At 51.8% G+C, this 218,070-nt stretch overlaps 2 protein-coding genes and 2 long non-coding RNA genes across 6 annotated transcripts; 1 reads left to right on the forward strand and 3 right to left on the reverse strand.

Annotated features, from left to right (window-relative positions):
* Positions 1-6,878: 6,878 nt before the first annotated feature.
* DOC2B (double C2 domain beta) lies at positions 6,879-41,033 on the reverse strand. Of its 3 annotated transcripts, XR_006589269.1 has the most exons (11): positions 40,613-41,033; positions 32,436-32,515; positions 31,824-31,850; positions 30,266-30,340; positions 27,912-28,021; positions 27,604-27,730; positions 24,805-24,962; positions 12,172-12,253; positions 11,160-11,256; positions 9,622-10,481; positions 6,879-8,498 (listed from the first exon to the last, which is right to left on the reverse strand). XR_006589269.1 is itself a non-coding variant. In XM_023244655.2 (10 exons), exons 1-10 carry the CDS (start codon positions 40,983-40,985, stop codon positions 10,345-10,347), a joined length of 1,266 nt encoding a protein of 421 aa, XP_023100423.2. In that variant the 5' UTR covers positions 40,986-41,033; the 3' UTR covers positions 6,879-10,344. The 3 variants fall into 3 exon arrangements, 2 of the variants coding, with proteins under 2 accessions (XP_023100423.2, XP_023100424.2); XM_023244655.2 differs by having other exon boundaries at positions 6,879-10,481; XM_023244656.2 differs by lacking the exon at positions 31,824-31,850 and having other exon boundaries at positions 6,879-10,481; positions 40,613-41,031.
* Positions 41,034-55,802: 14,769 nt separating this feature from the next.
* Positions 55,803-65,288, reverse strand: LOC123381822. Its single transcript, XR_006589270.1, has 3 exons — positions 64,957-65,288; positions 58,816-60,215; positions 55,803-55,933 (listed from the first exon to the last, which is right to left on the reverse strand). It is a non-coding gene; the product is annotated as an uncharacterized LOC123381822 (long non-coding RNA).
* Positions 65,289-69,520: 4,232 nt separating this feature from the next.
* On the reverse strand, positions 69,521-217,792 carry RPH3AL (rabphilin 3A like (without C2 domains)). The gene is given in 10 exon segments (XM_023244657.2): positions 69,521-70,737; positions 73,557-73,586; positions 73,588-73,703; positions 75,455-75,568; positions 96,121-96,295; positions 124,825-124,911; positions 152,728-152,857; positions 155,319-155,462; positions 160,859-160,970; positions 217,727-217,792. Coding segments are annotated over 9 exon segments (1,215 nt in total). The 5' UTR covers positions 160,936-160,970; positions 217,727-217,792; the 3' UTR covers positions 69,521-70,395.
* On the forward strand, positions 83,120-86,883 carry LOC123381823. The gene is made up of 3 exons (XR_006589271.1): positions 83,120-83,299; positions 83,611-83,714; positions 86,584-86,883. It is a non-coding gene; the product is annotated as an uncharacterized LOC123381823 (long non-coding RNA).
* Positions 217,793-218,070: the final 278 nt, after the last annotated feature.

A 218,070-nucleotide genomic window follows, 5' to 3' on the forward strand; every position in this document is an offset into this window, starting at 1 on the left:
CAATATTTTGTACTGTTCAGAGTATAGGACTTTGCACTTCTTTTGTCAGGTTCATCTCTAAATAATAATTACGGATGTTTTTGTAAGTGACTGCCTTTGAAAATTCAATTTTTGATTGCTCATTGCCATTATTTAGAAATAAAATTTGGTATTTGTGTATTGACATATATCCTGTAACCTTGCTAAAACTCCCTTATTCTAGCAGGGTTTTTGTTTTTGTTTTTAAGATCTCCGACTTTTTTCATAGATAATCATATTGTCCGTGAATATAAAGTTTTCACTTATGTTTTGCTCCGGTCTGGAGACTGTTTATTTTGCCTCATTGCACTGGCTGGAACCTCCAGTACCATGCTGAATGGAAGTGGTAAGAGTAGATATCCTTGTATTGTTCCTAGAAAGCATTCAGTGTTTCACCATTAAGTACAATGTTAGTTCTAAGTTTTTCATAGGTGCTCTTTAGTAGGTTGAGTTTACAACCTACTAAACTTGATAGCTTATTAAGAATGTAAGTTGGGTTTGTCAGATGCCTTCTCTGCATCTGTTTAGGTGATCGTGTGGGTTTTCTTTTCTAGTTTGTTAATATAATGAATTATATTGATTGCTCTTTGAATATTAAACCAGCCCTTCACTCCTGGGATAAACTCCAGTTGTTACATATTTTTATAAAAATATTTTTAGATTTGATTTGCTAGAGTTTTGTTTATTGCATTTATGTTCATGAATCCATACCTGAAAGTTCTGGGGTGATGAAGTGAATGTTAATAGCACCAAAAGTTTTATCTTCTGTGGCACTGTAGAAAGGAAAGAACAGCTGACATTCACAATGGATCTGCATGAAGGAATGGAAGAACGCTATAAATGGTAAATATGAAGGTAATATAAGACTTATTTTTCTCAAGATCTTTAAAAAATCTCATAATGTGTTTAAGGCAAAAGTTTTGTGGGATTTATAACATGTAGGTACATCATACATATGGTTACTATAGCATAAAAGGCAGCCAGGGCGTGGTAAATGGAGCCATTTGAATGCAAATTTCTTCCATTTTACTTGATACTATTAACTCTAAGACCTTGAAAGATTAAGGATATATGGTAATACTTCATGCAAGTGCTACATGCAAATAATGCAAAGAGGTATATCTAAAAATCTGTAGATAAACTAAAATGTAATCCTAAAAAGTATTCATTTAATCCAAAAGAAGGCAGGAGGGGACAATAGCATTTGTGCTGCCCAATCTTCTCTCTAGGAGAGATTGAAAACTCAATAAGAATTAATTTTGACAGCTGGGAACTTGTGCTCTTTGTTTTTTGATGGCTGGAAACTTCTCAACAGTGTTGGCATTTTGAAATGACTCCTCTGAGCAATTTATAGAATAGTTATGCAGATTATGCCATGTTGTGCTTTTTGAAACAAAGTCAACATTAAAAAATATGCCCAAATAATTTCCTCATCTAAAAATCTCTTTGTTTACTGCACTGACATTTCAGCTGCCACCCACTGCTGATACAGAATTTACAGTATGATTTCAGCCAAGTAACTGATAAAAATTAAGTCTTCAGAGGAGCATAACAGAATCTAGAGTCAAATCATTTACAATAAACTTGGATATAATCCAAAACTCCGCACATGAAGAATCAGAAAAATGTGACCCATACTCGAGACAACCAATGGAGATTATCCCTGAGATGACCTAGATATGTAAATTAGCAGTTTTATTGTCCTACCATAGCAAACAAGGATTTTAAAGCTGATATGATTATGTTCAAGAAGGAAAGGGAAGTATGTTTGTGACCAGTGAAAAGAAGAAATTCCTACAGATACTGCAACTATAATGAAGAACCAAATGGGCATTTGGAACTGAAAAGTAGATTTGAAATAAAGATTCACTGGATGGGCTTAACAGGAGAATAAGCAATGAAAATGATGGAAGGATCAGTGAATTTGAAGTTAGCGCAATAGAAATTATTCAATCTGAAGGAGAGAAAAAATATTTTTAAAAATGAGCATGGCTTTTAGAGCACTTGTGAGATCATATGAAAAGGGCTAGCATACATGTAAGTATAGTTCTAGAAGGAGAGAAGAAAGCAAAACAGAATGGAGAAAAATGAAATATGACTAAAATTTGCTCCTATTTTGTAGAAGGTAGATTTGCAATTCAAGAAACCCAGGGAAAATTAAGCAAAATAAATACAAAGAAAACAGGCACATTATAGTGAAACTGCTGAAAATAAAAATACTGGAAATAGCATACATAATCAACAGATAGACAAATTATATACAAGGGAATAATTTAAACAATTGACTTTCCATTAGAAACAACAGAAGCCAGACGACCACGGAACACAATGTTCTAAGAAAAACAGCCAATCCAGAATTCTACAGTGAAAACATCCTTAAGAATGAAAGTGAAATAAAGACATTTTCAGGTAAAAGAGAATGAAGAATTAGTTACGAGATTTCACAACAGAGAATGCTGAAGAAAGTTCTTCAGGCTGAGAAGAAATGATAACCAGATAGAAAGGTAGATGTTTAGGAAGGAGTGAAGAGTGGAAGTAAATATTTTTTGATATATATATATATATATATATATATATATATATATATATATATATATATATATATGTTTTTTTTTTTTTTTAATGAGAGGATAAGTTTATTTATTTTGAGAAAGAGAGAGGGAGAGCGAGAGTCCCAAGCAGGCTCTGTGCTGTCAGTGTGGAGCCCCATGCGGGGCTTGAACTCACAAACATTGAGGTCATGGCCTGATCTGAAGTTGGATGCTTAACCGACTGGGCCACCCAGGCACCCCTCTTTTGATATCTTTAGAAGAGCATATCACTTGTTTAAAGCAAATTTATACCACTGTATTTTGGGGTTAATAGCTTACAGATGTGAAACATGGCAACTATACCAAGTACAAATAACTGAAACACTGGAGGGGTTCAACAAGCTGTGAGCAGGCAGAAGAAAGGATCAATGAATTTGAAGAAATGGTAGGAAAACTGGGTATCCAACCACATGCGGAAAAATAAAGTTAAGACCTTTAGCATACACAGAAAAATTAAAATGCGTTGAAAACAAACTCAAGAGCTACAACTATAAAACTCTTAGAAGAAAACCTAAGGGAAAACCTTCATGACATTGGGTTTGGCAATGAACTCTTAGATAATGACCACAAAACCACAAGCAACAAAATAAATTGGTCTTAATCAAAATGAACTCCTTGTGCATCAAAGGACAATTGAAAGTGAAAAGACAACCCATGGAATGAAGGGAAATATTTGCAAATCCTACATCTGATAAGGGATTAGTATCCAGAACACAGATCTCCTACAATTGAACAATGTAAACTTAATTCAAAAATGGGCAAAGGACTTAAATACACATCTCTGCAGAGAAAGTACACAAATGTCCAATAAGCATGTGAAAAGGTGCTCAACATCCCTAATCATAGGTACATGAAAATGAAAGCCAGAGTAAGATACCACTCCACACTCATTAGGATAATTATTACAAAGACAAAATAAGGTTTGGTGAGGACGTGAAGAAAATGGAGCCCTTGTGCATGTCTGGTAGGAATGAATGTATAACGTTGCAGCCACTGTGGAAAACAGCTTGGTGGTTCCGCAAACATATGTCCCAACAATTCCACTCCGAGGTATGAGCAGGGACTTAAAGATAATCTGTACAACAATATTCCTAGCAGCATTATTTGCATGAACCCAAAGATGGAAACAACCCAAGTATTCGTCAACAGATGAATGGATGGGGTACCTGGCTGGCTTGGCAGAGCATGTGACTCAATCTTGGGGTCAAGGGTTCAAGTGCCACTTGGGGCATAGAATATACTTAAAGCACAGATGAAAAGATAAAACATATTCATGTTATTCAGCCATAAAAGGAACAAAATTCTGGTATAGACTACAACATGGAGGAGACTTGAAATACACTGAATGAGATAAGCCAGTCATAACAAGACAGATACAGGATTCCAATTATGTAAAGTACCTGAAACAGGCAATTCGTAAAGATCATAAAATACAGCATACCAGGGTCTGAGTATGGAGGAAATGGGGAGTTACATTGTTCAATGAGTATGCAATGTCTGGGCTGATGAAAAACTTCTGGAAATAGTGGTGATGGTTGCACCAGATTGGGAATGTACTTAACGCCAGTGTATTGCCAACCTAAAAGTGGTTAAAATGATTTTTTTTTTTCCTAAAGAAAGGCAGACTGCCACATGGAGTGCTTCATTTGGCTGTGTCTGGAGTTTTGGAAGCTTGACTACCTTATGTTTTCCTGCAAATGGACCTTGAAAACTTGTTTGAAGTTTCTAGTGAGTGTGGCTACTCCTATACCCTTGACGGAGAATGGTCCTCTTCCATCAGGGAAGGTTGTCTTCTTTGGGTGCACAGCTTTGGGAGGGATACACATGGAGTGGTGATGGAGGAAGGGGACACCTGCCTACCCAGGCAGGTCAACTGACTGAATCAGCCTTGGTGATCAGTAGGGTGAGAGATGGCACAGCCAGGTTGCCCCCACGTCCTAAACTGAAAATTTGTATTTATATTTTGCCACAGTGAGATAATTGAAAAGAACTGCCCTCTACACTCAATTTTGCTTTGCTCCTTCACTTTCCTACATTTCCAAGCTCTCACCATGTTTATATTTAAAAATGGAAATGACTGCATGACTCTCTAGCTTTCAGATAGGCTATAATGGAATTTAGGTTATTTCCTTGTTTCTTTAGTGTTTCGGTTGTTTACCAGTCTTTGCCTTTTTTTTTTTTTTCTTTTCTTTAAATGTTTGAGAGACAGTACGGGAGGAGGGGCAGAGAGAAGAGAGAGAGAATCCAAGTAGGCTCTGTGCCATCAGCCTGGAGCAGCCTGACATGGGGCTCCATCTCATGAACCATGAAATTGTGACCTGAGCCAAACTCAAGAGTCAGATGATGCTTGACCCAGTGTTCCTTGTCTCCTTGCCCATAGCCATGGTTTTATCCCCTGGCCCTTTGATCTAAGGAGGTGAGTTCTAATCTTAACTGAGTCATTTCTCTCCTGAGAAGCTAAATAAGAGTCAAAATATTTCTGGGTAGCTCAGCTCAAAAGCCACCCCGACTTGGGGCTGAGGCCACAATTTTGCATCATTTATTAACTGATGAATCCATGTGTGTTGACAGGGTGGAGGAAGGTGCAGTGCAGGAGGCTCAGCAAGATCTTGGTTTCTCAGTTTTCTGATTCTTATAAGGTAATTTCATTGGTTCAAAGCCACATAAGTGCTTCCCAGTTCAACATGTTCTCCAGGAAGAGATCTTGCCTGCCTGTGGTCAGGAGACACACAGAAGGGAATTGGGGGCCTATGACAGGAACCCATTGGGCAAAGGTGAGCATTGCATTTGGTCAAGATGACAGGACCCTGAGAGTGAGCCCTAGAAAATCTTTCCCAGCAGAGCAGAACCCTGCTGGGGTGGGTGTGAATAAGGCTGAACCTACAAGAAACCTAGTGGGACCTGGGCATCTTCCACCAGACCTGGCAACACCATTTGCTGCTTACAGCAGCATAGTGTAGAGATTAGGAGTATGGATTCTGGAGCCATAAGGCTTGGGTCCAAATCCCAGCTCTACCCTTTATCCTTTGTTCCCCAGTTTTCCCATCTATGAAATGAGGAAACAGTTGCATAATTATGAGGATTAAATGAGTACAACACTTTGTGGGAGCGCTCTATATGGGGATTATTGCTGCTGCCATTATAGTTCTGGCACCTTCTCTCTGGTCCCTATTATTTTCCTAGAGTTCTTAAGGACTCCCCTCCTGCTGAAATAGCACAAGAACTAATGGTCTTTCCTCCCATGACCTTTCTATCTTCCTTTGTGCCGAGGGTTTGTGTGGGGTTTGCTACCTTCATTGTGCTGGAGTATCTAGAAGGAGAGACTGTAGGTTTGTCCTGAGTAGGTGGCCTGTTAGAAATGAAATAAGCTCCCATCTCACACACAGTTTTTCAGTCCTATTTGGTCCCCTGTCCTGTGCTCCCATTTACTGCTCTTCCCTTGCCCCACCCTGCTCTGGCCCTATTGGTCTCCTTGCTATTCTCATTCATGCCACACCTGCCCCCACCCCGAGGGATACTGGCCACTTCCTCCACCCAAAACATTCCATTCCTGGTGCCACCTGCCTGGCTCTGTTGGTGAAGCGGGAGACTCGATCTTGGGGTTGTGAGGTCAAGCCCGACTTTGGGTGTGGAGATCACTTAAATCTTTAAAAAAAAAAAATACCCTCATTCCATTTTGAGTATCTCCATAGTTCCCTCCCTCAGCCCCCTCCAAATTTTAGCTCAAAAGTCACCTTCTTTGGAGGGCCACCTCACCTTATTTAAGCCCAACCTCTCCCTCCCATCCCACCTTACTCCTTTTATGTCCTTTTTGTCATTAAAAAAGTAATCTGTACTCTCACTGTGGGGCTCAAACTCATGAGCCTGAGATCGAGTTGTGTGCTCCAGCGACCGAGCCAGCCAGATGCCCCTATTGTCATCTTTGAACATGCTATGTTTACTGTTTGTTGGCTGTCTTGATGATGAATCTGACCCACCAGTGCCTGGTGGTGGAGTTAATACTTCACAACTGTTTGTCGAATGAGTGGATGACAGCGTAAAGCCTTGGGAGGCATGAGATGAATCCTAGTTGTGTCACTTACAAGCTGTGTGATTCAGCACATTTTAACCTGAGCCTTAGTTTTCCCGTCTGTAACCGGAGACCTACCTCTCATGAGTTCTTTGTGAAGAGTTAAAGGAGACAATGTGCTGAATGAGCCTCAGTTGCCATTCTCTCATTCTTTCCGGTCCTATCAACTCTATTTAAAGGAGTCTCCCAAGCCAATTGAATTGCAGTGAACGTTTTCATTTACTTTGGATTATAGGTCGTTATAAATATTAACAAATAAGACTTAAAAAGGACACCTTCGAGTAGGTCAGACGAAAGTACAAAAATTGTGTGTGGGGCTGCAGTTTAAGGACCTTTTCTGCAGCCACCACATGGTAGCAAAACGGTGTTAAGCAGTGCACGAGAGTCTGCGTCGACGACAGCCAGAGTCCATGCATCGGGAGGTTCTCTCGGTTTGAGAAGAAACAAACAGTAGGACATGCACGGGCCGGGAGGTGCAGTTCCTCGCTCTTGCCGCTAGGGGTCAGGAGGTTACCGCTTCAGGGTTGGAAGACGGGGCCCGTCTGGGATTGATTGGCTAGTGGTGGCGGTGGGAGGTGGGGGTGGAGGAGGATGCAGCGTGCTGTCGGGCGACTTCCTGGTTACCGACACCAAACTTTGGAATGACTTTGTGGTGGTGGTTGGTAGGGAGGGGCGTCAACTTTCCAGTCTTAGACCAGAGGAAAGATGCCAGTTTGGGGCCAAAGGCAGAGATGATACTGCAGCTTCCCAAAGAGCTTTTTCTTCAGCAGATACAATCTGCGAGGGGTCCAGAGCAGTGCCAGGGTCCTGGTGAAGATTCCCTCCTCCCTGGGGGTAAGCGGGGGGTGGGGGGGCGCTCCTTCCTAAGCACTCCACCCTCCACTGGGGCTGTCTGTCCAGAAGATCCATCTTTTATCCTGACTGTCCCTGGTCACGAGGGACCATCTTTCAGGACCAAGTCTACCCTTGTGCAGCCTGGGGCAGTAAAGAGCCCCAAGTGGGCTCCTCGCATTTACTGGGCCTCTGTTTTCCCACTGTCTAATAAGGTAGTTCTTGAGACTCCCAGCCCCTTCTAGCCTTGCCATTCAGTTCAGTATCCTCACAGAAAGTGTGTGGGGTTCTTTTCTGAATGAGGCCCTCCAAGAGGCAAAGCTAAGAAAAAGCTAAGAAGATACCCAGGGCTCACCCAGACAGGAGGCCTCTCCAAAATAGGCCATCTCTTTGCTTGCTCCCCAAAGGTTCCCCCACGCCAGCCTTGTGGTTAAAAGAGGAACCCTTGCCTGAGCCCCTGTGAGGAGCACAGCCTGGCCCATGGACTCAGAGCCCAGGGAGGGATGGATAGCTGAGCTCTCGGCCTGGACTGTGGGGACCTCTGGGGAAGCTCTGAGTGGCAGAAGTGATTTCAAAGCTATCTAGCAGCTGAGGCAGCAGGACTGCCGTGGTCCTACCCCTTCACCATGCACCAGACCCTACCGAGTCTGCTATCTGCTGAACCCTCCAGAAGCCCGGAGGCAGAGGCCTAGAGAGTACGATCTCCCAGACAACCAGACCACGTGGCAGTCACAGGACCTGGGCTGAGTCCTGGTTTGCCCTTTCCCAGCTGTGTGCCACTGACAGACTACACAGCCTCTCTGAATCTCAGCTTCTTCGTCTGTCAAATGAGGACGACAAACCCACCCCATAGAATTGTGAGGATTCATTGCGAAAGTGCATGTAAAACTCTTAACATACACAAAGCTACCTTAAAGACAGGAAAACCAAGGCTCCGTGACCAGCAAAAGTTTTCCAGTTACCGTTTGGGGGCTGGAATCCTGTTCAACCTGCAAAGTGGGAAAGGGCTGATGGGCACTTGGTGGAATTCGAATCATCACCCAGGCCTCAGAGGGTGATGTGCTTTGTGTCTGCAGCAGGCAAGAGTGAGCCCTAGGCAGGCAGCTTACAGGATGGACCTCTTGTGTAGGAGTCCAGCACCCTACTTCCATTGTGTCCATAGCTCTGGGCTGGCAGTGAGGCAGGGGCCATGAAGCCCGGCCTTTGCCAGCTGTGGTAGGGCAGGAAGGCCTCAGGCAGGTCACTTTCCCTCTCTGGGCCCCTGTTTTCTCCATCAGCGCAGTGATGGGACAAACACAGAAATTCCCTGGTTTTGCATTAGTTCATACAGCAGCCTTGAAGGCCCCTGGGTAGGCAGGAAAAGTTTGGGGCTTCATACCTGGGCCCCAAGATTCCAATGCCCTCAACCTGACTCAGCGTGCAAGGCCCACCAAGCAGGGTGTCTCAGCCCTTGGAGGGAGAGGAGCCAGCCTCACAGGTCTTCCCAGAAATGAGGCCCTGGACTGCCACCCAGCACTCCGAAAGGAACATCAGTGGCCACAGTAGGGCCAGGATGTAGGGCACTCATCTGGGCCTCTCACTCCCTAGCCCTGAACTCAGAAGTGGGGGGTGGGTGAAGGAAGAGGGTGAGGATGGGGACTTTTTGCTTCGTGAAAAAGGGAAGAGGGACTCTTCGGGACTAGAGCTGGCCTCATGCTTAAGCTGGTAATGAGAGGCTGGATCCATCCTCCAGGTTCTTAGGGAGGAGAAAGATTAAAGGTAGGAGAACTGGGTCTGAGGACTGAACTTGACCCTGACCCATCACTTCCCTCCTATGAACTGGGGTAAGCCTGGCAGGAAGGGATGGGGTGAGAGCAGGGCTGGGTGACATCACCCCTACCCCCATGCCTAACAAACCCTGTCTCCAGAGTGAGACCCCACATCTTGCACAGTGATCCTTGACCCAATCACCATACTCTCCCCTCCAGGCCTTTGTAGATCATTTCCACTGCACATAGTGCCTTTCCTCTATCTGCCTAGAAACCCATTCATCCTTCAAGGCCTTGCTGAGGCATCACCTCCTCCAGGAAGCCCTCCCAGCCTCCCAGCACAGTCAGAATCCATGGCACTCACCAGTTATGTCAACCTGGCCTTGGCATTCCTCACTCCCTGTTGTAATGGTTTCTAGCTCCCTGATTAGACCAGGAACTCTGAGGGTAGGCCCTGGTTCTCATTGTTCTCCAGCGGCTCGTGGAATCATTGAAGTGCTTGCCAATTGCCCATGTTCAGTGAGCTTGTAGGAACTTGACCATTCTTGCTGTCAGGTCAGCTTTTCTCCATCTGCCCAGTAATGCCAGAGACGAACGGCTGCAGTAAGAGCCTCCTTTTGGGAATAAACTTCTCCAACTCTTCCCCTCATGCCCCTTTCTCCCAATGTCTCTCAGGAGTTCTCCCTGGGCCCACGAAGGCCAAGGCGCCCCTGCACTCCCGTTCTCTCCACCTGGGGTCCCCGTGACTTACTTACTACTGACCTCAAATAGGGTCCTCAGCCCCTGGATGGCCCCCTTCCCTTCCCTGGGGTGGGTGCTGAGGCCAAGGTCCTCTCCCATCTCCTGCCCTCTTGGGCTCCAGGGGGCTGGAAGCAGGCCCGGCTTTCTGGCCTTGCTCTCCCTTGGAGTGGCTAGGTCCTCCACAGCCTCCAAGCGGGGGCTGCAGTGGCTCTGTGTCTGAGCAGCATCCTGGATCTCCCCCAAGATGAGGGCCAAGGCCCTTGGTGGCAGCTGAGGAAGCCCAGGGCCAGGCTGGTGCTGGGCCAGGTGACAGGCAGGGGCGGGTGCGGCAGCAGGTGGGGGCTGGTCAGTCGCTGAGCACAGCCCCTGGGAGTTCATTGGTGAGCGTGTGCCAGCGCTCGATCCGCTTGTCCTTGTTCTTCAGGCAGTCGAACCAGTGCTTCAGGCGCTCGCCCTTAGCATTGATGCCCAGAACCACGCCTCCTGCAAGAAGGGAGCCGAAGGAGTAGCGAGGGACATGGTGATCTTCTGACTCCCAAGGGCCTGGGGGCAGGGGTTCCCATAAGACTAACCTTCTTGAGCCAGTGCCCCCCACCCCAAAACCACCCCCTCCAGGGCTGGACCCTCCACCCTGCCCACTGGGCTCTGAGGGTGAGCAGTGGTTTGACTACCACACCACACTCTTAGCCTGACCCCCATCCCCACTGTGAAACCAGAGCCCTGGGATCCTGTCCTTCCCCTCTCTAGGGCCAGAGCAGTGCTGGGGGTAAGGTGTGGTCACGTCTTAGGAGCCGAGGGATGGAGGCAGCTCCACTCTGCACAGCCACGACGCTGATGCCGACGCCCACCAGGAATTCAGGGCCCCGAGGGCTCCGAGTCCAGCCCAAAGCACTGACCATCTTCATCTCTCACCACTGCTCCACATAGGCTGGTGTGTGACCCTCCCAGACCCCTTTCCCTCTCTGGGCCTATCTATTCCTCTGTCACATGGAGTCAGGCTGGATAAAGTCTGAGGCCCCTTGTGCCTGGGGCCAGATAGTCGGGAAAGCCAGGGCCATAGAGGCTAGGAAGCAGAGGCTGTGGCCTGGATTCAGGGTTGCTGTCCTCTGCGAACCCAGAATAGGCATGTGGCTAAAGGACATTCTCATGGTGTCCTCTTACCAATGAAATCGTTGGATTTTCCAATGTCATAATCCCAAACAGTGACTTCCAGGGTCTTCTTCGCCAGGTCCCCATGCTTAATCTCGTAACAGAATTCCTGGTGGTCAGAAGAAGAGAGTCAGGGCCAACACCACGGGGTCTGGAACCTGGCCAGTGGCCAGGAAGGCTCTGGGGGTGTGGTGAGGGGCGAATGAATGGAGGGAGAAAGGAAGGGAGAGGGGGAGGGGTGGATGGGAGGGTGATCAGTGCTCAGTGGTAGATGGTGGCAGATCCTCACCTATTCCACCCACTTCTGCCCGAGAACCTGGCTGGGGTCCTCAAGATCCCCTGCTCTCCAACCTGCCTGGTTCCTCTGTCACTGAAGCTGCTCTCTCCAGATCCCCAGGAGCCTCATTATCACCAAATCAACACACACTTGGCAACCTTAGCATGCTTGACCACTCTTGGGTCTGGCTCTGTTGACCACTCCCTGCCTTGTGAAAGTCTCTCCCCCACAGCTTCCGGGATCATCTGACATCTGGAATCCCCTTCACTCTCTGAAAGCATCTCCTTGGTCTCCTCTGCCTGCCCCTCAGTCACGCGGACTCTTCTCTAGGCCCCTCTGCTCCTCTCCATATGCCCCTGCCCCCCGAGCTGAAGACCTTGGGATCCACCGGGAGCAGACCTTCTCAAGGCCCTGGGACATCTCAAATCCTCACACCCACCAGAGCTTTCTCCATCTCCCTCGTTGTCGGGTCCCCCCCTTCCACCGCCACATCCTCATGGCCACAGTCCCAATCAGCTGGATCCTCTGAAGAGCTTTCCGGGATTCCTTGCATCTCCACCTGCACCACTTTGGCTTGGTCCAGCCTGGCCTTGCCTCTCCCCCACCTCTCATGGTTAGGGGCTCTCCTGTTGGCCCCTCCCCACCCCTCAGTTTCCACAGTAACCCTTGGAAAAGCCAGTCTCTCCAGCAAACCCTGCCCTGAGGGAGAGCAAGCGGCTTCCCAGCAGCTTCACCAGCCCCTCATACCTCGTTGAACTCGGGGTTCAGGGTCTTCTTCTTTACTGCCGTCTTGTGTTTGGATTTCTTGTCCACATCTGGCTTCAGGTATCTGGAATTAGAACCAACAAATGGGCAGAGGGTGGGGAGAAGCTAAGGGGACAGACAGAGCCAGCAAGGCTTGGAAAAGCCTTTTGTTCTGGAGAGACATCCCTGGGCTCCCCATTCATACTAACCATGGGACACCCCAGCACTACTTTGTGGCCAAGGTTAGTGGTCATCTGCAGTGGGAGGAGAAGCAAGCGGTTCCTTTGTCACCTAGACTTCTGTCCCCACGCCCATTTCGGAAGTTAACCACAGAGTCCCCTTCTCCTCTAGAGGTTTTTCCTGGTTTCTGGAAGTCTAATGTTCATAAAGCTTACATTTCCCACCAGAAAAAAAACACTTTTAGCAGCATTGGTCCCTTGTTAGTTTAAATAGCAGATTTATCAAGATATAATTCACATACTATGAATATCATCTTTCTAAAGTATGTGAAGTATAGTATATAATTATACAGGTGCTATATATAGTATACAACATAATAGTCTATTCCCATATTATACAACCATTGCCTCTGCCTCACTGGAGCTTTGAGGAAGTTACAACAGTGCTTTCTGTAGGGAGAGTGAAGCCTGGCGTAGGAGCCAGTTCCTTTATAAGGAACTAATACCTAGACTTTGATACAGAAGGACTGCTTTCATCAGGCTCAGAGAGGTAGAGGGACTTGCCAGGCCACACAGCTGCTCAGCACAGGGCTGGTGCTCACAACCCAGGACAGGAGTTCCTTTGCAGAACTGCTCACCCTGTCCCTGCATAGACATTTGAGTGAGAACTGTCCTTCCCCTGCTGAGAGTTCTTTGGGCGTGAGGACTACATCTGTCTCACTCACCACCAGCTTCCTGGCACCCTGCTTGGGGCTCAGTACACTGGGTAGGTCAACAAACACCTGCTGAATGAATGCATGAATTCCTAGAAGTGACATTACCCGCCCAAAGGTACACACGTATCAAGTTTCTTGCTTCACTGTGCCAAACTGTCCTCTGGAAAGGCTGTATGGATGATGCATCGTACCCTCAACAAAGCTGAGTATGGCTGCCTTAAAACTCCTTGCTGGTTTGCAATCATCTCTTGGACATCAGTCTTAGCAACGTATTTATGGATGGGTCTCCTCAGGCAAGGGAAACAGAAGCAAAAATAAACTACTGGGACCATACCAAAATAAAAAGCTTGTACACACAAAGGAAACCATTAGTAAAATGAAAAAGACAACTTACTGAAAGAGAGAAAATACTTGCAAATGATAGATCTGAGAAGGGGTTGATACCCAAAATATATTAAAAATTTTTTAACATTTATTTTTGAAAGACAGAGCAGGGAAGGGGCAGAGAGAGAGGAAGACAGAGGATCAGAAGTGGGCTCTTCACTGATAGCAGAGAGCCCAATGTGGGGCTCAAACTCACAAACCATGAGATCATGACCTGAGCCCAAGCCGGATGCTTAACTGAGTCACCCAGGTGCCCTTAATACCCAAAATATATAAAGAACTTACACGCTCAACACCAAAATCCCCCAAATCTGATTAAAACATGGGCAGGGAACCTGAATAGACATTTTTCTTTAAAAATAAGATTAAAAAAAAAAAACCTGTAAAGTTTATTTATTTTGAGAGAGAGGGAGCACATGAGTGAGAGAGGCAGGGAGAGAGGGAAAGAGAAGCCCAAGCAGGCTCTGCACTGTCAGCGCTGAGCCCGATGCAGGGCTTGGACTCACGAACCATGAGATCATGACCTGAGCAGAAATCAAGAGTTGGATGCTTAACCAACAAAGCCACCCAGGCGTCCCTAAGTAGACATTTTTCTAAAGCAAGTATACAGATGGCCAACAGATACATGAAATCAATAATCATCATGGGAGTATAAATCAAAACCACCGGGAGATACCACCTTACACCTGTCAGAAATGGCTAGCGTCAAATAGACAAGAAGTAAGTGTTGCTGAAGATGTGATGAGGAACACCCATTCCTTGTTGGTGGGAATGCCAACTGGTGCAACCACTGTGGAAAACAGTATGGACGTTACTCAAAAGAGTAAAAGTAGAAATACCCTATGATCCAGTAATTCCATTACTGAGTATTTACCCAAAGAAAACAAAAACACTAATTCAAAAAGGTATGGATATTCCCGTGTTTACTGAAGCATTATTTACAATAGCCAAATTATGGAAGCAACACAAGTATTCACTGATAGATGAATGGATAAAGAAAATGTGGTATATGTATGTATATGCGTGCATGTGTGTGTGTGTGTGTGTGTGTGTGTGTGTGTGTGTGTGTGTGTGTGTATTTGTTCTATATATACACAAGGGAATATTAACCCTAAAAAAATGAGAGCTTTTCATTTGTGGCAACATGGATAGACCTAGAGAGTATTATACTAAGTGAAATAAGTCAGAGAGAGAAGTACCATATTCTTTCCCTTACATGCAAAATCTGAAAACCAAAGCAAATGAGTAAAAAACCAGAAACATCCTCATAAACCGAAACAAACTGGTAGTTGCCAGAGGGGAGGGACAGGAAGGAAGGGACAGGTAAAACCGGTGAATGGAATTAAGAGGTACAGATTTCCAGTTATTTAAAAAAAAAAAAAAAATCCTTGCTGGCTTGGAAGGCAGCAAGTGTGATATATCATTGTTGGCTTTTTCAGTTGTGGTTTTTATTACATAAAAAACACTAGTTCGTTATAGGAACACTAGAAGATACGTACTGGAGAAACTTGGAGGTGGGAAAGAGAAATGAAGACGTAGATCCACACAAAAACCTGTTTAGCAGTGCTATGCAGTTTATCAATAACTGGAAACTCACAAAAACCAACAGGAAACAGTGAACAAAATGCAAGTAAGTACACACCTATCAATAATTACTTTAAATCTACATGGTCTAGGGGCGCCTGGGTGGCTCAGTCGGTTAAGCGGCCGACTTCGGCTCAGGTCATGATCTCGCGGTCCGTGAGTTTGAGCCCCACGTCGGGCTCTGTGCTGACAGCTCAGAACTTGGAGCCTGTTTCAGATTCTGTGTCTCCCTCTCTCTGACCCTCCCCCGTTCATGCTGTCTCAAAAATAAATAAATGTTAAAAAATAAATAAATAAATTTACATGGTCTAACTGCTTACAAGGCATGGGGTTACAGAATGGATTAAAAAAAGGAAAAAAAAGACATCTATAAGCTGCCTAGAAGGGACTCAGTTCAGACTTAAAGACACAGACTGAAAATGAGGGGATGGAAAAAGAAATTACATGCAAAGGGAAGTGGGGGTGGGGGGAAAGCTGGGGTAGCAATACTTGCATCAGACAAAACAGACTTTAAAACAGAGACAAAGAAGGGCAGTATATAATGATAAGGGGATCAGTCCTAAAAGAAAATATAAGAGTTATAAATATGTATACACCCAACATTGTAGCATCTAAATACATAAAGACATAAATACTAACAGATATAAAGAACACAACTGACAGTAATACAGTAATAGTAGGTGACTAATACCCCAACAATTACATCAATGGATAGACCATCCAGGCAGAAAATCAATAAGGAAACTGTCTTTGAATGGCACATTAGACCAGCTGGAACATTCTCCAAGATTGATCACCCGTTAGACCACAAAACAAATCTCTATATTTAAGAAGACTGAAATCCCATCAGACATTTTTCCCAACAATAAGAAACTAAAAATCAATTAAAAGAAAGAACTGGAAAAACCCACACATGGAGGATAAACAACATGCTACTAAACAACCAGTGGGTTAACAAAGAAATCAGACAAAATTTAAAAATACATGGAGACAGGGCACCTGGGTGGCTCAGTTGGTTGAGCATCCAACTTCAGCTCAGGTCACGATCTCACAGTTTATGAGTTTGAGCCCCGCATCCAGCTCTGTGCTGACACCTTAGAGTCTAGAGCCTGCTTTGGATTCTGGGTCTCCCTCTCTCTGTCTCTCCCCTGCTCATGCACTTTCTCTCTCAAAAATAAACAAACATTAAAAAAAATACATGGAGGGGCGCCTGGGTGGCTCAGTCGGTTAAGCGTCCGACTTCAGCTCAGGTCACGATCTCGTGATCTCGCGGTCCGTGAGTTCGAGCCCCGCGTCGGGCTCTGGACTGACGGCTCAGAGCCTGGAGCCTGCTTCCGATTCTGTGTCTCCCTCTCTTTCTGCTCCTCCCCCGTTCATGCTCTCTCTCCCTGTCTCAAAAAGAAATAAAACGTTAAAAAAAATTAAAAAAAAAATACATGGAGACAAAAATGAAAACACAATGGTCCAAAATCTTTGCGATGCAGCGAAAGTAGTTCTAAGAGAAATTGACAGAGATACAGTCCTACCTCAAGAAACAAGAAAAATCTCAAACAATCTAACCTTACACCCAAAGGAACTAGAAAAAGAACAAACAAAGCCTAAAGTTAAAAGAAGGAAATAATAAAGATCAGAGTGGAATAAATGAAATAAAGACTTAAAAACAGGAAAATACCAGTGAAACTAAGGGCTGTTGTTTAAAAAGATAAACAGGGGCACCTGGGTGGCTCAGTCAGTTAAGCACCTGAACACAGAGCCCATAATTCTTTCTTTTTTGAAATATTTTGAAAGCAAGTGAGCGAGCAGGGGAAGGGTACAGACAGAGAAGGAGACAGAGAGTCCCAAGCAGTTTCTGCATGGTCAGTGCAGAGCCCAACATGGTGCTCAAACTCACAAACCATGAGATCATGACCTGAGGTGAAATCAAGAGTCTGATGCTTAACCAACTGAGCCACCCAGGTGCCCTTAGAGAGCCCATAGTTAAACCCATGCTTATATGGGTTAATTAATATACAACAAAGGAGGCAAGAATATATAGTGGGGAAAAGATGGTCTCTTCAATAAGTGATAGTGGGAAAACTGGACCACTTTTTTTTTTAACACCCTGTACAAAAATAAACTCAAAATTGATTAAAGACTTAAATATAAGACCTGCAACCATAAAACTCCTAGAAGAAAACAGAAGTAGTAATCTCTCGGACGTCAGCCTCTGCCACATTTTTCTAGATATGGCCCCTCAGGCAAGGGAAACAAAAGCAAAAAAAAACTATAGGGACTACATCAAAATAAAGATTATTTGTGCAGTAAAGGAAATCACCAACAAAATGAAAAGACAACCTACTGAAAGAAAGAAATTTGCAAATGATCTATCCATTATCACGGTTAAATCCAAAATATATAAAGAATTTGTGCAACTCAACACTAAAAAAAAAAAGCCGATTAAAAGTGGGTAGAATAGATTGTTTTTTTATTTCAAAGAAGACACACAGCTAGCTAACAGAAACACGGGAAGATGCTCAACATCAGTCATCATCAGAAAGATGCAAATCAAACCCACGAGATATCATCTCACACCTGTCAGAATGACTAGTATGAAAAAGACAAGAAATAACAAGTATTGACAAGGATGTGGAGAAAAAGCAACTCATGCACATTGGTGGGAATGTAAATTGGTGCAGCCACTGTGGAAAATTGTATGGCGGTTCCTCAGAAAATACCCAGGGGAGGGGGAAATACAGGCTTCCAGTAAAATGAGTAAGTCACGAGAATAAAAGACACGACATAGGGAATATAGTCAGCGATATTGTAATAGCGTTGTATGGTGACAGAGGGTAGCTACAGTTGTGGTGGGCAAAGCATAATATATACACGTGTTGAGTCACTGTGTTGCACACCTGAAACTCACGTAACATCGTGTGTCAACTATCCCTCAATAGTGAATAAATAAAATGTGGAAAAAAAAAAAAAGAAATAGTAGATGATCCAGTAATTCCATTACTGGGTATTTATCCAAAGAAAATGAAAACGCTAATTTTAAAAGATGCGTGTACCTGTGTGTTCATTGCAGCATTATTTACAACAGTCAAGATATGGATAGATGAATGGACAAAGAGGTGACACAGACACGCACGAATATTACTCGGCCATAAAAAAGGAGATCTTGCCATTTGCAACAACATAGATGGACCTAGAGAGTACGAAGCTAAATGAAATAGGTCAGAGAAAGACAAAAACCATGTGAAGTCACTCATGTGAAATCTAAAGAATAAAACAAGCGAACAAAGAAACAGACCCATAAACACAGAGAACAAAACTGGTGGCTGCCAGAGGGGTGGGGGTGGGGGTTCGGGCAAAACTGGGGAAGGGATGTGGGAGACACAGGTTTCCAGGTATGGAATGAGTACAGGGACAAAAGGCACAGCATAGGGAATATAGTCAAAGGTATTGTAATAGCATTGTATGGTGACAGGGTAACGTTGTGGGTCAATTATACTCAAAAAAAAAAAAAAAAAAAAAAAAAAAAAAAAGGAAACCGAAACATGCTTCAACCTAAAGGGGAACTGAGCAACAACTTGTGGTTTCTCTAGGTGATGAATGACTATCTGGTAATAAGAAAGACCAAACTACGGGTGCTCGTGATCATGTGGGTGAATCTCCAATGCGTTATGCTACATGAAAGAAGTTAGGTTTAAAAGGCAACATGCTGAAAGGTTACCTTTAAAAGAAAGTGTGGAGGGGCGCCTGGGTGGCTCAGTCAGTTAAGCATACGACTCTTGATCTCAGCTCAGGTCATGATCTCACTGTTCGTGGCTTCGAGCCCCACATCAGGCTCCGTGCTGACAACACCAAGGCAGCTTGAGACTCCGTCTGTCCCTCTCTCTCTGCCCCTCCTGTGCATGCATGTGCTCGCTCGCTCTCTCTCTCAAAATGAATATAAGTGCACTTTAAAATAAAAGGCCGGAAAAGGCAAAACTGTTGGGAATGAAAACAAATCTGTGGTTGCCTAGGGCTGGGGGAACGTTCTGGGGTGACAGAGGTATTCCCTATCTTGACTGCAGTGGTGAGAACAAGATTGTATGTAGCAGTGAAGCTTCAAAAGGGGAGAAACTTACAGCGTGTAAATTATACCTCACTGAATCTGACTTTTTTTTAAATTTTTTTTTTCAACGTTTATTTTTGGGACAGAGAGAGACAGAGCATGAACGGGGGAGGGACAGAGAGAGAGGGAGACACAGAATCGGAAACAGGCTCCAGGCTCCGAGCCATCAGCCCAGAGCCTGACGCGGGGCTCGAACTCACGGACCACGAGATCGTGACCTGGCTGAAGTCGGACGCTTAACCGACTGCGCCACCCAGGCACCCCACTGAATCTGACTTTTAATCCATCATAGGAACCTGGAATTCCTGTCAACTTGGCAGGTGGACACAGAGCCAGATTTTCAGATTTCACACCACTTTGGCTTTGGATTGGCTTTCCTCCCGTACCGGAGCTCTAGCACCCCAGATACAAGTGAAGGCACTTTGTTGCCCTCCCCAGTCCCTTCCCCCTCCTCCCTGCCTCCCCAGAGACCACCACTGCTAGGACATTCTCTGCAGGGTTGGAGATCTACAAATGTCCAGAAACAGTATCGCGCTGTATATTTGAGATCTACAGATGTTCAGAAACACTGTTCTCAAGTTTGCTTTGGGGATCAGCATGTTTGGATAGCTGTCCATGTTAATTTATCTAGCTTGAATTTATTCATTTTAACTGCACGCTACTTCATTACACGCATATGCCACATTTTATTAATCTATTCTTCTGCTGATGAACGCGTGGCTATTTCGAGTGTACTGCTATGCTGAGCAATGCTGCAAAAATCAGCCTCTCACCCGTACGTGGGTTTCTAGGATACAAACCTGGGAGGGAGATAATGCAGCCACAGGGTGCCCACATTTGCCTAGTTGACTGGATATGGCTGACTTTTCCTCCAGTGGTTGTGGAGAGTCTCCTGATTATCTTCTGGATGGTTATGGCATTTCCTCTCACAGTAATCTTTAATCTACTGGAAATCATGGTTTTGCTAATGATTGAGGTGGGGACCCAAATCACTGTTTTTTTTCCTTATTTTATTATTTGAGAGATGGAGAGGCACAGCCTTGGGTGGGGGCATGCGGAGAGAGAGGGAAAGAGAGAATCCAAAGCAGGTTCAGCATGGTCAGTTATGGAGCCCGACACAGGACTCGAACTCATGAACTGTGAGATCACGGCCTGAGCAGAAATCAAGAGTGCAGCACCCCTCAAATCACTGTTTATGTGGAAAACCAGTAGCCCCTGCACCATGTGACCCAGGTCAGCTTCCCATTATACCTGGCCCTGCTGCTGGGCCTGATGGCGTTGAAGTTCTAAATAGTAGCTCTACTAAAATATGATTCAGGGGTGCCTGGGGTGGCTCAGTCAGTTAAGTGTCCGACTCTCGATCTCGGCTCGGGTCATGATCTCACAGTCGAGATCGAGCCCCATTGTCAGGCTCTGTGCTATACGTGACGCCTGCTCGAGATTCTCACTCTCTGCCCCTCCCCTGCTCGTGCTCTCTTGAAAAAAATATGATCCACATGTTATATAACGCACTGTTTTAAAACATACAATTGGGAGCACCTGGCTGGCTCAGTCAGTGGAACAGAGGACTCTTGATCTCAGGGTCATGAGATCCATGTCGGGTATGGTGCCTACTTAAAAAAAAAAGTACAAAAAATGGTTTTTAGTATATTCAGAGCTGGGCAACCATCACAGTCAATTTTAGAACATTTTCGTCACCTGGGAAAGAAGTGCAGTACCTGTTAGCCGTCACTCCCCATTTCCCCCCAACCTCCTTCCAGCCCCGCCAACTACCAATCTAATCTGTTCGCTGTCTCCGTGGATTTGCCTATATATATACATAGTTTATTTATTTTGAGACAGAGAGAGATCACAAGCAGGGGAGGGGCAGAGAGAGAATCCCAAGCAGGCTCTGCGCTGTCAGTACAGAGCCCGATGCAGGTCTCAAACTCCCAAACTGTGAGATCACGACCTGAACTGAAATCAAGTGTCCAACGCTTAATGGACTGAGCCACCCAGGAGCTCCCGTATTTGCCTATTTAAGGCTTTCGTATAAATGAAGTTCTACAACGTGTGGCTTCTTTTGTGTTTGACTTCTCTCCCTTAGCATAATCTTTGCATGGTCTTTTCAAGGTTCGTACAGGTTATAGCATAGCCATAGTTTTATGGCTGAAGCCCGTCGCTCTGTGTAGCTATGCCACTGTTGGTCTATCCACTCATCAGCTGACGGACATTTAGGTGGTCTCCTTTTGTCCCCTGTGACTGATGCTGCTGTGAGCATTCATGTACCAGTGTTCGTGTGCATGTGTGTTTCCAGCTCTCGAGTGGACTTGCTGGATCATGTGGTGACTCCATGTTTAACTTCTGAGGAACCGCAGATGGTTTCCTGGAGTGGCTGTACCACATTTTATAATAAATAAAATCCTACTTACTTACTTTAAAATCTTAGTTTTTTTTTAACCTAAGCTTACTTACTTTTTTTTTAATGTTTTATTTATTTTTGAGACAGAGACAGAGCATGAGCAGGGGAGGGGCGGACACAGAATCCAAAGCAGGCTCCAGGCTCTGAGCTGTCAGCACAGAGCCCGATGCGGGGCTCGAACTCACTGACTGTGAGATCATGACCTGAGCCAAAGTCGGCTGCTTAACTGAGCCACCCAGGTGTCCCATTTTACTTGCTTATTTTTGAGAGCAAGAGACTATGTGGGAAGGGGGGAGAGAGGGAGGGGGGAGAGAGGGAGGGGGGAGAGGGGGGAGAGGGGGGAGAGGGGGGAGAGGGGGGAGAGGGGGGAGAGGGGGGAGAGGGGGGAGAGGGGGGAGAGGGGGGGAGAGAAGGAGGGGGGAGAGAAGGAGGGGGGAGAGAAGGAGGGGGGAGAGAAGGAGGGGGGAGAGAAGGAGGGGGGAGAGAAGGAGGGGGGGAGAGGGCGGGAGAGGGCGGGAGAGGGGGGGAGAGGGGGGGAGAGGGGGGGAGAGGGGGGGAGAGGGGGGGAGAGGGGGGGGAGAGGGGGGGAGAGGGGGGAGAGGGGGGGAGAGGGGGGGAGAGGGGGGGAGAGGGGGGAGGGGGGAGAGGGGGGAGAGGGGGGAGAGGGGGGAGAGGGGGGAGAGAAGGAGGGGGGAGAGGGGGAGAGGGGGAGAGGGGGGAGAGAAGGAGGGGGGAGAAGGAGGGGGGAGAGGGGGGAGAGAAGGGGGGAGAAGGAGGGGGGGAGAGGGGGGAGAAGGAGGGGGGGAGAGGGGGGAGAAGGAGGGGGGGAGAAGGAGGGGGGGAGAAGGAGGGGGGGAGAAGGAGGGGGGGAGAAGGAGGGGGGGAGAAGGAGGGGGGGAGAAGGGGGGGGGAGAAGGGGGGGGAGAAGGAGGGGGGGAGAAGGAGGGGGGAAGAAGGAGGGGGGGAGAAGGGGGGGGGAGAAGGAGGGGGGGAGAAGGAGGGGGGGAGAAGGAGGGGGGGGAGAAGGAGGGGGGGAGAAGGGGGGGGGGAGAAGGAGGGGGGGAGAAGGAGGGGGGGAGAAGGAGGGGGGGAGAAGGAGGGGGGGAGAAGGAGGGGGGGAGAAGGAGGGGGGAGAGGGGGGAGAAGGAGGGGGGAGAGGGGGGAGAAGGAGGGGGGGGAGAGGGGGGAGAAGGAGGGGGGGAGAGGGGGGAGAAGGAGGGGGGAGAGGGGGGAGAAGGAGGGGGGGGAGGGGGGGAGAGGGGGGAGAAGGAGGGGGGGAGGGGGAGGGGGGGAGGGGGGGGAGGGGGGGGAGGGAGGGGGAGGGGGGGGAGGGAGGGGGAGAGAGGGGGAGAGAGGGGGAGAGAGGGGGAGAGAGGGGGAGAGAGGGGGAGAGAGGGGGCGAGGGGGGGGGGCGAGGGGGGGGCGAGGGGGGGGCGAGGGGGGGGCGAGGGGGGGGCGAGGGGGGGGCGAGGGGGGGGCGAGGGGGGCGAGGGGGGCGAGGGGGGGGCGAGGGGGGGGCGAGGGGGGGGCGAGGGGGGCGAGGGGGGCGAGGAGGGGGCGAGGGGGGAGAGGAGGGGGCGAGGAGGGGGCGAGGGGGGAGAGGAGGGGGCGAGGGGGGAGAGGAGGGGGCGAGAGGGGAGAGGAGGGGGCGAGGGGGGAGAGGAGGGGGCGAGGGGGGAGAGGAGGGGGAGAGGAGGGGGCGAGGGGGGAGAGGAGGGGGCGAGGGGGGAGAGGAGGGGGCGAGGGGGGAGAGGAGGGGGCGAGGGGGGAGAGGAGGGGGGGAGAGGAGGGGGGGAGAGGAGGGGGGGAGAGGAGGGGGCGAGGGGGGAGAGGAGGGGGGGAGAGGAGGGGGCGAGGGGGGAGAGGAGGGGGGGAGAGGAGGGGGCGAGGGGGCGAGGGGGCGAGGGGGCGAGGGGGCGAGGGGGCGAGGGGGCGAGGGGGCGAGGGGGCGAGGGGGCGGCGAGGGGGCGAGGGGGCGGCGAGAGGGGGAGGGGCGGCGAGAGGGGGAGGGGCGGCGAGAGGGGGAGGGGCGGCGAGAGGGGGAGGGGCGGCGAGAGGGGGAGGGGCGGCGAGAGGGGGAGGGGCGGCGAGAGGGGGAGGGGCGGCGAGAGGGGGAGGGGCGGCGAGAGAGACTATCCCAAGGTGCCTCCCCTGTGTCAGCACAGAGCCCAAAGCGGGGCTCGATCCCATGAAACATGAGATCACGCGTGACCTGAGCTGAAATCAACAGTGGGATGCTTAACCAACTGAGTCACCCAGGCACCCCTAAAATCTTTAAAAGTAATCTCTACATCCAACGTGGGGCTCGAACTCACAACCCTAAGATCAAGAGTCACACACTTCACTGGCTAAGCTAGCCAGGCATCCCTATAATAGGACCTTAAAAGTGACAGAAATAGAATGGAGGCCGATGGGAATGGTAGGCGGCCCCAGAGTTGTGTCTGTGGCAGGCCTGGCCTCCCTAGGGTGTCAAGGCACCCCACGGCCCTTGGGGCTCCTCACTGTCCCCTCAGGCCAGGCTCATCCCTCTTCTAGGCTTAGCTCCTCTATTCCTCTGCCTAAACAGGAATGCCTCCCCTCTGCTGAGCCAAATTCCTGCCCGCGTCCCACCCTTCCAGAAATTCTCACTGTGAAAGCAAACGTCCATCATTTATTTGTAGCAGGCCCAAAGCACGGACGGTGCTCGCTGTGTGTCCCGCTTCCTCCCTGTCTGCAGGGCCACCAGCTCCTCCCTTCCCCTCCAAGCTAGGGTCACTGCATAGCCTGGCACAGATGCATGATGGCCTTGCACGCCTCCCCCCCCGCCCCGAGTTAGGGTTTCTCTCCAGCACCGCCATGGGCCCCCTGGCAGGGCGGAGTGGACCCTGATGGGCACCTGCGGCACCAGCATGGGGCTGGGCACACACGGGCAGCCCTAAGTCCTGGCAGAGCTCCTGCTCTGGATCTCCATGCCCGTGCCAGGCCCGGCCCCTCCTCCAACCTGCTAACGGCCCCTCCTGAGGCCGCAGTCAAGGGCAAGTCTGAATGGGGTGTCAGGAGACAACCACGCTCTCTCTGCGTGACCCGGGAAGCCATTCAGATTCCCCAGGCCTCGGCTTCCTCCTCTGGGAGACGGGGCTGGTCAGACTTAACGCACAGAGTGGCCAAGAAGAGAACACGCTCCTGGGGGTGTGGCGCCCACCCTGCCTCGGGAGATGCTCTAGCGCTTGCCAAGCCGCGCTCCCTTCCCGTGAGGTGAAGGGGGAAGGAGACGGCCGGCCCGGGCCGTTCACTCACGTCTTCACGTAGGGGTCCGAGTAGCCGTTGGCATCCATGGCGGCCAGGTGTGCACAGCGCACGATGCCGACCAGCAGGCCCTGCTTCTGCGAGCTGTACTTGAGGGAGATCAGGATGCGGCCCCGCTCCTCCAGGGACTTGTCTTCTGTCTTGTCCACCTGTGGGGCAGGCAGTCACCTGGCCGTCCTCACACGCTCCCACTCTCTCCCGCAGCCAGGGGCTACTGAAGCGGTCCGCTGGCCCGGTGGGTGGGGAGGGGTCACCCTGGCCTCAGCCCCCCCCCCCACCGAAGGTACTTCCTGGAGCCTTCAGGGTGCAGGGGGCAGCCCCCTTGGGGAGAGCCCGCATACAGCTTCGACATATTCCCGACCCCAAGCGGAACAGGGGGGCCCCTCCTGTGCCCTGGCCCCTGCCCGGGGCTGCCTCAGGGATCAGACCTCAACTGTAGGTCTCCCCATCTGCACCCCCCCCCCCGACTAGCCTGAGGGTTTCCACTCCCCACCCTCCTGAGAGCACGGTTCCCACTGTCTGGCTCCCGCTCTTCTGGAACTTCTTCTCCCGACCCTCCATCCACCTGGACACACCCAGCTAGAGGCCCCAGGGTCCCTCCTTGGGCCTCTCTGGTAGGGTCCTCTCACTGAAGTCCCAGCCACATCCCTTTGCCCACGACGGGCCTCTGCCTGTCACTCAAGTGACGTCCCGTGTGGCTCCCCATTGGCAGGGCTTCATGCCTACACCTCTCCGGAGCTGGGACTCCCGTGAGGTGAGGGAAGGGCCACCGCCCCTAACTCCCACACCCAGAGCGGACAGGACTAATTGGCCACCGAATTTACTCTAAGCTCAAAAGAGGCCTCAGCATCTTTCTCGACACAGCGTTGGACGGCTATTATTAACGGCCCAGACCAGGCACGGGGGTTTTAACCGTCTGCCACTCAGGCCTGGTGCTTTGTGTGTGATGGGCTCAGTAAACAGCGGGCTTGTGCTAGTTTGGGTGACAGGTGAACATGAAACGATATAGATGAGATTTTCAGCTGCTTTTTTTTGGGGGGGCGGGGTTCATTATACACTGGGTTGTTTCATAGGAAGACCATTGGATCGGGTATTGTTCAGTACTTACTGAGAACGAATAATGTTCACAGACCACGTAAAAACCTAAGATGTGCCATCAAAGCGTGTCTTTACTGCCAGAGCACTGATCTTAAACTGCATTCCTTGGTTACCGCGTGCCTGAGACCGGACCAGCGAGCGACTAGCAAATCCAGGCTTGGCGACACCCTGACCACGCCCCAAGCACAGGCACGCGCGTACTCTCACGCATCCACGTGCGTGAACACACACATGTGCTCCACCTACTTGAGAACGTGCCCACACGCATTTGCACACGCACCCACATCCCTGCGCGCTCCCATCCCCACACAGCGGTTGTCATGCCAGGGTTCACAATTCAGGAACACAGCCATACTAGGGGTTGATGTTGCCTTTTAGAAGTGACCTAGATCATTCGGAAAAAGTGGGTTTTGGCTAGCGACTCGTGATAAGATAAAAAAGGTTATATCCATCCATCACTCAAATGTCTAGGAGTTGGAAAGAATGTGACGAGGGAATAAAATTTGATCAGGTTATGCAAAAAGGCAGAGTTGGGATCTTGGCCTCGGGCTGACTTTTTTTTCCAGGGCTGGACTAGGGCCAGCCTGCACGGAGCATTTGTCCCAGGGCCCGGGCCCTACCAGGGATGAGCCTTCCCTTGCCCAGGTCTCTGGGGGGAAAATGCCTTAAAAGGGGGGTTGTGCCCTCAACACTAGGCTGCTGGAGGGTCTCAGGGTCCTGGGGCTCTCTGGCCAATGCCTCCCACCAGCTCTTCTGAACAGGGTGAAGGCCAGGCCTCCAAGAGCTGGGAAGGGGATTGGGGGGTTGGTGAGGGAGGAGAGGGGAAGGGAGACACAGATGGACAGAGGTTGGGAGGGCTCAGCTGCAGCGGACAGCAGGGGGCAAAGTTGGTTTTGACCATTTCTAGGAAAGGATTAATTTTAGGCTCCTCTAGGTGTCTCACAGTCACCTCACGCCTGTTGTGCTCCCGGAGCATCCCCAGCGGCTCCTCCCATGGCCCTCCACATCACAGTGACCTCTGATCTTTCCAGGCGCTCGACCCCCCCACGTCGGGGATGCTTGATCTACCAGCACACCCACTCCTCCTCCACTGTGCACCCCACCCGCCCCGCCACTGGGTCATACTCATCCCCCCACGGCTCTCCCCACCCTCAGCCTCCTCTCCCTCTGAGCTTGCGCCCAGGGAGCCTGTGCCCAGGGAGCCTGTTAAGACAGTCAGAGGCCTTAGCCCCTGCGTGGCATCCCCCTGCCCCCCACCATGGCCCATCTCGTTCACGGTGAGGAGTCCCTCCCAGCTCCCTCCCCCACCAACCTCTGATCTCCCCTCCTAGGACCCAGTCCCATCGTTCTCCCTGATCCACGCAGTGAGCCTCTTGCTTGTGCCTCTAGCAGACCCGGCACCTGCTATTCCCTCTGCCAGGAATATTCCCCAAACCTCCATCTAAACCACTGACCACTCGTGCTTTCCTTCGTGACCCTGAGCGCTGTCTAACCTAGGCTCTGTTTGGGTAACTCTCCTCGTTTTGAATCCATCTCCTGCCCAAGCTCCACGAAGGATGGGATTTTTGTCTGCTTCCCCAGCACCTAAAGCCAGGTCAGGCATATAGTAGGTGCTCAATAAATGCCACTGGCCCTGAGCTGCCAAGCAAGGGGGGAGCCCAGACAGCCTGTGGAACCCCATCCCCCACTTACCGGCAGCTGTTTCTCCAGGCAGATGCTGAATGTCTTGGTGTGATTGGGCTTCAGCTTCTTCAGGGGCACGCGCGTCTCCCCGATGAACTCATTGTGGCGGAATTTGTCCTCGTCACACACGGAGATCCTGGAGGACAAGAAGCCAGCTCTTCAGATACGAGGTGGGGGCCAGGTGGGCGGTGCTCTCCGTTTGCTTTCAAAGCAGTAGGGATGTGCAGGGTGGCTGGGGACGTGGGTGGCAGGGCCAGCCCGAGGGGGGAGGCTGGGGTGGGGCATGGGTGAGGAAGGGGCCTGGGGCCCTCACCCACCGCAGGGTCTTCCGGATCATGTCTTCGTCTGTGATCCCGTAGTAAGTGAGGGTCTCATTCCATGTGGGGTTCAGAGTGTTTCGGAGAGTTTTCGTTCGAAGTTTATTTGCCTGGTGAGAGCAGAAACGAGGCTGTGTCAGGGAGTCCAGGCCTGCTGGGTCCCCAACATTGAATATGCCTAGGGGGAGAAGGTTGTTAAATTGGCTGGCTAAAACATGGAGGTTGGGGGGCCTGGGTGGGTCAGTGGGGGGAGGTCATGACCTCACGGTTTGTGGGGTCAAGCCCCGCTCTGGGCTCTGTGAGGACATCGCGGAGCCTGCTTGGGATTCTCCCTTCTTCTTTCTGCCCCTCCCCTTCTCATGTGTGCATGTGCACATATAAGCTCTCTCTCAAAAAATAAGCTTTAGAAATAAAAAATAAAACATGGAGATTTTCCAGGTGAGCCGGGCAGGCTCAATGCAATGTGATTATAGGGCCCTTGAAAGCAGAAGGGGGAGGCAGGGGGAGGCAGGGGGAGGCAGGGGGAGGCAGGGGGAGGCAGGGGGAGGCAGGGGGAGGCAGGGGGAGCAACCCTCGAGGAGGGAAGAAGTCACGGGCGGACGCCGGCGTGGGAGGTGGAGGGAGCAATGACGGGCGGGCGGCCTCTCGCTGCTGGAAAAGGGTGGAAATGGCCTCTCCCGCAGCCCTGCCACGCTGGGTGTCACCCCCATGGGAGCTGCAGCACTGGGAGAGAAGAAATGCGTGCTGCAAGCGAGGAAGTCGGCGGCAACTGGCTGGGGCAGCCCTAGGAAACTAAAACGGGGGCTCCCGGCGTCCAGGCCCCGAGCTTGTGTTTCTGCAGGAGGTGCTGGCACTGGGCTGCCGAGAAGCCTGGCGACGGGGCCGCCTCCTCTCCCACCCACCTCCTTGCCTCGGTCAGGCCCTTCCCTGTACCTGGAACACCATCTCCTAGAAAATGCCCATGGGGCGGCGGGTCTGGGCTGCCCCATCGCCTCCACTCCTCCCTCTGCTTCCCATAGCTCTTGGTTCTTTTATACTCCTTATCTGTCCTGCCCACCTGGGACTCAGCCCCACGACGATGGGCTCCCCCTGAGGCTGGCCACCGCAGCCAGGCTAGGAGGTCAGGCGGGCTCGGGCTCCAATCCCAGCCGTCCTTGCCCAAGCTCTGTGGAGCCCAGCAGGTTACTCGCCCCCTGGGAGCGTCAAGTTCCCACTGCAAAATAGGGCATAATAGTGCCTCTTTCTCAGCATGGTTTTCAGAAGCCTTCTTGATCAGGCGACGGCTTTTTATAAAACGCTGCCCTATGCGGGAGCTCCTGTGTGTGTGGGAAGGTCCTTACGACTCAGCCTCCTGGTACTGCCGATTCTAGCTCCTGTGAGTCTAGGGACTCACAGCCATCGTGCTTCGGAGTTGGGGACATTCCCCTGGTCACAAGGCCCTACCTGTAACAGGAGGACACTGAGGCCTGGAGTGGTGGCCCAGCGCCTCCAGGCACAGGTGGTTGACCACTGCTGTTTCCCCTGCAGCCCTGCTTTCCTAAAGCGGGACTAATCGCCTCTGCCAGGTGGCCCTCCTGGACTGGTGGGGAGCCTCAGCCCTTACACGCTGGCGTAGGGGGTTTGGGCCTCAGACCCAACTCGGGCCTTAGCAGCCCATGGCTCTTCAGCCTCCTCCCTGCTTAGTTGGCCTGGGAAGAGTCAGGGGCAAGGGCAGCCCTCTCCCCAGGAGGGCATTTCCATCACAGTCTCTTCCTAGCAGGCCACTTGAAGGCCAGGAAGTCCTTTCCAAACTCTTGGTTTCTTAGAGCAGAGGCCAGGACAAGACCACCAGCCCTCGGGCTCTGCTGCTCATGGTCTGGTGCCCCATGTCCTGTGTCCCGTGTGCCCCAGCCTCCCGCTGGTGTCCTCTTAGAAGCAGAGCTGGTCTCCTGTCAATCCCCCCCCCCCCCCCGCTCAGCAATGGGGTCTACACAGCCTGCCCCTGAAAAGTCTGTGGGTCCCACACCCAACTCTGAAAAGATGATCTAACCCTCTCTCCCGTGAAATTAAAAACAAGACACTGAACTGTAAGACGTAAGAAAGTCTAGACCTTCTATCTAGTGCAGAGGGTCACCTTGAGATTTGGGCTTAATAGCAAGTCTTTTCCAGAAAGAGTTCCCTTTTCCTAGGCGCACCACGAGGCTGTGGGGCTGACTGGGGGCTCTGGGTGGAGGGAAGTGACTGAGGTCCCATCAACTTGCTTGGGCTGTGAGGGGGCAGGGGAGCTCTACACCTCGCTGGGTGCTCCAAGCCCGGCGTGGGCCCCTGTCGCAGCAGGGGGAGCCGGCTGGCAGCCTTGGGGTGGACCCCCTCACCTTACTGGCTCCTGGCAGCAGATGCAGCTTGACGTAGGGGTCCGCCAGCCCGTTGTGGTCCATCGGCTTCAGGCCCTGAGTGGAGGGGGGACAGCCAAAGGTGTGAAGCGGGAGCTGGAGACACCGAGCAGCCAGGGCCTCCGGGCACGGGGTCGGCAGGCATCCCTCGTGCCCAGGCCTCCTGGCTGGGTCCCCTCACCACCCTCTTTGCAGAGACCCCTGAGCCCACGCCCTCAGAACTGGAAGGATGGCTCAGCGCCAGAGCAATCGCCCCTCCCCCTACACGTCCGGCCCAGGGCAGGCGTCGCGGTCGGTCTTTGTCAGACCAGCTTTTCTCTCCTCCAGATCATGGAGGCCAGGTGACTCACCCTTCTCTGAATGAGGGCCTCATTATCCTACTTTGGTGAGGCCCTTCCTTCTTCCGGGTGCCTCTTCCCCCGCTCCCCGAACCCATGGCTTCCCTCACTGACCCTCTGCCCACGTGACCCTCTATCCGCTCATCTATAGGCTTCCCTCTTTCCCACGGGAAAATGTTCTGGGTCCTGGAGACCAGGTTCAGTGTTGCTCCAGATCTGCCACCGCTCCCTGCCCGCCTGAATCCAAGGAGGCCACACGTCCTGGCTGGCCCTGGAGGGTCCTTCCACAAGATGGCATCCCTCGCTCACTTTGAGCCTTCAGTCAAGTGTGCACAGCCAGGGAACCAATGGAACCATAAGCAGACAGGGTCTTAGCAGACCTCATGACTGCTCTGGTTTCTGGAAATTTTATTTTCTTTCTTCCGCGGTGGCACCTGGGCATGGAGGGAGGCAGCGGTGGCCTGTGTGGGGCTGAGCTCAGAACCCCGTGGCATCACAGATGAACGGCCGTTCACGACCAGGCCCACCTCCAGGGAGGATGGAGGCTCTCACCGCACCCCCCCCCCCCGGTTTGGCTTGGAGAGCTGGGGAGGAGGGGGGCTGAGATTGGAGGTCAGGGCTTCCAATCTCCCCTCTCCCCCCTGGTAGGGAAGGCAGGGCACACGGCACAGGAGGGGCTGGTGTCTGGGAGGGAGAAGAAGAGACTGGGTGGCTCTGACCAGAGTGGCCTGACAGCAGGTGCCTGCTCCCAGTTCCCAAGCCCGGACCACCTCTACAAAGCTGGGTGGAAGGAGAGGGAAAGGGACCTGCCCGGGCCCTGCGGCTGGCACCCCACGTTGGCGAGGCTGCGGATCACCAGGTCCTCAGCTCCTTTCCTAAGGGCAGGTCTGGAGCCCCTGCATCTCAGCCCGGGCAGCTCCCGAGGGGGGTCGGGGCCAGGATGGCACATGCGGGCCTCTAAGTGTCCAATCAGGGCTCCGGGCCCAAAGTGGACACTACTCCCCCTGCATGGCAGTCCAAGGGTGCTGGCTCAGGCCAGGTGACAGCTGAGACCGGCAGCCGGTCCCTCGGGGTGGGCAGAGCCACGGGTGAAGGTGCTGAGGGGCAGAGGAGCTCCCGGACTGGGACTGAGGGAGGGGTCTGGGCCCCGGCCCCTCCACGGCTCTACTGGGAGTCCCACTAGGCTGTACTACCACCCTTACCTTGCGGGAGAACATCAACTTTGGCACCTTCCTCCCAGAGGGATCGATGCGGGGGGTGGAGGGAACAGCATGGCTAAGAAGAGAGCTGATGCCTGCCAGCCGGAGGCGGGAGACGCCCCCAGCCCCAACCCAGAGACCAGAGAGCAAGGCTGGGTGCTGAGCCCACGGGAGATGAATCCTCTGCCTGGAGCAGGGCATGGGTGCCCACCCACTCGTCGGGTTGCCCAGGTGTTGGGAACTTCAGGGGTCACAGGCAACCAATTCGAACCCTCTCGGTCTAGCAGGACATACCTGTCATCTCTCCGCTTCCCCTCCCTTCCCTCCACAGCCCCTCCCCAGCTCCGCCCCCAACCTGTGCCTTCCTTCTCTCATTCGCTTTCTGCTTCCTTGTTCTACTCCTTCCCTGAGTGCCTGGCCCGGCAAGGCCTTCTGGGGCAGCGGAGAGGATTTAGGCCAGAATTCCCTCCCTGCCCTGCACCCACGATGCAGGTGCCACAGGGCCCAGACAGGAAACAGTGGGGAGGATGGGCCTCTGGATCTCAACCCCCGCCTCCCACCAACTCCAGCCGGGGCCCCAGACCCCGGGGACCGTGGGAGCCGGCGGGGGCCTACCTTGGCCTTGCTGATGGTGCAGTGCAGGGCGTTGTTCTCCTGGTCGTAGAGCAGGCTGAAGTCCAGCGTGCCCAGGGCAGCTGCGGACAGGGGGCTCGGGTCACGCACTGGCCACACAGTGGCGGAGCATCATCCACCCCTGTGCGGTGGGACCAGGTGCCCACAGTGACTGCCATCGACCAAGAACCTACTGCACCCAATCTCTCCACCCAGCCCCTTAGCCCCACCAGCCCTAAGAAGCGAGCAATGTCCTCCTCACGTTCCAGACGACCGAGGAGCCGAGGTTCAGGGGAGGCTACGTCAGCCCCGGTCACCACGAGTAGCGGCCCAGGAGTCAAACCCAGGTGGCAGGCCCCACAGCCCAGACCCCCGTGCTGTGGTGCTGGGCCTGGGGCTGGTCCGGCGTTGGGCCCAGTGTGCCCAGGGTACAGGGCACTCAGCTAAAGGTTCCTGTCCTCCTGCTGTCCTCGTGCACCTGCCAGACTTGGCTCTGTGTGTCAGTTTCTCTCACCCGTGAAGGGTCACGAGGACGGTGGGAGAAGTCAGAGGAGACACGGCTTTGAGAGGCTGTGGGTCCCGGCCAGGCTGCCTGGCTGACCCCCCCCCCACTCCCCAGCAACACCTGGGGCCACGGCTCCCCCGTCTCTCTGGTCTGCTGGGGGGCCCCGCGCAGGCAGCAAGGAGCCACCTAGGTCCTCACGCTGCTGAGCTGCAAGCCTTTTAAAGGCAGCAGGCAACTCTCTAGGGCTGGGCAGGGCATTTGGCAATAATTGGGTGCAGCTGCAACCCTGGGGGACCATCACACACAGCAGCTGTGGCCTCCCGTGTTGACGTGGCTCCTGGCACGAAAGCGGGGGTTGTGGGTGAGCAGCAGGCCTCCAGGGGTGAGTCTCTGGACAGTAAGATGCAAATTCACAGGGTGTCTTTAGAAACCCAGACACGGGCCAGTCAACTGGCACGCTATTCATTCATTCATTCTTTACCAAACAGCATTACGATAAGCTGGTTTCTAGGGATGAGGATATCAATAAGGCGGTGCTCCTGCCCCAAGGAAAGCGCAGCTTCATAGGAGAAACAGATGGAAAGAATCTACCCTAACAGAGTCTGGTGAGCGAGGAGCAATAGGGGTCTAAGGATGTGAACTGGGGCCACCAGGGAAGGCTTCCTGGAGGAGGTGATGCTTCACCTGAGCCATATGATTAGGGGTTGGCCGTACACAGTGGCGCTGGGGGAAAGGCATTCCAACCACAGGCCGACTGGGGGCTGGGGGGCTGAGTGGGTGGAGTGAGGCTAGGGGGAGGGCTCTGTTCTTCTGGCCAGCGGCACCCAACACGGTTCTAGACCGAACTATGGCCCAGTGGCCTAGTCCAGCCAGGCTCATCTCTTCACATCTTGTCCACGGCTGCTTTTGCACTATGGTGGCAGAGTGGAGTAGATCCACAGGGACCGTATGCCTGCAGACCCCTGGGCTCGTGCAGGGGCCGGGGCACGGCTAAGTTTGGCTTGGCAGAGAAACGGGCAACTTAAGGGCCATGCGTGTGCAGCTGCCCTTCATTTTGAGGTGATGGCACTGAGTCGCATTTGTCTTGCCCCCTAGCTCCTAACACAGGGCAAGGCAGCCAGCCCAGTCTCTGTCCTTGCCTGGGAGGGGCGCACGTGGGGTAGGAGACCCACCCTCGGGTTCAAGTCCTGGCTGTACTGTGCTTCTTTGCGGTGTGACTTTAGATAGCTTTTCTTGCCTCTCTGTGCCTCAGTTTCCTCATGTGCAAAATGGAGACACCACAGAGCCCACCTCACAGCATTGTGCCTTGACGCAGCCCCTGGGGGACCGGAAATGCTCAGTATGTAATTATAGAAAGAGCAGATCTATTTTGGCGATTTTTCTAGATAACTGTACTTGCCCCTCCGAGACGCCTTCTGGAATGAACTCGTTCCAGACTGGATCACTCCCCTCCCGGCCTTTGTGGACAGGATATACAAATGGTCACAGATACTGTTTTCTTCGTTTTTCTGCCTCCTCCTTGGCCATCAGCCTGAAACTCCTCTTAGAATACTTGCCTCTGGTAGCACACGCAGCTCTCCCTCCTTTTCAACAGTCCCCTGTCTGTTCCACGAAACCAGGGGAGAATCTTTACTAGAATTGTGTCCAAACTATGAGTCAACAGGGCTCGAGTGGCGCCTAAGGCGCTTTCGTCAGTAGAGTCCGTGTGCTTCAGCGCTAACTGTATCTGGCTGCGGCCTGGATCCTGGCTCCCATCTGTGCAGCTGGGCGGGTGGGGGTGCTGTGAGCGAGGTTCGTATCACCACGCCTGTAACAGCGCACACAGCCACGGGCCCCGGACTCTCCAGGTCCCTGCCTGTAGAATATTCTCCAACGCTGTTGGCTCTGCGTGACAGGAAATCAGTCTGCTGTTCGGTTCAGGCCTCCCCAGGTCCAGTCTCCCGCCAGACATGAGCTTCCAGAGAGGAGGGACCATTGCCTCAGCCATGCCGGTGACACCGGCAGGGAGCAGATGTTCAATCCACATGGCCGGTCCGTTCCAACCAACTTGCTCTCCAGCTGTTCAAGGGAGCGGGGATTGGGTGTGATGCCCACGTGCTAAAATGCACACCCCACGATCTCTGCCCGTTGCCCACTCTCAGAGAAGGACAGCCAGCCAGACGGCGGGGCTACCTGCTCCCCACTGGGGAACTTAGGTCCAGAAGAGAAGAGCCCCTTTCACCGGCTCTCCAGACATCCCTGTTTAGGGACAGCTGACGCCGCTCGGGGAAACCAGCACCTGTTATCAATTCCCAGGAAGGAACAGCGCACCCAGTGCGGTCCCCTCTCCCCCACGGCTGCAGGATGGATGAATTTTTTTGAACTCCAACGGAAGCTTTGTAAGAAATAATAGTTTTTAGGGGCGCCTGGGTGGCTCAGTCGGTTAAACGTCTGACTCTTGATTTCGGCTCAGGTCGTGGTCTCAGGGTTTGTGGGATTGAGCCCCGAGTCAAGCCTGCTTGGGTTCTCTCTCCCTCTCTCTCTGCCGCTCCCCTGCTCACATGGACTCTTTTTCTCTCTCTCTCTCTCAATAAATAAATGTTTAAAAAAAAAAAGAATAGTTTGTAAAGAGAAGCGTGGTCACCATTGGTAGAAACTTGCTGGTGGTGGAGATCTCTTAGGCAGGGATCTTATCGTCCAAAGTCTTCATTTCCCATTCAGGGAAATGAGGCTCAGAGAGGGGAGGTGACCTGGTCAGGGTTGCACAGCGGAATTGGATGCAGAATCCAGGCCTCTTCACTTCCATCCTGATAGTTCCTTTCTTAAAGCCTAGTGGTGGGGTGCCTGGGTGGCTCAGTCGGTTAAGCGTCTGACCTCGGCTCAGGTCATGATCTCGCGGTCCGTGGGTTCGAGCCCCAAGTCAGGCTCTGTGCTGACAGCTCGGAGCCTGGAGCCTGTTTCAGGTTCTGTGTCTCCCTCCTTCTCTGACCCTCCCCCGTTCATGCTCTGTCTCAAAAATAAAATAAACGTTAAAAAAAAAATTTAAAGCCTAGTGGTTTCCCCCAGTTTTTCTGTCTGCCACTTTGCGTGGCTGAAACCTTAGGAGGACGCAACAGAGAAACAGAGAGAGAAAAGCCAAGTCGCTCTTGGGGACGAGGGAGGGCTGGGCTGCCGTCCCGGAGACGGCTCACGGTGCAGGTGAGGAGGGCCCTAAGGGCAGGTGAAGGTGCTTGTCTGTGTGAGCCGCTGGGTCCTGCCCTCCACCCACTCAAATCACATGTCCTGGCTAAAGTTTACATCCTTGGAAAAATAATGAGGGTTGGTCACTAATGGGCCCTTGAGAGTTGTCACCCGCCTGTCGATAATTATAGAGCTTTAATGGGGCTAATTCAGAGAAAATCAGGCTCAAGCCCCTGTCAGTTCCTCTAAGGCCAAACATCCCTTTGCTCTGCTGATGGAGACTGACAGCATCATTTTGACCTTGGTTTGCACCTGGACTTTCCTCACCCGTACACCCTTGGGGATAGGAAATCTGCCCTGGTTGTTCTTTTTTTTTTCTTTTTGAAGAAAAATGTCAGCCTCTCAAATCGTTTTAAAAAACTATGGCAAGGGGCACCTGGGTGGCTCAGTTGGTTGAGCGTCTGACTTTGGCTCAGGTCATGATTTCACGGTTTGTGGGTTAGAGCCCCATGTCAGGCTCTGTGCTGACAGCTCAGAGCCTGGAGCCTGCTTTGGATCTGTCTCCTCTCTCTCTCTCTGCCCCTTCCCTGCGTGCACTCTGTCTCTCAAAAAGAAATAAATTTAAAAAAAAAAAAAACAACTATTGCAAGAACCACAGAAAAATGGTCAAGCCCGAGTTGAAAGCATTTCCTAGTTGGGAAAACTGAGGCACTGAGCCAAGAACTTCAGGAAGGTACAAAGAAGAACGAGCCATAGTCTCTGTTTCCCAGCAGCTCTGGGGCAGAGGATCAGAACTTTAGGACCTTTGTAAGTCTAATCATTCTCCTGCTTTAAATTATTCAAAGGTTCACCACTGCCTCCTGGACTCAGTTTAACCTCCTTGGTGTAGCCCTGAAGGCCCTCTGTGATATGACCACCTTGTCCTGAGCCACTTGACGGGCACCTGTGCCGGGCTGTGTTTCCTACGCCTCTCTACCTGTGCACACGGCACTCCCTCTGCCAGGAGCACCTCTCTTTTCTCCTTCCACTCTGCCAGCCTGCTTCTTCCCTTCTCCCAGCCTCAGAGCAGAGCCTTCTCTGTGGGTAAACTCTGTGCATGCTAGCGCTTCTCGTTCGGGTTCCTGCCTCCCTGTTGTCACTGCTGGGCTACTTGTGCATCTCGGTTTCCGTGAAATCCCTCATGTCAGAGATTGTGCCTCGGGCATTCGTGAATCTCAGCACAGTGCCGGCCGTACAGTTGGTCTCGTAACGTTGAATCCATAGAAATATGGTGGGAGCAGGACATGACTGGGCTCAAAGGAAGGGGAGTCACAGCCAGCAGGGACCAGGAAACGCTGCCAGCTGAGGGCCTTCGGGACAGCGATTCCTCCACTCCATCCTCGCTCCAGGCCTCCAGGGGCATCGCTCCTGACCCAGACCAGGGCGAATCACGCAGGGGCAGGTGTGAGCACGGGCATGTGATGCAATTCTGGCCAATGAGACAGAAGGACAGGTCTCCTGGGGACTCTGAGAGAGCTGTCCTCACCCTTGAACCGAGATACGGGCAAGGAAACTCGCCCTTGTCAAATTTAGGATCTTCTTGTTACATGTGACACCTGGACCTGAAGCGGCCGCCTTGCACCGGGAGGGAGGTCAGCCTACGAAGAGAAGAGCATGGCCGAGTGGAAAGGGGGGCAGAACCATCACCTCCCAGGTTGCTGATGAGACACTGCGTAAACCTACCTGCGGGTCCCACGATCTCAACTGTCCTCACTGTTTAAGGCACTTTGAGTTTGCTGTTACTTACAACCTGGATATTCTAGTCTTTATAGTTTTGAAGAAGGGCCTGGGTCTCCCAGGTGGAGAGTGGGTGGGAGGGCATCAGCAGGGGAGAAGCACATGCAGAGGGCGGGGCCCGGGGCCCTTCTCCAGGGCAGCAGGCAGCCCAGCCCAGCTTGGCCAGGCCACACCGTGGACCCGTGGGAGGAAGGGCGCTTCTAACTCCAACGTTCACTGCGTTTTCTCCCCACCATCGCCCCCTATTAGATCAGTTTGGAACATGCGAATTTTGTGCTTGTGCCTGGAGGTGCCTTAATAAAGGATGGGCTTTAAAGAGAAGAGGGGGAAAGGCTGAATAAATACACAGCACTTCAGTCTCAGCCTTGGACAACAGAGCAACCGCCCTAATTTCTTTTTGTTAGAACAGAGATAATCCAATAATTAGGGCAGCAAATAGCATAACCCTGGCTAAAGCCCTAATGAACCATCTGGCTTGAATCACTTAGGCTTATTCTAGGGATCTGGCTGGTAGGGCTGAGAGGGGGCCTCGGCCTGGGGTATCTGCTGAAGAGCGATTCCACCCCCAGCCTGGTCCCACCACAGGAAGGAGCCGAGTTTTCTGTGTTCCCATGCCTAGGATGTTTGCTCGGCCACTGATGGGATCCAAGTCTGGGGTGGGCTGCTTCTGGAAGGGGACAAGGGGGCCCAAGCTGGCCGTGGCTCAGCCATATGCCCTCCTCCTTAGCTCTTTTCAACAGACTGCCTGGTGTCATGGGTGTGGCCAGCCCACAGTTCAGGCTGGCAAGGCTGTGTCCAGGATGGCCTCGCATTGCCCACCTCAACTGAGTCTGTCCCCTGCTGGGACACGTGAGCTCCCTGGGCCCCACGACCCCGTCCTGTTTCCCTTTGCCCCACTCTCTGCTGCTGGGACAGTGCTCAGTGACAGGCTGCTGAGTTGATGGACTGGAGATGAGGCAGCTGGCCTGAGTTTGGGACTTTTGGGCCACCTTGCCTGGGGGCTTAGGGAGAGCCCAAAGAAATGACAAGATTTCTCACCTCATAACAGTGTGTCATCCAGAGGGCCCTTGGTGGCACCAGGAGGGTTCCCTGAAGTTCACGGGGAAGCCCTGCCCTGCCAGCTCACTCCCTTGGCACAGCAGGAAAGATGTTGGAAGGGCAACAGGTTCCCTAACCCTTCTTCTGGAGGTGGCTTTGGATTCATCACATCCAAAGGGGTGACTTGGGTCCCAGTTAGGTCCTTCCCAGATGCATGGCAAGTAAGGGGTTGCGGTTTGCCCAGGGTGCCAGGAGCTGAGGGTGGGGAAGATCCAGGGCACAGCCCTGAGGACAATCAACTCCCACGACCCAATTTCCCCAAGCTGGCAGGGAAGGGGGTGGGGGGGAGGACTGCTTCCCACGTCCACGCCCCACAGCAAGGCCTCAATACACCAGGTTCCGACCAGAGTGCTGCGGTCCAGGCCCACTGAAAGTACCTAGCGCTTTCCTCCCCTTGGAGGATGGAGGTGGGGCCTCCTCCAGCTCTCTCCTCCAGGGCCTCCCTAGGTAGGACAATGAGCGGTGGGCCACCTCCCCCAGTGGTGCTGATGACCTCCACATTCAGCTTCCAGAGGCACATTTTATGCTTGGGGAAACTCCAGGCCGCCGGCCCTAGGCCCTTGTGAGCACCCAAACCTGGCGCAGCCACCTTCACCGGCGCAGCACGCGGTTGTGGGGGGGACTCAGCTGAGCGACCCCTGCGTGGAAAGGTCCACATCCCTGGCAGGGCTGGTGTGGCAGGTCTCACAGTGACGCGACTGGGGCTACAGCTCGGCTGGGGACCTTAGCGAGCAGCGCTGCCCCCCAGCCCCACCCCGGTCTCGTGCCAACCCCTTCCGAACCAGGCGGCGACCTCTTCCACCTCGGTTTCCCCTAAGGTCCCGGGTCGGGCGCGGCAGGCACCCTCAGAGACGGGAAAGGCGAGGAGCTCCCGCCGGCCGGGCCTCGGCCCGGGGACCCCCGCGCTTGCCCACTCCCTGGGGCTCGAGGCTCAGCCCCGGGAGGAGGAGGCGCGTGCTGGGTGACCCTTCCTGGCGGTGGAAAGCGGGCGTAACAGGTGGGCGAAGGTCGGCGGCCCGGGAGAGCTCCGCGGCGGGGTCCACGGACACAGGAGGAAGAACCGCCAAGGTTTTTCCAAAGGACAAGCGGCCCCGCGGTCCTCTGGTGCTCGGCCCGGGCGCCAGCGAAGCCGCCGCGCTCTGCGGGCCGCCGGGCCCACTCGGGAGGCCGGCCCGGCCCCGGGCCCCTCCACCTCCCGCCCCAGCCCGGCCCCTCGGCTGCGGGGCCGGCCCCGCAACGGGTTCCCAAGCGGGGAGGACCGCGCGGCAGGCAGCAACTGGTGTCTCCCCGGGGCGCAGCTCCGCCCTTCCCCGGAACAAAAGCCGCCGCCCGCGCGGGAGCTCCCCGCCAGCGGGCCGAGAGGGGGCGCGGCGCGGGCTCCGAGAACCGGGCCCCGGAAATGGGACACCCCCAGGGGGCGCCCCCAAACTTCCCACCTCTCCAGTGCGGGTCAGGGAGGGGTTCGGGGCTGCCTCTGTAGGGCGCGCGGAGAGCGCACGGAGCGGGCGAGGGGCCGCCACCGGCGGGGGTGGATGCCGGCGAAAGGGGAGACCGCAGGGGGCCGGGGCACCCGCGAGGTCGGGGAGCGAGCGAGAGGCCGGGCCGGGGGAGGGGGCGGGAAGTCGGCGAGTTGGAAACTTACTGCAGTCGTCGGATTCGTAGCCGTCGGCGTCCGGCTCGTCCTCGGGCGGCTTGGCGGGCGGCCGAGCCGGGCTGGGGCCGGGGCTAGGGCCCGGGCTGGCGCCGTAGGCTCCGAAGAGCTGGTCGACATCCTCGTCGTCGTCGCGGGCGCCGTCGGAGGGGCTGCGGCGGCCCGCGCTGGCCTCGGCGGGGCGCGCGGGGGCGTCCGGGGGCGCAGCGGCGCGGGGCCCGGCGTCCGGGGGCAGGCCCCGCGGGAAGCGGGGGAAGTAGTCGGAGATCTGCTTGATGGGCCGGATGGGGCCGGGGCACACGTCGATGGCCATATGCTCCTGGATGCTGATGGTCGCCTTCTCCCCGCGCCGCCGGAGGGTCATGCAGGCAGCGCGGCCCCGCCCGGGCGCGGCCCGGCCCGGCCCGGCGCGGCCCCGGCCGGGGGTGGGGGGGGGGCGGCTCAGCAGGCCCGGCGGGGCGCGGCGAGGGCTGCGGGCATCGCCGGCGGCGCCCCCCGGACGGCCCTGACGCGGCTGCTGCCTGCTCGGTGGCGGCCGGCGAGTGAGTGCCAGGGGCCGGCAGGCGGGGGGCGGGCCCAGCCCGCGTCACCCGGCAGCAACCAAGCAGTGTGAGTGTGCGGGCTGCGCGGGCGGGCGCGGAGCGGAGCGAGCGAACGGCGCCGCACTCACTCGCACTGGCACCGGCGCGCGCACACCCGCGGGCCCCGGGCGCCTTCCACTCGCGCACACGGGCAGGACCGCCGGGAGGCCGAGCAGGGAGCCGCAGGACGCACACTCGCACGTTCCCGCTTGTCCCAGCCCTTGTGGGGTTCCGTTCCCTCCCACAGGACACACGCGGGGGTGCCAAGTCACTCTAAGCACACAGAAGCGTGTGCAGACGCTTGGCAGAAGCGTCCGCTGGCTCACACCTGCAGGACACATCCGCAAACGTTATGTACCCATACAGAGTTGGTTGCGGGTGCCGTTCACCCCCCCCCCCCCCCCCGATACACACCTGCCTAACAGGACACACACAGACACACCCATAGAAGTGATCAGGGGACTCGGGGCATCCCCCTCCACACAGGACACACAGCCACGCTCCTAGGAATGTGTGTGAGCAACGTGTGTTGCTCACACGCTGGTAGGGCATGTACATCCTCAGTGGCCCAAGGTCATTGCTGTTCACAATTCCTCTCGGGTCACATACAAGCACACACTCTCCGTAACCCGGAGTCAGTCCCTCACTTGGTTAGTGAGCAGTTTGAGGAACTCGCCCTGCTCTCCCCATGGGGATAGGATGGGTGAGAACCTTGACCACAGACTGGTCCTGAGGGGGGAGGGCAGACATGGCCTGGGCAGAAGACACCTGCCCCGTGATGATGGATGAGGCAGAAGTGGGGAGGCAGGGCGTGGCCTGCCCACCTGCTCAAGCCTCCCACATGGTCAGATAACTAAACAAATCTGGGCAGCCCAGCCCAGAGCTTTCCGGGAACAGAGCTGTTGGGAATGGCTGCTGCTTATACAGGTGTGTCTCCAGAGAGCCCTGGGCCTGGACAGCATCCTGTTTACTGCCTGGCTTCTGACATATCAGAAATGCTTATCTTCTTGGCTGGGTCCCCTCCACGAGTCTGAATGAGGACAGCCCCAAGCCTGTGTCCCTCCCTCCACCATAACCCACTGAAAGAGGTGGGGGGAACAGAGAGAAGAGAGAGGAGGCTCTTTCTCATCACATCCAGCTGCTACATCCTGACGGATCATCTGATCTTTTTGAACCTCAGTTTCCTCATCTGGGAAATGGGGCTAATTCCAACCTCACAGCATTATGGGGAGGCCCCTTCCAGCATAGAACATGACAGATCAGAGGTGCTCGACAGGGTTGGCTTTCTCTTCTCCCTTCCCTTGAGAGACAAGACTCACTGGTGAGAAATGATGGAGAACCATACGCTGTTTTGTAAGTTCTGCACTGGGTGGTGATAGTCGGCATGACTATATCAAGACCGTTTCCAGCTGCCATCGCTTTGATCCCTTACATTACCCCATAGTGTAGACAGGGCATACTGTTACCATGTTCAGGCGAGGAGATTAAAGCTCAGGCACGATGACTTACCCACAGTGACTGCTGGCTTGTAGCAGAGCTGGGAGTAGAACCCAGGTGTTCTGACTTTTTTGAAGCTTCCACGCACCCCCTCCTCTGCCTCTTCCTCTCCACCCCTGTGAGGCTTGAAGGGTCCGAGCAGAGCTGGAAACACAGGTAAAACCTCGTTTCCCAGAGTTAGGGGGGGCGGGGGCGGGGGTGGGGGGGGCGGGGAGAGGCGGCCAAGCCTCAGTGGTTACAATAGGAATGAACCAGCCTGGGGGCTCCCTAAGGACGATCTGGGAACCGGTAGGAGACAAAAATCAACCTTCCAAGAATCAGAGGCCAAGGGAAGGCCAGGAAAGCCTGGAAGCCTAACACAGTGGGTTTCTCATTTCTGGGAATGCTTAAGGGGATTAGTTCTTAAATAGGCACAGAGTGACTTCTATGCCAGAGGTAGCTGCATCACACAGTGATTATGTAATGATACGGGTATTAAAGTACAGACACTGAGCCATCATTTCATAAGTCCTTCACTTGAGGAGCAAGAGAGTATTGTCATCTGTTTACATCTGGGGAAACTGAGGCTTCAGGAAGTCAAGGGTCTGGGAATGAGAGTGGATATCCTGACCCCTGACCCTGTGCCCTTTTGACATCAAAGGTATACCCCTGTGTTCACTGGGAGTGGGGACAGAAGGGGGCTGACCTCTCCCTCTGGCCTCTTGACCTTCTGTGGGTCTGGCGTTTTGGAGGATCAGCTCACAGCTTTTGGCCCTGCAGGTGCTGGCTCTTGGAGAGTCTGGAAGAAGTGGGGTGGAAGGCCCAGCCTCCAAAGCACTGAGTTGGGGAACCCCGGGATGCCCGCTGGAGAAAGGGGAGGAGTGTGTGGGACCAACCTCTGGCAGGTGGCAGAGTGGAGAGCCACTCCACGGTCTGAGTTCATCCAGCTGTGAGCCCCACCGAGAAGGGGCAGGGTCCCCCTGGAGGGACAGAATTGGTGTTATCCGGGCAGGTGACCATTTTTCTACAAAGAGTATGGGCTGGGGAGTCAGGCAAATTTGGACTCAAAAGCCAGTGTCTCCTGGCCCCTAACTGTGTCTGACTTTGGTCAAGTTGCTTAACTTAGGCCCCTCAGTGGTGGAGTGGGGGAGGCCACGAACAAGTGTGTGAGAAATGCTGATGGGGATGGATGGCACGCAACAGGCACTCAGTCCGTCGTAATTCTCTTGCCCCTGCCTTCCTGGTGCAAACCATCTCCATATGCCCTGTGCCTGCCTCAGTTTCTCTACCAGTGAAGTGCAGTTGGCCGCCCTCTTCCTGTCTGCTGCAGGACCAGGTGAGGCTATGGGGGGAAGTGCAGGCGGAGGTGAATGTACTTGCTGGCTGGCATGAATGGGGATCTTGAGGCGGCTGGACATGTCCAGGCCCCATCAATCATGTTGCCTTCCATGCTGGCAGCTGGACCGGCCCTTAGCAAAGTTAAGTGGGACCGTCTGCCCTTGGTCACAGCTCTCGGGAATCCTGGGCCCACGCTTCCTCTCCACCTGCTTCTCCCAACAGGCTTCTGCGCACCCCCTCTCCCCCCAAAGGCCCCTGTACGATGAAGTAGAAGCGGGTTCCTCGAAGGATGGCCCAGCCATCTGTACCGGCAGGATGCATCTTAATAATGCAGATTCCAGGCCCCTATCTCACACCCCCTGGCTCAGATACGCATGTACGTGAAGACTCAGGATGCATTTTAACCAGCGCCCCGGATTATTTTTATTCACAGTTATTTTTGTGGGAATCGCTGGGTGAGAAGGTGCTAAGGTTTAATACAGTGATTCTCAACCTGGTTTGCTACCTCCACACTGTTCACTGTGCAACACCCAGGCGGGGGTGGGTGTTGGAATTTCTAGAGTGCTTTGGCAAAGTCCCACACACACCACTTTGGGCATTGGGGCTTCTTTCCTGGCTGAGAATGACCAGTTAAAGCCTTTCCTTCCAGCAGGCGATGGGCATTTTAGAGGAAATGACTCGGCACTCGGCCACATGTCCTTGGTTGGCATCTCTGGCTGGTATCCACGTGCCCTGGAAGGAAGGGCCCTCCCTGGCCTGGCCTAACGTGTACCCCCAATTTCCACTCTCCTCTGATTACTGGAGGAGGAGAAGGTTGTGCTAAAAGAACCTTCTCTATAGTCATAGGAATTTTTTACCCAGAGGAGGGGTTGATGGAGGACTTCTAAGCACAGTGGCTGGTTGCTGGAGAGGCCTTCCAGGGGCTCCTGAGAATCCACTGTTTACCAAGTATTTATTGAGCACCCACTCTGTGACAGGCCCCGTGCTACGTTCTGCAGGGCGCCTGGTGATGAATGAAGCCCCCCTTCTCTTTAGATTCCAGGGATGGAGGGCAGATCGGGAAGGGACGTGGGAGCCATCCACTCCGGCCCATCGCTGCCTCCTCCTTGCCCCACACAGTGGCCTCGGCACAGGAAGCCTGGTAGAAGTCCGAGGAAACAAGTCACCGGAAGTGTTAGCGGTTGTAGCCTGTGGCTGCCGAGGGGCGAACTTGACGTGATAATTTATTATGCCCATTCTCATAAACACATGACACTGGTCACAGTACATTTACTAGCGCTAGGTCTACCGTGAGGAAAAGCTGACACCTGGTGACGTTGTTTTGCAGACGTCAAACGCTCCTGGAGCTGTCGTGATGGGCTAAGTGGCTCAGAGACGGTCATCGTCTTCCCCTTCTGGGACACCTGTGCGGTGGTGTGCAGACCACAGATCTGTGAGCCCCTCCCCCGCCCGCTCGCGTCCCATGTGAGCAAACAGGCTGGTGGAAATGGAGGGCCTGGTCCAAGGTCACAAGGGGCCGAGCCGGGACTGGCACTCACACGTTCCCTCCCTGCAGGGTGTGGCCTGTGCTGCCGGGGACGGATGGCAACGAGACCTAGTAGAGCTCACCTGCCAGGAGGGGCTTAGCCTGGGATCATGCTGCCTGTGGGAGGAGATCAGATGCCAGCAAAGGATAACGCTGAATCCTCAGGGGTTGCTCCGGAAATGACCTGCGGGAGGAAAAGGGGTATAGCCTGAAGACAAGGCGGTGCCCTCACCACCCTGCCCCCAGAGGCCTGGGGGTCGCTGGAGCCCTGGGTCTTGTCTGAATGTCTTTAGGACGGGGGTGGCTATCTCAGCATTACAGTGGGTTAGGATGGGCAGGAGCCCTAACTGGCAATTTTGAAACCCAGGTCAACAGCCACAAATGTTCCCTCAAACAGCTTTATATTAATGATGCAGTCCAAAAGGTATTAACAGTGCAAATGGTGGCTTCCAATTTTAACTCATTCTACTTTTAAAATGTATGAAATATTTCAGTTGTACAAAAAAGGCCTGGAGGATAATGTGAAGACTGCCCGAACTACCAGCCAGCTTACAAGCGAAACATTACAGGCTCCTCAAAGAAGCTAAAATAGAATTAGCACAATCAAAACAAAAATTATAGGGGCACCCGGATGGCTCAGTTGGTTGAGCGTCGGACTTCGGCTCAGGTCATGATCTCAAGGTCTGTGAGCTCGAGCCCCGGGTCGGGCTCTGTGCTGACAGCTCGGAGCCTGGAGCCCGCTTCGGATTCTGTGTCTCCCTCTCTCTCTGCCCTTCCCTTGCTTGTCCTCACTCTGTCTCTCTCTCTCCCTCGAAAATAAATGAACATTAAAAAAAAATTACAGATGCATTTGAAATGCCCTGATAGTCCTCCTCGATCCTGCTGCTCTCTCCAGAGGCAGTCACTATCTGGAATTTGATAATCATCGCCCCATGCACGCATTTTTACCTTTACTAAAACAATACGTGGTATTGTTTTACATGTTTTAAAACTTCAGGGGCGCCTGGGTGGCTCAGTCGGTTAAGCGTCTGACTTCAGCTCAGGTGGTGATCTCACGGTCTGTGAGTTCGAGCCCCGCATCGGGCTCTGTGCTGACGGCTCAGAGCCCGGAGCCTGCTTCGGATTCTGTGTTACCTCGCTCTCTGCCCCTCCCCCGCTCGCTCGCTCTCTCTCAAAAATAAACATTAAAAAATTTTTAAAAACTTCATATAAATGTATCATATGGTACGTATCCTCATTCAACTGATTTTATCACGTGCCATTGTTGGTGAGATTTAGTCCTGCCGATGCATGTGGCTGCCTATACTTAATTTTCATCACAGTGCAATATTCCGCTCTGTGAACACACCGCAACTTGTTTCTCTGTTTTCCTATCGCTGGACATTTAGGTGGAATCCCATGCTTTGCTATCACTCTACACCTGTTATGGTGGCTATTCTTGTCTCCTGGCCCACCTGTGACAGTGTCGTTACCGTTTCCTGGAGAGGGAATTGCTGGGCAGAAGCACATACGTATCCCTGGCTTGACCAAGTAGTGCAAAGTGGCCATCTCCGTTTCCACCCGCTGTGTGTGAGAGTTCTGCTTCCCCCGCATCCGCATCAACACTCGGTGTTGCCAGACTCGAGTTTTTGTTGGTCTGACTGGTGAGAGAGGGCATCTCATTGTATTTAATTTGTTCTTCTGGCTTTTACTGTCGAACCTTTGCTATGAAGGGTGGGTGGGTGTTGTCAACAGATAAATGGAGCAAATTGAAAATTGAAGAGTTTTCTCTTTAACGTTTATAAAGTTTATTTACGCATTTTGAGAAAGAGAGAGAGAATGAGTGGGACGAGGCGGGGAGGGGCAGAGAGGGAGAGAGACTCCAAGCAGGCTCAGCACTGTCTGTGCAGAGCCCGACATGGGGCTCGAACTGTGAGATGGTGACCTGAGCTGAGATCAAGAGTCAGATGCTTGGGGTGCCTGGGTGGCTCCGTCTGTTAAGCCTCCGACTCCGTCCGGCTCAGGTCCTGATCTCGTGGCTCTTGAGTTCCACCCCCGCGTCGGGCTCTGTGCTGACAGCTCGGAGCCTGGAGCCTGCTTCCGATTCTGTGTCTCCCTCCCTCTCTGCCCCTCCCCTGCTCATGCTCTGTCTCTCTCTCCTTCAAACTAAATAAATATTAAAAATTAAAAAAAAGATGCTTAACTGACTGAACCACGCAGGTGTCCCCAGAATTGAACAGTTTCCATCAATAGCAGGGTAGGTTGAATGCAGAAGGAGTCCCCCATATGGTGGGATAATGTACAGCCATCAAGAAGGACAGGGCAGCTGTGTGCACACTGATATGGGAGCTATATTGATATTCTGATATGCTAGAAAACTTGACATCTCAGAAGTATGGTTAAATAAAAAGAGGCATTGGGGCGCCTGGATGGCTCGGTCGGTTAAGCGGCCGACTTCAGCTCAGGTCACGGTCTCGCAGTCCGTGGGTTCGAGCCCCGCGTCGGGCTCTGTGCTGACCGCTCAGAGCCTGGAGCCTGTTTCCGATTCTGTGTCTCCCTCTCTCTCTGACCCTCCCCCGTTCATGCTCTGTCTCTCTCTGTCCCAAAAATAAATAAACATTAAAAAAAATAAAAAAAAAGAGGCATAAACAGCATGTAAATAAAAGGATATATAACACATGTATATTTTCATATATGCCTAAGATACCCCCGAAAGAGCAAAGAAATTGATAAAATAGTTCATCTGGGAAGGGAACTGGGGGGCAGGGAAACTTTTCTGCTCTGTGCATCTTTGCTACCTACATGCATTACTAATCCCACCCCCCTCGCCCCCCAAAAAAATCAGCCTGAAATAGGTGAATTGAGAGAGACAGAAAGTAGATAGAAGTTACCAGAGGCTCGGGGGGTTATTATTTAATGAGTATGGAGCTTCTCTTTGGGAAGACGAAACAGTTCTAGAAATAGTTACAACATTGTGAATATATACTTAACCCACTGATCATACACTTAACAATGGTGAAAATGGTAGGCTTTATGTTTCGTATATTTTACCACAATAAAAAAGGTAAGAAAAAAATAAGCCCACAATGTAAACTTTTTTTTAATGGCACCATTAAAAAATAATGATGCGAAGAGAGTAGATCTTAAAAGTTCTCATCACAAGAGAAAAAATCCTTTTTCTTTTTGAAAAAAAATTCTAACTATATGTTAACTAGATTTCCTGTGGTGATCATCTCACAATATATACAAATAGCAAATCATGACATTGTACCCCTACGTGAATATATGTCAATCACACCTCAATAAACCAATTATAATTATTGAAAACATCACTGCCTGTGTCTCCATCCCCTGAGACAAATCCTGATCCTGGCTCCATGGCCGGACGGTGGGAGCCTGGAGCTGGCACCAGGACCAACCGAGGCAAGACTCTCCACAGGAGGGCACTGTGACTTCCGGGGCAGGGGGTGGGGGGAAGGGGCTCTTCTGGGCAGAGGCCGCGGCTCCTGAGGCCTTGGCTGAGTACCGCCTAACTCCCCAGCGGGACTGTCCCCATCGGCCTGGGGTCTGGGTGCTCAAGCATCTCTGAGCTTCCCTAGCCCCAGGCTCCCTCCCACTGCTGGCTTCCCTCTCAGCCCTGTCCCTGTGTCTCAAAGATTCTTGCTTTTCTGTAAACAAGACTTCGGATGACCGGGCCTCCCCAACCATTTCACCGCCCTCTTCCATCCCTTGGCAGTGGAGTCCCCCAAATCCTTCTGAGGCTCCTGCCAACAGGCTGCATCCCAGCCTCCACTGATACACACACTGCCCTCCCTCGTCATTCTGATGGCTCCCGATGCGCTTGCCCGGCAACACAACGGACCCAGTCCTGGACCCCTCGACGGCCAACCACCTTCCCGGCGGCCTCATTTCGGCCACACTCCCCCATGGCCACACCCTGGGCCCTGCCATGCCCCGTGGCCACGTCAGTTCCTAAATCACACGTGCAGCCCAGGGATCAGACACCGGAGGCGGGGGCGCTGGTCCTGTCCTCACAGGACACAGTAGCATCCTCCAGGCTCCCCTGCTGCTCCTGACCACTCTGTCACCTGACAGTCCATGCGTCTCCACCTGTCCCAGCCTTCTGGGGTCTCTGGGTCTGAAGAACAGTTTGAAAACCCTTGGTGCCCTATGGGAGTCCCACGCAGAGCCAAGCGGTCCCCTAAACTGGCGTTCCCTAAGCTCTGTCACCTGTGAGGCAGCTTCTCAGCGGGGGCCTGGGTTGTTTACATTTTTCTTTAAACACCAACTTGCTTCGGGGCACCTGGGTGGCTCAGTCAGTTAAGAGTCCGACTCTTGGTTTCAGCTGAGGTCCTGATCTCACAGGTTGTGGGACTGAGCCCTGAGTCAGGCGCTAGGATGACAGCATGGAGCCTGCTTGGGATTCTCTCTCTCCCCCCCGCCCTCTCTCTCTGCCCCTCCCATACTTGTGAACACGATCTCTCTCTCAAAATAAATAAATAAACATTAAAAAAATCAATTTGCTTAAAAAGTGCTTTACATATTCAGCCGTGCTTTGTCCTCACAACAGTGTCTGTGACGGAAATTAATGTGCTGGTTACATTTCTCTACTGCACATCGAAATAAACATATAATTACTACGATAAAATACTTCTCATTAAGCATATGAGGTTAAGTCAACTGCCCAAGGTCTCACAGCTAAAAAGAGGCAGGACCAACAGTCAAGCCCAGGCTGGTTTGGCTCCAGAATCCATGCCCTTGACCATCACCAGCCCCTAAGTGTTCAGCCCTGTCACCCCGGGCTGGGACAGTTGCTGTTCCCCAACACCCATCGACAGGCCAAATTTGCCACACACATTTAAGCTGAAGATAACCCAGCTCTTTTGCACGTGTTAGGGGGGTGTCGAGTCAGAAGGAGGTTTGTTTCACATCCTCCATATGGGATCTACCCAGCTCTGGGTCCATCCTCCCCTTTCGTGGGACAACTGCCCTGGGGCCCGCACTACTGTAGGGCAGGCCTTAGGGCTCACCCAGAGAGCCCAGGGTCTGAGTGGGGGAGTGGGGTCGGCAGCGGCCGCCCCGCCTCCCCGGCCCCCGCCTGCTGGGTCCCTGAAACCCAAGGCTGAGAAAGAGTTCAGCAAAGGGGGTGGAGGAAGCACAGGTTTGTCTTCGCAGGAGGCCCGGTCTGCACTAACGTCGTCGCTGTGGGAGAGTGTGGCTGTTTGCAGAACTGTTTGTGGTTGAGTCGGCTGGAGCTTGGGGTGTGCAGGGGGGCCCTACAGGGGTGGAGGGTAGAGGCCTGATGCCCTGCTGTCACACTGCCCCTGGATGCTGCTGACCCGCCAGTTCCGCCTGCTTCTGGGCAAGGGTGGGGAGCACTTTGCGGCACATGTACGTAGAGCCAGAGTCTGGGACCATGAAGTGCTTCTTCCGGCTCGCCCAGCGCCTCTCCCGCTGCACGGTCTGGGGCCCAAACATACCCATCGGCGGGGCTGCCATGCCTCTGCCCGCTGCCCTCACCCCTCCCCGATCACTCGGCACGCTCCTATGCTGCCTTCAATGCCCTGCTCAGGTGTTGTTCATCCCTGAAGCCGACGCAGGTGTTCTTTCCACGATACCCCCTGGTGGCCGTGCCTGTGACATGTTACCGGGCTTATCACACACCGCGTGATTTGGGTTTAAGAGTCGGTCTCCCCAACAGTGTCGAATTTCTTGAGGTGCTGGAGGGACCGGCTCCATCTTTGTGGTCCTCGAGGTGTGGGGTGTTGATTGATGGGACTTGGAACCCTCTGGGAGAGTCTCAGGACCCACCCTTAGGGAGCCCAGGCTGCAGGCCCAGAGTGGGGCCTGGGAATCAATCATGTTCCCAGGGTTCTGAAGCTGGGGGGCAGGTAGGACTTTCACAAGCACGGCACGTCTTTACTAACAGGGAACCTGAGGGCCTGAGAGGTTAACCTGACCTGTCCAAGGTCATACAGTAACTTTGAGTCAGGGACAGGGCTTGAGGCTCTGCACTTCCCCTTGCCTGAGGGGCTGGGAGCATGGGTCTCCTGCCATCTGGGTCATTCATTCATTCATTCATATTACTTTGCTTTTTTTTCTTCTCCTTAAGTTTATTTATTTATTTAGAGAGAGAGGCAGAGAAAGAGACTGAGAATCCCAAGCAGGCTCTATGCTCCCAGTGCTGAGCCTGACACAGGGCTCGATCCCATGAAGTGTGAGGTCATGACCTGAGCTGAAATCAAGAGGCGGATGCCTAACCAACTGAGCCACCCAAGCACCCCTACCTGGGGTCCCTTTAGGCCCAGCCTTGGGCTCAGGGCTCGAAGCCCACCCATTAAGCCAGTGGAGTTTTCCTGAGGCTCTTCCTTTGGCCCTGCCTGGGTTCTGGTGGCCCTGGTGGTGACTATACCTTGACCCCTTCCCACAGGGCCTTGGCAGAGGGCACTTAGTCTTGAGGAGAAACCCATTTAGTTTCCTTCATCCTACCCTCTGCTGAACAGGCCCGCTGACATTGAGTGTGGGTTTGCCTCAGGGCATTTGCACTAGCCAGTTCCTCTTCCAAAATATCCTTGCACCAAATCACTTCATGGGGGGCTCATTCTCACCTTTTAGATCTCGGCTCAAGACGGTCTCCTAGAGAGCCTCTACCAAAGCCTTTGTGGTCCGGTCCTGTTGTTTATTGTCAGGGAGCTCCTTGTAGGCAGGCACCTAGCACTGTGCCTGGCCCCTGGCTGGTGGAGTTCACAGTGGCTGAAGGGAGGGGCCTGAGCACACAGGTGGCCCTGGCCTCGCCTGTGGGCGACACCTTGGGGTTCCAGGCAGGGCAGCTGGGCGGAAGGAGGCAGGAAGACCAGCAGAGGCCCCGCCAGCCAGCCGGCCCAGCTCCTCCCTGCCTGCGTGCCCTCCCACTCTGGGCGGGCGGCCTTGGAGACAGCAGCATTTAGAGAGAGGAGAGAGGAAAAGCACAGGTCATCCATCAGCAGGGAGACGTGGAGAGCCTGGTAAATCAGGGAGGCTGTCTGAGGCCCTTTTGCCAACTGTCTGCCAGCACCCAGGGCGTCTGGGAGCCTGGGGGACAGGCTGAGGGGCCCCTTTGGCCCAGCTGCCCCCATGGGGACTGAGGACAGCCAAGGCAACCACAGGACCTCCCTGGTTGAGGAGAGACGACCAAGGGATGCTCCATGCCCTGCCCCCCTCCTGCATGCTTCAGTGTGTTGACCCCCCCCCCTCCCCGGGAGCCTAATTACTTATACAACCCTCAGTATTTAGAATTTCAATACAAAAGAGTGTAGAGATTAACATAACAAACCCCAAAACCATCCTCAACAAAATGAACATTTCATCTTTTTTTTTTTTTTTTTTTTGAGAGGGTTTTTAACTTAAAGTGAACTATAAGGGCCACCTGGGTGGTTCAGTCCGTTAAAGTGTTGACACTTGGTTTCAGCTCAGGTCATGATCCAGGGTTGCGGGATGGAGCCCCCAGTCCGGTTCCGCACTGAGCAGGCAGCCAGCTTGAGTCTCTGTCTCTCTGTCTCTCTGTCTCTCTCTCTCCCTCCCTCTCTCTCTCCCTCTGCCCTTCTCCCCAGCCTGCTCTCTCTCTCCAAAATAAGATAAAAAGTAAAATAAATAAAAATATCAACACTGTAAAATATCACAGATATAACTTCCCCTTCCTGGGTCCCATGAGCGCCCCAGGGGCAAGCTTAATTATGCAGCTGATGTGGGTCCGCCCGGGGCTGCCTTTGATATTTTTATTATGCGTATTTATATTCAAGAAGTATTGTTTTATAGAGTTTAAAACTTTTTATAAATGGCACCAATACGGCATGTATTATTCTGCGACTTGGCTCTAAATGCTTTATTAAAAAAACAGCTTTATTGAGGTATAATTTATGCACTCTAAAACGACCATGGTAAGTGTACGATTTAATGATTTTGAGTAAATTTACAGGGTTGTGCAACCATCAGCACAATCCAATTTTAGAACAGTTGCGTGCCTCCTAAAAAGTCTAAGTGGTTTTTTTTTTTTTGTTTTCTCTCTTTCTCTAAATGCTTCTCGATACACATTTTAAGAACTGCCGTCATAAAGCTCCTACTGCGTGCCTAGCGCTGTTCTGACAGCATTCCATACACGCATGGCTCACTTAACCCTCCCAGCCCCTGCGTCTAAGTTGAGCTCTCTTAGAGACAGTGACACTGGGCACAGAGAGGGTGAGAAACCACCCGAGGTCACCTTGCTAGAAACCTACAGAATGTGCTGCGAACCCGGCCTCCTGACCCCAGAGCCTGCGACGCTTCGGTCCCGCCATCTGAATGCACGAATCTGCCTGTGGCTCACGTGTCAGGCAAACACTCGTATCCCGTGATGGGACACTGCGGCTTGGTGTCCCTGGGATGGGAAATGGCGGAGCTGGGATTCGGTCCCAGGTCTGCGTGACCCCCAGGTCCCCCGGCCCTCTTCTAGTCCCCTCTGCGGCTTTTCTTTTTTTTATTCCAGCAAAGGGAGAAGGGGAGAAAAAGAAAGGGAAGAATGAGTGGAAAGGGAGAGAAAGAGAGAGAGACAGGTCAGAACCAACTTTTAAGTTCTTTTGTGCTCATGCAGGTCTCCGCAAACACACTTCTATACCAGCATCTGTGCATGCGCAGCCACACTTGCACCCGTGACCGCACGCACGCACACGCGTGTACACACATCTGCACACACCCGTGCAGGTGCACACATTCATGTTCGTGCCCTCGTGTGCAGTGCACGCATGCTCAAAGGACCGGAGTCAGTGTTCAGAGGTCCTTTGTTGCTCAGAGGACAGAGAATGTCAGTGTGTGTGTGGGGGGGGGGAGGGGTTTTAGCCCCCCACCCCTACCCACACTCCTCTCTTCTGTCCAGGCGCCGGCTGAGGGCCTTTGTTAAGTCAGGTTTCAGCGCAGGGGAAACGGGGCCGGGTATGACTTCTGGGGACTTCGCTGAGCTGCTGGAGCCGTAGGGTCAGCCCGACCTTGTGCTGCCAGGAGTCCCGTCCACTGTGTCTCTGCTCCCCGGCCTGGATGCTTCCCGTCCCCAAGGTCATTCCTGGCCCCGGACTTATTTGAACATACACAGACCTGCAAGGAACGGTGGGGAGCCAGTTTGCTCACTGAGTGAGCAAGCTCTGGGAGCCGGATACACGTCCTCAAGACAGACCCACGAGGGGTGTGTGTGGTGGTCCCTGCCATTTTAGGTGGGAGACCGAGGCACGTGGGCCTTCTGCAGGACCCTACAACTGGTGAGAGGCGGGCTCTGGATGCAAAGCCAGGCTGTGTCCCTGCCCCAGCTGGCCCGGGGATCCCCAGCCCCATCCCATGCAACAGCAGCTGCTCCGAACCTGAACCCGAACCCAGGAGTTCTGGCATCTAGCTCCTGAGTCTGGATCCTGGCTGGTGCTTTACACGGGCTGGTAAGCTGACAGGTTCGTGACGAAGCCTTTACCCAGCCATGGCAGAACAGGAAAAGCAGAGGACAACACGGCGAGTTTTATACAAAGTTAAATCCACTTAATTTGAAAAAGATGGCCTTCTTTGTGATCTTTTTTCTGAAATGAGAATGGTCTTATATGGTGGTTCTGATTAAAAAAAATTTTTTTTTAATGTTTAAAAAACGAGAGAGAGTGAGAGAGAGAGAGAGAGAGAGAGAGCAGGGGAGGGGCAGAGAGAGAGAGAGGGAGACACAGAATCTGAAGCAGGCTCCAGGCTCTGGGCTGTCAGCACAGAGCCTGACGCGGGGCTCGAACTCATGACCTGAGCAGAAGTCGGACACTTAACCTACTGAGCCATTGAGCTGTCCCTGGTGGTTCTGATTTTTTAAAAAAAATTTTAAATGTTTATTTATTTTTGAGAGAGAGAGAGAGACAGAGACAGAGAATGAGTGGGGGAGGGGCAGAGAGAGAGGGAGACACAGAATCCAAAACAGGCTCCAAGCTCTGTCAACACAGAGCCTGATGTGGGACTCGAACTCACAAACCGTTAGATCATGATCTGATCCAAAGTCGGACCCTCAACTGAGTAAGCCACCCAGGTGCCCCAGATTTTATATTCTTACTTGGCGAGATAAAAATGTGGGTAACTGCACACCAGCCCCCAAATCCAGGGGAGATGTTTCTGGTTTGTGGCCCCCTAAAGTCTGGGCCTCTTCTGGGTGCCCACCATTCGACACACCTCGAGCCTGGAATCGGGACTTCTTCTGCAGCTGTCCTCCCCGGTTTCACGTTTGTATTTGCGAAAACAATCTAGTTGAGGAAATCCTATCCAGGATGTTTGAAATCTTTATGCCACCAGCTCAGACTCTGGATTGAGTTAACAACAAAATGGACAGAAACTCCCTTTCTCCTTCAGCAGTCAGACTTCAAGGCAACTTCAACCCTGGGAACTCAGCCAGTTCTGGGGAAGAGAAAGAATCAAAGGCCTCTGAAGAGTAAAAAAAAAAAAAAAAAAAAAAAAAAACCACAACAAAAAAAACCTGCCTTTAGAACAGAGTTCAGTTGGGAGCCCAAGCTTTGGCCTTACTGCAAATTAAGAACAATGACTTGGTAAAGCTTGTTTATCTCCCGTGCACCATCCCTGCGGGGGTGGGGGGGGGTGGGGGGGTGGGGGGGGGGTGGGGGGGTGGGGCAGCAGGCAGCAGATTCCGACTGTCGACTGTCAGGGGTTGGGGGCGCAGGGCTGACCTGTTCACAAGAACATTTAGGGGGAAGGCAGCTGTCCCAGTGACCCAGGGCCATTTAGTGTGGGGACCAAGAGGTCTTATGTCTCTAGGCCAGCAAAATTGACAGGGCGCTTACGTGCTGATCTGGAGAAAAAGGGCGGTCCTAATACACTGCGGGAAGATTGCCCTAAAAGTGGCTAAAAAGCAATCATGAAACCAAAACAAAACCCGAACAGCTAGGGGACCGGATGAACTTCAGTTATCTGGAAGCTTAAGAGAGTGGCATTCACAGCGTGAACGCCTTGGCTGGCGGGAGGTGGAGGGTCAGTCTGGGCAGCCCCCTCCCCCTCGAATTAGCGGTGTCGGGGCATGGGCACGAGTTTCCCTCTGCGAGCTGGCCCTTGGGGTGGGCCTGGTACCCCAGGGTCATGGGTCCAATTGCACTCTGCGTCCTCCCCTGCTGGATCTTGGACCCAGAGCCTGGTAGCTATTCTGTGCCCCCTCTGATCTTGGGAGTGGGCATAACCTGAAAGAGTGGCTAAGCCAGGGCATTTGCTGCCCTTACCACGAACGAGGCAACGTTTGAAGCACGCACCGTGCATTATTTCATGTAATCCTGTTGTTATCTCCAGGAGACAGAGTCTCAGAGAGGTTAAGCTATTTGCCTAAGGTCACACAGCCAGCTAGTGCCAGAGCTGAGAAGAGAACACAGCGTTGTCTAACTCCGGGGCCTGGGCTTTCTGCCTTGAACTCCCCAGCCTCTTCAGCCAGCTGGTGGCCAGGTTCTGCTGCCTGGGGCTTCCACGGAGGCCGCGCCTGCTTAGGGCAGCCGTGTGCCGGGCCTGGGATTGACCTCGCATTCTTTCTCACCCCTGGGGCTGCACTGACAGCAGAAAGCAGAATGTTTTCATTTCTCTTTCCCCAGATACCAGCTCTGACACCTCCAATTTCTACTGCGATCATAGTGTTTTCTGAGTCAAGCAGAGTAGAAGGAAAATCGCTCTTTCCCTGGAATAATTTATCATCTTGTTATTTCCATTAGCAGACTCTGTTTGAGCCTATTCCTTGCTGAGCTGTTTGAATTCCCAGCTTGGAAATCCCTGGGCTGGGGAGGGGGGGGGGCGGGAAATGCTGCTTCCCACTTTGGGAGTGGAGGAGAGAGGGGTTCTGCCGTCAGCTAGGGGACAGGGCATGGAATACAGTGGGGACAGGGCTAGGGATAAAAACCAAGCCAGGAAGCAGGGGGCATTCTTGTTGCTTCTGACTCCATAGGTGTGAGTGTGTTGGAGCTCCACGGGGCCCTGCTGGGCTGACGGCTGGGGGTGGCAGAGGGCTGCTGGGATCCACAGCTAGGGGTCCGAGGAAGGCAAAGCCACTGGCGGGAATGGGGATCGTTCCAGAGGAGACCCAGGCCCTGGACCACAGCACGGAGTGAGGCGGCTTGAGGCGGCTTGAAGATGCTGATTTCCATTTTCCACAAGTCGAGCATCCTCAGGAGACCATGGACATGAGCACACAGCTTAAGAGCAGGGGCCATGGGTTCACATCCTCGCTCAGCCACTTGCTGGCTGTGTTCTCTCGTGTAAACCACTTAAGCTCTCCCAGCCTCGGTCTCCTCCTCTGTGAAATGGGAGGAATGATGTCTCCCTCCCAGTGTTGTCAGGACTAACGGAGGGAGCGGTGTGAAGAGCTGTCTAGCAGCCAGCCGTGGCTCATGTGAGCCACATGTCAGCTGTTTACAGAGATGGGCTCTTCCCAATTTGCCTGGGAACTCTGCTGGTTTTGGTACTTTCATCTTGAGTCCTGGGAAACCCCTTAGTTGTGGGGAGACTGGGACGGGTGGTCACGCTGGCCCGTAGCCTCTACACTCCTCAGATCCCGGACAGGAGCCCCCGGAGCCCGCTTCGGTACCTTAGCGGCACCGACGCAAAATCCCGAGCGTCGGTATCCCTCTGGCTCTGAGGTCTTGCTTTGGCTGAGCTAACGCCCCGTTGCGGGGCGGCCTTAAGTTTCCATATTCAGGATTCTGAGCCACGGAGATTCCGATGTGAAATTCAGGCCCTTCTTCACCCACATCCGTCTCCATAAGCATCTGGGCATGCAGGTGACACTGGGGACGTTCAGGGTGAGGTGAGGAGTGGCTTTTATCCCTGTGGCACCAACAGCATCGAACGGAACATGCACACTAGTGATTCAGCCACCCCTGTGGGTGGGGTCATGTGGCCGAGTGGGGGGCAGGGGGAGCTGTACCCAGGCATCCCCCCTCCCCGCCTCACCCCACCGCTCTGGTTTCAGTCTCTGACCTCTCTCCCTACTCGAAATACCTGTTTGCTTCTTCTCTTTATTTTTAGTGTTTATTTATTTATTTTTAACAGAGAGAGAGAGAGAGAGAGAGAGAGAGAGTGAGAGAGAGAGCAAGCGCACACAAGCAGGGGAGGGGCAGAGAGAGAGGGAGACACAGAATCTGAAACAGGCTCCAGGCTCTGAGCTGTCAGCACAGGGCCCGACGCGGGGCTTGAACTCACGGACAGCGAGATCATGACCTGAGCCAAAGTCGGACACTTAACTGACGGAGCCACCCAGGCGCCCCAATACCTGTACTGTTCACTTCTGATACCTCTTTTGTGGCCTTGGTCCCCTGGTGGAGTGTATTCTTGGGATCATCCGCAGTCATCCTTTAAAAGTATTTTCCGGAACCGAAACAGTTTTTTCCCAAGAGGAATTGTGGGGCCGACCGTTCAGATAATAGCAGCTGTGCCTCACAGGGAACTGTGTTGAGTCATCTGTTTAGACTTGGAAAGCCCTAAGCATTGGGAAAGGCCACGTTTGGGATCTGTTCCATTCCTCTCTCCATCCCTCCCTCCCTCCACCCCGTCTGCCCACTCATCCACCTGCCCGGCTACCCATCCAGCAATCCGACAATATTTCCTGACAGCTAACCAAAGCTGAATAAGCCACAGCTCCTGCCTGTAAGGACCTGTGGGGTGGACGGACTCCAGGGAACCCAGCCCTGCCACCCCTCATCTGGAAGCAGAGCCCAGGCAGCGGGCACAGGGCACCGGTCTGAGCAGGCCCTGCACGGGGAGGAGGGGTGCAGGATGAGAACACCCAGCCCTCCGTTTCCCCACCATCGATGAGCCTGGGCAGAGGGGTGGAGGGACGGCAGTCGGGAAGGAGGGAGGCAGAGCGAGCGAGAGGCTTCATTTGTCAGCTGCTCAGCAGGTACAGTCAGACTTAAAACGTCCCCAAAGAGTGTGTGCTGAGAGGCGGGGGGTGAGCACGCTGAATTATTTCTGCAGTAATTGGCATTGAAGGAGCTTCAGACATCCTGGGGTCTGCTCTCACACTCGCCTGCCTGGGTGAAGACGAGAGGGGCAGCTTGTCGGGGCCTCCTGGGGCTCTCCCCTCCCACCGGCCCACCCTCCCTCCTCCCCCTCTCCTGGGCCTGGGTACTGATGGTCCGCAGGCTCCTTGACTTTGCACAGGTGGCCTGGGGGCGGGGCTGGTGCGCGCAGGTCAGAGGCCCACAGTCTGCAGAGCCTCGCGCCAGTTGCATCGGGGCCCTTCTCTGCAGGCAACGGCCTTGCCAGGGGCTCTGCCAACGCCTGCCTGGCGGGGTCCTTGTCCCCAAACGGTCTGGGCAAGGCCAGTGCTGGGTTTTTCCTTTGGTCTCATCCCTCCCCTGTGCAGAAGAGCCTTTGGTGGTGCTTAGGATGAGCAATTTGAAACAACTGGTCACACAGTTTGTAAACAATTGAATCTTTCCATGTGTGTACGCACGTGTGTGTGTGTGTGTGTGTGTGTGTGTGTGTGTGTGTTCATGATGTTTGGTGTCTATCTTCCCTGGGAAGTGTTTCTGGCTGGTACCTGGGGCACCCCTCCCACAGCTGGGCCCTCCACCTGGCAGCCTTATGCTGGAGGCTTCTCCTTCCTCCCCAGGGGCAGAGTGCGAGCGTGGGCAGCCTGGGGTGGGCGATCCAGACAGGTCACTTTCTAGCCGACCCTCGTTCCTTCCTGCTGTGGAACCAAGCAGAGAGAACAGGTAAGAGGGGAGTCCCTCTGTTGGCAGTAGGGGTGGGCATGGGTCCCAAACTGCCCCCTGGGACTTCCTATGCCCCAGCTCCCACCCCCACCCCAGGCTGGTCTGGGGAGCACCGTTAGAAAACTCTATTTAGGGCACCTGGGTGGCTCAGTTGGTTAAACGTCTGTCTTCAGCTCAGGTCATGATCGCACGGTCTGTGAGCTTGAGCCCCGCATCGGGCTCTGTGCTGACAGCTCAGAGCCTGGAGCCTGCTTGGGATTCTGTGTCTCCCTCTCTCTCTGCCCCTCCCCCACTCATACTCTGTCTCTCTGTGTCTCTCAAAAATGAATAAACGCTAAAAAAATTTTTTTTGATTAAAAAAAGAAAACTATTCAGTTCTCCTATCTCGTAGATGGGGAGTGACAAAGGCAGAAGGCTGGCAGCAGGGACAGGATGAAGACCTGTGTCCCACATTCCCAGTCAGGGGCTCTGGCCTCCAGCCCAGGTGGAGAGTCTAAGTATTCGCTTCATCAGGCCCTGACTGAGGACCTGGCTATACTTATGGTCTGCACCCAGAAAGAAGAGCCAGGCCAGTCAGGACCAGCTACATAATTTGCAGGGCCCAGTGCAGAATGAGAATGTGGGGGTGGGGTGCCTCGGTTGGTTAAGTGTCTGACTTTGGCTCAGGTCACGGTCCCACGGTTCCTGAGATCAAGCCCTGTGTCGGGCTCTGTGCTGACAGCTGAGAGCCTGGGGCCTGCTTCGGATTCTGTGTCTCCCTCTCTCTCTCTGCCCCTCCCCATTTGTGCTCTGTCTCTCTCTCTCTCTCAAAAATAAATAAACATTAAAAAAAGTTAAAAAAAAAAAAAAAGAATGAGAGTGTGGTCCCTTGTTCAAAGTTATTTTTTTAAATTTGTTTAAAGAACGTTTACTTTTGAGAGAGAGAGAGAGAGAGTGTGAGTGGGGGAGTGGCAGAGAGAGAGAGAGAGAGAGAGAGAACGAGAGAGAGAGAGAAAGAGAGAGAGAGAGAGAGAGAGAGGGAGACACAGAATCTGAAGCAGGCTCCAGGCTCTGAGCTGTCAGCACACAGCCCGACATGAGGCTGGAAGCCATGAACTGAGACATCATGACTTGAGCCGAACTTAGACACTTAACCAACGGAATCACCCAGGCGCCCCATTGTTCAAAATTACTTTGAATTTGAAGACAGCGACAGCGGCGTATTACACTGAGCATGGGGCTCTGTGTGACCACGCAGGTCGTGTATGTACCCGTGAGGCCAGCACTGTGCCCTTCGGGAGCAGCCGGGGTCTCTGGGTGACTGCCATTCCCCATGCCAGGAGCCAGAGGGGGCAGAGAGATGCTGGAGGAGAACATACTGCCTTCGAAGGAAAGGCAGCCCTTCGTGTACCCCTGGTGGGAACGGAAAACGGTGCAGCTGCTGTGGAAAACAGACGGGTGGTTCCTCAAAGACCTACACAGGGGACCGCCACGTGCTCTGGCAATGCCACTTCTGGGAGCATGCCCCGAACAATTAAAACAGGGTCTCGAGCACACACCTGGCCACCAATGTTCCTAGCAGCATTATGCACAATAGCCACAAGGTGGAAATAGCCCAAGTGTCCTTCCCCAGATAAATGGATAAGCCATGTGATACAGCTATACAATGGACTTATTGTATAATTGGAATTATTTATTCGGCCACAAAAATGGAAGGAAATTCTGACATATGCCACAATGTGGATGGACCTTAACAACATTACATTAAGTAAAATGAGCCAGATGCAAAAGAATAAATACCGTGTAATTCCCTTTATATGAGGTACCTGGAACAGTTAAGTTAAGTTCATAAAGACAGAGGGGAGAATGCTGGCTAGCGGGACCTGGGGGAGGGGAATGGGGAACAGGTGTTTAATGCGTATACAGTTCAATTTGGAAAGATGAAAAAGTCTGGAGATGGATGGTGGTGATGGTTGTACAACAGTGTGAAGGTAGTTAGCGTTGCTAAACTGTGCACTTCAAAATGGCTAAAATGGTCACAGAGCTTGAACAAACAATCCCAAAATTTGTATGGAACCAGAAAAGCCCCCGAATAGCCAAAGCAATCTTGAAAAAGAAAACCAAAGCAGGAGGCATCACAATCCTGGACTTCAAGCTATACTACAAAGCTGTAATCATCAAGACAGTATGGTACTGGCACAAAAACAGATACTCAGATCAGTGGAACAGAAAAGAGAACCCAGAAATGGACCCACAAACGTATGGCCAACTGATCTTTGACAGAGCAGGAAAGAATATCCAATGGAATAAAGACAGTCTCTTCAGCAAGTGGTGCTGGGAAAACTGGACAGCAACATGCAGGAGAATGAACCTGGACCACTTTCTTACACCATACACAAAAGTAAACTCAAAGTGGATGAAAGACCTCAATGTAAGACAGGAAGCCATCAAAATCTTCGAGGAGAAAGCAGGCAAAAACCGCTTTGACCTTGGCCGCAGCAACTTCTTACTCAAAACATCTCCAGAGGCAAGGGAAGCAAAAGCAAAAATGAAGTATTGGGACCTCAACAAAATAAAAAGCTCCTGAATAGCAAAGGAAACAATCAGCAAAACTAAAAGGCAACTGAAGGAATGGGAGAAGATATTTGCAAACAACGTATCAGATAAAGGGTTAGTATCCAAAATCTATAAAGAACGTATCAAACTCAACACCCCAAAAATAAATAATCCAGTGAAGAAATGGGCAAAAAACATGAATAGACACTTCTCCAAAGAAGACATCCAGATGCCCAACTGACACATGAAATGATGCTCAACGTCATTCATCATCAGGGAAATCCAAATCAAAACCACAATGAGATACCCCCTTCACCTGTCAGAACGGCTAACATTAACAACTCAGGCAACAACAGATGTTGGCGAGGATGCGGAAAGAGGATCTCTTTTGCACCGCTGGTGGGAATGCAAGCTGGTGCAGCCACTCTGGAAAACAGTATGGAGGTGCCTCAAAAAATTAAAAATAGAACTACCCTATGACCCAGCAATTGCACTACTAGGCATTTATCCAAGGGATACAGGTGTGCTGTTTCGAAGGGACACGTGCACCCCCATGTTTATAGCAGCACCGTCAACAATAGCCAAAGTATGGAAAGAGCCCAAATGTCCCATTGATGGATGAATGGATAAAGAAGATGTGGTGTATATATACAATGGAGTATTACTCGGCAATCAGAAAGAATGAAATCTTGCCATTTGCAACTACGTGGATGGAACTGGAGGGTATTATGCTAAGTGAAATTAGTCAATCAGAGAAAGAAAAATCCTATGACTTCACTCATATGAGGACTTTAAGAGACAAAACAGATGAACATAAGGGAAGGGAAGCAAAAATAATATAAAAACGGGGAGGGGGACAAAAACATAAGAGACTCTTAAATATGGAGAACAAACAGAGGGTTACTGGAGGGTTGTGGGAGGGCGGATGGGCTAAATGGGGAAGGAGCATTAAGGATTCTACTCCTGAAATCATCGTTGCACTATATGCTAACTAACTTGGATGTAAATTAAAAAAAATAAATTAAATTTAAAAAATGGCTAAAATGGTAAACTTCTGTGTATTTTGCCACGATAAGAAAAAACAAAGAAAAAACAAAGAAAAAAAGGAAGACAAGACAGTTGTAGGGGTGGTGAGATGTGCTGGGGGCTGCGGAATGGCAGCCTCCCCCTCCGGAGGTCAGGGGCCAAGTTCAGGGTTAGCTCCCAAAGCCCTTGGAGGAGCTGCAGGTCAGCCCAGAGCCAGGCCCTGGTTCCAAAGGCCCTGAGAGGCTACTTGATTGGTAAGTAGGAGCTCTTGGAAAACTTCTAAGCCAAACCCACCCCTGCCATTGCCTATATCTTGTGGCCTGAAAAGACGGCCACCTCACTGAACTCACCCTGGGTGTCCCTGTGAGGGAAGATTCATGAAAGCACCCGGAGTTCTCAACCACCCTGGACCGTGGGCACGAGACAGTGTCCAACACGGGGGCAAAATCTCCGGGCAGTGACTGAGATTTGCTCTCATTTATTACATTAGCAGTGGGGGAAAGCCCCAGAGGGACAAGGGGCTGGCTTTACCCTATCCATCTAGAAGTTTGGATCTGTGCTGCTGACATAGCCTGGCTGCCCTTCTACCTGTGCCTGGATCGCTTGACCCTCGGCACCCTGGTTCACCAGCAAACCCCCACCCTGCATCCAATGGCCCCACATTCAAATATGGGCTCTTTTGACCCTTCTGGGTCTTAGTTTCCTCTTCTGTAAAATGGGCACAATAGAAGTATCTGCCTCATAGGTGGGTGAAGACCCCTAAAGCTGGTAGCAGGTGATTGACTCAAGAAATGGTATCCACGATGGTTATTATGCAGCAAAATGCTTCCTTTCTCCCTGGCGGGGGCTCAGTGGAACTGGGGGCTCTGCTTGTTGTCAGCGAACAAAACGGTGTGAGGAGGCGGGGTCCGTGAGGGAAGCGAGAGGGTCCTTGCTGGGCCCCTCTCCAGAGCCTGAGTCTGCCCTGCCGCTTCCCTGTCCCGGGCTTGCAGCACCCTGCACTCAGGCAGAACACAGAGATGGTCCACGGGAGAAGTAGAAACAGGCAGAGACAGACACAGGCTTCTGGGAGCCTTGAGATGCAAGGCCAGGAAGTGGGTGTTTTCTCATTTGGGAAAAGATCCCGTCCCCACTTTGTTGTGCACTGGCTCTCACCTGGTGGGCCGTGGATGCTTTCGCCTCCAGGGCTAAAGAGCAGCTAGGGCGGCGCATCTGTCCAGGAGCTGATGTGGCAGCAGGATTCTGTCTGAGGTTTGTCTCCTCGGCCTGTGGGGGCTGTGTTTTTTCTGCCAGCCCCGTCCTCATTGTGGCTTCCCAGCCTGGGTCAGTCCAGGGATGGAAGTCCAAGGAAATGCAGGTAAACTGGTTCCACTAGATCAGTCGTTCTTTCTCTTTTTCTTTTTCAATGTTTATTTGTTCTTGAGAGAGAGAGAGAGAGAGAGAGAGAGAGAGAGAGAGAGAGAGAGAGAGGAGGGGCAGAAAGAGAAGGAGACACAGGAACTGAAGCAGGCTCTAGGCTCTGAGCTGTCAGCACAGAGCCTGACGTGGGGCTCGAACTCACGGACCACAAGATCATGACCTGAGCCAAAGTTGGACATTTAACCGACTGAGCCACCCAGGTGCTCCGGCTCCTTATCGTTTTGTATATCCTTGTATACCTCCTCTGTGCTCATGCTCCAATCTGGGCTGGCTGGCCTTGGCCTCTAGCCCAGCCACACAGCCACCGCCATTGTCCTAGGGACTCTCTTTGCCCCTTTCCTGTGCTGGCTCTCCAGTTTCCTGTGTCCCCGGCAGTCTGCTTTTCTCCCTTGTTTGGTTGGAGCACATCTTTTAGCAGCTGCCTGCGAAAGAATGTATGGGAGGTCAGTTTTTTCAAAACTCACAATGTCTGAAAATATCTTCATTCTACTTTCGTTGAGATTTGGCTGGGTACACATCTAGATCAGAAACCACTTCTGGGGGGCTTGGGTGGCTCTGTTGGTCAAGCGTCCAACTCCTGATTCCGGCTCAGGTCATGCTCTCACAGTTCTTGAGATTGAGCCCTGAGTCGGGCTCTGCGCTTGGCAGAGTGGAGCCTGCTTGGGATTCTCTCTCCCTCTCTCTCATGCTCCTCCCCTGCTCATGTGTGCGCGCTCGCTCTCAAAATAAGGAAATAAACATTAAAGAAATCATTGCCTATCAGAATTCAGAAAGATGTTCCTTCAAAATCTGCTTTGAGAATTTCAATGCCATCTAAAATTCCTGCTCCTTAGTATGTGACTTTTTTCTTTTCCCTCTTTGGAAAGTTTGAGGATGTTTTTTACTTAGGATTTTTAATCCTGGTGTCCTGAAACTTCATGATAAGAAGGCTTGCTATAGGTCCTTAAATTGTTTTATTTTGAAAGATTTAAGATGTATAAAAACAATGAAAATATAATATCTAATGAAATATTATGATATAAATATTGCAAACCTGTCTATTCATCAGGGACATTAAAATATTATCAATAGAGGTGCCTGGGTGGCTCAGTAGGTTAAGCGGTCGACTCTTGATTTTGGTTCAGATCACGATCTCATAGTTCGTGAGATTGAGCCCTGCGTCGGGCTCTGTGCTGTCAGTGTGGAGCCTGCTTGGGATTCTCTCTCTCTCCCTCTCTCTCTGCCATTGCCCCGCTCACACTCTCTCTCTCAAAATAAACAAATTAAACAACAACAACAACAACAACATTACCAATATGTTGAAACCCTTCCTTAGCTAGCCCCTTCTTCTTGAGACGTACCTTGGGATCTGTTGTTTATCCTTCCTGTGCATTTCTTTATTCTTCTGCTGCATAAAATATGTGTTAATATATGTCGTTTCTCCATGTTTTACAATCTATATATAGATGGTGTCGTAACGTACACATTTTCCTGCCATCTGCTTCTTTGCTCAGGTTGTTCATGAGAGTCATCTGTGCTCAGAGTGCTGGCTTTCACTATTGCACGATATGCCATTGACTCCACCGTATCCCAGCTTCTGTATCTATTTGTCTGTTGATGTCATTTGGGTCGCTTCCAATTTTTGGCTGATAAAAAGGTACAGCTCTAAACATTCTGTACACGTCTCCTGGAGCCCACTGGGAAGAGCGTCTGTATGGAAAGGGTTCTCCGTTCTGCCAGCACCTTGGAGTCACGTGGGGGAGGTTTCCAAAATCATAACGTCGAGGCTGTGCCCCAAGCTGACGAAATCTCCCGGGGTGGGGGCCGGTCCGGTGTGATGTGCTTCTAAAACTCCGCAGGTAATTCCAGTGAGTTCAGCCAGTGGTGACCAACAATGCCCTACACCAGTGCTACTCAGAGCGTGGTCCTCCAGCCAGGAGATCGCTCCATGTACGCTCTCAGCCCCCGACCCAGGCCGGGTGAGCGAGAACCTGTTTTAGCGAGACCTTAGGGGGTGGATAGAATTTCTTCAACAGTTCTCTCCCCTTTGTTTCTTGCTTTGAAATTCCTATCAGTTGGAAGTTGGACCTCCCGCATGGATCTTACTTTGGGTTGTCCAATGTTCTTGACTTTTCCCCTATACTTTTACATGTCTTTTTTTGTGTTTTACTTCCTGGGAGATTTTCCTCTCATCTTCTGTCCCTTCTAATGCATTTTTAAATTCTTTAAAAAATTTTTTGAATGTACATTTATTTTTGAGAGAGAGAGAGAGAGAGAGCAAGCAGGGGAGGGGCAGAGAGAGAGGGAAACACAGAATCCAAAGCAGGCTCCAGCCGAGCTGTCAGCACAGAGCCACATGCGGGGCTGGAACCCACGAACCGTGAGATCATGACCTGAGCGGAAGTCAGACGTTTAACCAACTGAGCCACTCAGGTGCCCCACATTTTTAAATTCTATTATATTAAAAAAATTTTTTTAACATTTGTTTTTGAGAGACAGAGAAACAGAGCATGAGCAGGGGAAGGGCAGAGAGAGAGAGAGGGAGACACAGAATCTGGAAACAGGCTCCAGGCTCTGAGCTGTCAGCACCAAGCCCGACGCAGAGCTCGAACTCATGAATCGCAAGATTATGACCTAGGCCAAAGTCGGATGCTTAACTGACCAAGCTACCCAGGTGCCCCAAATTCTATTATATTTGTTTTAATTTTTTTTTAACATTTATTTATTTTTGAGACAGAGAGAGACAGAGCATGAACGGGGGAGGGGCAGAGAGAGAGGGAGACACAGAATCGGAAGCAGGCTCCAGGCTCTGAGCCATCAGCCCCGAGCCTGACGCGGGGCTCGAACTCACGGACCGCGAGATCGTGACCTGAGCTGAAGTCGGACGCTCAACCGACTGAGCCACCCAGGCGCCCCTATATTTTTAATTTTCAAGAGCTTTAACACTTCCTTTTTAAAAAATAACATTCTTTCCCTGTTTCAAGGGTGAATATCTTCAGAGGGTTAGTCCCTGTCCCCTTTCTCCTATGTATTGGAGTCTCTGTATTTTCGGTTGTTGGTTTTGGTCAACTGTTGGTGCCTTTGGCGGTTCCAACTGAGTGTGACACAGCCAAACTACTAGGAAACTGTACATGTGGGTGGTGCCTGTGGACAGGGGCCTCCCGGTGGTGACTGGGAAGAGGATGGGAGATCGCCAACATTAGGATCTGTCCATCTTTTCTCTTTAGTGACTTTCCCAGTGATGAATTCAATCACATCTTGCCTTCAGGGTGGGTGGATGGAGAAAAAAACAGCTGTTAGTTAGGGAAGGGGACTGTGGATCTCTCCATTCGTTGCTGTCTCACTCCAGCCTTTGGCTGGGCTTGGGCCCCCTGGTCCCAAATCTTTCTAGTTCAATCTTGGCCCGCAGTAAACCCCTCTTCTACCAGGGTCAGGGAAGGACCACATAGGCTGGGAGAAGGAACCTGGCGGTCTAGCTTCTTCCAACCAATACTATTTTCATATGCATCCCAACTTCCACCTGAGGGACGCCTGGTCCCTCCAAGTTCTGAGCCTCTGGGGGACTCTGCAAAGCAAATGGGGCTTATTCATGGTTGGCTTTCTCCCTTGTAGACATCTGGGGGAGCTGGGAAGCTGGCACTCCACAGTCATACTCTTCCATCTTCCAAAGTCTGCAGACCTCTCACCGGCTGCCATCCCTCTCCTCTCCTTTTTGGCTTTGCAATCTATGCCATTTTTAGTCCTTTAGGTCATTTTGGTGGAGTTTTGGGGGCAGAGGAAATACAAATGTGTTCGGTCCACTGTATTTAACCACAAGTCCTTGTCCATTTTACATATGTGCATATAAATTTGTACAAGTCAGGGCGCCTGGGTGGCTCAGTCAGTTGAGCGTCCGACTTCTGCTCAGGTCATGATCTTGTGATTCATAGGTTGGAGCCCCACATCAGGCTCTGTGCTGACAGCTCAGAGCCTGGAACCTGCTTTGGATTCTGTGTCTCCCTCTCTCTCCATTCTTCCTCCGCTCACACTCTGTCCCTCTCTCACAAATAAAAATTAAAATAAAAAAAAATTTTAAAAAGTTTGTACAGCTCATTTTGATTATATGTATACTTAATTTTTTTTTAAAAACATCAATGGCCTTGTTTTTCCATTCAACGTGAGGTTTGTGAGCTCTCCTAACACACATAGATCTAGCTCATTCCTTTTACTGTGGCTTAGGGAGTGCTCCAGTGACCAACATACTATGTTCCTTTCCATCCATTTCTCGATCGATGCATCTCAGAAACATAAGCGACTGTGCTCTGTTGATCAACACACTGGCTCAGTGCAAATTCTAATCTTTATTGAATTCTGAAGCATGATTTGTCACACGGAAACAGTCTTTTTATGTCTGCCAGCAGCAAGGGCAAAAAAGCTAATGGTGGGGGCCTGAGAGCCCAGAGAGAAGGCCCTTCCAGAACTAGGTATGGGGGCCAGTGGGAGAGTGGCAGGAAGGATGAGAGAAGCCGACACACGCATGCACACGCACACACACACACACACACACACACTCTCTCTCTCTCTCTCTCTCTCTCTCACTCAATCTCTTTCTGTCTTCAGGGAAGGGTTTTCCAGAAGCAGTTGCTCACACTCTGAATTACTTATTTTTCATGCCAAACTAAACCTACTGAAGAGAAGTGAATTAAAGGCTCAGGGGAGCCTCGCACCCCAGCTGGGGACTCCGCTGAAGGCTGGTCTTCAGTGAGTGAATTCACAGTATCCACCGGAATACCCTTCCCAGCTCCACCAGCTGGAGAGAGGCTGAGCAAGACTTGGGGAGGCCAACAGAGGGTTCCAGGAAACCTAAGCAAGAACCAGGTTTTAACCATAGTGTCTGGGCCAGCCCCGAATGAAGGGAGGATGTTGCTCCCACCTTTCAGAGTCACAGGCAAAGGGAGGGTGGGCAAGCCTCTCATCCCACACTCTCTGGACCCACTGCTCGTCTCTAGGGGCCAAGCTCAGCTCTGAAGGGCAACGTTTAGGGTTGGACTCTGCTTCCATTAATACAAATATGGAGAAAGCCCAGCCCAGTGCCCTCCAAAGCCGCAGTGCACGAGGGAAGGCATGAAGGCCCATGCACCCCAACACAAGAACAAACTTAAAATGAACATGGAGGTAGGCCGAGGGAGGGTGCAGGCAAAGGACAATAAATAAAGGTCACGGTGAGTGGAATGGCTGGGGGATGGGGGTGGGTGAGGAGGGCTCCCAGGAGAGAAGGGTGCAGAAAGGCACTGAGTGAGGGGGGAAGCAGACCCAGCCCCACAAACACTGGTTTGTTGAGTCAGAGGTCATATCCAACAGGGCTGGCCAGCTGAGGGCTCCGAGACTGGTCAGGAAGGAGCCAGGAGGGGTCTGGGGACCCTTCCAGCTTTCTCTCGCTCTCAAACTCTTCCACTGGAAAGTCTGCTCCGCGCACCAATCACGCCTCTGCCAGGGCAGACAGAGAGGAACTTCAGAGGTCATGTCAGCAGCGGGGACTCGCCCAGGTGTGCCTTTTGCCTTTAGGGGAGAGGAAAAAAAAGGCCGCTATAGGGTAAGTGGAGGCGGAGTCCATCCCCAGTGACAGCTTGACCTTTGGGAATGAGATGGAGGTGACCGCAGGGAAGAAAGGCTCCTTGCTGGAGTGACCCCACACCTGAAGCAGCTTCCGTTTCTGAAACTAAACAGGTATCTACCAGGGAGGACTGGGGGCTGGTGCCCCGGCCAGAGCTTTGCTCCGTTTCATTGCATCGTTGCTGGCAAATCATCTACTCCCTGTGCTTCAGTGTGTCCATCGACACCCAGGGTAATCAACACAGGTGATCTTAGATGCCAGAAAGAGCAAATGGGCACGGCAATATAAAGCTTCTCTGTCGGGGCGTCTGGGGTGGTTTAGTCGGTTGAGCATCCGACTTCGGCTCAGGTCACGATCTCACAGTTCGTGAGTTTAAGCCCCACACTGGGCTCACAGCTGTCAGCGCAGAGCCCACATCAGATCCTCTGTCCCCTTCTCTCTGCCCCTCCCCCGACTGTGCTCTCTCAAAAAACCAAAAAAACAAAAAACCCCAAAACTTCCCTGTAGACCAATCCTCGTTGGGTTGTATCATAAGCCCTGGAGGCTCTCTACGCTCTGGGCCACATGGCCTCCATTGCTAGGTTTGTGCCAAAGACCTACTTAGGGCAGGCACTCCACACGGACACTGCATTTCACCCTCCCTGCAACCCCATGAGGAACGCGGGGGGGTCCCCCCCGTAGCAATAATGGAATTGGGTACAGAGAGATCAAATATTAGGTTGAGTCACATGATTGCCGATATCTGGCTCTTTCTCATCTATAAAAATGCAATTTCATATGGTTGAATTTTATGGTCTGTCCAAGTTCACATGTCTGGGAGCGGCAGGGCTAGGACTAAAACATGGCTGATTCCAAACTGTCCTCTGTGGAGGGTTTCAGGAGGCGGGAAGGAGGGGAGAGGGTCCACTCCACAGCCACGGCCACAGGGCCTCCCTCTCCCAGAGACCCGCCCACCCGCCACCTCTCTTACATGCCCTGCCCTGTAGCTTCCTGGCACCATCAAGGCAGGAGAAAGGGGAGGAGGGGAGACAGGGAGTGGGTGGGAGCTTCCACGAGGTTTCCTGGAGGGTGGCTGCCAGCGCACATGGGCTCCCGCACCCCTAAATGCAGATTCCTGCATGGAGCTAACCGCGGACCGCGGACCCACACACGCACTGCGTGCCCACAGGTCTGCTGACCCAGAGGTGCCAGGTCTGGCTGGGGCTTCTTTCTTTCCTTTTTAAAAAGATTTTACTTAAAAAAATTTTTTTTTAATGTTTATTTCTTTTTGAGAGAGACAGAGCGTAAGCAGGGGAGGGGCAGGAGAAAGGGAGACACAGAATCCCAAGTAGGCTCCAGGCTCCAAGCTGTCAGCACAGAGCCGGATGTGAGGCTCGAACCCACAAACTGTAAGATCAGGACCTGAGCCAAAGTTGGACACTTAACTGACTGAGTCGCCCAGGTGCCCCAAGATTTTATTTTATTTTATTTTTTATTTTTTTTTTATTATTAAAAAAAATTTTTTTTCAACGTTTATTTATTTTTGGGACAGAGAGAGACAGAGCATGAACGGGGGAGGGGCAGAGAGAGAGGGAGACACAGAATCGGAAACAGGCTCCAGGCTCCGAGCCATCAGCCCAGAGCCTGACGCGGGGCTCGAACTCCCGGACTGCGAGATCGTGACCTGGCTGAAGTCGGACGCTTAACCGACTGCGCCACCCAGGCGCCCCCCCCAAGATTTTATTTTTTAAGTAATCTCTATATCCAACGTGGGGCTCGGACTTACAACCCCGAGACAGAGTCACATGTTCCACTGACTGAGCCAGCCAGGCAACCCTGGGTGCGGGGGCAGAACTGAGGACTCTCACCACATGCCCCCCCGCCCCCCCATTGCATGATGATCCCTAGTTGGCCAGACAGGGACAGTGGGCACGGCAGGGTGGAGCTTGGGTTCTTACCCTTGGTTTCCACACCTATCAAATGGGGGTAATAAGCCTGCCATCCACTACTCCAGGAGAATGCAAGGGAATCTTAGGGGCATCTGGATGTCTCAGTCGACTGAGCGTCTGCCTCTTGATTTCAGTTCAGGTTTGCGGGATTGAGGCACGTGTTGGGGTCCACATTGAGCATGGACCCTGCCTAAGATTTTCTCTCTCTCCCTTTGCCCCCTCCCTGGCTCTTGTGCAAAAAAAAAAAAAAAAAAAAAAAAAAAAAAAAAGAATGCAAGGGGACCTTAGGGGTGCAAGGGCAGGCTAGGCTCTATGCTGCCAGCTCCAGGGGTCCTGAATTCTCCCTCTGATTTAGGTCTGGGCTGATTTAGGTGAGTTGATCCGGCTTCCTCAGCCACATGCTAGGTTTCTGGAGGTCAAGGACTGTCTCCCATCTGCCCACACTGGGCACACAATTGGGCTTGGGGAGGACTGGGGTGCCTGGCACACAGTAGGTGCTCTTGAAATGGGAGTTACTAAGGCCTCTGTGGAGATGGGGAAAGGCTTTGAAAGATTACATGTAGAAAGCAGTGGATGGTAACAACCACTGTTATGATTACTAAGAAGGGAGGGGGTGGTTGTCCTTATTTTGGGTCCCTCTCTGTTCATTGTAGGCAGGTGTGGGGTCTGGCTCACCTCTGTTCCCCCCAGTGCCTGGCATGGTGCTCAATAAACACAGAATTGCAAATGTCATGTAGTAGTCTCCAGTTTGGGCCGGTTGAGTGAGGGAGGAGGACCACGGGGAGCGGAAGAGGGAGAGGAGGAGGCTGGGTTAGAAGGAGCGGCTTGGGACTCACCGGGGCCCTTGGGGTCTGGCCAGGGTGGGGTGCCCAGCTGCGGGTCTGCAGAACCAGTCCCGGTCTCACTGGCCAGGTTTCTCTGGCTCTCCGAGAGGTGGCTGGGCTGGCAGGCGGGCCTCATCTTGGGGGACTCCGTGCTGCCGCCTGGAAGAGACCACGGGTGGGCTCTTTGGACCTTGAACTGAGACCGGGATGATGTCAGCCTGATAAGGAGCTGACGTAAAAGCTTCTCATTTGAAACTGTGATGGGTATCTATGGGATTGTCTGCCCGGAGCCCCTTACCTGCCGCCCCCATGTGCCTGTCACGTTCTGGCGTGACCCCACCTTCTGGCCGGTGCTGAATGGTCCAGGGTATATAAAGGCCACTGCATGGGCCCTTGGGTCAGCTCAGTAAGGAACAAGCCACCCACATGAAAACTGGCAACAAGGAGGAGTACTTCCTGACTTCATAGAGTGAGGAGGGGGCAGGGCGTATACCTCCGTTAACCCGATGGGGTTATTTTTAAGTTTATGTATCTCTTTCAGTAATCTCTACACCCAATGTGGGGCTTGAACTCACGACCTGGAGATCAAGAGTTGCATGCTCTACCGACTTAACCGACTGAGTCACCCAGGCGCCCCTCCTTCACACTTTTAAAAGATAGAATCTTTAGCCTGAGGGGCCTAAGAGATCATCCAGTCCAGCACCGGTCTCCTGTGCTGCCTCCACCTACTGATACTGAACACTCGGATAACTGTGCCAAGGAGGATTCTGACGCCATGTCAGGCTCTGTGGGAAAGAGTATCATGATCCACTAGTAAGGTCTGCCATGGGCACAGGCGTGGGAGTAGAAGTGCGTGTGCCAGGCACCTGCCATCTCTGATCTAGCCTGAACTGCTGTCCCCACCGGGAGTTCCTTCCCTATCAGCCCTGGCGGATCACCCAGCCTTGGCCCCAGGACAGCACCAGAGGCATGTCATTCCAGTTTGGGACAGTTATTATAAAGCTCTTTGCTTATGCCCTAAAACCAGCCTTCCTGAAATGTCCTTCAAACATCCCACTTCTAATCTCTGGAGTAACTCTGAATGACGTTGGTCCCCAGAAGGCCTTTTATGTGTTTAAAGGAAAGAAAAATATGCCCGAGGCCTTCTCTGCACCAGCCTCAAGACGCCGTTAAGGCTCTTTCACACGACAAGGTCACAGAGGAGAGCTCCAAGATGTTAAACTCAGGAGAAATTTTGGGGACCACCTGCTAAATAGATGGAAACAGAGGGGGCACCTGGATGGCTCAGTCAAGAGACTGGCTCTTGACTTTGGGTCAGGTCATGATCTCATGGTTTGTGAGTTCGAGCCCCGTATCTGGCTCTGAGCTGACAGGGTGGAGCCTGTTTGGGATTCTCTCCCTCGCCCCCCCCCCCCCCCCCCCCCCCCCCCCCGCCCCCCGCCCTGTGCTCTCTCTCTCTCAGAATAAATAAACTTCAAGAAAAAAATAAAAAGAAGGAAACACAGGCCCAAAAGGTCAAGGTATGTGTTTAGGGCCCCACTGTAGTTTCACGGCAGAGCTGAGCCCAAAGAACTTCGCACCTGATTTTTGCAACCGTCATCACTCACAAGGCACCGTCTCATCTTGGGAAAGCTTGCAGTGAGCTTGGGGAGGAATTCTGGGTGTGCAGGCAGGTTGGCTAGATCCGCCCTCCTTCCCCCGCCCCTGCACATACACCTGGGGCTCTTTTTCCTCCTGCTCTGCAGTGGTGCTAACGCTTCAGCTTGAAGCATCCCAGCCCCCAGGCCCACTTCTCCTCCCTGATCTAGAACAACTCCCTAGACACCTGCTGGGGAGCCACAGCCCGAGGAAGCAGCGAAGCCACTTGCACCCGGGGCTTTGGAAACGAGCAGTGTACTGGCTATGCTTACCTGAGTCCCTCTGGGGTTTGTCACCTTTGGGGGCCCTCGCGCCAGTCGGAAGGAGTCTGTCCTCCAGGCTGGAGGAGCTGAGATCCGAGTCACTGTCACTGTCACTGGAAACCACTGGAAAGAACAGACACCAGCATAGGAGGTTACCGCTGCTGGTCACTACCAGCAGGCATGCAGGCTGGAGGGGCCAGGGCAGGCCTCCCCTCTGCCGGCACTTTCGCATATGCCTACTCACGGATGCTTCACGACAACCCCTGGAAGACAGGGTTACCTTCGTTTCACATGTGAGGAAACCGAGGCCCTCGCTCAAGGCAGTAAGTGGGAGAGCTGGGATTAGTTCCCTAGCAGGCTGGCTCCACACCCTGTGTTTGTGACCACTCTGACTTTACTGGAAGAAATGAACTGGAAGTCAGCAGGCCTCGGCTCTCATCCCAGTTCATCCAGTAACTCGCACTGGGGCCCTGTGAGTGCAGAAGGGAGCCAGGCTGATGGGATTGGAGTCCCAGGAGAGGGGAGGAGAGGGAGCTCTCATGGCGGACACCTACTGTGGTAGAAATCTTTTCTGGACTAAATGGGACCATATTTGGCTGGTTAATCCACAGTGGGAGTCACAATACAGGATATATTCAGAGGCTGAACATTCTATTTTAATTTTTTTTAAGTTGATTTTGAGAGAGCGTGTGCACATGCACACAGGGTAGAAAGAGAGGAGAGGGCGAGAATCCCAAGCAGGCTATGCGCTGCCAGTGTAGAGCCTGATGCAGGACTCGATCCCACGAACTGCCAGATCGTGACCTGAGCCGAAATCAAGAGTCAGACGCTTAAGCGACTGAGCCCCCCGGGCACCCCTCCATTTTCATTTTAAGCACAGAAACGTACGTCCATCCGCCAATGTTTTGATGTAGGGGTGGGTGCTTCTTTGAGAGGGGCCCACACAATCTTCCATGTCTAAGCTGCATCCATACTGCACTGTGATCCCCGGGTTCAGTTTCTTTAAACTGGAGCACAGCTTAAAGACGCTGGCAAAGCAGGAGGAGTGCAGAATCCGTCCCTGTTTTTTCCATTTCTTTCTCCTGCCTTTTACAGTCGTCCTGCCCACACCTGATTCAATAGCTTTTTTAAGCAAGTAGTTTCTATCAAGACTTTCCAAAGTCCTGGTTTTAATGAAATGACTGTCTTTTCTGGCTCTTTTCATCAGTTTATGTAACACTTAATTAAATGATGTAATTCTAATACCAAGTACAACAGCACAGAAAGGTTTGGGATCACAGGTAAGTAGCTCTCACAGGTAAGTAGCTCATCCACAGACTCTGTGGATGGGGCAAGAGTCAGTGTGCCTTGGGGCGCCTGGGTGGCTCAGTCGGTTGAATGTCCGACTTCAGCTCAGGTCATGATCTCGCCGTGCAGAGTTCGAGCCCAGGGTCGGGCTCTGTGCTGACAGCTCAGAGCCCGGAGCCTGCTTCGGATTCTGTGTCTCCCTCACTCTGCCCCTCCCCCCTTTCCCCCCCGCCCCGGTCAAAAATAAATAAACATTAAAGAGTCAGTGTGCCTGGCCAGAGAGTACAAGACACCTGGTTCCAGAGGGAGGGTTGGAGGGGCTGGGCGCCTTCTGCCCGGCACTATGCCAGGTGCCTAGACAGCATTATCTGCCAATCAGCCCCGTGCCATTGAGACTTGTCTGGCGGGACACGGGACTAGAAATAAAACCAGTCTATGCCAACGGTGGCTCATAGGTTGTGTCTGACCAGCTGGGCTGCTTGAGGAGCAACTTGCAGAGGGGGATCCTGAGGTGGTACCAAGAGCCCGCAGGAAGACCACCCTGGTCACGCAGGGAAACCCAGAGTGGGCACAGGGGCGGGGCAGCAGCGGCAGAACCTAAGCCATGTAGCTTCTAGCCAGATCTACGGCCTTCTGGAAAGCCTCTGTGCCTTCAGCCTGGGTCACCTTTCAGCAAAGCGGGTCACGGGTCACAGAATTCGGCAACCAGAGGGATGGAGCTGGCCAACCATAATCAAGAGATTCTCAACCCCGCAGCTTCCATAGCAGAGCTCTTCTCTCCCCCTCATCGCCACATTCTGCCAGTTTCACCTCCTAAATGGTTCTCCAATCAGTGGCCTTCTCGCCATCGGTCACGGCCCCTGCCTAGCTCAGGGCCTCAGGGTCTCCGGTCTGGTCTCCCTCAGTAACTTCCCACCCGGGCCCCTCCTTCAGGCACGTCCGTCTGCTCAGAGGGGAACGCTCCAGCTAACACACAGATCCTAGCTCGTCCCTCTTTAGACGTTCCCTGTAACCCACAAGCCCATGCTCCTGATCTTTGTCTACTTCTCTAGCTGCATCCTGCACAATCTGCTCTCTTGCCCAGGCTTCTCCACACCTCTCAGAGTTCCTACCAAACTGCCAGTTGGTACCTCCTGCGGTTACTCCCTTCCCGCTGCCCAGAACGCCCTGCCCATGGCTCTTCTCCTGGCTCCTTTTTGTTTATTTATTTAGTTAGTAAGCTCTACCCCCAATGTGGGGCTCGAACTCACAACCTCGAGATCAAGACTCACATGTTCTACTGACTGCGCCAGCCGGACACCCCTCTCCCGGCTCCTTTTGACTTTTATTTATTTTTGGGACAGAGAGAGAGAGAGAGCATGAACGGGGGAGGGGCAGAGAGAGGGAGACACAGAATCGGAAGCAGGCTCCAGGCTCTGAGCCGTCAGCCCAGAGCCTGACGCGGGGCTCGAACTCACAGACCGCGAGATCGTGACCTGGCTGAAGTCGGACGCTTAACCGACTGTGCCACCCAGGCGCCCCAACCCGGCTCCTTTTGGACACCATCTCCTCCAATCACCCGCGCCTGACTTGCTGAATACCTGACGCATTTTGGTATAGCCACTCTCGGCTTTCAGTGTGCGTGTGTCTTTCCCCCAGCGGACCCCCAGGCTCCTGGAGGGCAGGGGCCAAAGTGCACCCCTGATTGAGGCTGGTGAACTTCTCCTGCACAGCCTGACCCATGTGGGTGGGGCGAGAGTGACGTCAACGTGGCGGTTCCCAGCTTTTCCTTCCTTTATCTGCTCAAGGAGTTTGCTTTTTCTGCTCTCTTTCCCTCCTGGCCTTCAAGAAAGAGTTCTACTTTGGCTCTTTGGGCTTTTGTGACGTAGACTCAGAAGGAGCTGGGAACTCAGAGGGGCTGTGGTCCATACGCCCCTTCATAGTATTTGAGAAATGCAATGGCCTAATTGAGTCTGCCATTGCTTTGCAGGTCCCGGACTGGGTTTCTCTGATCACGACTCCACTGACCGAACCTCATGGGCATTGGATTTATAAGCATTTACGTATTTTTGACTCAGTCAGCCTGACTAAAGTGACTAAACACCAACCCTGCGGGTCTCCAGACAAAGGGAGTGGGAAGTGGGCAGGAAGCAGCCAGCAGCTCCCTGTGCCTCCCTGTCTCCCTTGGGGCAGCTGCAAAGGAATCAGGGAGGATTCTGCCCCTCCATGGCAGGGGGTCTGGCAGCCTGTTGAGCAGAGAGGAAGTCCCTGAGGGGAGCGGGGACTGATCTCCACACTGGCTTCCCCAAGTCTCTGGCAGAGATGCTTATGGGTAATCTCATTCTTCTTGACCTGGAACGTTCCATCTCTCTGATGTTTTATATGCACGATCTTCATAATTCTGGGCCAGCGGGGAGGGGGCATGGGGCTGGGGCAGCGGGGGCCTGGGGGACATGTGGCTCCCTGATCTTGAAACAGTGCCTCAATCCAATGCACAGATGACAAAGGGCACAAAATACTGAGAGCTCCAAAGGAGACGATGGGAAAGGGTGTCCAGGACTCAGGTTATGGTGGTGAGTTTTTTGTTTTTTTAATTAAAAAAAAAATGTTTATTCATTTTTGAGAGGCAGAGAGAGGCAGAGCGTGAGCGGGGGAGGAGCAGAGAGAGAAGGAGACACAGAGTCCGAAGCAGGCTCCAGGCTCTGAGCTGTCAGCACAGAGCCCGATGTGGGGCTCGAACCCATGAACCGCAAGATCACGTATGGTGGTGAGCTCTTTATCCCACTTCTTTACCCTCCTCCCTGGTGTGTCGTCTGTCATACGTGCACAGTGTTGGGTCACATGAGTCCCGGAGTGAGCCTGAACTGTAAGAAGGACTATGCCGTGGTACATTGAGAGAGCAGCTTTTGTGGGGAGGGGTATGTCTTGTCCAAAGCATCCAATCTCTGGAGGCAGAGTTCGGGAGGCAACGCCCTACGCAGTTCCCGTGTGCCTGTGCTGTGCAGGGTTTAGAAAAAACTAAATGTTTCCCAAGTTAGTCCACTGACTTGTTCTTTGTCTCCTTTTATGGACCCCCGATGCCCACAGCCATGGAAAGGGGGGAATGGTTCCAGATGACAGGTGAATTTATGAAGGTGTCACAGAGCAGAGAACCGGCCAGCTGACAAGACTCCTTCCCTTAGGCTGTGTCTCCCTTGGCTGACGCATCTTTGCTCATCGCATCTGGGATTTTGAGCCGGGGCCAGGCCTCAGCTTAGAGGTCTTTGCAGTGCAAACCCGATCCCATTCTAATCCACCGTAATAAACTTTACTTGAAAGAAAGAAACCAAAAGAAGCCAGCAGTGTCCACGCCTGGCCTTGGCATTTCCTGTCAGTAGGAAAGAAACACACCAAAAGGACACTGCTGAGAATGTCCCTGGACAGGGTCCAACGCAAACGCCATTTGCCCAAATATTCCTCCAGCAGCAAGGGATGAAGTTTTTCTTCTTCCTCCCCCTCCGACTGTCACCATAAAACCCAAACCTTGGCTAATTTGCCATTCGATTGCCGTTGCCACCCTTCTCGCTGCGTAGCAGCTGTGATCGTAAATCTTCCAGGTCTATTAACGACGATTTTAGGCTCATAAATCTTTTGGCCCTTGCTCTTCCATCCTCAACAAAACACTGTGTCTGAAGGCTGATTTTTTTCCCTTCGAATTCCCCAAAGACAGTCTAGGATGGCTTGGCGATGAGTGCTTGTATTCAGCCCACGCCTCGTTTTTCAGATTGAAGATGGGAAAACACCAGAGAGAAGACTGTCCCACTAGTCTCCCAAGGAGGAGGAGTCGCCAAATGGATTCACTTGGGCTCTGCCAGGAGGCAGGGAGGAGGGAGGGCCTCCTCCACCACGGTGGCCTGAGACCCCGGACCACTTGCTCGGGGAACTGGCATCCCTGAGATTTTCCCAGCATGCCCCAGAAGGGCTGTCCCACTCTGCTCGGCTCTCGTCCTCAGCAGTGGCTAGCCCCAGCGCCAGCCATGCCCACTTCTCTGGGGATAGGCCAGGTTTTTTTTTTTTTTTTTTTTTTTTTTTCCTGGCTCACTCTTAGATGGATTTGCAATTTGACTGTCACCATGGAAACTTAGAGTTTGGGTACATGGAGGTGGGGGAAGTCTTTCCTTTTGGAAAGTCTTTCCTGATTGCCTCAAAGGACATGTGTGGCAGCTGCCGTCCTGTGAAGCCACCCTGCCCGGGATGGTCCAGGGCACAGGCAGGATGCTGGCCGCTTGACCTCACAGCACTGCATTGGGTGGGGGCACCTGGCTCCTGGCTCTTCTCTGCCACCACCTTTCCTTGTGACCGTGGGCATCTCTCAGGACTTCATCACACAGAGACCAACCCAGGCAGCTACTGGGTCTGAATCCTAGGATTCAACTTCAGATCAGCTCTGTATCATCAGGGGAGAGACCCCAGGGTCCCTCTCTGGTTGAGAGGTGGGGAGATGGGACTTCTGGGCCACAACACCCGCCTGCCTGGCACAAGGACAGCCCGTGAGCTTGGGAGGCACTTGTGAGCTGCTGCTCTACTTGGAGGCTCCCAAAGCCCCCAGAAACTACGGGGAATTAGAGAGGAAGAGAGATATTTTCAGCAAACATTCTGCCAAGGCAAAGCAGATGGTGGAAAATTTTGCCTACTAAAAACACAATAATTTTTTTTAACGTAAAGGAAAGATGCTAAGGCCCTGGGGAACGCACAGACATCCCCAATTAGCCTTACCCAGCCTACCAGGCTGCAGAGGGCGGTCGCAGAACTGTCCCTCCTGGGACAGGCGAGGGCTGCCTCACCTGCAAACAAGGCCAGGCTGCTGAAATCCCCCTGAGATGCCCCCCCACCCCCACCCCACCAAGTCTGGGGCTCTGTTTGGTGGTACCAGGAGGAAGGTACGGGCTGGTGGAGATGCACTCTGATGGGCTCCGATGGGTCCTTTTCTGAGCTGTGAGCATTAGCAAAGTAACACAGGCAGTGCCTGGAACATGGTAGGAGCTTTTATTTGAGGGGGTCATCCTGAACTCATGGCCCGCACCACCTGGTGCAGGGCTGGCCTCCAGAGTCACCGTATTCAGTGCCCCGGCCAACCTCACAGGGGTGGCCTGGCCTCTTCCAAGGGGCTGAGGATCCTAGGTTGTGATGTACAGGACACTGGGAACACTAGATGCCTTCAGGGGCCTTTTGCAGGCTAAGCTGGGATTTGAGCCCAGGCCTACCTACTGCTGAGATCTCTGTTCTTTCCTCCCCACCCTGCAGGCAGGGCACCCCACAGTCTGGCCTCACCCTAAGGGCTCTGCTCCCTCAGGAGGCCTGCCCTCCAGGCATGCCCTCCCCAACATGCCCACTGCAATGTGAGAGACTTCTAGTTCACTCCTGACATCTAGGGTTGAGTTCTGGCCCTGCCTTGGACACTCCTGGGCAACGACCTTCATCCCTCTGAACTCTAATCTTCTCATTTGTAAAATGGAGACAATAATAACTCCCAAAAATAAGATCAAGGAGGACAAAAGGCATTGTAAGTTTAAAGAGCTATACAGGTGCCTGGGTGGCTCAGTCGGTTAAGCGTCTGACTTCGGCTCAGGTCATGATCTCACGGCTCACGGGTATGAGCCCCGCGTCGGGCTCTGTGCTGACAGCTTGGAGCCTGGAGCCTGCTTCAGATTCTGTGTCTTCCTCTCTCTCTACCCCTCCCCACTTGCCCTCTGTTTCTTTCTCTCTCAAAAATAAATATTAAAAAAAAAAAGCCATTCGAGACCGTACATATTTTTAAAAATTAGATTCCACTTCATCCTCCAGGAACTCATCTAAATTGTGCCTCTACCGGAAAAGTCTTTCCAGCCCCGGAGAAGGAGAGATGGAATACAGGCCTTTGCTCACTCTCCCCACCACGGCTGGCGCGGCTCTTCTGGCCCCTCTCGGACACCGCCTGGCATTGCATTTCTTTTCCTACAAGTGCCTGCCTTGATTTCCCCACCTGTACCAGGAAACACTTGAGGGTGGGGCCACGTCTTAATCTGCATCTGACTCCTTCCCTCAGCCCCCAACACTGAGCTTTGAGTCAAGCAGGCACAAAGTGAGTAGCTGAGTGCTTTCTGAAAACACCCCCCAGGAGAGGGTACAGCACCATACAGAGACAGCAGAACCAACCGGTGGTCAGCAAGGTGGTGGCGAGCCAACTCCAGAAGGGGCGCACTTTCCAGCGAGCAGGCGCCTCCTCACAGCCTCCTCCCCCTTGAAGGACACTCAAGTGGGACAAGCCGGGCTGCTGGCGGCCTCAGCCGGAGCCAGGGACAGACTAATGAGGGGAGGAGCTGTCGGAGACTGGTTGTCATGGGCAAGGGGTGAGCGGGGCCTGGGTGGGGGTGGGGGTGGGGGGTGGGATGCCCTGTTCACACAGACTCTGTTCTTTCAATTCCAAGGCCAGGCCACAGGAACAGGTTCTTCCTTTGTTTGGAAAACTCCCTCTAGGACTCCAGAGAGTCAGAGCCTGGACAAGGAGAAAGGGAGCCTCAAGGCTGGGGAGCCTGTCCTCATAGGAATGGGTCCTGTGAAGTCACAGAGGTATAGAGCCTGCCTCCCTCCCTCCTGGACCCCAGAGTCCAGGAGATCTCGGTGACCTGACCACCCTGAGCTTCATTTCCTCATCTGTGAGGTGGGGATATATCACAGGACAACCTCAGGGGGCGGGGTGAGTGTGCGACACCCAGGGGGCTTCCTTCCTTCCTTCGTCTCCTTTCCAAGCTGCCACCAGGGACACCAGCAGGGATGGCCCAGACCAGGCTGGGAATTGACCACTGGGGAGTGGAGGGTTTCCTGTGCTTGTTTATTCGTTCGCCATTGATTTTCATTAACTCCCTCCTTTGGATTCACAGACAGACAGGAGGCACTGGATAATGAAGATGAGTCTTCAAATCGATAGTGATGTGGTCGCCAGCACTGAAATCCTGTAGTCCTGCCCTTGCTGGAGGAGCTCCAGGTAGAACAGGAGATGGATGGATGATAAGGACAGCTTCCTCCAGCGAGAACATGATACTCTCTAGGGGAGGCAGACAGTGTTCAGGGAGAAGGGAAGTCAGGGAGGGCATCTCGGAAGAGGTGGCATTTAAAAATGGGCACGATTTAGACAGAGACGCTAGGGCTGGTGTGTCCCACGGGCAGGGCAAAGGCCAAGTGGTGGGTTTCTCTGGGGCCTGGACAGCCCCGCTGGCTCAAAGAAAGGCTCCAGGCTCAGGCACCTCGGGCACGAGGTCCGTACTGTTTCTCTGCGGCAGGTTAGTGTTGCTGATTTACGGCAGAGAAGAAACAAAGTGAGTGCATATCTCCTGCCTTTGCTGGGATGCAAAGTACGGCTTTGCTCTGTCCCTGACCACAGCTCTCTCTCTCCTTCTGTCTGTGGATTGCTGGGCCTTTGTCTTTACTTTGTCTCTTTGTGCCTCCTTTTTGCCGATGTTTTAAAAAAATCTCTGTCTGCCTTTGCTTCCCTTATCTTTCTTTCCCCGTCTTGTCTGTGTCGTATGTCTTTGTGTTCTGGGTCTTCTTGGGGTTTTCTCTTATTTCCTTTTTCTGTTTTTGTCAGTTTCTCTCTCTCCAGTCTCATCTCTGAGCATTTTTGTCTGTCTGTCTGTCTCTGGGTCTGCATCTCTCTCTCTCTCTCTCTCTCTCTCTCTCTCTCTCTCTCTCTCTCTCTCCCTCTCCCCCTTTCTCTCTCCCCAGGCCTCTCAGTCCCATTCTCTCAGGCTCCAGCCTTCTAGGCTTCTGGGTTTGTCCTTCTGGTTCCCTCACCTGAGCAGAAGCTCAGGGACATGGGGTCTGTGCTCAGAGCCTGGGTGTGGGGGATGGGCTGCCAGGTCTACCTGAGCCCCAGGGGGACCCAGAGGCAAGTGAGGCAGGAGAGGCCTGGTCCCGTTGTCCTGTATGGAGATCCGGGCAGACAGACTCTCCTAGCTTTGTTGTGACTCCCAGACCAGCAGTCAGGAATCAACTCGTCCTGCCTGCGAGGCTGGCCTTGACCTATGATGGACAGGCGGCCCCAGGAGAGAGCTTCCGAACTGAGCGGAGACGCGATGCTATCCCCTTGGACTTTACTACAGTCTGACAGGGCAGGCGGGACCAGGGTTATTCACTTTACCCAGGTCCCCAAAGGCTGAGAAATCTAGAGTGGGCAGAATTGAGTTGTAGGTGTTTATATGGTGAGACAGGTGAGCGGCTGGGGAGGGTGTGCGTCACTGCGTGAGGTGGAGCCCAGCCCTGGCCTGGCCCACGGCGGCAGGAGCTCTGCGCACATCATTCGAGCTGAAGCCAGAGGCTGGCTCGGGGGACAGGGCCCTGCTTTCCTGTCGGCTCGGATGCCATGGGAGTGGGGGCTGGGAGTCCCCAGCACCTTACAGCTGGAATCACCCGATCAGCTGAGGCCATCACTGGGTTTGGGCAAATGAGAAGCGACAGCCACGGCCCTGACCTCTGTGGTGTGGCTAATGAGGGCCTTCTGCTCTTGGGAAATCAATCCTCAAGCCAATGAGGATGCCCAGGACAGGCAGGAGGGTTGCTGGGGCAGGAGTGGGGCGCGGGAGTGGGGGCGACACAGCTTGCCGAAGCTTAGGGCTTCTGTTCTGGGGATGCCCCGCCCCCATTCACCCACACTGGCATTGGTCTAGAATTTGGCTTCACCAAGGGCTCTGAAGGTCAAGACAAATTAGTATGCGTGGGCTTCTCTTTCAAAACACAGCCACATAAGAGGTGGCCAGGTCTCCACTTCCCTGGGAAAGGGCAGAGTTTCCCGAAGGCCGAGGGGATCTTTCTGCCCACACCGAGGTTATGATGCAAGTTATTTGACCTCTCCGTGCCCTACTATAAAATGGGACAGCAGTCCAGCCCCCCACCCCCGCCCCCCTGTGTCAGAGGAATGCACGGCACCCAGCACAGCCTGCAGTGAGCAACCATGCAATCCACGCGGCTACAATAGTTGCTGGTTTTATTTGGCCACTCGCCACTGAGGCCCAACGCATGCCTCTTTCACCTGCACAGACCTACGGGCAGACGGTACCCAGGCCCTCAGAGCACGGAGCGATGGCGGCCACGTGGGAAGCCCAACGACTGGCTGGCTGTTGGGTGTCTGCCCCAGTGGGGCCCACATGGGCTCGGGCAACTTGGCACCCTCCCCACTGCCTTCTCCTGCCTTCGGAGAAGGATGGCATTCAGTTCCCCCAATGGCTGGTGGAAGCCCCAGACAGCACTGTCTGTGCCTCTTTCTGGTTTACTTATTTCCTGGACCCGAACAGCAGACCAACCCCATGCAGACCTGAGTCAAGGGGTTCAGTGAGGGACCCACAGTGCCCTTCTCAGGTGCTGGGAAGACGGCTTCTCCCACCCTCCTCTCTAAACAGTCCTTCCCGGCTCGTGTGCACGCGTGCGTGTGCGTGCAGGGGCAGGGCCAGGGCCAGTGCTGAAACGGGGCTCACCACCTGCCAGACATTTCTCCAGAAAGTTTCATTCCCTTGGATTTGGAGCTAGAAGGTAAAAGCTGGAAGAGAACAGACTCTGTCCAGGCCCCCTAGTCTCTCCATCCCACTCATGGGGCAACCAGGGCTCAGAGAGGAAGAGGAACTGGCGTCCCTAGCCTGGGGTCAGGGTCAGGAGTGGGAACATGCAGATGTGACGCGCTCAGGCTCTGTCTTCCACTGGTGAGCTGGAGGGGCCAGTGGGTGAGGCGAGCCGGACATGATATTTGCTCTGCTCCATTTACGACATTTCTGGATACGAGTATTGATTTCCACAGAGAGGTATGCTCACTTTTCTTGCAACAGATGTTCCTGTTGGTCTAAGTCCTATTCTCTCTCTTTTCATAGGGATGTGGAAACCAGAACTATTTCACTTTCTTCTTAATAACCCTGTAAGCGTGATGATCACAGCATCAAGAGACAACAGGGAGGGGTGGGGACTGTGGCAAACCAGAGACCACGCGGCCAGGGTGAAAGGGAGGCTGCGACTCAGCTTGTCCGATTTTTCCAGGGGGGGGGCAGTACTGGCAGACTTCCTGATTTTCAAAAAAGAAGCCAGAATTTCACTTTTTTTTTTTTTTGAGAGAGAGAGAGTGAGACAGAGCATGAGTGGAGGAGGGACAGAAAGACAGGCAGACAGAGAATCGGAAGCGGGCTCCAGGCTCTGGGCTGTCAGTACAGAGCCCCACGTGGGGCTTGAACTCACGAGCCATAAGATCGTGACCTGAGCCGAAGTTGGACGCTTAACCGACTAAACCACCCAGGCGCCCCCCACGTTCTTTTTAATGAGGATTTTCCATGTTTAAAAAAGTTATCGGTGAGCATAAAGCAGGGAGCCAGATCGAGTCACTGCTAGACCAGTTTGCGACCTCTAACACCGGCGCGTGTCCAACCCTTGGCGGACAGATGGCATCCCGTTTCCCAACACGGACGCCCTCCTGCTCTGCTGTCCTCTGCCTCCTCCATGCCTCAGCCAGCCTGACCCCTCTGCCCATAGCGCACACTCCCAGCTGCTCCGAAGGCTGCAGGGAGTTCACGCACCACGTCCAGGCCAACGTGACAGAAATGCCAAGGCCAGAGTCTGCTGGGGAAACACTGGGGGGTGAGCAGGAGGTGGGAGAGGGCAGCTGAGCGCTCTGAGGAGCTTCCAAAATGCCAATTTCTTAGGAACGGGGAAAGAAGGAAGGTGGCATAGCAACAGCTGGCTCTGGGCAGTGAGCAATCCTGTATGAAAATAAAACATTTTACAATCCACAACCGTGGCTCATTAAGAATGAATGGATCTACTGGTATAAATAGCACGCTGCGTTAAGAAGTCAGGAAACAGCATATGCGTTTGATGGAAAAACGGCTGCCACGGAACTGCTTATTAGCTCCGTCGGCTGCAGCTCCGCACTAACGAGACAGAGGTCTCTGGTTCAACGCTTTGGAGGGTCATGTGGATTTCTTGACCTTGGGCCGTAGAATGCATCCCCATCTCCCCAGCCCCGGTCACAATATGGGGGCAGATTCTGCACACACAGTAACGAGCCCCTAGTGAGTTTCCCCCAGTTTCTGAAGCACAGTATCCTCTATAATAGAAAGTATCCAATATGCTCTACTATAATATCCAGCCTCTGCTTGAATGCTCCCGGTGACAGGGAACTTGCTACCATGTCAGACACAAAACACCCCCCATTCTGGGGTTCAGTGGCTCCTGAGCAAGGGACAAACCCCCTGCTCTGTCCCAGCTCTGCTTTGCGGGAGGGCAGTCCTAGCTAGCCACGCCACCTATTATATCTAATGGGATACAGGCTAGGTGCAAAAGGGACAGCCCAGGTAGGAATGAGTCGGGCCAATCACCTCCGCGCTGAGTGTGGATGCGGGGTCCTGAGAGCGGGGCCAGAGGAAGGGCGCGCAGGTGTGAGGCTAGGGGACGCAGCTGATCCAAGAGCTCCCTGAGAAGGAGAAATAGCCGCTGCCACACTCCTCCACCTCACAGGTCTTGCAAGCCTTGTCTCCTTCCCTGCTTCTGGGAGACAGACCTTCCCAGCAGCCTGGTGGCTATGCCTGTACAGGGGCTGCCTTTGGTGGTGGTCTCTGTTCCTGGCGACCAAAATCCTCTCGCCAAGTCTGAAAGGGGACAGCTGGTGCATGTGTGGTGATTTGGGCAACGGTTTATTCTGTGTTGAACTCAGAGGGGAGGGGGATGGGCTGGGACTCAGACGCCTCTGGGCTGCAGCCTATATAGGTCGGATCGTCCATCACGAAGAACCACTTTTGCCGTCCACAGCTGCCCCACAGGCTGTCTGAGCATCAGATGAGATAACGACCGTGAGCCACAGAACTCTGGCTGTGGCCAACACAGCACCCAGTATACTGGACGTGGCGGCACGGGCGGGTCAGCCGGGGTCATTCCGGAAGGGTGGCCCAGGGTAAACACGTGTAGCCTGATCTGAACCAGACTGCTCAACCCAAACAATCCTGAAGCTTGCTTTCGCTAGACTGCCAACGGAACCACAGTTGAGGATTTTTTTCAAAATCGTTTAAAATTTAGTGAACCAATGAAGTAGCAATGAAACCCCTCTGTTTTTCTCACAACTGTCCAACCGGAACAAATCCAAAACCTTGAAGTACTTTTCTGGAACAGACCTTGAAGTCAACCTGTGTGTAAATCTGTTCAAATCCATCTAGGAAGCTTGTGCTCTGTTCGTAGGGGATGCCAGGGGGCTGGAGGTAGGAGGACCCTGGAGAGGGACGGTGACCCTGGCCTCAGCGGAGATGGGAAAGTGAACTTGCCTCACAGCCAAGGGAGCTGTAGAGGTCTGCTGGTGCCTCAGCCAGGGGCCTTTTGGCCCATCAAGGTTTCTTCACCATCTCTGGGGGGGATGGAGTCTGGAGGAAATGGCTGTTTATACCCCGTGGGTAAGGCTTTATGGTGACTAGGGTGGAAATGAAATATGAAAAGTCCTCCAGAGTCTGGCCAGGCCACAGGGCAGTGATGAAGGCTTCACACAAGGGGTGCCCTCCCACCTTCCCAGCCCCAGGCTCCCAGGCAGAGGCAGGTAAGCAAAGCCTTACCAATCCGGGGGTCGGTCTCCCAGGAACCCCAGCTCTCTGGCTCCCATCTGAGAAAAGTGCACATATCCTAGAAAGCCCTTTGACCAATGCATGGACTCTAGACTCAGGGCTCCAGGCCCCCAATTTCAGGGGCTCAGCCCCAGAGGGGCAAGCTGGTGTAGACCAACCAGTAAGCAGGCCCAGGGCAATGTTGCCTCAGTCAGAGCATTGCGGGCTGAAGAAAATAAGAAGCCTCATCATATTAAGGATCCTTGCCATTGGAGGCAGAGAAGCACAAAATCCTATCAGAATAATTTCCACAGGTAATGACTTCAGTCAGATCAGTTCGGCTCTCTGTCTAGGTCTTAAACGGAATTAGGCTCATCCAATGCCCAGTCTCCCTTTGACCTTTCTTCCATTCTTTGCAGTGAGTGACTAATGGCTAGAACCGCAGCAACCATCTTGTGACCACGAGGGACAGAGCAAGAATTATAAAGACATCTGTCCTGACATCACCGAGCTGCTGAACCAAAGCTACAGGTGCCTTCCCTAAATTTTCTAGCATGTGGCAAAAAAAAAAAAAAAAAAAAGGAAGCTCTTATTACCCAGATATGCCAGGTTAATATGGCACCCACCACCCCTACCACCAGCAAATATCTTTGCACTTGGCCCCACGGCGGGAATCCAGCTCAAAGGAAGGAAGTCTACGGAAGAGGTGGGCCCGGCTCTAAAGGGATTAAGGCCCAAGAACCCATAGTACTGGTTCCACATCTTACACCTTCCATTTCACAGGGGAACAGAGAGACCCAGGAGGGTGCCAAGCTGGCTGCATTCATTGCTGCCGTCAACTTGGAGCAGTGGCCTGCTGTGGGGGGGGGGGGGGGGGAAGCAGCATGGAGCGCTCTCCATTTAGGCTGAGCAGGTGGGAGTGTGCAGTCTCCCAGAGGCATGCAGATCGCAGCCGGGGCCACTCAGGCCGCACCATTCCCCGCCCCATCCTGGGGAAACAACGAATGTCCTGCCATAAACGAGCTGGGAGAGGGCTTATCAAGGGGTCTGTAGGCAAGTTCTTGGCCCAAATCAACAGCCCGGGTCAAAAGAGGGAGAGGGTAGCCAGTCAGGTAGTCAGTCAACTGGCTGACCACAGCCTCAGCCTCGCCGGCTCTCTTTGAGATAACATAGCGGCAAAACCGCTTCTGATCTTTCCCTAATACATTCTCTGTGTTATTTTTAACATTTAGATCTTTAACCTACCTGCAGTGTGTTTCTGAATACACATGGAACGGGGTGGAAATCGAATTATGCCAATTTCAGTTGTGACATAAACCTGTTATTTTCCCAGTGAATTGAAAAACTACCTATGTTCAGCTTCCATACGTCCTTAGATCTCTTATTTCTCTATTCTGTTCTACTAATCTATTTATTTATTCTATAAGTAAATATTCTATTTATTCTGGTGACAGTGCTATACAATTGTATTGATTATAGTACCTTCAGAATAAGCTTTATTTGGTCAGGCAGCTCCTTCTACTACCTTGCCAATCTTGGGGCGCCTGGGTGGTTCAGTTGGTGAAGCATCCGACTTTTGCTTTCGGCTCAGGTCATGATCTCACGGTTCGTGGGTTCAAGCCCAGCTTCGGGCTCTCTGTGCTGACAGTGCAGAGCCCGCTTGGGATTCTTTTTCTCTCTGTCTCTGCTCCTCCCCCATTCTCTCTCTCCCTCCCTCCCTCCCTCCCTCCCTCCCTCTCTCTCTCTCTCAAAAATGAATATACTAGGCATTTATCCACGGGATACAGGTGTGCTGTTTCGAAGGGACACAGGCACCCCAATGTTTATAGCAGCACTATCGACGATAGCCAAAGTATGGAAAGAGCCCAAATGTCCCATCGATGGATGAATGGATAAAGAAGATAATGGAGTATTACTCGGCAATCAGAAAGAATGAAATCTTGCCATTTGCAACTACGTGGATGGAACTGGAGGGTATTATGCTAAGTGAAATTAGTCAATCAGAGAAAGAAAAATCCTATGACTTCACTCATATGAGGACTTTAAGAGACAAAACAGATGAACATAAGGAAAGGAAAACAAAAATAATATAAAAACGGGCAGGGGACAAAGCATAAGAGACTCATAAATATGGAGAACAAACAGAGGGTTACTGGAGGGAGTGTGGGAGGGGGGGTGGGCTAAATGGGTAAGAGGCACTAAGGAATCTACTCCTGAAATCATTGTTGCACCATATGCTAATGTGGATGTAAATTTTAAAAAATAAAAAATAAAATTAAAAAAAGAATAAAGTAAAAAAAAAAGTTTATGCAAAAAAATGAATAAACTACCTTGCCATTCTTTTAAAAAAAACCAAAACATTCTGGGGCACCTGGGTGGCTTAGTCAGTTGAGTGTCCCAACTCTTGATTTCGGCTCAGGTCATGATCCCAGGGTCGTTGGATGGAGCCCCACATCAGCCTTTGCGCTGGGCATGGGGCCTGCTTAACATTCTCTCTGTCTCCCTTTTTCCCTCTTCCCTGATCACCTGAGCTGTCTCTCTCTCTCTCAAAATAAAATAATTCTTAAAAAAGAAAAACACATTTTTGGGGCACCCAGGTGGCTCAGTTGAGTAAGCTTCTGACTCTACCCTCGATTTCAGCTCAGGTCATGATCTCACGGTTTGTGAGTTCAAGCCCTGTGTCAGGCCGTGTGCTAACAGTGTGGAGCCTGCTTGGGATTCTCTCTCTCTGCTCCTCCCCTGCTCATGCTCTCCCTCATCTCTCTCCCTCTCTCAAAATAAATAAATAAAGTTAAAAAAATATAAAATAAAAAGACACATTTTGTTAAATTGAAATATAACTCACATACCATAAAATTCACCCTTTGAAAGCATAGGATTCTGTGGTTTTTAGAATATTCATTAAGTCGCGCAATTATCACCACTGTCCATTTCCAGAACATCTTCATCACATGTTCTCTGTACCCATCAGCAATCCCTCCGTTTCCCCTCTCCCCAGCCCCTGGCAATCGCGAATCTACTTTCTGCGAATCTGCTTTCTGTCTCCATGGATTTGCCTGTTCCGAACATTTCATGTAATTGCAACAATATGCTACATGGCCTTTGTCTCTAGCTTCTTTCACTTAGCATAAAGTCTGCAAGGTTCATCTGTATTGTAACTGGTGTCAGTATTTCAACCCTTTTTAGGGCTAATATTTCTTTAAAAAGAATTTTTTTAAACGTTTCTTCATTTTTGAGAGACACAGACAGAGAGTGAGTGGGGGAGGGGCAGAGAGCGAGGGAGACACAGAATCCGAAGGAGGCTCCAGGCTCCAAGCTGTCAGCACAGAGCCAGACTCAGGGCCCAAACTCACTAATCGAGAGATCATGACCTGAGCCGAAGTCAGACGGACACTTAACCCACTGAGCCACTCTGGTGCTCCAAGGCCGACTGATATGTCACTACATGACTATGCCACGTTTTGTTTCTCCAATGGACAACGGAACGTTTGAGTCCATTCCTTTCTAAAGACTCCACTGGGAATCAGGTAGGAATTGTTACACTTAACTAACTTGGAGGGACCAAAATCTTTGTCTGCCTCTCTGTGTCTTACTTTTTGTCCTTTGGTAAGATTCTATAATTGTCTTCATGTTGGACCTGTAATTCTCTTTCAAAATTTGCTTCTAGGCATTTTGTAATTTTTGCTGCAATTATGAGTGAATTTTCCCATTTTTCCTTCTAATGAGTCAGCACAGAGTAAACTACTGATTTGTACTTGTGTACTTTTACTTCGTATCCTGTCAGTTCTCAAATTCTCTTATTAATCCTAGTGGGTGTTTTAGCAGGCTTTCTTGGGTTTTCTTGATATACAAGCATATCACCTGTAAGTAAGAAAATTTCTTCTCTTTTCTAATAGTAACAGATTATTTTATTTTCTTGCCTTATTGCATTAGTTAAATACTACAAAATACTGTCAAATGATGGTGGTGATGGGGGTATTCTTGACTTGCATTTCGATAGAACATGGCTTTGGTGCTTTATCAGTGAATATGATATTTGGTGTTGGGTTTTGTTTCTTCTTTGGTAATTTCCTCATATGTAAGTGATTTCCTTATTCTCATTAGATTTTTTATTTAGCGTATCTTTTTTTTAACTTTGGAGAGGAAGGCACTTCGAAGCAACACGGGAAACCCAGAAACCACGGAACAATGAAAGACACACTTGACTTGACAGAAAGGAAGATAAGTCGTTTCTGAATGGCAGAATAGTGTGAGTGAAGGCTGGGGTCGAAAGAAACGGAAAGTCAAGGAGGGAAACATTTGCAAGCCGTCTAACATCCCTAACTCAGAAGCAGCACCTATAAACCAAGGAGAAAATAAACCACCTAAGACGAAATGAGCAATGGTTTCAAACAGGCAGGGGAGTCCACACCCCAATGCTGGCCACTCCATTTCTGCCTGGCCCTGAGCTCAGCTGTGGCTGAATGGGGTGCTATAAGGGCTGGGCTTCCCAGATAGGCTCTAAACTAGACCGCAGACTATAGTTCTACCCCCAGCCAGCTGCCCAGCACCTGGGCACTGCTGATGGTCGGGCTGGGGAGGGGAGGCGACTCTTGGAGCTCAAGAAACGCTCAATGGTTCCCCAATCATCAGTGGTCTGGAAGGAAAGGTCCAGTGACGTCCCTATGCCAGATCTGCAAGGCTGCCGGCTGGGGGCTGTCTGCGGCTAGGAGTCTGACAGCCTCGAGCCCAGCTTGAGAAGGAACCAGGACTGAGGCAGCGGCCCCCTGGCAGGTTGGGGGGCTCCCCAGACAGGTAAGGCAGACCTTTCCCCCGAGGTTGCTGCAGACTTGACTTCCAGGCCATGTATACCGACCAGGAGGAAGCCAAAGAAGGGCTGGCGTGGGGCTGACCTCCCCTTGCCCCCAGGCTCTGGACCAGCTGTGCGGATGGCTGCGTCTGGCTCGGGCCTCTGATCTCCCACAACTATCCCGTAGCCACCCGAGTGCCTCGGTGAGTACACAGCCGTTTCTGGGATGGCCAGGGGACCCAAACTCAGCCAGAAGGCACAGATCCTGGCTTCTGCACAGGCTAATCGGAGAGGACAACCATGGGATCAGGCTTGGAAGCAGTTCAGGGACAGTCGGCTTGTTTGTGGCCCCTGCTTACAGACCCCTGTGACGCAGAACCTCTCAGCTTTCCTCCTACGTCCCCAGCTGTGCCTCCTTTGCCTCCTCCACCAGCTCCTATTCTTCCTTCCTCCCAGGACTGTGGGTTTCCTCAAGTTCAGTCTGCCCACCACATGTACCCCATGCACTCCTGATGTATGCCTTCCCTGGGTGTATGCAGACACCTCCTGGGCCTCCCCAACCAGCTTGGGGCCATCAGCCCTCACCTTTCTGGTGCCCACGGTGAGACACAGAAGTCATCTGTCTGGGCCACCTCTCCCTGCCTGGGACTAAAATGTGGATCATCACAGGGCTGCGATGCACTGGCCCGGGGCCTTGGCATGAAGGATGTGCTGCCTCGTGCTCTGGGAGCCTGGAGGCTTGTGACCCAGTCTTCGGAGGGACACCAAGCTCCACATGGCGTGGCCTGGCCGCAGCGCAAAGGCAGTTAATAAGCCGTGCCAACGGCAAGCGTGTGGGCCACTGGCCGCCTCGCCCACGTAATTAAAAGGCCATCTGTGTCTGCGTGGCTGAGGAATGGGGGCTCTGCCCTTCCCAGGGGTGTGTGTGTGCACACGTGTGCGTGTGAACATGTGTGCTGTGCGGATGCTGAGCAGACAGGGCGGGGAGGGCCCTCGGGGCCTCCCCTCCCCAACCCCTCAAAGCAACATTCTGTTTCCGGGCTGCAACTCCTCCCTGGGCCAGAGGGGCACAGAGGTACCCTGACAGGGCCCAGAGCCCAAGACCCTGCCTTTTGGTCCCAGCTCTGCCATATAGCAGCTCAGGAAGTCCATCCTTCCCTCTGGGCCTCAGGCTGCATACACGTCTATCAAACAGGGCTACTAAATCGCGGCCCGGACTGCCTCTGCAACTTTTTTTTTTTTTTTTAATTTTTTTTTAACATTTATTTTTGAGACAGAGAGAGACAGAGCATGAACGGGGGAGGGGCAGAGAGAGAGGGAGACACAGAATCGGAAGCAGGCTCCAGGCTCTGAGCCATCAGCCCAGAGCCCGACGCGGGGCTCGAACCCAAGGACCGCGAGATCGTGACCTGAGCTGAAGTCGGACGCTTAACTGACTGAGCCACCCAGGCGCCCCTGCAACTTTGAAACAAAATCACGAACGTAAAAGTGCTGTGTGAGCCATGGAGGGCCACCTACCGCAGCAGGTGCCATTATCACCAGTGGGGCCGAGCACCCCTTCTGATGCTGGCCACAGCAGCGCGGCCTCCACAAATACCAAAGTGCCCTGGGCGCAAAGTCATTTTGCTCATTAGGACCAAGGACGTCAGGAGTCCTCCCTTCCCGGGACGCCCTTCCCCAGACGCGAGACGGGTCCGAGAAGAGAGGGTACAGGCCAGCTTCGGAAAGACACATTTCGATACTTTGCCAAAAACCCCAACGGCTGTCACATTTCCTCAAAGATCCGAGGGCTCGTGGCATCCCCACCCCCAAACTGGTGCCTGTTTGGGAATCAGCCTCTGGCGGACCCTCCCCCTGCAAGCCGTCACTGTGCTAAGGTGCCCACGTGGGTGCAGGCGGGGGAGCTGGAGGCACTCAGGGACAGAGCACCAGCATGAGCCACGCGGAGGGTGTGGCAGACGCTGGCCTGGTGCCTGTGGCACTGGCGGCTGGCTGACAGCTGGACTGTGACAGCTGCTCTCCTGGGAGAGGGAGCGAGGGGGGCTTACCTCTCCCTCGGGCCCATGTGTAGACGCGGCTCGTCTCGGTGCTTCTGGGCTTTTGCTCGGTGGGCTCCATGGGCAACGGTCGGAAGTGGGGGTCATCGGCCCGGCCGGGGGTCTTCAGTGGCAGGATGTACTTAGGGAGTCCTCGGTAGAACCAGGCCCCTGACCTCTTCCAGACCTGGCAGGGGTGATATTTGCTTAGAGTGAGGGACACAGAGCAGCTCCCTGCACCATGCTCCCACACGGGCCCGCCCGCCTCTCCTGTTGCAAAGTTGGAAAGTACTCAGCCTGGTGGGCATCTAGAGGGTGCTCAAGAGGTGCCACCTGCCTCCCTGCCGCCTGCCCCTTCCCTTGAGGCTCTGGGGCAGAGCAAGCGACAAGAGGCTAGAAGACATGGGGGGCGGGGGGCGGGGAGCTGGGTCACAGCACAGTACTGGACCCAGAGCTTTCCAGGGATGAGTCTAGCTCTGTGAAGGCTCAGGGAGGGCCCAGACCCCAGAGGGCCCCAGATTAGAATTCAGAGCAGCAACTGAGATTCCTGAACCCTTAATGCCTACTTCACAAAACACCAAGCGCTCTATAACCTCTTTGCCATTGAAGGAAATACTTTCAGGGTATTTGGTAAGAGGAGTGGGAGAGTGTGAAGGAATGTGACCTTCTTAGAGAAGAGCGAGCCTTGGCGGTTCAGAGCAGACGGCCCTGGGTTTGAACCCTGGATCCGTCATCCCTCAGCTGTGAGATTTGGACACGTCAACCTTCCAGATCCCCAGTTTCATCACCAGTAGGTGGAATGCAGGAACAGCATCCATCTCACGGAGCAGCCATGAGGACTAGACTCTCAAACGAATGTTAAGGCCCCGCTGGCCAGTGTAGGGCAGGGCGCAGTCACTCAACGGACCTGATGCGCACAACCATCATTGTCACCGCCCTCCCCCCGGCCCCCCCGCCTCATCTGACAAACGTGGAAGCTTTACAACCAGTGGACCAAGTTCCCTACTCAAAAAAGAGAATCAGAAGGCCAGGATGGCTCAGTTGGAAGAGCATGCGACTCTTGATCTCAGGGTCTTGAGTTCGAGCCCCACGCTGGGTGTAGAGATTGATTAAATAAATAAATAAATAAATAAATAAATAAATAAATAAATAAATAAATAAATAAAATGTAAAACAATATATATAGAATCTCAAGCTCTGTCCCTGACCTTCTGAGGCAGAATCTGCACTTTATCAATAAAATCAGAAGGCCAGAGTCTGCCCTGATTCTCTCTAGGACAGATTTTCCTAATCCTCAAACTTCCTCTGCATATTAGTTCTGTGGGATATTGACATGGCTGAACCAAAAAAATAAAATAAAATAAGGTTTCTGATCATGTACACTCGGGAAGCACTAGGTTAAACCAAGCATCACTGCAGGACTTCTCAGAGCCTTTAATACACCGATGTACTCAGGATTCTTCAACAGGGCCAAAGAATGTGGAGTACTTTCTGCTTCGGATCTACTCAGCAGGTTTTCCCAGAGAAGCTCAACCCTACTAACTGATCTGCATAGACTCAGCACTTAACTGCAACAGTTACATCACTCAACTATCATATGTCATCTCTTCATGCTTCAAAGTGCCAGGCATGGGGGGACTGAGTCCGAACCCTGTCCCTGGCTTGAATCACTCCCCCTCCCTCCCAGCTACCCTATGCAGAAGGGCCTGCTTTTGAGTGGCTCTTTAATAACATAGCACCCATCTGGTGGGATGAATGCCTCATGGATCCTCCTTTTAAAAACGCTTTCTGATCCTTTCACGGAGCCTCCTACAATAAATATTTATGTGAATTGGTAGCAGGTACACGTGGTCAAAAATTCATTGGGTGCGAAATTAAAGTCTCCTCCCCATTCCCAAAGGCATCTATCTGGGGATATAGTTCTTTGAGGAGTTTTGCTATTATCCCCACTTTCCAGATGGGAAAATTGAGGTTCCGACAACTTAAGCAACTTGCCCAAGGCTAGTCCAGCGGTCTATTGGCCTCAGACACTGAAGGCCTCAGGGTCTCATCCCCACAGTTTACGGATGCAAAGGGGATGCTCGGGAAATGTGGCCGAGTGCTGAATAAACCCTCAGCAGGTCAGACATCATCATGGACTCTGCGGAGCTCCTGCATGGTTCCTGAGAACAGACGCCCAAGCCCAAGAGGCCATGGGGGGCTGGCGAGGGGCTCATTCGGCCTCCCTGTGCTAAGTGAAGCCTGTGCACCCCACTGGTGCCGGCTTTGCCTGCCCTCCCCTGAGCACACCCGCCTCCTGCCTCCCAGGGGGCCTCAGGGGGACCTCATGGGGCCTCAGGGGGACCAAATGAAGCAAGCCCTCAAGAGCCATCTGTATACCCTGCCATATACACAATTTTTTTTTGAACGATCACATACATGCAACCCCATGTTTGCGCCACCCCACCCCCCGTCACTTAACTATAGATCATGGCAACTGTCCACTGTCACTTTTTAATGGCTTCATAGTTTGGATTTATTAAACTTAATCAAACCAGCCTTCCACTGATAGGCATTTATTTTATTATTATTAGTTTTTAATGTTTATGTATTTTTGAGAGAGAGAAACAGAGCATGAGTGGGGGAGGGGCAGGGAGAGAGGGAGACACAGAACCTGAAGCAGGCTCCAGGCTCTGAGCTGTCAGCACAGAGCCTGACGCGGGGCTCGAACTCACGAACTGCAAGATCATGACCTGAGCTGAAGTCGGACGCTCAAACAACTGAGCTTCCCAGGCGCTCCCACTGATAGACATTTAAATGGTTTCCGGATTTTCACTCTTGTGAGCAGTGCCACAACCATTACCTCTGCACCCACGTCAGACAGATGTCGTTTATTGCCTTAGAAAATACTCTGAGGGGTGGATCTGCTGGGTCAAGGGATGTGTATACATTTACACGATGGTACATATCGTCAGACCACCCTCCAGGAAGAAAAGTTGAGTCTGAAGTGGGGTGCTAGGTGTCTTCAGGGTGGGAACCCTGCACTGTACCTCCTGCTAGGATCTAGGGTCTGGTCTAGGGACCCAGCTCGGGAGCAGTTCCCATGGGGTGTGGGGGAGGTGCTTGTCAGGACCTGGGGCCACCAGTTAGGTGCCACAGGAGGGAAGATGGGGACCTCACTGTCACCCCTGGGGCACACCGTCACAGGTGGAGAGCACACCCCTTCAGGTGCCCTGTTTGAAGGGGAGTGGAGAGGATGACACTGTGGGTGATTCACTGTTGTGTGGCTCTCAGTGGGAGAGACCCAGAAACACTATAGAGATGCGTTCGGGACTTTCACAGGGCCAGACCCATTCCTAATCCTCATGGGGCCTCATCTTGGAGGAGCTGGGCCTACGGTTCTGGCCCCTGCGTGTGCATGCTCCTTTCTCTCCTTTTTTGTTTTAAATGAAAACAAATTTTAATTGTGGAAGATATCCATAACATAAAATTTATCATCTTAGCCGTGTTTTTTTTTTTTTAACTACTTTTTAAGTTTATTTATTCACTCTGAGACAGAGAGCACAAGTTGGGGAGGGGCAGAGAGAACACTTTACTGATCAGAGAGAATCCCAAGCAGGCTCTGCACTATCAGCGCAAAGCCCAATGCGGGGCTCGAACTCACAAACGGTGAGATCGTGACCCGAGTCAAAGTCAGAGGCTTAACAGACAGAGCCACCCAGGCGCCCCACATCTTAGCCATTTCTAAACGTATAGTTCAGTAGTGTTAAGTGCGTGCATGTTGTGTAGCCAATCTCCAGAACTTTGTTTATCTCGTAAAATAGAAACTCTGCACCCATGAAACAGCAACTCCCATTCCCCTGTCTCCCCAGCCGCTGACAGCCACCATTCTACTTCCTGAGAATTTGATTACTCTGGGTACTTCATACGAATGGAATAGTATTGATCTTTTTGTAACTGGCTTCTTTCGCTTCGCATAATGGCCTCAGGTTCATTTCTGTTGCTACATGTGTCAGAACCTCCTTCCTTTTTGAGGCTGATCAGTATTCTATCGTCGGTACGTACCGCCTCTTATCTAGTCGTTCATCCCCTGCTGGCCACTTCGGTTGTGTCTACCTTATGACTGGCCCTTTCGTTGGTAGAGACCATGAGACTCTACCATCCAGGAGGGAGGGCCGGGGCACTTGGCTCACCATTGTGTCTTCAAGTTCCTGACACGTGCCTGACACATAGTAGGTGCTCAATAAACACTGGCTGACTGGCTGGATTGGCAGCTACGGGTAGTTTGCTGGAACGTGTCCCAATCCATAGAGTTGTCACCTTCCTGCAGAAGTGGCCTGAGGGTTTCACCCAAGTTCTTGTAATTAATCAAGTGGATTTACTGTTTCAGACTAAAAGAGGGATCAAGCAAAGGCGCCTAGAAGGGCGTGCCAGTGCAGAGCAAGCTCCAGCGAACCTCCCCGACCTAACCTCCCAGCCCCTCCTCAGGCACCAGCGAGACCGATAGCCCTGGCTGCCCCTGACTCCCCCGGAACATCATGGCCAGAGGGCCCCAGGCCCTCAGCCTCACCTCCTGCCGCAAGGATCCACCTCCGCCCTTACCCCAGGCTTAAACAAATACCGATCAGTAAAGTGCTTTTGGGAAATAGGATAAACAGCCCAAGATCCAAAGTCTGAGGCTGAATTGCACAAACATGCACCGTTTTTTGGTATTCAATCATTTTTGACCTATAAATCCCCCCATTAATTTCACATAATTCACCCTGATATTTATGCTCAGCAGGGCAATGACCCCACGGGACTGCCAGGCCTGCAGCATCTCCCTGGGGTCCAGCGGGTCCACTGTCACGGGGCCTGGGGTCTGTCTGCTTCTCTCATGTTGGTCCTGCAACCCAGGCGGAAGGCTTGATGTTGCCGCAGTGGACAGAGGTCAGAAGACCAGGAAGTCCAGTGATCCTCCAGACAGAGGAGCTGCCGTTCCTGAGGCCCCACGGGGGTGGGGAGGGGACCAGAGCACACAGGTGCCTTGCCCAATGTGGAGGGCACACCTGGGCAGGGGTGCATGAAACACACTATTTTGGAAAATGCCTTCCACATGGGAGAGCAGGACCGCCGAGGCGAGGAATGAGGGATCCCAGCTGGGCTGACTTCTGAGCTGCCCCCCTCCTCCCCTCCGTGCCAATCCATGCACATCCTCAGACCTTCTCTCGCCTCGGTGCCTGTCCCCACTCTGCAAAACGCACCCCAGGAGCTTTTAATCGTGCGATTCTGCTCTGTGCATCCAGGCCCGACGCCCGCTGCCTGGCCCACCACCCTCCCCAAGAACGGCAGCGGGAAAAGCCCTCCACAAATTGGAAAACCTTCACTTTCTAGAGAAGCTGTGGGATTCTGCAAAGCCCCACTCATGTGTGGTTTGCTGTGATAAGGCCAGCAAAGCAGCCAGGCTTGAAAATGCCATTAAATAAAAGGCCCACATGGCCGCCGTGGCCCTTGCAGGGGTGGCCGGCGGCATTCAATCCTCCCCGTGGCACTGCTTTGTGCTCTGCTTCGAGGTTTTCATTAGGATTGCAGCTCACGGCCGACCTGACTGCAGATACTGATGGATATTAGCCAAGCTGTTCCCAGGGAATTTTAATTACCACGATAACAATCGCTAATCACTGCCATTTCCTAAATGGCTGTGGCTGGACAAGGTAGTGACTGCCAGGCCCTTCTGGAAAGAGGAGGATCCTAGGGAGGCCACTGGGGAGGATGCAAAGGGACGCCTTCCAAGACCTCTGTCCCTGCCCCTTGCTCCACCCCGTCCGCGCATTACCGCCTCTCCCTGTCTCCCAAGCAACTCCGGAGTGCACCTGCATGAATGCAAGTGAGGCGTCCACACCCGGATCGGAGCAGGGATATAGTCTGTGGCAGGTGCCGTGCCTTCCACCTGAGGCATCCTTCATCCTCGTCTCCCACCAGGCAGTGACACTGCCCATAGGAAGCTTTCTGTGCCACCTTGTGCAGAACCAGAGCCCCTCTGCTGTGCTCCTGGAGGCCATTTGGACCTGCTGCCCCGGCATCTTACCCGGTCAGGAAGCTGTGAGCCCAAGGGCAAGGCTGTGCCCGAGCCACCCCCGCGAGCCATGCCCGCCTTCCCAGGCCCAGTGAGGAGGCTTCGTGCAGCAAGGACGTTGCTGGCTGACAGAGTGAATGAACAGACGAAGAAGGCAAAGCAAAGGAATCATTCTCAGGGGACAGAACTCGGACTCTGTCTTCAGGGAGACTGTGTTCTGTCTGCTTAACAAGCTGGCCCAACCTTGAAAAGCCACAGGAAATGGCCTGTTACAGAGATGTCTTCTGGCTAACACTTTGGCCATTTTGTTTTTATTTATTTGTTTTCTTAAAAGTTTGTTTACTTATTTTGAGAGGGAGAGGGGGAGAGAGAGAGTAAGCAGGGGAGGGGCAGAGAGAGAGGGAGAGAGAGAAACCCAAGCAGGCTGTGCACTGTCAGCACAGAGACTGACATGGGACTTGATCTCATGAACTGTGAGCTCATGACCAAACCAAAGTCGGATGCTTAGCCAACTGAGCCACCCAGGCGCCCCCACTTTGGCCTTTTTAAAAAGGGTCTCTTAAAGGGCCAACCCACCTGGCAGACCACACAGCCTTCCCTAACCTGTTCCCCGAACACACACACATGCACACTCACAGAGTGGCCTCCCAGAGCTCCACCATCAAAGCCAAATTGCACAGCATGGCCCCAGAACTCTGCCAGCTCCTGCCTCCCTCACCAGCCTCCTCTCTTGTCTCCTCCCACCCCATGCTCAGGATCCGCCCGACACAGCCACGCTCAACTCCCTGACCACACAAAGCTGTCTCTTGCTTCCAGGCCTTTGTACATGCTGTTCCTTCTTCCCTCCCTAGGCTAGGACAAAGAAATGCAACCTTTAGGAAATTACTCTCATCCAGGGGCTTCTACAGAACCACGCGCGTCTCCCACTGCACGGCACACACCGTGAAGATTGCCTATTTACATGTCTGTTTCCTGCACCAGATCTGGCCTCCGTTATTCCCGCGGCCAAATTAATGGCCAAAGATGTGTCTTCTGGTGCCTCATGCTGGGTGCAGAGATTACTTTAAAAATGAAAAAACAAACATAAAATCATTTTTTAAGTTTATTTTTTAACATTTTAAAAAAGTTTCATTTATTTATTTTGAGAGAGAGAGAGCGCACGCGCTCGAGCAGGGGAGGGACGGGGGAGGGATGGGGGGGAGAGAGATAATCCCAAGTAGGCTCCACACCATCATCATGGAGCCTGATGTGGGGATCGATCTCATGAACTGTAAGATCGTGACCTGAGCCAGAATCAAGAGTCGGGTGCTTAACCGACTGAACCACCTGGGCGTCCCCCCAAAAATAAAATCTTAAACCTCCATTCAATCCCAAGTCCACACTACCAATCACCTCCTTACGTAACTCTCACTCACCAAGCCAATATTCTTCTGCCTAAATCACCCAGGGAAGGCCCCTATGCCCCAGTGCTTGCCTAAATTACTTAAACTAGCCAATCCTCAGATATTTACCCTGCCCTGCCTTGTCTTTCCCATAGAAACCCCAATAAAGGCCTGGCCTCGGCTTTTCCTTCACTCCTTTCTGCCCCCTGACCACATGTGACCCTGTGTGGCATGGCATGCCCCTTTGTCTCAGAACTGTAGGCAATACATTGTTCTTTAATGGCATTCACTCTCCATGTTGCCACTTAGTCACTTTTATAAATTAAGAACTGGCACAAGTCACAGAGCATGGGAAAATCAATTATGGCTAAAGAACATCTTTTTTTTTTTTTTTTTTTTTTAAGAGAGAGAGAGGCAGAAGGAGAGGGAGAGGGAATCTTAAGCAGGCTCCATGGTCAGTGCAGAGCCTGATGCAGGGTTCGATCCCACAACCCAGGGATCGTGACCTGAGCCAAAATCAAGAGTTGGACACTTAGCTGACTGAGCTACCCAGGCACCCCTAAAGAACAATCTAAATGTAAATTCTGGCAATCTGGTCAGTAAAGGTATAATCTAGAAAAGGAAGGAGGTGAGAGCAGGTAAGGGAAGAACAAGGGCATTCGTGCCCACAACTCACACGAAAGGTGGATGGAAGAAGGAAGAGGCAACTATTATATAAAGTTACCAATTCCGTCAAACTCCAACACATTTTCAGTTACAAATAATAAAAGTATCAAAAATTAGGAGTGGGGGGAATCAGAGTGGCCCAGGTTAGCCAGCTCATCACCCTTCAGAGCTTGCAGTCAATAGACAGTGCCCGAAGTTCTCACCTGGTGGAAGTCGAGGCAGTGGTGAGCATGTGGACTACAACAGGAGGTCTATACAGGGTGGGCTGGGTGAGGGAGAGGCTGGGCAGGTGGCTGCCCTTCTCCAGGGTAAGCTCTTCAGAATGAGTGAAGTTTTCTTTCAACTAACTACATGTATCACTTTGATTAAGATCAAAGGATAACAGATTGGTAACTGGATGTCAATGTTATTAAAGTCCTGGGCTGCCTGACAGGCAGGTGGATACATGCAGAGTCAGGCAATCTATGGCTGGTATATTGACCCTGGATGTGACTTAAGAGAGAAAAACTGGTAGCTCAGGAAAGGAAAAGAAAGCAGTAATTAAAAATTCTGTAGTAGGGGCGCCTGGGTGGCTCAGTCGGTTGAGTGTCTGGCTTCGGCTCAGGTCATGATCTCACAGTTTGTGGGTTTGAGCCCTGCATCGGGCTCTGTGCTGACAGCTTAGAGCCTGGAGCCTGCTTTGGATTCTGTGTCTCCCTCTCTCTGCTCCTCCCCTGCTCATGCTCTGTCTCTCTGTCCTTCAAAAATAAATAAAAACATTTAAAAAAAATTTTTTTTTAAAAATTCTGTAGTAGAGCAAGATAGGAAAAGAACCAAGTTATGGTTAGCTTAAAAACACCTGCACAAGTTCATAATACTGAGATTTCTGTCCCTGAAGAAAGCCATGCTGCCCCTTGGGTGTCAGTGTACCCACCTAATGTCCAAGAGTCAGAATTTTGACAATGGGAGAAACTTGGACAGTTTTTCAAAGGGAACCAGGGCTTCCAAGCATAAAGGCAGGCAGAGCTGGGTCCCCCAGAAAACAGGAAGTGCCTGGGGCCTCCTGCTGCTGGAGGGAGGCTGCCCTCAAATACTGCTGGGCAGTACCCTTGACCAGGTTTCCGTGGTGACAAGCTGAGTATGAAAAGCCCTAATTACAGCCAAGGGCGACAAGCTGATACTGAGCAAGGCAAGTTGACATGAGATGTGCTAATGTAACGAACACAGTCGTTTTTTAGTTCTAGTTCATGCCAGAAATGCTGCTGCTCAAACCAGATTGGGACCATCCTATCTGGAAGTTGTGGCTAACAGCTTGATTACCTGCTGCCCTACTCAAGGAGAAGGGAGACTCAGCATTTATCCTGTGTGTGGGACTGTGGCATGGATTTGACCGTGTGTGTTTGTTCATCTCGAGCAGTGAGTGAGGGCAGGAAGCAAGTCACAGGGCCTGTTCCCACATGGAGGCAGCCCAGGAAGGCTGTCAGCCTTAATGCTTAGAACGGCAATCTCTATTTGCCTCAGTCATCAGGAGAATGGCCTCAGTTCTCATCTGGAAAAAGGTACTGTGGACCACATCAGCAAAAAAAAATATGAATGGTGAATCCAGTCTTCTTAAAATATTGCCCAAAAGTAGAGTTCACTTGATCAACAGATGAATTAAAATAAAAAACTCCTGAAGGGGTGGGGCAGCTGGGTGGCTCAGTCGGTTAAGCGTCCGACTTATGCTCAGGTCACGATCTCCTGGTCTTGGAGTTCAAGCCCGCATGGGGCTCTCTGCCTGCTTCAGATCCTCTGTCCCCCTGCTCCCCCCCACCCCCGTCCCCCCTCCCCACCCCTCCCCTACTTTAACTCTCTCTCTCTCTCTCTCTCAAAAATAAATAAACATTAAAAAAAAAAAAAAGCTCCTGAATGGGGAACGCGTGGTACCAAAAATTAACAGTTATCAATGAAATGAAGACAGAAGTTAGTCTAAATAACCAGTGTAAATGTAACTACAAACTAATAAAAATGTGAAGGAAATGATGCTTAAAATGTAGATATAAAATACTTAGTTAAAAAAAAATAATCTGACCCCAAATCCAGATTGTCTCAACAAAAGCAAAAAGTGAGTGGGGGCGGGGCGGAAGGCACTGGGCTCCTCATTCTCAGTGGCCAGGGGAGTTAATAGACACTATTTCTACTGCAGTGTAAGCAATTGGACAAATATTGCGTTAAATATTTTAAAAAGTTATATATGCATTTACACACTTATCTGTCCATTTAAGACAACCAGCAGAATTAAAACTACAGGAAAAGTTTATCCTACCAAAATACATGATTTTCTGAGTTTTCTTCTTCTTTCTCTTCTTCCTTCCTCCCTCCCTCCCTCCCTCCCTGTCTCTCTCCTTCTTGTTTTGTTTAGAAAATTTTCTCCTTGGAATGCCTGGGTGGCTCGGTCAGTTAAGCAGCCTATGCTTGATTTCGGCTTGGGTCATGATCTCACGGTTTGCGAGTTCGAGCCCCACGTCGGGTTCCGTGCTGGCAGTGCAGGGCCTTCTTGGGATTCTCTCTCTTTCTGTCTCTCTCTCTCTCTCTCGAAATAAATAAACTTAAAAAAAAAGAGAAAGAGAAATTTCTCCTTGTTCTTGTCGTTTTTTCTTTAGAGCAGCCATCTTTGCTCCTGGCTTGTTTCCCCTACCTCAGAAAGAAGAAGCTTACAACCAGCCCCTGAAGAGGAAGTGAGTAGATATTAATTCACTTAAATAACATTTCTTCAGTACCTCTACTTGTTAAGACTGAGGGAAGGAAAGAAAAGATCAAATGATTTTGCAAATGAGTGGCCCGTGGCAGAAATCCCCACCAGGCTGAGGTCCTCAGCTCCATTTTTCTAGCAACAGAGACTGTGTTCCCACTCTGCCTTCGAGAGCTACTCTGTGTGGCTTCCCTATATCCACCTCCCCACCCCCCGCCCCCCCAGCACCTGGGGAGAAACCTTCAGTCTGCGGTATGGAGGTAAGTAAGCAATCCCGAGCCCACAAAGGGCTCTGAGAGGCTCCCCTCCTGCCCTGGGCTCTCCACTTACCCTCCTAACCAAGGTGTTAGCAGAAAGCTAAGGGAGACTTCTTCCAGAGTATTTTTGCATGTTTCCATTTTAAAATACTTTAAAACCTCCAGAGGGGGGGGAGAGAGAGAGAGAGAGAGAGAGAGAGAGAGAGAGAGAGAGAGAGAGAAAGGGAGAGAGACTCTGTGTGTGTATGTGTGTGTGTGTGTGTGTTGGTGAGCCAGGGAGAAAGCCCCCCCTCGCCCCCATCCTCTAGGCCCCAGCTCCTCCTGCCTGGAAAGCCTCCTGCTTCCGGGTCCTGCTGAAGGCCAGCTGGCTCCCCACACTGGGGCCGGGCCTGCGCCTCCCCCGGAGATGGGCTGGAAATTAAGCCCCAGCAAAGACAGAGCACCCACCTGACCCTTCCTCCGACCCCACCGCAGGCAGCTCCTCCCTGGGCCCAGGGAGCCCTTGCGGATTTTCTTTTCATTTCTAGTGGGTTTTGAGCAACCAGGTCAGTCGGGGAGGAGAGCAATTGCCAGCACGGTAGAATGGAAAAAAGGCAGCGAGAAGAAATATTCTGAGGGTGCTATCTGTTTTCTTGACAGATAATTTAAACACCTTGGCTGGATTATTTCAGAACCAAAGGAAATGCTTTGGCTTCCATTAACCCCTGGCGAGGGGCTCGCTCCCATGAGGCTTCCGCACAATTACCGGGGAGCGGCGTGTGCCAGCTTCAGAGAGACGTGGCTCCCGACAGTGGTGCTCTATGGCTGCGGGGCTGTGTGCCTCACCCCTTCCTCACGGCCTAAGCTCAGGCCTGGGTGCCCCCCTCCCCCATTACCTGTGATGTGGAGAGGCCCCTGCACACCAGTGAGAACAGGGACCCCTGTCTTCCCTCTCCCTTGGGTCCCACAGGCCATCTTCTCCCTGTATTCCAAATGATCTCGCGAGTTCAACAAATCCATGTAGGCTAATGACGCCTGTACTATTGTCCTTAATTACTTGATTTGCCAACATTGCATGCAGGCCTCCTCTTACGCTTCATTTGCATGCAGCATGAAATCCCTCTGAATCCCAAATATTTAACTATCTTCCCTGTTCCAAGACAGATTTGAGAGGGCAAACGTGTTATGGTGGTGTTTGGCTGTGTCCCTGCCTCTGTCCCCAGATGGAGTGGGCCACACATAGGGAATGAATAGAGCTGGAATCAGAAAATTGGACAGGCCAATTATGCCCAGCCAGGTCTTTTCAGAGGACCTTTGTGATTCTGATTCAATTCCCAGAACAACAAACATGCCTATGTTTAAACACAGTCTCAGAAACATATTCCAAATCCAACGTGAAATCGTTTCTGGGCTGACTGCGACCTGGCAGGGCTCATGGGCCTTGCAGGAACGCTTTCTTGGGTTATGGATTTGATTATTGCTTTATTTCCAATTGGTCTTGTTCCTTCTTGGGGAAAACCTGTAATTCTGAGGTTCTGTTGCCTTGTCTGTCTTCCAGATTCACCAATGTTTCTCTTATTGTTTTCAGCTCTCCCTGCCCCTCTTTCCCCCGGCATTCTGGGAGATTTCTGAAGTTTCTGTTCCTACCACTGATTCAAGCTTTTTTGGGTCTGATTTTAGTAATCCCTTGTTATCTCTAAGGTGTGTGCCTGTGAAATCTAGCATGTATACGAAAGTACATGAAAACAAAGTACATTTCAAAGAACCATAGTTGGGGCACCTGGGTGGCTCAGTCGGTTAAGCATCCAACTCTTGATTTCAGCTCAGGTCATGATCTCATGGTTGTGGGATCGAGTCCCACGTAGGGCTCCAAGCTGGGTGTGGAACCTGCTTAACATTCTCTCACTCCCTCTGGCCCTTTCCCCTGCTTGCATGTGCGCGCTCTCTCTCTCTGTCTGTCTTTCTCTAAAACAAAACAAAACAAAAAACCAAACTGAACCATAGAACCATAGTTAAGTAAACACCTGTGAACTCATGGAGAAATGAAACATTACCCAATCTGGGAAGCCTCTATAAGCCCTTCCTGTCTTCCAGAGGTCACCATTGGGAATCTTGTGTTAAATAATCCCTTCCTTTTCTATTAAAAACAAAACAATACAAAAAAACTTATGTGTGCATTTCCAAAAAGTAAATACTTACTATTACCTGTTTTTGAACATCATATTTTTGAATCACTGTATATTCTTTGGTGACTTGCTTTTTTCCCCTTTGATCACTGTGTTTTTAAAAACAGTTTTTTGCAATCACCATCAAAATAACACCAGCATTCTTCACAGAGCTAAAACAAACAATCCTAAAATTTGTATGGAACCAGAAAAGACCCTGAAAGGCCAAAGCAATCCTGAAAAAGAAAACCAAAGCAGGAGGCATCACAATCCTGGACTTCAAGCTATACTACAAAGCTGTAATCATCAAGACAGTATGGTACTGGCACAAAAACAGATACTCAGATCAGTGGAACAGAATAGAGAATCCAGAAATGGACCCACAAACGTATGGCCAACTGATCTTTGACAGAGCAGGAAAGAATATCCAATGGAATACAGAGAGTCTCTTCAGTAAGTGGTGCTGGGAAAACTGGACAGCGACATGCAGGAGAATGAACCTGGACCACTTCCTTACACCATACACAAAAATAAACTCAAAATGGATGAAAGACCTAAATGTAAGACAGGAAGCCATCAAAATCCTCAAGGAGAAAGCAGGCAAAAACCTCTCTGATCTTGGCTGCAGCAACTTCTTACTCAACAAGTTTCAGAGGCGAGGGAAACAAAAGCAAAAATGAACTATTGGGACCTCATCAAAATAAAAAGCTTCTGCACTGCAAAGGAAACAATCAGCAAAACTATAAGGTAACCGATAGAATGGGAGAAGATATATGCAAACGACATATCAGATAAAGAGTTAGTATCCAAAATCTATAAAGAACTTATCAAAGTCAACACCCAAAAAACAAATAATCCAGTGAAGAAATGGGCAAAAGACATGAATAGACACTTCTCCAAAGAAGACATCCAGATGGCCAACCGACACATGAAAACATGCTCAACATCACTCATCATCAGGGAAACACAAATCAAAACCACAATGAGATACCACCTCACACCTGTCAGAATGGTTCACATTAACAACTCAGGCAACAACAGATGTTGGCGAGGATGCAGAGAAAGAGGATCTCTTTTCCACTGCTGGTGGGAATGCAAACTGGTGCAGTCACTCTGGAAAACAGTATGGAGGTGCCTCAAAAATTAAAAAATCGAACTACCCTACAACCCAGCAATTGCACTACTAGGTATTTATACAAGGTACACAGGTGTGTTGTTTCGAAGGGGCACATGCACCCCCATGTTTATAGCGGCACTATCAACAATAGCCAAAGTATAGAAAGAGTCCAAATATCCATTGATGGATGAATGGATAAAGAAGATGTGGTGTGTATATATATATATATATACATATATATATATATATACACACACACATATATATATATACACACACACACACACACACACACAAGATGTAGTATATGTATATATATATATATATATATATATATATATATTTATACACACACACACACACACACACACACACACACACACACAAGGGAGTATTACTTGGCAATCAAAAAGAAGCAAATCTTGCCATTTGCAACTATGTGGATGGAACTAGAGGGTACTATGCTAAGCGGAATTAGCCAGTCAGAGAAAGACAAATATCATATGACTTCACTCATATGAGGACTTTAAGAGACAAAACAGATGAACAGAAGGGAAGGGAAGCAAAAATAATATAAAAACAGGGAGGGGGACAAAGCATAAGAGACTCATAAATATGGAGAACAAACTGAGGGTTACTGGAGGGGTTGTGGGTGGGGGATGAGCTAAATGGGTAAGTGGCATTAAGGAATCTACTCCTGAAATCATTGTTGCACTATATGCTAACTAACTTGGATGTAAATTTAAAAATTAAAAAATTTAATGTTCATTTATTTTTGAGAGAGGGGAGGGACACAGAGAGAGGGAGACACAGAATCCAAATCAGGCTCCAGGCTCCAAGCTCCAATCATCAGCACAGAGCCCGATGTGGGGCTCAAACTCATGAACTGTGAGATCATAACCTGAGCCAGACACTTAACCGACTGAGCCACCCAGGTGCCTTGCTCATTGTGTTTTTAATTCACCCTTTGATGACTTTAGGTATAGTTCTTTTTTTCGCTGCTATATATTATTCCATAGCCATGATTTACCTATCCGTTGTACCATGAAAGACCATTTGGGTTGTCCCCAGGTTTTTTTGCCGTTACAAAATATGTTGCTATAGGCACTCTTGGCCATGTCTCCTGGGGAGCCTTGTGAGAGTTTCTCCAGGTCGTATGGCTAGGAGTAGGGTGTGAGGTCGAGCATCGTGCACAGGAGATGACACTCATGAGGTGCCAGGTGCAGCATGGAAATGAACCAGCCAGGACTCCTACTGAAGGGGCTGCTCTGATTTAGTTTGTAGATAGGGAGCATCAGGACCTGACCCATGACATGACATGACCTTAAGTTGATGCAGGTTTAAGAGTCAAGGGGACAACCAGGTGCTGGGACCCCAAGCCAGGTTCAGAGCTACAAACTGTTATTAGAAAATGGTCAGGGGGGGCGTCTGGGTGGCGCAGTCGGTTAAGCGTCCGACTTCAGCCAGGTCACGATCTCGCGGTCCGGGAGTTCGAGCCCCGCGTCAGGCTCTGGGCTGATGGCTCGGAGCCTGGAGCCTGTTTCCAATTCTGTGTCTCCTTCTCTCTCTGCCCCTCCCCCGTTCATGCTCTGTCTCTCTCTGTCTCAAAAATAAATAAAAAAAGTTGAAAAAAAAATTAAAAAAAAAAAAAAAAAAGAAAATGGTCAGGGCCAGGAGGACTTTGTTGTGGGTACATGGGCCCAGTCTGGGATGTAATGACTTACAAAGTCAAAGCAAGAAGAAGGGGGTCAGGGAGCCAGGAGTCCCCCAGAGCATGGGGGATGACTACTTTGGTAACGAAGGGGAGAGAGGCTGAGGGTCACCCCTCTTCATCCATCCTGTCTTCCTCCAGCCCTCGAGCTGTCCTGGATTAGGAAGGAGTGAGGGCCTATTCTGGAGAACAGTGGTCACAGGTTTGGTAGAAAATTGGGAGCGGGAAGCTGGTCTAGTGGCAAGGTTCAGACAGCCCAGGTTCAAATCCCAGCTCTTCATGCCCTTGCTGTGTCAACTTAGACTTGTTACTTAAGGTCCTGGAGCTTCCATTTGGGTGGAAAATGGAGACACAGAGCCCCACGCCTGGCCCAGAGGAGGAGCCCAACAAAACAAGTTGTTTTCTGGTTCCTTTTTTTTTTTTTTTTAATAAGAGGGATTTTCTGGCACTGTAGTAGGTCACGTGTCTTGAGTTATTTCCTTAGGAGAGGAGATGGGTGTGTTTTTCCAGGGCTGGGCACCACCTAGGAGTTTAATAAATATTTCCTGAAGGATGGAGTCACACTCTACTCCCTAGTCTCCATCTGCAAGACAGCTGGCTAGGGGGAAGGGCACAACTGTGCCAGCCAATGTCACTTGGCATCTGGAAAACGGGCAGGAAAATCCGATTATCCAAATTTTTATTCAAATTAATGCAGGAAAATGACCAAATTGTATGCTTTCTCCCTAGCTCACCTCCCTGGGACACATAGAGGAGGGTATCATAGCAGGAAAAACCAGGTCACAGAGGGGGCCACGTTCCTGGTAGGGCTTCACATCAGGCCACGTCAACCCATCTCCCTAGTCTCTACGGCCAAAGAGCCTCCTGCCCCCTGCCTCAGGGGAAACCAGGACCTTGAACGTGGAAGGTGGGGAATCTCATCGGCTCTATGCCGCTCTGTGAACACGACAGCACAGCGTGTCCCCATCCTGGACAGCCCCTCTCCGAGAGGGCCGCCGGCCTCTCTGCTGTACCCTTTCTACTTCATCTTCTCAAGAGGTCCACCCTGGCCAGTCTCCACTCCCCACTTTTTAAACTGTGGTAAAATGTGCGTAATGTAAAACTCACCTTTCCACCCATTTTTAGCTGAACAGTCCAGGACCATCCAGAACATTCACATTATTGTGCTACTGCTACACCATCCGCCGGAACTCTTCCATCTTCCCAAACTGAAACTGTGTGCCCGTTAATGAATAATCCCTCATCCCCCCACCTCCAGCCCCTGGCAACCATCATTCTACTTTCTATGAATCTGACTATTCTAGGGACCCCGTGTAAGTGGAATCCTACAATGTTTGTCCTTTCGTGTCTAGCTTATTATTTAGCGTCACGTCCTTGAGGTTCTTCCATGTTGTAGCGTGTAACAGAATTTCCATCCCCCCCCCCCGCCCTTTAAAGTAGGCTTCACGCCCAGCATGGAGCCCAACGCGGTACTGAAACTCATGACCCTGAGATAAGGACTGAGCTGAGATCAAGAGTCAGATGCTCAACCGACAGAGCCACCCAGGCACCCCATCCATTTCTTTTTAAGACTGAATAATATGAATAATAATCGGAAAGTACAACATATCGTTTATCCAGTCATCCAACAGTAGACGCTTGGGTTGCTTCCACCTTTAGGCTGATGTGAGTAATGCCACAAGGAACACTGATGTGCGAGGTCTGCTTGAATCCCTGCTTCCAATTCTTTAGGGGATATACCCAGAAGTAGAACTGGTAGATCATTAATTTGTGGAGCTCCCACCAAACGGTCTTCCGTAGTGGCTGCACGATTGTACGTTCCCCCAGCAGTGCGCAAGGTTCAAATCCCTCTATATCCTCACCAACACTTATTACTTTCTGCTTTTTAAATATCAGCCATCCTGACTAGCGTGTGATGTGGGGACTGGTCTACTTTTAACCCTGTAGCCTCCCTCCCCACCCTGCACCCAACACTCCTGATGCCTCTGCCCTGTTCTACTCTCTTCCCCATTCAGAATCTGACATCCTATATGATTTGCTTATCGATTAGTTTGATCATTTTTATTGTCTGTTCCCTCTCTCCCCTTCCTGCCCCTGCTAGAACGTAAACTCAAGGTAGAGGTATTTGGCTTTTTGTTCATTGCTACTTTCCAAGGACCTAAAACAGTGCCTGGCACATAGTAAATACTCAATGACTACTGAATGAATGAATGAGTGAACGAATGAATGAACAGAAAGTAGAGCTGTTAGAAGTTTTAGAGGCAGACACACCTGGCTCCATCAATTACCACCTGGTGTCTCTGGGCAAGTGACTTCCTTTCCCTAAGCCTCAGTTCCCCCATCTGTCACATAAGGGCAAAAATGAGTACTGCACTGGGCTCCTGAGGGGATGATGATTGATATTCCCTGTCTGGTCCACAGTGGGTGCTCGGTTAACATCCACGGCTCAACGCCAGGCTGGACTCCTGTGGAGCGCATGGGCAGGACCACTGGCCCAGTGGACTGGAGCACAGTGGTGAGGAAGTCCTCTCGGACTGGGCAGCATCTCGGAGAGGAAAGTTCTTTCTCCGGTGCGCAGATAGGCACCCCAAATAAGTGGCAGAGAAGTGAGCGGGAGACTACTCTGCCAGCCCCCACAGGAGGAAGGCGTGCTGGAGGGCCCCACGATCCCACTCCCCCTGCCACTTCCACATGCGTGGGAGGCCAGGAGCCTACGCTGATGGTCCGCTTGGCAGAGCCACGGAGTGTGGGAGGTGACCAACACACTGAGGAAGTAGGACCACCCGGGTCCCCCAGGGACGCCGTGACAGCAGCCCAGAGCCAGACACAGATGATGGGGCGCTCAGGCAGCTGCCCGCCCGCCTGCTCCGGTGCCAGCCGCCCACTCCTGAGCGCACTCATGGGCCTCCAGAAGGGCCCTCTGGCCAAGCTGTTTGCAGCAACAATCAAAACAGCAAGTAACAGCAGGAGCAGGAGAGGACCAGCGTGGGGAGGCAGATGGCAGGCTGCAGTGAGCGCAGGCTGCCCGCCTGGAAGGCAGGTGCCACGAGGCCTCCGGGCTAGGCTGGCGAGGCTGCTTCCTGTTGGTGCTGGCTTGCAGCGAAGGGGCCCCTGCTTCTCCTGGCCTCCTGTAGGTCTGTGCCAAGGTGGACCCTTCCCAGGGGCCCCACTGGGTCATACTGGTCACCCTCCCGGTTAGGCAATTTGGAGATGCGTTAAAGACCATCATGTGAAGCTACTTTCCTACTTCAAAAATTGCTCTTTTCAGTCAATCATCAAATGGGAGGGAGGGGCCAAGAGATGAGAATACAGACCCAGCATCGATGGGCATCAATGTGGGACCCCAGCCAGGGCCAGCTGTGAGGAGACTTCAGGGAAATCAAAAGCCCCCTGCTGGGGAAAGGTTCTAAAGTGGTCTGAACAAGGAACCGGCTTTCCTTTTTTTGCAAATGTCTCTTTCAATCAGCAAACGTTTCCAGAGCACCTTTTATATGCAAAGCACTGCAGGAAACACAGTAAGTGTTGGTGCAGCCCCGGACTCCGCTGAGTTATAATCAGGATGCGGCATGAAACTGGGAAGGCAAAGTGAACGCTCTAATTGTATTAATCAGCTTTCAATTGCTTACAAATTGGTCTTCTCCCCTTTCTAGCTCAGCCCCCTCAGAGAACGCCTGCGTCCTCAAAGAAGCCTTCTTATTCCAAAGGTACAGCCTCTACAAAGAGGCTCGAGGAATGATTTCTGGAATCCTGGGGAATTTAGGTTCTAATTAACTTTTCTACAGATTACAGTAGAACTTCGAGTGAGTCACTCTTTCTTTAAATGAATTGGGATTAAAGGCTAAACAAGCAGTGAAACAGTTTCCGGCTTGCAACATCATGTGCTGAGAAGCCCCCATGCAGCCCCTCCTGACCTTGGACTAACACAGTCATGAAAGCACGTGAAGAAAGGGCACAAGGACACCGGCACAGGAGGGATCTGACAGTCAGCCTACAGGTGGTTGGTCTCCCCTCCGACAACAGAGTGGGCCAGATAGAAAGTGTGCGTCCCTGGGCCACCAGGGCCTTTCCTGCCTGGTAGGGATCAGGGGGCAGGGTGCAAAGCCCCCTGGGCAGCCTTCCTGGTGTGGCAAGTCTGTGGGTTTCTAGCGCTGCACAGGAGCACATCACTCCCCCAGCCCTGCCTTTATACATGGGAGACAGGCTCCCAGAAGAGAACCAGGTGTGAGTGGGAAGGAGCTGCCATGGTGAATTGCATCTGGAAAGGTGCGTTTCCCTAAGGAAGGCTCAGCAGTGGGCGCAGGGACAGGCAGAAAGAACCAAACCAGGCCTGTAGATGTCTCCACCCCTCCTGGTCCCGATGGCCGCAAGGCTGGGTCCCAGGAGCGCCACGGTGCGTCCTCCGTGGAGCAAGATCCCAGACCCAGGAAAGGGGTTATGAGCAGTGTGCATGCTGCCTGGGGTAAATCCTAGTCTGCAGAGCTCACAGCACCTGAAGGTGGATGTTGCACATTCGTATGCACAAAGACAAACACAGGAAGCCACCAGAGTCATACAGATAACAACAACAACAATAAAAAACCCCAAAAAACCAGGATCGGTGATGTGGAAGGAAAGCTTTAAGACTCTTCAGAATGGAGGAGCTGGAAATGATTTGGTAGAAGATCGTGAATACAGAAGACAGGATGGAAATGCACTCTTCAGCTTAGAAGTGCCCCCAAGAAGAAACCTGGAGAGCTGGGAACAAAGCAATAAGCAAACACATAATTGAAACCCTTTCTGGAACGGAAGACCCAACTATGCCTCTTCTAGAAAAATAATCAATGAAAATGACCTAAGCATATCCAGACAAAAATGTTGATTTCCAAATACATACATATACACACCACCAGGTTATTTAAAGAAGAATAAAATGAGCCAAGTCTGGCTTCAGACTTCTCCCCCATGTCTCTGAGCTTGCCTTGAAAACTGTCTGTTGTGCATCGGATCCTGTCATCCCGCCTTCTCTTTTTCTCAGTTTTGCCTTCACGGGCTCCACGGGCTTGTAGCCTAAGCTGTCTCCCCCAGTCCCCGAAACTGTCTTCTGGCTCACGATGTCCTTCCTGGAGTTCTGTGGTGGTGCCTGATGTGCTATTTCACCAGTCCACCCAGCTCTTTCATCCCCCTTTCTTTATATCTTGAACACATGTCAGAGTCTATTAATTTGCCCACAAGGAAATCGGGAAAGTGACTGCAGAGGGTGGCTGCTCACAGAGGGAATGGGAACGGTGTGGGGCGGGGAGTCCGGGGAGCAAATGCTTCCACAGCAGCAAGTGGAAAAAAGGCTAACTGGGTAAGGGCTGTAGTTTTGTGTGGTCACAAAAACATCATACTCGCGACAGCTGGCACAGTAGAAATAGGGACTCAGTGCTCCAGGCTGTTGGGAGTTTTGACCAGGGATCAAAAATTTAAAAACAGTCAATAAGAACCAAAAAATAAGGAAACATACGTGGCTGTTAATGGGAATGACAAGGTTCATTGTTCTAAAAACTTACTGAAGTAGAGCGCAATTGAGTTTTAAAATTTATTAATAACATTTTTCATTTTTTGAAATGAAAATGGTTCCGTGGTTCTTTTTCAAATTTGCCGATTCTTTTTCAAAGGTCCTATTTGTTCAATTTGGTTTCTGATCTTTCTCTTATCTCTTTTACTTAACTAATGAAAAAAAAACCCCATATTTATATCTCTTTTAGCTTCTCTATTATCTCTAGTTCCCTGGACACCAACCCTAGTTGTTACCTTTGCTGACCCTCCCTCATGGTGATTCTTTTCATATGTGGTTGGCAGACAACAGGGCAAACTCACAGAACTGTGAATGGGAAAGAGTATGATCAGTCCTATTACCAGTGAAGTTGTCTCTATGGTATAAAGGCAGGAGCTATTATTGGATAACAAAAGATTCCGAAAGCATACCATCCATGGGCCCATATTTAAGATGACCTAAAATTACACACAAGCTAATGAGATAAATCAAAAGTGGTAACTCAAAAGTGTATAAGAGGGAATATAAATGCTGGTGTTTATTCTTCTCTTCCAAGAATCCATTCTGAGAATATAATTTAAAAAAAAAAAAACCTTTTTAACATTTATTTATTTTTTGAGAGACCGAGACAGAGTGTGAGCAGGGGAGGGACAGAGACAGAGGGGAGTCACAGGATCTGAAGCAGGCCAGGCTCTAAGCTGTCAGCACAGATCTCGACGCGGGGCTCGAACTCACAAACTGCGAGATCATGACCTGAGTTGAAGTCGGATGCTTAACCAACTGAGCCACCCAGGTGCCCCACCTGAGGATATAATTTTAAATGTAGGCAAAGAGTTATGCACAGATATTCTGTGGTTAATAAGAAGGAAAAAAAGGAAATAACTTAGACATCCTAAATTAGAAGTAGCCATATGACAGAATGTTTATAAGTAGTTATCGATTATGCTGAAAACGACTTACTATACGTTAATGTTGAAATGTAGGTTAACAATATAAAGAAGAAAGATCAGAAGAAAACATGTCAAATGTTAGCAGTGATTGTTTTTGGATGACAAGATTATGGATTCTGGGGTGTATGTATTTCTTTATGCTTTTTGATAACACTGTAAATGTCAACGATCCATAGTGATTTCATAATCAGAAAAGAGTAAAATGTATGTAACGTTTAAAAAAAAATGAAAACTTCGGGGCACCTGGGTGGTTCATTTGGTTAAGCGATCCAACTCTTGCTTTCAGCTCAGGTCATGAGCTTGCAGTTTGTGGGTTCGAGCCCCGCGTTGGGCTCTGTGCTGACAGCGCGGAGCCTCCTTGGGATTCTCTCTCTCTGCCCCTCCCATGCTCCTGCTCACTCCTGTTCCCTCTCAAAGTAAATAAATAAACCTTAAAAAAAATTAAAAAATGAAAACTTCTAAGAGTAACAACAGTTAAGGACTTAAATATCTGGGTAACGTTAAATGCGAGAGCTGAAATGCCATCACCCTGATGCGGACATTATAGTGCACCATTCTCAAAACAACAGCCAGAGCAGCCTTTAAAAAGAGGGAGAGTATTCAGGTCCTGTCTCTCCACTACTCAAGACCCCCCAGGGGCTCTGCATTTCACTCAGGGTAAAAGCCGAAGTCCTTACAAGAGTCCACAAGGGCCAACATGGTGTAACCCTCTGCCATGTCTCTGAGCTCCTCTTCCAACTCTGGCTAAAGCCAGTCACACTGGTCTCCTTGCTGTTCCTCAAGCCTTTGCAGTCACTGTACCCTCCTCGTGGAGTGCTTTCCAATCACATATCCATATAGCGTGCGTCAGACCTCTGCTCAAGTGTCATTTCATCAGTGAGCCCTTCCCTGACCCCCATACAAAATGGCAGCTGCCCCCAATGTTTGCAGCCCCCTCCCCTTCACCCTGAGCACGTTTTCACCATCTGTGACACGGCAGAATTCACTTTGCTGTGTTTGTGGTCTCCCTGTCCCACGAGAAGATGCTCAATAGATGTGTGTTGAATGCTCGGATGAATAAATGCGTTAGGCTAAGGGCTGAAGCTCACACTGCCGTACCGCTGAAGTGCGCAAATCAGGCAGTGACACCAGCCCGAGAGCCCCAGGGACACAGAACCAGCGTCCCGCTCACTCCAGAGAAAATACTTACAATTACAGCCAGAGAGGACAGAAGGGAAGTGTCAAAAGGAAAGAAAGATGGGAGTGTTAGGGCACAGCGGTATGAAAGTTTCCGTCAGAAAATTCAAGTGCTTCCATCAGGATGTGGCTTTGCTGCAGGACAGAACTCCTGATTTTTATCACAGACTCTGAACCAGCTCTCTGTGTCACTTAAAATGACATTTTAAATGCTCTTTCTATTTAACTATCTCTTTGTTGTGATTAGATAATTTTTCTAAGACAAAAAGGTATGAGGAAACCAATTACCCTGTCACTCTCGCACCCCAAAAACAGGCAGGAAAATGTAGCACCTGGGTATGGTACACACTGGCACCCCGATGCACCCACATGTGCGCTTTCACGGCCGGTCCGCGCCTCCCAAATGTCCACAGTGGGCCTAGAGGGAATGTGGACTTTTTTTTTTTAGTATTTCTTATTCATTTTTGAGAGAGAGACAGAGAGACAGAGCGTGAGCAGGGGAGGGGCGGAGAGAGAGAGGGAGACAGAATCTGAAGCAGGCTCCAGGCTCCGAGCCGTCAACACAGAGCCCAGCGCAGGGCTTGAACCCACGAACCACGAGATCATGACTTGAGCCGAAGCCGGATGCTCAACCGACTGAGCCACCCAGGTGCCCCGGGAATGTGGCCTCCTCTCACTAAGTTCTACCGGCCTCTAGAAATTCAAGGACAAACTGATAGCATAATGCACAGCCTCATATTCTTTGCCTTAGAAGAGATAAGAAAATTCATCCTAAGCTATTTCAGACTTTTCTGGGCACCAGAGCGCTCTGGAGATTAGGACGGGCCAGTGGAGGGCCCCGCACGTGGCAGCTCAGGATGGTTAGGGAGTGTGAGGGTGACCTGCGGGGGGCTGGGCAGGGGCAGCTGCCTCCGGAGCGTCCGGCTAAATCATTACGTTTGCTAAATTCGTCTTCCACCTCCTTTTCCCTGACAGCTCCTTCCTCTCTGTCCTCCCACGGCTGACCGCCATTTCATCCTAAGAATCTGCCACCAGACACTTAGCAGGAATTTCTCTCTCTCTCTCTCTCTCTCTCTCTCTCTCTCTCTCTCTCAGCAGTGGATTTCTGCATCTTAAAAGGGAACTCTGAAGACACCTGAAGGACTTCGGGTTCAAAGGGAGAATTTCTGGCTGGGTGAGAGAGAGGCCTCTGATATAATGAAGTACCTATTCTAAGCCAGACATCTTGTGCACTTTGCATACTTTAATGACCTTGCTGAATTCCCACAGCACCTCTAGGCAACAGGTGGTATCATCTCCATTTCAGGGTGAGAAATCAGGGCCCTCCAGACAAGACAGAATGTTAGCTCATACTTTGAGTATCTTCCCTGTTCTTTGTTTTTTTTTTTAATTTTTTTTAACATTTATTTATTTTTGAGACAGAGAGAGACAGAGCATGAATGGGGGAGGGTCAGAGAGAGGGAGACACAGAATCCGAAACAGGCTCCAGGCTCTGAGCTCTCAGCACAGAGCCCGACATGGGGCTCGAACTCACGGACCATGAGATCGTGACCTGAGCCGAAGTCGGCCGCTCAACCGACTGAGCCACCCAGGCGCCCCTATCTTCCCTGTTCTAAAACACAGCAGTGACCGATGACATTATTCTAAAAACAAAACGTAAACTTACCCATATTTAAAAATAAAATATATATGGGGGCGCCTGGGTGGCTCAGTCGGTTAAGCATCCAACCTCAGCTCAGGCCATGCTCTCATGGCTTCTGAGTTCAAGACCCACATCGGGCTCACATCTGTCAGCACAGAGCCTGCTTCAGATCCTCTGTCCCTCTCTCTTTCTGCCCCTCCCCTGCTCATGCTATCTCTCTCTCTCTCTTTCTCTCTCAAAAATAAATATTACAATTGGGGCGCCTGGGTGGCGCAGTCGGTTAAGCGTCTGACTTCAGCCAGGTCACGATCTCGCGGTCCGTGAGTTCGAGCCCCGCGTCGGGCTCTGGGCTGATGGCTCAGAGCCTGGAGCCTGTTTCGGATTCTGTGTCTCCCTCTCTCTCTGCCCCTCCCCCGTTCATGCTCTGTCTCTCTCTGTCCCAAAAATAAATTAAAAAAATAAATAAATAAAATAAATATTACAAAATGTTTAGGGGTGCCTGGGTGGCTCAGTCAGTTAAGCGTCTGACTTCAGCTCAGGTCATGAACTTGCAGTCCCCACATCAGGCCCCACGTCAGGCTCTGTGCTGACAGCTTGGAGCCTGGAGCCTGCTTTGGATTCTGTGTCTCCCTCTCTCTCTGTTCCTCCCCTGCTCGTACTCTGTCTCTCTCTCTCTCTCTCAAAAATAAATATTAAAAAATTTTTTAAATGTTTATAAAACATTATGTATACATATGTATATGTATACATTATATACAAAACATATATGTATATATATTTGGAGTTTCTGAATATATATATATATATATATATATATATATATATATATATGATATTGATATGTATATCTCAATGGATCAGAAACTCCAAATAGTTACTATTTTGAGGGGCTGAAGGCACAGCCTGCTGAGCTCTGGGTCCAGAAGCAGGTGGAGGCAGCTGGGAGCTTAGCCTTCCAGGGTACAGGAAGAGGTGGGGCACTAAAGTCAGAGTCACTGAAGATGGGGGTTGGTGAAGGGACTTCCCGCCTGGGAAAGGAGGCTGAAAAAAGTGGAGACTGTCCCCTTGTCCAAGACTAAGAATGTGAACACTGAGGGAAGCTGGAAGTAGCACACACACAGTCAGGGCCTGGCCACGCTGCCCATGGCAGTAATGATCAGCTCTGGACATAATCCCATCATCACTGGGGTCACACAGCTCATCGCTAACCCAGGACATCTGGCTCTGCACTGGGGTGGGGGGGGACCCAGGACCTGTGGAGGAAACAGAATCTCAGCTGGGTGCAGGTGGGGGCAGGGGGAGAAATGGACTCCCACTCAAGACGAGCGTACAAACCCAGATGCCAAGACGCCTGAGGAAAGCGGACATTAGGGAAGACAACTAACAAAACCAACAGTTGGGAGACAGTCTCAAAGATTTAGTGAAATGGAAGGCAGTACTAAAGACTCTACCCAGAAAGTATGCCTGAAAGATAAAGAAAAAAAACAGGAAAGAGTAGTTGGGAGCTACTGGAGGATGACTGAGGCTCTATAATGTGTCCCACAGGACCTCCAGAAGAGAAGACACGGACTAGCAGGATAGCAACGTTCAAGGACAGCATGGCTGAAAATTCCCCATAACTGAAGATGTTTTATGGATCCATAGATTGAAAGTGTGTATCATTATCGAACTCAACACCCAAGAAACAAATAATCCAGTGAAGAAATGGGCAAAAGACATGAATAGACACTTCTCCAAAGAAGACATCCAGATGGCCAACTGACACATGAAAACATGCTCCACATCACTCATCATCAGGGAAATACAAATCAAAACCACAATGAGATACCACCTCACACCTGTCAGGATGGCTCACAATAACAACTCAGGCAACAACAGATGTTGGCCAGGATGTGGAGAGAGAGGCTCTCTTTTGCACTGCTGGTGGGAATGCAAGCTGGTGCAGCCACTCTGGAAAACAGTACGGAGGGTGCCTCAAAAAATTAAAACTAGAACTACCCTACGACCCAGCAACTGCACTACTTAGGTATTTATCCAAGGGATACAGGTGTGCTGTTTCAAAGGGGCACATGCCCCCCCAATGTTTACAGCAGTACCATCAACAACAGCCAAAGTATGGAAAGAGTCCAAATGTCCATCGACAGATGAATGGATAAAGGAGATGTGGTATAAATACACACACACACACACACACACACACACACACACACACACACACACACACCGGAGTATTACTAGTCAATCAAAAAGAACAAAATCTTGCCATTTGCAACTACGTGGATGGAACTGGAGGGTATTATGCTAAGTGAAATCAGAGAAAGACAAATTTCATATGACTTCACTCATATGAGGACTTTAAGAGACAAAACAGATGAACATAAGGGAAGGGAAGCAAAAATAATATCAAAATGGGGAGGGGGACAAAACATAAGAGACTCTTAAATATGGAGAACAAACAGAGGGTTACTGGAGAGGGTGTGGGAGGGGGGATGGGCTAAATGGGGAAGGGGCATTAAGGAATCTACTCCTGAAATCATTGTTGCACTAAATGCTAACTAACCTGGATATAAATTAATAAATAAATAAAAAATTTTTTAAAAAGTGTGTATCAGTTGCAAAGTGAAATAAGTGAAAAAATAAATCCACATCTGGAAAACCAGGGGTGTGCTCCCTTGTGCCTGGCTCATTCGGTTACCACGATCCCCGTCCTGTGACCCTCCACAGAGAGGAGCTGCCTGCCGATGTCCTCCTGCCTTGACCCTGATCCTGGTACCGTGAAGAAAGTCCTGGGTTTGGGGTTAGGAGACATGGTTTGAGCCCCCTCAGAAAGCTCACTGAGCCTCGATTTCTTCTCCTAAAACGGGGTCAGCACCAGAATTATAGAAACTTAGCACCGGAAGGGACTTTGGGGTGGCCCATCACAGCAGACCATGGCTGTGTTCGATTTCCAGCTCTCCCACTAACTGGCAGCTGTGCCCACAAGTTACTTAATCTCTAGTGTCTCCATTTCCCCATCGGCAAAAGGGGATAATAAGAGCACCCGCCTATGGGGTTGTGTAAGGACGAACCGAACTTTTATCTATAAAGAACTTAGCGCAGTGTCAGGTGCACAGTAAACATTCAACCCAGGACGGCCATTACTATCACTGTAATACGAGCCTCACAAAAATGCTATGCGTACCTACACTCAGGGAGGGACTCCCCACTGAAACCACAGATCCCAGGCAAGGCATGCCACCGCTACACTGTGGAACAGGCGAGCTTTCCACCCTTCTCCCTGGCCGCCCATGGTAGGTCCTCCTTGGCCTCTAGGGAAGCCCCTCCCAGCGACCAACCATGAATTTCCCCAAATGCAAGTGTGCTCAGACCCGCCCCAGCCCACCCCCACCTGCTGCCCTGGGCATCCTACCTCTCTCTGCTCACTGCAGATCTTACACAGCCACAGAGGCCGCTTCTGGCCGGGGGAGGCCTCGATCCCACATTTGGTGCACACTTTCTACAAGAGAGAGGACACGAGAATGTAAATACTTCAGCCACTTCCTCCTCAGCTGAGGGGCTGTGAAAACGAACCAAGGAACACTTTGGCACCTTCCAAGGGGATGGTGTTTGCTTCAGACCGTCAGGGTACATGACTCAAAGGGCACAGATCATCTGAAACCCATAGCTGGCTCTGGGGCACAATGGACGTACCCAGCCACGGATCGCCATGATATAAATTCACCCCACCCCTCATTACGTTCTGTTAGGATCACATAAAAAAGCTAAGCTTGCTGGTATTCACAGCTGCATCACTTTGCACCGCAAAAAACTGGAAACAACCCAAACGCCCGATGCCAGCAGAAGATCCAGGCAAACGTAACAGAGTACGTTGTGGCCTTATCAGCAGATTGTGTCGATACCTGGTAATGTGGGCAGGAAGTGATGTTAGTCAACAGAGAAAACACGCGTTTGTATACAACCTCACAAAAAACTCACCTATGTGCCTGACAAGGTGAGAAGATGGTCTGGTGAGAAACACCAGTGACAGCTTTATGCCATGTTGTTCGCGGAATGACTCCAGGAACCCCACTATGGAAGTATTAGGCCCATTTCACCGGTGAGCAACCTGGGGTTCAGAGCAGTTTGAAAATCTGCCCAAGTTCATGCAGCAGGTAAGTAATGGACTCAGGTCTGACTCTAGAGCTATTACGTAATTTTCCCCAGACGCAGAAGTGGCCAGAAGCTAGTTTCTGCGTGCTTTTCCTTCTATAGTGTTGCTTAAGAGTGTAACTTCTGTTAAGTTTCTCAAAAGCTACACATGAATGAAAACATATGGTATCTGTCTTTCTCTGCCTGGCTTATTTCACTTAGCATAATAACCTCCAGTTCCATCCACATTGCTGCAGATGGCCAGATTTCATTCTTTCTCATTGCCAAGTAGTATTCCATTATATATATAAACCACATCTTCTTTATTCATTCACCAGTTGATAGGCATTTAGGCTCTTCCCATAATTTGGCTATTGAAAGCACTGCTATAAACATTGGGGTACAAGTGTCCCTATGTATCAGCACTCCTATATCCCTTGGGTAGATTCTAGCAGTGCTATTGCTGGGTCATAGGGCAGTTCTATTTTTAATTTTTTGAGGAACCTCCACACTGTTTTCCAGAGAGGCTGCACCAGTTTGCATTCCCACCAGCAGTGCAAGAGGGTTCCTGTTTCTCCACATCCTCACCAGCACCTATAGCCTCCTGGTTTGCCCATTTTAGCCACTCTGACCATGGGGGAGGGGAAGAGGGAAAAAGTTACAGAGAGGGAGGAAGGCAAACCATAAGAGACTCTTAAGGACTGAGAACAAACTGAGGGTAGATGGAGGGTGGGGGAGAGGGGAAAGTGGGTGATGGGCAGGGAGGAGGGCCCTTGTTGGGATGAGCACTGGCTGTTGTATGGAAACCAATTTGACAATAAATTATATTTAAAAAAAAGAGTATAACTTCTACATATATATTTGGCTTCTCTGAAACACACAGCAACAGGCCGGGGCAGGCAACACCAGAAGAAATTCCCGGGGAGGCACAGGGGACTTCGTGGGGCTGAGACGGGTCTCCAGCTAACCCAGGCAGAGTATGATTCAGCGACAGCACAGCGGATCCTCCTCCAGAGGACTGTCCCACCGGCTAATCAATCTTTCTGCCAGGAGGAAGCTACTTGGTCCTTGCTGCAGGCCGGGGGCTCTCTCCTGCCTCCCGCCGCTGAGGGAAGGCTGGATCTGTAGATTGGCCTTTTCCGCAGGCTGCCAACTGAGCAAGGAACACACTCTCCTCAGAGAGGAAAATGTCACCGACTTGGCTTCCCAGAGCATGTCGTCACCACCCGGTCAGGTGGCTGAGCCCAGCACCGCGGGGAGGCGGGAGCCAGCTCTCAGCAAAGGGAAAGCTGTGATACATTGGTGGGGGGTATACATTTGCTACCATTCAATGCTCAGGGACGAGAAACGTCACTTTTATTTATTATAAAATGTAATCTGCTTCAAGCTCTTGTCTGTCTGGGCTGGGAGGAAGTCCATCCCAGCCACAACTGGGGCCCCTCCCTGGCTCTTATGAAGGTCCTAAGCTTGAGCTCTCTGGTGGTGCAGTCCAACTGGGGAGGGGTCAGTGAGTGCCATCTGGGGTGCTCACTGCTGTGCTGCTCTCCCTCTGGGTGCCCACGGTCCCTTGGAGGGGTAAGGGGTCTAGCTACTTCTGAACCAGGTCTGGGTTTGGGATCTGTAACAGGCTGGGGCTTAGTGTCACCAGGGGCCAGCAGCCTGTCTCCCAGGAGCCCTGAGCTGCCGTCCCTGACCTGGTCTGGAGACTTCCCTCCCCCTCCCAGTACTCACCCTCAACCCTTCTATCCCTAGGACAGGGGGCCCCATAAGCCCAGACGGTGGGCCTCAAAACAACAACATGGCCCTCTCTTGCTGAAGGTAAAGAGACAGGAAGGAAGCACTGAAGCCAGCTGGCTGCTTCCCTTGCTAATTCCCACCATCCTGTATAAATGGCACATGTGTGGCCCTCTCAGAGAGGTGAGATTTTCCTAATGCTTATAGTGCTGGATGACAACTCACCTCAAAGCACCCTCTGCCCTCCCAACGAGATGAAGGTGCTAGGCATAAGGAGAGAATAGAAGACCAGTTGCTACCATTTCCTGAGCTATTGCATGTGCCAGGCACTGGGACCCTGGTGACAAAGTATGAAGGAGGGGGGTGTTATGATCTCCATTATAAGGATAAGGAAACTGAGGCTCAGAGGCGTTCAAGACTGCTCAAGGCCCCACAGCTAGCTAGGGACTATCAGGATCTGTGAGCATCCCTTCTCCCAGACCTCAGGAGAGCTGGATAATGCCCTCCCTTGCCTGGGTGCCAAGCTGGTGTCCTGGCTCTCCAGGGAGCTGGTTCATATCCCTGGGAGTGTGGCTGATACCTCTCAAATAGACAGAGAAGGCAACACGGGTGACCCTGGGATGAGGCTTTGCTGGGATTGGGGTGCAGCCACATTGCTTATCAGCTGCATGACACTGGTTCTAGGAGCAAACACTTGGACTTGAAGTGAGCCTTGAAGGATGGGCATGCACGTGCCCTCGAGACCTATCGTCCGGTTGAATGAACATCCGTGCCATCGGGGGATAGGCATAACAGCTGTGTTGTCTTCTACCCGTGGACACAGAAGCACCCAGCCTGGGGACAGGAGCAGCATGGGCCCGTTGCCCTCCAGAGGCTGGGCCAAAGGCTGTTCATCAATTACCAGTCTGGAGGGCAGGAAGAGGGATGGGTTGCACGTCCCAAATGTCCCCTCTGCTTCTTGTCCTATGGAATGCTGTGTGTGTGTCGGGGGGGGGGGGCGGCGATCAGGAGTGGCACGACAGGACACACAAGCCTGTTTTCAGGCTATCACAGGCCATCACTGGTGGAGCCCACGGTCCGTTCTTGCCATCTCTCGGTCACCTCCCTGCGCCTGCAGTGTCTCTGGCTGGGGAATCCGGGCCAGCAAAAGGATAACGTGCTTCAGTTCAAATCATACATAATTGCTGCTCCATTAAATCTCGGATCAGTAAGAAAATAATGCACCTCTTCTCCTTATGGGCTTGGTCTTTGTTCTGGGGTTCCAATAAGGGAAATTAGGCAGGTGGTGTTTGAAAAAGCCAGTGACAGAGAGGGTGAGCCAGCCATGACATCAACCCAATGCAAAAGGCATAGGGCACCCTTATGTCAGGGACAGTCTCGGGGCCTGGAGATGGGCTTCCACTGAGTGGAATTGCCCCGGGGGTGCGACCACCAGCTTCCCGGGCTCGGCTGTCCCTTGCTTCCTGCAGCTTGGACCTCTGAGCATTAAACAAAACACGCCTAGCTCCTGAGCCTGCCTCAGAGCAGAAGCAACAAAGCTCCAGGCCTTCAGCCGCACCTGCTCTCTCTCCTTTCCCTCCATGCCCGCCTTTTGCAAATATGTATTCCAGCCCAGACGGGGTGGCTCAGGGCACAGTCCACAGGCTGTGGGGGCAAGAAGGCGCAGCCTGCCATTAAGACGCAACCTTGGACTTGTTTCTAAGTTTCTCTGAGCCTCGTTTCTTCGCCCGTAAAATGGTGGTACCGGGCGGATTCCTGCCACAGTTGGGAGATGGAGGGAGATGATTCATGAAAGTGTTTAGAACACCACGTGGTCAAGAGCAGCAACATCACAGTTCTTTCCTGCACACCTGTCTCAGTGAAGGGTGCCAGCACCCATCAGTCACACAAGCCCAAATGCAAATCATCCTCGATCCTCACTCTCCCTCATTCCCACCAAACAATCCACCTCCAAGAACGCTACATCTCACTGGACGCCGTTGCCTCGCCTCCACCGCCCGCCAGCCCCCCGACCCCGCCATGATCCACACGTGGCTGTCTTCACTGCCCAGACTGCACCGTGGCCTCCCGGCAGATCTCCTCACCCCCACTTTGGCCAGCCTCCAGTTGGTTCCTGGCACAGCAGCAGGAGTGATCTTTTCAAGATGCAAATCTAATCATGTCATTTCTCCTGTCCCTGCCAGCTTAAAAGCCTCCAAAGACTTCCTGTTGTTCTCTGGATGAAGACCGCCTGCCTTCACGTGGTATGCAGTGCCTGTTGAGGCTGGACTCTCCTTGTCTGCCTCAGTTCACTCTCCCCGGCTTTACCACCTCACTCTCCATGCTCTGAGACCCAAAGGACCTGCCTTTAATCCCTGGTCCTTACTTGCTTCTTCTGCCACAGGACCTTTGCATATGCTGCTCCCTCTGTCTGGGATGCACTTGGCCACACTCTCTCATTGTTAACCTATGCATCCTTCAGACCTCAGCAAAAGTACCACTTCTTCAAGGAAGCCTTCCCTGCCTTCTTACCCCATTGGAGCTTCCATAACAGGCTCTTGCCTCTGTTTCTACCGCTGTCAGAGTCAAGATTTTTACCCTCAATTGTGTGGTGACTGTCACTTCCTCTACTAAGCTGTCAGATCCCTAAGTGCAGAGGCCATGTCTACATCTGTTCACCTTCCTGTTTTCAGTGACTGGCACAATGAATATTTGTGGAATGAATGAATGAATGAACAAATACATAGGTGATACTTTTAGTATTATAATTGGGAAGACAAGACATAGTTCTTTCTAGAAGGTGCCAATCTGTTGGGGAGACAAGAGACACAGAGACAGGAAACAGCAGCACAAGCCAGGGTGTGCTCCCATCCACACCAAGTGATGCTAACCAGCAGGGCAATGGGAGAGCCCATACATGCGGTAGAGTGCCTGGGGTAGGACTGCTGGAGGGGTGGGCCTCACTCTCAGGGTATGGGGCATGAATCCAGCCTGCCTGGCCACAGAGAAAATGACGCAGAGGGTCCTTTGTTAAGGATGGGGGGAAGGGACGTGTACCCTGCCCTCCACGTGACCGCTTCCGCCTGCTTTCCCAAGGGTACATCCTGCCGGCCACCTGTGTTTGCAGACCCATTCCAAGGTCTGATCAGGTGCCCTCTTTGACATCCTCACAATCCAGGCCACTTTGGTTACCCCTTCTACTCCCTGGAGCCCCCACACTGCAATCCAAACCTTTACCTTCCCACACCGCAGTCAAGAAACAGGAAGTACAAGAAAGTCTGTGAGGCCACATGAGCCAGAGCTCAAGCACTTTACTCCCAGGTCAGGCCTTCTCATCCTCACTGTGAACCCCCGACCCCTTTCAGGCAGAACCCGTGCTTCTTGGGGGTCCCCAAGCTGCTGCCAATTAGAAGACGGGAGGGACACAGTGCCAGCGCAGGGCGGGCACGACACTGTTGGGCACGCTCTCCAACCCTTCCCAGGAACAGAGGTCTGGGGGCATCCGCCAAGTGGGAAACAGCTACACTCCCCACGACGGGTCCTGAGGGCTTTGTGGTATGATCAGATGTCACACAGAAAGCCACTTTTGTGATGCTCAGTCAAGGAAAAAAAAAGGCGGAAAGGGACCCAAATGTTCCATGCAAGGAGCCAGAGAATGCACACTGTGCTGCGGAAATGAATATCGAAGACAGTTCACTTTAAAATATTTGGTGCTTCAATTCAACAAACGTTCGATACTGGGCATAAGGCTCTGTTCTAGGGAGGAAGAGGACGAACACGGCAGGACCCTTTGTCCTCAATGAGTCAGTGAGTGTCCCCCTGAACCGAGGAGTTTACGAACTGGTAAAACTCATCTGGAAAAGGACCTTCTGGACAGCTCCAATCATCATCTGAAGGTGGTTTGGAGGTGAAGCCGCCCCCATCAGGACCCACACTGCCGTGATACTCACGGAGCGGCCGAGCTAACCCCGGGGAGCAGGGGCAGGAGAGGTTCCGCACGAAAGACTGTAGCACCTGCACGAAGCAACGCAAAGAGGAAAGCCCGCAAGTGTGCCCCTCACCACACAACGTGCTCCCGGGGCTAGAGCCCCAGTCTGCAACAAGGAGCGATCTGCTTGTGTTCTGCGGAAAGCTATAGCGATAAAAATGCTGACAATGCAAACCAGAAGAAGCGAAGACAATCACAGCGAAGCTGTTATTTGTACTGAAATGGAACAACATTCACAAGAAGTTAAATTTAAAAAGCATGTTATAAACAGCATGCATAGTGTGATGCTCTGCCATATAAATATGTATAAGTGCCTACGTGTGTTTAGAAGCCAATATATGCACAGAAAAATATATGGAACGATAGCGCCCAAAATGTAAATCAAATTGTGCTAAGTCAAAATCTATTTTAAATGGATAAGCAGAGCTCCTATTTAAAGGAAGCCTGTGCTAAATGCTTAGGGAAATCACTAGCCCCAAGTTCGTTTTTTGACCAGATCTCTATTTTGTGGGTCAGGACGGATTCAAGAAGCCAAAAGCACATGTACAAATAGGCAGGAGACAGGGCTTTTTGGTTGACTACGGCTCAACTGTAGATGGTCAGCCTTGTCCCCCAGCCTCTCCCAGATGGTGTCACTCAGTCACTGAGTGACTGATTATAGGCTCAGCTCTGCTAAACCCCAGAGACATCATTGGCCAGGTTTGGAGGTGCATCAGCAGCCCCCATGGGCCAGGAGTACAGGGGCTAGAAACGGCCTTGTTGCCATGGATTCAGTATCTGGAACCCAGGTCCTGCTGCCAGATGACTTTAAATAGCTTAGATACTGATGTACATATTATAAATACTTACACGCTTTACTGAGCACTCATGCCACACCAGGCACCAAGCTAGATGTCTTACGTAGAATCTTATTAATTTGCGTAACAACCTAGGAGGTGGATGTTATTGTCCCTGTTCCATACACGAGAGATCTGAGGCTTGAGGTTAAGTAACTTGATTGCAGGGAGCTGGGATATGAACCCCATGCTATATGAGCCCTAAGTGGCTGCCCAGACACTTATCCCCTACCTCACCCCCAACCCCCAGTGACGGCAGAGCTCGTCCCTCCTCCAGAGTTACAGACTAGGTCAAACCTCAAGTAGGAGAGGCCATTGCCGGGCGCCACCTCCTTCCTGCCCACCAGGACACGGCCTGGGAGCCGGTGGGGCTGAGGGCACACTGACCTTAGCCCTGACTGCCTGCAAATCCCGAGTCACTGGGCCCAAAGACGTGCAGCCTTAAGAATGCCAGCCATCTGCTGCTCTGTCTGACACAGAAGCCAGGAAGCGACTGGAGAAAATTTTCAGAAGGAAGGCAGCTTTCTCTGTGCTTCCCACCCTAATGCCGGGCCAGGGAAACACCAGCAGTCTCCAGGCCGGCTGTGGGTAGCAGGCTCGTGACCACGCAGGGCCGGGTCTCTGCTCTTCACACAGGCTTCCGGAAGGCTGCACGGCCGGCTTTGGGCAGGCCCACCCCCACCAGATGAGCCACTGACCCCCGGCCCCCAGCTAAAAGGAAGCACCGCAAGTTTCAGGACTAGCTTCCAAAACACCTCACTCCAGCCAGACAGCGTGGAGCGCTGAGTGGAGAGCGGGGGTTGAAGAAAACACCAGAGAAAGCTATGGATTATTAACACTCACAAGCACATGATAAGACATCATGCTCGGACGTGGCTCGGGATCATCTCTGTGCCCGTGCCCCACAGAGCGCGTCTGATGGGGGAATGGGCTACTTCGGGCAAGATGAAGCTGCCAGGCCGGCTGCGAGGGCCCAGATGCTGCCCCACCTGCCCCTCATCCCCGCTAACTCTTCCTGGTCCTGCTTATCCTCAGCATCACCTCTCAGGCCCCAGACGGAGTGCCCAATTTGTATCTCTTTTCCAGACAAACGTGGGAAGCAGCGCGCGTAAGAACTCCACTCCTCTGAGAGCGGTTTTGTCAGGGTCCTTGAACACAGCCCTCCGAAAATCCCCAGGGCCTGGTGTGCACCTCAGAGCTCGCTCGGCACTGAGCCAACCTCCCGAGGGAAAAGGAGGATACGTATGGTCGATGGAGTTCTACCATCAAGCTTTTCGTGAGCTCTGAACACAGCCTGCTCCCTGCTGCCTGGCTCTGACGAGTCCTGCAACTTGAATCCCTGAGCCCTCATTCGCTCCTTCCGGCCTAGGGGAAGACCTCCTTGCTTCTGAGCCCTGCTTGCCAGCCTGGGTTCCCGGAACTGACGGTGCCTGAGCCGTGCCTGAGCGTATCTTGTCCCCCAGGCTCCGAGCCACGGGTCCACTGTGCTCCACCTGAATCCCCGGGAGGGAAGGGGCTCTGGCCAAGGGTCTCTCAGGACTGCCATGTCACACGGTGGCCTGCAGCCTCCAGCTCCCCTCTGTCAGGAGGGAGTCAGGGCAGGGAAAGGCCCAGGTGGTAGAGGGAGCCGACTTACATCCAACTTGCTCCCTGCTGCGTGGTTACTTAGAATTACGACTCATAATAACGATAATGGCCACCATTTATTGGGCACTTTATTCCATGCCTGGCTCCATGCTCGGTGCTCAACACGCATTATCGTTATCACATTCAATCTCGTTTACGTTCAACACAGTCCTGTGAGGGTGGTTTTATGATCTGAATGTCATGCATGAGGAATCGAGGGCCCAGAGATGTTGGGTAGCTCGGCCAGGTTGATGCTACAAGGAAGTGGCAAAGCCAGGGTACGGACCCAGGTCCGTCATAATAAAAGCAAGAGCTTATATAATACGCACTGCATGCTGGGCACGGCATGAGTGCTTTACCTGGATTATTCATTTAACGATGACGGGAGTGGGGCGGACGGCTTAGGTAACTGGTCTGGGGTCACACACTTGTCTCAGTCTGGACTGGGGTCCTGCTCCCAGCCCCACCGCTCGCCCGTGCCCTCTGCGACCCCCTACTTACAGGGCCCAGGGAACGGACGTCACCGGGAAAGAGCAAGCGGACAGAGTGGTCCTATGAACAACGGTGGCCTGGAAACGAACGGCTGCTCACTTTCTGAGATACGCAGCATCCATGCCAGGAACAAACACGAGGAACTGGAAGTCCCAAAGCCAGTCCCGGCCTCCCTCGGCCCAGCCACGGCTGCAGAATCCACCTCTGCTGCCCAGAAGTCCTGGGCCCAGGCCTCTCACAGACAGTTTCTGACTGGGGGGCATGCCTGCCACCTGGTAGAAATTTGGCTCGGGTTCTGTTAAAGGAACCTGGATGAGGAAGAGACTGGACCTTTTTTTTTTTCCTTTTTGTCCTCACCTCCAGCACCTTGAAAATGCCCTGCGCCTCTCAGCAGCCCCTGAACTAATGGCTGCAAATAGGCTTGGCTCCTTGGGGGCTGCCACAAAGCCACACCTTACAGGAGGGTACCCGCGGTGATCAGCACTGGCCACGCTAGGAGCCCTTGGCCAGGTCTGCCCCACAGATCCTAGCTCGGAAACTCTGTGGTTCCAGGGCACGTGACCAGTGTGGGCCTGACCCCAAAGATGCTGAAGTCACAGCCCTGCTTGCAGAAGGCTTGAAATCTCCATGGGAAGGCGAGGCAAGAGGCTCCTGCTAAGCCTCCACCAGCCCTTTCCCTAGAATCTGGTGGGCAGCAATGTTAACTACAGGCCAGGAGCATTCAGCAAGCACTTCCCAAGGCCCTGCTACGACCAGGTCCCGGACCAGGATGCCCGCACAGCGACGCTTCCAGGTGAGGGGAGAAAGAAAAGAAAACACCCGCACATACACCTGACAACCCCGCTCCTCGGCCCCCACCTAACCCTCCAGCTCCTCCAAGCCCACCCCCATGCCTCAGTGTCTGCTCCTAACACCCTGGATACTTCCACGCCTCCATGCTTTTTCCCAGGCTCCCTTTGTGCCTAGAGAACTTCTGTGCATCCTTCAGGCACAATGCAACCGTCTCCTCCCTCAAGGCTCCTTCCTGGATTTACCCCCGAGGGGAGCACTAGCTACTGCCTCCTGTGCACAATGAGCTGACATTTCTAGACTGATGACTGCATCATACTGAAATTGTCTCTCCCGTGATTGTGCCCCCCTCCTCCGACCATGAGTCCTTGGAGAAAAAGGACCTCGTTCCCATTCAAATGCCCAACTTCAGCAGGTAGCTGGCATGAATGAAGTTGGCCGGGAAAGGAGGGAGGGCCTGAATGACAAGCACAGTGTGCCCCAAGGCTGGGATGCCACTGCTTTCAAAGAGGGGACAGATCAGATCTGGGTTTCAGAAAAAGTACCTCTACCGAATGGTTCAGTCACCTTCCTGGTCCATCGGTCCTCTGAAGTCTCAGCAAAGGTTCTTTTTCCAGACCATTCCCGGATGACTATGGAATTCTGGCTCCTAGCTGGATAAGGGAGGTGAGGCAAGGAAGGGCTCCAGGGTCACTCTGAGGCTGCTGATGGGCAGTGGTGACGTTAACGGGGCGTGGTGAGGGGCGGGGGGGGGGGGGGAGGTAACTGGCTTTGGACACGCTGATCTTTGCAGTGTGAGCGGACTCCCTTGGAAGAGCTGCCCAGAGGTACTTGATACACAGGACCAAGGCTGGGGAGGAAGGCCAGGCAACCTACAGAAGGGGGAGGGCTGGAACTTGGGAACTCAAGGGGAGTGGAGAGGTCTCACAGACCAGCGAACTTCCCATATTGATCTGTGTGCTGTCTACTGTCGATTTCACCACCCCTGGAAGGTGCTTCAGGAGGGCTGAGGCTTTGCCTGCCTCGTTCCCTGTGGGAGCTCCAGAACCCGGACTGTGCCCTACGTGCTCAATAAATGTTTGTTCAATCTGAAGGGGACTTGAACACCTGGATTCTCAGTGATGGAGCTGGTGGAAAGGGAGAGCAGGGTAGGGGAAAAGGCTGCCACTGAGGCCAGTACCTGGGGAAGGCACAAGATGACCCGGAGCACTGCCATGGGGCCCGAAGCTGGATGCAACCGCCAGCCGTCCAACAAACTCGTTGCTCAGCCAAAGAGACCAGGGTAGGAAGCAGGGAAGGCTCGGGGAGGCTGGGGAAGGCTGGTGGGGGTCCGCCAGAAGCCAAGTCAGCACCAACTGCCTCCTGGCTAAAGTCGGGAGACCCCACCCATCCCCCAGCCCTGCCCCCACTAACTCAGCATGGCACATTTCAGCCCCTCAGGAGCCCCACCTGTCCCTGGGGTCTGCACTGCCTTCTCTGACTTTACGGGATTATCTTAAAGGTCAGTTTGTGTGAAAATACCCTCTCCCTCCAGTGCCTGGGACACAGCAAATATCTTTGAAGCCAAAAAATACCTGTTATTGGGACTGATTTTTTTTTTTTTTTACTTGAAAAATACAGTAGACTAGACAAACATCCTAGGGCTTCAAGGAACAGCAGCACTAACGATCAAGGAGGGGCCCTGGTGATGCGCAGGAACAGAGCGCCAAGGAGAGTGGCCACGGGTCTGGGCCAGGTGGAGTCAGGCCCTATCCCTGGGTATTTCATTTATGCTGCTAAAGGCAGCAGCTTGTGCCCAGGGAATGGACTGAGAGCCCTGGACATCATGTGGGGGCGGTGAGACTTCATTCCGCAGGCAGTAGGGAGCCACGGAAGGCACAGGGAGGAAGGAGCACACCGATCACACTCGAGCAAGACGAACGAGCAGAGAAGCAGAGCATGATCTGGAAAGCAAATGAGATGCTAGGGCAGGCCGTCAGGAGCTGGGTGGGGAGGCTCCGTAGTGCCAGGCGCTCAGGCCTCTCTCCCTGGCAGGCCCCATCCACACTCCTGTCTGCACCTGGAAACTCAGCAAGGCAGATGTGGTTCCTGGACCTTGAAGGAAGGGGTCTCTGGAAGGCCTCCCAGGCTCAGTTTGCCCATCTGTAACCTGGGAGACCATCCCTCCCACAGAGGGTGGGATGACAGGGTGAGGGAAGGGTTTGGAAGGGAAGTCACAGAGCCTCCCAGCCCCCCTGTGACAAAGGCCCGATTCTTGGTTCAGAAGCCCAGCCTAATGGGAACCACAGGAGGAGAGTCAGCTCCCCACTCTCTCCTCAGCTGCTCCCATCAGCACGAGAGGCGCCCTGGGCTCCCCCCGTGGGGGAACAGAGGACTGGCTAAATCCACCTCGAGTTAAGGTCAGTGAATACCAAATAGCCGTGAGGGAAATGTCGCAGGAGGAAAACAGAGGCCATTTGAGAGCGATGAAGAATCACAGGCCGTCTGAAGTGTGGCAGCTTGCAGGGTGCAGCCGGAGAGGTGAGGGCCACACCACTGCCTGGAAATGTCATTATCTGTTATTTACCACAACAGAGGACAAGAGGCTGCACAAAATTACTGTTCCTGGTAACAGCCGCCGAACAGATTTGCCAACACGGCTTCCTGCTGCCAGCGTTCTCTCAAAGCTACGCTGACCAGACCCGGGCCAAAGAGCCACTGAGCTCGGATGGCAAGGGGCCCACGGGGCTGCTGGACGTGTGTCCTTGGGGAAGAGGCCTGGCCAGGGTCCCCAACACCCCAACCCAAACCTGCAGAAGCTTTCACCCACTCGATGAGGAGCTGACCTCACAGTGACTCTGGTCCATACCCCCGGCAGACCCCCTACATACGTCCTGCCACCCAGATACCTCAGAGGTGTGACAAAGCAGGTTGAGGCCTCAGGCTCACTCTGCGATGGGTATGCTTCGGGGGGGGGGCGGGTCTGGGGATGGGTGCTACACCCTACTATGGATGGCCCACTCTAAGGGCTACACACTTAGTCAATACCCTTGGTACCCCATTGGCAAGCTGGCACCAGGCAGCACCTTCCTTTGGGGGTCTCCTACATGTCTTTAGCTCTCTCTACTTCCCACAGGATATGTGGGCAAAGTTCTGAACCAAGCAGCGAGAGCAGCTCTCTCTTGGCCTATTTGTCTATCTGGAAAATGGGTATAATCACTGTCTTTTGCGTACCTACTTCTGGCGGGGGTGGGGGGCTTGCTGTGAGGGGCGTATGGCATCAGAGAAACATCAGAGGCAGAGGGGCTCTCAGAAGCACATGCCAACCCCCACACTGGCTTCCCCCTGCTAAGAGGACACGGATGCAATCATAGTCTGAGCCAAAGCAGACCGGGAGAGAAACTGATGACGGCTTTAAAGCAACAAGCCGAACTACATTCGGGAGGCTTGAGAAATGAGGTTTAGCTCTCGGCTGCCGCTCCCTGATCTGTGAGGCCAGCACAGCCCCTGGGGACCAGGTTCTGGGGTGGCAACACGACAAGGGCTGACTAAGCCTGGGCTTCACAGGAGGAAACTGCTGGAAGGGCCCGAGAGACCCTCTCATCCAACGGTTTCCTTTCACAAGGGAGGACAGAGGCCCAGAGGGGGAAAGGAATTTTACCCAGGATCCCAGCAGGGATCAGAACAGAGCTGTGGCTGTGGCTGGGTCTCCCGATGCGGGGTCCACTCGCTGCAGGTGAGCGAACAGTAGGCGGGTAGCGCCGAGCAGATGCGCATGTACTTCACCTACAGATTTAGGCCCCACGGCTCCACCCCAGCCCACGAGCTGTGTCCATCCTCTGATTCCCTTCTGGGAAAGAACCTGACCTAAGGCCTTGACTGGATTTCAGGCACGGGGGGGGGGGGGGAGGCCTGAGCAGAGGAAAGCCAAAGGAGCTAACCAGCAAAGCCGCAAAGCAAGCGGTACGTGGCCCTGGGAGAGGCGGGACGGACAGAAGAGGCCAGAACTAACGGGGAGCAGGGGGAGAGATGTCCGGAGTGAGGGGTGGGCCCAGCGTCCTGCCCCGGTCCTGATCCCCAGCGGGTGTGTGAGCAGCCCCAGAGGGGCCACAGGGAAGTGTGAAAAATTCCCTTAGATCACACAGCTCCTAAAGTCGGAATTAGATTGCCAGGTATAGACCTGAAGCGGGTGGAGGGGGTGGTGGTGGGGGGTAATCTTTGATGTTATTAAGTGGAAAAAAAAAAGGGGGGAAATTACAGAGTAAAGAGCCTATTACAGTCCCATTTAAAGTTACGTATGTAGGGGTGCCTGGGTGGCTCGGTCGGTTAAGTGTCCGACTTCAAGTCAGGTCATGAGCTCACAGATCGTGAGTTTGAACCCCCCACGTTGGGCTCGCTGCTGTCAGCGCAGAGCCTGGAGCCTGCTTCGGATCCTCTGTCCCCCTCTCTCTCTGCCCCTCCCCTGCTCACGCTCGCGTGCTCTCTCTCTCCCTCAAAAACAAAGAAGCATTAAAAAAATAAAGTTATGTACCTACGTACATCTGTGTGTGCTCGCATGCATGTGGACATAGAAGGGTGCAGAACACAAACACCCAGGCTGCTTAAGGATGGGGCTGGGCAGAGTTGAATTGTATAGGCTCTATACCGTCTGAGTTTTAGAACACAGCCAGGCATTGTTTCTAAGAGCTTACCATATACTTCACTCACTCCAACCCTCTCACCACCTCGTGAGGCAGGGGCCATTGTTAATTTCCAGGTGAGGAAACGGAGGCAGAGAGGAAACTTGCCCAAGCCAGGCAGCCCAAAGTCAGGGCCCTTTACCTCTATGCCACAGTGAAACGTACTTCTTAAAATTCCAGGAAAGTAGAACCAATACAAGTAAGGGGATACCATCTTACTGAATTCTTCAGTGCTCTGGAGCCCCAGCAACAACTCTGGCCCCCACCAACACGTAACAGGGAGGGGATGGAAATCACACCCCTTCTCACGCCAGTGGCCTGGTGCCCTGGGTCGGGGCTAACGGGTTAGGACAAGGGTTGGCATACTTTTTCGGTAAAAGGTGAGAAAGCAAAGATTTTACGCTCTCTGTCACAACTGCTCAACCGTGCCACGGTCAAGCCTAAGTAGCCATATGTAAATGAGTGGGCGTGGCTTGTCTAACAGACTTCATGGACACCGAAACTGAAATTTCGCATAATTTTCACGCATCACGAGATATTCTTCTTCTGATTGTTTCCCAACCATTTGCAAATGTGAAAACCATTTTAGCTCAAAGATTATACAAAAAAATAGGTTATCAAGTGCCACCCAGCGCTCGGGGCCCTGGTGCAGGAGAGGAACAGGGTGAAGGCAGGGGCCCCAGGATGCTTGGAGTAGGGCTCCAAGGTGCACAGCCCGGGACAGGACAGGAGTCGTGAATTCTGGAAACACAGTCGGGGTAAAGCCGGAGGTGCCGGTACTGGCAGTCAGGGCTCAGGGTAAAGCCCGAGTTGAGGCACCGAATTTCAGCTCTCAGATGGAGCACTCAGATGAAAAGCCCTGAGCTCTTGTGGCCCTTCGAAGGCGGCCCCACAAGGGCCAGTCAGGAGGATGGGGTGGTGCCTCCCTCACAGCTTAAGGGGCTGGGCAGGGGAGAACCACCCCTCCTGGAGGCCCAGCTCTCTCCAACCTTCTAGGCCCCCAACGCCCTACTGGGCAGCTTCCCTGCCATTTATATGGATCAATCCTTCTCAGTGTAACTCCGCTCACACCTGGGTGACCTGACTGTATGTAGCAGGTGCCCAGTGACCCTGGTTCACTTGCCGTATAGACAAGCCCTGACGTTTCACAAGCATGACACCCACGTAGGAACAAGAAGTTGCAGAAATGTCTCCAGGAGGTCATTTAGGCAGGTTCAGGGGGAGAATACAGCTGCCCCCCCCCCACCCTCCTGCCATGTACGTCTTCTCCTCAACCCAGGCCTTCACTTTCTCCCATACCAATTCGGTTGCCCCCCACTTCCCACCCCCGACATCCACCTCTGGACTGCCCATCTCCCTCCAGGGACCCTCTTCAGATCCACGGCCCGGAATCCTGCCCACAGACCACGAGGTCCCCATGGCTTCCCCAAGTGACCTCAGTCCCCTCTGCATCAACAAGCCCCCCAGCCCGTCCCCACGCCTGCTGCCGCCCCAGCCACACCCTGCACGGCAGGCCCTGAGCACAGGCGCAGCACACGGGGCAAGGCCATCAGACCCTGCCACTGACCCTCATGTGGCCAGGCAAGGGACTAACCTCCACACACTTGTTTCCTCACCTGCAGGGTGGGGATCATGACCTCCCAGGGTGGCTGGTAGTTAAGCGAGCTCTCAATCACTGGCGGCTTTTGTTATTTGCAACTCATTAACTGTCTTTCGAGTCTCCATCCTGGTTGTCCCTCTCTGAATGCAGGCCCTTGCTATTGCTACTTGAGTAATGCAGCATCCAGCAGGCTCTCCAACCCACTACATCCTCCCTCCTCCAAATCTGCCCCTGGATGTCATCCCCAAAGACCTGCCTGGGTGTCATCCCCTGCTGTGCACCCTTTGACGGCTTTGCTGCCTACAAGATCCTCAGCAGCCTGGCCCTTTGCTGCCTACAAGATCCTCAGCAGCCTGGCCCCGTTCTTTCCCTCCCCGCTCTTCCTGCTTCCTCCACCACCCTTCCCCTGACCCACCGCCCCCCACCAGCTACAGCCACCAGCCCCAGCTCTTCCTCTCACCCTGCCCCTGCAGAGCTCCCCGGCTCCCCAGTGCCCACCCTCCCAGGTCTAGGCCTGGCCGAGAACCCGCCGCACTCAGCAGCCTCTCCCAGGGCCCTGTGCTCCTGATCACCCCACACCTCTGCCTACACGCTTCTCTCGGTGCTGCACTATCTGTCGCCGGCGGTGAGCGGGGCTCGGCAGGAAGGTGGACTAAGTGGGAGAGTCTCCGGAGGGCTGCAGGAAGGCACCCGATGGCCATAACCCCGGTGTCTCTCTGGGAAGCTCTGGGCTTTGACGTCAGGAGGCTGCGTGGTTCCCAGGGGCCACCCTCGCTCGCTCTCTCGCTCGGCAGCTCTTCTGCTGCCTTTGTCCTGACGACCCTGAAGGTCAGTGGCACGACAGGGTGAACAGAATGGACTCTGAACTGCACGAAACGGCAAGGAAGAAGCTAGGCTCGGGGAAGAAAAGTCGTGGCGCAGCCTCCAGGACGGCCAGAGAGAAGTGTGCCTTAATGGAGATATTCTGTTCCTTAGATTCCAGAGCGAGGCAGATGTTCCAAGATGCTGCGTGGTGTCTGGTCCAATCCTCCGATCTTGGCAACGGCAGCCAAGTCGATTCCTGCCAAGCAGCCTGGGTGACGCATCGGCAGCCAGAGCAGGCCCGCGGGGCAGACGAATGAAGTGACTTTCCCCGGGAATTTAGGAAACATGAGTAGTTGAATGAAAAAATCCATCTTTGTAATGAGGCACACAAACGCACGTCTTCCACATCTGAACTGGGTCGAGGAGGAGAGAGGACACGGGGAGGCCAGTCTGGAGGCAGCTCGGATGGAATGAAACGGTTGCTGCTTTTGTGGCCGCACCGAGGGACAGAGCCGCTGGGGGCTGGGTTAGGAAAGGGAGTCGGGGACGGGGACACGTGGACGTGGACGACCTTCACTGGGAGTCCACACAGGAGGCAGGCTCTGCGAAAAACCGCCCCCTCCTAAACCTCATACACCTCTGGTGGGATTTGCGAAAATGGTGCAGCCACCATGGAGAACAGTTTGCCAGCTCCTCAGGAAATCGAACATAGAACTATCACATGATCCAGCAATTCCACTTCTGGAAAGAACTGAAAGCAAAGCCTCGAAGAGAGAGTCGCACACCCATATTCATAGCAGCACTATTAACAACAGCTACAATGCGGAAGCAACCCACGTGTCCATCGACCTAACGGATCAACAAAATGGGTTACGTACACACAGCAGAATATTATTTGATCTTAAAATGGCAGGAAATACTTTTTTTGGGGGGGGAGGGAGAGAGCACGTGCATGTACATGAATGCAAGTGGGGGAGGGTCAGAGAGAGAGAGAGAGAGAAAATCTTAAACAGGTTCCATGATCAGCATGGAGTCCAACATGGGGCTCCATCGCACAAACCATGAGATCATGACCTGAGCTGAAATCAACAGTCAGACATTTCACCAATTGAGCCCCCAAGGCACCCCCAAAAGGCAGGAAATTCTTACACATGCTACCACATGCACGGACCTTGAAGACAGTATGCTCAGCGAAAGAAGCCAGTCAGAAAAAGACACGCACTGTATGATTCCGCTTATACGAGGTACCTAGAGTAGCCAAACTCATAGAGACAGAAAGTAGGTTGGTGGATGCCAGGGACAGGGCAGAGGGGTGGGGGGGGTGCATAGGAGTTAGTGATTAATGGTACAGACTTTCAGTTTTTCAAGAAGAGAAAGTCCTGGAGATAGTGGCGGTGATGGTAGGACAACAATGTGAATGTACTTAATGCCCCTGAATCATACACTTAAAAAGGGTTAGGGGCCCCTGGGTGGCTCAGTCGGTTTAACATCTGACTCTTGATATCAGCTCAGGTCCTGATCTCGTGGTCATCTGATTAAGCCTCAGGTCAAGCTCTGTGTTTACCATGGAGCCTGTTTGGAATTCTCTCCCTCCCTCCCTCCCTCTCTCTCTGCCCCTTCCCTGCTCACGCACTCTCTCTCAAAATAAACATTTTTAAAAAACAATTAAAATTAGGGTGCCTGGGTAGCTCAGCTGGGTAAGCATCCGACTCTTGATTTCATCTCAGGTCATGATCTCATGGTTTGTGAGTTCGAGCTCCACATTGGGCTCTGTGAGTTGACAGCAAGGAGCCTGCCTGGGATTCTCTCTCTCCCCGCCTCTCTCTGCCCCTCCCCCACTGGCATGTGTGCTCTCTCTCTTTCTAAATAAACATTTTTTAAAAACCTGTTAAAATCATCAATTTTATGTTACGTACATTCTACCACAAATTAAAAAACATGTTTTTTAATTGCCCCCTATTTTGAGGGACTCAAGTTAATTCAAGGAGCGGGGGTGGGGGGCAGCCCCCCACTATGTGGGCCCAATGAGGGCCAGACTAGAGACTTGAAGGGTCATTTGTGAGGCCCTCTGCCTCCCCAGATCCCTGGCCTTTTTCCTTCCGTTTCTCACTTGCGCCCTGCACTTCCCCCCACAGCACCTCGTCCCCGCACCCTCTTGGCCTGGGACACTTTCTTTAGATCCGACTTCAATTTCTTGTCATGGTCCCAGTGCAAATGTCATCCCAGAGAGGCCCACGCTGTGCATCCAAAACAAAGTCGCTCCTTCTTACTCCCTCCCCCCGCACTCCCCATTTCTGCCTGCGGCTTTCTGAAATTATTGTATTTAGTCATTCCCATCCATCTCACCTGTCCAGGTCATACACTCCACGGAGGGGATGTAGGACCGCAGTTCACAGCCAGGATGCTCAGAACCAGCCTGCTTGGTTTCAAATCCTGTCTCCACATCTAACTAGCTGAGTGACCCTGGGCAGGGTTTAACCACTCAGTGCCTCAGTTTCCCCACCTGTAAAAGGGTGACCATAACAGTGCTGCCCCACAGGGCTGTTAGGAGGACTGAATAAGCTAATGCGTGAAAAGCCCTCAGAACCGTGTCCGGCACGGGAAAGTGAGGCAAGTACTGATGCTCAGTGTTACCAGCAGGGCTCACGAGGGGCGGGCTGCCTCCTGCCTCGTTCATCACAGGTACCACCAACCCAAAACACGCGGCAGGATGAATGAGGGACAGTTCTGCAGAGAGGCAGCGCTTCATGCAAGTCCATTTTCATTCGCAAGGACAGGCCTAGGGCGCTGAGCTGGCTCCAAAAGAGGGGAGGGTCCCCGAGAGGGCCACTCTTCTCTTGCTCACACGGGCCCTTGGCCGAGGTGGGCCCAGCTCAGCCCCAGGATTTAGCTTTTGCCCTGGGAACATCCTGAGAGCATTCAGGCTGCCCCTGAAGGTCCTGGGGAAGTGGCTCAAAAAGGTGTTTCCCCCAGTGGTGGTCGGGGCAGCCAGCCAGCCACGCTGCTGGCACCGGGCAGAGTCCAGGTGGGAGGGCGGCCCCCAGACAGGGCCACCCGGGTGTACGCAGGGTCCCCGAAGGCATCTTCCATGCTAACACAGGCACCCCCTCTTTGACTTTAAGCGACTTCCCCTGTATCCTTTTTTGCCTATCTTTCCTCCAAAGCATTTATTTATTTTAAATATTTTTATTTTATTTTTGAGAGAGAGAGCAAGCAGGGGAGGGACAGAGAGAGAGAGCGGGACAGGGGAGCCAAAGCAGGATCGCTCTCAGCACAGAGCCCGCCCGACGTGGGGCTCGAACTCACAAACCGTGAGATCACGACCTAAGCCGAAGTCCGACCCTTAAGTGACTGAGCCACCCGGGCGCCCCTCCTCCCAAGTATTTGTAATTTAACCTTTTACATTTAAATCTATATTCGATCTAGAATTGACTTTTGTGCCTACTATGAGGTAAAAGTCAAGATACATTTTTTTCCATATGCATATCCAAATAGCTTTGCATCATTCATTCAAGAGACCATTCTTTTCCCTCTTGCATCTCAGAGTCTATTGTCATAAATTGGACTTTTTATTTTCTCTCATTTTTGCCTCAGATGTATGGAAATACTGATTTTTTTACATGTATATTAAACTTGTATGCAATAGCCTTGCTAATAAATTCACCTACTAACTGTAACCATTTGTATTTATTTACTTTTTAAATGTTCATTTATTTTTGGGAGGGAGAGAGAGAGAGAGGGAGAGAGAGAGACAGAGCGTGAGCAGGGGAGGGGCAGAGAGAGAGGGAGACAGAATCCCAAGCAGGCTCCAGGCCCTGACCGGTCAGCACAGAGCCCGACGCGGGACTCGAACCTGTGAACCATGAGATCATGACCTGAGCTGAAGTTGGACGCTTAACCAACTGAGCCACCCAGGCGCCCCGTAACCATTTGTATTTAGATTCTTTCAGATTTTTCTAGTTGCATAATCATGTTCTTCAGAGATAATGACGGTTTTAGCTATTCTTTTCCAATCCTTGTACCATACGCTTCTTCCCTTGCCTGATTGCGCTGGCCAGGCTTCTAGCACAATGTTGGATAAAGATACGTAGCACTTGTCTTATTCCTGATTTCGGAGAAAGTTTCTGATATTTAACCACTGAGTATGTTTCTTCTTCCGTGTTCTCCACAAAGATAGCCCTGCTTCTCCCAGGAAGGGAGATGAGGTGGCTGCTTTGGTCTGAAGAAATGAAGGAGTGGCAAGCACGGTGCAGCGAACACCCCCGGGGAACCCAGCTCCCCACTACCTGGCTGGGTCACCCAACTGGGCCGCATGACCTCAGACGAAGCCCCCTGCTCTCCTTACGGCTTTGTCCTGAGGCTCAAAAAGTTTTGCGAAACAGCTTTATAAACCCTAAAGGACAACACAAAGTGAGAAAGACACGGCCTCGGCCTCGGGGCCCACGGTTTGCGAGAGCGAGGGTGGCCTGAGGGAGGGTGCGGGAGACCCTGAGCTGGGGCGTGTGGTGTGTGGTGTGTGGTGTGGGGGTGAGGAGGTATGCGGGGGAGGTGTGGGGGGATGTGGGGACTGGGGGGTGTGGGGGAGGGCAAGGAGAGGGAGACAGGCAGAGGTCCTGGGCCGGGCCTGGGGCTGGGACCTTAGAGCAGAGGTTTTCAAACCCAAAGAGAATGAGCATCCCCTGGAGCCCTTGTTACACACAGGCCAGCGCCCCCACCCCCCAGGGTTTCTGTTCAGCAGGTACCAGGGGCTGAATGTGCTCCCTCAAAATTCATGCGTCACCGTCCTAACCCCCACGGTGATGGTGTTTGGAGGGGGCCCTTTGGGAGGGGATCAGGGTCAGATGAGGTCATGGGGATTAGTGCGGGGGGTGGGGGTCACTGCCAGCTCCCCCGAAGGACACACCTCCTCACCTCCTCAGGGCCCTGAGCAGGGGCGGGAGGCAGGAATCGGGTTCGGGGCGTGGCCCCTTCCTGCCGGGCTTCCCTATCCTGTGCAGGATGCCTGACCCCGCAAGAAGCTGGATTGTCCCTAAGGGCTTGAAGCAGAGTAGAAAGAGTCCCTCTTTCACACGGACTCCGCGAACACATTACAGAGACCTCTGTTTCATGCGCAAGCCCCTCTGGGTCCGCATTTTGGCCGAGACCAGACAAACCGTGACTGCTTCCCCTGCACGGTGACAACGCCGTCCTGGGCTCAGGTGGGTTCACCCGCAGCCCTGTCCGCCCCCGCTCCGCCATGGTTGGTGAGGACTCTCAATCAAACCGAAAGCTGGCTGACTCAGCGCCTAAGCAATCAGAAGCACCAGGGCTCTCTAATTAACCAGCCAGCCCCTTTCCCTTCCCACCACAGCCCTCTGGTAATGAGGGCTGGCAGCCTGGGCGTGCAGACCCAATTACGGAGGGGACAGTGCACCAAGGACCGGCATGGGTTCTACCAGCACACTCATTAGCTTGTGACTGCTGAATGCGTCAGGGCTCTTGCTGGGGACAGCTCCGTGTGGCCAGGAGCGCCTGCGCATGTGCCCCCCAGGCTTGGATCTGAACACTTCCCGTGTCGGAGGTCTCCCCAGCATCCCCTCTCTGCAGCCTGCCCACGCCCGCACACCTCCCAGCACCCAGGGCTGCAGGCAAAAGGTGAGAAGGTGGCCAGTGGATGTGGAAATAAACAGGGGAAGCTCCCTAGAAATTGGTGCGCCCAGAGGGGAGGGCTCCTGATGCCCCTCATTAGGTCCAGTGCCCTGTTAGAGCTCTCTCAGTCCCCCAGGGCCGCCTCAGTAACCCCAACCACAACTGTAATTAATGATCCATAATCCTTTAACACCCCCTCCAGAGGGCAGGGTCTGTGTGTCTTTACACTGTATCCCCAGTGCCTGTACGCACAGACCTACAATAAATATTTGATGGATAAGTGAAAGGAGGACACCGTCCCTCCCCTCCCAGACACTGTAGAGCCCCTGCAAAGCTTTAACTAAACCTTTAACTAGAACAGGGGCTCTAAGGTTAAGTCTGAACCTCCCTCCTGATTCTCTTGGGACTTGGCCGTAAGTGACCACCACCTGGCAGAGTGGCCCCACCGTGGCAGGGGGTCTGCACCTCTGTGGCCATTTCCCGGGGGACCCAGGGCCATATAGACCTGTCTACTCTGCTCAAATGCAGCTTGGCCCTCAAGACACCTCTTCCTTCTAATGAGCCCCATCTCCTTCCAAAGATCTCGGCCCTGCCCCCACGTCTTCCAGTCCCCAGGATCTTGTCTTGTCCCTCCCCCAAGGCTCCCGTTCCCCAGCCAAATCTGATGCCTTCTCCTACGTCCTTCCTTCTTTCAGCCCACTTCTCCTCGTCCTCGGGCCCTGCATCCTTATCGTCCAGTCCTTGCCCAGCCTGTTTCCAGCTATGTGCCTCTGCTGTGCTGTTCTCCCCTCCTCGAAATGCCCTTCACTCTGCTCTCAGCCTCTCCGAAGCCCAGCCAGCTTCCAGGAACCAGCTCCTACAGGCAGACCTCCCCACTGCTCTCCTCCTGGAACGCTGGTCCAGCCGTGTTGAGCATCACTCTAGACAATACAGTCTGCCCACCTTGACCGTCAGGACCTGAGGGAAGTCACTGTTCTAGACACCTCTCCTTTTGGATTCCTCTCACCCCAAATTAGCCCACAACAGTTGTGTAAGTGATTGAGTGTTAACATTTACATGAAGTACTTGACAGAGACCAAGGCATCTCCCTGCTGCCTCAGGACATCCAACGCTGAAGAGCTACAAAGACATCTGGAAACTTTTATATGACTTATCAGAACTATACGACTAATTGTGGGAGCTCCAATTTTAAGTACAAGAAAACGTGAGTTCTAATAAGGAAAATGTGGGGTGCTATGGACTGAATTGTATCCCCTAAAAATTCAAATACTGATGGAGAGTATCATCAGTTAGCTCTCCTAACCCCCAATATGACTGCCCTGGAGACAAGGGGTCTTTAGGAGGTAATTAAGGTTAAATGAGGTCATAAGGGTGGGGTCCTGATCCAGTAGGATTGGTGTCCTTATGAGAAAAGAGAGGCCAGAGCTCGCTCTCTGCCAGGTAGGACCCAGTGACAAGCCAGGAGTGTTCGAGCCAGGAAGAGAGTCTGTACTAGAAAGTGAATCAGCCGGCACCTTGATCTTGGACTTCCAGCCTCCAGAACTGTGAGAAACAAATTTCTCTTAGGGCAGCTGCGTAGTCTGTGGCATTTGGTTTTGGCAGCCTGAGCTGAGACACAGGGTGTCACTAAATCTATCTGAGATACGTGGAAGGTCAGCTCCATCCTGGGTCTGAACAGCCAGGACCTCGAAGTGGATGAATGACAGCAACAGGCATCCTTTACTGGGTCTTTGAAATGGATCCTGCACTCTGCTAAGGGCTTCCGCCGCCTTAGCTCACCTCCTCCTCACACACACCGGATGATGACGTAAGAAGCTTTATTACCCCATTTACAGGTGAAGAAACAGAAGCCCAGAGGTTAAGTTCTAGAGACCTTGTACAAGGTCCCGGTGCTGTGGCCGAGCTGGGACGGCAACCCATGCTCATGTGCACAGGAACGGCACTCACCGCCCCTTTATCACACAGGGCAGACGGAGTGGCCTCTTGCTCCGGCCCATCTGCAGCCTAGGACCTGCTTTCCCTCCCGGGACCCTAGATCACCCTCTGTAACCCGTCCCCACCTGCTTACATACAGTGAAAATATGTGACCCTCCCCCCCACCCAGGCTGTGTTGCCTCATCTCCACCCCCACTGTCTCATCCCTAATGACAGGCAGTGCCTAACCGGTCTCCCACTGTCACTTTATCTCCCCCTGCAACCCACTCGCCAGACGGATTAGGATGAGCCGCCAGCAGCTGGGCTCATCATGTACAAAGACAAATCAGATCACATCACACCCTTGCTTAAAACACTCCACTGGCATCCTATTAAACTTAGAACCAAAGCTCAACTCCTGACCTTGACTTTCGAAGCTCTTGTGGCATCGGCACGCCCGCCTCTGCCCCAGGTGCCTTCGTCAGTTCCTTGAACATGCCCCGGCCGGTTTCCACCTCAGGAACTTCATGCTTGCTGCTCCCTCTGCCTGGAACACTTTTCCACCCGGATCTTCCCAGGGCTGGCTCCTTCAGCTCTGAGCTCAGAGAGGCCTTCGTGCTCATACTCCACCACACTGCCCTGCTCTAATTCACGGTGTGTTTGTCTGTTGTCTCTCTTCTCCCACCCCTGGAAAACATCTCCACGGGGGCAAGGGGTTTGTTTGCCTTTCTCGTTCATGGTATCGTCAGCACCTAGAACGGCCTGCACGTAGGAGGCCCGCTACTGTTTGCAGAATGAATGGATGGATGAATGAGCGAATGACACAATCTTCTCAAGGATGGATGAAGAAAACCTCCAAATGCCCATCGTTCGTCTGTGGCCCCAACTAGCACCCTCTCCTCCACTTCTACCCAGGAGCAACTCCCCTCAGAAACTCAAAGGCCTCCCTGCCTCACCACCCAAGCCCAAACCAGGTCATCAGCCTGCTGCAAAGTAAGAACAATTTCAAATGGAAATGTCTCCGGACCAGCCCAGTGCTCCAGGATACCATGGGGCGGGGCATCTAGAAGAATATTTTGTACCCTGTCCACCCCCATGCAGCTGAGGTCATTCCCCGGGAACGCCACTGTTGCCTAGGAAATTGCTCTCCAAGGACCCTTCAGCAGTCAGGGCAGGAGCCGGCCTCTACAGCAGAGGTCCCAGAATTTTCCAGGGGAAGAGACAAGGCTCTGCCCCCTCGTCATGGCCCCACAAACCTGGACATTTATAGCAGTGGTGGGGGTAGGGGGGCAGAAAGAGGAAATAGGCTGCTGGGCCCCGTTGTCCCAGGCAGGAGTCACAGAATATAACCGAACCTGCCCGAGGGCTGGGAACAAGGCGTTCTGAGTCCCTCTGCCTACTACCTATGTTGGTATCTGGTCCAAGGCCACGAAGGGCTTAAGGGGGAGCTGACCCACAAGTGCACCCCACCCCCTGCCCTGCCGCATCTCCACTGTTCTTGGGACCCTTCACCAGCGAATCCACACTCCTTAGCCCAGTTCACCACATGTCACAGACAGGGGAAAAATGACCTTATCTGAAATCCTGGCTTTCCCACTTATTGGTTTGGTATATTGACCTTTTTTGCATCTTGGTTCTCTCGTCCAGCTTTTGAATGCGACTCAAAATGATCTTATCAAGGCTGCCGATGGCCTCCACGTGGCCAAGTCCATGTTTACTTCTTTGACTTCTCTATATTCTACAGTCCTCTTGTTCTAACCACCCCACCCCACCCCACCCCATCCCCGATCTTCTATCCCCTGTTATAATATATTTCCAGAATGTATTATGTCCTGAAGTATTCTTATTTGATCATTATTTGCTTTCGGTTCCCTTACCCAGTGTAATCTCAAGAGAGAAGTTTCTATCTTTGTCTTGTTGACCAAAAGATAGGCTTGTTGACCAACTTTGTCTTGTTGACCAACCCTAGGCTTAAACACATGGAAGACGGGTGCCAGTAAAACTAGAGTGAGAAACAAAAGAAAGAGGAAGATATAGTAACTTGGGAAAAGTGTCTCTAACCTAGGAAGGCGGTCAAGGGAAGTCCCATGATGACAGCTATGCAGCAACTAGTCTGGGCTGGAGTTAAGACTAAGTGTCTCGAAGGAAAAAAATGTAGGCTCCATGCCATAGAGAGTAAAATTGAGATGCTAAATAATCCTGAGGATTGGAAGGCACATTATTCTTGGGTCAATAAGAAAAGAAAGGTAATTAGAAACGCCAGGAAAGACAGTTACTTTAAGAAGTTCTGGACTCAAGGCGCCTGGGTGATTCAGTCAGTTAAGCGTCCGACTTCGGCTCAGGTCATGATCTCGCAGTTCATGAGTTTGAGACCCTCATCGGGCTCTGTGCTGACAGCTCAGAGCCTGGAGCCTGCTTTAGATTCTGTGTCTCCCTCTCTCTGCCCCTCCCCAACTCACACTGTGTGTGTGTGTGTGTGTGTGTGTGTCTGTGTGTGTGTGTGTGTCTCTCTCTCTCTCTCTCTCTCTCTCTCTCTCTCTCTCAAAACTAAACATTAAAAAAAATTAAAAAACAAAAAAAGAAGTCCTGGACTCAATAGGAACCAATTTAATATGTGGCACAATTTAGAATAATCTGTGGAGTATAAGATAAGGGAAAAATCCATTTGACTTTGCAGCAAAAATCATTCTCATTTGAGGGGCCAGGGATTGAGAGCAGATCAACAGAATAAGAAGTATTATCCTAGCACACTGGCCCTGAGGTGGATTTTATTTATTTAAAATGACTAATAAAATTTATTGAGTACTTAGGTGCCAAATAAGGTTTTTAAGAGCTTTGCATGTAATCAATAATCCTCACAAGTTTCTAGGACATATTATCGTTATCCCTATTTTACAGATGAGGAAGACGAGACTCAACGTATTAAACAAGTTTTCTGGAGTCATCCAGCTAGTGGAAGAACCGAATTCATACCCGGGCCTGAGAAATCCAGAGGTCCACTCCCCACAGGTGGCCCTAGAAGACAGGCCATTTGACCTAAGGCCTCAGTTCTTCTTGCCAACAAGCACAGGATACTGTGTGCATGCACAGACACACACAGACACGCAGTAGACACTCCCGCAGAGCAGGGCCTTACCTTCCTGCAGTCTTTGCAGAACACCGAGGAGCTGCCCAGGAAGCCCAGCATCTCCCCACACAGCAGACACTGGGAGAGGCCATTCCCCATCACGTTCCGCCTCATGGTCTCCAGCCGCTCCACCAGCCGCCTGCAGCACAGGACAGAGTCAGATGGAATGTGACCAGAGTCAGGTGGGATGTTTCCTGTGCCCAACCTGACCACTGCCCGGGTGTGGCTGCCACGGGGCCCCAGCGCTGTATCCTGCCCCTTGTGCTACTCCCTCACCTGGGGTACTGTTCCCTGCCCCACCCCTTTCCCAGGCCAGCTCCTAATCATTCATTTGCTCGCCAACTATTGAGTACCTACGACGTGCCAGGGACTGGGAATATTGAAGCAAGCAAGCCAGAGACAGACACGGTCCCTGCTCTCACAGAACTTATGTTCGGTAAAGCGAGGAAGTCCATGAAGAAGTCAACATGCAAACTGATTTCAGACAGAGGGCGTGGTATATATCAACTAAGTGTGTGGGGAGAAGTCTAAGGGGGACTGTATGCCCAGGCATGCCCAATGGTGATCAGTGACGGCCTCTCTGAGAACGTGTGAACTGACAAGGCCAAACCAGGTGAAGAGCGGGGGAGGGACACTCCAGGAGGAAGGCAAAGACAAAGGCCTTGGCACCTTAGAACAGAAGGGTGGCTGGTAGGACCACCTCCCTGTGAACCAGCAGGAGGAGCCTGGGATAAAGGGGGCTGGAGGGGCGAGGAGGGGACAGATGACAAGGGTTTTGTAGGTCACAAAATAGAGTTTGGATTATATTCTAAGATCAATATGAAGCCTCTGAAGAGTTTTAAGGAGAGGGGCGATTTGATCCAAGTGACATTTTTATTTATTTTTTATTTATTTATTTATTTATTTTTTAATTTTTTTTTTCAACGTTTATTTATTTTTGGGACAGAGAGAGACAGAGCATGAACGGGGGAGGGGCAGAGAGAGAGGGAGACACAGAATCGGAAACAGGCTCCAGGCTCTGAGCCATCAGCCCAGAGCCCGACGCGGGGCTCCAACTCACGGACCGCGAGATCGTGACCTGGCTGAAGTCGGACGCTTAACCGACTGCGCCACCCAGGCGCCCCATCAAGTGACATTTTTAAAAGCTCACTCCAGCTGTGGGTGGAGAGCCAGGACTGGGGTTGGCAGGTGGAGGGGGGGGGGGGAGGAGGGAGGGTAGTGCAGGTGAGGAAGCCAGCAGGAGGCAGTGGGAGGTCCAGTGAGGGGGGACCAAGACTGGCATTACTGGAAATGGGGCGTGAGGGTAGGGGGTAAGAGGGAGATCCGGGATGATGTAGAGGTTTTGGTTTGAGCAAGTGGGTGCATGAAGAAACTGGAGGAAGAAAGAAAAAGTGATCTTCTCTGAACCTCTGATGCCGAGTGTCCAGGAGCCTTCCCTGAGCCCTGCTAAGCCTAGGATAGGTCACTCTCCTCAGGGTCCCAGGCCCCTCAGCCCACTGTGACTCCCTCCCTTCATGGCAACCCTACAACCCCCACGAAGCTGGTGGCCACTTCTGTCTTATTGGCCACCGTATCTCCAGTACCCAGGGGACACTCAGTGGAAACTCCTGAATGAACAAATGGAGGACAGATTGCAGATACGTTGTCTCAACCCCCTCCCCCGGTGAGGAGGATGCTATTTTCCCTCACTTTAAATTTTTTTTTTTCAACGTTTATTTATTTTGGGGACAGAGAGAGACAGAGCACGGACGGGGGAGGGGCAGACAGAGAGGGAGACACAGAATTGGAAACAGGCCCCAGGCTCTGAGCCATCAGCCCAGAGCCCGACGCGGGGCTCGAACTCCCGGACCGCGAGATCGTGACCTGGCTGAAGTCGGACGCTTAACCAACTGCGCCACCCAGGCGCCCCAATTTTCCCTCACTTTAAAGAGGAGAAGATTGGGGCGCCTGGGTGGCTTAGTCAGTTAAACGTTGGACTTCAGCTCAGGTCATGATCTCACGGCTCCATGAGTTCGAGCCCCGTGTCAGGCTCTGTGCTGACAGCTCAGAGCCTGGAGCCTGCTTCGGATTCTGTGTCTCCCTCTCTCTGCCTCTCCCCCACTCATTCTCTGTCTCTCTGTGTCTCTCAAAAGTACATAAACATTAAAAAAAATTTTTTTAAATAAAGAGGAAAAGATTGAGGCTCAGAAATATAAAGTCACTTTCCACGAGAGTTATACAGTCCCTAACAGGAGGAGCCCAGAACCAAACACCGAGGCCTCTTTCTCATGGCAACCCTATATTCTCCCCGGAGGTGATCAGGCTCTGCCTGGGGCCAAGGGGGAGCAGACTGCACAGAAGCTGCCTCTACCTACGCGCCCTCCAGAGAGCACCTCTGCTCACATGTGCCTGGGCTCACGTGTCCAGAGAGCACTTCTTATAGAGGGACCTACTGAGGCTTTGCTGGGCTGGGTCATGCATCTATACCCCGGGGGCACTGGGGCAGAGCAGACTCACTCTGCATGGTGACAGCCAGCACGAGGACCCAGAGTGTTGATCTGACACTACATGCCTCTGCTTCCCTCTCCTGGATCCCGTCCCAGCTCAGAAGCGGCCCTTACCCAATTCTCTGCTGCTCCAGGACGTCCAGCCGCTCTGCTCTCTGGATCACCTGCAGGATGGCCTCCACCTCGGCGGGGCTGAGGCACTGGTTCTTCCTCTGCTTCTCCGTCTGATAGGTGTGCACAGACCAGCCCGTCTGCAGCCTGGAGAGAGGACACAGCCGGCCTTGAGGCCACCACAGTGCAACCCCAGGCAGCCCTGCCAGATCACGAAGCCCCCCTGGAAACAGTCTGGGGGCGGCCCAGGAGCCGTGTGTCAGGAGGAAGGATTCAGGGAACAGGGCAGACGCTTTGAAAGCTGGCTCTGACACCTGCCAGTCACTGGGTCCCGCACAGACGGCAGTGCTGGCTTAGCACCGTGGGAGGCAGGAGCATGGAGTGTGGCCTCCGGACGGATGGAGAAAGGCCACGGCCACAGCATGTGAGGCTTCCGAGGGAGGAACACGGAAGATCATCGAGACTGAGATCTGAGGCGTATAAGTGAAACGGAACTTGACCACGGGCTAGGAAAGAGTGGCGATTAGGTTAAAAACAAACCCTGAAGATAAAAGGAGATGCACACAGCAGTTTGAAAACTAGAGGGTTCGAGGGCAGGAGGGCAACACAGCAGTGCACCAGGAGAGGTGGCGAGGGGAGGCTGGGTGGTGGGGCAGAGCTGGGGCACAGCCGGGGGACCCTAGAGTCTCCACGGCCATGGGCTGCGAGAGCGCCGCCTGCTGAAGCTGTGACCAGGGGCCGAGGGCAAGAATTCACACCCGTCCCATCTTTCTGGATGGAAAGGGAGTGGCGGCAGCAGACCGAGCCCCAAGTCTCTGCCCAGGGTCCCCGCGTCTGTGAGACATTCTGAGCCAAGTGCTGGGGACACAGAGACAGGCAAGATGGCAAGTGGCCACCTCGAAGAACTGTAACGTGCCTGGGGACACCGATGCCCAGTCAGTTACACCAGTATTTACTTAATGAAAACCAAGAAGAGCTATGCAGTCAGCACATATTTGTTGGGTGTCCACTGGGGCTCGTTAGGTGTTAGGGATGTGCTGCTGGGTGGGACACGCAGGTGGGCATTAGGAGGACGTATAAATAAGAGAACTAACCTAGTCGGGGTATGTTCTGGAAGGGCTTCCCTAAAGAAGTGACAGCAGGGGTGCCTGGGTGGCTCAGTCGGTTAAGCGTTCGACTCTCGGTTTCAGCTCAGGTCACGATCTCACAATTCATGGGTTCGAGCCCCGCACAGGGCTCGGCAATGGCAGCGCGGAGCCTGCTTGCAATTCTCTCTCCCTCCTCTCTCTCTCTCTGTCCTTCCCCCACTCTGTCCCCGCCCCCCGTCTCTCCCTCTCTCCCTGTTCCTCCCCCCACACTCACTCTCAAAACAAACACACTTAAAAAAAAAAAAAAGTGACAGCAGACAAGAGTCTTAGATGCAGGACACAGGGAAGGAGGGTGAGGATGTAGACGCCTTCCGGGTGGTTCCCTGACACAAGGTGGACACCGGTGGTCTCGTATCACTGCCCCACCCAGGCTGCTACAACCAACACTTCTTGCACGGTGGGCACAGTGAGTGTCAGGAGGGCGAAAGAGCACGTCCTCTCTCCGCAAGTAGAGCAGGCTGGCTAAGGTGAAGGACTCAGACTGGAGCCTGCTGGTTTTTACCTTCTGGCTCCCTCCCTTCCCAGCGGTGAGAATGCAGGCAGCTGTTCACAGCCGGATCTCCCGATCTGCCTCTTTAAAGGGCGCCATGCAGATTAAACGAGGCAGGGTAGACAGGGCGCTCTGCATACAGCAGATGCCCAATTGCTTAATCAGTGGTGGTTAATGATGATTACTATAATCACCACGGGTAGGACCATCAGGAATGGCTTGACCAAAGAGGCAGGGCTTGTGCAGGATGAACAGGCGCTTCCCCACACGGAAAGAGGGGGACGGCGTTCAGGCAGAGGACCCATGCGTGCAAAGGCTCAAAGACATAAAATAACACAATATGCTGTACTGAGGGTCTCCAGACTTCCAGACCGCTTATGTCTCCAATTCAAAAAGAAGCACAGCCCTAGACCAACACTTTCTCAAGCAGTCCTCACAGGGCTGGGGGAAGCGAACAATAGGAAAGGGGCAGGACTGGGGGGCAGAGGAAGGGAGTCCAGTCCTTGGAGTGGGCAAGGGCACGCGCCCGCCTTTCCTCTGTGCGCTGGGCAGACTCAGGCCCTGAAAGGCAACACTCTCTCACCCCAACCTGCAGGTTTTCTCTACCTGAGCATTTCAAGGACTCAAGTGACTGGCCAGGACACCCTCTGTGTGTGACTCACTGGGCCCAGGGAGGAGACCTGGAAAACAGGGTCCCCAAGCTCAGGCCTCCCACCGCATGGGAAAAAGAAAAGCCAAGCAACACAGAAACGGGAGGGCACAGCACCAGCAACTTCGATCCATCCTGGAGGGTGCAACCCCTACCCAGCTAGCTCTGGGCCTGGCTCCGCCCAGGGCACGGCAGACCTCTTCACGCCGGACCCTCCTGCCATTCTATAAGGCAGGCTCCCCATTTCTCAGTGGAGTAAAGAGACCGAGTGTAGTTAGATAGCTTTCTAAAGGCAAGTCAGAGGTGCCTGAGTGGCTCAGTCGGTTAAGCCTCCGACTCTTGATTTCAGCTCAGGTCATGATCTCACAGTTTGTGAGTTTGAGGCCCACATCAGGCTCTGCGCTGACAGCCTGGAGCCTGCTTGGGATTCTCTCTTTCTCCCTCTCTCTGCCCCTCCCCCACTTGTGCATGCACACACATGCGCACACACACACACACACACACACACACTCTCTCTCTCAAATACATAAACATTAAAATAATAATAATAAAATAAACAATAAAGGTGATCAGAGGCTGGTTGGCCTCCAGATCCAAGGAGCCCATGGCCAGCTGCTGCTGACAGCCCCCTGCCAGGCTTCCCTAGGGCATCCTCCAGGCCTCCATTTCTGCCTCCATCTGGTCACCTACCAAGCCCTGACAAGCTGTCCTCTCATTCAACCTCCTCCCCAGGCCCCTGCCTCTGTCCAGTCAGGCTGCAGCTCGTGCCTTTGGCCCTGGCTGCCACTGAGTATCTTGTTCCCCGGAATGGCCCTCCACACCACCAGAGGTGGCCAACTCGTGGCTGCCAGATAATAGGCATGGTTGTAAGCCCCGAGGAAGACTCTTCAGTGGCGACCAGCGCCCATCTGTACATGCCCCCCGTACGGTGGTCTCATCTCGCGGCTGGCCTGGCCTCACACGGTGCACCAACAACTGTTCCTAGTTCCTTGCGTTCTAGGCTGCACGCTGTGTCCAGGCCTTTGCTCACACTGTGCCCTCCACCCTCAGCGCCTGCCCCTCTCCCTAAACCCCCTTTTCCACTGGGTCACTCCTATTCTTTTTAAAGTCTCCTTTTATTTTTTATTTTTTAATGTTTATTTAATTTTGAGAAAGACAGCGGGGGAGGGGCAGAGAGGGAGGGAGACAGAGGATCCAAAGTAGGCTCCATGCTAATAGCAGAGAGCCCGATGTGGGGCTCAAACTCACAACCTGTGAGATCATGACCTGAACCAAAGTCGGATGCTTAACCAACTGAACCACCCAGGTGCCTCAAGACTTCTTTTAGATGCATGGTGAAGATTCCCTCCAAGGTGGGTCAAGAGTCCATTCTCAGAGTTCCCAGAAGGCCCAGGCATAGCTCCATCACAGGCCTTAAACATTACCTCAAGGCCGGGTGGGAGACCCTCTGTCTCCCCGCCCAGAATGTGAGTCTAGGGGACCAGCCCTGCCCCATCTGGCCCCTGAACACTTCCCCAACTTCCTCCCCCCACTTTTAGCACCTCACTCTGCATTCAAGCCACAGTGGCCTCCTATCAGGCATGTTCTTTCTACCTCAGGGCCTTTGCTCATGCTATTCCTTCTGCCTAGAGGCTCCTTCCCCCTATTTCCATCTAACATGTACCCCTCCTCCAGGACTCAAATTAAACATCACATTCTCAGGGAAGCCTCTCCAAATCCCTGGATTAAGTTAGCACCTGCCTTCTTCACCCCACTGCCTGCTTCCACTGTCAAAGTAGCTACACATGGGTAATTTCATGTATAATGTTCACCTCTTCCTATCAGTGCCTTAAGACCAAGCACCATATTGGTCTTGTTCACTGCTGTGCAACCAGTGCCTGGCACCTGGTAGGGGGTTAGAAAATGTCTGGTGTCTCAGGACAGACCTGAGCTGATGCCCGGGTGGTAACTTCCCCGGGCCTCCCAGAGGAACCGTCAGGGCACAGCGCCCAGTTGCAGGATTTGTGGTGTTCTTCTTTACGGAGCCTGGCATTACAAGGCAGCACACCCTGGGGAGGAGATAAAAGCATCTGCTCTTCTAAAAGACGCTACAACAGCTTCTGGCTGCTGCTGAGCACAAGGCAAGGTCAGGGAAAACTGAAAGAAATGCCAGAGGGGTCATCAGAGGTCACACCAGGCCCTGGTACAAAAGCACAGCTCTCTTCATATGCTGCCAGGGAGGACACATCGTCTTGCCTGGCATCGAAGCAGAGAGGGACAGGGGCTGGCTTCGTCCCTGGTCTCTCCCCTGTTGGGGGGGGGGGGCTGTGCAGGGGCTGAAAGGAGCTGAGCCACCCCAGTGAGAGGGACAAATTAACTACTGCACGGAGATTCCTGCAAACCATGCAGGGCTCCGCTCTTCTCGGGCGTTTCGGATTAATTTTTCTATCCCTCTTTGATGTTTCAGCTCTGTCCCCCTGCAGGCCTGTAACATCTAATTGCAAATTTCTTGAACTTGGTCCCATTGGGGAAATGCCGGCTCCCACAACTGACCCTGTTTGACAGATCGAAGGGGCATTCTTGGGCTTATCAGGCACTGGGGACCGCCAAGTCCTCAGATGGATAGGGAAGACTGGAAGGCAGGACAGGCATCCGGGAGCCTCTGGTCTCCAGCCACCGGGGGACACTGAGGAGAGATGGCCCAATCTAACTGGATCTGAGGGATCACCAGGCTGAGGGTAACAGGAAAACTGGGGGCTCTCAGGGGAAAAACCAGCATCAGAGAGGCCCTGTTAAGGGCAGGGAGGAGACCGGGGATGCCTTGAGGCTGGCTGTGTGTTTCAGCCTGGGCAGGGAGGTGACGGGGGCAGGGGCTCAGGGACTGAAGGCTCAGTGACAGGGGGATTTATACTTTTAACCGAGAAGGCAGAGGAAGCAGTTTGACACCCGCACCCCCAGCCTGCTGTGATAGAAAGAACACAGGCATGGGAGTCAGGGGAGCCTGGGTGCGGGTCCCAGGCCTGCCACTCACAAGGTAAGTGCCTTGGGCAAGGAGCCCAGCCTCGTTTTCCTCATCCAAGAAATGAGGGTAAATCCGACGTGGCAGTTAAATGAGTGAATGGCTGTTAAGTGCCCAGCTCGGGCCTGGTGTGCCTCAGTCACGCACCTGTCTCCAAACTTCTCTTTCTGGGTCCCCGATAATGAATCTCGTCCAAAAATGGAGGGAAGCAGGGATGGAGGAGGAAGGGAAGGCCTGGCGGGGCCTTGGGGGACTCACTTGGCTCGCAGGGCAAGCTGCCGATCATTGGGGCAAACCCACTGGTCGTTCCCGCTGCCGAAGATGGTGTCGGCCATGGCCTGGAGTGCCCAGCCGGGGCAGGGAGTCACATCTGAGGTGAGAAGAGGGAAAGACAAGGAGCGTGTCATCAGCTGGGGAGGAGATGGCGCACCAAGCGCTGGCACTTCCGGCGTGTCCCCGTGCCAGGCCACCTGCGGACGCATCACCCACAGAATCCCTTCTCCGGCTAAATACCGTTCCCTCAAAGCTCCTCTTTCTCATAATTCTGGGAGGGATAACTACGTGGCTCATGGAGCTAAGTGATAAGATTGGACATGACTGGCCGGACATCCGGGGTTAGAAGCAGAAAAGGGAGAAGAGGCACATCTCAGTAATCTTCAAGTTGGCCGGCAGGCCCTGAGGGCATTTGACTCCCGCCCCTCCCGAGTACAGCCCCTACTGGACTGAGCACAATGCCTAGCAGGAGGGGCTGGGGCCAAGGGGGCACACAGCTAGATAGCCCGGGCAAGCCTTACACCACCCCCAAACCTGGGGGTCCCATCGCAGCAGCCCAAGGCCCATGGGTGCAGTGAAAGTTGGCCACCCTCACGGGCTCTGCTCCCCACCATGTTCTGCTGACCATCACAGTGCTCCCCAGAGCAGGAAGGAGGGCAGGGAGCAGCGGCTGCAGCCGGACTGCCATCCTGCACAACTGTAGGGGGCACGGTCCACCAGGACTACAGTGACAACGGCACCCTCGGGCATCCTGCAGGGAGGCACCCCGGCTCCAGAACTTCCTGGTGGTTTAACTGGTGCAGCCCAACTTAGCTACCTTTCTCCTTGCCACCAAGGATATGACCGGCTCCTTGATTATCTAGCATGAGGATTATCTAGCTCATGTATTCTGAAGGGAGTGTGTGTGCGTGTGTGCGTGTGTGTGTGTGTGTGTGTGTGTGTGTGTGTGTGTGTGTGTGTGTTGAGGGAACGGAAAAGAGAGTAACTCAATCCCAGAGCAAAGATGAGGGATTGCACTGAGTTATCCACACCGCCCGGGCCAATCCCATCTAGACCAGTAGATCTCAAACACAGGAATCTTTCATACTCTTAAAAATTACTGAGGTTGGGGGCGCCTGGGTGGCTCAGTCGGTTGGGTGTCTGACTCTTGATCTCGGCTCAGGTCACAATCTCACGGTTCATGAGATGGAGCCCCACACGGGGCTCTGTGCTAACAGCAAGGAGCCTGCTTGGGATTCTCTCTCCCTCACTCTCTGCCCCTCCCCCACTCATGCTCATTCTCTCCCTCTCTCTCAAAATTAATAAGCATTTTTTAAAAAAAGTTACTGAGGTTGGAAATTAGTCTAGCAGTGCCTTCAATGTTAAACAGAGTTACCATGTGACCCAGAAACTCCTTCGAGGTATATACCCAAGAGAACTGAACATATATGTCCACACAAAACCTTTTATATGGGTGTTCATAGCAGCATTATTCACAACAGCCAAAAAGTGGGAACAATTTAAATGTCCACCAACTTACAAATGGATAAAATATGCCATATCCATGCACACTGGAATATTATTTGGCCATAAAAGAATAAAGTACTGATACAGGCTATAACACGGCTGAACCCTGGAAGCATTATGCTAAGTTTCAAGAGTCAGTCACAAAAGACCACATATTGTACGATTCCATTTACAAGAAATGTCCAGAACAGGCAAATCCAGAGAGGCAAAAAGTAGATTCATGGCTGTCAGGGTCTGGAGTGCGGGTGGCCAGAGGAGAATGAGGAGTTTCTACTACTCAGTTCAGGGTTTCTTTTGGGGGGTCATGAAAATGTTCTGGAATTAGGTCACGATGATGGTTGCACAACTTTAAGAGTAAACTAAAACCAATGAATTGTAACCCTCAAGAGTGTGAATTTTCTGGTATAGGAACTATACCTCATTAAACTGTTATAAAAAATTCTTTCCAATGGCAAATGATGTGAGCTTTATCTATTCATATTTACCACATTAGAAATTAAAACTAAAAAAAATTTTAATTGTAATTCATCAAAAAACAATAAACCCATTAGATGTTCACATATTTTATGTATGTATGTATGTATGTATGTATGTATGTATGTGTGTGTGTGTTTATATTTAGGGGCGCCTGGATGGCTCAGTGAGTTAAGCATCTGACTTCAGCTCAGGTCATGATCTCACGGTCCATGAGTTCGAGCCCCGCCTCAGGCTCTGTGCTGACAGCTCGAAGCCTGGAGCCTGCTTCGGATTCTGTGTCTTCCTCTCTGCCCCTCCCGTTTGTGCTCTGTCGCTCGCTCTCTCTTTCTCTCGCTCTCAAACATGTTACATTTCTTTTTGAGAGAGAGAGCACGAGAGGGGGAAGCATAGAGGGAGGGGGACAAGGGATCCAAAGCAGGCACTGCACTGACAGTAGAGAGCCCAATGTGGGGCTCTAATTCACAAACTATGAGATCATGACCTGAGCCAAAGTCAGCCACTCAACCAACTGAGCCACCCAGGCTCCCCCTCTATATATATTATTTAAAATATATATATTTTTTCAGAACAAAAACAATTAGTGAGAATGGTATTGCTTTACATTTTAAAAAGTCTGCAGGTGCGCCTGGGTGGCTTGGTCGGTTAAGCATCCAGCTTCGGCACAGGTCATGGTCTCGTGGTCTCGTGGTTTGTGGGTTCAAGCCCCACGTCAGGCTCTGTGCTGACAGCTCGGAGGCTGGAGCCTGCTTCGGATTCTGTGTCTCCCTCCCTCTCTCTGTCCCTCCCCTGCTCGTGATGTGTCTCTCTCTCTCAAAAATAAATGTTAAAAATTTTTTTTTACATAAAAATAAAAATCTGTGTAATATTTGGTTTAACAAGTCAGCTGGGTGTTCACATCTGATTTTTTTGTTCAATCTTTTGTGATTACGTGGTTTTGTTAAACTGCAGGAAGGATATCCAGATTCTCACAGATATGTACTACATGTGGAAAAGGGAGGAATATCTTAATCTATGTACCTACCTACCTATCTGTTTAGTAGGCTTCATGTCCAGCACAGAGCCCAAGGTAGGGCTTAAACTCACGACCCTGAGATCAAGACCTGAACCGAGATCAAGAGTCGGATGCTCAACCTACTGAGGCACCCAGGCGTCCCAAGGGAGGAGTACTTCAATAGTCTTCCTGGATAATTGTGGATACTCTTTCATACTGTACCAGAACTCAACAGATGGTAGTTTCCTAAAGATTAGTTTCAAATGTGGCATCTGGAACCGCATTAATGAACTTTTCATTTTCAGTACATTTGTGAGAGAACAGGATGCAGTGTTTTATTACTATCAGGAAAACAGTTTTGACCTTGTGAATTTCCTGAAAGGTACCGGGGATCCCCAGGGATCCTTGGATCATGGTTTGAGAACTACTGTTCCAGACCAATGTCACCGATTTCTATGATGACCAGCAGGGGGCAGCGGGTGGACTGTAGCTAACTGACCCACATAGAGACCAAGCCCATGACCTAGAATGCAGTGGTCTCCCTGTCCCGCGCAGCACATCCAAGTACCTGTGTTCCACTGTGGGCCACCTGGGGAGAGAGACCTGAGCACCCCCAGACCCTAAAGGGACCCCATGGCCAGGCCCAGCACTGGGAGGCCACCATCACCAAAGTCCTCCTCAAATCGAAAGCCTTGATCTTCTCCCAAATGAGGCGAACATATGATCCAGGAAAACACAGACAGGGTCAAAATGACACTCATCAAATAAGTGTAAACCAGTGTCCCACCTCCAGCCTTCAGTGCTCTATGGTTTGTTTTGTTGTTTTTTTGAAATTTCTGTTATCAGGGCGCCTGGGTGCCTCAGTCGGTTGAGTGTCCGACTTCGGCTCAGGTCACGATCTCACGGTCCGTGAGTTCGAGCCCCGCGTCAGGCTCTGCGCTGATGGCTCAGAGCCTGGAGCCTGCTTCCGATTCTGTGTCTCCCTCTCTCTCTGCCCCTCCCCCGTTCATGCTCTGTCTCTCTCTGTCCCAAAAATAAATAAACATTAAAAAAAAAAAAAGAAAAAAAAGAAACTTCTGTTATCTTGTGACTAGCACAATCACACTGCCACGTGGGTGTGAAAAGCATTACTCTGTTCCAAGTAAACATTTAGAACATACTACAATTCATTAGCCTGCTCATTATTTTTTTAAAAAAATACTTTGAGGGGACGCCTGGGTGGCTCAGTCGGTTAAGCGTTCCACTTCAGCTCAGGTCATGATCTCACGGTTTGGGAGTTTGAGCCCCACACTGGGCTCCTTGCTGGAGGTACAGAGCTTGCTTGGGATTCTCTCTCTCTTTCTCTCTCTTTGCTCCTCCCCTGCTCGCTCGAGCTCGCTCTCTCTCTGTCTCCCTCAAAATAAATAAATACGAACTTAAAAAAAAATACTTTGGGAGCTGCAAGAAATGGAAACGATGGGGGTCTCCCTGACCCAGAGGGACTGGACTGTGTCTGGGCAAACAGGGTGTTGAGGAGCCACCGCTCCTGCCACAGCCTGCAGGGGGCGCCACGTCCCCGGCCACTGCTCCCAGGGCTGGAGGGTCCTGAGCCTCTCCCTCCGCTCTACCACAGACACCCCCACAGAAGCAGGGGCACATGAGGGGTGACCCCCGGAGGGAGTGGAGCCAGCCAGGGAACCTCAGGGTGGCTCTTCCATCTTCTGGACCAAAACTGTGTGGAGCTGGGCAGGGGGAGGTGAGGAGAAGGAAGGGGTCCTAGGCTCTCACGCGCCCACCTTCACCTCCTTTAATGGTGGGGACAGGTGGGGACAACCCAGAAGAAGACCGCAGAGGTCAAGATTTCAACAACAGTTCCTCACAGGCTGAAATCAGCCTTTAGGGGATGAAGCCCTTTGGTCTCCTGTGGGTGATTCCCTAGGGGTGCCAGAGTTTGGGGATCACTTGCAAGAGAGCCCCCAAGCTAACATTTCTCTCTCCTCTGACCCGTCTGAATTCTGTTCCTCTTCTTTTTTTTTTTCCTGTTTTTTGGTTTTTTACTCTTCTCTTCTTTTCAAAACTTTGGCAGAAATAACTCTGCCGTCGCCCACAGGTACTGTTCTGTTCTCCCTAAACCTAATCAGTACAGAAGAGAAAGGAGAGGTTAAGAGAAAAGGCCACACAGCTAGTTGCGCTGGTCTACTAACCCTTACTTCAATGTTAATTTCTCTGCCCTGGGTCACCTTCTGCCGTAGGGCGGAGGGAAGTGTTTTGAGTGGTGAGGAAGGGGGAAAGAAGACTCAGCTGGACAGAAACGCCGCGTCAAAGTCTGGCTTTTATGCACACGTCCTGAAAGACCGGGAACAAGTCAGCTGTCTTCTTTGGGCCCGTTTTCTCAGAGGGATCCGAAGGGGCAGAGACAGGCTGCAGGGACTGCCCTGGGCAATTCTGACACCTGAGTCCACCCTGCCGAGTTGCGAGTTGCGGGAGGGAGGCACAGGTGGCAGATGGGGGACTGGAGAAGGGTCCTGGGGCAGGAGGGGGGTGGCTGCTCCAACCTGGGAGGTGGGAACTGAGCCCCACCCCAGCCTAGTCCCTGAGGGGGTGGGGCGGGAGAAGGAAGGCATCCCCCTGTCCCCCACCCCTGTCACTATGCTCAGGAAGCTTCAGGGAAGATGAGCGGATGGCACCTTCGAGGCCCTGGGGTTGTGAACGCTGGCCGGCAGGGTCTTAGACGGTGCCAAGTTCGCGGCCGGGCTTGTCCACAGGGGTGTCTCTGAGGGAGAACTGGGGCTTCTGCCCAGGCTGCAGCCCACATCTCGCAAGGCACAGCTGTCCCTCGTCCACAAAGAGCAACCTTGGGACGAACGCTGAGAGAGGAAGGGCAGCTTGAGGAGCCACATTTTAGGAAGCTGCCAACAGAGCCAGCTCAGGCTTTCCAAATCTCTTCAGTCTGAGCCAGCTGCCGGCTCCCTCGCATCACCAGCCAACCTCTGTCCCCGGCTTCCCGAACGCTCTTCATCCAGGGGGCTCCTCTGCCAAGCTGTGTGCTCACCACCAGCCAGCACGCACCGCCTGGGTTCTGCTCCAGGAGGAGGCCCCTCCCAAAGCCCATGCCCTCTTAAGAGCTGGGTCCTTAAGGCTTCCGAGGAGCAGTACCATGTGAGTTGAACGTATTAACAAGTGCCAATCTGTCCCGGCCAAAAATCAACTGATGGAACAGAACAGGGCCTTACAGAAGGCCAGTGAAAAGGCAGGAAATGCAAACCGCACATACTGGAGGGAAAAGCGAGACTCGGGCCTAGAGGGAAGCAAGGCGGCAGGGTCCGCGGAGAGAGGGCTGCATGGAGCCCTGGCCTGCTCTTGAACAAGCAGAGAACAGGTGGCCGGGGCCAGGCCTCCCCCTGAAGTCCTTCCAGCCGTGAGGGGGAAGAGCCTGAAGGAGAGGCATATGTGGCGTGCCTGTGTGTGTGTGTGTGTGTGTGTGTGTGTGTGTGTGTGTGTGCGCGCGCGTGCACGAGCGTGTGTGTCCTGCTGAGAAGGGAGACTGGTCCCGGGGGAGGTGGGCGTCAGGTCTGGGAACCCAGGCTCCCATTTTACTGACAACACGCTCCCCCCTCCTTCCCCACAGGCCTGTGCCCTCGTCCCCTCTCTGTCCCCGGGGCCCAGCACAGGGCCTGCCACAAAGCCGGCGCTCAGGGACTAGCTGTTCGGTGGAACTGATTTCCTCAGAGAGAGACGGCCATTCCCAGACAAGGCAGAGTAGCTCAGGGCAGCCCGTGCTCTGCGACTTGTTCGCTCACAAAACAGTTTGTTCCTCGGGACTCCCCGCTGGGTAGTCAGCACCCAGTGGCTCCGACGGCTGAGCCACCTCCCCACTTAACCCAGAGGCCAGTGTGCCACAGGGCCCCCGCTGGGACACTGGGCCTCCAGGTGCTGCCTCCATCCTGGACTCAGGGGATCCTTGGGGGACAGGGAACAGGGAACAGGAAATGCATTTCCTCAGAAAATTCCACAGGGTGGGGGGCGCCTCGGTGGCTCAGCAGGTTGAGCATCCGGCAACTTCAGCTCAGGTCATGATCTCACAGCTCGTGGGTTCGAGCCCCGCATCAGGCTCTGTGCTGAGAGCCCAGAGCCTGGAGCCTGCTTCGGATTCTGTCTGTCTGTCTGTCTGTCTCTCTCTCTCTCTCTGCCCCTCCCCCGCTCACACTGTGTCTCTCAAAAATAAATGAACATTAAAAAAATGATCTTACTTTCTTTAAAAAAAAGAAAGAAAGAAAGAAAGAAAGAAAGAAAGAAAGAAAGAAAGAAAGAAAGAAAGAAAGAAAGAAAGAAAGAAAGAAAGAAAGAAAGAAAGAAAAGTCCACGGGAAGGAGGTTCATGAGCCCCAGGCAACTTTCTGAGGCAGATCTGTGAAAACAAACTCGTTTTTACAGAGAGTTCCAATTGTCTCTCCCTAAAGTCCAAAGCTTGTCACTCTGGGTGTTAGTCACTGTCGACTGTCTCCCCTGGACAAGCCACAATGCAACCGCAGTCACCTTCTGGACACTGCCGAATACAGGACAGAAACCAGCCTGCACTCACTCATCACCCACCCCAGATGAATACTCTGGACATCTCAGTGTAAGGCCTCTTGATTTTGTTCCGGATATTTCTGTAGAAACTCCAAATAAAATTGGGTTCTTGCTACACATCCTGTTTGCTGTTTTCTTATCACATGGTACTTTCTCACATTATTAAAATGCCTCAAAAAACCATGATTTTTAATTGTAACTTAGCATTCTGGATATGTTTTGTCATTTTCCTCTTTGGGAGCACACAGATGACTTGCAGTTTTGTTCTATTATATTTATATTCAACACCAAAATGCGTATCTGTGAGATAAACCTCTGTGCCTATCTCTGATTATTTCGTTAGGATCGATTCCTTTTGTTCTCTCTCGGTGGCTGTTTGGAAGCAGCGTCCTGCTCTTGCTGGTGACTTGTGTTTGCCTTTGCATGTGGCGTGCAAAGGGGAAAGTATACTTTTGGCTAATATATTCTTGAGACAATTTTACTCTTCACAGCCGCTCAAAGCTGTCAGTTGCAGGCCTCAGCCTGCTCTCTCCAAGGTGCTTCTAGAATGGCTCACCACTTTTCGTAGTGACAGAGTTGCATCTCTTTCCCATCGGTCTCATGTGGATTTTGGATTTTCGGTCCCAGAAGGCAGATGAAAGAGCCTGTCTGGAAATCTCCAATAAGCTGGTTTTATAATGCACACAGCCAGGGGTGCCTGGGTGGCTCAGTCGGTTAAGCGTCCGACTTCGGCTCAGGTCATGGTCTCACGGCTCATGAGTTTGAGCCCCACATCAGGCTCTGTGCTCGGAGCCTAGAGCCTAGAGCCTACTTCAGATTCTGTGTCTCCCTCTCTCTCTGCCCGTCCCCTGCTTGTTCTCTCCCTCTCTCTCTCAAAAATAAACATTGACAACAAAAAATGTATAACACGTACAGCCCTCTAATCACTAAAAAAGGCCTCTGCTCCACAAACATTCGCATCCACTTGAAAGAAGCCTTAAAGGGCTTCGTGTGCTCAGAATCCAGTGAAGCGAACACGGAAGTGAACACAGAGCCCCGAGTGACCCGGGTAGTCATGTAACACCGCCCCCCCTCCAGCCAATGTTCTCCTCCGAAAAGGGGCAGGGGGGCTCCAACTCCACCACAGGCTCCTGGTGAGGAGGAAATGAAAGGGCACTGCCGTGAACTCCACACAGCAGCACAAATCGTCACAATCCAAGAAAACACTACTGTCAGACCCCCCGTCCCTCCAAACTCACACGTGCTTTAACACAGTGCTGGGAACCGCTGCGGCTGCAGCTGTCTCCGAGAGGGCGGGGGCGGGGAGGTACAAAGCAACCCGCCCTTTGAGAAGGATTACACACACCCACGGGGTCCTCTGCTCTGCCTGCCAGGGCCAGGGTGGGGACACAGGCACCTGCCCTATTACCAAAGCTAATCACCTTTCCCTGGGGTGGTTATGTCTCCCACCTTTAGACCCTGGCATTTTCCACCTCCTTGATTTTGTTTCAGGGAGCATCCACTGATACAGCTGGGACGATGACCATCCCTCCCCCCCACTGCCCCTGGGTGTGCTGTGGATAGACAGCCTCGTGGGAGAGAAGAAATGATACCGAGAGAACAGTGGGAACGGAGTCGGCAGAATGGAAGGGCTGAAAGAAACCACAGGGTCTAGGAGGGGACACCACGTGCAAAGGCAAACACAAGTCGCCAGCAAGAGCAAGACGCCGCTTCCAAACAGCCACCAAGAGAGAACAAAAGAACGTGCGTGCGAGGCGTAGGAGGTTTTCTCTGAGTTGCTGAACCAGGATGAATGAAATGCAAGGTCTAGCCAAGAGCCCTGGCTGACCCATGGACTCAGGAACAATAAATAAATGTTGTAAACCACCAAGTTTGGAGGTGCTTGTTACACAGCATTATCGTGACAAATATATAACTGATACAAATGCTATCTGGTAAATAAAATCCCAACCCTGACCTCACTATCCAGCCCCACCCCCTCCCAGAGCTGTTTAGGGTTTGAGACCAGATGAGGAAGGCAAACTGGAGCCACAAGAGGCAAACAAGACCGCTCTGCTCCCCACCCACATGTCAGAGTAAGGAGAGGGGACTGGGGAGGGGCCTAGAGCCTTGGCAGGCAGCCTGCGCAGGGCTGGAAAAGAGGCTTCATCCCAGTGCCAAATCTGAGCCGACATGGAGAGTGCTGAACTGGGCAGGATTCAGGGCCTGCATTCAGCCTCTAGAGGACAGACGGCTGTGATCCTTCCCTCATGCCTGGCCTGGGCGGGCGGGAAGAGTGCCTGTACACCCTCTACTGCCCAGTCTGCCATCCCAAGACAGCTAGCTGTGATGGGCCAGGGTGGCAGGTGAGTAGACGAGGGTCTAAAGGAGGAAGGAAAAGCAGGGATAAATATCAAAAAATACTTGCCACCAAGCTGGCGCTTCCCGAGGTCTCCAAGACACCGTATAAGAGCCCTCAGTTCTACACCCAGGTATTAATATTCCAGGGAACCCTTAGCAACAGGCCCTGACATCTGTTCTGTTACCATGATACGGGAAACATGCTAATAGCAAGATAAGGTGAGCTGAGACATCCGCATTTCCTCCACCTGTCACGCCACACTGGAGGATGAAAGATCCAGACAGGAAGCCTCGAAGGCCTGTCTGAAACCAGAAGGAACCTCTCTATGGTGTCTTGGGCTAATTATGCATGAGGCAGGGCTCGAGGGTTTGGGAGATGAGACAGGACCCCTGAGGAAGCTACTGCCTGACAAACGTCCCTAGAACTCACCCTGTCAGCAGGCATCCTGCCAGATCTGCTTCCTTGAGGGACTCTTCCCTCCCCTGCCTATTCAGTCCTCTGCCTCTCTTGCTCAGACTGCGGCAAAACCTTCCCAGTTGGCCTTGGGACCTCCTGGGGCCCACTTCACGCCCTTCACTTGCAGCCAGAGAGGTCGTCCTTAAAGCTTAGGTCAGGCCCTGTGATTCCCTTGCTCAAAAACCTTCAATGGCTCCCCACTGCCAAAGGAAAAGACCAAGGCCACACTCGAGGTCATCCGTGATCTGACCCTAACTACCCCACCAGCCTCACCTGCCACCACAACCCTCCACAAAACTCATGCTCTAGTCACTGGGCACCTGGACACATTCTGGCTGCTCACCTCTGTCTCCAGAACTTCTCACATGAAACGTCGTTCTTGCACGTTGTCTGCCCGCAGAGGCCCAGTAACCACCTCCTCTGGGAATTCTCTAACTCCTCCCCACCTAGCTCCTGTTCAGAATCCACCCCTCCCTCCCTCCCCACAGCATTTCATTCCCCTTTGTATCCTGGGGGGGGGGGGGGGGAGGGGGGTCTTTACCTCTGTTACCCGTATGAAGGCCACAGCCCCCAGGATGTGCCTCCGTGTCCCTGGGCTAGCATGGTGCTCTGAGCATGGCGGGTGTCATTGCACCTTTATGGACCTAATACTAACCTTCAAGAGTTTACCACAGCCCATGGAATAATGCCCAGCCTCCCCGGCCTGGAACTGAAGGCCCCACATTGCGACCTCGGGCTTCCTTAACCACACGCAGGCCCACCCACCGCACAGGCCTCACCTGCCCTGCCTCTGGCCCACTCTGCAAAGTGGTTTCCACCGACTAGAATGGTAGGAAACCTAGAAAGGACCCCGACTCTTGAGGAGTGGTCAACTCAACAAGAGCACATCCAGGCACAATGTCACAGTCAACATCACAAATGACAAACGACCGGGGCGCCCGGGGGGTGCAGTCAGTTAAGTGTTTGACTCTCGGTTTTGGACCAGGTCATGATCTAACAGTCATGGGATCGAGTCCCACATCAGGTTCTGTGCTGACAGTGCAGAGGCTGCTCGGGATTCCCTCTCTCCCTCCTCTCTCTCTGCTCCTACCCCGCTCGCATGCACGCTCTCCCTCTCGAAATAAATAAATAAGCATTTTTTTTAAAAGCAATGAAAATAAATGACAAAAGACCTAGAAAAGGGTTTATAGCCAGATCAGGAATAAGAAGCAGGGTAAGTGGTAGACACAAGACAGCACAACATACCGAGCGTGGGAGACGCAGAGCTCACGCGTCAGAGGAGAACGATTTGACATCGTGGGTGAATGGATTTCTGTAACCCTCTTCTCGGGGTAAGTTAGGCACCCTACCTGTCCTCGCGGCTCCCGCTCGGATTCCTCCTCCTGGGAGGGGCTCGCTAAGACCCCGCGGCCCCTGCTCCCATTCCTGCAGCCTCTCTCGTCTGTGGCCTTCCGGGACAGCCAACCCTGGGCCCCCTGTGGCCCATTCGGGAGCACATCCCCATGGACTCACAGACCTAGGAGCGTGCTGGGGTCCTCAGAAAGGCAAGCAGCGGCTACTTTTGGCTTCGCTGCCTTCACTCCTTCGCCAAGCAAGCATTGAGCATTGACCGTGTGTCGGACTTTGCTGCAGGGGGAGCTGGGGGCTGTCTTTGTGCCCCCAGAAGGCCTCATGTGGTAGGAGGCCTCCGCAAGGAAGGAAATCCTCACCCAAGATGCCCACTCTGTGGGGCCCAACCCCTGCCTGTCTCTTTGTCTCACCGAAGCCACTCTCTCTTTCCCAGGCTGAAGTGCTATGGAAGGCCTCCAACCGAAATGAGATGCGGAGCAACCCACTTCTTCCCCCCTCTCACTCCGAGTGCCAGCCCTCCAATTTTAACAGCCACAAGCTCTGCCGACATGTCCCCAGAGGCACAGCTCGCTTTTGTCATTTCCGAAAGGCCTAAAACCAGGCAGGTACAGGTCCCAGATCAAGGCGGTCAAAGTGGGCGGAGACCCGCTCCAGGGTAACCAGATCCCCTCGGGCCGGATCCTCAACCCTCAAACACACAGGAAGCCTCCCAGGTTGGCTGCCAGGCCCCCAGCAGCGGCCCATTCCCCTTCGGACCACAGGCTATAGTCTCCTAGTGCTGCTGTAACCATTTACCACAAACTGGGAGGCTTGAGCAGTTCTAGAGCCTAGAAGTCCAAAACCAAGATGGTGACAGAGCCAGTTTTCTCTGAAGGACTCAGAGAGGAATCTGTCCAATGCCTCTCTCTTGGCTTTGGGTGTTTGCCCAGCAATCCTTGGCGCTCCTTGGCTTGAAGTTGGATCACTGCAATCTGTCTTCATTTCCACGTGGCCTTCCTCCCAGGTATCTTTGTATGGTTGTCTCCCTGGGCTTCTCACCACACTGGAGTGAGACCAAGGACATTCCCGTATGACCTCACCTTAACCAATGACAACGGCAATGCCCCTATGTCTAAGTAAGACCACAGTCTAAGGTTCTGAGGGTTGGGACTTCATCATACCCCTCTGGGGGACACAATTCACCAGGTAACACAGGGAGAAAGGGGAAACCGGGGCCCTCCCCTGGGGGGCTGGGACAGCAGACTCGGGGGCCCTTCAGTGTGTACGCACAGAAGCTTCAGTTGGTCTAAAATGCACCCTGGAGTTCCTAGGTGCTGAGAACTAGGAGACGAGTCTAAATCTAAGAGAGCTGTCATGGTTGGTGCAAAAAGAGGATTCAAGAAAACCTCTCCTTTGGGCACTGCTTCTCTTGGGAGTTCTATCAGGGGAGTTGTGACCTCGGGTGGGAATAAATTATACCTTTCTTTCCATTAACCTGCAACTGAAATTGTCTACTTTCTTTCACTACGAATGTGGGCAACACATCAGAGTCAAATTATTAGTACCTGTGGCTTGGTCATTAATAGATCAACGGTGTTTACATATCACAGAGTTACAGATATCTCAAAATATTATTTATGTTCATCACTACATAAGTTATATTTAAAATTAAAATAGTTATTAGACCTACTGTAAGGTGGTTTACCTAATGACTCAAAAATGAAGCACACGGATTACTATGTCAAAACTCGTCTTTTTAAAAATACGCTGAGATGGGGCGCCTGGGTGGCGCAGTCGGTTAAGCGTCCGACTTCAGCTCAGGTCACGATCTCGCGGTCCGTGAGTTCGAGCCCCGCGTCGGGCTGTGGGCTGCTGGCTCGGAGCCTGGAGCCTGCTTCCGATTCTGTGTCTCCCTCTCTCTCTGCCCCTCCCCCGTTCATGCTCTGTCTCTCTCTGTCCCAAAAATAAATAAACGTTGAAAAAAAAAATAAAAAAAAAAGATTGTTTAAAAAAATAAAAATAAAAATACGCTGAGAACTGTAAGTCAATGTAAGTGGCTCCTGTGTAATCCTGTTTGTACATTAAAAATCATTATCTTGAGAAAGGTTCCACAGGATTCACCAGACTATCAAAAAAAAAGGGTCGATGGCACAAAAAAAGAACAGGAAACAGAATTGGAGCTCGATTAAGGTTACCAGAAGAAAACAAGTTTTCAGGTAATCGGATGTCTGTGGACCCCAGGGACTGTGCTCAGAAAATGCCCAACCCCCCCCCAGGGGTTGCCAGGCACCTGGCTTGGGGTGCACGGTGAGGGCTGTTAGTGCTGCTTATCTTTCAGTGCAGGAATACAAGCCTGCTTCCAAGTGTGCAGTGTGTGTGTGTGTGTGCGTGTGTGTGTGTGTGTGAGAAAAGTCCTAGGCAAACAATTTTTGCAAAGGAAATCTGATTTTAGTTCGAACCTAGGAGTAGCTTGCTGGAGGAACCCAGTAGAAACTTCTCCACGCAGCAGAGAAGCCTCTGGAAAAAAGGCAGGTCCAGCCCTTCTCACCTGCTTGGTAAAGTCCCAATGTTCAGGTGTGCTGACAGGGGCAGTCCTCCGGGTCCCCGGGGCTTCCACACTGCTGCCACCCCTAGGGGCCTCCGCAAGGCCCCACCAGGACACCAGCTCCCTGGCGGTTCTTCTCAGGCTCTGCCAGGCACTTCTCCATGCTTCTCCCGCCCACTTCACCAGAGCCTGGGCGGGGACCTTGGCTCCGGCTATTTGCTTGAAGCCAGCAGCCAAGGCAACCCCCAGCTGACCTAGCCTGCTATCTGCCAGCCAGCTGTCCCCTCTCGTTCATGGAAACACAAACAGACGTTTCTCTGTTCCAACTCCAAGGTTAAGTACTGCACTGCCAAGCGCCAGCTGTCAACTTCTCTGTGCACTCCCCATTCCCCTGGCTGAGGCTAAGACCCCAGACAAGTGGGGGCGCCCGCCATGAATACCCATGGTAAGAACTGCCAAGGACTTGGGCAATCGGGGGGGAGAGACATCAGGCAGTGAGAGAGGGGACCAACCCCAGAATGCGGCACGGTACAGAGGAGATGAGCTGGGGAAAGGTCAAACAGAACCACCGGCATCTTGCCGTAGTTTTTGAGGCTTTTAGGAGCAGTCTGCAAATTAAAATATACCTGCAAACACTCAGCCTGGCCCTGAGCTATCGGATGGGGAAGGGAAAGCAGCTGGCTTCATGGGGCACAACCTACCTGCGGGTACTTGCCACAGGCTGACCAACTGAAATTCATCCCAGTCCCAAGGGGATGGCTTATCATCATCCCTTTCCAGAGAGGAAATTTGAGACTGACGCTTGAGGGGTGCAGCCTCAGGGCCACACAGCTGGCCCCTGGCACTTTCTGTCACCTCTGTTCCCCAAGGAGCCCGGGCTATGGCATATGGCATCTAATGAAAGCAATCGACCAGGGAGTGTCTCCAACCATCTCCCCTGCTCCCAGTACTATGGAGTGTGCCAGGAATTCACAGAAACTCAGACACGCAGAAATTGGCCAAACAGGAGTTCTGAGAAGGCTCAGGATTACGTGGGCCACAACAGCCCGCAGGTGCTGCTATGGCTCACCCTACGGCCCGAGGAGTAGTGAGGCACAGAGGCACCGTCTCTGATGGCCCCTGCTCCCCACCATTCCCACTGCCTGACCCAGGTGCTCACCCAAACCCCAGTCACCCTATGATTCTAAGTGGTTCCCCTGTCTCCAAGCTCCTCCACCCAGACGAGCCCTGTAATGGCCCAGCTCTACTCAGACACTTCCAAATAGAGCCCAACATCCTCACCTGCAAGTTCACGGCCATCCACAGGCTCTGCCCCACCTTGCCAAATTTGTCTGCAGACACACAGAAACAATTGGCATCATCCCCCATGTCTAAGCCCATACTCCCTCCAGGCAGCCCCCTTGCTGCACCCCCCCCCATTCCACACCCACTGCCCCAGCCTGAAGCAACTGCTCCCTCTCCAGCATCTTCACAAACACCTACATTTTACCCCTCCCCAACACTTGCCAATTTCCGGTGGTTACGAATGTGTCTGACTTTTCCTATCGGACCAGATGCTCCCTGAGAGCAGGACAAGCCTCGTGCCTGGACGATGCTCAAAACATGTGCAGGGGAGTAGATCTGAGAGTCCTGGAATAAACCCATACATCTAGGATCAACTGATCTGAGACAAGGGTGTCGAGGATGTCCCCATTCAGTGGGGAAAGGAGACTCTTTCAAAAAATGCTGCTCTGACAACTGGGTAGCCACAGGCCAAAGTATGAGGTTGGACCCTTACCTCACACCACTTAAAATTTTTACCTTTAGGGGCACCTGGGTGGCTCAGCTGGTTAAGCGGCAGACTCTCCATTTCAGCTCAGGTCATGATCTTATGGTTTGTCGTTCAAGTTCCACACTGGACTCCATGCTGACAGTGCAGAGCCTGCTTGGGATTTTCTCTCTCTCCCTCTCTCTCTCTCTGCCCCTCCTTTGTTCTCTCTCTCTCTCTCTCTCTTTCTCAAAATAAACTTAAAAAAATTTTTTAACTCTAGGGGTACTTGGGTGGCTCTGTAGGTTAAGCTTCCAACTCCTGATTTTGGCTCAGGTCATGATCTCCCAGTCGTGAGATGGAGCTCTGCGTCAGGCTCCATGCTGAGTGTGGTGCCTGCTTGGTATTCTGTCTCTCTCTCTCTGCACAGCGCCCCCCACTCATGCACTTCTGTGCATGCGATCTCTCAAAATAAATAAACATTTTTGTCTTAATTTAACTCTAGGGGCACCTGGGTGGCCTCGTTGGTTAAGTGTCCCACTCTTGGTTTCGGCTCAGGTCATGATCTCGCGGTTCGTGAGTTCAAGCCCTGTGTTGGGCTCCATGCTGACAGTGCAGAGCCTGCTTGGGATTCTCTCTCTCTCCCTCTCTCTCTGCCTCTCCCCACTCGCTCTCTCTGTCTCTCAAAATAAATAAACCTCAAAAAAAATGAACAAAATTAACTCTAAATGGATCAAAGAGCTAAAACTATAAAACTCTTGGAAGGAAGTGTAGGGTTACGTCTTCACAGCCTCACACTTGGTGCTGGTCTCCTAGAGGTGACACCAAGAGCATGAGCAACAACAACAACAACAGACCACATAAACTGGACTCCATCAACATGAAGACCTTTAGTGCACCAAAGGACATCTCAAGAAGGTGAACAGATAGAGAATGGGAGAAAATATTTGCAAATCGTGTATCTGATACGGGTCTGGTATTTAGAATAAATCATGAACTCTTACAGCTCAACAATAAGAGACAACTTACCTAAAAAATGGGTAAAGGATTTAGACATTTCTCCAAGGCAGACAGACCCAAGCCCAAAAGCACATGAAGAGATGTCTGACATCATCAGCCATCAGGGAAACACAAACCAAAAGCACAAGGAAATGCCACTTCATACCTACTTGGATGGCTAAAACTTTGTAGATGGGAAATAACAAGTGTTAGTGAGGATATGGAGAAATCGGAACCCTCTTACATCGCTGGTGGGAATGTAAAATATTGCAGCCACTCTGGAAACCAGTTGGGCACTTCCTCAAAGAGTTAAATATAGAGGGGCGCCCGGCTGGCTCGGTCAGTGGAGCGTGTGGGCTCTTGATCCCAGGTTTGTGACTTCGAGCCCCATTTCGGGAGTAAGATTACTTCAAAATAAAATTAGGGGTGCCTGGGTGGCTCAGTCGGTTAAGCATCTGACTCTTGATCTCAGCTCAGGTCTTGATCTCAGGGTCATGAGTTCAAGCCCCATAGTGGGCTCCGTGTTGGGTCTAAAGCCTACTTTTAAAAAAAGTTAGGGGCACCTGGGCGGCTCAGCCAGTTAAGAGTCCGACTTGATCTCAGGTCATGATCTTGCAGTTCACAAGTTCGAGCCCCGTGTTGGGCTCTGTGCTGACAGCTCAGAGCCTGGAGCCTGCTTCGGATTCTGTGTCTCCCTCTCTCTGTCCCTTCCCACTCTCTCTCTCTCTCACACTCTCTCTCTCTCTCTCTCTCTCTCTCTCTCTCTCTTTCTGTCTCTCCCTCTCTCAAAAATAAAATAAGCATTGGTGCGCCTGGGTGGCTCAGTCAGTTAAGCGGCCGACTTCAGCTCAGGTCATGATCTCGCGGTCCGTGGGTTCGAGCCCCGCGTCAGGCTCTGGGCTGACGGCTCAGAGCCTGGAGCCTATTTCAGATTCTGTGTCCCCCTCTCTCTGACCCTCCCCCATTCATGCTCTGTGTCTCTCTGTCTCAAAAATAAATAAACGTTAAAAAAAATTTAAAAAAAATAAGCATTAAAAATTTTTTTTTAAAGTTAAATATAGAATTACCACACAACTCAACAGTTCCACTGCTAGGTATATTCCCAAAAGAAGTGAAACAGGTGTCCCCAAAAAACTTGTACACAGATGTTTGTAACAGCACTATCCACAATAGCCAAAAGGTAGAGACAACCCCAATGTCCATCAACTAATGAACGATGGTAAAACCATACAGCAGAATGTTATTTGGCTATAAGAAGAAACAAAGTACTGATTCATACAACATGGATGAACCTTAAAAACATAGTGCTAAAAGAAGCCGGCCACAAAAGACTGCATAGATTATTCCGTTTACGTGAAACGTCCACAACAGGCAAATCTATAGACAGAAAGTAGACTAGCGGTTGCCTGGACTTATGGGGAAGAAGGCAGGTAACAGGATATGGGGTTTACCTCTGCAGTGATGCAAATGCTCTAAAACTGGCTGTGATGACAGCTGCCCCATCTGTGAATACACTAAAACCCACTGAATTGTACATTTTTTACAGTTGGCTCCATGCCCAGCGTGGAGCCCAATGTGGGGCTGGAATTCACAACCCTGAGATCAAGACCTGAGCTGACATCGAGAGTCGGACGCATAACCAGCTGAGCCAACCAGGCAACCCTGAATTGTACATTTTAAGTGGGCGACCCATATGGCATGTAAATTACATCTCAAAAAGCCGTTTAAAAAATCATGGGGCACAGTGAAGAATGAACCTGGGGTCTGAACAAGACAGCCAGGTACACAGTCTCCAGGGGGCAAAGAGCTGGCCACTGACACTTTACCATCAACCCTGATGGTGTAGGGCCAGATTAACTGTAAATCAACCTCAAAACACGCGCGCACACGTGCACACACACACACACACACACACACACACACAACAGATGGTGCATTTGTGATAACACTGCAGGAGAGGGGCAGGGGAGAGAGAGAGAGAGACAGAAAGCAAATATGGTCAAATGCTAAGAATTACTGGATGTCAAGTGGAGGGAAGACAGGTTTTCTTTGTATTATTTTGTCCAGCTTCTCTGCAGTGGTTGAAAACCTTCACAACAAAAACTTTCATAATGAACTCTCAATGGTTAAAGCTGGAATGATCTGGGCAACAAAATAACAATAGCATTGGATTATAACCCATAAAATAAAATAAATAGCTATGAGTCCTTACATAGATAATTGATTAAATAAATAGGGAGAGAGGACAGCTCTTTCTCGCAGAAGAGCTCTAATTAATAAATGCAGAAGGATGGACTCCATGCTGGGCATGCAGCCTACTTAAAAAAAAATTATATATATATAAATATAATTAAGGAAACAGAAGAATCACCATTAAAACATCTCAGTAATAACTGTTACAGGGAAGATCTGTGGATGGATTCCAAAATTCGGAGGCCAAAGCTTGAGGACAAACAGGATATTTGCATCATCCCAAAGTATCTCTCCCAGAGTCTTAGTTGATTACGAAGGAAAAAACCAGTAACTTTACAGGGGAGAAACCAGCAGATACTACCTTAACCAAATGGCCAAGACTAATATCACCAGCGATAACACAAAGGGACATTGTGTACCTCCTGATACGATGCACTGAGAAAGACCTATCACTTCTGTGAGATTCTTACCAGAATGGATCACCCCAAATGAATCATAAGAAAATACCAGACGAACCCAAACTGAGGGACATTCTCTAAAATAATTGACAGTGATCTTCAAAAATGTGAAGGTCATGAGAGATCAGGAAAAAATTAATGAGAAGTGGTCATGCTGTTACGTAAGCAGGGTAAAAGGGGTACAGGAACTCTCGGGACCCTTTTTGCAAATCGCACATGAGTTTAAATGATCTCAAAATAAGAAGCTTTTAGATTTTGCATAATTAAAACACAACTTTGGGGGCGCCTGGCTGGCTCAGTCAGAAGAGCATGTGATTCTTGATCTCGGGATTATGAGTTGAAGCCCCATGTGGGGTGTAGGGATTACTTAAATAACAAACAACTTTGTATTAAGGTGTCTACTGTTTAGAATCACTTATACCAAGGGATATGCAGGGTGATGTCGCTTCATAGGACAGTGACTTCTGGAGGAACATCCCCTCCCTGCCTGAAGCGGTAGCTGAGGCCCACTCAGGAAAGGGAGGGGCTCAAGATGTGACAGTGGGTCCCCCTGCCCCAGGGAATCTGGGCTGAAGGGAGCAGGAGTTAACCAAAGGGTCTGTCTGTCAGGGTCTGTGCTTATTTCTGAGACAGAGGAGGGCTCCCCAAAAGGAAGACAACAATAGTTAAGAATTTCACAAACGGGGCCTTTTTGATGTCAAGCAGTTTATATGACTTTTATCGTTTGAAACTATTACTCTTGTATTATCACTATTTTTGTAAGTTTACTTGTTTTGAGAGAGAGGAAGGGGAGAGAGAGCGCACAAGCAGGGAAAGGGCAGAGAACCAAGGGTTCGAACCCATGTACCGTGAGATCATGACCTGAGTCAAAATCAAGAGTCGAATGCCTAATGGACTGAGCCACCCAGGCTCCCCACACTTGTATTATTTCCATACTTTAAGATGACATAGATTCAATGCTGGGTGGCGTTTTTATTTTTTTTTATTTTTTATTTTTTTAATGCTTATTTATTTTTGAGAGACACAGAGAGAGACAATACAAGCAGAGAAGAGGCAGAGAGAGAGGGAGACACAGAATCCAAAGCAGACTCCAGGCTCTGAGTTGTCAGCACAGAGCCTGACACAGGGCCTGAACCCACGAACTGCAAGATCATGACCTGAGCTGAAGTTGGCACTTAACCAACTGAGCCACCCAGGCGCCCTCCCGAGGATGGCGTTTTTATTTTTTTTATTTTAATATGAAATTTATTGTCAAATTGGTTTCCATACAACACCCAGTGCTCATCCCAAGAGGTGCCCTCCTCAATACCCATCACCCACCGTCCCCTCCCTCCCACCCCCCATCAACCCTCAGTTTGTTCTCAGTTTTTAAGAGTCTCTTATGTTTTGGCTCCCTCCCTCTCTAACCTTTTTTTTTTGTCTTCTCCTCCCCCATGGTCTTCTATTCAGTTTCTCAGGATCCACATAAGAGTGAAACCATATGGTATCTGTCTTTCTCTGTATGGCTTATTTCACTTAGCATCACACTCTCCAGTTCCATCCACGTTGCTACAAAGGGCCATATTTCATTCTTTCTCATTGCCACATAGTATTTCATTGTGTATATAAACCACAATTTCTTTATCCATTCATCAGTTGATGGACATTTAGGCTCTTTCCACTATTTGGCTATTGTTGAGAGTGCTGCTATAAACACTGGGGTACAAGTGCCCCTGTGCATCAGCACTCCTGTATCCCTTGGGTAAATTCCTAGCAGTGCTATTGCTGGGTCATAGGGTAGGTCTATTTTTAATTTTCTGAGGAACCTCCACACTGTTTTCCAGAGCGGCTGCACCAGTTTGCATTCCCACCAATAGTGCAAGAGGGTTCCCGTTTCTCCACATCCTCTCCAGCATCTATATTTACCAACAGGCACACGAAAAGATGCTCAACGTCGCTCCTCATCAGGGAAATACAAATCAAACCCACACTCAGATACCACCTCACAACAGTCAGAGTGGCTAAAGGATGGTGTTTTTACATAACATTCTGATCTATTTAGTAACTTGTTTTAACTAGTTTTGCTTCAGTGAGTAGGGTCATCCATGGCCCTGAACCTCCCCCATCAGCCTGGTTAATGTAGATCATCTTTTTCTCATTACCACTGTCTATGCTATTAATGTATTCTCCTCATGGAAAATTCACAGTGTGCTCACTGACCCACCGGGCAGAGACGATGCTGACCTGAGTTCCAGAAAAGGGAAACAGAAGTGCAGTAAAATATTAATAATAGAATCTAAGTGGTGGGCATGTAAGTATTCACCGTAAAACACTTTCACCTTTGCTTTACGCTTTTAATTTTTTCAAAATAAATTATTATTTTTTTTAAAAAAGGAAAAATTTCAAATGAATATTTTGGGCATTCAAACCGTAAACCCAGATTCACAGCCTTGGTGGGAGAAAGCAGACGATGAGCCTTGGAGGCCCCCCATTTGCCGAAAACTCAGCCCAGGCTGTCTTTCCTTCTCCCCACAGGTGTCTGCAGGGGACAGGGCTGCCTGGAGGAGAGAGAAGTGGCGGAACTTCCTGTCACCGGCAAAGACCCGGGGCCTGTGGAGACAGTCTCCCTGGAAATACATCCAGCTCTCCGGGTTCAAACCAAGTCAGAAAATGGAGCAGCCGCCTCCCTGTTTTTATCAGCTCCAGATGAATTTGGCAATGGATGCCCGGGCTGACCACGCGGGCCCCAACCTGGTCACGTACCCCAGGTGGTTCTGCCGAGGGGCGGCTGAACTCGCCTTTTCTGCCAGGTAATGAAGGGCAGCGGTTACAAGACTGTTCTTTGGATCAGGTGTCTGGGGTTTGCATTCTGCCCTGTGAATTATTAGCTGGGCGTCCTTGGACAGCTTCCTTTATTCCTCCCAGCCTTAGCTGCCTCATCTGTAAAATGAGGAGCTGCCTCCTGGGGCTGTTGAGAAGAATAAATTAGATCAGTGGTTGTGAATCAGGGTGATTTTGTCTCCCAAGGGACATCTGGCGCATTCTAGAGGCATGGGGGAGGGGGGGCGGTTGCCACTGGCCACACCAGGATGCTGCTAAACGTCCTGCAGCATGTAGAGAAGCTCCCACCCCCCACAAAAATCACCCAGCTGAAAACATCAAAGCGCCCAAGTTTGAGAAAGCCTGATTTCAATGGTGCGGGTCACACATCCAGCACAGGACCTGTAACTCTGTGCACTCTCAGTGCATGATGGTGGCCATCATCACCGTCACTGTACCACCATGACCGCCACCACCATTACCTTCATCATCACGGTCATGGTCAGTATTAGCAGCCCTCCGATTCGTGGTACCCGGGAGCGGGCAGGTAGGGGGCATCAATGAGTGCCGTGGTACCAAACTGAACAGGTCGTCCCTTTGGGTTAAGGACCGCCCGCTTCCAGAATGCACCTTCACGCGCCTAAGCTCCCTGAGAGACCTGCAGCAGTCTGAGGCAGGGAGGGGGAGATGGGAAAGGGGGGGCAGACGGGGAAAAGGGAGAGATGGGGAAAGGGAGGGGGAGACGGGAAAGGAGTGGGAGAAGGGAAAGGGGGGAGACTGGAAAGGATGGGAGACAGGAAAGGGGGGGAGGCAGGGGAAAGGGGGGGAGATGGGGAAGGGGGGGAGACAGGGAAGGGGGGAGACTGGAAAGGAGGGGGAGACGGTAAAGGGGGGAGACGGGGGAAAAGGGGAGAAGATGGGGGAAAGGAGTGGGAGACAGGAAAGGGCGGGAGATGGGAAAGGGGTGGACCCTGGGGAAAGGAGGGGGAGACGGGGAAAGGAGGGGGAGACGGGGAAAGGAGGGGGAGATGGGAAAGGGGGGAGATGGGGGAAAGTGGGGGAGACGGGGGGAAAGTGGGGGAGACGGGGAAAGGGGGGGAGACGGGGAAAGGGGGGGAGACGGGGAAAGGGGGGGAGACGGGGAAAGGGGGGGAGACGGGAAAGGAGGTGGCGACAGGAAAGGGCGGGAGATGGGAAGGGAGGGAGACAGGGGAAAGTGGGGGGACGGGAAAGGGGGGATGGGGAAAGGGAGGGGGAGACGGGAAGGGAGGGGGAGACAGGGGAAAGGAGGGGGAGACGGGAAAGGGGGGAGATGGGGAAAGGGGGGAGATGGGGGAAAGGGGGGAGATGGGGAAAGGGGGGAGATGGGGAAAGGGGGGAGATGGGGGAAAGGGGGGAGATGGGGGAAAGGGGGGAGATGGGGGAAAGGGGGGAGATGGGGGAAAGGGGGGGAGATGGGAAAAGAGGGGGAGACGGGAAATGGCGGGAGACGGGAAATGGCGGGAGACGGGAAAGTGGGGGAGACGGGAAAGTGGGGGAGACGGGGGCGGGGGTGCTCCGGGGAAAGGGTCCGAACCAACGATGAGGATACCGCTGACATCCTCATTTAGCACCAACCTTGTGTGAGTTCTATTCATTTCACACGTATTAATCCAACTCTTCCAATGACCGAGGGAGGTCAGTTCATAACAGAATAATATTATCTCCCCTCCCCATCATGATGGTAACTACTGAACTGTGCTTCCCTGGCGGGAAGGAGCCGTGTTTCACAGAATTTGCCCTCTGCCTGTGCCCAGTCCTGCCACTTGTCTGACCTCTGTACAAAGAACCTCAGAATGTCGATGGTTTCCGAGCTTTCCATGCTGTTTTGTGGGAAATGCCCAAAAAGCATCATCTCTGGGCAGGGCAGAAGTCTCGGGAGAAGAAAGTCTATCTCCTGGGGAAAGAAACCAGCAGGAGGGAAAAGGCCATACTGCTTTCCTGACAGGGCTGTAGGGGCCCATCGGGTGACGCCCTATGACGAGCCAACTCCAATGCCCATGTCTAAAGGAGCCAGGAGCGAGGCAGTCGGGAGCCACTGCCGGGAGGCCTCTGCCAGCCCGGGCACTTTCCCACCTCTCTTGACTTTTCCTCACTGCCATAGCAGGAACTCGCTCAAACAAGATGGAGCTGGGGTTCATCCCCAGAGAAGTCAGAATGAGGCGCAGCGAGGATGTCGACACTTGTAGCCAGGCTTAGGGCAGCAGCTCAGAGGACACGGCCCATAGAAGGAATCTCCAAGGGAAGGTGAGTGGAACAAGTCTGGGGCTTGTAACAAGGCAAGTGAGGGGAGGCCAGGGAAGGGCTGAGATCTGGGAAGTGGGTGTCTGCTAGGGCATGATGTGCCTCCCATATGCTTACACTTCCTAACTCTGCGCTGTAAAGGTAAGTGGGATTCTAGTGGGCTCTGGGGTCTCAAAGACCAGGACACGAGGGAAACATAAAATGTCACACGGGAGAGATGAAAGGTGTGCATGTTAATTATCTAGTAGAAGAACCGCCATTTATCGAGGGTTTACTGTTTGCCAAGCTTGGTACCAAGGACTTTAAAGAATCACCTCCTTTATTTTTCACAGCAGGTTTTAACATGCCCATTTTACAGGGGAGAAAACTGAGGTTCATAAAAGCAAACGATTTACCCAAAGTCACACAGTCAGTAAGTGGCAAAGCCCAGGATTTGGACTCTAAGCAAAAGCTCTTCATTCCAAGGGTATCCCAACTGCTTAACACTAGACAGAAGTCTATGTGTTTTGGGGTCAATCACCCCCACTCATACACACAATCTTTCTTCTTGATCCTTTCAGATAAGTCAGAGATGATGACTGAGATTCCAAATGGGGATCACTATTTTTTCTAAAATAAGAAAACAACCCAGTTAAAAAATGGGCAAAATACCTGAACAGACGCCTCACCAAAGGTACACAAATGGCAAATATTAGCTTAAGAAAAGATGCTCAGCATCATGTCCTTAAGTAATCCCAGATTAAGATAACAATGAGATACCTACATACCTATCGGAATGGCCACAGTCCAGAATACTGACAACACCAAATGCTGACAAGCATGTAGCGTGACGGGAACTCTTATTTACTGCAAAACTGTCCAATTGCTTTGGAAGGCTGTATTTTACAAAACTAGATATGCTCTTGCCATATGATCCAGCAACTATACTCCTTGGTATTTGCCCAAAGAAATGAGAACTTATATCCACACAAAAAATAGCACACTAATGTTTATACCTGTTTTATTCATTACTGCCCAAACTTGGAAGCAACCAAGATGTCCTTCAAGAGGTGAATGGATAAACTGCTGGATGTCCATACAGTGGAATAAAATTCAGCAGTAAAAATGAGCTTAAACCATGAAAAGACATGGGGGAAACTTAAATGTGTACTGCTAAGTGAGAGAAGCCAATCTGAAAGGCTACATGCTGTATGATTCCAACTACATGACATTCTGGGAGAGGCAAAACTGTGGAGGCCGTAAAAAGATCAGAGGTCTGGGGGGAGAGAGGAAATGATGAACAGGTAGAACACAGGGAATTTTGGGGGCAGTGAAACTATTATTCTATAGGATATTATAATGGTGGATATACTCAAATTTGTCATTTACATTTGTTAAAACCTAAGGTCCAACACCAAGAGTGATCCCTAATGTAAACTATGACTTCAGTTAATAGTAAATTCTCCTTTTCCAAAGAAGATATCCAGATGGCCAACAGATGCATGAAAAAATGCTCAACATCACTCATCATCAGGGAAATACAAACCAAAACCACAATGGGATACACCTCACACCTGTCAGGATGGCTAACACTAACAGTTCAGACAACAACAGATGTTGGCAAGGATGCAGAGAAAGAGGATCTCTTTTGCACTGCTGGTGGGAATGCAAACTGGGGCAGCCACTCTGGAAAACAGTATGGAGGTGCCTCAAAAAACTAAAAATCGAACTACCCTCCGATCCAGCAATTGCACTACTAGGTATGTATCCAAGGGATATAGGTGTGCTGTCTTGAAGGGACACATGCACCCCAATGTTTACAGCAGCACTATCGACAATAGCCAAAATATGGAAAGAGCCCAAATGTCCATCGGTGGATGAACGGATGAAGAAGATGTGGTATATATATACAATGGAGTATTACTTGGCAATCAAAAAGAATGAAATCTTGCCATTTGCAAAACATGGATGGAACTGGAGTGTATTAGGCTAAGCGAAATTAGTCAGGGAAAGACAAAAATCCTATGACTTCACTCATATGAGGACTTTAAGATACAAAACAGATGAACGTGGGGAAGGGAAGTAAAAATAATATAAGAACAAGAAGGGGGACAAGAGATTCTTAAATATAGAGAACAAACTGAGGGTTGCTGGATGGGTTGTGGCGGGGGCGGGGGGGAGGATGGGTTAGATGTGTGATGGGCATTAAGGAAGAAACTTGCTGGGATGAGCCACTGCGTGTTACAGGTAAGGGATGAATCACTGGCATCTACTCCTGAAATCATTATTGCATTTATGCTAACTAGGATGTAATTTAAAAATAATAATAATGCTATAACTTGTATAATAAACATTGACAATCATTTGTTTTTAAAAAAAGTAATGTCTCAATACCAGCTCATCAATTGTCACAAATGTCATCAATGCAAGACGTTAAGGGGAACCCGGGGGCAGTAAGGGGCTATGTGTGAACCCTCCATACGGTTTGCTCAATTTTTTTCTGTAAACTTAAAACTGTGTTTACAAAAAGTCCGGGGCCCCTGAGTGACTCAGTCGGTTGAGCATCTGACTCTTGATTTCGGCTCAGGTCAGGATCCCAGGGTTGTAGGATCAAGTTCTGTGTTGAGCTCTACCCTGAGCATGGAGCCTGCTTAAGATTCTCCCTCTCCCCCCACTGCCCCTCTCCCCTGCTCTCTTTTTCACTAAAATAAAAATTAAAAACAAATATTTTTTAAAAAGAACCCAATAAATACCATCCTGTTTTTTTTAAAAAAAATCAAATGCTATTAATGCAATGGAAAAAAATTTTTTTAATTTTCTTCTACAGAGAGAGAAAAAAAAACTATACCCTAATCTTCATCAATGGGAAAGAATCTTTTGATACTGCCCCCATGATTAAAATTAAATCTGTAAAACGTATCTGACCCTTCAAATGTTTTGGGGCCAATTAACGATTTGATGTCATCCCCGACTACAACCAAGGAAAGCGCGTACTGCTCGCGCCTTTATTCCACGAACGTCTTCTCCATCCCCACAACATGGCCCACATGGGGACACAGCCTATTGCAGAAGGCTGCAAGGTCAACAAACACTAGCTCCCGATTCTCTTTCTTCATCGCATGTATCACAATTTGAGTGTGTGCATCTATTTCTTTGTTAATCTCCGCAGGGTCCTCGGGGAGAGGGGCCCCCTCTGTTTGGCTCGCTGTGAATACCCCGTGCAGACTGCACGTGAGCAGGATGAATCCTGAGTGAATCAGACAATGACTCTAATAAATGCTGGAACCGTACAAAGAACAGTGAGAGCAAAGAGCAGGCGCAGTTAGGATTTCTCTCTGCGGCAATCCCGGAGGGCCTCAAAGAGAAGAGTCTGGTGGAGAGTGGAAAAGAAAAAGTAGGTGGATATCAGGCAGGCATTCCAGGAAGGGAGTCATCCTGGTAGAACGGCCAGGAAGGAAGAGGCCTCTCTGAACTTGAGAGCTGGGAAGTCATTCAGAGGATAGCAAGTTAAGATCACATTCATTCAGGACCCACAGCTCCCAGGCACCAACTCAGGACGGGTGAGATCCCGGGACCTCCTAGGAGCCCCTGAAAACAGCAGAGTGCACCTTGATTCTCAGGCCTTCACCTAAGTGAGGCTAATGACAGAAGAAAGTGAATACAGATCCCCCACCCCCAACCCCCTGGCATCCAGGGACCGGGAGTGTGGCCAGAAGCAATGGGCCCAAAGGTGAAATATCTCTGATGTCAAATTCCCATGCTGGGCCATATTATTAATTATTTTAAAATTAAAACAGCGTTTCTCCCTCACCTTAAGGGATACTGTCCCCAAAATGTCTTCCAGTAAAATTGATGTTCGGGATTGCATAAACCCTGGGTTTATGTAATAATGGTAGCAGCAGCTGATATCTATTATCAGAACTCACATAACCCTCACTGCAACGCTGTTTTGGGAGCTGTCCGTGCCCACATTTTACAGACGCACCCCAGCACACCACAGGGGGCTGCCCCACACACAGGCAGAGGAGCACAGACAGGGACGTCCTTCTCCCAAGTTACAGATCTCGTCCACAGTCTCATTCCCAGACAACACCAGCATGTGTACGGAATCAGGCTCTGCAGTTAACTGGCTACAGAACTGGGGATTAGCTGTATTTCCCCACACTCTGTTCCCTCCTTCATACAAAGCAGGGGATAATACTTTCCCCAACAGGTCTTGTCCAGGTTGAACTCTGGTAACAGGGTCAAATTCCAAACACAGTCCCTGGTACATCATAGGTCCTCGAGGGGGAAAACAAAAACTCTTGTTCTTTAAACCAAGCTTGTCTCTGAACTCCTGGTGAACTCCCCTGCACTAGAAGGGAGAAATGGGAGAGTTAAATAAGACAGCGGACCCAGAAGACCGGCCGCTGACGAACGAAACCCTCGCCTGGGGCTGTCAGCCAGGCTGCCCAGGGCCAAGCTGTAGGGCAGGAAAATGCCTGCTTCCTTCTCCCGCAGGAACTGGGAACTCTGGCCTGGAGAGGAGCTTCCTTCAGCTGTCCTCACCCATTTCCTCCAGAACATTCCACGCTCAGCCAGAAAACACCAAGAAGAGGCCACTGGGACCAACTGGGAGAGGTGGGCAGAACCCCCCTTCCGGGCCTCTGCGCGTGACCTCTGACCTGCACCTTTGTCGGGCCCCCACTGCCTCCCCACACAGAGACCAAGAGTTGATTCGTCCACCCCAGGCCCGCCACTCTCCAGCTTCTCCAGGCTGCTGGCCAGAGCTGGCGGAAGACAGCCTGGGAAGCTAGACCGCTTGTCCTCAGCCGTGGCCCTAGTTTGGCCTCTCACGCTCTCTTTCCTTAGGTCCCTGACTGGTCGTCAGGGTGCCCTGACTGGTACCTCTAGTCCTGGTACTCACTACAAGTGAGTCTCTTCAACGGCAGTCACGAACCTCTCCCCTCCTCAAGCACCTTCAATGTCTCCCACTCTCCACTGAATAAGTTCAGAGACTGCACCCTGGGATTCACGGTCTTCTCCGATATAATCCAAACCCACACTCCAGTCCCCACAGGACTGATACTGAAGTAAATTATACCAGGATTTGCACACGCATTTCTGGATCTGTGATATGGATCCACCCTATCTGGATCCCAGCTGGGTCCTATTCCTCCCCCTCCCCCCAACTGGCTCTCTCATGAGCCCTTTCCCTTCCTGGTCTCTGAATCCGTCTAGCACGCTCTTCCCAAACCACAGGCATCCCGTGACACCTGCCATCTCCACATGGTCCCCGCACTATTCTTTACTTAATATTTTCCTTAAAATCAGCTCACTCTTTCACTTAAATTTATTTTCAAAGGAAACTCTGTATCGCCACCATAAACAGAAACACATATCATTTGCCATAAACAGAAGGCAACTGAAGGAAACACTTATATTCTAACAGACATGAAAATAGTAAGCATTAAGTGTTTTAAATGCTCATCTGTATAACATACTTTTTGCATTTTTTTTAATTTTAGAGACAGAGTGAGCGAGAGCAAGTGGAGGAGGGGGCAGTGGGAGAGAGAGAATTTTCCATGTTTGTTTTTGAGAGAGAGAGAGAGAGACACACACAGAGTGCAAGCAGGGGAGGGGCAGAGAGGGAGACACAAAATCTGAAGCAGACTCCAGCCTCTGAGCTGTCAGCACAGAGCCTAATGCGGGGCTCGAACTCACAAACCATAAGACCATGACCTGAGCTGAAGTTGGATGCTCAGCCCAACCGACTGAGCCACCCAGGCACCCCAGAGAAAGAGAAAATCTTAAGCAGGCTCTGCAATGAGTGTGGCTCAGCCCCCCAATGCGGGGCTCGATCGACTCTGGGATCATAACCTGAGCCAAAATCAGTAGTTGGACGCTCAACCAACTGAGCCACCAGGCGCTCCCCTATCTATATGACAAACTTGAATATTACTGTTTAATATACTTAAAGTCCTCTCACACCCTAAGAAACACCGCCTTGGCAGTTTATTTTTGCCTCTCGTGGCCCTTGGTTTTTCTGACCCTATCACACAGTTATCTGGGGACTTGTGTTAGGCTTGTCCTGGTTGACCCCAAATGTGAGTACTTCGGGGACACAGATCCTGCCACCTCTCTCCTGGTGGCTACATACAGCATAATGTGCCATAAAAATATTTATCAAACCAAATGTTCCAATTAGTCGGTTGTATTAGCGTGGCCCCATTCTCCACCTGGTCCTCAGCCGCTGCTGCTCAGCTTTCCACCAAAACACACATCCTTTCCGCCTACCGCCCCCAAATCGATCCCTGTACACTGGGTCTCTTGGAGGATGGCACAGACAGTGACCGTCGAGGCAGCACTGGGCGAGGACCCCTGGAGCAGCAGGACCTGGGCAACCCAAACCCGGAAAAGCAAGTCTCCGGTTAACCATTAAGCCATACTCTCCCGGCCCAGACACACACCCGGCCCTGGGAGTCAGCAAGCTTCTGGGAAAACCCCTGCATGAGCTGAGCCCCTGGCTCCAGGAAATACAAGTCGTCTTCCTGTCCCCTCGGAGCCAGAGACCCCAAAACACCTACCAGGAATGGAGGGGGGCTTCGCCGGGCCTGGCCCTGCTGGCGCCCCAGACGGGAGGAGGTCACTCTCCCTCCCACCACGTGTTGTCAGGGGCGACCCCGAGGAAGATCTGAATCACTCAGACTTAAGTCAATAAGTGGCAGCTGCCGGGGAGGCCCCAGCTGCAGCCAAACCAAGGCCTGGATTCTCCCGAGCAGACGGAAGCCTGGACGAGGCCAGCCCACGGCCAGTTTGCTGGTGACCAACTTCCTGGACGACACAGTCTTTTCTAAAATTGAACAGACTCAGGCCACTTCCTGTCAGAGGGAGGCCTCCTTTGGGAATGTTTATGATCTTTTTGGTACTACTTTTGCAGTCTGGTCACTTTTATGAATTTCAAGGATTTTTTTGTCGTTGTTAAAAAAGGGTACACTTCATGGACAGGTATCCAAAATGTTCATTCTAGACAGTGGTCATGCATGCGACATGAGCACCTCATAACTTTGGGTGTGGCTCCCCAGGAAGAAGGCAAAGTGAGGAACAGAGAACTTAACCAACCCTGTAAATGGAATGGCCTCCCAAACGTAGCTTGAGGGGGACAAGGGTGACGGAGAGAGCCCCTGCGTAGCCGGGGACCGTTACGCACGGACGCCTGGCCAGAGCGAGAGAAGGAAGAGGACGAGGATCTCCTTTTTGAGCTTTTCATAGTGCAAACAAGTTAGTGACAGAAAAAAATGTGGTGGTGGGAAGAAAAACACCACAGCTAGCAGCCTATCGCTCACGGGGAGCAAAGGCAGATGCCACTAAAAGGGATGGACGGCCACAATCACGAGGAGGTTCTCAAACAGGGTTCCAAGGAGCCCTGGGGTGTCACGTACCCCTTCGGGGCCGGGGATGTAGGATTGGGGGTGGGAATATAGAGTGTGCGCTCCAACCCAACCCAGAGCAACATGGCTCTTGGCCGGCTTCATAGATTGATTGGACTTTCGGGGAGGGTTTCATTTCAAGAAAAGAACAGCTGGGGTGCCTGGGTGGCTCGGCTGGTTGAGCGTCTGACTGGGGCTCAGGTCATGATCTCGTGTTTGTGGGTTCGAGTCCCGCGTCGGGCTCTGTGCTAATGGCTCAGAGCCTGGAGCCTGCTTCGGATTCTGTGTTTCCCTCTCTCTCTGTCCCTCCCCTGCTCGTGCTCTGTCTCTCTCTCTCTCTCTCAAAATAAAATACAGTGTAAAAAAAAAAAAAGAAAAAAAAGAACAGAACAGCTGACAATGTTGAAAAAGGCTGACGTGTGACACTGGTGGTATCAAACAGGAGAAGGTGACATAAGTTGTCTCTGAGTTTGCGGGAAGTAGCTGCCATATAGCCAGGTGTGCCGGGAACCAGCTGGTCCCACACCCGGAGTGTGGGCTCGGAGCTCAGGAAAAACGAAGGACAGGAGCCTTCTTTGCGGGTCCAGCCTGGCCACTTTGCCCCTCCCCTGGCCAAACCACAGGCTGGAAAGTGTAGGTGACACCAAAATCAAGCCATGCCCAGAGGGGAGTCAAGATGCAGAAAGGAGATTCGAGCCTCAACAGGCACAGGGTCAAACGTGGAGCCAGATTTGTGAGTCCTGCGACCAGAATTCTGGGACCGGAGGCCAAAGGGCCACGAGGAGTGGTGTCCGTTACTGTAGCCGATCTTGGGCAAAGACCTGGGACAACGCAGTGGCCAGAGGCTGGTTTCCGCACGCTCCTAGCAGCTTGCTGCAGGCACAAGGCTGGCTTGGATGAACCAGACCCGAGGATGCGAAGAGGCCTGAGTGGGCATGTTCCCCCCAAAGACAACAGGCACGTTATCGCGGTGCTACGCAGATGTGCCCTTGACTCCAGACAGCCGCGTGCCCGTATGCAAAGGCAGAGGCTGGCCTGAGCAGACGTGTTGTTTGCCCAGCATTCCTGTCTTTGAGAATGAGTCCTCCTCCAGGCCAGGGAAACCATGCCCAGTCCTTCTCTTGATGGTGATGGCGGGGGACGTAACAGGGGATAGGACACAGCCCCCCCTTCCCCTTCCTCAGGGCGAATGTGACTGGGGCCGACCGATTAGAATACCCCCTCCCCCCTGGGCACAGTGACTGGCTCAGGACTGAGCGTATGACCCAGCCCCAGCCATTCCGGGTCCTCTGCCAGGGTTCTCACTAGAGTTACTAAGAAACATACTCTTGCCCTGTGCGAGTAAGCTGTGAGGACAGTGTTGGCTTGGGATGGCAGGTGGCCATCTCACCACCACTTGGAAACAGCCTGAGAATGAAACCAAGCCGAGCTGAGAAATGGACACAGGTAACCCAAACGGCATCGTCAAGTGACTGGATCCAGCCATACCTGAGTCACTATTTTGATTCCCAGGCTGCCAGGTCCACAGAGTCTCCTCTTTGCTTCAGGTAGTTTAAGCTGGGTCTTTGTTGGCTGTAATGAAGAGCCCTGAGTAAGGCGCCTCTCCAGGAACGGGAAGGAACGGAAACACATACGCTAACTTGAGTGAACTTGGCATGTTAGCTGAAACGCCCTGGAAACGAGCTTCCTGCTCCAGGGCCCAACTGCCCCCGTGGAGGTCCGTGCCAGCAGCGGAGACGCCAGGGTGGTGGCTGCTCCCCTTTGGAGTGCCCCGTGATCACTCCCAGGTCTGCTTGGGTTCCTCTGCAGCGTCCCCATGCCCAGAGGGAGTCCCTCCAAGGTGGGCTTCTTCCACGACCCCTGAATGGTATGGCAGCCTCCCTGGTGTCAACATGAGTGACCTTTTCCCCCCGGCATCCACACAGACCGCTACGGGAGGCTCACCGCCGTTCGCGCCCCGAGGATATGTGAAGCTGGCCCAGGTCATCCCAGACCCCGGTTCATCTGCCAGGCTCCACGTCTGGGCTCAGCCTCCGCCGCTAACCACCCCAGGCTCTGCCGGTCTTCGGTCTTCGGGACCAGTACCACCAGAAGGAACGTGGCAAGGAAGCCTTGCATGCCGACTCAAGAACCTTCCACACGAACACGTGGGGAGTGTGCGCAGCCTCCGGCACCTCTGAATCCAGCATCATCCTGTGACGTGGGAATCACAAGCAGAAAGGCCCATTGGCTGCATCCTCTCACGCTCCAGTCCCAATCTCACCGGACGTTTGGATGTGAAAGTAGGTACCAAATTGTTCAGTGAGTCCGCATATGAGATTCGCAAGACGGAGGCCAAAAGGGATAAACTGAATGACTCATACATGAAAGACAGTAATTTGATAGATGATATACACAGGAAATAAAAGTTCCCTATGTAAGTGACTAAAAAAAAAAAAAAAACACCTAAAAAAGCTGAAGAGGGGGGAAATTAGGAAAAGAAATCTGTTTCTGGAAAGTAAGAGCAATTAATTTTTCTTTTTTTCAACGTTTATTTTTTTTTATTTTTGGGACAGAGAGAGACAGAGCATGAACGGGCGAGGGGCAGAGAGAGAGGGTGACACAGAATCGGAAACAGGCTCCAGGCTCCGAGCCATCAGCCCAGAGCCTGACGTGGGGCTCGAACTCCCGGACCGCGAGATGTGACCTGGCTGAAGTCAGATGCTTAACCGACTGCGCCACCCAGGCGCCCCAGTAAGAGCAATTAAAAAAAAGCCGTGTTCAAGAAAACGTGCTACAAATACGATCAATACGTATTCTATTTTAAACTGGAAAAGTGTCGTGCAGTGACCCAGCTGGACAAAGCCCATCTGGAGAGCCAGGCCAGGCCAGCAGGGGGTGGCAGGCATGGCCAGGGCTCAGAGGAGGTCCTGGGCCCCCCAACGTGCCAGAGAGTGGCCCCCCAGGGTTGACAGGCACAGGGAGGCAGGATGTAAACCGAGACTGAAGAGTGAAGGCTGTTAGGTCCCCCCAGGGACTGCCTTCACCACTCCTGGGGCTGACTTGGCTAATTTCCCCAGCTTTCCTCCCACCTGCCCTGCCTGCCTCAGGTCCCTCCCACCCCATCCCTGCTCCAACCACAAATCTGCCGCCACCCCCTCAGGAAGCCTGTGGGCACAGCCCCAGCAGCTGGCTCCCCGTCTCCCCGCCACTGCCCTAACAGCACTGCCCCAAAGTAATTCTGGCCCCTTCTCGCCTCCAGCTCTGCCTCTCTGCCTTGGCTCTGGCTGCCCCCAGGGCCCCAGATGTCCCTCCCTGCATCCTTGCAGACACAGCGAATGGTGCGACACGACACGACGCCTTCCTTGATCACGACGCCTTCCTTGATCTCCCTGTCCCTCTGGAAGCAGACTCTCCTCCCCTGAGGTCCCTTAGCTCCTCACCGTCCCCTCCCTTCAGAGCTGAGGACCTGCCCCCTGATGTTGGTATTCGTCCATGTCTTTACTTCCACCAGACAGTCCGCATCCGCTTCGCCTTGTGCCCTCTTTGTTCTTTCTTCCAGTCATTCCACAATTATGGACCGAGCGCCTTCTACGTGCCACACCTGTGCTGGCACTGGGGCCGAACAAGACAGACACCGGAACTCAAGGGCAACGAGGCCACCAAACAAGTCAACACAAACGAATGGATCAGTCCAAGCTGTGATGGGGCCATGAGAGAAAGGTGCAGAGTGGCCAGTGTGTGAGCTCTGAACTAGAGGAGAAGTCGAGGAAGGCGTCTCTGAGGAAGTGACCGGCACCGGAGGGGAGAGGACAGTAGGTCAGGCACACTTTCTAGGCAGATAATAATAGGTATTTGCCAAATGTCTGAGGAACACATGAGTGACCGTAGTGACTCACTCACTGTAGTGAGTCAGAAATTCCTAGTGTGCCCCTGTGTCCTTCCAGACACATTTGTCCCCTCTTATCACCCTGACGGGTCACTCCAGCTGGCACCGAGCAACTCTATCTCCGACGACGGACACACAGGACAGGTCCGCCTGTGTCACACCTGCAGAAGTGCTTGTCAAGACAACGTGGCTCTCTACTCAGAGTCCCCTCCTGACTCCCGACACTGCCATCACCCCCTGTGTGGTCATGGCAAGTGGGTTTCATCTGGCACGTCGACTCCAGATCACTGGTAATGGCTGCCCGGAGCACATGCTAGAAGGATGGAAAAGGGCCACGACTGACTAGTGACGTCCGCCACGGGAGCAGGAGCAGACAGCGACGGCAATGGCACCCGCATCCCGTATTTTCTTGGCCACCCGGGGTCCCGTAGAGGACCACCCAGGCAAGAAATTTCCTTCAGATCTAACGGCCTGGAAAAGCACTTGGCATCTTGTATCCTTTTCCTTATAGATCACATGAAGCATGCAAATAATATTATTTTCCTGCTTTGACTGCTCATTAGTTCAGAGAGAAGTTTGTGGTTCGATGTAGCAAACTGTGTACAGGTCTATGGCCTGAGTATGTAGTCCGACTCTCTTCCCGGTTTTGACCTTCTAGTGAATCTGCATTTTTCCTGATCTTATTTTTATGGGTTTGCATTTAATTACATACACATATACACAAATGTGTGTGTACAAATAAAACATCCACATATAGGTCGGGCATATAGTATCTCCTTTATACTTTTATTATAAATACCTATCTCTGTATTTCTTTTATATTCAAGATGTATAGAGAAAGCTCTAGTCTTGTGGGCATCTTGATTCCTTTATGGAACAAGATGGAGGCATTAAGTGGAGAGATGGGTAGACGGCACACAGGAAAAACCAGGAAGGATGAAATAGAGTCTTTGCCTAAAAGGACTCAGGACACCGCCGTGCCCCGCCGTGAACACGGGCCGGGATCAGAGATGAGAAGCCCGGCTCTGTGTCCGAGCTCTGACCGGCAGTGACTGTACAGGAGAAGAACTACTCACACCCCCACCCCCACCCCTACCCCGGGCAACCAGAGGTTTTACCAACTACTAAATGCACATAAGACAATCTGCCCCACTTGCTTCGCTTGGTTGTAACAGAAAGTAGATGGAAGGTTCGTGACTGCGAATCAGCGGTAAGCCCCCAGCTTATGCCGCCGACATCATCAGCAGCACTGAAAACAACATTCTGGGCAACCAGCACCCAGCCGTAAGTGAGAAAACGCCACGCCGCATGGCTTCCTCTAAATGCCGCAGGAATTCAAAGAGAAAGGCGCCTCAGAGCCTCCATCTGCATGCAGTGTCCTTCCTCGTCCCCCCCCCCCCCCCCCCCAGATGTCTGAGAGCAGTGCCTGCCTGAAGGACTTCAATTCCCTGCTTCTCACAGCAAGAGAAAAAGCGCCATCCAGATCGGTCACACTCCTTGGGGCTGGAAATGGCGGCGGCCGCCTCCCCCTGGCTGGAAGGGCCAGGGGCTCCAGGCCGCCACGCATCAGGGAAAGAGCAGGAGCAGAGGCTGGAAACCGTGGGTGGGTCTGAGCGAGGTCGACAGCGGCCAACCCTCACACACGTCTCTGCCGACTGCACAGGCGTTTCCTGTCCCTTCCCGTCCCCAATCAGAGGCCCATTTATGCCACAATCACCAGGGTTTCAGGACACCTGAATCAGGGCCACTGAATTTCAAACAGCAGGTGAAAGTGAGACAATGAAAATAACTCCAGTCCTTTTCAACCAGTTTGTCAGCAGGGCATGGGTTAGGACTTTCTCTTCTGGGGGAACTGACAGAAGTCTCAAAGGTGGTAAGACTAATTCCAAATTCTAGAATGTTCTTTTCTGGGGGAACTGACAGAAGTCTCAAAGGTGGTAAGACTAATTCCAAATTCTAGAATGTTCCCTGCCCAGTCAAGAGCTGAAAGTGAAGGCCAAAAGAGGAGAGGAGGCAGGCAGTCAGGGGGCTGTGTCTGCAAACCAGTTCAAGTGACAAAAGGTCTCATGTAGTTTTATCCCTGGAGGGGCAGACCAGTCCTAGGCAGTGAATCATCCAAGGCGGGGGTGGGGACATCCTGTCCTAAGATAACCTGGCATCCCATCCAATGTCCCTTCTCCTCCCTGGCCTTCCCATAGCTGCCCAGCTGCCTTTAGAGGGACTGCAGAAGCCCAGTGTTTACACTGTGACCAGCCCCCTGGACCCAGCTGACCCCCCAGGGGTGCACCCAGCCCAAGCTGGCATGTTGAGGTCCTTCCTCTTGACAATCTGAGAAATGGGCTAAGAGACTCAAGTCTCAACTTAGCTGTTCTCTGGAACAATAAGATGTAAACCTAGGAGCTAATGGAGGGGCCATTTTCCACTTGTAGAGACACCCAGGAAAGAGAAGGGTGGTGTGCAGTGAGGGAAGCGAGAGATGACCTAGCGGCTAGCGCAAACACGAGTCAGAGAAGGGGCTCTTGCATTTGTCTCTGGTCCGTGTGCTTGATTCAGACCTTCCAGGGGCCTGTGCTTCAGTGAGATACTCCAGTGCCCTGGCAAAAATTCCCGTTTTTGTTCAATGTCTACTGTTTGCCACCAGCTAGCCCTAGTCAGCCTGATTAATATGAGGCCCATTCCCTACCACGCTCCCATTACGCAAGGAGATCTCAGCCGCTCTCTGGGTTGATTAAGAATACCGGGGGCAGGGCACCTGGGTGGCTCAGTCGGTTAAGCATCCAACTCTTGATTTCGGCTCAGGTCATGATCTCACAGTTCAAATAAGATAGAGCGTGGAGCCTGCCTGGGATTCTCTCTCCTCTCTCTCTGCCCCTCCCTCCGTCTCTCACTCTCTCTCTCTCTCTCTTAAAAATAAATAAACATTTAAAAAAAAACATTGGGGCGCCTGTATGGCTCAGTCGGTTAAGCGTTGGACTTCGGCTCAGGTCATGATCTCACGGTTGGTGGGTTTAAGCCCCATGTCGGGCTCTATGCTGACAGCTCAGAGCCTGGAGCTTGCTTCAGATTCTATATCTCCCTCTCTCTCTGCCCCTCGTCTGCTCTCTCTCAAAAATAAATATACATTAAAAAATTAAAAAAAAAAAACATCCAGGGGGATTCAAATCAGTGACCAGGGGAGAGGTTTCTGTGCCAGAAGAACCCAGGTCTGGCTCCATCTAGCCAGGGGACCCTGGACAATAACCTCCCTGAAATGCAGGTTCCTCCCAACTGGGCTACCGCAGATGCCTCCCCAGACCTACTGCGGACCCTCTCCAATCTGTTGTCACTGTGCAGCCCTGAAATGGAACTCCCTGTGCAAATCTGCCAGTGGCTTCCTACTGCTCTGATGATAAAACCCAAATCTTCCTCACTAACCCACCCCAGATCAGCAAGCACTCCCCATTCCCCCCCCCTTCCCCCCAGCCCCCAGGGACCACTAATTCCCTTCTTTCTCTGTGGCTCTGCATACTCTAAACATTTCATATAAATGGCACCACATAATAGGTGGCCTTTTCTATTCTTTCATTTTTCTGTGCTCTAATCTTTATGATTTCTTTCCTTCTGCTTGCTTTGGATTGAGTTTCCTCTTCTTTTTCTAGTTTCTTAAGGTAGAAGGTTATTAATTTGAGGTCTTTCTTCTTTATTAATACAGGCATTTGTAACTACTAATTTCCTCCTAAGCACTGCTTCAGCTGCATCCTGTTAAGTTTGGGTATGTTGCATTTTCCTTTTCATACATCTCAAGTATTTTCAAAATTCTCCTGTGACTTCCTCTTTGACGCATCGGTTATTTAGGAGTGTTTGCTTTCCACATATTTGTGAATTTCCCCAATTCCCTTTTGTTACTGATTTCTAATTTCATTCCACTGTAGTCAGAGAACATACTTTGTAGGATTTCGATCCCTTGAAATTTAATGAGGCTTGTTTCATGACCCAGCATATGGTCTCTCCTGGAGCACACTTTACCCGCACCTGAGAAGAATGTGTATTCTGCTGCTGTTGACGGGTGCAGCGCCGTGTGGACGTCTGTGAGGTCTGCCTGGTTTCCAGTGTTGTTTAAGTCTCATGTTTCCTTGCTGATTCTGCCTGCCCCGTCCATCTATCACTGAAGGTGGAACCTTGGAGTCTCCAGTGATTACTGTCGAATTGTCTAGCTCTCCTCTCGTTTCGGTTAGTTTCTGCTTCATGGATTTGGGGGGTCTGTTGTTAGGTGCATACATGTTTATGATTATTATATTTTCCTGATTGATCAACCCCTTATTCACTACAAAATGTCCTTGTTTGCCTCTAGTAACTTTTTTTGTCTGAACTATTTTGCCTGCTGTCAGCAGAGCCACTTCAGCTCTTAGTTACTGCTTGCGTGGCATATCTTTTTCTACTCCTCTACTTTCCACTTATGTGTATCTTTGAATCTAAAGTGTGTCTCTTGTACACAGCATAGAGCTGGGTTTTTTTTAATTCTGGTAAAATCTCTTTTTATTGGAGTATTTACTCCACCTGCATTTAACATATTTACTGATAAGATTTATGCTGTTTTGCTATTTGTTTTCCTTTTCTTTATTTTTTTTAATGTTTATTTATTTTTGAGAGACACATAGAGACAGAGTACGAGCTGGGGAGGAGCAGAGAGAGAGGGAGACACAGAATCTGAAGCAGACCCCAGGCTCCGAGCTGTCAGCACAGAGCCCGACACGGGGCTTGAACCCATGAGCTGAGAGATCATGACCTGAGCTGAAGTCAGACACTTAACTGACTGAGCCACCCAGGTGCCCTACTATTTGTTTTCTATATGTCATAGTCTTTTTACTCCTACATTCTTGCATTAATGCCTTATAGGGATGTTCCAGCATGGCATTTTAATTCTCTTTTATTACATATTTTTTAGTTATTTTCTTAGCGATTGTCCTGGAGATTACAATTGACATTTTAACTTAAAATGGCCCAGTTCTAATTAATGCCAGATTAATTTCCACATACACAAAAACTTCATTATAATATAGCTGTTTCCTCTCCTTTGTGCTGTTATTGTCATACAAGTTACATCTTTGTATGTTATTACCCTGACAACACCGTTTTGTAACCATTGCTTTATGCAGATGGAAGGAAGGAGTTACAAACAAAATCTATTTATAGCTTTAAAGGTGCTCCTGATCTCTTTCTGTGGACTTCAGTTCCTGTCTAGGGGCCTTTCATTTCAGCCTGAAGAACTCCCTCTAGCATTTCTTGTAGGGCAGGGCTGATAGCAACAAATTCAGTTTCTATTTATCTGGGATGTCTTAATTTCTCTTTCATTTCTGAAGGATAGATCTTTTTCTGGATATAGAATTCTTAGTTGATGGTCTTTTCTTTCCACACTTTGACGGTCATCCCACTGCCTCCTGGTTTCCATGGCTTCTGATGAGAAGTCAGCAGTTAATCTTATTAAGGATCCTCTGGCTAATTAAGTTTTCCCCTTCATTTCTGAGCTCAACCATCTCTTCCTCTCTGGATGAGGTCAGGCCCTTTTATACCTACCCTCCTGTGCTCTTTACTTCTCCTTTGTAGTGATGATTACAGCTGTAACTAAATAATCCAGGACAGAAGTAGCTCTTTTGTGTCTGTTTCCACCACTAGAATATAATTCCACAAGACAAGAACCAGGCCTGCTTTGTTCACCACTCTATCCCCAGGGGCAGCACAGTGAGTGGCACACTATAGTCTTTAAAAAAAAAAAAAAAAAATTTCCTGAGCGAATGAGTGAAATTCATCCCCAAGTAGGCTGAATTATTGGTGTCAATTCTTCACTCCCGGTGATAGGATGAGATAGCCACACTCCGCCATGGCCTGATGGCGGGCAACGTACTTCCCCGCCCCTTGGCTGGGGATTGACCACGTGGCTTGGGATTGGCCAATGGGATGTCAGCGGATATGATGTGAGCAAAGGCCTGAAATGCGCTAGTGCAACTGAGCCTGCTCTCTTGCCTTCCTGCCTGTCACCGGGACACGAACGTGCCCTTGGTGGCCACTGGTCCAAGTGGGGTGAGAGACACACGCAACACGCCTAAATCCAACTCACAGCCTGAAGCCAGTAAGTCCCACTGAGAGCAGCTTAGGTCAGCCAAACCTCACCCAACCCGCAGATACGTGAGGAGGAATTAACACTTACTGCCATATGCTGGTGGGTTTTGGGGTGGTTTGTTATGCAGCAACATTGTGGCAATAGATGACTGAGACATATGTCTTGGCAAGTCTGAAGAGCACAAGGAAGTCCTGGGGAAGCTCTTCCATCCGGTCCTTCATATGGCCCACCATCGGGTCTAAGCTGATTCTATGGCAGATCCACAGCCCTCCTCCAGACTTACAGAATGAACTGCCCAGAATTCTACCATCCCACAACTGGGATAATCACCTCTCGGAGCAGCCTCCCAGGGCAGCCCGGAGTGGCTGAGGCGCCTGGAGCAGTGCCGGGCACACAGCAATGCTTGATGAGAGTTAGTCTTTTCCTCCTTCACCCACTGTCCCAGCAACCCCCAAGAGGCCCGACGGTGCCTCTCCACAGCCAGAAGGATCTGGTTTTTCTCTCTGCAGTGGGGCTACGGAGGGGGGTGCACCCTAACCTGTCCCAGGGACTGGCCCTTCTTGCTGCCTCAACCAATCCCCCCGACTCAGGTACAGAGGAGAGGGCGGGGCACAGGCAGGCGGAGCACATCTCCTTACACTGTGACTCTGAGACTCCACGTATGATCTCAAATTATATTTATTTACTCAAGATGCATAACTGCCTCTTTCAAGGAGGGCTTGAGGCAGCTTGAGGGCTAAAGGCAATAACAAATAAACAAGTCAGGGATCAAAGAGAACAGAAGCCAGGCAGAGAGCAGAAAGAGGAGACAGATGCCACCTGAAATCTGATGATTAACCTGAGCCACACATCTGACTCAGCCTTGCAGCCGCAGAAACAGGGCGAGCATATGGGTCACGGGATTCGAGATAAAATGAAAGCAGCAGCTCTCGTGTCTGAGCGTGAACCTCCCCCTGCAGGCAGCCCCGAGGGCAAGACACACCCATGAGGCCAAATCGGGGAGGCGTCAATACTACCGATCGTGCCAAGCACTGTCCACGTGCCAAGCACTGTCCTACAGGCTCGCGCAACACTTCTCATTTAGTCCTCGTCGCAAGGTAGAGACTCTTGTTACTCCCATTTTACAGGTGAGGAAACTGAGGTCCACAGAGGCAAAGCAACGTTTCAAGGCGTTGAGACGTTCGAGGCGAGAGAGCATTGGAGGCAGGATGAAACCTGCAAGCCTCAACCCAGAGCCCAAGCCCTTCACCAGGAAGCGATCCCCTTCTGCTCTGCTCAGGTAGGCCCCACCCACATCCTCCAGACGCTGAGCACTTCTGGCTCTGGGCCAGCTACAGGCGCCCCTCTTCTCTACTGAGGCCTCATCCCCTACACTTCGCTGGCCCAGCCTGTGTGTCAGGACCCCACGAGCGCCTGGTGAGCCTCCTGCAGAGAACTTGCCTGGATTCCCACCTGCCGCCTTACCTTCTTATCCCCACGAAACCTGCATTCCCAGCACTCACGCCCCCTTGCCACCTAGCCCTCCTTCGAGTGCAGCTCCTTCCGGGCTGCCTCAACGTGCTGTCCATCCCACGCGCCTCCCCCCGCTTCCAACCGTAATGCTCTGAATCCACGTTCTCCATCTTTCAGCAGGGCTCACCATCGACAGTGAAGCACGGTGAACCTGCTCTAGGGCAATGGCCCCTGGAGTGCAAACCTGCAGCCCCTGACTGTCTGTTTGGCCCATGCTCTGGACAGGTCTGCACAAAGTGAGGTTCGTGCCCAGCTGAGGTCCAGCTGGTCCCTTGGCCTGTCCTGTCTGCTCTGACCTGAGAGGGTGACCTGGATGCAAAGTGTCAATTCAGCGAAGGCAATTTAGATTCCACACAGGGCCTGCTTACTCCCAAGTTCCCTCCTTTGCCAAGTTATCCCCCGTCGCCCTGTCGAGGGTGACCCCGTTCATTGTATGACCCAAACCTGAAGACGGGCTTGTGGAAAGTCTGAGGCCATCCCGGCCCGTGACGCGCTTGTGTGCCACGAGAGGAGGCTGCTTATCGGAGGCGCTCCTCTTCCACCTGTTTGAAAATCATCGCAGTAAACTGAGCACACGAACACAAGACACTTCACATCCATTTGTTAGAAACTGCTGTCATCAACCACGTACACCGAAGGCCTGCTCTGTGTGATGCCCTCGTAGGACGCTCGGCTTGCAAAAAGGTCTTTGGCAAACCCACCATGCCCACAACCACCTGCAGCTCTGGCCGAGCAAGATACTCAAAGTGGGGCGCCTGGGTGGCTCAGCCGGTTGAGCGTCCGACTTCGACTCAGTTGACGATCTTGTGGTTTGTAGGTTCGAGCCCTGCATCGGGCTCTGTGCTGACAGCTCAGAGCCTGGAGCCTACTTCGGATTCTGTGTCTCCCCCTCTCTCTGCCCCTCCCCCACTCACACTCTGTCTTTCTTCCTCTCTCTCTCTCTCAAAAATAAACATTAAAAAAAAAAAAAAAAAAGATACTCAAAGCAATTTGGTCACCTGTTCAGCAGTACCCTCAAGACAGGGAAAGAACCATGTCCTGTTTCTGCTGAGCTCAAGTCACAGGTATAAGGGCCTAACAAGCCTGGAGAGTGTGAGAAACTTCGTGTGTAGGCCAGGGTCATCAGACCCCAAAGTGATGGCTTCTGCAAACAAGGAAAACCACCATCAGGGTTAGAACCGATGGAAAGAGATCGTGACGGGAACCGGCTGTCCAGCAGGGCCGTGGGATGGAAACTGGGAAGATGCGGGCCACTGGGGTGGCTGCTCCCAGACACAGCAGGCTGGGCTGGTTTTCATCATCTGGGGTTAGACAGAATTTCACATTCATCTCTGACCTTTTCTTCGCGAACTTCACCCATGGCACTTTCCCCTTGATCAAATACTCTCCCAGACCCTGACATTAATGAGGACAAGCACTGTGACAACCCAGATGCCAGTGGAAATTGGGTCATTTCCTGTCACTAATCTGTAGGATTCGATGACATTAAAAAAGAAACCAGAAGCGAATTCATTTCCTTTCTTACTTTTAAATGAGGCCCCACTTAGAGTAGAACGATTTGGATGTAGAGCCTTCTCAAGCAAACGGTCCCTGAGGGGTGGTGTGGAAGAACTCGGGGTCTGGCCCTCGTGTTGTGGTCACCGCCCTGAATGGCCTCACCTTGCCCCCCAGCGCTCTACATGGAGGAGCAAGAGAAATGAACCTGGTTTCCAAAAACGAAATCCAGAAAATCATACACACTCCTACATTTCACCTGCTAAATTAAGCGTTCTCCATTAACGTTCCACTGGGGATGGAGAGAAAATTGTTGCAAAATTGCAAACTAAATTTAAAGTTAGAGGGGGGAAAAAAAAAACCCAACAATTCACTAAACTCAAACGTTTGAAGCAGCTTTGTAACCAACGTTTAAATTAGAGATAAAGTGACTACCTGTTGGAGAGCTCACCTTGTCAGGCCAGGAATCCAAGGGTTCAAAAGGGGTCGTGTAAAAACTCAGGGATTGGTTAAAGGCAGATTCTACTGCTAAGACGATGCTAGCAATACGAGGGACACAATCCACTAAAAGGTGGGGGCTAGTGGTCTGGCATGCTGTACCCACCGGAAGTCTGTGGTTGTGAGCAACAGAAGCCAGGTCTGGCTGACGTGACAGCACAAAGGAATCCATGGGCGGGCTGGACGCCTGATAGCTCACACTCCATGGCAAAGCTGAAGCTGAAGTGGAAGGAAACAGGAACACTAGCAGCCACGGGAGTCCCGGCCTCAGAGTCTCTTCAGCTCCCCTGCAGAATCCTCTCCCTCCTTGCTTCATTCGGCACAAGCGCCGGGCCCCAGAATGGACAGCCCGGCTGACTGGCCCAGCGTGGGCCAAGATCCCACCCCTTGACCTGGATGATGGCTAGGTGGCTGCGTACACTTTGCAAAAATTATTCAAGCAGTACACTTAGGATGTGTGTGCTTTTCTGAATGGACCTGATTCTTAAAAAAAAAAAAAAAAAAAAAAAAAAGTTAGGCCTAACCTATGACCCAGCAATTCCACTCTTAACAGAAGTAAGACATGTGAGAGAAAATATATATAAGGGCACCTGGGTGGCTCAGTCGGTTAAGCGTCCAGCTCTTGATTTCGGCCCAGGTCATGATTTCGTGGTTCGTGAGATCGAGCCCCACATGGGCTCTGCGCTAACAGGGTGAAGTCTGCTTGGGATTCTCTGTCTCCCTCTCTCTCTGCCCCTCTCCCACTTACACCCTGTCTCTCAAAAATAAACATTGAAAAAAAATGTTTAATAAATAAAAATTAAATAAACTTTAATTGCTCTCGGCCTTTTGGCTAAGATCAAGTGTAAAAATAAATAAACTTTAAATAAATCAATAAGTAAAAATAAAATTTGGAATCCAGTGTGATTCAATTGATAAAACTTCGAACGCATACAAAAGGGCAAACAATGGATTGTTTAAGGACATAAACCCATACGGGAAAGCTATAAAGTACAGAAGGTTAATAACTGTAACAAAATCCAGGTTAGTGCATCCCCAGGCGGTAGGGAAAGAGGGAGATCCATTTAAGGAGAGGTATAAAAGCAATTTCTAAAGGTGTTCTATTTCTTTTTTTTTTTTAATTTTTTTTTCAATGTTTATTTATTTTTGGGACAGAGAGAGACAGAGCATGAACGGGGGAGGGGCAGAGAGAGAGGGAGACACAGAATCGGAAACAGGCTCCAGGCTCTGAGCCATCAGCCCAGAGCCTGACGCGGGGCTCGAACCCACAGACCGCGAGATCGTGACCTGGCTGAAGTCGGACGCTTAACCGGCTGCACCACCCAGGCGCCCCTAAAGGTGTTCTATTTCTTAAGCTGGCTAGGCATATGTCTGCTTTATTATTCTTATTTAAACTGTAAAAAAAAATGTTTTATGTGCTCTTTTATACGTCCATTTCACAATAATTCAAAAAAGTTTTTCTCATGTTTACTTTTTTTTTTAATTTTTTTTCAACGTTTTTTATTTATTTTTGGGACAGAGAGAGACAGAGCATGAACGGGGGAGGGGCAGAGAGAGAGGGAGACACAGAATCGGAAACAGGCTCCAGGCTCGGAGCCATCAGCCCAGAGCCTGACGCGGGGCTCGAACTCACGGACCGCGAGATCGTGACCTGGCTGAAGTCGGACGCTTAACCGACTGCGCCACCCAGGCGCCCCTTTTTCAACATATTTTATTTATTTTTGGGACAGAGAGAGACAGAGCATGAACGGGGGAGGGGAAGAGAGAGAGAGAGACACAGAATCGGAAACAGGCTCCAGGCTCCGATTCCGAGCCATCAGCCCCGAGCCTGACGCGGGGCTCGAACTCACGGACCGCGAGATTGTGACCTGGCTGAAGTCGGACGCTTAACTGACTGGGCCACCCAGGCGCCCCTCTCATGTTTACTTTTTGAGAGAAAGTGAGACAGAGCGCAAGCGGGAGAGGGGCAGAGAGAGAGGGAGACCCAGAATCCAAAGCAGGCTCCTGGCTGTGAGCTGTCCGCACAGAGCCCCACAACGCGGCTTGAACTCAAGAACCGCGAGATCGTGACCTGAGCCGAAGTCGGATGCTTAACCGACTGAACCACCCACGTGCCCCTCACAATAATTTTTTAAATAACTTCTTATATTCCAACATATCCAGTTGAAAATATAATGTTTATTAAAAAAAAAAAAGATCCTATTCCCGAGCAACAAAAAACATAAACCACCTAGGAACAAACTAAAGAAGAAATGTTTACAGTCTTCATAAAGAAATCTATGAAACTTTACTGCACGCTACAAAAGAAGACATGACTGGAAAGAAAGCACAAATAAATACAGGACAGACCATATTTCTAGATAGGAAAACTCGATGCAGTTATTATTTTATACATTTAATATAATTCCAAATTATATTTGATATTTGTAGAAAAACAATGAAATGATATTTGTAGAAAAACAATGAAATGATTATAAATTTCATATAGAATGAATAAACAGGCAAGCATAGCCAAGCAAATTTCAACAAAGAATCTGCACTACCGGATGTTAAAATTTATTTTTTAAAACGTAATTGGTGGCACCTCGGTGGCTCAATCCATTAAGTGTCTCCAGCTCGGGTCATGATCTCATGGTATGTGAGTTTGAGCCCCAAGTCTGGCTCTGTGCTGACAGCTCAGAGCCTGGAGCCTCCTTCGGATTCTATGCCTCCCTCTCTCTGCCCCTCCCCTGCTTGCACTCTGTCTCTCTCTCTCTCAAAAATAAACATTAAAAAATTTTTTTTAATAAATACAAATAAAAAATGTAATCGTAGAGGAAAAAGAGACAGGTCATGGAAGAAACAGAAAGCCTGGAAGCTTATACGTTTGTGCACTATAATAAAGCCCCCATCCAGAGGAGGGGGAAGGATACCTAGGGTCCAAAACCAAAATCTATAACCTAGTCACACCTAGCTCCTAGTAACACCTTTCTGGAACCGGGAAGCTAAGGGATAAGAGAGGGAGAATCTCACTGTTTGTCTTTTGTATCTTTTGAATTTTGTAGGTCTTTTTTAAGTTTTTATTTTCATTCCGGTTAGTTAACACATAGTGTAATATTAGTTTCAGGTGTACAATTGTATCTGTTGAATTTTGAACAACAGGATTGTAACATATACTCAAAAAATCCACTTAAACTTAAAATATAGCTGGTGGGAAAAGAAATTAACTGGAAAGAACTGGTGACAGTTTGTAAAGCGATAAAATCAGGGTCTTATCTTACATGATAAACCAAAATAAGTTTCGATCGGATTAGAGCTGAACGCAAAAGAGAGCGGTGAATGGAAAAGCGGACACCAAATAAAGAACCAGAAGAAAATACAGGTGGATATTTATCTGACCTTGGGGTGGGGAAGTCCTTGCGAACCCTCAAGCAGAGGAAGAAATCATAAATGAAAGGACTTAGCCACAGCTATCAGTCAGCTAGGCTGCCTCAGAGACTGGGCAACCTAAACAACAGATGTTGATTCTTTGCAGTTCTGAAGGCTGAAGTTTCAAGATCAAGGTGCTGCCTAACTTGGTTCCTGGTATGGGCTCTCTTCCAGGCTGGCAGACAGGGGCCTGACTGCTGTGTGCTCACTTGGCCTTTCCTCTGTGCAAGGAGAGCAGAGAGAGAGACAGACAGAAAGACAGAGTGGGAGGGAGGGAGAGGGAGAGGGGGGAAGCTGGTCTCTCTTCTTATAAGGACACTAATCCCATCATGAGGGCCCCACCCTCCTGGCCTCATCTAATCGGAACTACCTGCTGAGCACACCATCTTCAAATACCATCCCATTGGAGGTTAGAGCATCAACATATGAACTTTTTAAATTTTATTTTATTTTTAGTAATCTCTGTACCTCACATGGGGCGCAAACTCACAACGCTGAGATTAAGAACTGCATGCTCTTCTGACTGGGCCAGCCAGGTGTCCCTCAACACATGAATTTGGGGAGAACAGAAACATTCAGCCCACAATACCACACAGAAACTTCTCTATGTTTAATAATAAGAAGAAGGAGGAAGAGGAGGAGGAGGAGGACACTGAACAAAGAAAAATGTGTTACATATATGTCAGTCACTATTGTTATGGATGAATAAACAAAATGCAGGTTGTAAAATCACTAACATAGAATGATCTCAATTTTTAAACATTAAACAACAGTTATCTCTGGGGGTTCGGAGTCACTGGCTTTTATTTTCTTGTGTTTTTGTGTATTTTCTAAATTTCCACGATCAACATGAATTATTTTTGTGATTCAAAAGACCATTATGTTGAAGAAGTGTTACGTCGTGGTCAAGCAACATCAGGGGCAGAGGGCCGTGTTCCGCAAAACTTGAGGAGGTTGGCTGATGAACCAGGTGCCCAGCACACTTTAGGATCTGGAATGCATGACCCGCATCAGCCCATAGTCTACAAAGGACGCCTTTAAGCAGAGAGTATTTGTGCCCAGAGGAGTCAGGCATGAGAGGGATCTTGCATCAGTGAAAATCCTGCCCCTTGTAGAAAGGAAGACTTGTTTGAAATGGCTCCAAAAGGACAGACTCAGAGGCAGAACAAGAAAGAGGCAGATCTCAGCTCAAAAAAGGGAAGAATTTCTACCTACACAAGCTGCCCTTAAATGCAAAACACTATGTGGAGAGCATGTCTCAGTCCAACTGAGCTCAGAGACGAACCGAGGAAAGTTTTCTTGTATCAAACGGCCACCCCTCCTGGCTACACACATCTGGTACCATGGGATTCCGTTTATATAAAGGTGTTGGAAGTCGGTGTAGGGGGTTCCTGGGCACGAGGAAGGTTTCTGGGAGGCTGGTAATGTTTGTTTTCCTTAGCTGGGTGTTGGTCACATAGGTGTGTTCGCATTGTCAAAATTCATCAATTTTTTTTTATTTTTTTTAATTTTTTTTAACGTTTATTTATTTTTGAGACAGAGAGAGACAGAGCATGAACGGGGGAGGGGCAGAGAGAGGGGGAGACACAGAATCGGAAGCAGGCTCCAGGCTCTGAGCTGTTAGCACAGAGCCCGACGCGGGGCTCGAACTCACGGACCGCAAGATCACAACCTGAGCCGAAGTCGGACGCTTAACTGACTGAGCCACCCAGGCGCCCCTCAAAATTCATCAATTTTAATATGTGTACTTCTGTGTGTGTGGATAAGATTTACCAAACCAGAAGAAAGGCAGCAGTGACCCTAACCCCAGGACATGAATACAGACCCACCATACTTTTGACTTCACTGTACCTGGAACCTTGGATTTCTACTGACAACTGGGAGGTGACATGAGAGTGGGTGCCCAGGGTCTGGTGGGAGGGAGGGGGCGGGAAGCTCTGGGGATGTGCAAGCAGGGCCACATCAGCTCTGGTTTCTTCCTGTCCCCCGCCACTCTGACGGGTTTGGAGAGAGCTTGCTAAGCTAGGATGTGGCTTGTGGGGGTCTGCCAAGTCAGTGAAGTGGCCCTTTTCTCACTGCCGTGATGCCTGGGGGCCAGCGAGGCGATGCGTATCACCTTCTGTTGGTTGTGGGGTGTCAAGTTGGCCCCGAGAAATGGCAGAAGACAGCTGGTGTTACAGCCCTCGGCGCAGACATCCTCAACCCTCTGACAGCAATGAGCTGCCTGTAAAACATCGGCATTTCAAGGACCCCGCCAGCCTGTAAAGTAAGTGGCATTCGCTGGGAGAGCGTCTCCTTTCGTACGGCAGTTATATGCTGCTAAAAATACCAGAGCACCTTATGCAAGACCGCCGTTACGGAGCGAGCACCTTATGTAAAAGCACCTAGTATAGCACGAGCAGTTAATCGGTTGGGTGTTGCAGTAATGGCTGTTGGCATCATTACAGAGTTATGGTGTGTTTACTGGTGAGGAGAGTGAATGATCATCAATATCCAGCCTTGGGGGGTGCCCGGGTGCCTCACTGGTGAAGCTTTCGACTCTTGATTCTGGCTCAGGTCATGATCTCACAGCCCATGAGATCGAGGCCCGCATCGGGCTCTGTGCTGACAGCACGGAGCCCGCTTGGGATTCTCTCTCCCTCTCTCTCTGCCCCTCCCTCCCTCTCTCTCTCTCACAAAATAAATAAACTTAAAAATATATATATATCCAGCCCTGCCTGACTCACATAGCTGTGCTCATGACTACTTTATGTGTTAGTGCTTTTTCATCTTTGGATCTGATTGTCGAAGCAGCTGAGTTGATGCCGGAGTTTATAAAGTTCCCTCTTGCTTGGTCCCCACCCCCTTCTCATTCACTGATTATACATCCTACGACTCCCAGAAATGTGGCATCTTGGATTTAGAAGCGCCTCCTTCCCAGCCAAGAGTCCCCTGACAGAGTAGCCAGGATGGGGGGGGGGCATCTGGCCTGTGCTTAGAGTGACCAGGGACGGGCCATCGCATTGTTGGGTGATGATCAGGAAGGAAGAGCAATGGAACAAAACCAAGGCACAGAATATGCCAGCGAGACCAAAATGCCTGCCTGAAACTGACAAGAGGAAATTTCACAGGGATCAGATGGATGAAGCCATGGGATCTGAGGCTGGGAAAGGAATGTCACAGTGGACATCAATTCGTTGAAACGACAAATGCACCTGCCCTATGGCACAGGGATTCTATTGCTCAGGGTCTGCCCTAAAGAACCCCCGGCATGTGTGCACAGGTGGAAAGTTCTGGGACAGTCTCTGTGGCAGTTTGCAACTGTGAAAAACTGTGCAGTCTGAACATTCGCTGCTTGTGGAAAAGCTAAGTAAACTCAATTACTTGGCTTATGTGACTCAGCCATGTTGCTTCATGTGGCTGCACGTCGTTCATCCTCGCTTAGAATGTTCCGCTGTGTGTACTCCCCCCAATTGATTTGTCCGTCCTACTGCCAGTTGGGCATTGGGTGCTTTCCAGTTCTTTGGCTATTACAAATAGTGCTGCTATAAACATTCTAGTACATGCTTTTTCACCACCGTCTTTTGCCCGTAAGACATAAAAAGTTGTAAACTAAAAAAAAAAAAAAAAGTTTGAAAACTGCTGCTTTAGGCCTCCAATCTTGAGAAAGACAACCTGCCCCACCTCTCCAAGTCACCCTTTCGTTCTTTCAACATAGTCCTTCCAGCTTCTGCGTGGCACCAAATAAGGGTACTGGCCATAGCAGTCACACTTCCTAGGACTATTGCTGTGTGTCCTTGGGCAAGCACTTAAGTTCTCTATACATCAATTTCCTTACATATAAAATGGGGATAATAATATTTTTTTGTTTTGTTTTTTAAGCAGGCTTCACATCTGGCGCAGAGCCCAACACAGGGCTTGAACTCACGACCCTGGGATCAAGACCTGAGTTGAGATCAGGACACTTAACTGATTGAGCCATCCAGGTGCCCCAGCAATAGCACTTTTAACTTCGCTTGGTTGAGGATTAAATAAGGGAACGGTGTCCGCGCACAGTAAATGCTCCATCAACGTCAGTAGCTATGATAACTGCCAGAGGCACCCTTTCTTCGCACCCCTGAGGCACCCCGCTTTGGGCGGCCCCTGCCGGGACAGCTGAGCAAGACTCCGACACAGGACACAGCAGCTGAAGACAAACCATGTCACCACCTCCAAGTGGAGCAGACCTGCACCCAAAAGCCCTCCCTACCACGCCACATCGCTCTCTCCCTCTGCCTCCCCGGTCCCCGAGGATGTGCCGCGGCCACAGCCACTGTTCAATGGATGCCACTCAAAGTATGACCTAAACCAGGGGCACTGTTCTCGAGTTACTATTAACGGTATGTGCCGGCAGGCCGGTGACAAGCTGCCAGAGCATCGACACGGCCCAGAAATCGCTGCCTGAAAAAACAAAATGTTTTAACGTCCACGCAAAAGGATTGTGAAACGTAGGAGTGTGTGTTTTTAGGAGAAGAAGACGGAAAAAGCCCCTGGAAGCTTACAGTGCAGAGACCTAGGAGCAAGAGACTCAGGGCCTCACACTAGTGGTTACCATGGCAACTGTATTTCACAGCAGGAACTCATTTTCATATGACAGTGACCTGCAGAGGGAAGGAAGGACTCGGAAACTTAGTTGAAGGCCTTACTGTTTGGGAGGGTGGGGTTGATTTTGTTTACCAAAAAAAAAAAAAAAAAGCACGTAAAATTGCCTTCAGGGACCGAAAAGACCCAAACTACCCACGGGCGCTGCAGGGTTCTCTGTAGCACAACTTTTACTTAAGACACATGTGCGCGCACACACACAGAGACAAACACATAGACAGGCTGTTTCTAAGGCCTTGGGGCAGATGTCACAGCCTCCCTGAGTCACTTATCCCACCATTAACCATCTGTTCTGTTACTAAGTCCTTTCCTGGAGTCCCCAAGCAACCAGTTGACCAGGCCACCAACACATCCCACACACCTGGGCCAGGTGCCAAGAGGACACAGAACACGCCCTGGACCGAAGCATACATACGCTTCCCCGAACTGCAAATCCTAGCACTGAAAAAGTCTTGGGAGTCAGACACCCGAGTCCCAACCTCCACCCTTGCCCACCTACAAGCTGTGGGATTTAGGTAGGTCCCTGAAGCTCTCTGGGTTTGAGCCCTCAGGGGCGGAACGAGACAATAATCGCAGTGCCCACCCCTCTGGGCACTGAGAGGATAACACACACAAGGGAACTGCCTGGAAAGATCAGCACACCGCCCCATTCCTAATGACCACTCAATAAACAGCTGCTATGATCAAGAGCCGGAAAAGCATCTCTCACGCCCATGATACAACTGGAGGCTAATGGCAGAGAACAAAGTATTAAATTGGGTGGCACAAACTGTAATGAATCCATCAATAACCCAGCAGCAGTGTGGATGGATGGGAATCCGGAACACTGGAACAGTCTAGGATGGAGGTGGACTTTCAGCCAGACCCTGAAGGACGACAGGGAGGTATTCACAGACGTCTGGGGGTGGGAATTCCTCTACTGAGTGTTTACAGGGTGTCAGGTCCTGGGGATCTTCAGGGACACGAAGGGTTGGAGACCAGCAGGCAGACAGCTGCATGAGGGCATGGTAGACAGGGAAGGCCAAGAAAGGGGCTCCCAGTGCAGCCAGCTCTCCCCAAAGCTTTCCCAGGGGAACAGTGACCGAGCGGGATCCCAAAGGGCAAAAGGGCTGACCACAGAGGGAGGGAAGAAGTTGCACGACTGGAAACTGGTTTGGGAGAGAGAGGACACACGACCGAGGGGCCTTCAAATCTGGGAAGAAGAGCTAGGCTTTGTGCGGGAGGGAACCCAGAGCCTCTGAAGATTTCTCAGCGGAGGAAGGTCAGAGACAGAGTAGTCAGGGACCGTCAGTCTACAGGTGACTTGGCAGATGGACTGCAGAGGCTCACACACACTTCGGGAGGGAACCCCACTGCTGGGGAGCAAATGAGAGCAGCTGCCTGGGAGGAGGCCAGACTCCAAGGTGCCGAGTTTGGGGTGTCCCCGGGGCATCCAAGGAGCCAGGACTGGAGCCAGAACCCAGAGAGGGCAGCTCCCCTGAGGGCTCCCGGAGACAGCTCCTGCAGAGGCTAAGCACAGCACCTCAAAACACACCCCGCTAAAGAGGGAAGAGGGGTCCAAAGAGAAAGAACAATGGAGAAGGACAAAACCAGGAGAGTGGGGTACCCCAGAAATCACACCAAAGAAGCTGCAGAGAAGACACAAGCACACGGGGGTCTGCTCCCCAGGCAAAAGGACGAAGCCAGCAAAAGAGCAATGTTTGGAAACAAGACGACTTTCAGGAAAGCAGTTTCAGCAAAGTGGTGGGGCCAGGCTGCAGAGGATTAAGAGGGGAGGCGTGGAGCTGAGAGGCAGGCGGCAGGTGCAGAGCACTTGTCTGGAAAATGTGACAGCGAGAGAAAAGAGGAAATGAAGCTTAGGGCTCCGATGCGTGTTTTTCCCCCCAAGAGATGGGAAGCCAAGTGGATGTCACAGGCAGGAGGATGAGGGGCGTGGAGACCCCGCAGGGGCACATTCTCTCAAGGAGGTGGGGAGGGACTGCAGCCCTAGCTCTGCAGGGTGCCACAGGGCCACCCCTGCCTCCTCCAACCCCCAGCTGCTAGGAAGATCAAAGGTTCCCATGGAGCAGCACAGATGGAACTTGATCTGTCACCACAATCTCCCTGGCCCTGATCTCACTGAGGATGGATTTCCATCATCTGCATCACACCTGTCCTTAGAACAACCTGGGGAGTTGGGGGGGGGGGGGGGGGGGGGGGGGGGGGAGGGGGGGAAACAGACCACCTAGACGGGAAAATCAGGTCCTCAGCCTTCCAGCCAGGCAAGGGACAAACGTCCCAGATCTCCCAACAGAGCCCTTGCTAGAGCCCAAGAAAGGAAGAAAGGGGGCTTCCGCCGCAATAGTGCTGTGTCATAGGCACCACTACGAGCCCAGAGCCTTCATCCCGAAAGCAGCGAGGCACCCTGGTTTCAACACTTCCTCCAAGTCTTCTACCTGGGAAAAACAGGTGGCTGGAGTGGGTTTCCGGAGAGTTAGAAAGCAAACCCAGGGCAAGATTCTCAGGCCGAAAGAGGTGGGCAGAGTCACAGAAGAATCCCGTCTGGCCGGTGAGAAACACCTCCATCCCGCACTCACACGCTCCTGGGCACCAACGTGTCATGGGAATCCCACTCCCGACCACCCAACTACGGGCGAGGGCCCAAACGTCCAGGGCCGGGGCCCACGGCGGAGCCCCAAGCCTATCACCCGGAGAGCGGGATCCTCAACGAGGGCAAGGTCGAGCGCAGAGGGGCAGTGGCGCGGCGACACCGAGGCCCCTCCCGCCGCACGTGCGCGCCCCGGCGGGGCGACCGGCGGCGCAACCCGCGGCGGGTGCTCGGTAAACACGGCACTTGTTGACTCGCTCGCGGGGAACGCTCACCCCAGCGCCGCCTGGCGTCGGCGGCCGCACTCGCCCGCCCTCCCCCTCCCCGCCGCGGCCGCCCCCGCCTCGCCCCCGCCGCCCCCCAGCTCGGGGCGCACGACCCGCTCGGCGAAGGGCCCCGGGCCGGCAGCGGGCCAGACGCCGAGCGCACGCCGTCCCGGGACCCGGGCCCGGGCGCTGCCCGCGGCCGCTCGGGTCCAGCCCGGGCTCCGGGAGAGACCGGCGGCGAGCGCGGCGGGGAGGGGAGCGCGGCGCCAGGGCCTGCCAGCGCCCCGCCGGCCCCCGGGGCTCTCGCCCCCGCCCCGAGAGCCAAGAGCTCCCAGCCCCGCCCGCCGCTCCACGGCCGCCCCGCCGGGAGCCAGACGCACCCCCCGGCCCTCCGAGACTGGGCCCCGCACGAGAAGGCGGCCCCACTTGGGCCACACTCACCTGAGGGGTGGGGGGCGGGGGTCCGCCCTGCCGCCGGGCGCGCTCCCTGGCTGCCCTCTGCCGGCGGCCGCAGGTACCCAGGCGCCCGCCCCGCCCCGCCCCGCCCCTCTCCGCCCCGAGACCTGTTGCGGCGCGCGCGGGAGAACCGGGCCTGAGGTCACCTGGCCGGCGAGGGTCCCGCTGCACCGCGACGTTCGCCGCGGACGGGTCTCCAGGGCCCCTTCTTGTTGTTGGTTTGCAAGCATCACTCTTTTCCACAAGCAGCTTCAAGTCCCCAAAGCCAAAAACGAGCCGTTCTAACAACCCCAGGATGCCAAGGGAGGGCGGGTGGGAGGCCTGAAACG

The sequence above is a fragment of the Felis catus genome, chromosome E1, assembly GCF_018350175.1.
Source record: "Felis catus isolate Fca126 chromosome E1, F.catus_Fca126_mat1.0, whole genome shotgun sequence".
Taxonomy (NCBI): Eukaryota; Metazoa; Chordata; class Mammalia; order Carnivora; family Felidae; genus Felis; species Felis catus.

Excerpts from the sequence above, each read along its gene's own strand:
- DOC2B (XM_023244655.2), bottom strand. The coding sequence starts at position 40,985 with ATGACCCTCCGGCGGCGCGGGGAGAAGGCGACCATCAGCATCCAGGAG. Across the intron at positions 32,516-40,612 it reads CTACGAATCCGACGACTGCA|CTGCCCTGGGCACGCTGGAC; the intron begins GTAAGTTTCCAA and ends CCCTGTCCGCAG. Across the intron at positions 28,022-30,265 it reads TGCTGCCAGGAGCCAGTAAG|GCAAATAAACTTCGAACGAA; the intron begins GTGAGGGGGTCC and ends TGCTCTCACCAG.